This window comes from Anastrepha obliqua, chromosome 5 (assembly GCF_027943255.1).
Source record: "Anastrepha obliqua isolate idAnaObli1 chromosome 5, idAnaObli1_1.0, whole genome shotgun sequence".
Taxonomy (NCBI): domain Eukaryota; kingdom Metazoa; phylum Arthropoda; class Insecta; order Diptera; family Tephritidae; genus Anastrepha; species Anastrepha obliqua.
The window spans coordinates 92,448,553-92,677,354 of record NC_072896.1 but is presented as its reverse complement, the minus strand read 5'-3'; the positions used below and the strand labels follow the sequence as shown (position 1 = coordinate 92,677,354).

General features: G+C 33.5%; 2 protein-coding genes across 3 annotated transcripts; one reads left to right on the top strand and one right to left on the bottom strand.

Moving 5' to 3' along the window:
- Positions 1-7,754: 7,754 nt before the first annotated feature.
- LOC129246917 (dual 3',5'-cyclic-AMP and -GMP phosphodiesterase 11) lies at positions 7,755-176,158 on the bottom strand. 2 transcript variants are annotated; one of them, XM_054885659.1, is made up of 18 exons: positions 175,882-176,158; positions 77,415-78,300; positions 68,392-68,713; positions 50,742-50,888; positions 46,887-47,220; positions 44,412-44,554; positions 38,710-38,860; positions 28,457-28,612; positions 27,208-27,570; positions 26,077-26,235; positions 25,808-25,984; positions 15,311-15,397; positions 12,924-13,091; positions 12,427-12,554; positions 12,175-12,363; positions 9,938-10,157; positions 9,705-9,788; positions 7,755-9,629 (listed from the first exon to the last, which is right to left on the bottom strand). In XM_054885659.1, exons 2-18 carry the CDS (start codon positions 77,593-77,595, stop codon positions 8,406-8,408), a joined length of 4,233 nt encoding a protein of 1,410 aa, XP_054741634.1. In that variant the 5' UTR covers positions 77,596-78,300; positions 175,882-176,158; the 3' UTR covers positions 7,755-8,405. The 2 variants fall into 2 exon arrangements, with proteins under 2 accessions (XP_054741634.1, XP_054741635.1); XM_054885660.1 differs by having other exon boundaries at positions 7,756-9,629; positions 12,427-12,536; positions 175,868-176,158.
- A 9,511-nt stretch (positions 176,159-185,669) lies between these two features.
- LOC129246918 (polycystic kidney disease 2-like 1 protein) lies at positions 185,670-189,579 on the top strand. The gene is made up of 9 exons (XM_054885661.1): positions 185,670-185,840; positions 185,907-186,285; positions 186,366-186,590; positions 186,694-186,922; positions 187,014-187,244; positions 188,585-188,827; positions 188,891-189,168; positions 189,238-189,285; positions 189,355-189,579. The coding sequence occupies exons 1-9, from the start codon at positions 185,702-185,704 to the stop codon at positions 189,515-189,517; spliced, it is 1,935 nt and encodes a 644-aa protein (XP_054741636.1). The 5' UTR covers positions 185,670-185,701; the 3' UTR covers positions 189,518-189,579.
- The last annotated feature ends 39,223 nt before the right edge of the window (positions 189,580-228,802 follow it).

Below are 228,802 nucleotides of genomic sequence, written 5' to 3'. Positions count from 1 at the left end.
TAACCATAAATCGTCTTCCGAGTACAAACGAACAAAGCTTGCAAATCATTGAATTTCATTATAAAAATGCGTGTTGTGTTAAGAAAGTTTATCGCGCGCTTCTTCCATTTTATGGTCAGTTTAATCGAGCCACTGAAGCGGCTATTCGAGCTATTGTGACTAAATTTAGAACCAAATTTACATTATTGGACATCAAACCACCAACACGCTTACGTAGAGTGCGAACCGAAGAAAATATCGCAGCTGTATCGGTCAGTGTTAATGATGACCATCAATTATCGATTCGTCGCCGTTCGCAGCAATGGGGCCTCTGTTACTCAACAACGTGGAACGTTTTGCGAAAGGATTTAGGTGTGAAGCCTTTCAAAATACAGCTGGTGCAAGAATTGAAGCCGAACGACCTACCGCAATGCAGAACTTTTGGTGAATAAACTCTTGGAAAGTTGGCCGAAGATCCACTTTTTTACCGAAAAATTGTGTTCAGCGACGAAGCTTATTTTTGGATCAATGGGTTCGTAAATAAGCAGAATTGTCGGTTTTGGAGTGAAGATCAACCAGAAGAATTGCTAGAGCTACCAATGTATGCAGAAAAGGTCACAGTTTGGTGCGGTTTATGGGCTGGAGGTATCATTGGACCGTAAATCTTCAAAGATGCTGCGAATCGTAACGTAACTGTGAATGGTGAGCGCTACCGTGAAATGATATCCAACTTCGTTTTGCCCAAAATGCAAGAGCTTGACTTGCATGACATGTGGTTTCAGCAAGACGGTGCCACAGGCCACACAGCACGCGTAACAATGGACTTGTTGAGAGGCGAGTTCGGTGAACATTTTATTTCACATTCAGGGCCTGTCAATTGGCCACCCAGATCGTGCGATATAACGCCTTTAGACTATTTCTTGTGTCGCTATGTTAAAGCTCATGTCTATTCAGACAAGCCTGCTTCAATTAACGCATTGGAAGACAATATTAAAGCATTTATATATGAGATACCGGCTGAAACATTGGAAAGAGTATGCCAAAATTGGACTAAGCGGATGGACCATTTGAAGCGCACGAAATAATCTTCAAACATTAAATGTACTATCGATTTATGCATTTTTCTGAATTTACATGTGTTTTTCTAAAAAACTTTTCTATAGCTCTTAAAAAATCACCCTTTAGAAAACCAATTAAAGCGCGATCATCAGTTTGGCTTCCGCCTAGTGCATGTAATAACAAGTTCACCGTGTCTATAACACCATACGCAAAGCTCTAGAAGACAAAAAAATTGGATTGCGGCTTTCCTCGACGTAGCTTCTGCTCAAATATGAACGAAACGGTATCAATAAAACGGTCCGCAGATGGCATATGACAAAAATAGATTTTTTGTTTTTTGGTAGGACTGTTATAAGCTTACATGGCAAATTTCAGCGTGATATGTCACATAGTTTGTTTTCTGTACTACTGTAAACAAGTCAAGGTCGAGTGTGTACTTCGAATTTAACGATGGAAATTCAAGTTGAACAAAGAATTTGTTTGAAATTTTGTTATTCCAACAAATTTTCGGCTTCAGACGCCTTAAAAATGTTGCAGACAACCTATGGGGACTCTGCCCTATCGCGTGCACGTGTTTTCGTGTGGTACAAATCGTTCAAAGAGGGCCGTACATCAATCCAAACAACCACGCCAAAGTCGCTCAAAAATTAAGGTTATGCTGACTGACGGAGTTCCTTCCGCAAGGCCGATCGGTTAACACTGAATATTATTTAGACGTTTTAAAGCGTTTGCGCGAGAACATTTGTCTTAAAAGAAAGGAATTGTGGGACAACAAGTCATGGTTCTTGCACCACGATAATGCACCAGCTCACACATCACGTCTTGTTCGCGATTATTTGAACAAAAATAATGTTAATATCGTTCCGCAAGCACCGTATTCGCCTGATATGGCTCCATGTGACTTTTTCCTGTTTCCCAAGCTCAAGTTGCCGCTTCGTGGAAAACATTTTGAGACAATTGAAGTCATAAAAGAGAATTCGAAGAACACACTCGAGCTTGACTTGTTTACAGTAGCACAGAAAAACTATGTGACATATCACGCTGAAATTTGCCATGTAAGCTTATAACAGTCCTACCAAAAAACAAAAAATCTATTTTTGCCATATGTCATCCGCGGACCGTTTTATTGATAACGTCTCGTTCATATTTGAGTAGAAGGTATAACAGGTATTCGACAAAGTTTGGCACCCGAGCTTACTGAATAAATTGAAAACAAAAAACATTGCCGCACAGTTACTATGAGGTGTTGCGCTCCTATCGCAATGAAAGGTACTTCACTAGGAGACGAAGTCACGGATTTAGCCCCCTTCTCTGTAGGTGCACCACAAGGAAGTGTTCTTGGCCCGGTATTGTACACGATATTTAGTGCGGATCTACCACTCTCAAAATTGGTTGAGACTCCAACTTACGCTGACGATACCGTACTTATGGCTACTAGTCTCAACAGTTTTTTGGCGACATATTTTCTACAAGAAAACATTACAAATATGCAGAAATTACCCACCAAAGTCCAGGCAAGTTACCTTCACACTGAAACGAGAAACATGTGCTGCCGCCACCTTATTCGATCAGCAGATTCTACAAGCGTATAACGTGAAATATTTGGGTATGCACCTGGACAGACGGCTAACGTGGCAAAAACACATAATGAGAAAACGCAAACAGCTCGGCCTTGAACTCAACTCCCTACAATGACTTATGTGAAGAAGCTCAGTACTGTCTCTAGAACAAAAAAAACATAAATATAAAATAATAAATATAATAAAAACTAAAAATAAATAAAAGCATAAATGATTTTGAGTGATAGAAATCTTTATTTTGACCTCTATGCGTTCTATTGCATGTCTGTTTGTATGCTGCAGTTATTTAGTTCAGAAGTGTCAAATATGATTGGCATATGAAGCCATTTGATAAAATTAGAAATCTTCCGGTAGGGTGACTAGTTTTGCGCCCCCTTGTGTATGCTGCCCGGCTGTCAGTGCTGAAATTTGCGAAAGTGACATTTATTTTACTTACCGTTTGCTAAATGTTTGGTAAACTTTTTATTTCTAAGTCCATATTTTTATACGTATTCCCTTACCATCAACTATTCATGTCCAACATTTTACTTCAATACTCAATCAAGAATCAGATTTAAGCCCCTTTGATTGAATATTTAAAAGAAAGGTCGAAACACGAAAATTTTATGATTAATGGATATTTAAAATTACAAGCTTCTAGCTACGTCTCTGTGTGATTTCTACACACATATGAAGAATTATTGTAATCTCAACTATAGTAACGCGTTGCTCCTGAGGATAGGCTTCAATGGTGAGCATTTGAGCTCCGAATTGCTTCTGAAGGAAGGCGAAAACTTTAGTATCTCATCATCACTTTTTCGGATATAGTTTCTTCAATATTTTTGCTTAGAATTAAGCATAGAATTCGAATATGTCATTTACTTGATTCGAGAAAAAATTTTAATTGAAAATTAATTCATACAATTTTTTCGCAATTTCTGCTAGCCATTTCTGTGCATGCTGCGGAAATTTAGCGTAAAATGAAACCAGTTTAATTAAAGTGGTAGGTTTTGCATTAAAACTTGCTTTTTATTTAATTAAATGTATTTAATTTTTTTTTTTTGCTCTTTTAAATATTTTTTTCTTGCAGCTCTATTTGGCTAACATACTAAATAAATAATTAAATCAGTTACACTGCACTGCTTTAACATAAAATGTTTGCTTTCACAAATTCACATAAAAAGTTGAAAACAAATACACATACACATAAACATTTCGCTAATTATTTATTTATTTTTTCTTTATAGTTTGTTTTAATGGCTGCTACAGCGCTTGCACACATATAAGTGTGTGTATGTATGTATTTATACTATTACAATCGCATTTATGCAAATCTGTTAATGCAAGCCAAGCCATTTTTTGCGAATATGTGCCGCATAAGTTTAATTAATTGTTTTTGTAAAATTTTTATATTACATTTTGGTACTAAAAAAATCATTTTTCAACTTTTGCTCGATTTGTTAGCAGATACATTTTTTTCAGAGCGCTACTTTTTTGTGATTTTTCGGTATTTCAAAATTCTTATAATTTTTTTCATCGTAAATAAATAATTAAAAGCTGATGAGCAGATGATTAGACTGACTGCAAGAATGTGGGTGGATATTTGCAGCTGCAGACGATTTTTGAATATTTGCCACTTGCTTGCATTTACGCAGAATTTTCTTAGTTTGTGATTGGTATTTTTTTATTTTTTATTTAATTTTATTTATTTTAACAATTCCATTACAATAATTGTGTGCATTTAATTTAGTTTATATAATGCATAGTTTGCTGCTACTATAAATCAATCGTTTCAATGCGCTTTGAAGCAATTTGAAGCGCCTGCTCACAAGCCTGTGCGGGAGGGTTGAGGGGTGATTGGGCAACTCTTTGTTAATATAAATCTACTGTACACTCCGTATTTTATATATTTTTAGGCATTTTTAACCACTTTTTCAGCACACCTATACACATTTAATTGTATGTGTGTGTGTGTGTGTGCGTGTCAATTATTTCTCCCGCTGCGGTGTTTTGCTCATCACTTTGCACTTACAACTAAATTTGTATTTATTATTTTAATATGTATTTTTTATTTTTATGTTTAATTTTATTATTAATCATATCTCTTACAACTGTTTATTAAAGTAATTAAATTCGAAATTGTGAAAATATAGGATTTCTGTTTGTATGTTTAGGCAATGATTTCTAAATATGTGACGAATAATTTAACGTACTATTTACAATGTGTGTGTATGTGTGTATATGTGCATGTGGGTGTGTGCGCGATTGTGAGCATGGGTAAGCTGCTGTACCACACCGCTAAACGCTTACAAACTAAATCACTAGACACTTTTGCTATTTTCAATATTCCTCCGAGCTTTCTCACCAAACCTAGTTGAGTTTTTAGTAGAGCCCAATTGAACTTTTTCTTTTGCTTGTTTCTTTTAAATAAATTTATTTATTTAGAAAAAAAGATTTGCACACACTTTCAAACTTTTCCTTACATTTTAAAATTTTTTGTTAATAATATTTTCCTACCTTTTGCAATTTGTGTTAAATATTAAAAAAAATTGCTATTTCTTTGCATTTTTTTTGCTACTTTTTTAGTTCTTATTAGCTTGAAGTTTGTGCTGCTTTAGGTGTGTAACTATTATTACTCTTAATTTGCAGGTGTGTCTGTATGTATATTTGTAATTTTTGGTACACAAAACTCACTTAACCTTAACACAACTACACTAGAAATTGAACTACTACGCGTGATTACATACATTTTCTGAATTATTTCTTATAAACTAAACAATTTTTCTCACTAAGCTCTACGCCTTAAACTTACAAATACACAGGAATTTTAAAAACAAAACTAAAAACAAAAAATACACTTTTACTAAGTTTCCACGCACGTGCGCATTTATGTGCATTTATATGGATATCACTAGCAGAAAATACAACAAACATTTTATTTAATACAACACATACAAAAATTACAAATACATAGGTAAGTGAACATAATCGTACACACATAGAAAACGCGCATATTGAGCTAAGAAAAAATAGCTAATCAAAGCTAATTTAGTTAGATTTTTTTTAAATTAAAACTATATAGTATTAAAAATTTCATTAAAATTTCTATACAATTTCATCTTGCATCTGTGTCATAAATTAGTAAGTGCTTTCAAGTTAATTGCAGTTGGATGTTGCATTGCAGCGCCGCATTGTTCGCTCTCGGCTGGTGAGAAATGTGGGAATTGGCGATGGAGAATTTTGTTCAACGTAGTCAATTGCTGAAGCGGTAATTGCGCCAAACGAGCAGTGGTATAAAAAATTTGTGGAAATTTGCATACATATAAGATTTTTTAAATTAAATTTTTAATTTAAATTTGTTTTGTCAAATTTTTTTTAATAGAAATAAAAAAAAAATTGTAATTAAATATTTAATTAAAATTTGTTTAGTCAAAATTTTTTTAATAGAAATTAAAAAAAAAAAATGTAATAAAAGCATTAAAAATTTTAATACATATTTTTTTAAGAAACATTTTTTTTTCTTTTCAATTTAAACCTTTTTCCTTTTTAATTACAACTTTTTGTTTTTTTAGTTCAGAAATTTTTCAGTTTAAAAACAAAAAACAACAAAATACTTGCAATTGGCGCAGGAGAATTTTCACAGCTCAGTCAAAATTGCTTAAGCTGTGTTATAGAAATTTTTTGGAAATTTGCATACAAAATTTGTTTTTTAATTTAATGAGCCAAGCGAGATTTGTTTGTGAATTTGCAAAAAAACAAAATTTTGATGTTTAAAAATTTAATTGGTTTTTTAATTAATTTAAATCCTTTTAATGAATTTTCAAATTTAATTAGCCAATGTAAAATTTTTGAAAATTTGCAACAAAACAAGGTCTCAATTTAATGAGGTAATCGAAATATTTTTATATATTTGCAAACAAAAGAATCTTCTTTCATTAGAGCCTTAATTAATTAAAAATTTCTTAATAATTTGTATTTATTATTTAATTAGCCAAGGGAAAATTTTTAGGAATTTTCAATTCTTTCAATTAAAAATTTAATTAATTTTTTTAATTATTTAAAATTTTTTTTATGATTGTTTTCTTTTAATTTAATGAGCCAAAGGAAAATTTTTCGCTATTTGCATACAAAAAAAATTATTTTTTATTTAATAAGCCGAACGAAATTTTTTGAAAATTGGCAAACAAAATCATTTTTTTGTAATCAGAAACTTAGTTAATTTTTTTTTTATTAATTTAAATTTTTTATTGATTTTTTTAAGTTTAATTAAATTTGCAAACAAAAAAACATGTTTATTAATCAATTTAATTAATTTTTTTTTTATTAAAGGAGCCAAACGAAAGTTTTTGCAAACAAAAAAAATGTTTTAATTACAAATTTATTTAATTTTGTTTAATAAATTAAAACTTTTTTTCATGATTTTTTTGGTTTTTATTTAAGGAGCGAAAGGAAAAATTTTGAAAATTTGCATACAAACAATTTTTTATTTATTTAATGAGCCAAACGATATTTTTTGGAAATTTCCAAACAGACAAATTTTATTAATTAAATTTTTTGACTATTTGTTTTTTAATTCATTACAATTTTTTTTAATTAAGAGCCATAAGAAAATGTTTGCAAATTTGCATGCAAAAAAATGTTTGTTTTATTTAATAAGACAAACGAAATTTTTTGGAAATTTGCAAAGGAAGAAAACTATTTTAATTAAAAAATTTATTAATTTTTTTTTAATTAATTGAAATGTTTCTTAATTATTTTTTTTTTTTATGTAATGAGTAAGAGGAAAATTTTTGAAAATTTTCAAATATTTTTTTTTTTTTTTCTTTTTAATTTAATGACCCAAACGATATTTTTTGGAAATTTCCAAATAAACAAATTTTATAATTAAAAAATTGACTAATTGTCTTTTAATTCATTAAAATTTTTTTTAATTATTTTTTTTTTAATAAATGAGCCAAAAGAAAATTTGCATGCAAAAAAAAAATTTGTTTTGTTTAATAAGACAAGCGAAATTTTTTGGAAATTTGAAAAGTAAGAAAAATATTTTAGCTAAAAATTTAATTAATTTGTTTTTTAATTAATTGAAATTTTTCTTAATAATTTTTTTTTATTTAATGAGTCAGAGAAAATTTGTGAAAATTTGCAAACATTTTTTTTCTGAATTTAATGAGCCAAACGAAATACCTAGGAAATTTGCAAGCAAATTAATTAAAAAATTTAATTTATTATGCTTTTTAATTAATTAAAATTTTTTTAATGAAATTGAATTTTTTTAATGAACAATTTTTTTAGTTCAATGAGCTATCACCAAAATTCGCTTAGCAACACACGCCAATGCCTTTCTATTAAACTGCTTTATTAGGTGTTTTAAGCAAATATATTCCGTATTTTGAAATAATTAGCACTGCACCGAAAGCTTTCGCTAATTTTAGTGTTTACAGAGGAGCAAAAGGGTTTCTATCTCTTCTATGCATTACAGATTATGCGAGAACTATTAATTATTTTACATACAACATTTTTGCTACGTTAAATACATTTAACGGTATTTAGCCATTAACAGACTCACTACACACTGCACTAATACATATGTACATAGCAACAGCTCTTACCAAACGAAATTTGTGTTTTGCTTCGATCAGCGAAACTGTGCACTGATCGGCGCGCCTACAAACACACTTTCCTTTCGCATTTAGAGCTACGAATATACATATCTACACATATGCCCGCCTATACAAGTACTCCATACATACTAGGTATCTATGATATACGAAATCGAAACTTCTTAAACTTTCGCTAAGACTACACTCTTCATTTATCACATGCGCTTGTCGCCGTCGTCGTCGCCGTCCCTGTCGTCGCTGCTGTTACTGTGGGCAGCCCCACAGGCACATCACTGGCGGCGAAATAGGTGACGTGTCCATTTGGGGTGAAGGCGATACCGTTCGGTGTGCCACTGACCGCATTTGCATGGAGCAGAGCTTCACCGGCGCCATTGCCGCCAATGGCCAGGTATTGCAGACTATCAATATTACCCAGCTTACCGACTATTTTTGGTATTCTATCACTTTCGGCGCCGCTCGAAGTATTGCCGGTACCGATGGCACCGCCATTGCCGCTATGCAGTGCATGTTGGTTGTTGTGGTGGTGATGATGGTGTTGGTGGCTATGATGCCGATGATGGTGGTGGGTGTGGTGGTGATGATGATGATGATGATTCTGTTGCTGCTGCAGTGGTTGACTTAGGCTATTGCTGTGATTTTGTTGCCCACAATTTGATGCATTGGTCATGCCACAACCGCTCATTGAGGGCGCACTCCGGCTGTAGTAGCCACAACTGCCGCCATTTTGTGTTTGCGTATTCAATTGCTGCTGCAGCTCTTTGGGGCACTTGAGCGAGGAGGTCTTCCGCATTGTACTGTTGCAGCGCATGTAATCACAATTGCGACAGCTCGTTCGCGACGACTTCAGCGTTCGCTGATTCAGATTATTCAAATTTGCTGCTATTAGTTTGGCTTGCGCCATCTTAGCCGGTGAGGTGGGTATGCTGTCGTCTTCGCCTGTGGGCGGTGGCGTGCTCAACCTACTCGAACCGGACGAAAAGCAACCATTGGAATGACGTGACGCCTCTACATCCGAATCGTCATCATCCGCTTCAATGCCTGCCTCCTCCTCCTCCGCGCACAACTGTTCATCGTCTTCGTCATTATCATCGTTCTCATTGTTGATTTGGCTACTGGCTTCCTGATTTTTACCATCACTTTGTTCATCTATCTCACATTCTGCGCCTGTTGATATGCCATCATCGGCATTGCTATCACAATTCGCAACGACTGTCGTGCCGATTTCATCGGTCAAGTCACTGCGTCCATCTGAAATGCAACCATTCTGATTTGCCGTCTCCGCGCAACCATTGGTGGTGCTTGAACTTTTCTCTTTCTTTTGTACTTGTTGTGCCAGCTCGATCCAATGCTCGCGATTATCGCGCACACCTTCGACCAGCGGTTCCAGTTTGTCGGAGAGATTTGCAAAAGCCTGTATGAAGGGATGCAAGAGAGATGGCTGGTTAGACACTGCTGCGTAAAAGGAGGTTAAATAGCCGGCACTTACCTCGTAGATTGGCAAGCAAATAGACTCAATAAAGTTAACTTGCATCATTGGCAATTCGTCCTCCTTCTCGCGGTTCATGATATCCTGCAAGTGAAAATGGCAAGCATTACAGCAAAATGAAAGCAAGAAGGGGCAAAAGTCTATCTAAGACACATTTTTTAATTATCGAGTGCAGTTTTCTTAGCAAACTTACAGCTAATAAATAATAAAAACAACAACGTGCGCATACTTACAATGGGCATAATATTTAGTTCCTGCTTCTCCATATCGCCCTGTTCGAAGAACTCCGAACTCACCAAATCGGCCACACGCTTCTCAATATCCCATGGCTTGGTAATGGCCGATAAATCACAGACAGTCATGCTCATAGCACGCAACAGGGCACGCGGCTCTTCATCCTCCCAATAGCTGAGCGGTTGTTCCTGCACGGATTGCAGAAATGGGCCACGTTTTCTAAAAAACACAAATAATGATTAAAATTAAATGAGTAAAACTAAATTAGTATCAGATGTCTATTTCAATATGAGGTAATATAATATTAAAGTTCAAAGGTACTCGTATCGGTAGTTCCTGCTGTGCGATCTGAATGTCCGGACGGATGATTGGTGTTGGCGGTAGGACGACTTTAAGTAGCTGTCTTGGGCTACTTTCACCATCTTGGAGCAACAAAGCTGTTCCTCCGTCTCCTTCCTATGTGCAATGGGTTTTCTAGGGTCCACAGGTAATGCAGGCTTGGCTTTCTTTGGCTTAAGTCTCATCTTACCAAAACCATAATTTGGCTAGTAGGCCCGCTGCCGAATTAAGTCGACGGATAGCTGATGAACGGCAATAGTTATTTCCATCAATGCCAATTTGTGAGCTCTATTAAGAAGTCTCCAGCCTACCGTACTCAGATCTTCATGGACTCAGATCAAGGCGAGGGTATCTTCGTTAGAGTAACATACCTATCCGGGAAGTATTCCATAATGTCTTTCCCTTGCAGAGTTTATAAAATTACCTCAGAATCATAAAAGTATTATGTTAGAGAGGGATTATTCCCAAAGTTTACCCTCTGTCCACATACTTCCGTTAAGAAAAAGGATGATAGATTACCAGATTTGGCTAATCTGCTATGGTGAAGAACACAATAGTGCGAGCAGCTTCGCTAGCCACGCCACCCGGTATTCACACACTCGTCCAATCAGTCGTTGCTCGGATGACAATGAAGCAACATGGGTGAAGACGGTTTTTTCACATATCACCAACACTATCTCAGTGTTTTTCGTAAAGAAACCGCTGTCATCACCCCAATGACGTCAGCCAGTAAGCTGATTATTTCAAATTTGGTGAGAGCCATTTAAAACTGTGATATTGGCCACATCTTTTGAATTTTTCCCCTATGAGTTAGGAATCGAATTTTTTACGCCTCATACGCTTGCTAATAAATATATTTGAGAATATCAGTACGAAATTACAGAATTCAAATCTCTATGTAGTTACAAAGCCAAAAGCAAACGAGCGTTTGGTAGTTACGGTGCTTAAAAAATATTGAAGTTCGTTTTCTGGAATTTTTTTTTTTTTTTTATTTAAAAATTGGAAAAGTAATGAATTACAATCACAATGAATTAAAAAGCATTAGCGGCTTGGCATCAGCTTTTATTTTTATTTTTACGATTTCTTTGAGCTGGCGGCGTAATTAAAAAAAAAATAGAGTAGACATTTCGCAGCGAATCATAGCTTCTTATCTTTGGTACTAAAGTCACTTATATTCGGAATAAAACAAAGTTGTTGAAAAAATGGTTGAACGATTTCTATATCAAGTCCAAGTAAACAGATTTTTCCTTTCTAACTTCCAAAAAGTAGCAATTTTTAGGTATTTTCTGTTTTTTAGTTCCACGTCGAAGTAAACCCTTTTTAAAGCACATTTTTCTTTCCTACTTCTAAAGAGTATAAATTTTTTAACTTTTCTGTTTTTTAGTTCATTCAAAACGAAAAGTCATAACATTAAAACTCTATTCCCTATTTTTGTTTTATTTTTTTTTTGTTTTTTGTTTCAGAAACAAACTTCGAGCTGGAACTTTCACACCATTGAGATGCGACGTTTTCAAGTTTCCATACCAACCAAATGTTATGAGACATTTTAACTGAAAATCTAATTTTGTGGCTTTCAAACACAGGATGGCGCAAAATTAGTCACCCCATCGGAAGATTAGGGTTAATCATTGTTTGACACTTTTGAACGAGACAACTGCAGTATACAAACAGACAAGCGATGGAGCCCGTAAAAGTCGGAATAAAAATTTTCATCACTCAAAATACTTATTTTTTGTTTAGTAAAAAAGTTATTCAAAACCCAATTGGATGATTTTTTTCCTAACAAAAATCTAGACGAAAGAGACCTCCTAAAGCAGGCTATTCCTTTAAGTTCGATCAAAATTCAGTCTTTTACTAGAACCACACAAAATTTCACCACGATTTTAATTTTACTCACCTAAAATACACCGCCAAATCCGTCGACAATATGGCATCTTCCAATACCCGTATAACGCGACAATAATCATCGGATGACAAATTTGCCAGAATCTGATTGCCGGGACTATTTAAAATCATCAAACACTGATCGAAATGATGATGTTCCATGGTGGAGGTCGAATACAGTTGAGCCAAAGGTGAGGAGGCTCTACAAAAATATAAAAGCACTGTTATGATGTTTGCCTTGAATAACTCATATAGCAAAATTTACTTAATCTGGAAGGAGTTATTAGTCCCCCGATGATCCAAATCGTGACACAAACAGCCAATGATCAGCGCCAAGCATTCGATTTCGCCGAATATCTTCCACCACTGCGTCGCCTGCCCATTATGGGAAATCTTTGATTAATTAATCAAAAGCAAAAATAAAATATGGCAATTCAGACTCAAAATTGTACAAAAAAAAAAAACTGAATAGAAGCAACAAAGAATTAGAGTTGAAAAGAAGGGAGGAAAGTAGTGTTGCATGCATTTGGATTAGCCTGGAAACTTTAAGCAGGTAAATGTGATTTTTAGCAAATATTGATTTTGTACATATAAAAATCATTAAAAGAATCATAGTTTAAAAAAAAAATTAAAGTTAAAGTGAAAGTAAAGTAAAAGAAACTGAATAAGAAAGTAAATAAAAAATCTGTCAAATACCAAATTATTGCCAATTGTGTGTATACTCTTATGCGTAGCAAAGGATTTTCAATGCATCTTACATACCGTTAGTATGGCGAACATCATTTGTGCCACGTTGAAGGCGTGTCGCCAATTATGATAAGTAACATTGCGATAATTTTTCTTTACGCTCAGCAGCCAACGGCAAAGCACCTCGTAGTCGATGTGGAAACGTTCGACAAAGTCCAGATCGAGGAACATGCGGAGACAGGCCTAAGAGAGAGAGAGAGAGAAAATTAGTACACGTAAGTTTGAAAAATATGTACATCTGTGATCTCAAGCAGTAACCATTTAAGTAGACAAGTAAGTAAGATAGAACTGAGTTGTGTAAGCAAACCGAGTTCTGATAGTCAAAGTATTGAGGTCTTCATCAATACTTTTTAAAAAGTATATAATAAAATATGGTGTCAAATACTTTAACTTCTTTACTTTCATACTTATAGTTTCAATTTACCCTAACGACTACTAACTAAAATACCCATATGGAATGAGATATTCTCAAATTTGTTCGCAAGACGGAAAATTTATTGAAAGAGTTCGGCTTTCAACTAATTCCCAGCCTGAGGCACAGAACATCCAACTTAGATTAGTATGAAATGGTTGCCCATGGAGAGGGCGCACTTGGCCGAAAATAAAAAAAAAATCGTCCTTTCTGATACCATTGTAACGGAAATAAGAAGGCTGGGAAGAAAGGAAGCAGGAGGAGGGGGGATGTGTATTTGGTGATTTGCGGTGGTGTAAGCCGCTTCGTACTACTGTTGAAATTCGTCAGGTTTTTAATACCAAAGCCTGTTATATCAACAGGTTTAGCAAAGAAATGGGAGCCAAGGTACTTAAATCTTAGCCTTCCGAAAGCAGGGTAGTTAAGAAGAAATTTCGGAGATGATTCCTCCTCATCCTCCATGCAACTGACGCAAAAAGGACTCGAAGTAATGCCGAATCGAATCGCATAGTATGTATACCATGCTGTCAATGTCCTAGAAGGGCACCCACAAAATTCGAGAGCTGAAATTTTGTTATCTTCTGAAGATTCCTCGATAGACTCCGATCCACTCGGGGTTAGAAAGATTTCTTACTTTACTTGCCCAGCTTTCGCGAAGTTGACACGAAGCCCACCTCTCCAGAAGCAGACCGCAGGTAGTGAACGGGATCCCAATCTTCTCGTTTAGTGGAGTAACTACCTCACAGGTCCCCTATCCACCCAGCTCGTCTGCCTCACAGTTTCCTGCAATGTCGCTATGACCAGGGGAAATCTAGATTAAATAGAACCCGACACTGCTGCCCTGAATGTTGTTTTTCACTTTTAACGACTTTTGCGTTATTTCCAATGCAGCTCAAAATGCAATCAAGGAGGTTAGCCTCTGGAGGCAATTTCTCAAGGGGCATAGTCGCATTTTTAGGCACTTAACACCGCATTTCACAGAACTTGGTAGAAATCTCTCCATCAGAAAACTGGAGTTTGAGGCTCGCGCCAAGGCAATCTTTCAATGTAGGCACCGGTACCTCTGACTTCACTGAGGGCTACAAGATGGAATCAGAAGTCAGCGCATGGGTTTTACCCTAAACTAGACAATTTATTTACTTCCTTAAAACTGCTGAATAGTGCTAGTGTTTTTCAGGTAGAAGTCTCTGCTTAGGGAAGGCAGGATTGAGGGAGATATTAACATTTTCTCGATAGTCAAGTCGCGATCAAGAGACTGACGACGCTATGGTGCAGAACCAAACTCGTCAACTCCTATAAGGAAGGGATCAAATATCTTTGGCGGGCAGGTAAAATTTCACTAATATGGGTTCCAGGACATAGAAACATAGAGGGAAGTGAAATTACTGATTGGCTTGCGAGAAAACGGGCTGAATAGGTCTCAGAGCTCTCCGTTTCGGTCATCGCTATCCCCCTGAATATTGTTAAAGGGAATTATTTCTTAGAAAAGCGCAGACAAGATGAAGTTTCATTTCTTCATGTGCTATTGTGAAAATCCTTTGTCCTCAGTACAATCTACGGAGGACTTCCAAAGTCCTTTGGACTTTTCGCGATTACATTTCCAAGCTCGTAGCTGTGTTTACCGATCACTGGACTATCGGCGCACACGCGGAAAAGCTAGGGTTACCATTTAACCCCCATTGCAGAAGCTGTGGTGATCTTTCATAGAAAGAGACTGTTGCGATTAAGGTCACTGGGTATTTCTTTCTTTGGCAACCTGGGCCAGTGCGCTAACCCAAATCCCGCCAAACTTCCCCATTATATCAACAGATCTGGCTGGCTTTAGATATCTGTCTGTTGGAGGTTTCAAAATGGTATCACTTACCTACCTACGTGTAGAGGTAACATGTTTTTCGACTTAGCTGTTTATTGCATGTGACCACGAATATATAAATATTTGTAAAGTGATTCTTAATATTTTTCTAAACTGCAGAAGTTGTAAAGTTCTTACCTTCAACGTATCATCATCTTCAAAATGTATGTCATCGAAACGGAAATCATGTAGCCGGAAATGGGCAGCAGATGGAACCCGCAATCGCTGGAAAAATATAAAATGATGAGATCAAAATTAATGAAAGTCATTACACAGTTTGATAGAACTTGCGTCCGAAAAAGATGATATGTTTGTAAAACTAGGGGCAATAGTGATTTTTTTTTTGTTGAGACTTTTGAATTGTCAATTCCTTAGTTTACCAAGGCATATTGAGCAGGTAGTAGCAGATCATTTGGTCTTTAATTTTTAATTTAGTTTCTAAATAATCAAACTTGGCTTAACCCAATAGAAGTCACCCCACTCAACTGAGTACATCCACATCTCTAAGTGTGAATTGTAAATTTTAAATAATTGGCGGTAGTGTTCATGTTTTTTATCTTCTTTGCTTCCAAATCCTTCTCAACTTTTTCTACTTCCAATTTAAGGTCTTCCTTCTTTTTTTTATTTTATTATCTTTTTTGCGTTTTTCGAAGGCGACAGAAAGAGAGGTTGGCCGAGAAAACGATGGAGAGATTACATTGAAGACAACTTTGGAGCTATGGGCATATCTCATTTCAAAGTAAAAGCTGGTGACCGAGTGACGTGGAGACGAATTGTTACGGAAGCAATGGTTTACCCCGCACTGTGGTACTATGGAGATGATGATGACATTCTTATTTTTTATATTATCATTATTCTGTTCTATGCTACAGATAAATTCTTCGTGGGTGCTGTGATTTTTTTATATCAAAACATCAGTTGAAGTTGTGAGCAGGTGCGCATACTAGTTTTGAAATATTATAATGACTGTACAGTAATTTGTTGTCCCATTCAAACACTAAATCAAATATAACAAATTTACTTAAAAACTGAAATATAATCAATCAAATAGTTATAATAACAACCAAATTGCCGCCATATAAATCTTGTTGTACTCAGTTGAGTACAGTGACAAGTGACATAAATAAAATAACTATTTTGATCTGCAGTTTCTCATTAATAAGCAAACAACCATTGTCGGCTAAAAATAGCTACAAAAGATTCCAAGAAGCTATTGACGACATCATCTGTCATACCACCTGATCCAAGTGAATTGACCGATTAAGAAGAATCGCTATTCCTGATAAAAAGTGGTGGCGGGTATTATTCATGGGCATATTTATCGCTGTTTCCTGGCATTTACATGTGACGAGTAATAATGCAACCAGATATCATCTCATGTTCCGACGTCATGGCGAACGATATTTTCTATGTACGTCACATCATCATCATCATAAAAGCTTCCTTCATTTATAAGGCGTAAATCTGCTCATAATAAGAAAGTTGAAGGTATTTTTTTTCCTATGTACGTCGCAGTGTACAAAAAAAATCGTGCCCGTCTGATTCGGTGGTTCCAAGCCTACCTCAAGATAGAATTAGACACTTTTTCTTCTTTTTTCTTAGCATGACAGTCCTGAAAACAGTTGTGGTGTGTCCTTTGTCCTAGACGGTATCTTTCTTATATCATCTTTGACATTTTTCAAATAGTCAGATATATAATTTTATAGACGGAACATAAATTAAAATTATTTAAAAATGGCCGATCTTTATGAACAAACATATCGCATAAGTTGCTGAACAACCTTAACCCAAACTAAATTAACTACTAACGAAATTAGTCCAGAACTTTCTTCCTTTGTTAAACTGATGACGGATGCTTTTAATATTTTCTTGAAAAAGGTCTTCATCAATAGAGAATGATGTTAGTATGCAAAAAGAGAATCCCACTTTTGATTACCTACTAATCAAATCAATATTGGGGGGCCTAATTGAGTCATTCCAAATGCCTTGTTCAACAAGCAATCCCATTTTTCATTTAACCATTAAAATGAACTCGCAATATATCGTCCCGATTCGCAGCTTAGTATTCATTTGAATGGTAAATTTTTGTGAGCCTCTGAAAGTGTCCTTTTTGTATGTGAAATGGTTATGCTTCAGAAAATTATTACTCGAATTTTCATAGCATATTTTCATATTCATATTTTACTTAAACTTTGCCTGCCTTTAACTCCAATTTAATTAATGAGAGTGCGAGTAAGTACGTAATTTATGTTTTCAGGAAGTTTCGCGTCGAGACATTCTGCGCCTTCCACGTCAATTTCAGCGAAGCGTAGTTCAAATAAATTAATTTCCAACAAGTTAATAACCTATTAGGTGTGTGCTTAGAAGCCTCACAGAGCGTACAGCTGTTGCTATTACGGTAATATGCAATATATAATATATAAGTAGAAAGGGTACTGCAAGTGCACGTTTATTTTCTGAATTTAAATTAAATTCAAATTTTGAATGGAAATTTATTATCTGTTTACTGAAATTTTTAGGGGTGAGTTAACAACTTATAAATGATAAATTATGGTATGTCTTGGAAGTATCTTCCAAAAGTGAAATGTTCGATGACTTTTAGGCATAACTGGGACTTTATCTCGGCAATTATATATTTCAATAATATGCCAAAAATATACTTTTACTTGCTTCGCGTGCATTTAAAAAAAATTATCATTCAATTAGTCTCATTAAAAATAGTCCACGGGCTTTATATATCGTGAAACTGCAGAATATCGTGAAAATATTCTTGCATGGAAGATTGAATTTTCGGAGTTTCGTTCGTAATACATTGATTGCTTCGTTAGCTGCACGTGCAGTTCGCATAGTTTTGTTGAAAAAACATTTCATGAATATTCATAAATATAAAAAAATAGTTGATATTATATCTGGGTGATGAAATCTGTTGACATTGGGCCCTTTTTCAGCAGTATTTACGAACAGAAATATAAAAAAAATTAGAGAAGTCTACGATTAGTAGCCTACAAACTCCCCCTATTGCAAATACTTCTGTCTGGAAGTATTAGGAAGACGCACAGATTTTTCAATTCTATGAGAATATCATCTGTTTAGAGTTCATTGTAGGGTACCAACAGCTGGTTTGTGAGAGCTGAGGGTAGGAGGTTGTAGCTCATAAAAATACAATTATTTTTTGAAAATTTTCGAAAATTGTTTTTAGATCAACTGCAGAGTATTTTGGCCAAACACCACCAGTAACGACGCACTGTGGAGATTAACGGACGAGGAACCCATTCTTAGGCAAATCAAATGGCGATAGATAGATAACATACTGAGAAAACCACCAGATAGCATCACGAGGATGGCACTTGACTGCAACCCGCAAAGGAGCAGAGGTCGCGGTCGACCAAAAAACACTTAGAAAAGGTCTATGCTGCACGAATTAGCAGATGCCAACGTCTCATGGGACGGTGCAAAAACAGCAGCACAGAATCGTGTACGATGGAAGAGTCTTATCGAGGCCCTATGCTTCCGAGAGGAGTAAACAAGGCAAAAAATGAAAACAAGAAAAAACAAATTCAAAAAATTACAAATGCTAAAAAAACAAATATATGTACATGTGTACCTATGTATAAAAATGTACTGCCATCATCACACTGTTGAAAAAAGAAACTCTTTGGAAGACCCTCTACTATACGAGTATATGCCGCCCATTCCAGGCACCTTGTGCTCACTATCTTCTCCTTGTAGACACTTAATGGAAATTATAATTACCTACGCATTTTGATAAAACAAACACACAACTACAGTCATACTTATACTCGTACATACTTGTATTTGTATGCCTTTTTTGCTATTTGGTTTTTGCTTACTGCGCAACAAGCACTTCGGCACATAAAATGTAATAAGGATAATATAATATGAAAATGGGTCATTTTGGTTTTTGCATTACTTTAATGATTTTATGTCCTTATTTAGGTATATATCAAAATGGATTTGTGTGTGCGTGTGAAGTTTATTTGAACTGCTGGCATTTAAGGTGAACTTGTCAGGCGCAAACCACAAAATACCAACAAAGCAAATGTATTAGAAGATACAAATATAAACACAGTTGAAATATGTCGTCAAGGGTAAATGTGACAACAATAAAATGATATTTAGGGAGGGTGGGTATACCGAGTAAGTGTTGCAGAGAAGGCAGCTCTGGATAACATTCACGTTATTTGTAGCAGATGAGCTGCTTATAAAAATGAGCAGAGCTTGACGCATAAAAACGCCTCCCTGTAGGAAAAAACGTAACCAGTGCGAGAATTTTGATTTAGAAATAATGTAATTTTCTCAATTGACAACCACTTTGCTACTCATATAGCACACGTATAAGCATGTTTTATAAGAATTTAATAGTGCCAAAGTGGAAGAGTAAAGGTAAAAGCTCGTCATTCTCGTAAATTCAGTAACAGTCTTATGAGTCGACCACTAATGGTTTGAGTCGTAATGTAGAGGGAAATAATATCTTAAGCTTTTATTTCTAAAGTATTTGTATAATTTTTCTGATGCCATACATTTTGTTCGGCACTAGCTGCTGTGGAGCGTATTAGACCTTTTTTACCTCAGGAGGCAATAAATACTCGGCAATAATTTTCAATTCCACTGCGGAAAGTATTAGATACAACATGTTCACATCACAATACTCGCAGGTACTTCAAAAAAACTTGGAATAAGCAAAAGAATAGTACACCGAATTTCAGAAAGTGTGAAACATATTTCAGAAAATAAGATATATTTTGTACACCTACGTACTTAACACTAGATTGACGAATGTTGATTATAAACCTATTTGTACTGAAGGGAAACAGTGGCAACCAAACTCAAAGAAATGGTTTATTACTAAAACCTTCATGGAAAACCTTTTCTGACATATAAATTTGTCAATTGCTTCTGAGGCGATGCTCATAAATTGTACGTTTCTTCTCAATTAAAAATCAATATGCTAGCAAACTTTTACCGGCAAGTCGAATGCATGTTGCTGGCGAAATTTCACGGCTATGAAGTTAATACTAGCCCTTAGAAAGAGTAAGGTTTTGGAATTATAAATAAGAAATGTTATCGCATAGATATCACTCACAACCACACACACAACAATAGATGTCGATTGTCACAAAAAAAATCAAAACAAAAATCAAAATTTGCTTTAATAATAAAATTTCAATAACAAAATGGCGGGTCTATCTCACTAATCACGTCAGGAAATTGAATTTTGAGGCTGTATCCTTAAATTCGATTCGATTCCGTCCGTAGAGACTCTAAGTTTAGCAAATCCTCCAAAAAATTATCCAATTGTGATAAATCGCATGATCGAAATGGCAATTTAACAGCTAAATTTTAATTTATAATAAATTAATTTTTTCGGTGGTTGTGTGGCCTGCGACACCGTATTGTTGCAACCATATGTCAGTAATATTCATATCATTAATAATAGATCAAAATTCAGTTGTTAACACTTCAAGCCGAATTTTCAAAAAAAAATTACCCCGTCATGCATCCAGACCACATCTAATATTCCAACTTGAATTACTTGGTTGAACACGTATTGGTGTACTGATAGTGTCGACTCAAAAAAAAAATTTTTTTTTAATAATCTGCGGTACAAAGTACCTTATAGACTATACAAAAAATGTAAAGAAAAACAATCCAAATTTGCCAACTAAAATATTACCAATCAATATAAATACAATATTAAGCAACTAAATCTAATTTTTTATAAAATTAGATAAATCGAAACCATGCAAGCTGGAATTGGATAATGAATTATACACTCAAAATGCACGAGCAATAGTTGGATTACTCGAAAATTCAGTCAAAAAGTCTTCCTCATAAAATAGTAAATATTGCGAAGACTTTTTTGTGGAACACTAAAGTTTACCCGCTCAAGTAGAAGTCAACAGTCGATAATGTCATTAACAACACTGAAAATAAAAGAAAGTGAAAGAAATGTACTTTTTTTCTAGACCCTCCAAATTAATTAGATTAAGCCGAAAATTATAGGAAGGAGCAGGGGTATCAAATCGTAGGCACGTAATGCCTATGCTCGAAATATTTTTCGAGCACGCTCAATTATGTGTTAATCGAATAGCAGTCTCGGAAGAACGATTATAACGACCGAAAGTAACTTTAGATCCACCATTTTTATAGTGAATTTTCCTTATTTTAATGCGATTTTTCAGCGAAATTGAATTCATTGCGACAACTGCCAAAACTACAACTGTGAATGTGACAGAAAATCAAATGTCAAAACTGCCATGATAATAAATTTTACCCTATTAAAAAATATAGTTCTTGTTGAAAAAACTTGTATAATTAACTATTCGCACAACCATTTGACGGTTTCTAAAGTGCTGCTGATAAAACAAGATTAGATCACAGCTGTCGTATGCGAAAAGCACTGGTCTTAAAATATCATAAAAGCGATGCAGCAGCATACACTTGACACCTCCTTGGAGGCAGTGCATGTTTCATCACCTATACGAGTAAGTAAAAGAGATGGAGTATAATTATTCATAACTCCAACCATATAAGTTCATACATAACTAGTGAATTTTCCAACAGGGCATATGACTTTATATTACTTTGCATTTTGATATAACTTTCCCAAATGACAAGCTTATGTTTAACGCTCAATTTAATTCGTTTGCTTTTTAAGCTCTCAGCCTATTATGTTGTTGCTGTTGCTATTTTTGTTATTGTAACAGCATAAACATTCCTCATAAAGGTTTGGGCAATGCTGCTGGAGTGACAGTCCGTGGCCGAATATAAATACGGGTTGTTCCGGTAACGTAGAACCGTCAGTCTTGATGGGCGTATTTTGTTGCTCTTACTTTAGGCTTTTATTAGAGAGTTGCGCCCATTTTTGTACGGCCTAATTCTAAGTGTAAAAGGCTTTGTCGATAAAAGATAAGCCGACACAGAAGTTAATCTCTTAAGCGTAGTCCACTTTAGTACATAGAATTTTTTCATTTGAATTCTGCTTCTCTCCGCTTGCCTTCATTTTATTGCGTGTGTGCCTCGCTTTTGGATAGTAATTGGGCTAATGAAAATATATATAGTTATTATTATCTGGGTACGTTATTCTCATAGTTAATTGCTTTTCTGTAGTCGTTACTTTCTCTTTTGAGCAAGGTGTTGCCTCGAAATTGAGGAAATATCTTCTGTCCTCAACTGAAGGCGAAATGCTACCGCTAATAAAAGCAACTGATCGTATATGAAAATGCAGTGAAAAAGTTGAGGACAAAAGAGGTAAAAACCCGGCTTTATTTGTAATATCCAATCGACATTATTTTTTACAAAGACGGAAAGGACTTCGCTTTGCTTTGAGAAATTTTTGCTTGCGAAATTCTCTTTCACTTAGTTGTACAGCTTTCGAGAGCATTTTTCTTTTATTAATTTTTCTTTATCAATATATATACTTTTGTTCTCAACGATAGCAGCGCAACATATTGCAAAGTTTGGACTAATTATTCATCTTTTTATTTTTCATCTAAATTTCAAAATTTTTAGTACATTTCTGGGTATCCTGTTTTGTAGCTTATTGAGTCTGGGTAGTTGGTATAAGTTTGAATTGGCTTAAAAGTAGAGTAATTATTGACATTTTTTTTATTCTTCGCTCGTGGTTTTATGCATTTTCTCCATATAAGAAAATGTCGAGCTTTTGTGAACTAAAAAAAATTATCAAAAATCCACGCGAATTGGGAGCGACTTTGAAATTTTGAAATTTGAAAAGTCGTCAAGAAGCATCGAGAGATTTCGTAACTCTCAAATCGCTCAGGCTAAACTTCCCTTTGTAATTCAAGCTCTGAATAGTAGATAGTCAAGGAGGAAAGAAAAGAAGTAACAGAAGGAAAAAATAAGATAGAATAGAGGAAAATAGGTAGTTTGACCAGTGAGAGTTTTCCAAATTCATTGGCAAATCTGAAAATATCTGCTAGTTTGAGAAAACGAATTTTACTCGTTCTCATGACGTCAGAACCCAAAATACGTAGCCTTGCTCTAGCAGAGGCAGGACAATCACAGCGAAAATGCTCAGTGCTATTAGCCTCTTCTAGGCAAGACAAGCAAGGTGGTCATATGCTGACCTGACATGAATTGTATCCTGTAATAATACCGACGCTCGTTCTACGAAACCAGAACGACCCGTATTTACTTATATATCCGGCCAAGGACTGTCCCTTCTGCAGCATTTCCCGTACATATATGGATAATGTTTATACTGTTACAACAACAACAACAACCGGACCATCACTCTTTATACAAATTGCATACATAATCGCTGATCCACTTCATGATTCCAGCAGAACTGATTATGATTATTGGCTCTAGTCCCTGTGGGGTAACTGCTGATCTACAGTTGGCCAATTCATCGGCAATTTCATTCACTTGAACCCTGCAGTGTTCTGGAACCCATATAAGTACTAGCAGCCTGCCTGCCTTGCAACAAAATTAAGCTTCTTCTTATATGCTTAAACAATCTTTGAGGTTTGCTCTGCGTTCTCGACTTTAGTGCAACCTGACAGTCACTAAAGACTGCAATCTGTTTCCCGCTCCATCTCTTCTCAATTATCCATTCTGCTGCTTCCAGAATGCCAAAAAAATTTCGAGTTGCCATTCTTCCCATAGCGTAATGATACTTATTACTATCGTTTAAGTACCATCCGGCTCCAGAACATATTTCTTTCTTGGATCCCTTGGGGAAGATAATATCCGTCAAGCCCCTTTGAATGGCCTCTAGATTAATTTGGCATCAAATTTCCTTCCAACTTCCATAAATTTCCTTCCTCTTTCACAAAATTGAATGGCCTAAAAACCTGCACACCCAGAATTTTTTTAAGACTCGAACTAAAGAGTTTACAATTTTTTTTTCAATTTTATAATAAGTTTGGAACTAAGGAGTTTAGAATTTTGATGAAATTTTTTTGCACTTTTTCCAATTTTCTAGAAAGTTTGAGACTACAAAGTTTAAAATTTTTATGGAAATTTTTTGAATTTTTTTCAATTTTCTAAAAAATTTAAAACTAAAGAGTTTACAATTTTGATAAAAATTTTTTGCATTTTTTCCAATTTTCTAAAAAGTTTGAAACTAAAGAGTTTAAAGTTGTAATGAAAATTTTTGAATTTTTTTAAATTTTCTAAAAAGTTTGAAACTTTAAAATTTTGATGAAAATTTTTTTGAATTTTTGTAATTTTCCAAAAAGTTTAAATCTAAAGAGTTTAAAACATTCATGAAAATTTTTTGATTTTTTTTTAACTTTCTAAAAAGTTTGAAACTAAAAAATTGAACAGTTTGATGAAATTTTTTCAATTTTCCAAAAAGTTTGAAACTAAAGCGTTTAAAATTTTGATGAAAATTTTTTGTATTTTTTTCAATTTTCTAAAAAGTTTGAAACTAAAGAGTTTAAAATTTTAATGACAATTTTTTGAATTTTTTCCAGTTTTCTAAAAATTTTAAACTAAAGAGTTTGAAATTTTGATGAATTTTTCGAATTTTTTTCATTTTTCAATATGTTTTAAACTGAAGATTTAAAAATTTTGATGAAAATTTTTTGAATTTTTTTCAATTTACTAAAAAGTTTGAAACTAAGAGCTTAAACATTTCAGAAAATTTTTTAAATTTTTTTTCAATTTTACAAAAATTTTGAAACTTTGAGTTAAGTCAGTTTCGTTGCAGTATCGATAATATTTTTATGAAAAAATAAAAATAAAATGAAAAAAAAAAATTTTAAATATTAAAAAAAATTGTCAAAACTTTGCAATATGGCGCGCTGCTTTGAAGATGAACACAGGTGTACATATGTGTATGTAAGACTTTTTACAATTCTACCTGATAGTTAATAAATCACTGTCTTGATTTATTTACCAATTTTCATACATTTCCTTCAAAAACCACATGCAAATGTCAACAAACCGCAACATGAGAAATGCACGATTATAAATGTCAAGAAAATTCAAAATATTTGCAAACATATTCATAAATGGCATTTGTGCACACACACCTATATACGTATGTATATGTGTATGCAAAGCAAATATGAATTTGTACTAAAACCAAATATGGTTATTGAGGTCAAATTGGAGCTGTCTTGTGCAGCGATATGACATTCAAATTGCATCTTCTTAGGCATTGAGTGACACACACGAATGAATAGTATAAAAAAGGATTTATTTATGTGGTATGAAATGCAAGTGCACTCCTGCAACTGCAAACAGTTGTGCATACATCTGCACATACATACATACATAAATGCACACATGGCATCGACCGTTCACATATGGCAGACGACAATAAATTATACCACAGCAGCTTAGGATTGTCAAAGACAAAATTAATTGCATTGGCAGTTGACTAACGAAGATGCTGCAACTGAGCTGCCAAACCAATGGCAAATCATGAATGGAGTAAGTGCATAAAATGTGTGTATGTGTGTGTGGATAAATGTATGATAAAGCATAAAATGCATGTATGGATGTATGCATGTATGGATGTGTGTGTATGTATGTATGTGTATGTATGTATGTGTATATGTGCATTCACTTCAACACTTCTACTCGTTATTTTTATTTTTATTTTTTTTGAATATTCAATTTTAGTAATTAATTTTGACTCACCCGCAACCGATGCGCCTCATCAATGGTCGCCGATGCATGATAGCTCAGCACCTCCAATGTCACACTCTGCTTGGCCATGGCCACAATCGCCTTCTCGTACATGTGTGTATTGTGTATGCCCATGCCGCAGAAAATGGCAAAGGCCTCGACGAAATTCTCATCGTTTTTGGTGAAGTTCTGAGAGGAAAAAATATATTTAAAATTAAGTAATGGGGAAAAAGGTATGTACAAAATTTGTTTTTTTTTTTCGTTTGTATTGCAGTACTCACCAGATCATCAAATTTGTTTATTAACTGTATGACGCCAATAATTTGACCAAGTGAATTTTTGATTGCCATACATAATATGGACTTGTGCTTGAAGTTGCCCTCAGCATCGACGCTGGCGTCGAAGCGATCATCTTCGTAAGCATTTGGTATGTTCACAGTCTGCGGGAAGTGGTAATGATGGAAACGAAATTATTTATTTATGCAAAGGAAAAAAACAAAATTAGTCAAATATACAATATTATATGTAAATAAAAAAAATTCGGCTAGATGGCAACGTCCACAGTATTTTTTGAAGACCATATGTTCGCAAAAATTGTGTACATACTACTGTTAATTTTTAATATAATTTTTTTAATGTTAAATTTTTCTAAAATGTTCAAAATTTATAGCAAATGTGTATATGTAAATTGCGCGTATTTTTGTTTTTTTTTTTTTTTTGGAAGAGCTTTTTTTTTGTAGGTTTTAATTTTGGTTTTAATTAATTTGTAAAAATTTGAATTTTCTCCTTTATGAAATATAATTTTTTTTAATATTATTTCTTGGTTAAAATTCAAAGTAAATGTGTACATATATATAAATTGCGCGAAATTTGGTTTTTGTTTTTTGTTTTTGGAAGAAATATTTTTTTTGTGTTTTGCAATCTTCGTATTAATTAATTTGTAAAAATTTAAACTTTTTCCTTTATGAAAAATAATTTTTTTTACATATTATTTTTCGTTCAAAAGATAAAAGTTTCATTGTTGTAATTTTGTTTTTGTTTTTAACATAACTTTAATTTTTTTCACTTGAAAAGTTGCTTTTATTGTCATTATAACCGAATTCACAAGAAATTTAAAAATTAAAAGTCCGTTTGGCTTTCTAATGGCTATTCTAATAATTTTCATTTTATATTCACCCACTTGAAAAGTGTATTTCAACACCTGAAGTAAAGATTAAATTAAATACCAAAATACTATAAAAAAAAAATATTCTGATAATACTACATTAATGAAATTAGAAATATCAAATACCAAATTTTTCAATTCATATACAAACAATAATAAAAAAACAAACACATGTATGTATATGTTTTCGTTCTCTGGACTAAAAACGCGCCAACAAATAATAATTTTAATTATTGTGCTTACTCACCTCACCGGTGGTAGCCACATAGCCGGTGATGCCAACATTTATGGGGAAACGCGACTCATGCGGACTCGTCCGTGACGTATTCTCCTCGTGGCTGAGATCATTCGCTTCAAAGTCGAACACACGCGAGAAGCTGCCCTTCGATGCCTCATGCAACAACAAAATCTGCACACGCTGACACTGTATGAGGCTCTGCATGTGTGTGAGTATACGGAATACCATGTGCTCAATTGTGCTCTGCTCCTCGAAGATCATACGCGCCAAATCGAGCAGCACTTGATTGCGTTTAATTTCCAGTTGAGATTTCTCATAAAGCTGAGCGTTACGCAAACCAATGCCGCAGAATTGCAAATAGGCAGCGAATACCTAGAATAGTGCAAGTAATGAGAAAGTAGGGGAGAGAGTTAGTAAGGTTTCTAAGGTGAGTAATTTTTTCCCCTGAAGTGGGAAGAATAATTTTTGCTTATAGGTTAAAATCTGAAGAATGTAATAAAATGTTGTATGGGTGGAATACTTTCTAAATTTTTCACTGCATAAATAAATATTTTTTTACTTCTTTTTAAAACTATTCGAACTATCCATTTTTTATAAGATGGCATAGACAAAAGACGGCACAAAAGAGATGCACTCTGCTAAATACACAGCCTTGCACAAAAGTGTAATCACATTTTAGGTAGACAATAGAAACTTTAAGCTACAGAATTAAAATTTAAGTGCGTTAAAGTTGTTGAACGAAAGTTGTCATTTAAAATTATTTAATGCCAATAAAAATTTTTAAATACCAAATCAAAAGAAAAACAAGACGATAAAAATTTAATTCAACAAAATCTCCATTAGTTGCCAACAAATCCAGTTTTCCAACAAATTGCGAAGCCAATGAAAGGAATTTCGACTGGCTAATGCCCTGGAATATGAAAATATTTTCACATTTTCCCACCATTAAAGCGCTGAGTGAGCATAATTGAAAGTAGGTAAAAGTCCATATGCTTGTTTGCGCGTGTGTGTGTGTGCCATTTAGTAATACATAAAAAATGAATAGCAATAAAATTGTGCACAGCAAGTGGGGGCCATAAAAACATTTAGTGTCCTCTAAGAAAATCAAAGTTCGTATAAATTTCAAATTAGGCACAATAAATTGAAGCTGCATACACACATATATTAATAGCTAAAATTTATTGGCGCCTCTTTTTATTTCCACTTTCGTTTGCTGCTTACTTTAAATTTTAATGCTTATCTGTGCACTGATGCTTACCTTCTCATCGGCCTCTGTGAAACATTCACCATTTAATTTATTAATGACCTGTGCCACGCCGATAACATCGCCGGATGAATCCTTAATAGGCATACAAAGAAGCGCCTTTGTGCGGTAGCCAGTTAGACTGTCGATTTCGCCATTGAAACGTTCATCCTGCAATGAAGGAATGGAAGGAAAAGAAGCGTAAATTTCAAATAGTTTTTAGGAGAGAAAAAAACGGGCGTAAGAAATATGTTTATATGTGTATAGCAAATAAATTTGAGCCTACAAATATTTTGAGGCATTTCTAAAAAACGTCCCTACTTAATGAACCAAAATTTTGAAAAAAATAGGAAATTTTAAAAATTTATTAAAATATGCATACAGACCGGAGTTTCTGTCTTTATTTTGCTAAAGGTTTTTGTTTGTTTTGTTTTTTGTTACAGCTTTTTCTCACATTTTTTTTTTGTTACAGGTTTTTCTTGCAGTGTTTTTTTTCTAGCATTTTTCTTAAAGTTGGTTTTTTTGTTAGAACTTTTTTCTTAATATTTTTTTTGTTACAGATTTTTTCTAAAATTTTTTTTTTTTTTTTTTGTTACAAGTTTTGCTTACAGTTTTGTTTTTGCTAGCATTTTTTCTTAAAATTGTTTTTTTATTAGAATTTTTTTTTTAATTTTTTTTTTTGTTAAAGCTTTTTCTTCGAGCTTCACAAGATTTAAGAAATTAAAAAGAATCATTGATGTTTATATATTCGACGAAGATATAAAAAAATATGACTATGACCTTTCAATGGCTATATGCGCGTAAACTGTTTTATCCAAGGCTTATGCGACGTGAGCTTCTAACGCAAAGTACTCGTACTTCCTACAACAACAACTTTAAAACGAGAAAAAGATTATGATATCGATGTCAATGGAAAGAGAACAATTTTGGTGAACAAAAATGTATTTCTTATTCCAAAGGCTTTTAGTATAAAAAAGTACTCTAAATTAAAATTTAATAAGTTTTCCTGTGTTTCGCATCCGCCATTATAATTATTAGACTACTACGCACTGCAACCAAACGAGATCTATTGTGCAAAGCCTGCTGAGACACTTTATATTTTAAGGCTTTTTAAGACGACGCCATAGCCGAATGGATTGGTGCGTATCTACCATTCGGAAGCACCTGCGTTCGTAATCCGAAGCACGAAACACCAAATGATAGAAAACGTATCTTCTAATAGCGGTCGCTCCTCGGCAGGCAAACCCCTCAATGAGTAGCTGATATGAAAAACTTCCTCATAAAGATCCAACTGGCGTTTTTCAATTTATGCCCAAACGGAATTAAATCGACCCATTTCTTAAACGCATGGCCACTAGGGATGAGGAATGGGTAACATACGACAATATTGCGCGAAAGTTATCGCCTTTAAATCGTGATGAAGCAGCTCAAACAGTGATCAAACCAGATCTAACGGCCAAGAAGGTTCTACTAATGTAATGGTGGGACTTGAATGGAATCATTTATTATGAGTTGCTTCCGTATGGCCAACACTAAATTCAAATCGCTACTGTCAACAAGTGGGCCGTTTGAATCTAGCAATTGATCATAAACAGCCAACAGAAGAGGGGTTGTGTTCCATCAGAACAACACAAGCCCACACACATCTGTAGTGATTTACCAAAAACTTCGTAAGCTTGGTTGGGAAGTTTTAATGCATTCACCATATAATCCGGACCTAGCATCAAGCAATTACCACCTTTTTCTCTCATTGCAAAACTTCCTGAGTGATGAAAAATTGGTATTAACTGAAGATTGGGAAAATCGATTACTGGAGTTTTTCGCCAATAAGCACCAATACTACTATGAAGAGGCATTATTATTTTTTTTTTCCTTGTTCACTCCTCTCGGGAGTCTATGGCCTTGACAAGACTTGTTTTGCGTTGGTTTCGTTAATCTATTTGATTTCTGACTGGGTAGGTGATTAGCCTTCCGCTAGAGCCAGAGCCATTATTTATCTTTAAATTAAAATAGCAAACAATTATATGAAAAAACGGTGCATATTTGACCCAAATCGGGCAATCCTTAAATACGATTTAGAATTTTCCAAACAGCCAAAATACAACTTTCTATAATACCTAGTCGGAGTTAAAAATGTTAAAGTTTAACTTAAACCTAATTTTCACTTATTCAAAAAATTATATATCAGCATAGCAGACTCAAAACTCAAATTTAAAAATATGTACTTACGTATACCTGAGGAAATTCAAAGTACATTTTTCAAAAAAATATTTCTATTAATAATTTTCTTTATTTCACTTGAGCACTCAACTTTCTTTCAGTGTTAGAGAAGTAAAAATATTTACTTAATGAAAAATTCTTCTATTTTCGAAAAGGTTTTTTCACTTACGATACAGTAGATTAAGTCATGCCTTTCTAGTGAATAGTCATTTTGTATTAACTAATTTTTTCTACTATTATTTTGTAATATATTTTTTCTACTATTATTTTGCACCATACATGTATGTGAAATGCTGCTGGAGTGACAATCCTTGGCCGGTTATAAATCCGGGTCATTCCGTTAATTTTGATTATCGTGGGAGCATCGTTTCAGTGACAAAAAATTATCGTTTTATTCGCTATTTGCCAATTGCAGATTTTCTATCGCACGACAAATTGACCGCAAACTTCGGTGAACATAAATCCATATACATAACTCATTCATATATTGAACTCTAGAAAGCATTTTAATCGTTGAAATGTATACATAAGTAAATCTTTCAGTTATGTTGGACGAAAGCTTCTGCTGCTAGTTGCCTTCATTTTGTAAATTGATTATTTCATATTTCATACTAACTATATTAATTAAATAAATAAATAAAGCAAATACTTTTATGATCTAAGCTGATTAATGAGCATAAAAAAATTTTCTGTTAACCAACAGACACTAGAACAACATTAATCAAGAGCCAATCAGCATTTAGACTTTCACTCATACACTGTCTGTCGTATTCGTTCTATACTGTTATAATATTACAATATGAAACTAAAGATCAAACTCTGCAGAAAATATCCCGTACGTATGCTCTGCGGGATTCCAGTCATCTCTTCATATGCCTCTTAAACATTGAATTGTTTTTCCTAATTTTTTTATATAACTTAGTAAGCATAGCAACATATCGCACTTGTTACGTTAAAGCGTAACAACTCAAAATCTAAACATTTTCAGTAGAGACGAAAAACTGTTTCCGTAAATATTAATAATATAGGTATTACAAGGGAAAAAATATGTAATTGCACGAAAATATCATTTAAAAACAATATAACGGTTGTTTCATTCTTATTTGTTTAGTAGTTGCGCTAAAATAACAAATTTTTTAACGTAACAAGTGCGATATGTATGTAGCAATTACTAACAATTCTTCAACTCAAAATGCTGTTAATCTGCGGATAACCACACAAGAATAGTTAAAAATTTCAGTAGCTTTTCATATCTCCAACAAAGTCAAAAATATCGAAAATTACTCTCGCAAGTGGCAGTACTTATGCATATAAGGAAGTATTGATATCAGTCAATCAATCGCTTCAATCTTTTTCATTGCGAATTCATTTCCTTTCTTGGTAACCACTTCATTACGCCTAAATACTCCGCGTTTGTTTAAGTAAGCAATAGCCAGGCGCAGCACATCACAAAAACGCAGAAAAATTCAGAGAAATGTGCATTTAGTCATGCACGGCAAAGTGAGAATTCCCATATCGGTACACACACTCACATATACGAGTATACCAACAATAATAATGACTCGCTCACCATAATCAACATCATCATCGTTTTTATATTGAGTATTGAGCGAGCAGTGGACTATCAACCGTACTGATGCACTGATTAAACAAACTACTTGGAATCACCTACAGCAATAACACAGCTACCCACATATGCATTTAAATACATATTTACGTTTGCAGTATTAATGGGAAAATGTGGTTTAAGTAGTAATGAGTCGCCAGAGACTCATTGGGTGTTGTGTATTTACTCATAAGAGCTTATTGAGTGATAAATGATAGAAATGGATCTTATCAATTTTGTATAGGTAGATATATTTTACCAATGCTACATTTGCGCAAAATGCGTACTGTTAGCAACAGTGGTTTAACAGCGAAGTACTCGTATACTTTTGCATGTGTGACTAACTGCTTCTGCGGCTGTTTGCAGAAAGATTAAGTGTGTAGTGCCGATACTTTTTTTTACCTTTAATTTAATAAAGTTTATGAATTCAGTACTTAGTTGTTAAAATACCAGAGATGAGAATTTAAAATTTTTTATATTAGAAATGCACTCGGGAATAGGCCTGCAGGAAAAGTTCACCTACTTTGGAAAACCGATTTGTGTTAACTACGACTCTTTACAAGGAAATCTAAAATTTGGGTAAATTTTTCTAACTAACAGCCAGTATAAGCCAAAAAAAAACCGCCCTGGACTAGCAAATGTAATTCTTTTAGATAGAAGAGGATAGGATCTCATGAAATACCGAGAGAATTATAAAAAGCGAAAATGTATACCAAGACATTAACATTATTGAATATAGCAAAGGATGTGGAAAATTCCAGGTTAACCTCAGGTCTTAGGTCATGATTTTAAGTAGACTAAAAAGCGAAAAAAAACTCAAAAGTATAAGTAGAAGGCAAAGAAGTACAAAGCGAGTAACATAAGAAATATATAGAACAGAATGATTAAAACTAGTGCGTTTACACGACAGTCGGTTCTACGTTACTGGAACGACCCGAATTTATATACGTTCAAGGACTGTCAATCCAGCAGCATTACCTGTACATGTATGGGGAATATGTATGCTGCTACAAGAACAACACTTCACACAGGTTCTGATTTTGAATAAAATCAGAAAAACAATCAAATAAAAATTTACAAGCACACAACTAAGATCTAAGGTAAGATGATGATATACATCAGAAAATGAGTTGAAATACAAGATGGAATAAAACTTTATCGAACGCTATTTAAGAGACGAGCAAGCTGAATGTCGTCCTCACCAAAGCTGGATGGAACAAGACAACACTCTTCGCATCGTAGTAGAACAATCAGTTGAGTGGCGCTCCCCGCTTTACTCTGAACTGGCAGTGTTTCATAACGGCAACATCAACGACCCACCTTCTCTTCGCGATCGTTCTAGACGACGTTATGAGCCAATTTACCCTGCCCAAAAGAGACATCGTATGGAATATCATTAGACATTTTGAGCACCTGGACTTCACCGATGACATCTACCTCCTATCTCTCAAACTCACTGACATGCAAGCGAAGGCGGACAGACTAGTCACGCTGGCAAGCACTGTTGGCTGGTGCTTACCAGTGCTTACCAGCCAACAGTGCTTGCCAGCGTGACTAGTCTGTCCGCCTTCGCTTGCATGTCAGTGGCAAATCAAACGCAGAAAGTGACGATGGATAGGTCACACACTTGGAAAACTACCAGATAGCATAACGAGAATGGCACTGGACTGCAAGCTGCACGGCAGCGGAGGTCGCGGTCGACCAAAGATCACTTGGCGGAGTTAGCAAATGCCAACTTCACATGGGACGACGCAAAAACAACAGCCCAGAAACGTGTACGATGGAAGAATCTTGTCGCGGCCCTATGTTTCCGAGCGGAGTGAGCAAGGATACAACAAAAATAAAAAAGGGAAGTGGAGATTTTCCTCTAGGGCCGACGATAGAATAGGAGGTAAACTGTTCCTGTACGCCAAATTGACGCAAATTAAACAAATTTTACTTAGACTTCAAGCAATAGATGTTTTTTTAAGAACAGATTCACTCGTTTCATGCTTCTTTTTAATTAAATACCAAATAGCCAAAAAGTTGACCCTTCTGAGTTGAGATAGTGGATGCCGTATGTGAAATAAATGGAAAGTTTGTTACTTAGGGTAAATTACTGTCTAACTTCCTCTCTCTTCCCAAAGCATTCGAGCCAACATAATATTTCTTTCGCAAAACATTTGCATAATTTTTAGTTATAGCCAGCAGGATGCCATAATGAGTCAGAAAAAAGTTTAACTTGAAAAATAGATATTTATAATTTACCCTTTTTTGGTGTTATTTGCATATTTACTTCATGCATTTATATATTTAATTTACTTAATATTGTAGTCAGAAAATATTTTCCTGTAAAAGATAAACAAGCAAAAATAAGTAGTTTTTAAGCAGCTAATTACATAGAAGAATGTGTGGGTATTTAAACGCCAGCCAACAGCACCAATTAGTGGTTTCTATTTCTGATGATTTACATAACATTAATAAAAACAAAATTTAACAAAACTTGGAACAAAAACATTTAATGGCAAAAAACTATTTCACCACTTAATGATTTTCTATAAATAAAAAAGACTAGTGAAAAAGTAATACCATGGCACAATAATTTATACAGCATTTCTTCACGAACCATAATTGCAGTTTACGCTCAACTGCTGTTAAGGCAACAACATAGATATTTAAATAAAAGCATTGTTTTTGCATACCAAAGCACATTAATTCACTTTGGTTTACTTTGCAGTTAGAGCGCCATACACAGCTATGAGCAAACATGCAGTAAATGTAAGCAATTAGATGTTGTGTGTGTTGTGTTAATGTTTTTGGTGTTTTTATCATATTTGTAAATATTTATGTTATATTACATTTAAATTATAACTTTTAGAAGGAAAGAGCAGATAATAAGCAAACAAAAAGTACAAATTTCACAGATTACCACCTTTACATAAGGAAGCAAATAGCTTAATAGCTATCGCTGAGAGCAAAGATAGAATTCAACGAATGATCAGCATGCATGGATAAGAGCGCGAGAGTGAGATCGGAATCACCGCTACATGCGATCTAACAAAAACTGTTACTTTAACAGCGCCAGCCAGATTTCAGTTGTTTATTAGCTGTTGTGCGTATAGAGAGAGCGGGAACTGGAATTTCATTCTGTATGGTGAATTTTGGTTTTTATTATGAAACTACTTGGCAAAAACAGTGCTGTTGATGTAGTGGAGGAGCGAAAAGGGATCTAGGATGGAGAGTTTCTTAAAATATGAAGTAACCAAAAAAAAGCAAACTGCTTGCTATTTAAAAATTGCTTTTATTTAACTAAAAACTATCAGGTAACGAGAACATATATAATACATAAAAAACTAAACACTAATTCAAAACTGTGTTCCTATTTTATTTCCTGTTCCTATTTAAATAGCCACAAAATTTTCATTTATTCCTTAGAAGATGAATTGCGAAACTTACTTACACATGAACTCGTTAAGACCACTAAGCACTTGCCAACATTTTTAACAACCATTTTTCGTAACAGTTTTCTAGTGCTTTCACAAGCTGTAACAATAAAGTTCGGGGGGAAAAAGAGTGGTGCAAATACGAAATACAGCATACAAGCACACGAAAAATAAAGCAAAACTATCATTAATCTTTCTTGTATGTCTGCTGGTGAAATATTAAGCTCTATGGAAAAGCCAAAGCAGTTGAGAGCATTTCCTTGCAAGCTCACACAGTTATATGTACCTAAAAGCAACCATAGTGCACGTAAATCTTACAAAAATTGTATCTCAAATTTTATTTATTTTCTGCTTTCCGAACACTTGCCAAAGCTAAAAGTAAAGTGCAAAAACAAAAATGTAGAAATGTAAAAATGAAAAATGGTTTTTGACCGGAACTTAGAGATGTTTTAATTTTACTTTGATTCGCAAATAAAAAAAATAGTGCTCTTGGAAATATGATTAATGGCTAAAGGCGCTAGTAAAATGGAAATGACGAGCTCGTTTCTTATAGATGGCAAAAGAGAAAAGTCACTGCTAAAAGTTTACTGTCAATCAGATGAGATTTGCTTATTACGCAACTGGCATATTTTAAGATTTGATTGGATTGTTACGAAATTATATACGATTAGTTATAAAAGTATTTGCTCTTACTGCTTTAAATGTTACATTTCGCTCAACTTTTTAACTATTCTTAGCTTTTGATTTCATTTCAAACATTTCCCAACATCTTCCGTTATGCACGTAACTATAAAAATCAGGTGGCAACACTATTCTGAATATTACTGGTATTAAAGTTTAGTAATTATTTGATTATACAAATTATCAATTTAGCCCTATTTTACAATATTTTCGAACTCAGGCTTGATAAAACACCTGAATATCCATGTTGTAATGTTATAAATATTAAATTGAAAAAAAAGAAATCAAATAATTTCAGCTAAAACTCTTCACATATTTCTTTTATCGAAATATTTTACAGTTAAATATTTTTTAATACTTAATAAAATTTTATTTTTAAAATTAGGTGGCAGCCCTATGCAAACAGACTTCTGAAATGGGCCCAACGCAAATAAATTGCATTTGATCTCTTTATTGTGATTTCTAACTTGATTTTAACTAATTTGAAAATTTGGAAAAGATGGCAACCTTGTACAACCTTCCTGAACCTTGAAAGTAAAACATCATTGCTCGATTAAAGTAATAAAATAATTATTATGTTCAAGATACCCTAAACCCACCTTCGACAGGCTCTTCAAGACTAACATCCCGTCAAGAAGAGAGTGGCACGGCCCAAGGAAAGGAAGGGAAATCAATTTTTACACGGATGGATTCAAACTTGAAAATAAAGTAGACTATGAAGTTTTTTCAAAGAATTAGGATTACAATTACTTATTTGACTTACGGACTACTGTAGTGTCTACCATGCACAAGCCTAACCCATAAAGGAGGTAACTGTGTACCTTAACACATAACATAAACTACGATAGACAACTTCTCGGACAGCCAGGTGCCCATCAAATCAATGGAAGTAGTTACACTGAGATTAAAGATTGCTCAGGACTGCCTGGCAGCTCTAAATGATATTTGCACCTCGACCTCATGGTCTTTTGTGCCCTCTACTCATCATAGTATCATATTCTGAAAACTGGAACATCTCGAAGGTCTTGACCTATAATTGGTTGTTAGGTAGGCACTCTTCTAGGCTAGGAATATTTTCGTATGAATTGTTGTAGAGACGAGAAAGAGGGACGCACAATAGAACATTTCTTTTGTTATTGTCCATCCGTAGCTAAGAGTAGAGAAAGACTGTTAGGAAAACATTCTTTTGACTCTCTTGCGGAACTGTCCGGTGTTGGGATAAAACCTATTCTACGCTTCATAAGCGCGTATAAATGGGTCCGTGACAAATAAATACTAAGTTTCCTGTGTTATACAGTGATACCACAACGGACCTATATGTCGAAGTGAGTTGGCTACGATAGCCGAATACCACAAAGACTTAACCCATGTCAAAATAATAATTAAATAAAATAATAACTGAGTCTTGGATCCCAGCACAGATTGACGTAATACTTTTGTAAGTGTGTAGAGATATTAGGAGTTTTTTTACTCTTTTTTGTGCGTTGTTACAAACCCGGAATTTGATTAGTGCTTCACTTAATAAAATATACACAAGCGCTACTGTAAGTGTTCATAATAATAGAATTTAAAAATTCCCATACTCAGCGAAATCTTATTCAGTAAGAGCTGTTAGTTGAAAGCCTAAATTCCTCAAATTGCAGTTTCGTACTAAAGGTAAATAAAATTTCCCGCATGGGTAACGTGGGTAACAAGACCTCTGACTCTTTAGCTAGGATAGGCTCTGAGGCCAGCTTCTTTGGCCCGGAGCCAGTTCTGTCACTTCTTTCTGCAGTCATAAAAGCCACGGTTAGAAAACATTTTACTTCAGCCAGAAGCGAGCTTGGCAGGTTGAGAGAGGACAGGCAGATGGACAAAACTGATGTTACCTGCCATGCCCGACTGACTGTCACAGATCCTCCTGTCGTTAAGCAGAAGGGACTATAGGCTGCTGATTGGGCGGATGATGGGCCACTTTCTATGAGCGAAGCACATGGAAAAGGTAGGAATCTCATACAGCGAACACGGTTGAGCATGTGGAGAGGAGGATGAGACGGTGGACCACTTTCTATGCGTCTACGCGGCCTTCGGCCTGATGTGCTAAAAAGCGACCAACCTTGGCTCCTTGGCACCCCAAGATCTACTCAGATTTCTTCAGAGGTGGAGTAGGTTTAAAAAAAATTAAAAAGGGAACCCGAATGCAGTACAACAGACATATTGTTGTCTGAGTGCTGTAAATGCTAGTTTATCCCGAAAAAAAAGAAAAAAAAGTTCTTTTTTCTAATTTTAACTTTCTTCGGAAAATGTTCTTCCTTAAAATAAAATATTTGAACATTTCCCCATTGCCCCTTCTCACTCACCTGATATGCATCCGGTATATTCACTGGTTCACCGCTCTCAGCCACATGGCCAGCAATGCCAGTGCCCCAAGCAACGCGCACTTCTTCCTGCTGTTCCATCTCTTCCACGGTGCTGCGTGGACAAACATCAAACAGTTTGGAAACGAGGCATCTACAAGGAAACAAAGGGAATAGAAGAAAACATTATTAGATTAAAATATAAATCAAATTAAATAAAAAAATAAAAATACATATCGGTTACCCGCAGTAGCTACTGATTTTCTGGCTGTAAAATAATTATTTATAATTATTCTTCAATTGTATTTATAAAAAAAAAAACAAATACTAGTAATTAAAATCTTAGGCACAACCAAACTGCCACAAATTTCCCATACGCCTACTGCACTAGTTTCATTTCAAAATTTCCCAGCACTACGACAATCAGTTAAAATAAATTCAATAATTTCGTATGAAAATCCACACATTAGCTCTAATTTATTTCTAATTTATCATAATTAATTAGTTTCCTTAACTGTTTAACTGTGCAAATTAACAGATATGTGCCACACATTGGCGGCACACAAGTCACAAATTGCAATAACTAACACTAATGTCATAAAACTGCGCGCTAAGTACTAGGAAAAATGTTTCAAAAAAGCTGCTAATGCTGCAAAACGTGTTTGATGGCTAATATGCAATATATTTATATGTGTGCGAGAATTACATGTAAAATTACACGATGAACAATTGAGCTGAATAACTATACAAGTGCATTAAAAACCGATAAATCATTTCGCATCGCTGACCAGTGGCTGTGGTTGCGCAAAAAATCATGCCTCATAATAATCATTATTGTAGGCATACGAGTATTATGAGAGGCGAGGGGAATTTTATGCTATTGCTTGAATGCGTTTTATTAATATGTTTTCCCTTCTTGCATTTAATTTGCTCCACTTAAAGTGAAATAACTGTTTTTATAATATTTTATTTAATGATAATATAAATTTTTATTTCCTCTTAATTTGGTGGGACGCAGTTTCTGCAACAACCATTTCGTAAAAATTACGTTGAAAAAATCTTCTGCTTTTGCTGATCTAAATTGCATGAAGTCAAGGGTCGCAAGGACAGTTAAGAACGCTTCTAAGTAAATAGATAGAAATTTCACGTAGTGATTTTCTAGGCATCGTTAAGTTTCGAGATAGCAATAATATCGTCTATCTGACTGCTGATTTCCAGAAAAACTATAATGGTTCCTTGGTGAACATAAAGAGTGTTTACAACTCATATTGGAGACTTTTTTCCAACAAAGCCTAGATTAGTTTAAATCCTTGTGACAGTCTGCTAGAGTAGCCAACTCACTTAGACATGTAGGTCCGTTGTGGTACCACTGTATAACACAGGAACGTCAGTATTTATTCAACATGGAGTCATTTGGACGCGCTTATGAAGCGTAGGATAGGTTTTCTTCCAACACCGGAAAACTCCGTAAGAGGGTCAAAAGTCAGCCGTTCTCTACTCTTATCCAAGGTTGGACAACAACAGAGGGAATGTTCTACTCTTTCTTCCTCTTCCTCGTCTCTACAACTTGCGCAGTATTCATGCGTAAACAGAAGAGTGCACTCATGCCTACCCAATAGCCAACTGTACTGTGATGAATAGAGGGCACAAAAGACCATGAAGTCGAAGTGCAAACCTCTTACTAAATCTATCTATCGATCTATAGAGTAGTTCTACGGAGCAATTCTACTGATCTTTTCTTATCTATTTGCGGCCAAATTAGCCAGGTTGTAAAATAATTGCCCACCTGGAGAATATTATTTTGTATTCTTAACTTACAAGCTGCTATAGGAGTTCCAATATTGGCTCTGTTTTCAAGCAGTGACAGATAAGTACACTTTCTTGCTAGCTCATCGGTCTTGCAATGTCCTTTAATATCTCTATGTCCGAGAATCCTTAAAAAACTGACCTTGAAGACGGTGCTAAAATCATTTAGAGCTGTCAGGCATTTCTGAGCAGCCTTTGATCTTAGTATAACAACTTCCATTGATTTGATGGTCGATTGGCTATTCGAAAGGATATTTATCATAGTTAGCAAAGCTTAATACAACCCGAAAAGAAGCAGATCAAAACGGAAAAGCGTTTCGGAAGTGGCGCAAATGGTAAACCCACTCAGACCACTCCTTCGAATCATAAAATTCAAGAAGATGCGCGATTGATCATAGCAAACCTAGACGGAAACTTATTTGAAATCCTACGCAATCCTGAACAGATGTCAAGGAAATGCTCTACCACATCTTCTGAAAAGTGAAGAACATTTGGCAAAACAGAAAAGTTACCCTGCAACACTAGAGGATCTTTTACCTCCAAGTACCCAAGTTTAGCTAGTGCTGAGAAATACAGCCCCGTCTCTCTCTCAAATGTCTAGAACTGCTAGTGATTAGCAATAAGAAAAATAGATACATAAGAATGCTATAAACGATCAAATGAAAATACCCCGGGGGCGAAATGTCAATTTATGCGTTTAAGGCATCACGTAATTCTACACATACAAATGTATATGTCTCGGGTGCTTTTTTTTAGCTGCAAGAGAACTATCGATATCGACAAATATGGTTTGTCAGCTTAGAGTTGCAAACTGTGTTGACATTTCTATTCCGTGAAGGTTTGGCAAGTCTGCATGAATCGCTTAACGCCAAAACAAAAGCTTCCAGATTTTGGAAATTTATTTGTACTTTGACCAAAAATAAATAAATGTGCTCGCGAAGTTCATAGAGCACTGGCGGCATCATCGGTCCTTATTTCTTTGAGAAAAGAGCTGGCGTTACAGAGAATGGTGAGTGCTATCGAGCCTTCCTTACTGAATTTTTGTTTCAAAAAATGAATCAGCTAAACATTAACACCATACGGCTGGAGTTATTGGAAAAAGTAATCAAAAATTGGACTGATGGATTGAACCATGTAACTCGTAGGTGGACATATGCCGGATATCAAATGCAAAAAATAAATGAGATGAAGTAATACAAAAAAATGTATTCCAGCAATTTTTCTGTTTTGTATTGTAATAATAAGCTATCTTGCTTTAAAAAAAAACCGATTAAGAGCAAAGCGATATAATTTGCCTTATGCATAGATATTTCTTCAGTCGCAGCTTGATTTTTACTAGGGCAATAGGCTTTAATGTGAAGGAAAAAAATTATATGAAAAAGTTTTTTTTAATAAAAATAAAAATTAAGTATTAATTTTTTTTATTTAAACAAACAAGTTTTTATAGTTTTTATTGTTGTATTTTTTTTTTATTTCTTAATATTTTTTATAAATTTTTATTTTAAATTTTTTCTACAGTAGCATCTTAAAGGAACAGGCTTTAATGAGAAATTATATGCAAATTTTTTTTTGAACAAGATATTTTTTACTTTAATTATTATTGTTTTAAGTTTTTATTTTATTTTTTTTTAATTTTCAGGCATCTTATACTTTTTTATAATGCTTGTTTTTTATTAAAATAAAATTAAATACCATTTTTTTATTTAAGCAAACATATTTTTATAGTTTTTATTTTTATTGTTGTAATTTTTTTATTTTTTTAAATTCTATATTTTTTATAAATTTTTATTTTAATTTTTTTTGATTTTTGTTTTTTAATTTTCTTTTTTGTTGCGAATTTATATTTTCTTTAAATTTTTTTTTTAATTTTTCCAATGGTAAGGTTAGAGTTTTTTTCTCAATCTTTTCACGTACGTGATTAAATAGATCCACTATTTGTTTTTCGGCTTTCAATTGTAAATATCTCGAAAGCTTATGCATACCAAAAATTAACTCCATTTTAGCATTGAACAAGCGATTCTATATAGGAATTGAAGAAGTATGCCGAAGGCAAAGAAAAATCAAAATGTGTGAACCAATGTAATTGACATAAATGTGCAATAGAGCCTATTTGAACATTTACTTATTATATTAAGGTCGCAAGGTGCTAGTAGGTGCTAATGCTAACAGTGTAAAGCGCGCTCCCACATGTTGAATGTAAATTCAAATGTAAGCTAACAGTTCTCTGTATGTGAATGCTGTTAAATATACTCTGCAAAGCTGTGCACTCCCACATCTTGAATGTAAATTCAATTGTAAGCTAACAGTTCTCTGTATGTGAATGCTGTTAAATGTATGGGAATCTGTACAGCGCTGAAAAACATTTATATGTATATACCTATATGAGCAATACTTCAGCGGCATTTGTACAAAAAGTTGTATTTGTTGTAAAGGTTTTAAATTTGAATTTTATTATTATTTTATTTACTATTTATTATTTTTTATTTTTATTAAAAAAATGCTTCAAACACACTTTTGTGAACGAAAAATATTTAAATTTCAGGTCTTAAATTTTTTAATGTAGCGAATAGTTATTTCAATTATCTCTTTACATTTATAAAATATTCATTTTCACTTTTTGGTTATTCAAAAACATTTACGCAGCATCATAAATTAATATTCAATTAGCACTTGCCCTTTCGCCAACCCTCACACACGTGTAATAAATATGCAAATGAATTCAACTATAGGGGACTGAATTGTTCAAAAATCTGTTGCATAAATGTGTAACGCATAAAAAAACATAATGAATTGGCCTGCGGTGACCAATTAAGAAATGCTTTGTATGCAGATGTATTATATACGAGCAAACAAATTGCAATGAATAAAGACAGAACCGTCGAACACAGTTACATGGAAAAACTGTTAAAAAAGCTTATAAAATTTAATATAAAAAAATAAAGCAATTTAAAATAAAAACATAAAACAGTAATAATTGAAATGTAAATCAACAGCGCAAATGGTCTTATTATCAGATAAAACAAAATTAAATTGTTACTGTTTAAAGTTGACAGAAAATTTAAATCATACAAATTTATAATAAATATTCGAAATTTTAAATTTTGCAAATTACGTTACAAAATTTCCAATTCAATACTGCTCATTTTATTTTAAACGAATATATGTCTATATAAAAATTCTTATATCGGGTTTGAAGCGGCTTTATACTATACATCCGATTTTGAAAAATACCTCAGGCATATCTGGGAAGGATTATATTTGCATAGCTAGAATTATAAAGTTTTAAATTCAATTTCTACTTCCACACCCCAGTTTTACCAATTTACCCATATCTAACTTTGAAAATTATTATCAATTATCAGCTTTTGCATATTAAGGTTACAAAATTCAAATAGCAAAGAAAAGCTTTATTATAATATGTTATTATTATTATTACTATTATTAATATTTTTATTTTTGATGAATTCACTGCTTCTCCATCAAAGCATCCAACCGTATTTCACTTATTTTTCAACATAATTTAGTTCGGTATGAAAATACTCTGATCGAATAATTGAGAAGTGAAATAAATTGCGAAATTCATTTTTGTATTATCAAAACAGATCAAAAACTACTTCTTTTTAATATTTTTTGTTTTGACTGACTGACTTTAGCTACTTTTTCCACCCAAATTTTATTCATCCGCAAGCATAAGGTCTCTAAGAAAAACTAAGCTCCTAGTTTGCAATAAAAACTTTCATATCTGAAGCGAATTTAGTCTATGCGAAATATATTTTTTTCATATAGAAACACCCATTTGCACTTTTTAAAGGAATTACGCTTAACGTCTCTTTCAACTTCCGCTTGAATTTCCATATCAACACTGAGATAAACAATTTAAATTCAAAAGGGATACTCACTTTTTGGGTCCATCATTGCCGGTGCTGCAACGTCCTTGTACCAAAAACAATGAGCCACGATCGGCATTCAACAAAATCGAAACGTTTTGCAGGATTTTATGACACAAAGTGCGCACTTCCAGCTCGTTGCAGATATCCTTTACCTAATGAGTCCATTGAATAGGCGCGTGCGATAGGCAAACACATATCCTCCCGCACACACACACATGCACACATACAAAACACATTATGTGTAGTCGGCATTGATTTCGTTGTTGTTTTTGTTGGGGTAGTAACAAAAGTCCATTGTTCAGAACAAAAGCGTTGCCACAAGTCAGGAGCAAAATGTTGCATGCGTATGAAATGGAGAAAAGAGAAAAAACGGAGAGAGAAAAAATTGAAAAGTGTAAACAAATAAGCAAAATAAATAGTTGCGTATTGTTTGTTGGATAATGTGAGGAAATTACTTCCGTTTATTAATTAAAAAGTTCAGAGAAAATTTGACGCTTGGAGAAGGAACAGAGCCAGAGGGGGAGCATTGTTCGGAAAGGCGTGCTTGATGATTGTGAAAGCTGAATAGAATATTATTTTCTGAAAAATACGCTACCTCTGGTTACCTAGTTGCTTCTACTTTAACCTATGAAACTTAATTTTGTCAACTCTAGCAAGTGTGAGATTGTCAAATGGAAGGGCATCGCTTAGTAGCACTGCAATGTTGAGAAATCAATTTCAATGGAAGTTGCAGTTGCACAGTTATATCGAATGTTGGCAAGTGGTTCAATAGAAAATATGGAGACCTCCAACTAAGATATATGATTGCTGTCCAATACTGTTTAAGGGTTGCGTTTAGAGATTTTAGACAAGATGCTAGTCCATAAAAGATAGCTCGGAACTAAAATCGTGGAAGTTGCAAAAGAGATTATGGCCATATGCCCCATTTTCTCTTTTCTTGACAAGCAGCTAGTTACAATTCAATGACGCAGGCTAAAGTTCAATCCTCATATAAGTGGAAAACTGTGCGCGGCTCCTTGGCTATAACCAAGTTGCGATACACAAACTACGAGGGCTGCTGTTTATAGTTCTAGGCTCGGGCACTTCTAGCGTTGTCAGGCACCATCTGACGTTTCCATAGGAAAATTTTACATATGTTACCATAAACGCACTAAAAACGTGGTGATGTGAGAGCCGTATTAATGTTTTTTACAATAGCTTTAAAAATTTATCTCATCGAAAAATGGAACTACACCATGAATCTTTACGTGCGATTATTTTACACTACAAGACAAATATGCATCGATGATGTAAAAATTATTATACGGTGAGCAATTCTTTTATTCAGTATCCTTTAGCACCGTAAAAAACTGGTACAATGCATTTTTTCGGTGCTGCTGTTCGCTAACCGATGAATTTCGCGAAGGTCGTCGAAGCTCTGGATTAACTACATAAAAGCAAAGGGCCAAGTAAAAAAAATTTCTTTGCGCCAAAAGCAGTAAAAAAACATGATGGAATTTGACGCAATGATGCCATTTCCTGGAGGCATGCAAATGTAACTTTTGTGGGAAAGTCATGGTTTGGCGGAAGCCCAAGGAGTAGCTGAAACCGGCGGTAAAATAAAAAAAAATGGTTTTTGCATAAATTCTTGATTATTTTGTGTATTTTGTCCTATTTTGTGTATGGCAATTAAATTTTTTCCCCATATGTCCAACTTCTAACTTATGAAAAAAAAATTTTTTTTTTTAATTTCATTTGCGCATAATTCAAATTTAGGACCATACAATAATAAGCCGAGAATTAAAGTTACCCACTGTTTGCCCAGACGGCCTTCATTTATTTCACTAAAGATTCAGCATGCCTACCATATTTGGCTTAAACACATCGAATCCTTTCAGACTAAGTGCTCACATATTTTGTATATTTGAGTGCCATAAACATTTTTTTTTCTAAAACCCACATTCTCTTAGTACAAGAGTAATATTTTATGTAAGAAATAAAGCGTATATTCGCAACAGTCACCTATACGTCTAAATACAGCTAACGACGCAATTTACCTAAAATCTCATGATGCGGGGCGTATACGTAACATCAAACCAAATGTACTTTACATTCACTCAAATATACGAATACCGTACATATATGCATTGGCCTCTATAATCCACCAATAGCTCATAAATACGACCGCCTAAAAGCAACTGAAGCTATATTTAATACCTAAATTAGCAATACGTTTACTCCACCCACTCTGAAGGCAATAAGCCATCAAGCAGTCCAGCAAACACGCAACACTTCCCTTTTCTTTTCTCTTCTTTTCTTTTTTGCGTTTATACTTTACGCCAACACGGCTATCGTATTTGGAACAACCCTCAAACTCATAACTTCATTCTAGCTCCCTTTTGCTTTCACGCTCTGCTCCTTCACCCACTACTCCCACCCAGTATTTATTTATTCATACTCTACTTTAACATTATTGCCCATTTCATAGTTGAGACAATACCTTACCAATTCAAAAATGAGCTCCTTCTCATCCAACGCCTTCAGTTCGTTGCGTGACAAACGTTGCGGCCGATAGTAGCCCATACCGCCAATGCCATGACCCGTCTGCCCATGATGATGATGATGATAGTGATGAGCACCCATTGTGCCCGTGCCATTGGCTGTATTACAGTTGCCCCCGCCAGTGCCAATATTATTGCCATTACTCCCGCCAATATTGCTGCTATTTGATGAGCAATCATTTTGTGTGCCTACACTTAAGAATGTCGGTGTACCATCAATAGTATTGACAATTGGCTTCAGCAGACCGCCGCGTTCAAATTCGTGTGCTGAAATTTTTCTGCAGAGTCACCGCCATTCGTGTTGTGTTGGTTGAAGAGCAGAGTGCGGGTGATGGTAGTCGATGGTGGATAGTGAATTGTTCACGTGCGCCACGAGTGTTCCATTAATGGGTTTTTCGAAGTGCCAACAGTTACAGCCACAGTCGCATGCACAAAAAATTATTGTAAATCATCGAAGCGGTAGTTATGTAAGAGAAAACGAAATAGAGCAAAGAAATAAATATCATTTAATTAATAAGTCATGTTTATTGTAAGATAATTGATGGCAAGCGATAGCAGTTGTCGAATATGCGTGTGTGTGTGTGTGTATGTAGGTCATAAATTACGCGATTGAGTGCGCATGCACGCAAGGATAAAATAACATGCATAGATTAACCAATTAGGTTCGGGTAAAATTTGATAATATTTTAATACGAAATACGAATACATAAAAACAAACAAAAATTAATTAGTCATATATTTGTTCAGGAAAAAATTAGTGCACAATGCTTAATTGTCTATGTCACCTTTATATAAGTCTTTAGCTCTGCAACCATAACTACGACCAAAAAAAAAACCAAGTTCACCTGCACCAACTTATAAGTAAGAAAACTGTTGTGCGGTTCATCAAAGCTTAAAGACTAAGATGGCTAGCCCATACTATGATAATAGACCCCAGAAGAGCTCAACGAAAACTGATTGACGCTAAAGCATTTGCAACGAAAGCAAGATGTTGGTCTGCCTCTTCAAGATGGATCGATGAAGTAGAAGATCAAATGAGGAAACCCAAAGACTACAACTATAAGGAATCAGCCAAGGATTGTGGCAAATGGAGATATTTTGTGAAGCAGGTCAAAGCACGTACCAAGCTTTAGCGCCAGATGATGGTGATAACCAAACCTGGAACCTGCACTTCATGATTAGTCGGTTATATTTTCAATGTATATTAGCACCACAAAAGCGCACAAAAAACGCATTCCATTAAACAAAAACGAACAGATCTGAATATCACTCATGAGAGTCGTAGAAGAGCAACGACAGTGGAGCAGTAGCGGTAGCAGGACCACACATGAATAATTTTACAATTAGCGCTCTGGCCGACTCCAAGTTCCTTGCTGCTACTCCAGCAACAGAGAGCATTTAAATTTTCTTTTTAACTATTGCTCTGATTCTACGTTTTGAGCTACCTGCTCGACTACGCATCTGTTCAGGGTCAGAGCAGTAGCGAGAGCAAAAATGAAAACTGCAGATAGCCGAGCAATTTCAATCCCTTGGCGTCGTACCATGGAAGAATACTGCGCTACTACTTAAAGGAGACTAAAATTTGACTTGAAGGAAGAAAGGAGAAAAAAACCAGAACAGGGAACTGGGGGTCGATTAGGTCAAATCCGTTATTTTTGTCTTCTATTGCAGCCTTAGAAAGTACTTTTTTTATAAAAAAAATAACTCAGTCCAACAATTTTACAAAAATTTCACTTAACAGAAACAAGCATTAATAATTATGAAAGAGGTCGTATTCAGCATCAACTTTGGTAAAGACTGCACTATTTCAGAGGATCTGAGTATTTTTATGGAGAGTGAAAGTTTAAAAATTCTTAGTGAAATCGCTTTTATGTAGCTTAATGAAAATATTACGTTTGAAATGGCTTCAAATATGATTTCTGCTCTCAGTCTTCCATAGTAGAATTTAACGAGGATTTTTTCTGTGGTACAATTTAAGATAGCGGCTTGCCTAAATGAGCATTTTTTAGCTTTCCTCAAAAAAGACAAAGGACAATAGTAGAATTTAACGAGCAATTCTTCTGTAGTACATTTTGACCCTCTACCTCTTACCTAAATGTGCATTTTTGACCCTCTGTCAAATACAGAATTTAATAGTAAATTTTAAGGAACATTTTTTCTGTAGTATATTTTAACCCTCTATCTCCTACCCAAATGTGGATTTTTGACCCTCCCTCAAAACAGAATTTAATAATAGAATTTAACGAGCAATTTTTCTGTAGTACATTTTAACCCTTTACCTCTTACTTAAATGTGCTTTTTGGACCCTCTCTCAAAACAGAATTTAATAATAGAATTTAACGACCAATTTTTCTGTAGTACATTTTAACCATCTACTTCTTACCTAAATATGCATCTTTGATCCCCCCTCAAAGCAGATTTTAATAGTAGAATTTAAGGAACTATTATTCTGTAGTATATTTTAACCCTCTATCTTCTACTTAAATGCACATTTTTCAACCTTTCTCAAAGCAGACTTCAATGGTAAAATTTAACGACCAATTTCTCTGTAGTACATTTTAACCCTTTACCTGCTAGCTAAATGTGCATTTTTTACCCTCCCTGAAAACGGGTACATTAAAAGTTCATTAAAAGAAGGCAGTGAAGGGGTTAAGTTGGCTAGTTAGAGGGTTAAGTTGTTCTACAGAAATTCTAAGCAGCAAATTCTACTGCGGGTCACCGAAGACGTGAAACTCGTACGGATTAAAACAAACGGAACCAGAGTCGCAGTCAGCTTACTTTGAAATAAATACTAGCTTTTTAATACCCGGGCGCGCAAAACTCACACATGCAAAATAGCAGTATCTAGCTAAAATAGGTCAGCAGCAAAAAGAGTTCATAAATATTACAACGACATACAAATATCCACTAGTCACCACGAGGAGAGTATGAAACTATTTTTTGCGCTTAGCAACCCAAACGTTACTCCATAACATTAAAAGTACTTATCTGCTGACACGTTACCACCGCCTGCCAGTCAGTCAACAGAATGACTGTGTAAATAAACAAGAATGACAGAGCAAACTTCAACATCCTCCCTGGTGTGCCATTCGATCGGCAAGCAAGTAAAGCCAATAACAACGCACACTTGGGGCATGCAGTTGCTTATACTCGTACGTCCATACAAATTGCGTCAGCGTGGGCCTGTGCACTGTATTTATTAAATACTTAACAGCTAACAGCTGTGCGTTGAAGCGGACAGGACTACAATAGACAACAGCCAACAGACCACAAACTAGTGACCAAAAACTACAGGCAGTGCAACAACAACAGGCAAGCACAGCTGCTAAAATAGCAAATATAAAAATAAACTGAAAAATATTTCAGCAAACGCTAAAGGAACGAAAATATGCTAGCGTAATAGAGCAAAAATTATCCTTGGAATTTTTGCTTTATGAACTGCGTACCAGCTCGTTCGAGGTTTTTCTATGGAAATGTATTTTCAGTCAATTTATTTTTAGTTCGTCGCACAATATGAACGTACAATAATAGCATAATCTCTTAGCGTAATATGAGTACTAATATTATGAGAGACTTATTGAAAGGATATCAAATTCGATTGCTTGTTGGAACGTCTACGCTCAATGGGCGCTTTGTTAGGCGCATATCCGAAGTGTTGCCTAACAGTAAGCGATAGCAAATGGTAGTGTGAATTTTTCGAAATAAAATTCAAGGCAGACATATTAATTTATGTGAATATATAATGGACGCGCATACACACACAAACATACATGTGTGTTTTTATACGTATTCCACTTACCTCACTGGTGTTGTCGCTCCTGATCCGCCACGTGATGAGCAACTCTGACCGTTGGTGTGTGTAGGTGAGCCAGTCAAAGAGACATCATTTCCAGCGGAGGTGGCATGTGACACGAGCCAAGTATCAACAACCTGGCGTGTGGCCTTTCTGTGAAGAAAAAAGTAGAAAAAAAGAGGCAAAATAAGTAAATGACAGCAATATTAGGAAAATTAAGGGAAATTTCTAATACTCGTAAACACTAAAAGTAGAGTTGTAGTGGAAGCAGTCCAGAAAGCACCTACAATTGAATTCAAAATTGGATTAGTTGATCATTAAAAGCACCTGCGAGGTAGTTAGAAGAATTCATTTTATTTTATTTATTTATTTTTTATTTTTATTATTATTTTTTTTCTTTTCTTCGTGTAGCAATAAAAATCTTGCTTGAGTTGCGTATAAAGTGTAGGGCAGAAACAAGAGTACAAAACTATATAAAGCTATTAAAAAACTAGCTTGAGCTCTCTTTGTTATAGCCTTTAAAAGTTATTCTTTGATTCATCTTGATTGAGAAAATAAAGTGATCATAAAAAACAAAAATATTTTTGGAATGCATTTTTTTATTATAACTTGGTATATAATTTCGAGGTGTCAGGCAAGGTGTCCCATTATCATGCGATCTCTTCAGAATGTGGTTCGCAGGGCGGGGTAAAATGAAATGGAACTTTTTCTATAAAATTGTTCAGCTCCTTGCGAATACTCACTACACCGACGTCATCGGTCATATCAAGCGGGATGTCGCCGCCGCTTTTACGGCTACACAAAAGGAGTCCACACGATTGGGTCTGGCAGCAATCGAGGGTAAAACCATGTATATGCTGGCGTCCTGCAGGGAGTCGCGGCGTCTTGAAGCACATACCGACGTTAACAACTATAAATTCGACTCGACAGCGCTCGCCTGCTGCAACTGTTTCCTCATTTCAAAAGAAATATGGGCCGATATTGCCGCCAGTGCTCTATGATCTACGCGAACAGGTTGTTTTTTTTTTTTTTTTTTAAGTAAATAATCAAACAGTAATAATCGCTTCAAACACGGACGAAACCAAAAGGAGGTTGAATGAGGTGATCATCCGAGTACAGACATAACCACAAATTAAAACTGGCCATAGAAAAAACAGAGCTGATCCTTCTAACCAAAAGATGTGTCTCATTATGATATGCAATTACTCGGTGCCACCTTATCGACAACAAGAATGGTCAAATAATTAGGAGCGCAACTGGATTCAAGATTAACTTACTGGACACACATAAATCGGGGCACCACAAGAGTTGTGAAAGTAAGCGGAATATGAAGTAGGCTCCTAGCAAACCTTGGATGTGCAACTTATAGTAAGCGACAACTTTTAGTGAATAAGGAAAACCCGATTTTTCTATACGGATTAGAAATATGGGCAGATTCACTAAGAGCGAAACTCCGACGAAAAACTTTATAATCTGTGCAACGCATCTGCCCTCTCAGGGAGTCTTCTTCGTACAGAAAAGTATCATAAGAAGCGGTTTTAGTTATCAGCGGAGTCATCCTTGTAGATCTACTAGCACAAGAACGCATACGAAGATGGGCGGCACAAAACTCACGAGTTCCAGGACCATGTTTCTCTGACATTAGAATGCAAACGTTCACACTTTGGCAAACAAAATGGAACTCTGAACAGTAGGGTAGATGGACCTACAGTTTCAAGCCGATTCCGAACGGCAGATATTTTTCTTATGAGGAGCTTTTTCATGGCAGAAATACACCCGGAGGCTTGCCATTGCCTACCGAGGGACGATCGCTATTGGAAAAAACTTTTTGTTCATTTTCGTCGGTCACCGAGATTTGAACCTACGTTCTCTCTGAACTCCGAACGGTAGTCACGCACCAGCCCATTAGGCTACGGCGGCCGCTTGGTGTATGTACACCTGAAGAAATAATCGAGGAAATGATGATAGACGAAGAAAAATGGAACACCGTCGAAAATTTCGTGGAGGATACTTTCCGAAAAAAGAGGCGTGAAATAGGAACTTATGCTGACGAGCATTAAGCATATGTTTTTCAGAGCGCGCGACCCTCGACGCAGGGTGAGCAAGTGAATTTGTTCTTCTTAGGATGCCATCTAGGACCTCTACCTCGAATAATCCAAGAGAAGAGGTAGAATATTTTTAGTGGAGTCACCACCCACGTGCTAACGACGGTTACTATATAGTGCGAATGCATTTTTTATCCAACAAAAAAAAAAAACATTGTTTTCCTGATGCAGTTAAAGAACCACCCTATAGAATTTTTTTTTCAAACACCATAAATAGGATAGGTTAGGTTGATCAGGCTGGCCGAAAGCCCTCACATAGATCTATTGGTCCTTAGTGGTACCAGATGGAGTTTGACCCTTACTTTTCTTTGAGGTAGGCTTCTTGTAATAAGCCTGTGTCTTTTGCAAATCTAAGTAAGCTCTGAAGCTCTAACCTCGAGAGGCATTCTAACCTCTCATATTGCAGAGCTCCTAAACATTTAATTCGAGTTCTAGCTAATGCAAGGGAAGAACACTGTTCAAACACCATAAATAGCTTTTGATTTAGCTTTCAATACTAAAATTCATACATGAGTAATACAAGTAGAAACTAACGAAAGGTCTTCTAAAGTGGAATTATTGTTCATCTCTATGAGAAATCTTATTTGAAACTGCATGCCCTGTAGAAGTCATACCAAGTTATATCTAAATACCAGTCTATCATATCAACAACTCATAAAAAGCATACATTATTTGCCAGATATTTCATCAGGCTTCTTCTCCAGTTTGTGGTGAGCAACTTAATATTGCAGTACAAATGAAGATATCAACCATTTTATGCCGCCACTCAAAAGGCAGTTGGATTTCATGAGAACATTTTTCATTGCAGCAATGCGCTTGGTGGTTTGGTACTACCTCTCGAGTGGTGCTTATTATTGAAAAAAAAAACTGTCCATCTTTCTATCTTTCATATTCACAATAGTCACGTATAAGCCCTCTTATCTTGGCTTGACTGCAACTATCATAAATACACGTAGCATTCGTTCATTTATCATTCATTCTCAAACTTATCTCAATCATTCAACTTTATGTACTCAATTTTTTTCCTCAAAACAAAAAGCCACCAGTCTAATGAGTTCAAAAACAAGAAATGCACACAAAGCTCTAAGGACTACAGTTTTCATACGCTTATAACTATGTATCTGTATATATGAATGTATACACAATGACTGTGCCAGGATTCTTTAGCAACTGCTATCAAACTTATAAAGCTGCTGTTGTAGTGACAAGGGTGAGTATTGAGCCTTGATTTTTAGCTTAAAATACTCCACCCAAAAGGGCAACCACAAAAGAATTTATTTTTTTTATACCCAAGCAGATGCTGATATTTAGTACTAGCAAAACCATCTTTTTTCCCCCCCAACTGCATTGAGTACCGCAGGAAGTAAATAAAAAAAATTCGAAAAGCAAGTCCAAACATGACAACAACATGACAAAGTCAATAAATCAAATAGCAAAGTATATCATACAAAGTGTACGCTTACATTCACAGGCTCATAAATGTACATGTACATTTACTTATATATGTAAAATAAAAGAACCAAGCGACAATGGCAGTATAGTGCACTTAAAAAAATATATGAATTATGTGGCCTGTCAACAGAGACGGCCGCACTGCAGCGACCCAAATTTCAAACTTTTATCTAAACACATAAATTGCTATATTATGCATATATATATAAGAGTGCACAAAAACAGCAATAATAGTAACAATAACAAACAATCGTGATACAAAGCCTGTGCCAATATTTGCTAAAAAATTCCAGCAAAACCCAAAGTGCCTAGAAACGAGAAAGCGTTAAAATATTGTTTTGTTACTGTTACTATTATTGCTGTGTTTGTGCACTCTTTTGTTGTTATTTGTATTGCCTTCACAGGATGAAAAATCAAGTAGTTTTGTAGTTCGGCTAAACTTAAAACAACTAAGTCAATAGGCAGCACTGAGCCATTGTTCATTTCCATGTTGGCTGTTGGTTGCTCATACGCCCCAGCCTAGCTGATAGGCAGATAAGTGCTTTTGTTTTACATTCAAGTAGGTTTACGTATAAGTTTGCATGCTTTTGTTTTCACAAATATATGCATGTTAGTATTTATGTGGTAGTGATTAGATGGGATAAAAAATTTGTACATAGTTGCCACATATTCTGAAAGGGTTGCTTACATAGCTGACTTATCGGGATTGGAATGAAATGCAGTTTTGGAGAAGGGAGAAATGTGACTGGAGTTTAATATGTACTTGCTTTTGAAAAGCGAATTTTATTGATTGCTGAAATAATATAAGTAAAATTAATATACATATCCACTACTTCTTCGCCAAAAGTATACGATGTCCAAAAACATGATTTACCTCGTGTATTTACTTAACGGGTGTACAACTAATTAATTTCGTATTTGTTACTAACCTCATATTTATTTATGTAGTCAAAATTTTGACAGTGACAGCTATTCTATGTTAAAGCACGCCAAAAAAATCAAGTAAATTTGATATGTCGCAGTGAATATTAGTAAACAAACAATTTTTTTTATTACAGTTAAAATGTCAAATTACGTTCCAACAAAACAGCCTTCCTCCCCACAAATGCTGTTTGCTTCTGTTCTTCAATTTAAAGAAAAGTGCAACAGAAGCACATCGTTTACTCTCAGAAGCGTATCCTGAATATGCTCCAGATGTTAGAGTATGTCAGCAGTGGTTTTCACAATTTAAAAGTGGTGACTTTGACAGAGAAGACAAAGTTTGAAGACGAAGAATTGGAGGCATTACTCAATCAAGATACATGTCAAACTCAAGAAGAACTTGGAAAAACATTGGAAGTCACTCAACAAAACCATTTCTGAACGTATAAAAGCAGACGGATACATTCACAAACAAGGAAATTGGGTGCCACACGAATTGAAGCCGAGAGACGTTGAGAGACGATTTTGCATGTCTGAAATGCCTCTTAATCGCCACAAAAAGAAATCGTATTGTGACTGGCGGTGAAAAGTGGTTTCATTACGACAACCTAAAGCGTAAAAGGTCCTATGTGAAGACAGGTCAACCAGCCAAATCGACATCAAAGCCGAATATTCATGGTTTGAAGGTAATGCTCTGTATTTGGTGGGATCAGAAGGGTATGCGGTACTATGAGCTGTTAAAATCGACCCAGACGATCACGGAAGAGCTATACAGGCAACAATTGATACGAATACAATAGCCGAAAAACGGCCAGAATGGGCGACCAGACACGAGAAATTGATTTTCCATCATGACAATGCTCGGCCACATGTTGTAGTACAGGTCAAAAATTAATTGGAAAATGCCGGGTGGGAAATTCTACCTCAGCCACATTATAGCCCAGACATAGCTCCATCTGATTACCACTTGTTTCGGTCGATGCAGGATCACCTTTATGGAATACGGTTCACCATTGTTGAAGGTATTAAAAAACGGCTTGATGACTTTCCCGGCGCAAAAGATGAGAAGTTTTTTTGGGATGGAATCCATAAATTGCCTGAAAGATGGGAAAAAGTTGCCGCTTCCGATGGACAATATTTTAAACAAAATATTTTTCACTTTTATACTTGAATAGATGGTTTTTTAACAAAAAAATGCGAACTTAATTAGTTGTACAGCCAATACATAGAAAATTTAAAATAAGTAATTTAAGTAAGTAGTTCAAGTAAATAATAAATAAAATTAAATAAATAAATACATATAAATAAATAAAGAAATAATCATAATAAATCAATAATAATAATACATAAATAATGGTCCATGACCTTCAAAAAGCGGTTCTCCTGAATTCTTCTCATATCAGAAACGCATTATTTCTTTCAGTAAATTAGTGTACCGAAATACATATTTATATTAAAATTTATTTATAATATTTATACTTAGTAGCTCTATTTTAAGGTAGAGTACGATAATACAAAATTTTAAAAATTGGAATGGAAAATTTGGCTTGGAGCAAAAACTGCCACCAAGCTGTGCTAGTGCCTCCCACAGAATGGGATGTTTGAACAAGATTAAAATGGAATCAATAATATTTAAATAGTAATAAAACAAATAATCAAATGCTACCTCTCAGTATCTTTCCAGGATCAATAGCTATTATTAACAAAGAACGAATTAAAAACAAATTTTTTTTTTGTAAAACACTAATAACGCTGCTCGAGTTGAGTATGAAGTAAAGTCCAGAAATAAGAGTAGGGACAGGTAATCAAGATGAAAAAGGTGACGCTCTAAGTCAACCGATTTGCGTTTCTTTTTTTTTATTTTTTTTTTTTTTTTGTTAGATTGCCACCTGTGTGAATAAAATTCCTACCAAAATTGTATCGCCATTGCCTGACATTTTTAAAGATGGTACAAGCTCTGATTCAAGCTATCTCTACATGTGCTTTCGATTTATTACAGTTTATGTTGTTAGTTAAAATATTTATTTGCGTGAAAAATGCATTAAAATTAACTTTGCATTAAAAATGGATTCAGTGGTGCACAATCCCTCTGAAATGTTGAGAAACTGTTTCGGTAATGATACTCTAAAGAATATAGCATTTTAAAAGAGGCATAAATGCTTCAGAAAAAATTGTGAGTCCATCGAGGATGACGAACGTATTGGCAGGTCATCGATATCAAAAACTAACGAAAACATCAATAAAAAATAAGTTGATTAATAACCAGAAATTAACATCAGATAGCTCAGATAGAGTATTACATTACTTATGGATCCGTTCACTACATTGTGGTTAATGATTTGGATTTGCTGCAAAGTTGGTCCCAAAGAAACTGAATTTCATCCAAACACAAATGCAACGAAACACATATCACCCAATCCCATCGAATTGACCTGATACCCCGAGGCCCATCTTAACAGCCGCAAGGAAGTAATGGAAAACTCGAAGATGACTATACCGAAAACAGAGTTCCCGAGATGTTTCGATGACTGGATCAAACACTGGCATAAATACTTTGCAGTTGATGGAGAATACTTTGAAGGTGATAATATCACTTTTAAGGAATAAACTTGTACAGGGTTGCCCATATTCGACGGACCCGACGGATTTTGATGACTCTTTGGGCCCATTCCAATCGACGAGGCTTGTCCGCAGGCAACAATCTTTGCGTCAATTGAATCTTATACGGGAATAAATGCAAATCAATGCGGATAATTCGTTGTAAAGTGGTCCGAGCAATGCCCAACTGCTGAGAACGGCGATTTTGGGATGTCCTTGGCGACGCCTTTTTAATTTGGTCTCTTTGGATTCGAAAGAGCATCACCAGTCGAAAACCTTTCGTACAAACGTTTAATGGTGTTCTTAGAAGGCGCACTTTTCACATTATTTAATTTTTTATACGCACGTTGAGTTTTCACAATTGACTTCTTTTGTTGAATGTAAATTTCAACAAGTTGGGAGCGCTCGCGTGGCATGTACTGTTCCATGGTAAAAATCTGCTTGGATCGACGCTTCCAACGCGGTGTGTCATTAAGCGATGTGACATCTCTGTCAAAAGATACAGGGTTGCCAGATGGGTCCGTCGAATATTGGCAATCCGTATTTAGAATTTTCCAAATATATATTAATTTCAGTACCTTTCTAGCTTTATTTGCAAACTTGAGCAAATAAATAGTCTAGACATTGGTTTATACAATTTGCTATATCATTGTATGAATTATTGGTTCCTTATTAAAAGTTGCTGTTGATATACACGGTGAAGTCCAAAATAAAGAAGACTGGCGTCATAAAAGTGTTTTTGATGGCGCCATCTTTTTAATGAGTTAGTGCGCTGAAAGTTATATTCCTAGCTGACTTCTAGTGAAAGCTTGCTGACTTTCAGTTCAGTGGAATCGAAGTTATTGCGACTAAAGTGCCTAAAGAGCTAATATCAAATTTTGTTTGAAAATCGGTAAAACGTTTACCGAAACAATTAAGTTGATGGAAAATTTTATGGCGATGATTGTCTATCTCGTGTCAGAGTTCATGAGTGGTTTACACGTTTCAGAGATGGTTGGGAGGACATAAATGACAATGAGAATTCCGTCGAAATTGTTCGCGTATTTATCAAAAATAAACCGAAATCATCGTTGAAATTCATGAAATCGGAGTTGGATATCTCCAAAACATCGATTTATCACATTTTAACTGATCATTTGGGCTTACGAAAGGTCTGTGCACGTTTCATTCCTCACAAGTTAAGTGAGAACCAAATATTGCTCAGAATTCAACATTCGAGACACCTCATTAAAGAGGCGAGAAAACACGAGAACTTCCTTTGCAACAGTGTAACTGGTGATGAAACGTGGCCCCAGACGAGCCACTACCAAAAAATTCGCATTTGGAGAAGTCAAAAATCAAGTCGATGCTCATTTGCTTTTACGATTCCAAGGGAATTGTCCACAAGGAGTTCCTTACAAACCGTCAATGCAATTTTCTATCTCTTCGTTTTTAAGCGTTTGTTGCATCGCATTCGTCGAATTCGCCATGAATACCGCGAAGGAGGAAGCTGGCGATTATTGCATGATAATGCAGCACCTCATCTCATCTCTCTGACTGACTGCACTCTTGTGACAGACTTTTTGACTAGAAATCGCATTTTAACCATCAATCACTCCTCATTTTCACCTGATATGGCTCAATGTGACTTTTACCTATTCGGAAAATTGCATTTGGGGATGAAAAGAAAACGTTTTGCGTCCGTAGAGGTCATCCAAAAGGCTTGCACCGACATCCTGAAGGACATTCCGATCAATGACCATAAATACTCTTTCGAAAAGCTTTTAGATCGCGCAAAACAGTGTGCCGAGGCTAGATGGGAATGTTTTGAATAAACAAACTGAAGTGGCAGTCCTTGGCAGGACATAAAATTTTGTCTCTGTGAGAAAATTGTGTGCTTAAACGGAAGAAAGGAAAAAATTTAAGAAACAGGATATATTTATTATATATGTATATGTATAGAGCGCACAAAAAACTATGCACCACACTATTTTTACCAGTTTTTAGTAACTTTTTTTTGCTTTTTTAATTTTCATAAATTTTTTATAATTTTTTATTCCTCATTATAATTGCAGCTATCGAATATCATATCAAACAAGGTTTAAAACTTCCTACAAGATTTATAAAAATTCCAAAAATTGTTATCCAAATTTCATATATTTTAATGAGAATATTTCGAAACTTTTCGAGTTAGCAGTTTTTTAGCCTACTAAATTTTGGTACAATAAAAAGCAAGTTTTAAGTAGCTCTGAAATCGCGTTAATTTTTGACAATTTTTTTTTTGCTGAAAGTGTTTTGTGTTTTCTCAAAATAAATAAATGATTGGCGCGTACACTTCTGTTAGGTGTTCGGCATAGCTGCTCCACCTTTTTGTGGTGTGCGTTTTGACGTTGTTCCACAGATGGAGGGATCTCCAGTTTTCAGCCGACTCCGAACGCCAAATGGTTTTCATGAGGAGCTTTTTCATGGCAGCATACACTCGGAGGTTTGACATTGCATGCGGAGTGGTGGCCGCTATTAGAAAAAACATTTTCTATTATTTTGCTGTTTCATGCACAGAGATTCGAACCTATGAACTTCCGAATGGTAGTCTCGCACCAAACCATTTGGCTACGGCTATCGAACTAAAATTAATTAAATTTCCAGAGAACTTCAATAAAATGAGTTTAATTAGATTTGATGTATCAAATTTCAAAGTATTTCAGCAACCTGAGAATATAAATATGAAATAATTTCAAAGCTAAGTTCAAGTACGATATTTTAGGTACATTTCACTAATACATACACGCACATATTATTAAACAAATATCACGAACGTTGAGCCAATTAGTTTTCAAGTGTTGTATGTGCGTGTAAGGGAATGCTTTGCACAAATCCCATGAAAGTGCGAGCAACAACGGCGCAATATACATGAATAAATGGTGACATGCGATGCAAGGATATTAAAGGATATTACAATGTCAATAAATCTATTAGCCGCGACACGAGCAGTTCAAATAATACTGAGTGATGTATGAAAGTGAACTGAATTTAAGTGAATGATGTTGTAGCCACTCAATGCCACACGTGCCAAATCCACAACGACTAACATAGAATAAAACAGTAATAGAAAAAAGTTCAAGAAGCCAAAAGAAGAGTAAAATTATCTAAAAATAGGTTGTGAACTAAATTGTTGCAAACTCTTGGAAGTCAAAAGTGGCTTCTTCAAATGGTGCAAAATCAGAAATGGCTGCTATGCTACAACAGACCGATAAATTGAAAGTGGAAGCAGCTCTAAGTTACTGGAAAAAAAAATTTATAGAAAGATGAAAAATATAGAAAAAGTGAAGCAAAGTAGCACAAAGCGCAGACCATTTCAAAAGAAAGTGCAAGCAGCCTCAGTCAATAAATTGCCTATTAATAACACAGAAATTTATGAATATTGCCGAAACGAGCCTGTGGAGAAAACAAAATTGGCAACTGAAAAATAAGATTTTTAACACTTTACCGCTACCAGTCGTGGCAAGGCAATTTATTTTTCGCATTTGTGTGCGCCTTCTTCAATAATGATTTCAATATGCCGCCAAAGCTATTGATCTTCATGCCGTTATACATGCACACATGTACATATATACATATTTACATATATATATATACACACAAATATACAAATACATACCCAAAATGACCCTTTGAGCGTAAATTTGTCACTTTGCAAGGAAGGCATGCGGCGATTTTTGGTGAACATATTGGCTGCTCATTCTCATATAAATGCTTCTCATACAAATATTCCTTGGAACATAAATGTTTACTTGCGAGAGTACAAACGATAAATTACGCACAGTCATTTGTCCATTTAATTTGCATAAATTCGCATTTGGACATCGATAGTAGCTGGCAGCAGTCAAGCTTCTGCTGTCTTTTTTTCCTTTCATATAAGAAACAATTTTTATTGTATTGAATTTGATTTTTATTTGCAAAGCATGCGCAAAATTGGCTACATAGCACTAGGGTAGTTGAGAAAAATCTAGCGTGAATGCGTTAGAAAGGCGAGGCCGGTATGTGATTGGGCTAAAATGTTGCCCGAAAGAGCTCAGCATTTAACTAGCAGTGGCATTTAGTTTTCTACAATGTTGTTTTATTATTGCGACATTATTTAAATCTGCACCATTTTACTAAATTTAAGTGCGAGAGTGCGTGCTCACACAAATCGTATGCCTGTTTAAGAGATGTGCAGAAATTTTGTAGTTTTTTGTTCTGAAATTCCGGTTATCATTGGCTGTGTTGTCTTTCTGCAAGCTCAACTGTGCGCACCCTTCCAGCCACTCAGCTTAAGTACATCAATTGGCATACGCATTCGTTATTTTCCGGCTGCCAAGACGAGTGTCGATAATACAGACAAGCTAAAGCATTTGAATGTAGTCAAGCATCTCAGGCAGTTCTACTTCATACGCCGTGGCAAAATTATAGAATCATGTTTTGACTAGTTGATAACGATTAATTGCTTTAGCGCTGATCACTGGGCGCGTGGAGGTAGCTGGTTTCAGTAACACTGTGATTTTGAAGTAATGAGTTGCTAGCATAGAATCCCTATCCTCGTTATGAGACTGACACCTTAGGTATAGCTTACGAGGCATATAATTTCCAAGAACCCATATTTCGCTATGAGTCAGTTGTTATTTGAACCGCTCCTCACATGAAGACTAGCACTTCGTTATGAAATCAGGGCAGAATGCTCGATTGAAGGCGAGATTTGTTCTCCTTGTAGCTAACTAGGAGTTAAAGGGCTTGTGGATTTTTTAAGCACTTGTCATAAACCAAAGCAAAGCTACCCACACCCATTATTCCCATTCGCTGCTTGTCCGGGACTGCTTATTTGTGAATAAATACTTATTCACAGCTACTCTTCATATCTCAAGGCGGTATCACTATCCCCAACCTGTGACTCGTCCGATAGCCTGCAGCCCGACTTCCGCGGAGTTCTCCAATGCCGCGATGCCAACTAGTTATTTATTTAATTTTTAGACTGAATTATTTCTTTTTTTAAATATAGTTATTTCTATAATAAATAATATAGCCAATAACCAAGTTTCAGACTTTAGAAAACATTTATAAAAAAACCCGACCAGAATAATATTGTAGAAAAAGTATTTTCTAGCAGCGGTCGCCCCTCGTCAAGCAATAGCCACCCTCTGGCTGTATTTCTGCCATAAAAAAGCTCCTCATAAAATTGTGGTTAACTTACCTTCTCAAAAAGATTTAAGTAGTTTAAGCAACCAAGATAGGGAATGGAAATCAAATGAATGTATCATAATAGGTGTTTGGGCCACCGATTGACTTGTCTTAGGCAAGCAACCTGGCTAACCCTAATTTATGCACTTTCTTCCACCAATCAAATGCTCGAGATATTTTATATATAAAAAAAATGTGCATTTCAGCAAAAAGCTTGTCAAAAACCAACCCTATTTTTGAGCTACTCTAAAAGCATGTTTTATTACACTAAAATTTAATAGACAAAAAACTACAATGGAAGTGCACTTTATTAGTTCAAAATTCAAAAAACTAATATATATAACTGCGTATTTTAAAATTTTTCTCAAAATTCTAATTAAATAATTTCATTTTATTTTTTAATTTTAATGACATTTTTTTTTTAAGTTATGCAAATTTTTCTCAAAATTTTGTTTTGCACATTTTTCTCAAAATTCTCAATAAAAAATTTATTTTCTTTTTTAATGTTAATGAATTTTTTTTTATATTTTTTTTTCAAAATTCTGATAAAAAAATTTCAATGTTTGTTTTTTAATTTTCATGAAAGTTTTTTGTAATTTACACAAATTTTTCTTCTGACTAAAAATTTCAAATTTTAATGAATTTTTTTTTTTAATTTATGCAAATTTTTCTCAAAACTCTTATTAAAAAATTTTTTTTAATGTTAATGATTTTTTTTAATTCTGATTATATTTTTATATTTTTTTTCAAAATTCTGATTAATAAATTTCAATGTTTTTTTTTTATAATTTTAATGAAATTTTTTTTTAATTTACACAAATTTTTCTCAAAATTCTGAGTAAATAATTTCAATTTTTTTTTATATTTTAATGATTTTTTTTAATTTATGCAAATTTTCTCAAAATTCTTATTAAAAAATTTATTTATTTTTTTTAATGTTAATGAATTTTTTTTTTATATATTGTTTTAAAATTCTGATTAAAAAATTTCAGCGTTTGTTTTTTAATTTTAATGAAAGTTTTTTTTATTTTACTCAAATTTTTCTCAAAATTCTGATTAAAAATTTCAGTTTTTTTTTTTAATTTTAATGAATTTTTTTTTGTTTTTTTTTATTTACACAATTTGACGCTCGAGCTTGACTTATTTACAGTAGCACAGAAAACAAACTATGTGACATATCACGCGGAAATTTGCCACGTAAGCTTATAACAGTCCTACCAAAAAACAGAAAATTTATTTTTGCCATATGTCATCCGCGGACCGTTTTATTGATAACGTCTCGTTCATATTTGAGTAGAAGGTATTAAAATGAAATACGAAACAAATAAATTATCAGAAGTTGCCGCTAACTCGCTGTTCTATAGTTATTTCACACGTAGTTTAATGTACAGAATAAAAAAGATTGGGCTTTCTAAATACCACAAAAATTTACTCTACATTCTATCTTCGGAATGCCATTCCCTCGCGCACTAGTCCTATAAAATTTTAATATTTACGGGCCAGATGACAAAAGTTATGCTCGCCTCCCACTAAATAAGCTAAGTTTTACTCAACGCACACCAAGAAGATGGTAAAATGGCACATCAGTTACGTCAGCAATCTGATTTCATAACTTGGTGAGATACTCCACTGACAATTTATACTAGAAAGCAATATTTCGACAAGACATAGCAGTTTACCAGACGCCCAGTGACTTGAAGATCAGAAAATAGCAGTGAAGGCTTAGCCTCCTCAAAACCTAGACTTGAAACTAATTGGAAACTTGTAGCCAATATTAATTTATTAAATAAGAATTTAAAATCCAATACGCGTAAAAATATTGAAACAATTTTGTTGTCACAGTTGTATTGTGCGTTTGCATGTTTTTATCGCGCTAATAGATTGGCATTGCGCTTAGCATTCATATAACTACGCCCCCTGAGGACGCTTGCCTGCAAGGCCTAGTTTCTTATTGGCCCTGACTCGCTGCTTCAATTGGTATAGTATATAAGTTGCATAGCAACTAAGTAGAAATATTAGAGTATTTATTAGTATCTATTAACGAGTTCATTGTGCGGCGATGCTAACTGCTGTTGTCAAACACGACGTTGTCTGGCAGTTGCTATTTTTATTTATGTAGACAAAGTAAGCCGAGTCTGCAAAATAATTGGAGCGCAATGAAACGCCAAGTCTTAACTAAATTTTTTTTGTGCAACATTTTTTATATATTAATTTTTGTATGTAAAGGGCATTCTTCAACAAAAATCTTTAAACAAAATTTTTGTAAAAATTTTACATATTTAAATTTTATATTACATAAAAAAATTATAAATTTACAACCTTCTAATAAGAAGTTTTAGGGTACATCTAATTCTCTTTTTATACAAATTTGACTTAACACGAGTTAAAAAGACAAACAAATCTTTTTTTATACAAACTATTTTGTTTTAAAACGATTTTCAATATTTTATGATTTCTCTTCTTTTTTTAACCCATAGAGCAAAAAAAATGAGATTTTTTGAAGTATTTAAATTTGTCTCAGAAAACGTCTCTGAGATTCGGCAGATTTTGCTCTTGCGGGTCGTAATTTGTTTCTTATTTCTTATAATAAATTAAAATGTGTAATCATGAAATAAATTCTTAAGTGAACCCTAAAAAGAATTTTTTAATATTCTTTCTTTACGAGAATTCTCTTTTTACTCGAGATTCTTGGGAACGTATCTATCGTGTAAAAAGAAAATTAGGTGCATTCAGTTCAGTTTAGTATGTAGGATATAACCCACACTCAATATTAGGAGGAAAAAGAGTAAATTTCAAGACACTCAAAATTATCAATAATTTTTGACAATTTTTCCCCTTGAGGTGCTAAGCATTAGCTTCGACGAATTACCTTTTTTAAGCTTACGAAGCAATGGTTTTACTATCTAGAAACTATGAGTTCTGTAATAGCTTGACTTTATGCGATTTCACTTTTCAATTACCTCTTTTAGAATGCTGTACCAATAATATTAACTAATTTTATCGATGTCAATGATATTGATTAATATCGAATATTTTTTGGCATTTCTGGGAAGACATTAATCGATATTTTTAACTGACTTAACTATTTTATTGATATCGGTTATTATCGAATAGTTATCTGGTATTTCTGGAAACGAGTTTTTTCTAAAGGCATTAATCAATATTTGCAACTTAATTTATCGATATTATTGATACCCAATAATATCGATTTTTTGGGTAATTTTGGTAACGATAGTTTTTAAAGGCGTTCATCGATATTTTTAATCAGCTTATCGATATCATCGATTATTATGGAATACTTATTTGGTATTTCTCGGAAAGATATATTATTATTTAAGGCATTAACCAATAGTTGTAACTGGTTTATCGATATTATTGATATCGAATAATATACATTTTTGGGTATTTTTGGAACGATAGTTTTTGAAAGGCGTTTTTCGATATTTTTTAATCGGCTTATTGAAATCATTGATATCGATTAACATCGAATTTTTATTTTGTAACTCCAGAAACCATTTTTTTAAAGACATTAATCGATATTTTACAACCAACTTAACGATATCGATTAGTATCGAGAAGTTCTTATCATTTCAGGCACTAAGCATTTTCCCTCTGAGGCATTAAGCACTATAAAGGCTTTCGTACATGTGCTTTATATGGAAGAAAACTCCCAAAATTGTCAAAATAGCAGCACAAATTTTTGAATAACTTCAAGCTTACACTTTTATACGAAAACTGAATATTGTATGGAAAAACATAAATAATATAATAATAATAAATCAAATAAAGAAAAAAATTTTTTAAATTTGGAAATATTGAAAAAATTACAAAAAAAAACTTATATAAAAAAAAATTTCAAAAAACAAAAAACATAAAAACCAAAACAAATACAAAAAAAACCCACCAAATTTAAAAACATATTCAAAAAGATTTAAAATACACAAACAAAATAAAAAAATTGTTAAAAAATAAAAAAATTACAAAGATGTTAAAAAAAGATATTAGAAAAAACATTAAAAAAAACTTTCATAGAAAATTGACTTTATACACCAATTAAAAAAAAAATTCACATACCGAAAAAAAAATAAAAATAAAAGTCATTTTTAATATTACACAAATAGTGTTAACAAATAAAAAAAAAATTAAAAAAAAAACAAAAACAATTAAAAAAATATCAATAAGACGTTAAAAAACAAAAATATTGAAAAAAAAGTTTAAGTCAAAAATATGTAAAAAATCAAAAAGATGCTGAAAAAATATATCAAAAAAAGTTTTCAAAAGCAAAAATATAAAATAAAAGACGAAAACAATAAAAAAAAACAAACAAAAAAAATTTGAAAACATCAAAAAGCCGTTAAAAAAATTGTTTAAAGAAAAAAATTTAAAAAACACAAAAAAATTCAAAAAGACGTTAAAAAACAAAAAAATTAGAAAGATCTTAAAAAAAGATATTAAAAAAATTTAAATAAAACAAACTACCTGAGAAAAAACGTAAAAGCTTTAATATACCAATTAAAAAAATATTAGAAGCAAAAATCCTTTTTAATATTGAAAAAAAAAATTTTAACTAAGAAAAAACAAAAACATTAAAAAAATATCAATAAGACTTTAAAAACCAAACATATTAACCAAAAAATCAAAAATACGTAAAAACTCAAAAAAAATTAAAAAGATGTAAAAAAAATACATCAAAAAAAAAGTTTTCAAAAACAAAAAAACATTAAAAAATAAAAAAAACACAAAAAAATTTGGAAACATCAAAAAATACAATAATTGTTTACATCGAAAAGATGTAAAAAACACAAAAAAATTAAAAAGACGTTGAAAAGCAAAGATGTGAAGAAACGATATTAAAAAAAATTTTAAATAAAACAAACTACCTAACATAATACGTAAAATCTTTTATATACCAATGAAAAACATATTTGCATATTCAAAGCAATTTAAAGAAAAGTCTTTTTAACATTAAGAAACAGTTAAAAAAAAAATAAAACAATATCAATAAGATAACAAAAAAGACAAAAAAAAAATTCAAAAAGGTGTTAAAAAATATATTAAAACAAATTTGTTAATGGATAAAAAAATACCTGGCAATTTGCGCTTCTTTCACTTTGAACACAGGCGCATGTAACTAGTTTCGTATTATTCGCTTTTCTATGGCAGCAGTAGGGCACTTAGATGGATTTTATGCAAGCTCGAGTTTGAAATAGTCACTCACAAGCATTTCAACGACATCCAGCTGCATTTTTCCGCGCCTACCTGCATATTCGTGCAACTTTTCCACTTCCATACAAACTTTTAGCTATTTAATCCTTTAAGTGCTCCCTTTTATTAAGTCGGTGCTTATAATTTTATTCTTTACATGCACATTTGCATACGCGCACACTTACCTTATAAAATAATCCTGTACAAATTCTTGATTCTCATCCATCCACGCTTCCATGCGCGCCTGTTCGGCATCAAAGCCTTTCTGTGTTGTATGTTGCATGGTGTGCGGGTTTTGTTGTTGCTGTTGGTATTGATATTGATGTTGCGAAGTTTGCAGTTGCAGGGGGACACCGGTGCGCGGACTTAACGCATTGGCGCTATCAAAGATTACGCACCCTGTGCCCCCCTGCTCCGCCGCAGGCATTCGGCCTGTGTGGTGGTGGTGATGGTGTGCTTGTGTTTGGTACTGCGAACCCGGCTCTTCAATGCTTCGCAGCTGTAAGCCTGCAAGAAGAGAAAGAAACGCATGGGGCTATTAGTTAATTAAATTATGATAGAAAGTAGTGAATTTGTGTAGTACAAATAAGCGGTAGAAATTGATGAAGTTTGTTCAAATAAATGATATTCAAATGAGAATAATTTTGTTTGTGCAGTCTAATATGTAAGTAAAAGACTGGGGCATGCACCGTTGAAAGGTGTTCAGGTCCAGTTTCTGCTTCAATTTGTGGTGTGCCTCTTGTTGCATGAGGTGATATTCGAAGCACGTGATTTAATCACGCGTACGCTTTGGCTCACGCCCATTAGTGTATGTTGGGGAAAAGAGTCCCGTAACACCGGGATCTTGATTTCATGGTATGTTAAAATGCTGCTAGCTTTTATCGAAAAACACAATTTATGAAAATTATATTCCATGACTATTCCGGGATCCCGCTTTTATGGTACACTAATAGTCGCATCTCTGGTGTGCGCCTACCGAACTACCAGTATAAACAAAAATATTTGCCTTAGCGTAAAGTTTATGACATATAAATAAAATATTTATATACAAAGTTGATAGCTCGAAAACAGACCGAAAGCTTGAAATATTAAATAAACAGAGACCAACGCAAAATAGTTATACGTATCCACGTAGCTAACATCATTTGACACTATTAAAGCCTTCGAACGTAAACAGTTATCAAAATACAAAAAGTGGCATCAGTTTAAGAGTTCAAGTTGTAGCGTTTATTTACGCCTCGTGTTGTTAAAAAAATATTTATAATTATAAAAAATATATGTTAGTAAATATTTATACGTATTTGAACGATTAGATGTATGCAACTATTAGCCCTGATAATATTTGAACATATGGGACAAAATACAACAAGTGGATCCGCATAAAACGGGATGAAGTCACCTCAATTTTAAGGAAAATTCGAGAAGATGGCCTATTATAAATATAAATAAAAAAATTATTCAAAAACGGGATGCAAATATTGAGTGACTGCAAGGATTTATTTTACATTTTTTGTGCAAGTCTTTTGTCTTTGAATTGTAATTCAAATAATAATCGGCTTGATGGAAACCCACATACATATTTTCTGTATCATTTTTTCGGCAATTTCTGACAAAAAAATGTTTAACAGGAAAACTTTCAAAGCTTTCATTTGAATTTAACTAAAAACGTTCAAAACTATCGAAATTAAAAAACAAAAAAACATTTTTTCAATAAAAAAATTATTTGAACGCTTTCTTCAAATTGATACCAAATTTTTTATCAGGAGACAAATTTTCAAAATTGAATTTGGAGCTTGAACGCACTTTTCAAATATCATTTTAAAATGATAAAATTCTCATAAAAAAATTGTAAGCTTTGTGATAAAACTTTCTGATAAGATATGTAAAAAAGGCAAACTTCCAAGCATGCATTTGCGTTCAATTAAAAGAGTTCAAAACTGTTAAAATAGAAAAAAAATTAAAAATAAAAATTTATTTTTTCATTAAAAAAAAATAAAAAAAAAATTAAAAAAAAAAATAATTTTTTCATAAAAAAATAAAAAAAAAATTTAAAAATTTTGCACTTTAAAAATTTTTTTTTTCATTAGAAAAAAAAATTTAAAAATTGTTTCCTTAGAAAAACAAATAAATTTTTTCATTACAAAAAATTATTTAAACTTTTTGTTTAAAATAGTACCAAAGAAAGAAAAAAAATTGCAAAATTAAAATTTGACCTTGAATGCAGTCTTCCAATACCATTTTAAAAGGAAAATTTCAAAAAAAATATCCGAATTTAAAATAAAGTTGTTTTCTTTTTTTTTAATTTTTTACTAAGTTAATTTCAAAAACTTTTACTAAACTAATTTTTTGAATTTTTTACTAAACAAATTTTTTTAAACTTTTTATTAAAAAAAATTTTTGAAATTTTAAACAAATTTCTAAAATTTTCTGCTACGCAAATTTTTCGAATTTTTTTAATTTTTGTTGTATATTTTATTGGAAAGTACAGAAAGTGCAGAAGTACAGAAAGTATATTACATTACTAAAAAAAATTTTTATTTTCTCTTATTTTTACTAGACCTTTTATGGACACGTCTATGAAAAGACTTAAATTAAATTATTTGAAAATTCCAAACAAAATGTGACAATTTAAAATACTTTTTTTGCTTTAGATTTTGAAATTTTTTTACTGAACCAATTTTTTGAATTTTTTTTAGCAAATTTTTTATTAAGAAAATTTTTGAAATTTTTGTTGTATATTTTATTGAAAGTACAAAAAAATTGCTATAAAAAATATTTATTTTCTCCTATTTTTACCTCAGCTTCTATGGATATTTCTATGAATAAACACTGAAGTTCAGTTATTTGAAAACTTCAAGAAAAATTTCACAATTAAAATTTTTTTTTAATTATAAAATTTGTATTGCTTGACAAACTGTTAAGCTTTTTGTTGCATATTATATTGGAAAGTACGGAAAAAACTCGGCCACCTTCTAACAGCAGCTATTTTTTCATGATGACAGACATACATTTGCCATTGTCTGCCAAGAGGTGACCACTATTAGAAAAACATGTTTCTTTCATTTGGTGCGACCCATTGGCTATGGCGACCATCACCATTAAACTACCTGAAATAATAATCTTAAAAGGTCTAATTTAACCATTTTATACTCAGGACGCCCAGTTTCACAAAAAAAATTTAATCTTCTACTTCCCTCCTTTTTCGTCGGCACTGCAGAGCTGCTGCAAATGAGTTAGCGATTTCGTTAGAATGCAAAAACTGCTGACATCTAGAGACAATACAACCAAATGGGAACACAGAAATGCATGTGCGTATGAGAGCACCAAAAATGTATATATATTCATATTAAGAGGAACATGCATACATACGCACATACATACATGGAAAAAGTATGTCCACTTGTTAGTATGTGTGACTGTAAGCATCCACATATGTACTTACACATTCGCGCTAAACCTTTTACGTACACAGGCTTGGTAAAAACTCATCCAGCCATTGGAGAATCCCCCATAGACCTGCATATCTCCAACGCTTCCCCGCTTGGGTAAAAGCATGAAAGTATGTAACAAAGTCGACAAAAAACACACTCATCTGCGTACCACAAAAAATCCTTGGAATTTATTTATCCCCGCCCTCCTTTATAGCGTCCGTCCAGTCAACTCAGCAAATTGTAATTTGAGTGCATAAAGGATTAAATTAAATTTGTACGAGTGGTACTGGAGCAGCAGGCAGTGCAATTCGTTTGGGTGCGGCACAATTTGGGATTGGCAGTAGCAACAGCAACAGGAGCAAACAAAAACAAGAAAAAAACAAAAAAAAAGAAGAAAATTAAACAAAGCATGTCATACATTGCAAGGCAGCCAAAAAGCTCGTTAAAGTCATTTGCGTCATACCGACAAACTTAAATTATTTTTATACGTACACAAACACAAGCAAAAACGTGTTTGGTATGTGAATTTACGAAATTAAATGAATGCCTGTAAACTCATACGGGGAAGTTTTATTTTTCCCTATCATATTCAAATTAATACATGAATGCCGTCTGCAATCTGTGCATGGGGATAATATATCCCTAGGTATGTGCCTATGTTTGTTGGTCCCATAACTTTTAGTTTTTCATTTGGGTTCAACTGCACTTTAAACTCGAATATGAAAATTGCATGCATCGATGTGTAAAAAAAATGTATTGCTGGTTGGAAATTCTTTTGGCACTGATTTGTTTTCGTTTAAGGGGTTAGGCCACTCTAGGATTTTCAAAATATCGAATTTTTTTTTTTTGCTTAAAAGATGCTTTAAACTCTTTAGAATATAAAACAAAAAGTCCTATGCGTGAAAAAAATGTTTATCTCTAATATTTCGCACTTTTGCGCGAGCGCCTCTGACGTCTCTGAACCGACTATTCAAATTTAAACCGTGTTTATCTCAAAACGTGATTTTTCAAAACTGCAAGCAGCATAACTCAAACAATTTTTAATATTTTCACTTGTAATTGTACAAGGATCTTTAGAACATTATTCCGCACTGAAATACGTACGGATTTTTTTATTAATTAATTAGAAAAATTTTTATAAACAATTAACGGTTCCATTTTAGACGAAAAATTCTACTTTTGACTTCAAACATCTGCAAAATACACAAATTTCAATATTTCTAAAATCCCGTACGTATTTCTACAGCTATACTCACGTCGATTTAGAAGAATTTTTTTAATTTGGTTTAGGTTGACATTTACGTCAGTTGTACTGCGTGCCGTGAAGTGCCTTTTTCGCAGGGCGCGTTCAGAGATTCACTCCAAAGGCGCCATTTTGTAATATTTTTCAATAAAAATATTTGTAATTACACTTAAATACATGCTTAATAATATACTTAAAAAGTTTTTTCCTAGCACCTTTCTTTCAATGTAAAAAAAATCCTTAAAAAACTGCTTTTTTACAGTAGCTAGAGTGGCGTAACCCCTTAAGTATGCAGGTTAACTTTGGCACCGCAGCTGCCAACATTCGTACACATTTGTATGACCTCTAATGCATTTGCAAACTTGGCAAATTGGCGGCTTGGGAAAATATTACGAGAATGTGAGTACGGATGTATGTGAAAACGTAAGTAAATGAGGAAATCAATTATAATTTATTTTTATAGCTTTAATTTAATGCAAGTTCAATTTTTCCTTTCATTATAAACTTCTTATTGAGGAAGGTAAGTAGGTAGGCGAAGTCATTGAAGTACCACTCTGGTACTCCCCAAGTAGCACTAAAGTGCCGTTTTAATACCATTAGGAGACCTATAACGGGCAGATATATACAGCGACCCAGAGCTGTTGACGAAATGAAAAACATCGATGGGATTTAAGTTGGCGCACTGTTTCAGGCTGTCGAAGAAAGGAGCACCCAGTGACCTTAATCGTCTAGCTGCCAAGCTCGGACATTCACAGAGAAAATGCTCAATATTATTCTTCTCTGAAAGGTCCCCACAGCTTCTGCAATGGGAATTATATGACAATACTAACTTTTTTGGATCTGATGGTAGACGGAGACATAACGAAGTACCTCTTACCATCTAACAAACAGTCAGCGCACTCGCGTATTGTCACCCACGTCACTGTTAACAGTTATGATTTCGAGGTTGTAAGAGACTTCATTCATCTAGAAACCCTCATCGGAGAATCTCTTTTGCTAACAAGTGCTACTTTGGCCTAAGTAGGTAATTGAGAAGTAAAAAAGACGAACAAAACTCACACTTTATAAGGATCTCATAATGCCCGTCCTAACGTGTGACGCAGAAGCTTTGACGGTGACAACAACCGATGAGGCGTCACATGGAGTGTTTGAGAAAAAGATTCTAAGAAAGATTTTTGGACCTTTGCAGGGGTCGTTTTAGTGGCCACACAACACGACAGTAGACGACGGTCGATGTAAATGCGAAGGCATTTTGAACCCTACCTCACCCACCAAAAAACAAAAAAAAATCCACTGCTTTGATCTTTCCAAAGAGTGATCTTTACTTGGTGTTTCCAACTGGCGTCGGTTAGCACGAGAAAGAAATGTCTGGCGCGCTTTGTTAAATTTTGCCAAAATGGTGTAAGCGGTTATCGCGTCAATCAAGAAGAAGAAGCCTATCGTCCAATAACCGGTAAACACAGCTACGAGTTAAGAAATTTAATGGTCAGTGGTATTTTCAGAGTCCTACGTTCGTTTTACTGCGGCCAAAGGATTTTCGAAATGGCATATGAAGAAATGGAGCTCCATCTGTACTGCGCGTTTTTGCAAAATAAGTTGTGGGACTCCTCTTAAACTCAAAGAAAAAATTTTGTACAAAACTCACAAAAATTTAACAAATTTGAACAAATATTCATTAAAATTAAAAAATTTTCGATAATAATTTTAAAGAAAATTCTAGGTATTCAGTTTTATAGCACATTGAATTTTGTTCTAACAAAGCGTAAGTTTGAGGTAGCTCAAAAATCGCATTGATTTTTAACAATTTTTTTTTCTGCTGCAATCTTGCGAATTTTGTCCATTGAAAAGTCTATAATTTTTGCAACCGACGCCGTACGTCAATCATATTTGGAACTTATAGATTGGGCAACTGCAGTACACAAACAGACAAGCAATGGAGCATGTAAAGGAGCATAAGGATCAAAACAATTTTTTTTAATTAGTACAACCCAAAATTCGATGATTAGTTTTGCGCCACCTTCTATAAAAGTCTTTTATTTGCCAATAAGTGCTAGTGCTACGGTTATTTAACGCATTGTATTTTTTAATTATATTAACTTTTTGACTTTGCTTTCTTCTCCTTAAAGACGGCGCATGAGCGTAACTCTGCCCCAATCGCGCTTTTAGTTGTACTTTCAATGCAAAAGTTAGGAAGGCGGCAACAACCATATGTATAAGCAAGGCATAAAATGTTCAAATTATATATTTATATTATACATATTTATTTGTGTTTATGTAAGTCTGCCACAGAATAGAATATAAGCCACAAAGTTTATTTATACAGCTACCACAACTTTAAATTATCATAAAATATACAAAAAAAAATCTCTTAAATATTTCAGACTACCAGCACATTTTTGATGTGGAATAACACAAAATAGTTAAAATTACGACAATGGAATTTCTTTTTAAATAATATTTCATCCTCATACGTTTTTGGCAAAATCTCTTGCACAAAAATAACGAATGAGTCTTTGGAGTTCCACAAATTTCGTTGACGCCAAATTCCCTGCCAACGCGCGTTACTGCGCTTTTTACTGTCTGTGGGTTTTGTAGTCTGTGCATTTCCTTCCTTTGTACTTAGCCGCATGTTCATGCAATTTATGCACTAAAATATGCGCCAGCTTTTTTCATTATCCGGCAACCGAGGTATGCATGCCTGTGGCAACATGCTGGCTTTTATAAGGTTTTACTTTGGTGTTGCTTTTATAAAATTATTCTTTTTAAGTTTTACAATATTTGGTTTTTTTTTGGTCTTGCTTTTATTCGGCATTTTTTTCTTTACATTTACATTCTTCCATTTACTACACACACGTAAATCTCACACATTTTTAAGTGCTTGGCTTTATTTCCGTTTCAAATATTTTTCATCTCTTTGCATTTAATATATCTTAACAAACGAATTTTATTTCTTATATGAAGAGTATCATAAAAAGTTGAGGCATACAAAGCGGAAATTAGGCCAGTGAAAGGCGATAGAAAAAGTCTGTAAAGTGCACTTAGCGGTGCTGACAATGGACGTTCGCTGCAATGAATAAAAACTACGATGAAGGCGCCAATGGGCTAGCAGTTTACTGCAGTCAAATTAGTATACGCAAAAACAATACAATTTCGATCATTTTTTGGAGAGAGTGTTTCTAAGTGTTTTCGTTTTTGTTTTTGTTTTTTTTTTTTTTTTGTGAGGGTTTTCTTAAAGTTCTAGTTGGCGAAAATTAGAAACAAATACAGCAGAATAAATCAATAAGCATTTTTATTTAAAATATTTAAAAGAAAAAATTAAATTTCAAAAATTTTTACATACGACAATAAATTCTTCTGTTGATTAGTTTTTAAAATTTTTAAATTTTACAAACAACAAAATTTATAAATTTTCGTTAATTGTAAATCTGATATTTAAAAGAAAAACGATTAAAATTTTTTGGACACTAGCATCGATGAATTTAAGTTTGCTGTCGTGACTAAAAAATACAAAAAGAGATAGAAACTAAACATGGAGTCCAATCAAATTACGAATAATTTTATAAGTAGAAACTTTAGTTTTAAATTGTAAGCTCATAGGATAATAAAAAAACTCCAGAATAATTCAATGAGATTTTTATTTAAAAATAGAGAAAACTATAGTAGATTTTTAAAATTTTGATGTTTTACATGGAATTCTTCATTTAATTTTGTTATGTGAAATTTTGTTTTTTTTTATCTTAATACTTTTTTTTGCTTTTTAAATAAGACTATTATATTATTTTGGCAAATATTTTTTTTACATCTGATGATAAGACAATCAGTTTGCTCCAGCAAATAAGTACAAAGAAAAAAAAATGAAATCAAAACCATGTTCAATAACTTTTTAAAGTTTCGCCTTAAAGTTATTTAATATTAAAGTTTAAAAAAAAATTATTAAAGAAATGTTACGGAACAATGCCATAAGAATTTTATTTTCAAAACTTGCTCCATTATACGTTTTTAAAATTTTTATATAATATTTTGCAAAAAATGTTTTAATACATTTCGACCAAGCGTTTTTCTAAATTTTTTTATTAAAAAATTTTATCAACTTTAAAATTTCTTACCACTGAGAGTAATGTGATTCAGACTTGATGTAGTTTTTTACTTTTTTTTAGTAATACAAATAAGGGATTTTTAAACAAGATGGTTGTTATAATACGTAGGCTCTTTCAAATGTTCCGTTTCCGTTCGACTTCGGCTGAAATTGACTCAAGCTCGTTTCGGTTCGGCTTTAAAAAATTCACGTTCAGCCGTTCTCTACTAAAAACGTTGCAAGTTACTCATACGCCCCGTCATCATCGGCTCTCTGCCAGCAGAATGCAAGTCAGCGAATTTCCTAGTATATTCATTCAATTCAAAACTTTAATAGACAAATAATAACTTTATTTTCTCATTATTAACTAATTCAAGTGTCCCCCCATACACTCCCATTCCCCACCTCAAGTCATTTAAACTGACCCTTTACATGTAATTGTATAATCTGCCGCCTCACCTGATTCGGGCAAACTTTGCGTCGTTGTCGCTGCCGTTGTCGAGCTTGCAGCCTTTGTTGTTGTTGCCTCTGGGGTTTCTGCCGCTGTTGTAGCTGCAGTTGTTGTTGTTGTATTCTTAGTAGTCTTATTCTTTTTATATCGACATCCACGAAATCGGCACATACTTGCAGCCTGGCCCATGGGGCCCGCCAGCAATGCGAATGTTAGTCCCTCCGTCTTAAAGAATTTAATTTTGATTTATTTTCTGGCACTGCGTCGTTGACCAACTGGGTCGACTTTAGCCGCAGCAAATCTATCAGTTCTATGATAGCCAATTTGCTACGTTTCAATTGCAGTGAAGTAAAATTGTTGCACCACAAATGCTCGTCGTCCTCGGTGTTGCGTTGTTGATATTGTTGTTGTTGTTCTTTGCTTAGTTCTTTTTGTTGCTTGTGTGCTTTTTCTGCAGCTGCATTCGCTGTTTGTTTTATTGTTTGTTGTTGTTGTTGTTGCGGTTGCTGTTGCTGTTGCCTTGGAAATTTAATTAACAGCTGCCGTGGCTGGTGTTGCTGCACCGCTTTTGTTTTGACTTTTGCTTTGGATTTTAATATTAAAAACTGTAATTGACTTGTTATTGTATGCACTTTCATAATAGCTTTCGTTGGATTATGCTTCCTTACGCAACTACACGTTTTAATTAATTCAATGAAGGTATTGTTGAGTCTTATTTTTGTTTATTTTTATTGAATTTTTTTTTTTTTTGTGTTTTTGTTCTTTGTTCACTCTTCTTTTCAAACAAATTGAGCTGAATTTCAACTAAGCCTTAATGTTCAATTCAAAATTCACTCTCATTCATAAAATTAATTCAAATTTTTACTACATCATCGTCTTTTGTTTAAATACTTTCTGAAAGGAAGTTTTGTTTAAAAAATTTGCTTCATAAGAATTAAAGTGGAAATGTAAAGGGCTCTATAAAATTAATTTTCAATGTCTTTTTTTTAGTGTCATAAGGTCTTTTGAATGAAAATTTTCAATTCAGGCCAATTTCGTATTTTCTTTTCATTCCTTCTAGTAGTTCACTCTTTTGCGCACACTTGCAATGAATCGAAATATTAAATTAGAATTACGGAGCAAGTTTTGTTGCCGCAGCTCATTTTGGTAGTGATTCACTCCCACAAGCGTTTTCACTTTCTTTCTTTTTTTACATTTTTAGTTTTTCATTTTTCATTTTCCATTCAACTTGTCAGACTTCGCAACTCTTGCTTCACTGTTTTTACTTTCTTTCACACTCGCGGCCGCCGTTCCTATGCTTCGTTGGGCCCCCACTCGCAGTCATGCCTTCATACCAGCAGTGGTGACCATTCGCAACGGAAGGGCATTAAATGTAAATATTTTACATCTTATATTCAGTTATATTTATATGTGTGTACGAGTATGCATGTATGAGTGTGCTCTAATTTTCACACTTCCCAACACGTGCAGCATTTGCTCACTACTTTCCGTAAGCTAGATTTCTGTGTTTAAGCACGAAACGTGTTTTATTACACAAACTTACAAAAAAAAAATAACAAAAACAAAAAAAAATGCATTCATATTAGAATGAATCTCTTCAACACGTGTTCCTGAAGGCAAGTGCCTGATGTCGTAAGAGCTGAGTATGAAATATGGTAATGAGTGTTGGTGTGCTGCACCCTGAGCTTCAGCAAAATGATGAGCACGAAATACCATGCTTATATGTGTGTACATATGTATGTCCTCTACAATATTCATGTTTTTAGTTGCATGATACAATATGATAGATATATAAACTAGCAACTGCGCTCGCACTGCAAATTTATTTCGATGTAGACGATTTTTATTAAAAAAAATACAGAAATATTCTAAATGCTAAAAAATATTTTTTTCTTAATGAAACTAACTTAAACACAAGAATACAGGCATTCTAGTTCATGAACTGTTATAAGATGGTAGAAAATATACTAGTTCGGAAGTGACTAGTAGGGCACTAGTTGTTCAAGGACCAATTAGAGGTGCTTACAAAATAAATACTCCTTTATTATAAAATGGCCAATACTAGTTCGAATGTGACTAGTAGGGCACTAGTTGTTCAAGGCCCAGTTAGAGCTACATACAAAATAAATATTATTTTATTATAAAATTACCAATAATATCATAGTTCGAATGCGACTACAGTTTTACTAGTTGCTTAAGGACCAATTAGAGGTGCATACAAAATAAATATTATTTTAATATAAAATTACCAATACTGTCTCGAAAGTGACTAGAAAAGTACTAATTGCATAAGGACTAATTAGAGGTGCATATAAAATAAATTTTCTTGTATTATAAAATGACCAATACTAGTTCGAAAGTGACTAGTATGGTCCTAGTTGCACAAGGACCAATTAGAGGTGTATAAAGATAAATATTCTTTTATTATAAAATTGATTCATGTGAAAAAGTCGGCATAATCACTAATTGCATGATTTTAACGCGAATTTTGTAAATCCTATCTTTTCTACTCTCTTTCTGGCGACAGCAACATTCTGGAAGATCATTCAAGCGGAAAATCAGGCATACAGCCTAGCGTCATTATAGAGCAAAATGGATGGCACAAAGGTCTAAAATCCAATAACCTTTCATAAAATTTCTTTACAAATAAGTACAAAATGGCGGAAGGAGTAAGAGCGGCTGTCTTTAGTCCCCCATTCGATCTCCAAAAGTCTTTCAGACTCTCTAATTATTGAAGCATATTTCAAGTTGAAATTTATGGCGCAACAAAAGTAACTGAATTAGCTTTGGAATTAACTCCTCTTAATACTCGGGCAGACATTTTCATTGATAGCCAAGCTGCTATTAAAGCAATTATGGCTCCTTGCAATAACTCGGAATGTGTTCAACAATGCAGATCCAATGGGTAGGCCACTCTTTGCTGGATATCAGGACACAAAGGAATTAAAGGAACTGAGAGAGGAGATGAGCCCGCTAAGTTAGGTATTTGCTTGCCGAGATTGAGTACGTCAGACATAAGCCCCTCACTCTTCTTACTGCAAACGGAACTAAACAAGAAACTAGCTCTGAAAACGTAGTCGTTATGAGCAAACTCAACCTCGTACAAAACTGCCAAAATTATGCTAAGGACTTGGAATAAGAAAACAGTAAACTTTATCTCATCATATTATTTATATTGGTTGGAGTATGCAGCCAAAGTGGGAGTAGTCCAGAGCGTTGCGTGTAAAAAAGGTAACGAGCGAATACTAGAAGTAGAGGAAAACCTTCTTTGCCACTGCCCTGCTCTTTGTAGGACTCGACAAATGTGCGTAGATAAACATATTTTTCATTCTTGAAGGGCATGCCTGACAAAAAGCTGAACGGCTTGTTAAAACTCGCAAAGACGTGCATTAAAAATTATTATACATAAAATATCTTCGACTTCAAATACATAGCACTGGCAACACAATGGACCCTAAAGATCTAATCGAGATCTTTTTACAGATCAGCGAGGCTACCTACCCTAACGTAAGTTTTTCTACCACTACTAAGGTTAATTGTATACTCGCAAAGGTATTTGAACGCGATGCACGAATGAAGCGCCGTAGCAAATTTTAGCTCAAAAGTACTTCTCTTTCATAAGATATGATAAAAAAATAAATTTGGATGTTAGGATTTAAGGTTTAAAGCAGGACATTTAAAATCTCACAGTCTTAAGGCTGGATATTTGACTACCGTTAGATCGAAGGCAATGTGATTACCAAAAATAGGACAAGAGGAGGACCTCTGATGCCAGTAAAAAAAAAACATATTTTAATTTCTATGGAAATAAAAACCTCAGTACTTGCGCCACCCTCGAAACTTGCACCGAGCACGGTTTTCATTACGTAGAGGAATCGAGTTTCTACTGTAACTTTAATTTTGTTTGGTCTTTTAATTAATTTTAATTATTTATTTTAGTTCCGAAAATTTAATTTATTCTAGAGCAAAGACCCTTTTAATGCAATTTTAAAATTGAATTAACATGATTTATAAAAATGTGAAAAATGTTTATAAAAATTTCGAACTTTTTATAGCTCTTTAAATTCTAGTACCATAAAACGTAGGAGTTGGAAGTGGCTCAGTATTCTTGTAGATTTTTAATAATTTTTTTTTCTCAACGGTGTAGCACATTTTCTCCTATAACAAATGCACGAACTTTTTTCACATGCATACGTCATTCTAGTTACATATATATGCAGATAATAATATAAATATAAACATACGTATACACAAATCCATATAAAAAAGACATTTTGGAACTCTTAAAATGTCTGATATGTGGATCCCCTCCCCAAGAAATTTCACTGAGAAACTCAATAATCGTAAAAAGAAAAGTTCGTTTTAAACGCATTTCCACCAGCGGATCTTAATGCACTTGACTAAAAGTAAAAAAAGGAAAAAAAAACACTACGTAGTTTTCGCAACTAAATCCACATTAAATGGATAACTTTAGTGTCTTAGAAGTATAGCTGAGTCGGTGGTGTACCAGCCGAATTTGCATAGCGTTTAAGTGCGATTTTACGACAGTCCAAGCAGTAATAAAAACGCATTGGCGCTACAGGATTTCATACACATACATACATACGTCCATATGTATATGAATGTATTCATTTTATTATTGTTACCAGTGATTCTTGCCACTTTTTCTTTTATGTGCTTATTTTTTCAAACATTTTATAATAGCAGCCACAGAAACTGTGTAGGGACGCTGCTGTTGCAATTCAATACTAAGCAACACAAAGAAGTTACTACAAATAAAGTAAAGAATAAACCGACAATGCACTAAAAGCATTATAATAAAGTGTAAGCGGCAGAGGGAAGCATAGAAAGCGACAAAGGCAACCAACCAACCAGCGTCACTCTTATTGCCACTGTCACTGCCACCTACTGAGAGTTTGAGGCGTTTTGGTGCTTTGCTTTGCTTATAATTTATTCAAAAGATTTCTTACAGTTTCATGTGAATATTATACGCTGCGTAAATAAACGCATACATTAACATATTTATGCGTACATACATACATACATACATACAGACGTGAGTGTGCATATATTTTCGAATGCTCGCAATTGGAGGCAGCGGCTAGAGCAGCAGCAGCAGACGAGTCAATTAACAATGACAATATTTACGCAGAAATTTAGTGCAAAGTGGCAAAGCGCAAAAGCGTGATGGCGTCGACAGGCGCGCAATTCAGATTCGAACACACATATATGTATGTATGCATGCGGTTAATCCACACTCGCTTATAAATTTTAAAATCAACAAGAAATTGGCAAAATAAACATGACAATTTTTAAATAAACAAATAGCTAACAAATACAACCTAAACGGCAAATATGATGAATGAGTGCGAGAAGTATGAAGTATCACCATGTGTGTGAATGTAGATTTTCTTTGTTGCTGATGAACGCGTGAGTGGCAGGGAAGACAGCCGGCGCACGCAACATGCCGCATGGGCTGGACCGCTAACTGGCTGGCTGTTGTGAAATGCCACGCGTAACGACAGTTGACGACAAAGAGGCAATCAAAACCGACAGCAGTTACAGTTTTATTTTTATTTTGATTTTTTCGCCAAAGCTCCATAGAGACATAATGCAAGATTCTTTGCTAGAAGGTGGTTCATATGTAGGTATACATACATATATTAAACCGGGTCGATCGGACCAAAAACAAATATCGGATATCAAATTGAAGTTCTTAAATCTCACTGCTACATTTAGAGCTTATATTAAGAGGCTTGCCGCACCATAGAAAAACAAAACAAAAATATTCTACAAGCTGCCGCAATGGCTTTTCATTATAACTCGGTTATTTGACATCCGATTGCCAGAAACAGCATGCCATTATGGTAATCCTGAGGAGTTTCTTACTTTGTCCTTATGCCCTTTGGCGCTCCGAAGTCATTTCCATATATGTAGTTCGGCCAGTTAGCAAACGTTTTACCAATAATTTTTAAGAGTCGCATTTTGAATAAACATAGAGAAATCTAGAGATTGACTAATCAAGCAAGCCGCTTACGCGGTATTTTCTTTAGTTTAACCAATCCTGTCTAATGAGCCTTATGTGGCCCACAAGAGGGTTTTGAAAGAAGTCATATGTGACTTATGGGGTTATATACCTTGTGTTGGACTAAAAAATCGAAATTTTTTTTATAGCATATTCTAAAAGTGCATCATCTTAAAAATATAAATTCAAAAAATCATGAAGATCGGAGCACTAGAACGAAAGTTACAGACCGTGGAAGCGCGCGACCTTTCTTGGAACGAGAAGTGCACGCAAAACTTTAGACGCGATTATGTCGAAGTCGTGTTTTTTTGAAAATTACCGTCGCGGTGTTCAATATTTATCAAAAACTTTTTGACCGATTTGCATAAACTTTTTTTAATTATTCGAAGTTACAACCTCGTGAAACTGAACGGTTTACTTTTTATAAATATTTGCATAGTTCGCTGGAATTAAATTTAATTATTTTTTAGTTTTTCAACCCCTAAAAAATCATTTTTTTCATGCAAAGCGGTTTTCATATCGAGAAAATTTTTTTTTGGGTAAATAAACCGTTCAGATTCACTAAAAAACATTTTTCTACAATAATCATTTATTATTTTTTTTTTTATTTCAGTTGAGCTGCTCATGCGCTACCGTGATCACCGCAAGCCTCTTCTAAAAAACGGCCTTTCGGGGGAGGAGCGATATCAACAATATACAATAACATTTTTTAAAATAAAAATACCAAAATGTATTCTTCGAGAGCTACCCTTCTGTATGATATATGCCTCATTTGAATAAAAGTTCTAAAACATATTTAAACAAAAGTATGACAATCGTCCATTTTTTCAGGCTCACAGAGTATATAACCCCTTAAAACAGAAAAAAATTAACCATCGAATTAATATTAAAAAAGTGGGCATATAAACAAAAACCAATTTTTTTAATAATTTGAATAATCGAGTATCTCAAAAATGGGTCAGTTTCGAACATGCAATCACATAACCAAAGCAACCAGAAATTGCATAAATATTAATGTCCCTAAATATCTATGACGACTTTTTCGGAAACACAATGCATGCGGTGATTTTTAAGAGCTTAAGAACTTAAAATTATAATACAAAAGAGAAATATTTTGAAATGATTCTTTCTATTATTTTATTGCAGTATATAATTTCGTGGCATTTATTTTTCCATGTACAATTTACGCTCCCCTAAGGGGCACCTCTCTTAAGCGGACACTTTGTCAGTACATACTATACAACAAATCTTTAAGAATTAAACAACAAACTATTTTTCTCTCAACCCTTCAAGGAAACAATTTTCGAATCCCTCTGTGAATGCCTTGCCTTATGGAAACAGAGAATGTAAACCACTGTTCGAGAGTTTCAAACAACTGTCAAGCTTAGATGTCCACAACCTTATAAGGTTCTTAAGCCGCACGGACTGGATATAGTCAGGATGTAAATAACCATTAACATTTGATAACGAGGATGTGGATCCACAATATTGGTATGAAAGCGTTAGTTGGATTCTGGACGAATCACTACTTTAATCAACCAATGCGCCGATAACACATTAACTCTCCCTCACAGCATATTATTGATTTTTTTGCACTTTTCTCATAAGCGGTCACCTACCATAAGCGAACAAATTTTTCAGTACCTTAGGTATCCGCCTAAGACGCGAATTTCAATTCATAATTAATTTTTATACAAATTTTTTCGTGATCGCTTTTTATTATTTAAAAGATAGAATTTTTAATCAAATAAAATTCCCACTTCAGCAGTAAAGGTAGCAACCGAACTTTCCGGCTTGAAATCCTCGAGCTGTATTTCTTGGTTGACCTTCTTTATTGCCCACTTAGAGGCATCCACCAAGCAATGTATTGAGCTTATCAAGAGCTATATTTTCATTTGCACATGCATACATATTCAAATACCTTTAATATTTTATTTATGTTTTCTCACTAACATAAACTTCATGGATCCACATGGCACATACATAAATAAGCGCATATCTGCCACTTAAATAAATCCTGTGCATATCTAACAACCAACCAAGAATTGCATTTCACAGGAAATACTTTAATTTCCTTTTCATTTTATATACGACTCTACGATGGTATAAATTGAAGTCAAAAGCACTTATATTCATACATACATATGTATGTATATTACATATGAACGTATGTATGTATGTACGCATGCACGTAACGTGAAGCTGGCTTTAACATGAAGTCAACATCCAACCATTTCAGTTGTAAATAAATCTGCACTTGCGCAAGTACAAGTACGTATATCCCTGTGGATTTGCATATCGACAATTACAAATTTTTATCTGTACATACATACATACATATACGCAAACACCATACATCTGTCTGCACTCCCATCGGCTCTTATGTGCCGCATTACCAGCTTCTAAGATTATCAATAACAGCGCAGTGGCACAGCAGTCGGTATGTATGTAAGTATACATATGCATGCACATACATACTTACTTATATGTAGAAATGTACGGTTTTGTCTGTGGCAAAACCACAGAAAAAAAACCACTCATCTTTATCCGCCACTCACCGGAAAATGCATTTCCAGGTAAAATGTACTTTGCTACCAGCAAATATGCATATCATTTGCGTAAATTGAATTCGCAGCCGTACTGTTGGTGGTAAATTGTGAATGGAATTCAGAAATCTCACTTGTTTTGAGGTGACTAAGTCACCGAGATGAGTGTAAAGGTGCGGAAATGTGGTGCAGCTAGGATTTTGCGTCAATTTCCCAATGCTGACTGAATCACAGCGCAAATGAGTGTTAAAACTAAAAATACAATGCAGACTCATGTGAAAGTCTTACGGGTTTTATAACCAATATTTAAAAAATTTATCAAAAAAGTGGTGGAATTTAGTTACCAAAGCAAATTTAGTTACATGTAAAAAATATGTGAAAGCTCTTAAAAGTGAAAGCTTTAGCTTTCTCTATTTTTATATGAAAGCTTCACAATGCATGTAAAAGCTTGCTGTGCGAATGTGTTTCGAGTAATTATAATGTATTATAAATATAATTTAGTAGTTCACGTAGATATTGGAGGGCGGACGGACTGCAAAAATTAGTCCAAAGCAAACTCTTTTTCAAGTTTTATACGAAGGACAGACAATTATGTAAAAGCTTCATAATATATTTTGAGTATAATTTTATTACAATTATTCTTTATTAGTTCATGCAGAAATTGTGCGAAAATCGGAAGAGTTGAGAATAAATTTTAAAAATGGGTAAAAGCCAGATGATTTAAGTCTAACCCAAAAGCTAAATTTTAATAACGAGGTTTCTTCGGAACCAATGACGAAAATCGGTGCAAAGAGCACCAGTTTTGTAACGGTACTTTTTTCGCAAACTTGGAGTAGTAAAAAAAAGAATTAATTAATTAAGAACTACCCTGTTTTGCTTATCTTCAGCTTGATTTTTGCCAAGCAAATTTGAACTAGTTTTGAAGTAACTAGATTGTCACCAATTAAAAAAATTATTATTAATTACGAACTTCCCTGTTTTGCTTATCTTCAGCAAATTTGAACTGGTCCTTAAGTAATTAGATTGTCATCATTAAATTACAAAAAATATTAATATATATATATATATATATATATAATTGGCGCGTACACCCTTTTTGGGTGTTTGGCCGAGCTCCTCCTCTTATTTGTGGTGTGCGTCTTGATGTTGTTCCACAAATGGAGGGACCGGACCTACAGTTTCAAGCCGACTCCGAACGGCAGATATTTTTATGAGGAGCTATTTCATGGCAGAAATATACTCGGAGGTTTGCCATTGCCTGCCGAGGGGCGACCGCTTTTAGAAAAATGTTTTTCTTAATTTTGGTGTTTCACCGAGACTAGAACCCACGTTCTCTCTGTGATTTCCGAATAGTAGTCACGCACCAACCAATTCGGCTACAGCGGCCGCCGTATCTGAGAATTTTCTTGCTTTACTTTTTGTCAGCCGATTTTAAGTATTCTTGAAGTAATCAGATTTTCACTATTAAAATAAAGAAAAATGTTAATATAACTAAAAACTTCCCTCTTTTGCTTATTCAGAAAAAAAATAATAATAGTACTAGTTGTACATCATCAAACATCTTTAAGAATTTTGGTTATTTCTAGCATTTATGAACTAGTCTTGGAGTAGTCACATTTTCGCCATAAGTTAAAGAAAAGAAATTAATGAAATTAAAAATTCCCCTGTTTTGCTTATTTTCAGAAAATATGAAGCGGTCAAAAAATAATCAGATTTTGCCAATTAAATTTAAAAAAATATATAAAATTAAAAATTCCCCTATTTTGAATATTTTTAACAAATATGAACAAATCTTCAAATAATTTTTATTTTTTTACCATGAAATATTTAACATTAAATTAAAAAAAAAAATAATTAACAATTTCCCAGTTTCCCTTTTTTAAGGATTAAAATTTTTTTTAGTATTTAAGACAAAACGCTGCTCTGATTTTAGTTCAATGGAACTTACAAACTAACGAAAATAGTAGTCATATGTAACTAGTTACAAACTATTGAAAATAGTACAATAATAGAATATGTAGCCAGATATAGTTTTTATAATCAATGGAACTAGCTAAATATTTGTTCAGACAAAGATAAGTAATACTTCGTACGGCCTTAAGGTAAATTCCATATAAGCAGTTTTTCCTGCAGTTTACTTCTAAAAGCGATCAAATTAAATAATTAAAGGCTTACTTCTCACTCATGTAGAATTTCTGAATACGTTTTCGTCGAGGTCAAAGTCCAGATAATTTATTAGAACTCTAGTTTCTGCCACGTATTTGCGTTTTAAATAAACAACTCAAGAGCGAGGTCGATGTCTTTTCGAGAAAAACAAAAAAAATCGATGCTAGATTTGAGCTTCCACCCCCTTTTACGTCACTATTTGCGCCATTATTCATTGAAAACTTTCCTCATTATGCGACCAAACTTTTCAGTAACTCAGCGCAGCGGTAGTGACACCACAGCACAGCAGTTAATCAATTGGATAGTCTGACAACGCGTGCAAGTACCTTAAATACTCAGGAAAATTTTCCATCATTGACTCAGAACAAAAACACAAAAAAACAGCACAAGTGCTAAGAAATTTTCCTTTCACCTCAAAGATGCTTAACGTCCATTCTAACACACCTCGCACCGCCCAGCTCCCCTCGAGTCGCATTGTGGTGCGCCTTGTGGTTCAAGCATCTCATGGCCACTTACTGCACCGAAACAGCAGGTTACTTGCAATGCGAGTATTTGTCTGTCGCGTCGTGGAAAAGTTGCCGCCGGGAATCATTTACTTATGCATCAACAAACTTGAATGTCTCTGACGCTGGTTGGCTGGTTCTGAGGGGGCATGCAAAATTTTGTGAAGTGCAACACAGTTTGTATGCCTGTTTTAGCTGCTTAGCTTTTCATGTCTTTTCATCTATTTTCTCTTCTTTTCACTAATTTAATTTCTTCAGCACATTTTCACGCAAATAAAACGATTTTTAATGCGTCTGCGTCGATGCAAATTAATTTGCAAGCAGTTTACCTAAGTGAAGCGAAAACACTTTCATGCACACCCTGCAGTCAGAGCGACAGTTCGGAACTACCTTTATGACTAGTTTACTTCGCGGCTGCAGTAGCATTTAAAATGGCAGCAGCTGATATTTTCAACAGACTGTTGTCATACGAAAGATTAATTGTCAGCGTATGCATACGCATTGCACCAGAGAATGAACTACTTTCCAATGGCTACAGAAAAGTGTAGTCCAATTTATGGCCCAATTCACCAGTGTTGGATCAGTTAAAAAGTTAATAAAAATTGATAAATGGATGTTTCAGAAATATTTTATTATAAAATAAAAGTTATAAAAGAAAAAAATTAAATATTTTCGTTTAACTTAAAATGATTTTTATGAAAAAATGGCATTTTTCAAATTTGTATTGTTTCTGGCACTAAATGAAAATAATTTCAAATAAAATGTATTAAATACTGCTGTTTAAAGCATGGAATTACTAAAAACAAATAACATGATAGAGAAATATTCGTCTGGCATGCAACTCAAATTCGTCATTTTGCAACTAGTACAATTTCAGTCACTTTCGAACTAGTAGGGCATCTTCCATAAAATACCATTTCATGGAATATGAAAACAAATAACATAACAGAAGAATATCTAACTGCGAACTGGTATTAACTGTTCCATCAAATACCAGTTTACGAACTATAAAAACAAATAACATAAGAGAAGAGTACCTCTCTGGCATACACCTCTAATTGGTCATTTTGCAACTAGTGCATCTCGAATCACTTGCGAACTAGTATGACTTTTTCCATCATATATCAGTTTATGAACTATAAAAACGAATAAAATAACAGAAGAATATTTGTCTGGCATACACCCTTAAATGCTCGTTTTGCAACTTGTACATCTCGAGTCACTTGCGACCTAGTATGGCTTCTTCCATCAAATACCAGTTTACGAACTATAAAAATAAATAGCATGACAGAAGAATATTTACCTGGCACACACCCTTAAAAGGCCATTTTGCAACTAGTACATCTGGAGTCACTTGCGAACTAGTATGGATTCTTCCATCAAATATCAGTTAGCGAATCAGATTATCTGCTGAGTAATTTAGCTTTTTTACTACACGGCATTCGTATACAGTTATAAAGAGTACTAAATGCATAAATAGACATGCAGACGCTCATCAATAGACGCAAATACTTAATGCATTCCATTTTTCTAGTTGTTCAATCATTTAAGTTGGCTCATTCAGTTAAAGTTTTGGCTCTTCTGTCATGCCTTTTTGCCTTGTCTGCCATGCTTTTTTGCCTCTTGAATTTGTACTTAATTTGAAGCCTCCAGTCAGGTTACGCGCATTAGCAGGTTATTGATCCGCCCGCTTGCTGGCTGGTGGGCTTCAGGGTGTGGTTGGAGGTGTCGTAGTCTAATGTCGGAATTACAATTTTATGCAGTTAAAAACACTTAAATTTTGTGCTAATTTTATGTAAATAAATTCGCTTGAGCTTTGTCGGACCGTTGCTTGCATGCTGCAAAAGCAATCAGATCATTTGGCTTCTACTGAAAACACAAAATGAATGAAATCTTAATGCATAGACTTCATTCAATTTTATTTATTCAAAGTAGTCAAATAAAGTAGTGTTGGACCTACCATGGACGAAGATAAAAGCTCTGCATGAGCGAAATGATCGATGCCAATTCTAATCATGAAATTATGCATTTTTTAGAAATAAGGTTTGGGCGATGCACATTTTTTACTTGGCGGCTTTATTAATAAAATAAGGGAGCGAAGTCAAGCCTTTCCAAATTATGATAAGTAAGTTAAGAGCTGGATTGCTGCTTAGATACCGAATATCTGTTTCGTTCGTTCATTTTCACCGCACTGCTGAAGAGGTACTTCTTCAATGAAGTTATTCTCTCCAACTCAAACAAACTGATTTGATATAGAGGACCTCAAAATGTATGTTTAAGTTATCAGCAGCGCTGACATTATTTCATTGCATATTTTCTACCTAATCAAAAATGTAAATATCGCCAATAAGCCGTACATAAATAAGGCATTACATTGCGCTAATAAGTTTTGCGTGAGGAAATGCAATGAGTAGAAAGAATTTATCGCAATCGCACCACCCACCAACTCTTTCCAGCACACAAAGAAACAAGCAATGCTAACTCAAGCACTTATGCTTGTGTGGGTGCAATCAAATTTCGTACTTTTGTATGCAAGTTGCTTGCAATCAATTGCAATGTGGTATTTCCCTTGAGTAAGATTAAAAAAATACCCACATGTACTTATACTTTATTGCAACTCTAGCATTCAGCTCACGTGTGCCATTGATAATTTTGAGTCAGCAGCAAAAAATGCTATTTGATTGCATCTATTCCCATTTTTTCGCTAGTCAGCTTTTTTCATTAAACTATGTACTCGAGGATGTGTAGATGATTGCTGATTTCAGAGATAGCATATTGCTTTCCTGCAATTTCAGGTTTCTAGGGCATTTTCTTGCAACGGAATGCATTGTGAGTTAAGTGCAGGCGGCAACACTCGGGCACACAGTGCAAAAGTCAGTTGGGCATTGCATGAACTTTTTTTAAGCGCGAATGTGAATGTTGCTTAAGTGCATGTATGCGTGTGGGTATGAAGATTTACCATTTCAGCGAAATTACACTTCAACCTTACACGAATTGCATAGTTTTCTCTAAAGATATTTGAGGGCATTGTGTGTAAGAATTATTGCTTTTTGCCAAGGTGAAAAAGTGAAAAGTACTCGACTCACTTCGTGTGAAATCTGTGTCTGCTGATGTTAAAAGCATAAAAAAGGAAATTAATGCATGTATCTGGCAACTAAGTGCTTCCTTTTTCACAGATTGTTGCGCATTAATGCTTTTTTCCGTGCAAATAAATATTTTTGGTTGAGGTACAGTAACCCTATTTTTCCATGGTAATCTGCTTCTCTTCGACGTGGTCTTTTCTCGTGTCTGGGCATTTATTATGAGTATAAAAGTGAAGACTTTTAAGGAATTAAAGCCAGGTTTTATGATATTTTGGATGGAAGCAAATATGCGCAAACTGGCAAGTTCCACTTAGTGGCGCAAAATTAATCATCAATTTTTTAAATTTTTTGGAAAATTTTTTACTAAATGAAACAAAAAAAAATATTATTTAAGTGAGTTTTATTTTCAATGTTTATCTGTTTGTATGCAGCAGCTGTCTGCTGTCAAATATTATTGACGTACGAGGAAATTTGCAAAAATTATATTATAACTCTTTCGATAGAGTGATTAATTTTGTGCTATCTTGTAGTTTACTTAGTAAAATTGGAAAGCTTAAATAATTTCAAAGGTACGGAGCTCTGGTATTATTATTAGTTTTATTGGGATATAGTGAGCCTACAAGACATCTGACTATCATATAAGCGCTCACATTATCATCATCACTATCCTCATCCAACTACACATTTTCGTTCTAGCCATGGGAAAGTTCTGATAGTTTCCCCTTGTCGGTGTGATATTCTATCTTTTTTTTAACAATAGCAATTTCTTATAACTGAAAAATATATCTACTATGCTCAAAAGGCAAGGCAACTAATCATATTTATTCTTACAATGCAATAACTGCTGACAACTAAACTCCTCATTGTCGTCATCACAAAATGCTCAGCATTAATAATCATACTTGTCCTTTTCCTTATCAAAAAGTAATCAGCACTGATTAGTCAATCGACTCATTTTCGTTATCAAATATTAATCAGCACAAACTCCTTATTTTCGTAAAAAGTAATCAGACTGATGACAAAAACTCCTCATTTTCGTTATCATTAAAAATTTCGAAATATATAACATTTATTTTTTTTTTTAATTAGAAAACTTTCACATATCAATTCGGTGTTTCAACCACGGAAATTGGAACTCACGAATTTTCAAATTTTAGCTAAGCATCTACTCATTCGGCTATGGAGACCATACAACAAACACAGTGAAATTTCGCACTAGAACTTTTTTCAGAGCAGCTACATATAAGCATACAAATGAGTTACCTTGGCGTTTAAACTAAAGTAGATATATTTTTCACTTATATGAAATTGCTATTTGTAAAAGAGGGATAGATATCACACCGAACAGGGTAAAAGAATAACAAATGAAATATTTGATTTCCCCATTAAAAAATGTTGTATATTCCATTCTGATAATGCGCATGTATTAGAGACTAATAAAATACTTGTAAATGTGTTGGAATGTTTGTCGGATTTTATGTGAAGTCATTTCGACCTTCAGATGTAGTCTTTCAATGAATTTAATTACATCCTTATGTAATAAAAACAAACTTTTTTCTAATAGCGGTCGCCCGTCGGCAGGCAATGGTAAACCTCGGAGTGTGTTTCTGAGTGAGGAGCTCGGCCAATTATTTATTTTTATTCATTCCTTTAATTTCTCGTGCTTCTTATTGCACGTTCTCATCGTCCATAAAACGCGAAGTTTCACACTTTATCTAAATTTTTCAAAAATTTTCAAGTTTTTAACCACAATTTTTAGAATATTTCTGGGTATTCAATTTTTTTGCACATTGAATTTCAGTGTAGTATTTTAGAAAAGGTTTGGGATGTTGGTAGAATAGTTGGAAAAATTCTGAGTATGCAGCTATATAGCCCATTTAATTTAAGTGAGATTTTCTAGTGGTTCAAAATTTGCGTTGATTTTTCAGAACTTTTTTTCACTGAGATGTTGCGCATTTTCTCCATACACCAGCGCCCTTATACCATAAACCTGGATGTGCAAATTTTCCAATTCTGAGTTTATGTGTTGGCTTGATTGAGCTTTGAATGATTTATGTTATGACAAAACCCAAAATACCATGGGTACAAAGAAACTACAAACAATTTTTTTGATAAAAAATCAAAACTTCGAATTATCAGAAAGCAATAAATTGTCAAATTTGATTTTCCGGAAGTTTGGTTTTGCACATTCACGGTTGTAGTATAAAGGGAACTTTATTGCACAAAAATTGAATGCGCTATAAAACTGCATATATAGAATTTTTACAAAATATTTTTTACAAAAAATTTTTAATTTTGACGAAAATTTTTAAATTTTGTACAAAGCTGAAACTTTGCATTACATGGTTTTTGTGATACTATGGAATATATTTTTATAAAATAATAAAAAAAAAATTATAAAATAATAAAAAAAATATATTTTTATAAAATAATAAAAAAACTTGTAAATTTGTGTTGTACAGCCTATTTTTACACTGAAACTTTGTTGGATCGTATTCCGGTAGCCGATCGTATTTCGTAGCCGCCTTGGCTTTCATACATCGAACTCAAAGAAGGGCCGTATTACGGATTCTAGGGCGTTCGAAGCAGCTAATCAATCTTGCACTAGTATTTTGTAAACGCTCTCTGGCTATGGAAAATGACAAAACTCATAGAGTTGCTACCTGTCCAACATGAAATAGAGAAAGACGACCGGATTCGATTAGCCTGAGTGCAGATTGAAATAATTGAAATAATAGTAAGAAATTAAAAATTAATGACTGCTAATAACTAAAAAGAATTAAAGATAATTTTTTTAATTTTTTTTTACTATTTTTGAAAATAATTTTTTATTAAAGCCCCAATTTCGAACGTCGAAGACATATATCTCCATTTCGGAGACTAACTTCGAAAATCGGAGAAATTACTTTTTCCTATGCTTTAATCTCCTAAAAAAATTGGTTTGGTCCAATACCCATGTACACCCACTTCCACCATTTTCCACATGTACTCACTTCCACCCACTGCCATCCACTCCTGCTGCTTCCATGCCCACTTTTCACCATGTCCACCCATGTACACCCACTTCCACCAGCCGAGTGCTGTACAGCGTAATTGCTGACTTTCCTAATGGAAAGAAATTCTGCTTATTTAAAGTTGGAGCGGACGCCGGGTATGTTTATTTCTACTTTGCTTGAATTCAGACTTTCCTACATTTATTTGACTTTCCCACAGTTGTTAGTTTTGCATCTACGATTCTTCATGACTATGCGAACATATGTGTAGCTAAGCTTTGCAAATGTGCTTCTTTTATTATATAATCTAAATTTTCGATACAGAAACGCCATTCTATTTTTTGGCCCACAACTTTCCAAAACGCTTGCCAAGTTTTTCACTTTGGTGTCCTTTGAAGCATTGCATTATTTTAATAGCTTTCACACACTGCTTTTAAGTTCGAAAGTGCATTTCACACCTAACAACATTCGTTTGCCATGCCTCGCTTTGTCTGCTTTCTGAGCCATTTAACACTCAAGCAAATCGCAACTTCACGCCCCAGTACACCCACGACAATAAATTACTTACTTTACAACCAGCCAACGCTATAAATAATTACCAAAGGAATTACAATATTCTCAAGTGGCGTTGACAAAAGGAAGAAACATTGCAACAACAACAGTAACTACAACTATTTCATACAAATATACTCCAGTCGCAAGTAGCAAGGGAAGCTGAGGAAATAAAGGAAGTGATGCTGCAACGTGATAAATTTGCACGAGTGAGTAAATTATTTGTTGTTATTTTCACTACTACTCATAGATACAAAAGCATACGTCTGCTTTTCTAAAACAATATTGAATGTTTTGAATTTTTTTTGTGGATATATGACACTTACGTATAGAGTAGCATGAGAAGATAAGGGGAAAAACACAAAAGTTATGAGAGCAGCGAAATGTAAGAAGCTTAACCAGCACAAACGATAAATGAGAGTAGCTAGCGCCTGAGCTCCAAGCAACAACACAATTTTTCATTTCAACAAGCGCCAATAAAAGCCACCTCGAAATTACGTGCCACGCCAGTCTTTTGATGCTACACCGACATAGCGAGAGACAAAGAGAGAAAGAGAGAGGGAGAGCTAGTGGTTATTAGTACTTGTAGCTTTTTTGTTTTTTAATTTTCGAGCTACTTCCTTGCCACATAATTTATGAAGCAGCATTGGCTGCGTAAAAGCATTGAATTTCAATACAATCCGTTTTCTTCTGATGGCGCTGGCAGTGATGAACGGGAATTTTAGAGAAAATATATTTAAAATTCAGCAAAACTTTCGGTGCAAAAGAAGTTATGAATAATGAAGCAGACGCATTTTCCAAGTACCAATCATACCCAACTGATTGAAAATTTTTCCTGGAAAAATAAAATTAAAAATGATTTCAATTAAGGGCAATTTATTAGCCATAAAATTTGCCGAATTCAGCGAATGAGATGATTTTGTGTGAAGAATGAGATGTTTCTAGTGGAAGTATCGCGCTAGTAGTTTTATAATAAAAGAAAATGTAAACAATTATGTAGTTCCAACAATTGCTCCTTTTCGCCAAATAAAACTGCTGAAGGGGTGATGAGATCAATTAGCATGGATTTCTAGGCAATACGAACTTTCTGGAAATTATTTATCAAAGTGAGCGCTTAATGTTCTAAATGAATTACAAACTTGAGGCAGATCTTGAACGGAGTTTGTCTGCAAGAATCTACTCAGAACAGAAAACCTGTCGGGATTCCCTTGCTCCACTTTTTTATGTCCTATTGCACTAAAGCAACCTTTTTGAAATGCTGCAATTTTTTGCCAGTGCATGGCATGGATTCGTCTCTCAGAGCAGCTTACAAAAAATATTTATAGTTATTCAATGCAATAAAAATTGTGGTTTTTATGAGGAAGTTATTTAGTCCTGGATATACCATGGTTGCGACGGCAGCTTTAGTGATGCATTAGGCTTTTTAAAAATCCTCATCTGCAAAAAACACCGGGGTGCAACACCATTTTTGAATTTTGCGATTGGAATCTTTTATCTAAAATTTTTTTTAGTTCCTCTTACTTAAACTTATGTGCATAAAGTGCAGGCGTCTTTTACGTGTTATATCAGAGCGACCCAGGAAGGAAGGAACTTTTCTGTTTTATTTCAGTTTTTTAATTTTCTTGTTGTTTAAACAGTTAAATTTTTCTTTTAATTTAAAACAATGGCTTTTCTTCTAAGTTTTTTTTGTTTTAATTTTTTGTTTTTTATTTATTTTATTTTATTAAATTTTTTTCTCTTTCGTTTTACTTCTTGAATATTATTTGAATGCCTCTTTTTTCTTGGTTTTATTTTATTTTCTTCTAATTTTATTTAGTTTTTTATTTTATTTTATTGTATTTGAATTTTTTTATTTTTATTTTTTTTTTAATTCATTTTTTTCATTTCTTTCATCAATTTATTTTATTTTATAATGAATTCAGTTTTTGTTTTCCAATTGTTTTTTTTTTTTTAAATTAAAATATAGCTTTTATTTTGTGTAACTATGTTTTATCATATCACATACCATTTCATTTTATTTTTGTTAATTTTTTATTATTATTATAACTAAATCATTATTTTTTTTAACTAATAGGACTATGAATAAGTTCCTTGCGGTTTTACAACAGATGGCGTAACTTGATTATTATTCCATCGATCCACATTTCCAAACATTCATTGGAGAGCTACTGTCGTAAGGCACAAACGTCAGTATACGTTTTTTATTTGAAGCGTAAACAACAATATTTTTACCACACTTGAAAATGTCGAATTTCGTGCCAAATAATGTGTTTTTGCGGGGAATTCTTCTTCATTATTTTAATATGAAGAAAAAAGCAGCCGAAAGTCATCGTATCTTGGTGGAAGTTTATGGTGAGCATGCTCTAGCTGAGCGAACGTGCCAGAAGTGGTTTGCACGCTTTAAAAGTGGTGATTTTGGCTTGGAAGACGAAGAACGCGAGGGTGCGCCGCCAAAGTTCATGGATACCGAATTGGAGGAATTGCTCGATCAAGATCCGGCTCAAACGCAAGAAGAGGTTGCAAAAACTTTGGGAGTTGATCAATCAACCATTTCCAAACGTTTAAAAGCCATGGGAATGATCCGAAAGGTAGGCCATTGGGTGCCGTATGAATTGAAGCCAAGAGACGTTGAACGCCGTTTTATGGCATGCGAACAACTGCTTCAACGGCACAAAAGAAAGGGTTTTTTGCATCGAATTGTGACTGGCGATGAAAAGTGGGTCCATTACGACAATCCAAAACGTCGGGCAACGTATGGATACCCTGGCCATGCTTCAACATCGACGTCGGCGCAGAATATTCATGGCCTGAAGGTTATGCTGTGTATCTGGTGGGACCAGCTGGGTGTTGTGTATTATGAGCTACTGAAACCGAATGAAACGATTACGGGGGATGTCTACCGACGACAATTGATGCGTTTGAGCCGAGCACTGCGAGAAAAACGGCCGCAATACGCCGATAGACACGACAAAGTTATTTTGCAACATGACAATGCTCGGCCACATGTTGCACAAGTGGTCAAAACATACTTAGAAACGCTCAAATGGGATGTCCTACCCCACCCGCCGTATAGTCCAGACCTTGCGCCATCCGATTACTATCTCTTCCGATCGATGCAACATGGCCTGGCTGACCAGCACTTCCGTAATTACGATGAAGTCAAAAAATGGATCGATTCGTGGATTGCGGCAAAACCGACCGAATTTTTCACAAAGGGAATCTGTGAATTGCCAGAAAGATGGGAAAAAGTATTAGCAAGCAATACAATACTTACGTCAATAAAGTTTCAAATTTCGAAAAAAAAACCGCACGAACTTATTCATAGTCCTATTAAATTTTACATTTTTTCTTCTTTCATCATATCATTGCTTTCTTTTTTATTTAATTTCATTTAATTTTTTGTTTGTTATTTCATTTCTATTTTGTTTACTTAACTTTTCTTATTTTTCTATAGTTATAATATTACCCTTATAAACTTGATTTGATTTTATTTAACTCCGTTGTTATTTTATTTTAAATTATTTTATTTTAATTCATTTCTTTTATTATTTTGTTGCATTGATTATACTTTTATTAAAATTATATTTCATTCTATTTTTTTTTTATTCATTCATTTCACTTAATTCCTTTATTTTTAATTTTGTTTTTTTACTTTTTTGGATGTTTTATTTATTTTTTAATTTTTCCCCCTTTTTAAACAATATTAAATATTATTTTCATAAACCTTTATTTTACTTAATTTAATCTAATTTAATTTAATCTAATTTTATTTTATTTCACTTTATTTTATTTTATTTCTTTTTATTTTATTTTATTTTATTTTATTTTATTTTATTTTATTTTATTTTATTTTATTTTATTTTATTTTATTTTATTTTATTTTATTTTATTTTATTTTATTTTATTTTATTTTATTTTATTTTATTTTATTTTATTTTATTTTATTTTATTTTATTTTATTTTATTTTATTTTATTTTATTTTATTTTATTTTATTTTATTTTAATATATTTTATTTTATTTTATTTTATTTTATTTTATTTTATTTTATTTCATTTGAATTCATTCCATTCCATTTTATTTTATTTGTACTTTTATTATTATTTTAATCTTTTTTTTTAATTTTTGTTTATTTTCTTATTTTTTATTTATGTATTTGTTCATTTTTTATCATTTTTTATTGTTTTTATAAACTTGTATTTAATTTAAGCTTACTTTATGATATTTCTTTCTTATTTTAAGTTTTTTGTTTTATTTTATTGTGTTTTATTTCATTTAATTCATTAGATATATATATTTTTTTTTAGATATTTCGATTGTAATTTTTTATAGTATTTAATATAATTTTTATTAACTTTTATTTTATTAAGGTTTATTTTTTTTTATAATTTATTAATTTGTTCGTAGTTTCTTTTTTTGTAATTTATTTCATTTTGTATTGTTGTTGTAGTTGTTGAAGTGGTCGAGAATTTCCTCTGAAATAATCCTAATTAATGGCCGCCGTGGCCGAATGGGTTGGTGCTTGACTACCATTCGATATTCAGAGAGTGAACGTTGGTTCGAATCTCGGTGAAAGATCAAAAAATTAAGAACACGTTTTTTCTAATAGCGGTCGCCCCTCGGCAGGCAAAGGCAAGCCTCCGAGTGTATTTCTGCCATGAAAAAGCTCCTCATAAAAAAAATATCTGCCGTTCGGAGTCGGCTTGAACCTGTTGGTCAGATCCCTCCATTTGTGGAACATCATCAAGACGCACACCACAAATAGGAGGAGGAGCTCGGCCAAACACCCAAAAAGGGTGTACGCGCCAATTATATATATAATCCTAATTAGTGACCAGCACCGTTTTACTACCACTGTCCTCGTGCGATGATGTTTTTTTTTTGTTCTAAGTCCGATCATTTAATGAGGTCCAAGTATAGCTAGTATTTGTGTTGCAAATTTTCTATACAAATGAATAAATCTAAAAAATCTCATTGTTTCATCTACCAACTGGTCTCTCAGTCGGTATTTGTCAACCGCTTTTGCAGCAAATTCTTTATCTCGATGTCTCAGAGCTCATTAATTTCTTGCACGAAAGGCTTACCGAAGAAGCGGAGTCGTGCCCTAGCTTATTTGGTATTATTTCGTTTTATTTTATTTTGTTTTATTTTATTTATATATATTTTATTTTGTTTATATATATTTTATGTCACTTGTTTAATTTAATTTTATTTCATTTATTTTTTTTTTTTTTAAATTCAAACATTCAAAATCGTATTCTTAACATTAAAAAAAAGCTAAATGAGCATCGACTCTCTATATGTAAAAACAGGATTTACTTATACTCCCTATGAATTATGACAACAAATTTCATTGAAGTTTGAAGTGGTACCTAATTCTTATAAGTGATGCCAAATTCTTATACACACCCACACACACATGCATGCGTTATAGATCACTTGCCGCTGAATATGATTAGGCAAATTACTACTTTCAAATCATTATCTTCAAGCATTGAAGCAATCAATAAAGATGAAATCGAGACAAGTGAATGACATTGAGGAGGTTCATAAGTGCGCTAGCTGCCATTTGAAGAAGTGCTTCCATTTTTCTTTAGATTGCGGCGCAAATAAACGAACTGAAGATCACGGCAAAAGTAATTAAAGCAAATAGTATAAATTTATGTTTGCTATACCAGCAACTTACATACATACATACACAGCTACAAGCAAATTGATACACCAAAAGAGCCAGCTCTATTTGCTTAGATGATGTTGACAGTTTGCCCACTTAATCTACCGCTATCAGCGAGAAAAAACTACTAGACTACAGCAGTGTTTGTTGCTTCATTTCGCATTAGCGCCGCAGCTCAGGCCAATGTCAGCAACGCAGTGCGCAACATCGCTAGATTTGTACCTTAGTATTTTAATGTTATATGTATAGGAGTGGGTGTGTGTGTGTGTGTGAACATGCATGCATGTGCCTGTAATTGAAAGCACGAGCACAATGTGATAATAAGATTTATTATTTATTTACCAAAATAATAATGCTCCAGACACTTGAATAGGCAGAGCGGCAGCAGCGAGCGCCAATGTGGGGTGGGTGCCCACTTCTACTAAATACTTGTAAGCCAAGTACCTACAGTTTTCTAAGAAAATAGCTTTATTTTATTAGTGGGCAGGGTCTTTCATGTTCGAGTTTCTTTCTTAGCAGTATTTTGTTTTGACAGCTGTCATAGTTTCATGACGTGCCTTTTAAAATTTGTTCAATATGGAATCTGCATGAGAAAGTTGCGCTGGAAAGGCCCTTTATACTGTAGAGAAGAGTATTCTTGTTTATCCACATACATACACATATACCTACATACACACTCACATACTTATATACGCATACACGTGTATGCTTTAATATACATTCGCCTTGTGCTTTATGGCTTATGAAAGCATCATAATTTATCAACAAACTTATGATGCGAAGGTATAAAGTTTTTGCTGAAAATGTATGTAGGTGTGTGCAAACAGTATTCATATACGCTGCATTATGTTGCAAATATAATAAAAACTTTTCTATTTCAAGAAAGTCAAAAAGTTGGCGCACACAAAGTGCGCTAAATTTACGTAACCTACACCGGGAACTCAGTTGAAGATTTGAACATTTTATTTCTTCTTAATTCGATGCTAATGAAATTATTATTAGCAGTTATTTATATGACTTACAGTGTTGTGCAAAAATTAAGCAAACTTTCTGATGCGACTATTTCATCATCATTGAAGTCTATCAGTTATTGGAAGTATTTGATTTTTTACAGATTAGTTCGTCATGGAATTTTCTGTTAAAAAAAATAAAAAACACTAAATTCACTCATTTAGAGGATATAATTTATCTTTTGAAAAATTCTAAAAAAAAAAAAAAACATGCCATGGTAAAAATGTAGAGGAAATTTACTAGAAATTGCATTGGAATGTTGAGTCTATAGAGTAGGCTACTCAGTGGCTTCAGTCAAATAACATTTGCAAATATCAGTCTTAAAATCGACCTTCTATATCCAATTGTATATGAATTCATCACTTCATAACGCAAACAAATTTAATAGCAAAACCAAATTTTATTCTAAATAAAGTAAATTTTGGAGAATTCTATTTGGATTCACTCTATGTTATTATAATGAACTACATAAAAATGATACTCTAAGGCCAACAAAGTTTAATTCACACACTCTGGCATCATCAACAAACAGTATTGCAGTTTTTTGCCCTTAACTCATTTTGTAACAAACGTCCAACTTTGAGACACTGTAGATGTGGCACGTATTTTTTATAAAGAAAAACGGTACGTTGCGACGAAAGGAATATTAATATGTCCTTTCTTTTTTTTCATATTTTTTTTTTTTTGTTATTTTTTTTTTATTTTTTTCTATTGATATTTTTTTATATCTTGTTCTATTTTTTTATTTATTATTATTATAATTTATTTAATTTTTATTATTATAATTTTTTGTTTAACTAAGTTTTAACATTACAGCGCCATACTTCCAATGGAAATATTTCATTCTTTGCCAAAAATCGTTTCATTGGATGAGTTCGGCAAATTTTATGGCTAATAAATTGCCCTTAATTGAAATCATTTTTAATTTTATTTTTCTTGGAAAAAATGTCAATCACTTGGCTATGCTTAGTACTTCGAAAATGTAGCTATTCAAACTTTCTACGTTCATAATTTCTTTTGTACCCAGATGAGCCTTATATCAAAGAAATCGGATGCGGTCGAAAGTGAAGCCAGGCATGAATGCACCTTCATCGAGCCCAGGGCCCTTATTCCTGCTTGGCTGTCGGAGTAAATACTTCCTTTCGATGTTTGCCATTGCCTGCCGAGGGGCGACCGCTATTAGAAAAAACTGTTTCTTCATTTCAGTGTTTCACTGAGATTCGAACCTACGTTCTCTCCGAATTCGGAATGGTAGTCACGCACTAATCCATTAGGCTACGGCGGCCGCCGTATACCCTCGTTAATATAATTCGAATCTGTAGATTAAATGCTATTGAGCCACTCACGAGCGTCCACTTCAAAAATTGAATGCCATTAAAACTGCAAAGTTTTTGTGTTGAAAATTTTCTATACAATTGAATAAATCTAAAAAATCCCATTCTTCCATCTACCAACTGGTCTCTCAGTCGTTATTTGCCAACAGTTTTTGCCTTCTCTTATTACTTTTTTACCTCAGAAATGAGCAACGAATGATTAAAATTCGACTAATTCGATTCCTGTTAGCGTTAAATTAATTACACTTGAACGGAAATTGCCTCAATTTGAAAAAAGTAACGTTTTCCGGGATATTTTATTATATTTCAAAAAAGATTAATCGCCAAAGTGTTTGATTAATTGCCCTAATTACGCCTATCCTCGTGCTTCTTAATTATCTCGAATTTGTAACCACAATTTGGAAGTTGCAAAGTTAAAACTGTAGCCGAAGCAACAAAAAAAAGAAGCAAAATAAAAAAAAAACAGTTTATAAAATAAAAAAAATTAGAAATAACAAAAACGAAAAAAATTGGTTATTTCCAGATATTTTTCGCATCAATAACCATTAATCAAATTCTGCGACATTGCGAGTATGAATGGCAGCGTGCGTGTTTTCCCGACTCAAGCCGGATATAGCGTTCATTCACTTAAACTTCCATTCAATAAATTTCCATTGAACGAACTGGAGCCTAAAGTTGTCATAAAATTATAAATTAGAATTGTTTTTTTCTTTTCGTGAAATTCTGCTTTGCTGTTGTTCTTACATCTTGTCGGTATATAGGTATAATGAACGTTGTTGTAGAGTTTATTAGCGCTTATTTAAATTTTTCCAACTTTGAAGATTATTTATTGCTAATTTTCTGTAAATATTACTGTGAATACAGTCATGCTTGGCAAGTGTTTAAAATCTACTCTAGTGGATGATCCGTTTTTGAGTTTGTAGCACTCTGTGTACTCATTTCGTGAGATAAGGAACAAGCGATAAAAAAAACCCAAAAAAATTTCTTATTTATCTAAAATATTCCGCGCCCTACATTTAAGCAAAACAAAAAATATTATATATTAAAATCTACATTTCATGCTAGGTATCTCTTAGTTAACGCTCGTACGCACCTCTGCCCAAATCTTGTTTACCCAACTCGCCAAATGAGTTCTCACCACCTGTGCGGCGCCTCTTATCAGCAACGCTCTCATGTGCTGGTATCTTTTTACTCAAACAAAATGGGCACTTTTCTCTTTTTACCTTTACTTTTTACGATCAACTTTGATACAAGAACTTTTTTGTTTATCTTCTTTATCTGCAGCAGATGTGTCAAGTGAATTTAATTAAGTGCATTTTAACATTTACGCCATTTGTGGTGTTAGTAACCGTCAATTAACTTATTAAAGTAATCAAATGCTTGTCCGGCATATTCAAGGCGTTGATAACAATTTACAAATAAGGAAAATATAAAAACCAAAATATTAAAAAAAAAATTAAAGAAAGAATTAAAAAAAAATAAGAAAAAAAATATTAGAAAAAAATTTAAAAAAATTAGAAAAAAATTTAAGAAAAATTTAAAAACAACCAGAAAAAAACTAAAAAAAATAATGTCCTAAAATTACAGTACTTCAAACACACTGACTTGGCGACGATACTTTAATTTTTTTCCAATTTTCTTTTTTTCGTACTTTTTGTTTTTCTTGATTTTTTTTCGTTAATATTTTTATTTTTTTTTTTTTGTTTTGCATTTTTTGTTTTTTCTAAATTTTCTTGAATCTTTTTAACTTAAAAAAAAAAAAATTTAAATTTAAAAAAATCATTAAAATTTTTAAATAAAAAAAAAAATTAAAAAAATAGAAAAAATAAAAAGAAAAATACTGTCCTAACATTACAGTATTTCAAACACACTGACTTGGTAACGATACATAAATTTTTTCCCAATTTTCTGTTTTTTTTTGTATTTTTGTTTTTCTTAATTTTTTTGCTTTAATTTTTTGAACTTTTTTAACTTTTTTATATTTTTAATTTTTTTTGTATTTTTTGTTCTTTCTTAATTTTCTTGAATTTTTTTAACTTTTTTTATATTTTTTAATTTTTTTTTGTATTTTTTGTTTCTCTTAATTTTTTTCTTAAATTTTAAAAAATTTTTTTTACTTTTTTATATTTTGGTAATTTTTTTTTTTTTTGTAATTTTCTTTTTTCTTAAATCCATTGTTTGTACAGTTGTGTAATCCACAAATTTCAATTTATGATTGACGTGCGGCGCCATTGACAAAATAAATAAATCTTCCGATAGACTGATTAATTTTGTGCCACCTTGGCTAAACAAAACTGCATATACACTTTTTTTCAATTCTGCTGAAAATCCGTCGGCTTTTTATGAAAATTTTGTGGAATTTTTCTCATTTTTGTATAAAGATTAAAACTTTATATGGTTTTTGTTAGACAATCAGCTACAATTTTATAAAAAAAAATACGAACATTCAAAAAAGAAAAAAAAAATTTGTCAGAACTGGTCAAAATGTTAATGTGCCTTCATTTGTCGCGGGGTCTGAGTGTCACTGAAAAATTGGCGTGAACACTTCTGATAGGTGTTTTGCCGAGCTCCTACTTCTATTTTGTGGGGTTCGTCTTGATGTTGTTCCCCAGTTTTAAGCAGACTCTGAACGGCAGATCTTTTTTTTATGAGGAGCTTTTTAATGGGAGAAATACACTCGGAGGTTTGCCATTGTTTGCCAAGGAGCGACCGCTATTAGAAAAAGCTTTTTCTTCATTTTGCTGTTTCATCGAGATTCAAGCCTAAGTCCTCTCTGAATTCCGAGTGGTAGTCACGCACCTACCCAATCGGCTACGGCGGTCCCCTAAAATAAAGTTTGTTATGCTAAATTTCATGTGAGGTTATCGCTAATTGACCGTTAACTTTGAAAATTACTTCCCCACCCCCCTACCCCCTACTGCTATACAAACATATCAATAACATCAGCCAGTGAAGTGCGTAAAAAGTGCTTACAGTGACGTACAAAAAAATACTTTTTATCATAAAAATAGGCATTTCGAAAGCACGTCCTACTTTTCAATCATGAATGAATACGTGCGGTTGTATGTGTGTGTGTGTTTGTGTATGCACTTAGGCACATATGTCACTGTTTCTGTGTCTACTACAAATGACGAAGTGAGTTTCCGGTCGGACGAGCACATATTTGTTACGGAAAATTACCATAAAAATGGCTAGATAATGTTTATTGAAAACATGCGATACCCCCACAACAGCAGCTGGGAGCGAATGCAAATCGACGCGTGAGTTTAAAAGCCCGCCTTATCAGTTGTTGACAGCCTACATGACTTACTGCCTAACTGAGTGGCAAGTTAAAGATCAAAACTCACGCACACACAAGCACCTATTTGTTAGAGTTTATGTAAGTGTAGTTGGAGGTACGTAATCAACGTAACGCGCAATAATTGGTCAATGTCAATGACGCTCAGACGCTTTGTGTGAAACAGTCACTGCTGCTGCTTGACAACGTCTCTGTTAAAGGTCAATGCAACAAATTACCTTGAATGTGCAATATGAGAATAGAAATGTTGTAAATATATGTAAGAATTAAAATACGAGAATCGTAGCTAACAATAGCAATTTGCCAAAGCAAATCACTTAAGTTTGAATGACGAAAATAGCAGCTGTGGTGCTGTAGCACCATGAAGCAGCAGCTGTGAAGACATCGGCAGATATCAGCATAGAAGAGCTGACCACAAAAAACAACAAATACCACACAAGAAACGTCTGCTGTTACGCCGCTGTGATTGTCAAATTAAACTTAATTTGCTCTTTCAAGCACACACACGAACATGTATGTGTGTATGTGAGTATGCATGCAATATTATTGGCACAAGTCAACGGAGAGACAGGTGCATGCACAAACAGGTCAGCTGCTAGTCGTTGACCTTTTCAGCGGGTGACACTGATACGGGTGGCGTGAAGAACACCCTGTAGGAAAAAGCACTAGAAGCGAAGTGGTGTACTTGTAGTGAAATTAAAACCATGACCAATTCGAGTTTTGAATTTTTAAGAATTAGTGAATTTTTCTGCTTTTAATTCTTATTCTTACTCGCCATGATCCTTAGATGGGGTTTTACGCAGCAATATGCAGGTTAAACAATCATGGGTGGCCTCTAGATTGTCTTCATTTTGCTGTATAAGATTTTGAATGCTGCTTAGCCAGGATTTAAAGGGTGTGATGGAAGCGGCTGAGTTACCTGACTGAGTTTCTTTGTTGTATGCTGATCTGGTCTTCTCATGTTGTGTCCATATCAATGCAAGTGATTTTCCCTCAATTTCTCAATTATCGGAGCCACATAACAGCTACCTGTAATGTGTTCATTGCTTATTTTATCAAGTTTTGTTATGCCCGAAGCCCAACGCAGCATTCTCATCTTCGCCACAAGGATCCTTTGGCACTGCTAAGCGGATAGCGAACAGCGGCCAGCGGCCAGCATTCAGAGGCATACACTATTGCTGGTCGAACCACCATTTTTATAAATGTTACATTTTATGTTAGTTTCATCAGCATCTTTTTGCCACACAGAACACTTGACATTGCACGCCAACTTTGTCAGCTGGCTTATATGCGATTCGTCACTTCACGGTCTAGTAGGCAATCATTGCTTACAACGGATCCAAGATATTTGAAGCAATCAGCTTTGGCTATCTCTTCGGTACCAATATGAAATTTTGGAATTTGATCACCATCATTAAATGCACCTTAAAGGTAATGTACTCTGTTTTCTCTCTGCTTATGCGTAAGGCATTTAATTCCAAGATGTCCACTGTGACAATTCATTTTGTAAAGCAGCCGCGTCCTTAAATAACAGCGCGACATCATCGGCGTACAGCAACGTCCAAAGTAGCGCATCTGGCAATTGGCGTATTAACGTGTCCATAACCAAGTTAAAAAAAAAGAGGCTGAGGGCCGAGCCCTGGTTACTCCAACCTTTATGGAAAACTTCTCAGATGCACTGCAGTTTTATTCGAGAAAATGTCGATTACCACCCTTTTCGATATGCCGAACAAGTAAAAACCCCAACAGATGAGATCTCACAATATACTATTTGCATACCTCAGGACCCCGTTTTTCAATAAAATTTTTAATATTTTTCACCCATTTGACAATCCGAGATTTAACCATTTATATTATATAAATGAGTAACGAAATCAACACGCAGGTTGCGCTTTTATCGCTGTCAATGTAGGAAATAAGGGACAGCATTGACTTGCCTTTTAAAAGGGATCATAAATTTGATTTTTGGAATAGGAAAAACAAAATCAGTTATTATGTATTATAATTTTTTTTTTTTTGTTCAGTTTTCAATTTTAATAATTTAATGGGAGTTTCGCCGAGCTCCTCCTTCTATTTATATTGCCCACCTTAAAGTTTTCCCACAGTTCTACAGTTTTTGCCTCCTCCGAACGACAATGGGTTTTCTAAAAATCTTTTTCATGGCAGAAATATCGGAGGTACCAACCTGAAATTTGTAAAATTTTTTTTTTTCTGCGAAGAAAATCCGCAAGCCACATAATTTCAGGCTTACTAGTCAAGTAGCCAAGTATATACTAAGCCGATCTGGATTTTTAGATTTTTCTTCAGCTTCTTCTTTCACAAAAATGCACCATCCCACAAGGCTATCATTATGAACAAATTTGTAACCAAAAATTTAACAAATATTACCGAAAATCACCATATTCACTTAAATTGGCTGAAGTGAGTATTTTTTGTTCTTTGTTTTTTTTTTTTGTGTTTTTTTTTTTTGTTTCAAAACTCAAATAATCACCCGAGGCACCAAACTTCAGTCGGTAGCAGACATAGAGGCACATTTGCGGCGAAGCTGCTTACGGGAAATGCATTTGAAAAATATGTTTGATCAAATTTTGAGGGCATAAATACATATATTGCTACTGGCGAAATGAATAGCGAACTGTTCTCTAATTGAGTAAACCGATCTGATATATAAATATGCACCCGAAAGAATTTTGCCAGAAATCTAGCTGATATATCACACTCTTCCTCATGAAAAGAGCCATAAGCAGTTGGTAGACGCATTCAACTACCTGAAAAGAGTTGACAGTTACCCCGTAGGAGCATCAACCAGATAAGAGTTTTCCATTAGCATCCCTAAAATTGTGCTGCGAAGCCATCTATATCGTTGATTCCAATTCATTGCAAATTTGTAAAGCACAGATATTGAAAAGTTTATTAGCTATTTATTTTTTTAATCTCATTTACTTTTCTCCAAAAATATAAAAAAAACATTCCTAAGCCTATAACCAAAATTAAACAAACAAATAAAGTTTTACCAGGTATATAAAAATTTGAAAAATGTTCCATAAAATTTCAAACTTTTTAATCACAACTTGAAAAAAAAAACAAGTATGAGTATGCACTTTTATAGCCCACTAAATTTTAGTACAATGAATTACAAGTTTTTTAAGTAAATTTTAGATAATTTTTTCCTCGACGGTACTACGCATTTTCTCCATATAGCAAATTTATGATATTTTCTCTTTTATATGAAGAAAATACTTGGAGATCGAAATGGTATTATTCTCTTTCAAGAAAAGAAAGGTGTCAGGTTTAAGCAGTTTTCTTGGTTGAGGAACATACGGCAGGGGGCCGGTATGCAACGGGTGGTTTGGTCACCTTGGAAGCAGCTAAAGACCGCGAATTATTTTCGAAAATAGTTGAAAATTTGTACAAACAAAAGAAAAAAAGTTGTGAAATATATATTATATGTATAATATATATTAAAGTTTTTTAATCGCTTGCATTGGCTATACGCTACGCAAACCACAGAACAAAATCGTTAGACGAGTCATTACATGGAGCCCACCAGGCAGCAGATGTAGAAGAAGACCATTATAAAAACCTCCAACAGGTATATATCTACAGCCAACCAGAGAAGATTGACTGTCGAAGAAAGGAGCTCCCAGTGACCTTAGTCGTCTAGCTGCCAAACCTGGACATTTATAAAGAAAGTGCTCAACAGTTTCCTTCCTTGAAGGTCCCCATAGCTTCTGGTATGGTAAAACTAGCTTTTCCGCGTGTGTGCCGATCGTCCAATGACCGGTAAACACAGCATTTCTCTCCTGTCCTGGTACACCAAATCAGAGAAATGTTACCTGTACACGCAAGAGATTGGATCTCAGTGTATTAGGCAATTTTAAAGAGATAGATAAATTGGCTGATTTTGAGAAAACTCCGAAGAAGGCAGCTGGAAATCGAAATAAGTTGAAACAAGATCAAAACTCATGCGAGCAACAAATCAGCTAGAAAAAAAATTGTTATGGAGCTTTGCTCCTTAGCGGAACGATAAGGTATGTACATTGATAAAAAAAATTAGTAAAGTTTATATTTTTTTAAATTGTATAATCGTTTATCTTCAGATACGAATAGCAAATAAAGAAGAAGATATGGCAAAAATAGACAACACCGTCAAGTAAACAAAATCAACGAAATATTAATGGGCTATAAAACTGAGTAACCAATTAAGTTAGGGTTATATTGTATATATCCCTAATTCCGAAAGGTAATAATAATATTTTTTTTAATTCTAAAAAAAATTTTGTAATTTTTATGAAAATTTGTCGAACTTGTAGAAATCTTGTATGAGGTTTTAAACTTGAGTTACTATAGTCCTGGTTATAGAATGGACTATATTTTTTTTATTAAGAAATAAATAAAAATAAATAAATAAAAATAGTCAACGTTTGTCAATATCTGGTTCTGTTATAGTTTGTCATTGCAACAAATTTTGGTGCTCTTTAGCCCGAATACAATAAAAACAGAACGCTTAAGGTGATGGGAATCCCCCGCCATTCATTTTCCAAACTCATTGCGGGGTTCACTGGTCACTGGGTTACGGGTACTCATGCGAAAAAGCTTGGAATTCCGTACAACACCTATTGCAGAAGCTGTGGAGATCCTGCAGAGAAAGAGACTGTTGAACATTTTCCCTGCAAATGTCCGGCTCTGACGTCTAGGCGCTTGAGATTCCTTAGCATGCCTTTTGGGGATGACTTGAAGAAATTCTCCAACCTAGATCCCTTTTCTCTCCTCCACTACATCAACAGCACTGGATGGCTGTAGAAGGTTTTCTCTTCCCACAAATTTATCTTTGCACAGGAAATGGTCCACGTAAGTGCTACTTGAAATGTGCCTGTGGCCCTCTTGCCATTTTACCTACCTACCTAGCAAAATCCACTCTGCGTGAGATATGAAATACGAACTAAGGTCCTACTAATCAAATTACTAAATGCGCAGCTCGCTTTGTGCTAGCCTGTATTCAAAGTTATATTATTATATTTATTTACTTTTTCTTTTCCACTATTCTTTTTCCAATATTTCCACTCTATTAGTAATTTTTCTTTACCATTTCATCACACAAATTTACTTTGTAACGTTAATCAATATTTTAATGGCAACTCAAATATTGACTTCAATTAATTTTTACACCAACTCAGCTATTGACGTCATCTGCATTCAGACAAACAGTTGCATTTCCACGCCGAACCGCAACAATACACCTCCGCACCGCCACACTTTCCTAAGGCGCAAACACACACAAAAACTAAACTCTTCTGGATTTTAACATGCAAATACATACATTGTATTTTATTACACCGCCCACACACAAAGCGCATACAAAAAGACCAAAATAAAAAAACCAAATATACAAAAGAACGAGATTAATTTTCACTATTTGACAAAATGGGTATACAACAAACACTTTACTCGCCGCTCACCAGTTAATGCATAACAAAACATAGCTGAAATCGTTTTTTTTTTTGCTATTTTTGTGATATATGCACGCTACGGTTTACGAATATTTGTCAAGCGGGTGATACAGCTTGACGTCATTCAAACGGTACTACCACCTATAACAGCGACTATATCGAGCAGCATTCAAAGGCGACGAAAACTATAAGTGCACACAAAGAAATAAAAGGTCGTAGTAACTGACTAACACTTGTGACACTCTTACGGTAAGCTGCCTACACATATGCACATACATTCATCTATGTATGTATGTATTAATAGCTAAAGCCAAATAAACAACCGGTCGGAATGCTCGCAAACTTTGGCGCAAAAAAAAAAAGACTTCAATGACATCAGCTTATTTAGGTGTTTGGGTAGTCGGTATGGGCACCGACATGATTTCACTGAAGGAAAAAAAGGGCAGAAAAATACATGAAATACTTGTCACACAAAACTATATACATAACTACGAAAGTGTACATATGCATATTTATACTTAGATATTTGTCTTTAGGTGAGATAAAACAAATAACCACAAACTTCAGCCTGTTTAAATAGTGGCAGCGTTTCTTCACCTTCACCGCTGTGTCGTTCACTTCTAATACCCAGTCATTCATAAAAATCGACGAACTTCAAATGTGTCAGATGTTAAGACCGCGTAGAAGGTGGGATGGCAAACGTAGAAGTGTTGAAAATTTTGAATTCAAGGTAAGCTAGGCTCCGACTCCATGTGTTCTCCCCTCACTTGTTTTGAGAGAAATATTACGAATTTTTCAATGAAATTCACAGGAGGTGTTCATTTCGTGCTTATTTTGCTAAAACTAGCACCAACACTATTCTGTTAATAATAGTTTTTAAGTTATTTGTTGATAAAGTTTGTCTTTTACCTTCACCAAATTTTGATAGAATAAGTGCATTTATCACATTTATTTTAATAAATATTGAAACTATATTAACATACACACACGTTTTTAACTCTTTTTATTTATTTATACCACAAATTAACCATTTATATTGCATTTTTAAGTTGCTAACTCCAAATATGCCAGCTAAATTTACAATAACTGAAAAGCATGGCTGAATGGAGTGCTGCCAGAAGCAAAAAATAAAAAAAAAATAATAGAATGCGATTGAAAACGAAGCAACATAGGAACATAATTTCCACACACTCTTTTCTGTTAGAATATGAGGGAATGGGGGTTTACAACCTCTAAGGTGTATATATTCTTTTTAAAATTTTTTAACTATTCTTTTTTATATATAGATATTTAATATATAAAAAAGAATATATATAATATATTCATAATATAGTGAAAATTTGGAATAAAAAATCGCGCGATTTTTTATTCCAAATTTTCGCCTGCGGCGCTTTTTTTTCTTTTTTTTAAATATATATATGTATATATGTATATATATCATATATTCATAATATAGGGAAAATTTGGAATTAAAAATCGCGCGATTTTTTATTCCAAATTTTCGCCTGCGGCGCTTTTTTTTCTTTTTTTTTAAATATATATATGTATAATATAGTGAAAATTTGGAATTAAAAATCGCGCGATTTTTTATTCCAAATTTTCGCCTGCGGCGCTTTTTTTTTCTTTTTTTTTAAATATATATATGTACATATATATATATATCATATATTCATAATATAGGGAAAATTTGGAATTAAAAATCGCGCGATTTTTTATTCCAAATTTTCGCCTGCGGCGCTTTTCTTTCTTTTTTTTTTAAATATATATATGTATAATATAGTGAAAATTTGGAATTAAAAATCGCGCGATTTTTTATTCCAAATTTTCGCATGCGGCGCTTTTTTTTCTTTTTTTTTAATATATATATGTACATATATATATATATCATATATTCATAATATAGTGAAAATTTGGAATTAAAAATCGCGCGATTTTTTATTCCAAATTTTCGCCTGCGGCGCTTTTTTTTTCTTTTTTTTTTAAATATATATATGTATATATATATATCATATATTCATAATATAGTGAAAATTTGGAATTAAAAATATATATATCATATATATATATCATATATTCAAAATGCATACAATCAAACATACTTTACTGAAAATCAAGCATTAATATATATGTATATGTATATAAATATATACATATATCCATAAATATACCTATATATATAGATATATATATATATATATGAATAGACGTATATAATATAGAAATAATTTGTAAAATTTTGTATTTCTAGTCATTTATTATCTTCTAAAATTGTTTATTTATACGATGTCTGGCAGCACTTCGGCTGGTTGTAGTAACTAAAATAGGAGGATTCTTGGTCAATTTTACAATTTTTAAACTCAAATAACTTAAAAACTATAAGGCTCCGGCAAGTGAAGTTTTCACTTTTGGATAGTAGAATACCCCCTCTACCCCCCCTTATACCCCTTTTTTTAAAAAAGTCGGGAGAACACATGGGTATTTTCCCATTTTCGGAATGATGGCAAGAACGGGAAATTATCTCAAGGAGAAAATAAAAATGTATGGCAAAATAATATTCTACAAAGGTGTTCGATGTAAGTTTCAATGATATATTTGAAATTCTGGTTAACGACAACGTTGCCTGCAAAAAACGTATAGAACTCAGTAAAGTATCGATACAACTTTTTATATGCCAACAACATCAAAATGAAGTGTGCGCCAAATATTGATAAACTTTGAGTATTTATTTATTTATTTTGTAATTGGAATCATTTTTCTATGAAATATAGATATAGTCTATAGTTCACACTACAACAAAAATCATACAAAGCAAGGTTTCAAACTTTACATAAAATTTTGAAAAATTCGGCAAATCTCCATCGAAATTTCAAACATTTTACTCACTTTTTTGAAAAATTTCGAGTTCATACAACAACAAGAATCATATAAAGCAAGGTTTCGAACTTTGTACAAAATTTTGAAAAATTTAGCAAACCTCCATCGAATTTTCAAACATTTTACTCGGAATTTTTTGCAAAATTTCAGGTATGCAGTTTTATAGATCATTGGAACTTTTTACTCAGAGTCTTAAAATCCGATTATGCAGTTTGATAGATCATTAAGTTCTAGTATAACAAAGTGCAAATTTCAAGTCAAATAAAAAATGTTGATTAAGCGTTAAATGGAGAAAATGCAGAAAATAGCATCCCAAAAAAATTCTCATAAATCAGTTTGATTTTTGATCTACTTGAAATTTGCACCTTTTTATACCAGAATTTAATGGGCTATAAAACTGCATACCCCGATTTTATGAGTTCTGAGCAAAAAGCTTGAAATTTCGATGAGAATTTGTCGAATTTTTACAAATTTTATACAAAGCTCGAATTCAGTGCTTCATGCCCGGGGTTTTGAATCCTGGTGCTAGCGAATGTTAGCACCCTCAACATTCGACTACGGTGATCGATTACAAAATATTGTACTAAAAAGAGGTATTCACTTGCACTCTACCACAGGTGACGGCAAATAACTCACCACTGAGACGAATAAAAATATAATAAAAGGACAATCTGACCTCGTTATTTTCCTATAAACAGCACACAACTCAACTCCATTGTTATTATCATCCCAATCGCATATTGTCTTCATATTTATCAGTTCGCTCACAAAAATGCTAATTGTGTTTTGAAGTGGCAATTAAAATGTTCGGTAAACGGGAATTCCATGAACAGAAGTGGATGAGTGCTGTTATTGTTTCGCTCGCAACCACCGTTTGTTTTAGCACGGCAAGCAGAGGGGGCACTAGAAAAAGCCATTTGTAGCGAAATTGATGAAATATGTAGTCTAAAAGTATGTATGTAGTTGGCCTCTTTTCAAAACCAAAAAAAAAAAAAACAAAAAAAAAAAACAAATTTTACTCAGCAATACTCGCCCACATGATGATGATAAAAGCGATGGTGCAAGCTATTGAAAGATTGAACGATCGAAACTACTATAGGGTGGAAAATGAAGGTCGCATTAACAGCAACAAACAGTGGGCTGTGCAAACAAATACAGGCATACATTTGGCAGTGCTCTGCAGCCATATGGTACGAAACGGCGAAAAGCACGTGTAGTCGAGCTGATTGCATAAAATTGGCAAACAAATGTTGTTAGTCAGCCAACTTGTGCTGAAATAGACGGAAAAGTAGACTTTTAGGCAGCAATGATAACAGCAAACAGCAAGAACGTACTAAATACCACATGCGGCGCAGCGTGTTTCTAGTCGAAAAAAGTTACTTGCATATGCCACAATACACCTACCAACTACATTGGCCAAGTGCTTGCTGCTTACATGCCAGCCCCACACAGCCGCAGCAGCCACATAAGTTGATTGTTCGCAAATATGGCTATTTATATGTAATATGCATATGTGTATGTATGTGTGGTCTATATATATACATATGTACATGTTTATGTATGTGCTACGCTTTCAGTTTTCGTAACGAGTTTGGCAAATTTGCATACAACCCCGAGCCAAAGTGCACTTCTATGTGTATTTACATACATTTGCATAGCAGCGAATAGTTCAGCAATTGCAGCTCATTAACGTGTGGCGAAAGCGCAAATGAGCAGCTGATTTGTTTTCTTTTGTTTTCTTTTCTTTTTTGTTTAACGTTTCGTTTTCGCCCTTGTAACATATGCAAATAATTTGCAAATGTTAGCGATTACCTTCTCTCAAAACTACTTAGATCTCTGACCGAAAGGTGGGGTATTCGGGAAAACGGCAAATGATGGTATTACGAAAAATGAATGGGTACCAGAATAGGCATTTTGAATAAAGCAAACTATTAGTATTTAAAACGAAAAAATAACATTGCAAATGTTGAAAATTTAAGGAACTCAGGAGGGGTAAATATAAAATTGGTGTTTTAAATAAAGCAAATAAAATTAAATTTAAAAAATTTCATTGCAAATATTAGCCGTTTAACTTATGGCAAATGGGAGCTTGTGCCCACGGCAGACAATGGCAAACCTTCGAGTGCATTTCTGTCATGAAAAAGGTTTTCATAAAAACCATCTGCCATTTGGAGTAGGCATAAAACTGTAGATCACTTCACTTGTGGAGCAACATCAATGGAGCACGTCACTAATAGGAGGAGGACCTCGGACAAATACCTAGAAAAGTGTGGGAGCTCTAATTACTTATATATTAAAGGGAGGTTGAAAAGCTCACAGAACGGAGAGGAAAGTTTGTGAAATGAAATTTTCCTTTCGAATTATTCTCCATTAAATCGAACGCACTCTCGGTAACATTCATAAAATCTATTCATGCGGTAAGAAAATGGTTGGCCTAGGACTAGCGGGAAATTACCATTGAAAAATTTTTTGCTCCGAAGCACTCTTTTGTAGTTACTTATACCAATATATTACGATGTTATGTTTGTTGTGTTCTGCTATTTTTTTTTATGCCTTAGTATGTTGAGTTATGTTTTGTTAGTTTATGTTCATTATGTTTTGTCATGTTATTTTTTATTTTACTATATTTTTATATTATTTTCTTATTTATTACACTCTTTTGCAATTATATAACGTTATCCATTATTATGTTATGTTGAGTTCTGTTCTGTTAAGTTTTGTTAAGTGTTGATGTGTTAAGTCATCTTATATTTTCTCTTTGTTTTGTTGTGTTATTTCATGTTATGTTGTTTTTAGTTATGTTGCGTTATGTTATATTATTATATGTTACTTTATGTTTTGTTACGTCATGTTATTTTTTAATTTTACTTTATTATTCTTTACTTGTTTTATATAATTAATTTTTTTTTTCATATACGTTTTTTTATGTTATATTTTTTTATGCTAATTTATGTCATTTCAGTTTTTACTTTAATTTGTTTGTTTTTTTTATTTGATTAAACTTAATTTTTTTTTTACTTCATCAAATCATTTTTTTTAAATGTTTTATAATGTTTTTTCCTTCTACATAAATTTTTGCTTTTTTCACCAATTTTTTCAAGCAAATGCAGTTCAGTTTAAGCTCATTTTTTTGTACCTCATGCAATGCTTTTAGCTAATTGAAGCCGTTTATGTCCCTTTGCCATGGTTGCACTAAATATTTTTGGAAAAAATTTGTCACTTTAGAATTGTATCTGCTTAGAATGGAATGTAGCACAAAAGCAACACACACACACACATACCTACATAAATAAACATGCGCGAATATGTGCAATAATAAAATGAAAAGCTAATGGTTTTGGCAATAAAAAGGAATTTCCAACAGTTAATTAAATTGCAATGGGGCAAAAGTGGGCGCTAATATGTCTAAACGACAGTGATGAGAAAGAAAAGCAGCAATGAAAGAGGAGCGTGGAAAGTGAAAGACAATAAAACCTTAAAATAAACAACAACCAAGAAAACAAAAACAAAAACAATTAGCAATCATAAACATTGCGGTGCTCAAGGCCTCGATTTCATAACAGGAAATGAGTTTGAATGCATGCGCAAGTAGGAACAGTCACTGAAATGCAGCAAATTGTTCACACTTGATTGCTCTGCTTAATGAGGAATGACTAATTTTAAGGCGTGTCAGCGGTTACACAAGCCTGCGAGTGTGTGCATGTATGTACTTAGGAAATTGACAGCGTAATAAAACGAGAAGGAAATGGGAAAAATACATACATGTGGGCAAAAAGAGGCCGGCGGAATGTAGGGAAGTTGTGTTTGTGAAATATTTCAGTTGTAAAAACATATTTTAATAATTTCTTTAACAAATGAGCAGTGTGTATGGGGTGGACTTTTTTGAATATAAATTTTTTGATATTAATTTTTTTATTTATTATTTACAACTCATAATTCGATTTACAACTCAAAATTTGGCTCAAAAATACTGGAAAATTAGAATATTATTATTTCTAAAAAAGTCAAAATGCGGTAACATCCTGCCACAATCGCATTTAATCGAAAACGCGATACTCCGTGGTTTCACGAGAACTCTTTCTCATTAATGTTTTTGTATTAATTTTTTCTCTCTCACGAAAAAGTGTTTGCAAACAGACAGTGGTCTGTTATATATACTCCGTTGTTGATGTTTTAACAGTAATGAAAGCCCTGTCAGTGTGGGGTATATCACCGGTCGTCTTCCTCTGCCTGATCTAAAGGTAGGCCCAGGAAACTTGCTGTTTCGACGGGTTGGTTCCAGAGGGAGAGGGCTGTTAGATGAGTAGGTTTTAGAGGGCATGTGAAAAGGTGGGTAGTGTCGTGCGGGGCATCTTCACATGCCGGACATATGTTGGGTATGTCGGGGTCAATTCTGTATAAGTAGGAGTTTAACCTGCTACATTATACAGAATGTAGTTGTGCCAGTGTTACGCGTGTCTCACGGGGAAGCTGGAGCTCTTCATTTGCAATAGGTGGTGGTTGGTCTCCGATTACGGCATTCACAGGACGGAAGCTTAAGAAGGTGGTGACGGTCTCCCGGTGAATGTCGTTTATTGAATGTCTAAATACTGTCTAGTCCAGTAGATTTCTGTCAGTTTTGTCCTGGATCTCGTCGGCATAGCTTAAAAGCTGTCTCCTGACGTGCCTAGGAGGCGGCTCTGGCTCAAGCTCTGGTGGTTGGGGGAGCTCCGATATGTGTCCATTCCCATGGCAGCCGGTGCTACTTTACCGGAATGACTCGGGTTTTTACCGACCAAGGACTGCCACCCCAGTAAACTAGCCCTGTCTAGTGAACAATACATACTCCGTGGTTCCACGTGAATTTTTTCATGCAAAATCTCGTCAAGGTTGCATTAGGGAGTAGGTAAATCTAAAAATGAGGCTCAAGTAACTATTTTACACATGCGGAAGCTGATGCGTTAACTTGTGAAATTTTCAACTTCAAGGTTGATAGTCGCTGAAAATTCAAAATCACACTTTATCATATTTCAAAACTACTCTTTACAAGTCCCTCATCCCACCATATTTTATCTCGCAGTAGCTTGAGCAATGAAAGCATGCCACGAGCAGGCCCTTTCTAAGTTCGATAGGCAGATTGACGGAAGGTTTATGAATTATTAGGATTAGGTGATTTTCTGGCACTACGCTCCAACCGGAGTTAAAGGATATAATATATATACTATATGACGATAACAAATGCCGTAAGTGATAGAATGATAGTCGGTATATTTTTATTGAGGGGGAAAGCCACTGTGGGGGGTCAAAAAATAGTCGATTTTTGGGAATTTTTTTTTTTTTTTTGTAAGTAGGAATGATTATTTGAGGACCGGACAAAATGCAATTTATTATATACTAGCAAACCCGGCCCCCTTCGCTGGGCACACTAAAATAGAATAGATATGGTTTAGAACAGAAAATATATGGTTTTCATATTATTTATTTCTTTATTCTTTATTCAAGCGCTTTGGCATAAGCAATATTTTTTGTTTTTCTATTTGTTTTTGAGTAAATATATTATAAAATATAAATTGAAAATCAGGAAAAAAGAAGATTGTTTTTAAATTTCAAATCAACGCATATGAATAAACAATCGTCTTTTTTCCTGATCATCCATGAATTTTTCGTTTCAATTTATATGTTTTATTAAGCATTGGAGCTTTTTTAACCATTATCCATTTATATTTTTCAAAAAAAAAAAAAACGAAAAAAATTGTTTTTTCCACGAACACATAATTTCATTCGGATTTCACATTAAATTCTCAAATTTCGTAAGAAATTATTCACTGTTCCAAAATCCACTCCAAAAAAATTCACAAACAATTTTTACATGTTGCACTTACGTTTTTTCCTTATGGCATCCAAATCAGAAAGAAATATTGACACATTGTAACTCACACTGTCAATTTGACAGTTCAGTTCCGCCCCAAGCGTTAAAAAAGTAAGCGACATTATGGCTGGCTCAAAAGAATGCTGTACCCGTTGCCAGTGCTGCGAATTACAACCAAACTTTACGAAACCCATTTTCAATACTTACTTAACAATGTGCATAAGTTTGGTTTAATTCGATGCAAAGACACGGCGGGTCCACGTTTTGGCATATATTTCGAGACCCTAGTCATCAATAGGTATGAAAATTACCCCGTATTAAAGCACTTATCAACAGCTTTCATTTGATACCCATATTGTACATACACAACCAAAGGTTACCCGGGTCCACGTTTTGACCTATATCTCGAGACCCTATCTACCAATAGGTATTCAAACTGTACGGAAATCATCTTCAATACCTACTTAACAATGTGTGTAAGTTTGGTTTAATTCGGTTCAAAGACACGGCGGGTCCACGTTTTGGCATATATTTCGAGACCCTAGTCATCAATAGGTATGAAAATTACCCCGTATTAAAGCACTTACCAACAGCTTTCATTTGATATCCATGTTGTACAAACACATTTTAGGGCCCACGTTTTGGTCTCTATCTCGAGACCCTAGTCACGGAGCGGATGGAAATACTCTGAACTAAAGCATTCACCAACAGCTTCCATTTGATACCCATATTGTACATATACATCCGAAGGTTACCCGGGTCCACGTTTTGACCTATATCTCGAGCCCTATCCACCAATAGGTATCCAAACTATACGGAAACCATCTTCAGTACCTTCTTAACAATGTGTGTAAGTTTGGTTTAATTCGGTGCAGACACGGCCGGTTAGCGAACACACACAAAAAGTTGACTTTATTTTTTATATAAGATTTTTTTCAGTTTGTGTCCGAAAAATCCAAATATCTTACGGAACCCTATTTTTTTCCAAAATAAAATGTAATCCATGTTACTCGTGGATAATGTAGTTTTGGAATGGTGAAAGAATTTTTAAAATCGGTCCAGTAGTTTTTGAGCCTATTCGTTACAAACAAACAAACAAACAAAGTTTTCCTCTTTATAATATTAGTATAGATGTTTTAAACTATGTTGATGCAAACTTTTATTACATAATATTGAAAATTGACAAATTTATGTAAATAAACGCAACGAGTTAAAAAAATGACTTCATCTGGTGGCAGCGATACAGCAATGAATAATCATCTGAAATCAAAAAACCAAAATTTTTATTCATTTCCATAATAGTGGCTATAGTTGTACGTAGCCGTTTTTTTTTTTTTTTTTTTTTTGTGACAAAATGGTGGTGATTTGAATTTCGATGTGTGTTTTTTGTTGAATTCTAAATACAACTCTGCAAACCAATCCTACTCTCTTTTACTTCACTTACATGGAACTTTATACTTGTACAATTATACGTTAGATAGTAGGCGATGCCAAAAGAACTTTGTACTTATTAAACATTAGATAGTAGGCGATGACAAAAAATGTAAAAACGGCAGTTAGAATAAAAACGTGAACTACATCGACACGACTTTTTCTTTCTCTGCGCGGAAATACTGCTTCATTTTTCACCATTTTGTTGATTTTAACAGGCCCAGAAAAAATATTTATTTTTTTAATTTTTAAAATCGGCTACGTACAACAATAGTCGTTGCGATAACAAAAATTTTGAAAAAAAGAAAATTAAAATCTGTTCATTAGTCTTCGAGAAATCGTTGCCACCGTATCAAAGAAAGTCGTTTCGAGAAAAACGCGTTTGAAATAAAGCATCGAATCGTAAGCGCGACGTGGCCAACCGACGGGTGCTCACTTAAGTACACATAGAATCGGGAATAAAGCGAATTTCCACATTTGCTCGAGTAGTTATAGTAACAATTTATGCCAAAAAAACATAGATTTTTTTGCATTTTCACAGTGGCGTTCCCCTTAAGTCATTTGACATGAACTCATCTAAATATAAGCGCGTAAGTCTAGAGCGATAAACGAATTAGGAACAGGCATAGCACACCTTGCAATAATTCAAACTCACCTAAATAGTAGGCGTTCATCAACATATGTACGAATTATATATTTTTGAGAAATATATTAAACTCTTTTTTCAGTTCCCCTAAACAATACTGAGATACAACGCAAACTTCAACGATATTTGTTAATACTCCAAAATATGCAAGTTTCCCCTTAAGCAATGCATTCACACACAAAACCTTGCAAATAATGTACAACAACAATCAAATTTTACAACTAAATGTTAGTTGAAGCAATTATAGAGCAAAAGTCGTACATAATAAGCCGCATCGTCAGTGCCCTACAGCAACAGCAACGGCAGCAACAATAGTCATTAACAAGTAGCTGCCAATTGCGGTGCAACAGTGCGTATTAGTAATTTGCAGCATTACAAAAGGCATTTAAATATAATTGCAGCTTTTGGTTGCACGAGTGGGTGCGAGGCCCGTGAAGGAGTGCTCAAGCGAGTGTACTTGTACAAGTGCGTGTGTAAGTGTGCAACTAAATGACTACATGGCACGTGAGTTAATTCAAAGTGCGATATTAAATTTAACACTGTAAGTAGAATTTGCCTTTGCATGCATGTATGTACGTATGTATGCATGCATTTCTGTATGTAATGGAAAGTATTTGACAGTGACACATGCCAAAGCAATTATTACGACATATGGTATGAATGTGGAATGTAGCAAGATACAGTTTGAAAAGCTAATATGAGTTGACAAATTTCGTTCGTGAGGAAATGACAGCGGCGGACGAACAAAAAAACTGTGTTCAGCAAAACGCAAAATAAAAATAAGAATAAAATGCGAAAATTTTTGAAAATTTACCACATGTGTCAGCAAGGGCGAGCGGAACAAGGGACGGCATAATGGGTGTACTGATTTTTTTAATTAAACTGTCAGCTGCACTGAGCAGCGCTCGGTCGACTCGCACGTGTGTGCAAGCGAGGTGGGTGTGGGTGTGTGGGTGGGTGGTAAGCATGCATATTAGGCCGGGTCGATTTGTGTGGAGACAAAAAAATTGCCCATTACTCTGTGAAAATCATATTTTAGGGATCAAAATAAGAAACTTTGCCGAAGGAACCATACGTCTTAAACGAATTCTGATGTCCCCCAATTTGGGTCGAACTTTTTAGTTTCTTTCCTCATGTAAAGGTCAAAAATGGAGCACTCTAAATGGGTCAAAGATGGATTTTTCAAAATTTGCCCCTACCCAAAAGTTTGACCCAATCGGCAAAGTTTCTTAGTTTAATCCCTAGAATACGATTTTCACAGAGCAATGAGCGATTTTTAAATCGACCCGCCCTAATGCATATGCATTTTGTTATGTGCGCACATACATATATTTATTTTATGTATATCCATAAGCACGAGGTGGGATGCGGGCATGATGCTGCTGTGATGTCGTCATGACCATCTCGCCATCCTCATACGCCTTTGCCATCCGGTCTTCTGAACAGAAGCCAACATTAGTTGCCAAAAAAAAATTGTGCAGTAAACATCAGAGAATTCGCTATGTGCGGCTTTGCTCGTACACCACACCCACAAGATGTGCGCGAAAAACATGTAATATATGTATGAGAAAAGTATCAGAAAATCAAAAAATTAAAAAATCAAAAAATTATCTTTCAAATGTTCAACAAATTTCGGTTTTTTTTTTACTATCTACTTGGTCGTGCTGGTCGCATGGCTTGTTTATTTAGCGAGCACAGTTATATCCATTCGACTGTATAAACAAATATTATACGCACAACATAAATTACGAAACAATCAAATTCTAGATTCGTAAAAATTTGTTTATCACAATTTTTTCGAAAATAATTTTCTTATCCAAACAAAACTTTTTTGCTTTTGTTTGCTTTGAAGCCTATATGAAGAATATAGAAGTTTTTCTGCATAGAAATATTTTTAGATCTGACAACAGTTTCCACATAACTGCGTACGTAGGCGTGTCTATCGAACATGTTTGAAAAAATGTTTAGTATTTTGCATTAAGAAAAATATTTTATTAAATATTAAAATACAAATAATAGTCCTCAAAAATATATATTTTAATTGTGTATATTCACACAATTTTTATTTGAAATGTGCTCTGTAATACTTTAATTAATAATGCGCATGGAAGTTCTGCTTAACTTTCTTTACTTCTTTCTTGCCTTCCACTCTTCTTTCTTTTTTCGACAACCGCATAAATGTTTATGCGCTGACGCGCGTTATGCCAAATGCTTAGCGCATAAACTTATTTTTACGCCACAAGGCAGCGCACACCCACGAGAAGTGTGGTGGAAGAAAATAAAACGCTACCGAAAAATGTGTAAAAAGATGGAAATAAAAAGTTATGCGCCAAAAGCAAAAACCCACAAATGACCAGAATTTACGTCATCACAGCAAATGCACTCACGCAGATGTGTGGTTGTATTTCTATTTGTTTATTTATTTTATTTTTTTTTTTTTTATCCAATACAAATATACACTGCAACTACATACTAGCCGGCAGTGTCAATGAAAATTCTTAACTTAGATTTCCTCACCCAAAATTTGTTCGTTGAACTTCGCCACTTTGGTCTCACCCACGTACATGCATATGTACAAGTAGATATATAAAAATAGCACAAAAATTTCCGAAAATTTGCATGAATCCTATTATAGTAGCAAAGTATGGCAAATATTAATCATTTCATTAGAATTTCCATGCGTACACACCTACAGACATTCCAAACTAGTGAGCAACACATGCAGGCAGCGGGCGGGGCGTATGAGTGATATTTGCAGCTAAAGTGGAAAATTTGTACCTCAAACTGTGGTTTTTGTACTTGTGGCATTTCATACTAATTTAGAGGGTAATACAATATTTCTTGACGCATGATCGGCAGAAACTCAACTACGTGCATAAATATGTATGTATGTACTAAGAAGCAATACTTGGCAAGGCCAAGCCACAAAATTCTTGCTCGATTTTCAAACACATACACACACGTGCAGTACTCATATGTGTCGAAAGAATCACGTACAGTAAGATTAAAATGTGCTATAAACTAAGGCTGCTGGATTACTGCAATGTTATCAGAGGTAGTTGCTATCAAAGAAGCAGTCTGGTATCAATGAATCACTCACTTGGCTGCTCTCTACTGGAATACCCTCAAGCAAATCAGCATTCATCATGTTGGCCAAGCTACTATCAAGACCCCAACCTCACTGATGGTGCGTACGAAATTCATCAGAGGAATGCTCGACTTGCCTTTTTGAAGTCGCATCTGAATAATTTTGTGTCAAGGTAACTGAGCAGCAAAGCATTGCAGAAGCGAGAAAAGCATTGCAATCCAAAACGAGCATCAGCCACTTCAACAAGTTCCATTTGGGCATTAAGGCATCCGAAGATTTGTAATTTCTGCAAATGGAATATTTCATGCTTTTTAACTACACAGCTGTAGTAAACAAACAGGCAAGCACTGGAGCGCGTATAAGGTAAAATAAATATTTCCATCACTCAAAATTATTATTTTTTATTTGGCAAAGGTTAGGTTGAAACAGGTGTCCTTTGTGGGGCACAATCAGGCTCATGGCCTTTTGCGATGCCGTGTGGAGAAGTAGTCTTTATAGCTGGTAAAACCAGTGCGTACTTTTCAAAATTTTAGAAGATCCCTGATTTTACACAAAACTAAGTTCTTCCAATTTATTAAAGGACTGTCTATCTAAAATATTAAATCTACGTCTGGATAGAGCAGAACAATGGCACAAAAGGTGCAAGATCGTCTCTTCCCCTTCCTCATCTAGACAAGATCAGCAGAAGTTATGTGTTTGCACACCTGTCCCTGTAGTTCACTTCACAAAAAGTTATTCAAAAACAAAATTTGGAAAATTTTTAGTCTCCTTGTATAAAAACATCTATATAAACTGAAGTTATCTGCCCTTTTACCCAACCTATTTTTCTTGTTTTGGTATTCAAAGTTACAAGCACAAATTCTTCATTAGAATTCACTGTATAATTATTGAATGCACGAAAATTACCATTTCGATTGTCTTCAAATGTTCAAGTAAGAAAACTTATAAATAAGTACAAAGAAAACATTCTTCACTACAAAGTCTTGTACAGCTTCTATTACTCGCACAAAAGTTTGTGCGGAAATAATTTCGTTATTGCTGTTCAACTATTTTTAGTCCTATTTGACACTTAAGGCAAACGGCGCTCTCTAGACGCACCCCACAAAGCATAAGAAAATATTTATTCTTGTACATCAAAGAAAAAATTATTTTTTTTGGGATGTCTGGCTATACAAAAATAACGCATTTTAATAGCACGTAACGCCGCCCGCCAGTCTTAACAAAATGAGCTGTACGCGTTTTAATGCAGACAAGAAAGAGGTGGAAGTTGTTGTATGTATTAAAAGTGATAAATATTTAGGTAGAGTACAAGAAAGTTGTTGCTGTGATAATAGAAGGGATAATGGGGCGTATATAAATAGAAGAAAGAGGAAATATATTTGTCGCTTTTTGGCAATACGAATGTCCTGCTAGTCAAGCTTACCATACCCAAAGTCGATTGCTTTTCTGCGAGGTCCTCCTCGGAGAGAGAATATCAGCGTAATTTTATAGGGAGGGTATAAAATCACTTTGAAACTGAACTGCAGGTGATCTGAATGTACATTCATCTCACTAAATACATTTTGAAAGGAATGCAAGATGCTGAACTGAACCTTCTCCATTCTAAAGAATACTACGCTAAACTCGAGGGCAACCTATGAATTATTTTCTTATTAGGATCAGCAAGCAAACAGGGTAGTTGAATGCAGAAGAGAAAGCTAGGCTGGCTGACAAGTCCATCCGCAAAATTAGTCATCCAATTTTGTTTCTGTGAATAATTTTTTTCTAAATTAAAAAAAAAAATACAAAAAAATAAATTTTTTTCTAAATGAAAAAAAAAATTATTTTGAGTAATGGAAATTTTTATTTTGAGCTTTACGCACTCCATTGCTTGTCTGTTTGTATTTCGCAGCTAGCTACTTCACAAGTGTTAAATATGATTGGCATTTGCAAAAATTATACATTTTCCGATAGGGTGATTAATTTTGCGCCACCCTGTATACATGCCGGAAAATACTCTTTAGAGCATGTCGACTATCAACTTCACAACAATAGGACGCCATAATACCCCGGCAGCAGAATAAAAGCCTTATTTTTGTATAACAGGCAGTTGGAGGGAATTAAGAGTCGGTTCAACTCATTTCCAACAATTTTATCCAATCAAAGTTTGCTGTGAATTAAACCATAAAAATTAAAGTGTATACATATTTATATAAGCAAAACTAATTAAATTGTTTGGATGTGAACTAATTTCCATAACAAGAAAGGTGTTGACGCCAGCAGACTGCGAACAAGCGAAATTTAGGATGAAGGCGTGAAGCAACAAGCCGTGGCCTTAGCACACACACACACGCACGTACAGGCACACACACACCCTAGCAAAGCGAGTGGCGAAAGTAAAAGTCCTATCAGAAGAGGTGCAAATAACGCACACACACACACAACCGTACACGCAAAGATGTTTGATTTTTGGCTAATAATTTAGTTTATCTTTTTTTTATCGGCAGAGGCAAACCGCTCGCTATTGACGTCACATATTAATAATTTAATTAAAATCTAGGCAGCACAAAAACTAGCATACGATGCGAGTATTTTGAGTGTAACGAATTATAGTATGTGGCTTCTCGAGCCAGGCTGCAGGTGGGCGTGTAAAAAAAACATGTACCTACGTTGTTATGTGCTAAATAAATAAGAAGCAACACAGGCTGGCAATGGCGCTGGTATAGCACGAACCATATATGATCTGCCTACCTGTGTAGTTTAATATAAGACGCGTCAAAAGTAGCACCCCAATCTAATTTTTCGGCAATGAAATTGATTTAGAGCGATCGGCCTATTGCCTCGTTGACGCAATACACAAGCAGATAAATACTACAAATATTAACACATCGGAAATTCGAGCGATTCCCTAGCAACATTTTTTTTTCGCTTATGATTATTTATTTTTTTTTTTTTTTTTGTTGTTTTCGCAACAAACAACATACTTGCTACGGCAATAATTATTGAGACGGGTTTTCCGGGTTTTTTGACGTTTCTAATCGATATTTATGATGCATTGAAATCGCCGATACTAAAATCGATTGTAAAACACAGGAACGCACATTTGGGGAGAAGTTGCCGAGGTGATTTCGGAAATTCCATTCCACCATCACCTCCGATCGGTTCCTAGCGAATTTTATACGCCAAGCTGCTTGCCTAGTGTTTGCTAAGCTGATGTAAGGTTCACGCAGAGACCCACTCGCAAAATCCTAAGTGCTATTTAAGCTGTTTTTTGCATGATAATTAAAGAGAAATCATTTGAAGGTTTCGCTTTAAGAAATTTTTTGTTTGTTATTAAATTACTTAAGCAGAAAATTGGTTTACGGATGATAGGAACAAAACAAAGAAAACTATATGGAAAATAAAGTTATTTTCTTTTGAAATTAAAAATTACTTAGGTAGAAAATTACTTCACGAAAATAAATTTTGGTTTTTTGTTTTTTGAAATTAAAAATTACTTAAGCAACGAATTTCTTTTTCTTTTTTCCCTTCCTTGATGTCAGGTAAGGTAATATAGAAAACGAAAGCATAATAATGAGAAAGAAAAAATTATTTAGAATCTAAACTACACTCAGTACCAAAAATTAAAAAAAAAATAAAAAAAAAAAATTTAAGCAGAAAAAGTAAAGGAAAAAAAATATTTTTTTCTTTTCAAACTAAAAACTACTGATGCAGGAAATTATTTTAAGCTAAATAAAAATTTTTTTAAAATTAAAAATAACTTAAGCAAGAAAATTTTTTTTCTTTTCATTCCACAACGTCAGATAAAGTAATTTAAAAAAATAGTAATGAGAAAAAAAATTATTTTGAGTCTAAACTGCACTCAGCTCCAAAAATTTCAAAAACAGGACAGGAAAATATACAAAACGAATTTTTATTTTTTTCAAATTAAACATTATTTAAGCAGAAAAAAATCTGGAAAGTAAAAAATTTTTTTTCTTTCGAAACTAAAAATTACTGCAACAGAAAATTAACTTTTTTTTCGGTAAATAAAAAAAAACCACAAAAAATGTTTTTTTCCTTCCATGACGACCAGATAAAGTAATATAAGAAAATAGTAATGGGAAAGAAAAGAATATTTGAATCTGAACTGCACTCAATTCCAAAAACTTCAAAAACAGAAAAAGAAAATAAACGAAATTTTTTTTTCGAATTAAAAATTATTTAAGCAAAAAAAATCAGGAAAATAAGAAAAAGTGTTTTTCTTTTGAAATTAAAAATTACTGAAGTAGGAAATTACTTTAAAGAAAATAATTTTTTTTTACATAAAAAATTTCTAAAGCAAAAACATGTTTTTTTTATTTCACCAAAAAAAGTAAGAAAAATAAGAAAATGTTTTTCTTTTGAAATTAAAAATTACTTAAGCAGAAAATTGTTTTAAGGAAAATACATTGTTTTTTTTTTATAAAAAAAGCAACAAGACATCACACAAGAGCAGTGGTAGTTAAACGGCCTAGTCGCTAATTAGGATTATTTCAATAGAAATACTCAATCACTTCAACAACAACAACATATTTTTACTAAAAAATTATTGAAATTAAAAAATAAATATTGTGATCTGGTGCAAACTAGTCTAATTAGGGAAGTTGAAACCAAGGAGACTTTAAATGAATTTCCGGACTTGTTTTGAAAATATCAAATTTCGGCTTTTTACTATCTTGAAAAGCATAAAACTTCCTACTGTGCCAAACTTTCAAGGGAATCAAAGAAATACTTTCAATAGAAATACTCAACCACTTCAAAAACAACAACATTTTTTTATAAAACAAAATATTTAAATTAAAAAATAAATACTGTGAAGAAAACTTTTAAAAGCCTTTACCTTTTAGTCACCTTTTTCTCAACTGAAATAACACAAAGGGCCAAACAAGCCTAAGTGAGATTACTTCATAGACAAGAGCAGCCACTCCAGCTTCACCTAACCGAAGCGACCACACAACTAAATTAAAATATGCGCCGTGAATTTACCCCAAAAATTATGCTCTTAAATGTCGCACTAACCCAATACAGCTTATTCTCTTCTCCCTTTTTTACATATTTATCACTTTTTCCATTTTTATTTTACCCACGAAAAGTATGCGATGTAGAAAAAAGTGAAATAAGCAAAGCAAAACAAGAAAAAAAGTTATATAACAAAACACCAAAAGTTATCCGCTTTTCTGTACACTTTTTACACCCCGCAGCTAATACACTTAAGCGCTTTTAGTAAAGTTTAGTTTAGTTATGTTCACAAGCGCACAAAAAGGAACAAACAAAGGAAGTGAATTGCAAAATGGCAGTGGAAGTGTGATGGACTGCTGTCAGCGCTACGCTTGCGGCGAGTGGTTGGTCGGCCTAAACACCAACACCACATCAACGCATGGTTGACGCGTTAAATTGCTGAAAATGTTGTTTTTGTATACCCACATAAGCATTAGTACCTAGTATGTGTCTACATATAAGTGCACGTGTCTGGTCTATGCATATATTTGCTATTCTTCAGCAGGCTGTTTGGTTTGCACGGTTGGGTGACTTTTAGCGAAATCTAAAATCGATCGTATTTGTTGCGAGTATTTAAGTACTTACATACATAGGTAATTGTGTTGCTTTTAGACCAAATGAAATTTTAAGTGAATAATTCTTGAATTCCTTCTACAAAAATTTCAAAGTTGCGCTCACTCAACTTTTACGTACAGTTGCTTATATCACAGCTCTCACAAAATTTTCCACTATTTTTTTTCATAGTTTTTTTATTATTATTATTATTTTTGAATTATTAGCAATATTTTTTTTTCTTGAGTGCTAAGTTTTGTTTAGATTGCTTCTTTACGTACAGCCCTAGACAGTCTTTATCTCAGCACGCATAGCTTTTTAAGATGGAAAACTTGTAAAAAATTCGAAAAATTTGCTACAGATAAAAAGCACAAAGTCTACACGTGTGCAAATATTGTGATACAAAACTAGTCCATGGTGAATATATACGGGGCAATACACTTCAAATCGGACAGGCCAGTCTGGTCGAGTAATACTTGATTTGAATTGATTTTTGAATGATTTTGAAAGGTACTTTTTTTCTAGAAATCAGGGTTGGGCATAGTGCGCTAAATAATTGATGCAATAAGCGGATATTTAAAACACTCGGAAACTGAAGATTTAGTGGGAATGAAACATCATTTTAACTACTAATTTTTAAATTACTAGTGGTAATTTTTCAGTGGTAGTGCAAAATGCCCAATCCAGCTTAAAATTGGCGTTTTCAAACAAAAAATTTCTTTTCATGCGAATTTTCTTAAGGGAATTTTTCGTTCTCTCCCAAAAAACCTTTCATGCGAAAGGTTATAATTTTTGCAAAAATTCATGGATTTAATAGTTTTTTTTTGTTTTTGTTGTTTTCACTTAAGACGAGCTTACTTAAAAATAAGAAATTTTTTGAAAATTTGCTTTTAATAATTAATTATTTCAAAATTAATTTTAATTTTTAATTTAATTTTAAAAATTTTTTGTTTGTTTGTTATTTTTGGAAAATTTTTTCAAATTGTCATTTTTTATCATTTCTGAAAGAATGCCTGGATTGCATTAATTTTTTGTTTTCGTTTTCTTCAATTCTTTCGTTCAATTATCTACGCTCGTATGTAAGAAAAAGAACAATTTTTTTGGAAATTTGCATTTTATTAATTGAAACATTAATTTTAATTTTTATAAACTTTTTTTTTCTTTTGTAAAATTTTTTCCAATTGTCATATTTTTACAATTTCTACAAAAATTCATGGTTTCAATTTATTTTTTAGCTACTGTTCAATTAACTAAGCCCGTAAGCAATGGCATTTTAATAATTAATGATTTAAAAGATTTTAATTCAAATTTTTATTAAAATTTTTAGTACTTTTTTTAATTTTTATCGTGACATTTTTGTCATATTTTTATACTTTCTGCAAAAATGAATGGAATTAATTAATTTTTTTCAATTAACTAAGCCCGTATGCAAAAAAAAAGAAATTTATTGAAAATTTGCTTTATAATATTAATGATTTAAAAATTAATATTAATTTTTAATTGAAATTTTTTTTTTGTTTTTTGGAAATTCCTTTGAATTTTATTTTTTTTTTTGTTAATAAAATTTTTATTTTTTAGTTTGAAAGAATTTGAAACACTTTGTTCTTAATTTTAATAAAAAAAAAATTAATTTCTAATAATTTTTTGTGTTTATAATAATTTTTTTGTTTAAGTTTTATAAAATTTTATTTTTAATCACATTGGTTCTTTTAACTTTTCAAACATTTTTCTTAGTTTCTAATAACTTTTTTGTTTTTAATTTAAATAAGTGGTTTTTTTAATAATTTTTTTTTTTTAATTTTTTTAAAACTTTTTTTCTTAATTTTTAATCAATTTGTTTTTACATTTTTTATGAAGCTTTATTAAATTTTTAATAAAAACTTTTTTTAATTTAATCTTTTTTTAATTAAAATGTGACACACAATGTTATATGTTAGTGTTAAAATACTGAGATATAATTTTTTTACTATTGTATGACATTTTTTGAATCATTTAAATTAAAATTTTGATACTTATAAAAAATTCAAATAGAATATTAAATGAAATCATCTTCTTGGTAAAGAATATAAGCTCATAAAAAAATAATTTATTATATGAATAACTCAAACCATTTTCATTTTATTCAAAGTAGTAATTACAGGCCGCGAAAAAACTACTGGCAATTTAATTTGTACTTTTATTTTTTTTTACCACCAGCCCATAGAAAGCCTTAGAAAGTTGCAGGTAAAGAAATAAATAAATTTTTCTTCCACTTAGCCCTGCAATTTTGGCGTTCTTTGCTAATGCAGAGTGCATCGTTACAACTGCCTCTTTCAAAATTTGAAAACAAAAGCATTTACTTGAATTTATTTTTGTATTTTTTTGCATTTATTTTTGTTGCATTGAAAAGTTTAGTCGTAGAGGTTACGTACCGCTTGAAGTACCCACTAAGAACTCATAAAGTTAGCCTTTGCCATTGAGATGACATTTCGGCAAAGTACCAGCACTCATTGACCCATATAAGAAAATTTTCGTAAATATTTTTGAAAATACCAACTAAGTTTCCCAACGGGTATGTTAGATCTCGCTTTTCAATAAAGATATTGTTCTTAAGTTTTTGGTACTCACCATTTCATTCAAACAACACCAATGAAAAAAAACAACGTCGAAAAATTATAGTGCCTCATACGCATTATTGTAATGCACAGTGGTATAAAAAGCGAAATTTACTAGTCAAAACATCCCACATCCCCTAGGTTAATAATATCTAGATGCATGACGTCGAGCATGACAAGTCACCCATTATGTCATGCATGCTGAATTTTTCTCTTTATTTCCTCTAAAATGTATTTCAGTTTTGACTCAACCCAATTATGACCTCATCTCTCTGCTGCTCTCGATGGCGCGCTGTGCTTGGCATCAAGCATGGCTTGCCATTTACATTGTAGTGTGCCTATTAGTGCGTCATCCTTCTCCCTCTCCCTTCAATTAACAAAAAAACAAAAGATAACCAATGACTTCACTGATGACAGTGTCATTTATCAGTTATTTCTCAACTAGAAAATAACGAATTACGTCAGTAGCAAGCGCGATATGTGAAGTCTATTATATCTGTTTTTATCACACAGTGGCTGCTAGAAAAAGCTTTAGTGAACTATTAATTGAGTCTAACAAATTTAAGCCAACTAATAAGACTTTTTATTCACACTTATTTTTATTTCATTGCACATTTGACTCATTTGTGCTGTACAGCCCGCCTGCTTGTCTTGCCTTTTGGTATTTTCTTTTTCTTCAAATTGGGTTTTCACACCGAATTAAGAAACTTATTTTCTTCCTTTTTTCTGGCTCCAGCGTGAATGCAATCGCGGAATCATGCTCGTGCTGGCTTACCACAGCTGTCGAGCCGCTATTGTGGCACAAATAAGGTGGTATCTCTTACATCGTACAACACCAATCGCCTGCAAACTCGCAGACAATCGCCATTCATGAGCTGATAAGTTAGACTGTTGGTTTGGCAACTTGGCAAATTAATACAAAGAGTCGTAAAACACATATACAAACACACTCTGCAACACAAGCAAATCAAAACAAAAGAATTGTAAGGCGTATTAAAATGTAGAAGTCGCAGTTGCAACAATTGAGACCTGCGCTAGTGAACAAAATGGGAAAACTTATAATTGCAAATTGTGAATTGAAACGGAAATACGCAAGTAACTGTAAAAGACGCAAGTAAGAAGTTAGTAAATTAAGAGCGCAGATGGGGAGTGCGAAACAGCGGAGGACTTTCTCTATATAAATTGTGCAAATAAACAGGCCAGTAAACAGATGACTGTACTGATAAGCCAGAAAAACAAAATAAAGAGCAGCCATGGCAGAAAAGCAGATGAGGCGAACAAGGAAGAGCGCTGGCGATGACTAACAGTGATGCAGATGGTATCAGGTGGCTAGTGGCTGAGCCCATCTGTTGCTTACATACACCAACTTTGTTTACTTTTGTAAAGCATTTCGTGGTATTTCATATTTATTATGCAAATAAATGACTGATTGCTCGGTCGCTTCGAAATAGGCAACTGTTTGTTGTTTTGTTTTTGTTTTCGTGAATGGATCATTGCAAATTTTCCACATAGGAGATTTTTCTGAGCCAATTATTTGTCGAATTGATTTGCATTATTTGGCGTGATGCATAAAAACAAAATATTATGGCCAATTGTATATATAAATACAATAAATAAATGAGAAGCAACGGGAAGTTCCTTTGATGCTCGTTTTTATGGTTAATGCGTAGGTATGCGTATGCATAAATGATGATAAAATATTTGAAACGCAAATAAATAAGCTCACAAATATTTGAACTGCTAAATAGAAAATGCAAACAACAACAAAATGATAATACGGAATTGTAATTTTTCAAGAAAGCAATTAAAGCGCTCGCTTGCTGGATGAATTGCATAACATAAAAAACAATTTTAATAATAAATTTTCTGCATATTAATTATAAAAAATAATACTAAAAGAAAATTAAAAATAAAAAAAAATTAAAAATTAAAAAAAAAACTAAAAATTAAAAAAAAATAAAAATTAAAAAAAATTAATAATAAGATTTTCATATTTATTACTAAAACTAATATACAAAAATATTAAAAATTAAAAAAACATGTACTTTTTCACTTTTAAGTTCTATTTGTAATTTTTGAAATTTGTTTTAAATTTTTTAATAATAAATATGCAGAAATTACCAATGGGGCCGTACTGAAGCTGAAGTTTGTTTTGTTTAGCAAACTTTTTGGGTAAATCTATAACTAAACGTCGAACGGCTCAGAGCTCCAATTGCAGCCTCGCTATTACTAAAGTTGAATACTTTTCCTGTTTGTGGTTATGCTCTGAGATGCTCTAGAGGCTGCCTAATACTGAAACCTTAGTCTGAAAAACACTGAAAAAATCTGGCAATCTAAATAAAGGCTTAGAAGTTTGTAAAGCGAAATTACTTCTAGTCGGTGTTGCATTCTTTTAACCTTTTTTAAATTGTTAGGCTAAAATAAGTATATTTACAAACAAAAAATTTTGATTTCAAAAATGGAAAAACAATTTTTAACAAATAGATTAAAAAAACAAAAAAAATTTCAAAAATATTAAAAAGATAAATTTTTAAAATTAAAAAAAAATTTGGTATATAAAAAAAATTTTTAATAATGAAAAATTAAACAAGAAAGGTTTTTTTAATTTAATAAAATTTCTTACAGTTATTTATAAACCAAACTATTTTCAGCACTTTTTAATATCCGTTTTTTAATTTGTTAGGCTAAAATAAGCATATTTCCAAGCAAAACTTTGATTTAAAAAATGGCAAAGAACTGTTACCGAAAATTTTAAACATATAAATAAATCCAAAAGAAAACCTTTCACAAAATATTAAAAAGATAAGTTTTTGAAATTAAAAAAAATTTGAGTAAATAAAAAAACAAATTAAAAACAAATTTGTTTAATAATCTAAAAATAAACAACAAAAAACTATTTTTTTAATTACAAATTTTTTTTAATTAAATTTCTTAATTAAATTTTTTTTAAGTTGTTTATAAATCGGTATATCTTCAGCACTTTTTAATATCCTTTTTTTAATTTCTTAGGCTAAAACAGGTATATTAAAAAGAAACCCTTGATTTAAATATGGCAAAAAATTTTATATACCAAAACTTTTTTAAAAATTTCCAAAAAAAAACGTTAAGTTTATTTTATATTAAAAGGTTTGTTTATCCTTAAAAACATTATTTAAATATAATATTAAAATGAGCAAAAAATTTTCATTTAAAAACTCTATACCAAAATTTTCCGCATTGAATAAATCTTAAATTTAATAAATTTTTTATAAATTTTTGCAGTCTACTTCTTATTATACTCAAGCTTACAAATAAACAAACTTGCAGAAAAATGTACAATGTCTAAAATACTTTGATCCCTTGACCTGGAGAATCGCTCCATAGCAGTGGAATATTGCATGCTTTAAAAATCTAACTTTAGCATCTAACCTGCAGTAAACTCTCCAAACTTCTCCACAAACATGAAGTTTAATTATTTTTCAAAACCTTATTTTATTTTTCAAAACCTGTGCCACGAAGACATGTGAGAAAGTAACTTTTAAAATGTTCGCTCTCTATGTGAATTTACTTAATAAGCAAAGATATAACCTTAGTAGAGTAGACCCACTCTCTCATACTATTCTCAAAAAGCAATCTAAATTAGACACCAAACAAACGGTACCTTCTTCGCAAACCTCAATATTCCATTATATTCGCATAAACTTCTCACTTTAAAGTAGAAAAAATCAATAAATGAAACCCGTTGCTTTTTCTACGGTGTTATCATTTCCCTTTTAACAAACATTTATGAATGCATTCTGCAATTTTCTGCGCTGTCAGCGCAAATCGAAAGCAACGGAATAGGGCACGGCGAGCGCTCAGAGACGCGACGGTATCTTCTTACAAGCAGCCACATGTCGCACTGCTACTGCCAAGCACTGCATTATTGAAGTGTTTCTTTTTCCATTGCCGTTACTTTGCTAGTGTTGTTGTTACTTTTTACTTGCCCTTTATTTTTATATTTTCCCATTTACTTCACATTTATGTAATTCAGTTTTCTTAGTATTCATCGAGTTCATTCACTTGGCCACACCAGGCGCCTATTTTTGATATTTTTTACTTTTCCTTTTTTCATTATTATTATTTTTTTTTGTTTTTTGCGAAAGCGTGCGAAACGTGTCAGTCACAGCACTGACAGTTTTGCACAACAGAGGGCAAATCCAAGGCGTTGACTGCCACTAATAATATGACTGTGTGGCTGTTTGCTGCGCCCACTGCTGCCAGCGTACACGTGTTATTGGTTATTGTGGCTGTGAGGCAGCTGCCAGTCAGGAAGTGCGAAAAGAAGTGATGCACCTTTTAGCTGTGATGATTTTAAAGTGAACAATTTAAAGAATTTTAACTTGGAAAGTTGTTATATAAAAAATACTATGCAATAATTCTATAGTATATAGTAATTCAGAGCATAAGCGCAGTGTTGGTGCTATGAGATTTAGTGGCGATAACATTTTCCGAAGTGGTTAACATTACCGTAGTGAATACAATTCGGGTAGTATTAAGTACCATGTACACTGAAAACATGAAATATCAATTGATGGAAACAAAGTGTTTCATAGCTGACGACGTCGGCAGGCAATGGCTAGTCTCTGTGGGCATTTTTGTATTGAAAAAGCTTCTTTAGCAAATCAATTTCATTTGGATGTAACACAAACCGGTAGACCTCTGCATTTGTAGGTAGGAGAGTACGAAGGCTCATACGAATAGGAGGATTTCAAGAAGGAAACAGCGTTAACCAATATAAAATTTGTACTTCCTGCTGCTTTTAAGGTCGAAATTGCACAGATTGAGATTAGTAGTTGACACATGCAAATAAAATATAAAAGCTATTTAGACCAGTTTCATTTTATTCTAAAGCAATTTGCTTAAAAATCAAACCTCTTTAATTTGAATTATAATTTGAAATTTGCAAGAATTATAATGTGGCATGGCAATTTTCTATATAGTTTGCTTTACAATTAAAATCTTCATTGGAATATTTCATTTCACCTTTATTTTTAATTTCCTTATTTATTTTGCAATACAAAATGATATTTGAAGCCATAGATTTTTAAAATAAATTTTGCAATTAATGATTCTACTAAAAAAATTCTAAACTAATTTAAAAAGTGGCAACCCCACTAAAATTTTTATCGTGCTCTAAGTAGATATAAACACTTTTCGCTTTGTGTAGGCATATTAAAATATCTTACATTTTTTAATTATGTATTTAATAGGTGGCAACGCTAATAAAAAATTGTAAATGAAGCCTTTTAGGATCAAAGTATTTTTAAACACTTTCCATTTGATGCATCATTTTACTTAAATAAATATTTTTTTTAAATAAGTGGCAACGCTAATTAAAAATGTATAAATGGGAAAACAAAGGTATTCCCAAACAGCTTCTGTTTGTCGAATTAAAATGCCGTCCATATATAACTCAATTTTTTTAAACAGGTGGCAACGCTAATAAAAAAGTGTAAATGAGAGGCCTAAAGCATTCCGAAACATCTTTCGTTTCCTGCATTAAAACTATATAATATAGTTAGTTAGTAAGCTATAATTTTTCTAAATAGGTGGCAGTGCCGATGAAAAATGTTCAGATTAAATTTTTTTAAACAACTTTAATATGGGTATTTTATATGTTAAACCAGACTGTAATTAGTGCATTATTGATTAAATAGAAAAGTGCATTACAAATACTTTTTGAAATCGGCAACCCTGCTAAAAAAATGTTTGTGCTCAAAGCATTCGGAAACACCTTCCCTTTGATGCATTCAAATGTCTTACTTATTTGCATCATTTTGTTTTTTAAAAAGGTGGCAACCCTTATCAAACGCATATCTGCACTAGAACTCTACTGAACAGCTTTTGCTTGATACCAATATTATATCAGCAATATTTTTTACCAGCTTAACTCCTTCAAATTTTTTAGATTAATGGCAACCCTGCTTAAAAGTATTTCTAAATTAAATTATTATGCAGTACCTTTCGTTTGATAGCCATATAATAAATATTTATTAACACATAAACTTAATTTTTTAAATAGGTGGCAATCATATATGCCTATATTACAGGTTTTTCGAACCAATTTTTGTTTGACATAAAGAAAAAAAAACATTAAAAAAAAATTTAAATTTACTTCGTTGGAGAGTGTACTTTTTAGGTCAGTCAATCACCAAAATCTATTGGCTATCTCGTTGTTGTTATAGCAGCATAAACACTCCCCATGTATGTACGGGAACCGCTGCTGGAGTGACAGTCCTTGGCCGGATATAAATCCGGGTCGTTACGATAACATAGAACCGACTGTCGTGGAAACGATTATTTCACCCAATTGCCTATAACCTCTTCTTCCCATTTATTTCATCTTTTCCTAAATATCCCCTGACTTAAGTCAACTGCTTCTGACATGAATGGACACTAGGAGTCTAAGTGAGATTAGCTTTAAAGATCAACCAGCACTACCTAACCTAAGTAAACCGCTTCTCCAGCAAGCAAATCAGTCAACTATCCCACTAGTACAGCGCAATAGTTAATAATTGACGTCTATACAAAACATTTCTATTACACTTTTTCAGTCATACAACTTCACAAATTTCCCCTTTGAATTTTAAAATTACAACAGTTCCTAATTGCCTAAATAAATCTTCATAGTTTGAGCGGTTCCAGGAAACTAAATTTACCCCCTTTGATATATATATCTTTAGATGAACGCACACACGAGCACACTTGTCTTGAAATCGCACCCCGCAGACCTGCCTCTTTTATTTGCGCCAGCTTCGTGTTGGTAGTTACTGTAGTGTAGAAGCTGACTATCCACTTCTCACATACGTGTATGACAGTTTTATTTATTTTCGTATTCGTATGTCATTGTCAACACTCTTGAGATTAGAATGCAAGTAAGGCAAGTAAGGCAAGCATGCCCAGCGGACGTACGAGCTATCGCACTTGTGCAAGCGGATATGTGGCGACGGGGCTTTTGTATCGCACAAAGTATTTGTACAAGAACTGCGCTGAAGCGTGAATATACTTTATCTAATCAGTGAGTAAGTTTGGAGAGGGGCAAAGTGCTAGCTACTGATTGCGATGCAACAGAAATGTTGTTCATGGTATTATTTTATGTTCTTTATTTTTTTTTTTTTTCTCTTTATTGTTATATAGTAAATTAATTCGTGCTTTATATAATATTAATCATACGGCTTAAGTTCCATATATGCAAGCATTCGAATTGGACGTTTATTTATGATCGGGAAAAAAGTCACGATCTAAATGAGGGTCAAATATCTTACTGGGTAAACTTTTGCTGAGTGTAAAGTTTTACGCTGTGTATTGTGTATGGCAAGCAGAGTAATGACTCCTCGCGCAGTAAGTTATGGCCAGACTTGGATAGTCTTAGCCACTTGGTGAAGCAAAAGAAGCTGCCAGCATAGGTGGAACCGTTTCTGCGCAGCAACGTGCATCAAAAGTAGACACAATTCGGTAGTTATCACTTTTTCCACTTCATTTATGTAGTGGAAAAGTTGGTATTTCATGACAGTAAATAATGCGGCAAAGATAATGGCATCTTTGCACAAAAGGTGTAGCTGGTGCTTTTTATATAGGCTGTAAAGGATTTTCCCTCGGTAGGCAATGGCAAGCCTCCGGGTGTATTTCTGCCATGAAAAAGCTCCTCATAAAAATATCTGCCGTTCGGAGTCAGCTTGAAACAGTAGGCCCTTCCATTTGTGGAACAACATCAAGACGCACACCAAAAAACAGAAGTGTACGCGATTATTATTTATTTATTTTATTGCATTTTCAAATTTTTATTTTTATTTTTTACTTTTTCTATTCTTATTTTTTTTTTTATTCAAGTTTATTTGTTTTTTTAAATAAACGAAATGTGGTTTTCTTAATTGATATTATTATATTTTTCTTTATTATAATATTTGATACTGTTATTATATTAAATTTTTTTCTCTAACTTTTTATTTCTTTTGCTTAATTTTCTATTATTTATCGTTATTTCAATTTATTTTGTTCGTTCTTTCCTCTTTATTTTATTATACCTATTCTTTATATATTTTTTTCAGTTGTTTTTTCTTTATTTATATTTATATATTTTTCGTTATTATTATATTTTCTTCATTAATAATTTGTTTTTATTTATTATTTTAATTCGTTTTTTAATTTTCTTTCTTTATTTTAATTAATACATTTTTTCTTGTTATTATTTTTAATCTTTTTTTATCTTTCTTTATTTTTATTTTTTTTCATTTTTGTTTTTTATTTTTTGTATTTAATTCATCTAATTTTGTTTATTGGTGTTTGATTGTATTTAGTTCTTCATTTTTATTTTATTATGTTCTTATTCTATTTTTTTTTTTATTTTATTTTATTTTTAACTTTTATTTTCTGCCTTACTTTATTCAGTTATTATTGCTTTTCCTTTATTTATTGTTATTTAATTTAATTTTATTTATTTGTATTTTTTATATTTATATTGCAACTGATTTTCATTCAATATCTCTGCAGCAATTTAATTATGCTTATTCGCATTTTATTTATTTTATGATCTTCTCATGAGAATCATTCATGCCATATTAATGTGCGGCAGTGTCATTAGTATTGTTGCTGTAAATTAAGTCAATAAATAAATTAACGAAATAAAATTGTGCGGCAGTGAAATCACACGTATTTATACGGATATATATATATGAATGAAGACATTTGTATTAGTATTTGTGCTCCCTGCAAGAAAAAAATTAATGAGTAAAAAATATTTCTAGGTTAAAATTGTTGCTATATCTACAAATCTTAACCAATCTATGAATTAGTAAAACTCGTAATTGAATTTTTTGAATTATAAATTTTTGAGGTACATTTCTAATTTGAAAACACATCTAAATACATATTTTCTTAGCCACGACAAATTTCTTTAAATCAATATTTATTGTTCTGAGATATTTTCGTTTACATTTTTGCACTCAGCCCAAAACAAATAATGTTCCATAACACGACTATTAATGCTTTCTAGAAAACTATAGTCGAAAACTAATTAGTTCTAAATTGAATAGAAGTTCCCCAGTGGACTTTCCTGCAGGTTAGTTTACCCATATATGTATATGAAAATGTATTGAATATCTCTTTCCCATTCCTTCCATGCAAACTTCTGTGAGTCCGTGTGTGTATAACATTTGGAAGTATGTATGTGTGTGCAGGCCACCCAGCTTGAGGCCGACTAGGTGGTAGTGGTGCGACTCAGGTACTGTGCGAAAACGTACCGTAAGTTTCGCGCACGCTGATTCATTGCAATTGCTGATTTGTAATGCAGCAGTGAATTACCGCAAATAATGGGAATGTCGCTTTTCAAATTCTTTTCAACAATTCTTCTTAGTTTCTATTTATTTCGCTCCTCTATTCTCTATTTTCTGTATTTGGCTGCTTGTAGACAAATTTTGTGCTTAAATTTTGAGCTCTCTGCGTTTTTCAATATTCTTCTCTTCTGTTTCGCTCATTTCATTACTTAACATTTTTTTATTTATTTTTTCTTTTGTTGCGTTTTTATACGTAAATATAAGTGTGCGCATTTGTCTGCGATTTAAAGGGTATTTTCTCGCTGTGCCAAGTGATTTGCGGATTGCGGTTAATCTCAGTGCGCGCCTTTTTACTGATAGAACACAGAACATCGACGCCACAGCAAATACTGCCCTTCCGTTCCTAACGGGATAAGTCAAACGCTATACATTAATACATACATTTATATGTATGTATGCATGTATGTATGTATGTATGTATGCATACATGGTAGTCGTCATTGACTTCACTCCCAAACCTAATAAGCTCACTCATTCGCAGTCAACCATCGCTGCCGACCAACGCCGTCGGCGTTCATTCGTTCATAGAGTCATGGAAAATTTCTCAATATGTGGTGATCTTGTAGGAGTGTTTTACGAGCGGGGGGGATCAAACTGTAAGATGATGAGAGTATTTAGTTGGATTTTATGTGAGTAGTCGTCATACAATCAAAACAGTAGCAGCTGTACGAAAGCAACAACAAATGCTTAATAAAGAATATTGAGAGCGAATGTGGCAAATTCATTTCTAAAGTAGATACGGAAGAATAAATGCTTGGGAAATACGAATTACAGAATAAAAATCAAATTACTTATTACTTATTAGTGTAAAAAAACGTATTTTATTTGACTAGTTTGGTACTAGGTTGGTACTAGTTCAATAGTATTACAAAATGTAAGGTTGACAAATTTGTTGTTCCAACGCTAACACTTTAGTTCTTAGCAAGTCGATTTTCCTGCTGGGAATGCTTTATGTCTTAAGTAAATTTGCTGATGTTTACTTTTAGCTTAGAACAAATATTATCAGGTTGCTTATTTGCAAGGCGTAGTTAAAACTTAAACTCTGTGAAAGAATATGTAAAAACAATTATTAAAAGAAAAGAACTATTTTAACAGATTTATGTTGCGTGAGTCCAAAAATGATCTTTTTTTATTTAAGTTGTGGAAAAATTCATGAGATCGATATTTTCGTCAAATTAATAATGAAAAAAAACTTTGCCTCTATAACAACTATATTTGTATAAATGAATGTATGCACAAAGTTTTTATGACGCTCATAAATAGCAGATGGTCTATGATTTATGAGGCTGGTTTTCGTAGCAGAAATATTCTCAGACGTCTGCCATTGCCTGCCGAAGAACGAACGCTATTAGACAAACACTTTTTCTATCACTTGGCATTCGATGCGCCCAGCTGATTTTGCACACAGACCATTCGATAGTATCCGCAAGTAGTTGATGACAGTCACGTATCAACCCATTTGGCTATAGCCGGGAGATACTATTATAACAAATAAAATTTTTGCTATGACTATTAACATGCCGATCAACTTCGACTATTTCTGTGGTTTAATCGGCATTTTCTTTAACATCAAAAATGTCTGAACTGAATTAAAACTGTTACAGTATCGACACCAAAAACACCATTCACAATTTCACCTTACATTTTCGCCTTTATCGAAAAAAGACTGTAAAATATAGCGAATTTTCTCTTTGTTGACTTCCATTGTTAACACCCTGTAACTCACAACTGAATGCAAAAAACACAAAACACCAAAAGAATTTTTAGTGTGAAATGTCAACTTGACAACGAGCAAAAATTTTAAATTTTTGATCGATACTTTACGAGATATCGTTCACTACAGCCATGTACCGAGAAAATAATGCATTTATTTTTCACCAAGCTGGTATATAGGGTGTTTTTTAGCTGCATGAGACTTATCGATATCGATAACTACGGCAAACTATGTTGACATTTCTGTTCTGTAAGATGTGGCAAGTCAGCATGAATCGCTTCCAAATTGTGGAAATTTACTTAAAACAACAAAAAAGTGAATCTGTTCGCGGAATTCATAGACCGAAGTGCAAACGAAGATGACAAAATGTCGATTCGTCGTCGTTCTCAACTTATTGGCCATTGACTTTCGATTACATGGATAATTTTACCTTAGGATCTTGGCCTTTCATTACTATCTCTGTAGTATAAAATACAACTCGTGCAAGAATTGAATCCAAATGAAGCAAAACGATAGTATGTCTTGACTTTTACTAGATTTATTATTCATATTCATAAGAAAAAGTGGTCAACTATTAGACTCATCCAAAGGACCATGTAACGCGTGGCCGCGGCATGCAAATGTCTATACATACAAATGTCCATAGTTCAACTGAGGGCCTTCCAGTATTCCAAGGATGGTTCCAAGTACTTCGATGCAACTTTTGTCTTACTGTCTCAGCATATTAGGAGTGTAGTATTGTTAGCTTACGGCAGGAGATTTAGTTGTGGTTCCATATTCACATTTACTTAACTGAGTTAATCGCCACTGGTCGCATATAGCCCCAAATCATGCAATTATTTACCAGGTTAAAATAAAAAAAAAAATTACGACAATATTTCAGTTTTGCATTATAATTTTAAGTTCTCAACCTCTTAAAAAATACCCCTATTATTGTTATTATTATTATTACTTAGATTCAAAATCAATTTAAGACAAAAAAGAGGCATTAATCATTAAATCTTACAAGTTTCCCTATCCATTCAATTATATTTTCCGAATTCCAACGTTGCCAATTTTCACCGGTCACCTTCTTGAAACACTAAAACTCTTAAAAGCACCCCTTATTATTACTATTATTTTAATTGTAAATCAATTTTAATCAAAAAAGAAGCATTAATCTAAATATATTTGAATGCAAGTTCCCCTATCCATTTAATGATATTTTCCAAATGCCAACGTTGCCACTTTTCACCTGCCAAAAATGGCCTTTATTGCTATTACTTAGATTCAAAATCAATTTTAATACAAAAAAAGAAGCATTAATCTAAATATATTTAAATGCAAGTTTCCCTATCCATTTAATGATATTTTCCAAATGCCAACGTTTCCAATATTCACCGGCTTTACTGAAATACTTTTGATTAAATTCACTGCATATTTTTTATATAAGTAAATTGCTCTAATCTTTTCCAGTGGTTAGGATAAGTGTTCTTTATTTTTCCTCTATATTTCAGCTTCTTAATATCTACACTGCATCTCCTATACGAGTGGCTTACGAGCTCTGTATTAGCCAAACCATGATGAATAGCCCATTTGACTCTTCACGTGCATTACAGCTTCTGATTTATTTCTTTAAATAATTGTTTTTTTTTCAGCAAAATTCAGTTTTCAGCACTTTTCCTGTTGAGTTGTTGGGCTATTTGGTCATTCCAGCAAGAATTGCTCGGTTGAAGGCTAACACAAAACCTCTAAATCCTGTGGTTGAGAAGCACCTATATATATCTTGGCTGACTGCTTGACAGTCCTTTGAACAAATGTGTGCTCATGTAGTTTTGGTGTCAAATATTGAGCCAGAAAATAAAATTTGTTATTATAAAATTTATCCTTACACGCCTACTCTCTCTTGTAACACTTTTTTACCGCCCAGTTATTGCACCTTAAATTAGTGCCAAATACTACTTTATCATAGCCGTGGTAGTTTTATATGCCCTGATATTGTTTACACAATTTACTGCTCGGCTATTCCATATTATTGCCGCTATTATTGCGTACCTGATAAAGGTAAAAACAAACAAAAAATCGATAACGATTACGGCGTATCTACAACAGCCAGATAAACTAACGAACAACTAACTTACAGCGCTAAAAATCGATATCTCTTGTTGTTTACCAACCCACAGAATAGACCCACATGTCGAACTTGACTCGCGTCTAGACTCATATCTATATAAGAATTTTATTTATTATTACTGCTTTGTTATATGGAAAATTTTTATATGAGAAATAACAAAGTGCTTCCTAGGAACAGTAACTTTTGGGTAAGCTGTGCTTTTGTATTTGGAGTAGTACGAGTACTTAGTTGAGAAAGAAATAGAAAAGGAAACAAAATGTAATTTGTTTTGTGAAATGCTGAATTTCTTTTCACTCACAAAAAAAAAAACTTCTTTCTTAAAAGTTGCTGCAACAGCAAAAAAACACTCCCTTTGAAATAACGGGAACTGCTGCTGTAGTGACATTTCTTGCACGAATTTAAATCTGGACTGTTCCAGCAACGTAGAATCATTTGTCTTGAGAGTTATTGTACGCTCTGTTCTTGGGATACCTTGGAATTTATCTTAGGATACCTGAATTAATCGAAACCTTTTATGTAACTAAAACACAAAAGCGTCCGTTCACTCGTAAACATTTTTTTTCTCAGCTATCCTTAGCCAAAATATGTGGAAAGCGTTGCTAGTTGCAGTTCAGCGAGGTCATTAGATATCGCTAGCTTAGCGCGAAAAATTGCTATTTTTTTTTGTCCAAGCTTTTAAGTGCAACCGGCCACTGGTCTTTGAGAAACCATGCCAGGAAGATGGGGTGGCCGTAGGAAGACAGATATAGAAGCTACAATCAATAAGAATCTAGGGAAACAGTATTTCACTATCTGTGTAAGTGCCCAAGTCTGGGTGCTCTACGGCATAGAATGTTAGTGGAATTCTCGATGGTTAACTTGAAAGAAATTGCGAGAAGAAAATAGACAACATAGGTAGATTCTTAGTTAATTCAAGTTGGTTCGACTAATGGCTAAATGGCATCTTTTGTGCTAATTGGGTCTGGGCTGCGTCGCTCAGACAACAACTCCACCATCACTTTTTTTTTAAACAACTATTTTCATGCAGGAAGGAAGAAGGTTAAAATATAGCAAATTACGTTCCCTAAGATATTAAACTACTGGTTTTATTTTATTTTTTTTTTTTTCAGTGATAAACAACTTTGTTCGAAACACTCAACGCAAATGTGATAAGTCGCGACGAATGCCTAAACTTTTCATCAACGTTGTGGAAATCAATGCGTTTGAAGTTGTTTTGGCAAAATTTAGTATTAGAGGAAGTTTGAAAGTTTGTTTTTTTTTGGTTCTGTGAAGTTTGAAAATCGGCACTTCGCTACTTTTTACTCTAAGCTAGCGATTAACGCATGTAATGTTACGTATACGCCTTGCCCGCCTCTAGAGTTATTACTTTTTGTTATACAAAACTGAGAATACTTCGGTGCATTAAAACTATTTTTTGTTTTTTTTTTTTTTGAAAAAGTAAAAAAAATGGTTGTAAATTTTTTTAGCATTCCTCTAAACTTTGTTCTACCAACTTGCCAGATAGCTACCGAAACAGCACACTAACACACGCACACACAATATGCCACTTTAACTTAATTGGCCCAGCAACACCAAACGGTTGCATCAAATGCCATTTACTGTCCAGGGTCGCCTGATCGACGCATGCATTTTATTTCTTGTCTTTACAAATTTGTATGCGTTGTGTTTTTGTATTTTATATTGTTTGTATTACATTGTCTGTGTGTGCGGGGGCGCGTGTTGTAAGGTGCTTGAACTTCGACAAGGCCATTTGTATAGATAACAGCCGCACACATACACATACCCATCTTATTAAACTGCGCTACACGAGCCTTGGTGTCGCAGCAATTGATAAACTCTGTATTTATCCAAAGATGTTCGTACGCATGTATGCGTGTGTGTATGTGTGTGAGCTACTTGTAGAGTAAAAGCAAAGATTTGGGCAAATCTACAAGTGATGTGCTGGCGTTGGAGATTATGGATAATAGCTCGCTGATGTTGCTGATGTGGCACTTTATTGCATTAAATGTAGAGAAACTCGAGAAAAACTCGTTTTTAATGTCGTCTCGGTCAAAGTTCAATGGCCTACATTTTGGGTGTTTTAAAGTGGCATTAAAAATGAGCGAAATTTGTAATCTATTCTGATTTATTTGTTTTTTGTTTTTTGCTGGGTCCCATTTGACTTTAGTATGAGTTAAATTAATTCCTTTGAATTATAATATTCTTCAAAGATTTGTTATTTTATATGCATGGGAGTGTAAATACTGTTGCATTTCATGGTGTGGGTATACGCGTGCTATGCAAATTCATTATCTACCACAGAAGCTCAGCAAAAATTGAGCATCAAGTCTTCTTCGGAATATAGAAACAAATTGTCGTTTTTGGTTTTTATAGCCATAATTTTTAGTTTTATAATTTGATTGAATATTTGAATGCTGAATTTCGAACACTTGTAAAATATGTGTGTAACAAAATTTAGGAAATATATATATAATTTTTTTTTTTTTCCAACAAAAAAAAAAACAAAAAAAAAAAACAATAGGAAACTGAAACCAAAAACCAAAACCCAAACCAAAAATCGAAAAAAAAAAAACGAAAACAAATTAGAGAAAGTAGCGCAATTCCCAGTTAAAGGTTTAAAATTCACACCATGGAATTTCATGCTTTAAATAAATTTTTGTCAACTTTTTAAAAATAGTATATTTCATAAATGAACACATGCGACTTTTCATAAATATTAGTTTGGGGTAAAAGAAATCCTTTATTTTCTCAGTAGATGGCTGTAGTGCTCGATATCTCGTAAAGTATCGATCAACCAATTTGAAGTTTATGCTCGTTGTGAAGGTGACATTTTACAGTAAAAAATTTTGTTTGCTGTTTTTTGTTTGTTCCATTCAGTGGAGTTATAGGGTGTTAACAATGGAAATCAATAAAGAGAAAACTCGATACATTTTAGAGTTTTTCTTTGATAGAGGCGAAAATGCAAGCAAGGTCGCTGAAATTGGGAATGAAGTTTATAGAACAGATACTATAACAGCTAATTACGTAGAATTTTGGTTGCGTCAAGCCTTTTTGATGTAAAGAAATGTCAATAATTTCAAAAGTGGCGATTAAATCACAGAAATAGTCGAAGTTGGCTGGCTTGTTAGCAGTCATTGGAGATAAAGATCGGCCATGAAATAGTTTTAAAGCATTTGCTTGCAAAATTAAAAAAATAACTCTCGCTCCCCCAAAACTGATATTTGAATTGATAAATTCCAATTTATATATACATAAGTATATGCAATTTTTCTACCACAAACTGACCATGGCGAAGTTATACCTCCGTATTGCGCAAAAAGTGTTCATATGGCTGCGCCAAAGCAAAGATAGTGAAAAAAAATGTTGAACACAGACGTGCCTTTCCTTTTGAGATAACCGTGTGTGCAACACGGAATAAAGAAATCTAACACTAAATCACATTATACTGAGGTTATCTTGAGCTACTTCGATTCCTATTAAATCTCTCATTCTCCGAAACTAATTAGAAATGATTTGTTTGTTCGCTTCACATTTATTAATGAATACTTTTATGCAAATGCTGTGAATTATCAGTGAAGCTTTCCATGAAAAAAAATTGAAATATTTTTTTTTTTTTAATTAAATAACATTAAATTGCCTACACCCATTCACTTACATACATACACGCATCTGCATTTTACAATATGTGCCAGTATATTTAACCAAATCACCATATTACTTACCTACATATATAGATGAATGTATGTATGTGTGCCTGTATGTGTGTAAGCAAACCCAAATTAAGCGAGTATGGCGAACTGGGGTCAGTTGGTGCAAATTTAACACCCGCTTATCGCCAGCAAGTAAACAATCGCCCATGTATACAGTCGTACAGATTCTCGCCACATGACCAACACATACATACATACATATATGTATGTATATGAACTGCTATAAACAAATATTTTCACTCTATGTATGTGTACTGGCAATTTCGGTCACAGCTGTTCATTTTTGTAATTTTAGCGCGCCATTAAACGAAACTGTTTAACGAAAATTAAAAAAAATATTAAACTACGCGCCATTGTAAAACCATCAAATAACAAAGCAGATTTTTCATGGATATATCATAAATAAGTAAGTATGCATTCATTTTTTTGTGTAGATGGTCACATTGTTTATATGCAATGGAAACAATTCTTTTTTATGCCAAAATACAAAATATTATTCAGTATTAAAACTTAAAGCGGTAAAGATCAGAGAAGATTTACTGTGATTTGAGGCAGTAAAAAGCAGTCAATGTATACTGGCACATAAAAATATATACATACATACATGTAATTGTCATTGCTGAACACTTGCTTAAGGTGAGTATGCATATAATGTTGAGGAGCAGATATGTATGTGTGTTTGTGTATTCTTACACTCAATGCCAAATGAAAAAAGAAGGAAAAAAACCCTTGGCTTAGACTGAGTTTACATACAGAGCAACGGCATTAGTTGATCATTGTTTTGGTCAAAGTTTTGTACCAAAAAAAAACAAAAAAACGTATTTGTGAAAATAGAATGCTTAAGATGAGTTTACATATAGTGTGGCGAAGTCAATTGACTACTGGATGTTTCAAATAATACAAATAAAAATTAAGAAAATTCTGAATGAAAATTACTTGATTAGGAAGATTTTACATTATAGAACACCAGCTCTGAGTGAGATGTGGAAAAAACTAGCGAAAAAAAACAAAACAAAACATGAGTTAGTAAAAAAGAGTTAGTGAAGATAATATAGTTTGGAATTTATACCTATGTACAGTTTCGACCCATTAGCCTAATTTATATGAATTGCTTAATGTTTCAATTTCAAACAAATTGCAATAAAAATAAAAAAAGTTGCGTGGTCAAAGACCGAAAATTAGGGTTAATTTACATATACGAAGAACTCCTTAGGAAGAGTTTGCATATACAAATTCGGAGCTTAAAACCGGAAATTATTTATGTAGCGGTAAAAAAGTAGTAAAAAAAGCTCCTCATAAAAATATCTGCCGTTCGGAGTCGGCTTGAGACTCTAGGTCCCTCCAACATAAAAACACACACCACAAATCGGAGAAGGAGCTCGGCCAAACACACAAAAAGGGTGTACGCGCCAATTATATATATATATTATATATAATTTACATACATACATATCTGTACATAGAACCACATATACGTACATAGTCAAGTCAGTGTTTGCTTAGGATGAGCTTACATATAGAGCAACGGCGGTAGTTAATCACTGTTTTTTTTTCAATGCTTTGCAAAACAAATTTTATGAAAAAAAACAGACTTGAGAAGAGTTTACGTATACAGTTCCGTAGTCAGAGAGTGACAAATACTTGTTTAAGGTGTGTTTACATATAGGACTACGTAGTCAAATAACTAATAAATGTTGTATTCAATGTAAATAAAAAAATGTAGAGTGAAAATCATTTGCTTATAATGAGTTTAGATAAAGGGCAATGGAGTTAGTTAATCACTATTTTATTCAATCCTTTGCAATATGCAGAATGCCTGTCTAAAGCAGTGAAATTTACTTGTTTAGGGTGAGTTTACATATAAATTTACGGAGTCAAATAACTTATCGTCGCCGTTTTAAAAATCAGAAAACTTATTCTTAGGGTAAATTTACATTTAGTATCATGTAGTCAAATAACAAGAGGTGTTCACCAAAATTATGTTTTTTGAAAATTGATAAATTTAGAGTGAAAATAGGCTTACGGAGTAAATTAATATTTGTCGTATTCAGTGTTTTTTTTTAAGAAAAAACTTTTTGAATAGAAATGGCGCGCTTAGGTTTAATTTACAAATGGAGTTGCGCAATACCTGCTGATTTAAAAGTTAAAAGGCTTAGGAAGTTATTCACTTGCTTAGGGTGGGTTGACATATAGTGTTTCGGAGTTCAATGCAAATAAAAAAACTTAAGGTGAGAATTACAAGACTAAAGTGAGTTTATACATAGAGTTATGGACTAAATTAATCTACGTTGCAATCAGTGTTTTTATAAAAAAAAAATGTCTTGAAAATGGCATGCTTAAGGTGTGTTTACATACAGAGTTGGGCAACTAAGTAGTCTATCACTGCTGCTTTAAATGAAAAGGGCTTAGGTAGGTTAGGTCAAGTGACCAGTAAGACGAATTTAGGGGCCTCTTGTGATACCACCAGAACTATCCTAACCTTAGTCTATAGGGTTTTCCAAACAGAGGTGTTATTTTGATATTCAAATTTCTTTATATAAATGATCGGATGTTTATTTCATTATAAAGAGGAAGGTATGTTTTTGATAGTGGAAAATAACATCAAGCAAATGACCACCACGACCACGCTTACAGGACAATATCCTTTTCATCAAATTTTCCATAACCGAATTGCAAAGTGGCTGCCCTATGTCCTCGATAGCCTCACGAATCCCATCTTTGAGGTCTTGAATTGACCCTGAGCTGTTGGCGCCTTTTCTTTCACGTGGCCTCAAAGAAAAAAGTCACAAGGTGTTGATTCACAAGACCTCGGTGGCCAATTGTGATCACCTCTTCGAGAGATAACACGGTCTGCAAATTTTTCCGTAAAAGATCAATGGTTTCGTTGCTTGTGTGGCATGCAGCGCCGTCTTGTTGAAAATAAACGTTGTCCAGATCAATACCATCCAGTTCCGGCCATAAAAAATCGTTAATCATCTCTCGATAGCGCAATAAAATTCAAAATAACACCTGTTATTGGAAAACCCTTTACTTGGTGCTCTCTAAACCATTGTGTGACCTTTAAAAAGCTAGCTATATAAGCTAGTTTGACTTGTCCAGAAAAGCGAGATCGAGCAATCTGAACAGTCTTCTACACAGAGCAATGCACCCGCATAGAAGGTGTTCGACTTTCACTTCCTCTTCACTATATCCTAATAGCTTCTACAGTCATTGAGTGATGTCCCTAATCTACCGGCATGTTTTTCTATTAGACAATGCCCAGATGGGACTCCTACTACGATTTTTAAATCCCTCCTACTTATTTTAAGTAGACTCTTAGTGCGAGCCCTGTTCGATTCGGGCCACGTTTCTCTACTGATAGCGCAGGTTTTTAGTTAGAATTAGCAACAGTAATGGTGTGTATGTCTATTAAGAAAAGGCCTTGCTTAAGGTGAGTTTACATGGAGCATTGTGCGAAGTAAAAGTTGGCATTATTGCATTCAATGTAAATTAAAAAAAAAATAGATGGAGAAGAAATAAAACCCCAGTCAGACAACCAATTGGACGATTTACGATTACGCCACGAATGAGATACCAACAAATTTTCAACTGAGTAGTCAATTAGCATCTCCACAATAAAATGGAGTGAGCCCTAGCTTGAAATTCCTTGCAATTTAAGACCATTTGAATGTCTGTAAAAACAATACAAACCCATTGTTGTGCATTTTTATTTGGAGAAAATGTGCAGCGTCGTTAAGGAAAAAAATATAAAAAATCAACAAGAATTTTGAAGTCACTTAAAACTTTCACTTTGTTGTACTAAAATTTAATAAGCTATAAAACTGCATACCAAAAATATTTCTAGAAATCCCAATTAAAGCCGTGGAATTAAGATATTGTTTGTTGAATTTTGCTCATCTTTTTATGAAGTTTAAGGCTTGGATTTATAGCGTTTTTGTTGAGGAATGCGCCACACTTTTATATAATAAAAAAATACTTTAATATGAAAAATAATAGTAAAAAAGATAGTGAAAACTGGTTAAAATCTTGATGTGCTATGATTTGTCGCTGTATGTATGACTACATACATATTCACGTATGAATGTATGAATGTTTACATGTATGTGTTGGTCTGTTTATGTGTACGCGGTCATGCCATTAAAATATACTATCAAATCTGCTGTTGCGGTAATTGCCGCTGGAAGATGAGCCAATAACATTTGATTGTTATTATTCCCATGTTTTTTTTTTTTGTTTTGTAGTCAATAAAATATTATTGGGAAGCTAACAGAGAGACAGAGAATGCGCGTTAGTTTAAAGGGCTTAAACTTTTTTTATATAATTCATGGAATTTAATGAATTTGATTTATGTGATTATTATTACGAGTATTTAGTTTTAGTAACTAAGCTGACAAGAGTAAAAATCTGACAGGAGAATAAAAATGGATGCATTACACAATGCGGCAAAGTGCAATTTAAGTTAATTACATATTTCGCAACTATTCAAAAAATTCATTGAGTGATACTTTCCAACTACATATATTTAGATAGCAATACAAGTAAATCAGAACCCAAAGAACTTGAAATCTGATCAAAATCCCTCAATGTTCCAATTAAAGGTGCTCTCGAGGCGTAAACAGTTACAATACCCTGAGGAAGAATAAATCAATGCACAGACGAATATTTTTTTGAGATATCTGAAGAATGAAGCTACCAAAGAGTAAAGGCGAGTCAACTGACCCATTTATCATATCGAAAGCAAAGCAGAGTAAAAGTATAATTCTTCTACATTGTAATATTATACTTTTAAATTAGAAATGCACACCTTGCATTGTATGAAAGAACCGGATCAGTGAAGTTTAAAGATTTGAGTGCGAACTAAGAAATTTCGTTGGAATACGCTGATTTGGCGGTGATGGTATGGCCTTCAAATACAGATGCCTTACTCCAGCTTGGAGCATACGAGACAAGTAAAAAAATGGCCTTACTTTAGTAGAGGTGTATGGATCCGTAAAACCGGAAGCAAAACGTCAAATGTAGGTAAGTGTAGAATACGATTTGGCCATGGCAAAAATGACCCAGAAGCCGAAAAGTGGAATCGAATCTTTATAAAATATGAGGTACAGATTAAATGTTTTAACTTAGTAACTTACACATGCGAACATTTCACTACTTTGCATTTTTCACTAATTCTAAAATTTTGCCAAATAGGACAAGATGTAGTTCGCATATCTTTTTAAGTGAATATGTATATACATATGTATGCCTGTCAAAGAAATCGAGTGGCAGCATCTGCGTGAACACAGTTACGTTTTATATCCATATATTTGTATGTATGCGTATGATGATTCATGCAAATTTGTGTTTTAACCAGCCGAGAAACTGTTGGACGTGCAAAGATTTGTTGGTCAACAACAAAAAGAGCATTATGAAGAATGCAAAACAATTGAACACAGCGGAAAAAACCATTCAAAAAGTATTCTGTTTTTTATGGACTTTCGGCAACTGAGCAAAATAAGGTATAAATAACTTAACTGTGTGAGAAATCGGTTACAGACAAAACATCTGCTTGTTTTTGGCAAAACACAAAATTAAAAAAAAAGAAATTAAAAAAAAAAATTAAAAACAAGGTTAAAACAAAATATAAAAAAGAAAATTAGAATTAAATTTATATTACACAAATTGTGACATATTGGCATAAATATTTTGAGCCATGGAAATATTTAAATCATCCGCTTGCTTTTGACAAAAAACAAAACTAAAAAACAGAGTTAAAAAAAATTAAAAATAAGATAAAAAAAAAAATTTTAATTATTTTATTTTCTTAAATTAAAAATAAATTAAAAATAAAATAAAAAAATATATATATTTATTTTTTAAATTTTATTTTAAATTTTTTTTTTTAATTTTATTTTTAATTTTTTTTTAATTTAAGAAAAAAACAGTTACACACAAACTGTCACATATAGGCAAAAACATTTTGAGTCATGGAAATCTTTATTTTGACCTTTACGCGCTCCATTGACTGTTCCCAAGTGTTAAATATGATTAACGTACGACGTCATATGCAAAAATTATAAATCTCTTGACAAGATGATTAATTTTGAGTAACAAAAATCAACTTTGCTTTATAACAAGAAAAAACTAACTAAAAAATAAAAGAGCTGTTCAAGAAAAGTTTGGTTGTATCTGCTTTGCTTCACTCAAGCAAAGCAAACATTGCAGAAAAAGTAGCTGTAAAGTACCGTTATTCCAAAATCTCAGTTGATAAATTGTCGTTGTAGGTATGCAAATACATACACCTGATACTTTGTATAAATTCGAGGCGAACCAGGCACCCATAGAAGAATAGGCCGCTATCTAGAAAAGCTATAAGCCCCATAGCAGGGAAAATCGACAAATCGACAAGAAACCGAGCATTAGTGCTCCGAAATTGATCCAACATATCGTCGAGACATCCGGAAAAAATGTTCATCCGAAAACCATTCATAGATATCTTAATAATAGCGAAGGACATCGCTTAAAAAGCCAGTGAATTCAGAAAACCCTCGTATCATTCGGCTTGAGTTTGCTGGGGCACACATTAAAAGGAATGAATTTATGATCTTAAATTTTATTTACTGGCGAATCGAAAGTTCAATATACAAGTATTAGAAAGTGATGGCCGCGCTAAAATATGCAGGAGAAGAAATGCGGATATGGAAATGAAAAATTTGATGCCTACTGTCAAGCGCGGCGGTGGTAGCATAATGGTTTGGGGAGCTATAGCTGCATCTGGCGTTGGAAAGATGACCTCTATTGAAAGTACCATGGGCTAAGATAAATATAAAAATATGTTGGAACAACGTTTTAGACCATCAGTTGAATACTTGGGTATTGGGCAAAGTTGAGCTTTCCAACAAGACAACGACCAGTGGCAAGCATACTGCACTAATGAAGATAATCAAAGAATGGCTTTTATATTACGCACCGAGGCAACTAAATACACCGCCGCAGAGTTCAGATTTAAATCCGATAGAGCAAGCTTGTGAGCTTTTAGAGAGAAAGTATGATAACTGATGCAAATTCGGTAAAGAAACAGTTGATGGAGGTATGCCACCAAAAAAGCAGAAAGATCATGCCCAACTATTAGTTGGATGAACGCCACAAGCAGTGATTGATATGGTAGTGGATCTACTAAATACTAATGAATCGGTGAACATGCTAAAGGGAGTTCAAAGGACTGCACTCGTTAGATTCTGTGGGGTACTTCGAACTACACCTACTTTAGCGCTGGATGCAATGTTACTATAGATGTGGTACATGTAGACATCGCAGGCAAAATTGTCGCTGCACGTACCGCAATCAGACTGAAGCGTTCGGACTACAGGCTGGATGTCACTTATGGAAACTCAAGTATCCTTTGATTTCATCCGCCTGTCGACAGATCAATGTACACCCTCGCTTAGTCCAAGCGGAACATTCTCCACTCACATTTCACAAAGGGAGGAGTGGACGGGAAGCTACACTTGAAGAAGATTCCTGATTAACCTATTCAGGGATGGATCGAAAATGGAAGGAAAGGTTTGCAGAGGGGTATTCTGCGAGGAGCTTCCCATCAAACTAAAATTCAGGTTACCGGATCACTGGAATGTGTTCCAAGCAGATGTAGCCGCAAGCAAAGAAGCAGTCACTTGCGTACTAACAGTGAAGAAAGTAAATATTTACTCCGATAGCCAAGCGGCAATGAGGGCCCTCGAGTAACCCATTCTCCGAACCACCCACCCCCACCTCTCCCCGCCCTCTCTTCTTGCCCTGTCGGTCTTCCTCCTCCTTATTTCCTTAACAATGGTATCACAAAGAATGAATTCGATTTCTTCATCAAAGTGTGCCCACTCTTTGGGCTACCATTTTAACCTAACCTAAGCTACTAAATACTAAAATCAGATATTCAAACAGCTAATTTTAAAATGAACAAATTCTTTTTAAGCTAATTGAAGTGTATGTAGATGTTTGTCATACCGCTACTTTATTCCTTTGTTAATTTTTTTTATTATAAGGCAAGTGAAATAATTAATTTTTTTGTAAATTTGTGAATGAATATGAATTCCGAAAAAAAAACCGGCAACAGTTTTTAATGTTTTTTTTAATTGTTGTATACCTCCTGTGAAATAAGAAAATATGTTGCTGTATGTAGACTTAATTGAAGATATTTTGACTATTTTTTTTATTTTTTTATAAAATTATTTGTAAATACTTCACACTACAACAAAAGCTACAAGTATATGATGCAAAGTTGGAAATTATTGTACAAAATTAAAAAAAAAAAAAGTGGCGAATTTGCATTTACTTTTTCTTCAGAATTTTTAGAAAAATTCAAAGTATGCAGTCTTATGGTCCATTTAATTCTAGTGTAACAAAGTGTAAGTTTCAAGTTGCTGAAAATTCACGTTGATTTTTGACAATTTTTTTTCGCTGAGGTGTTGCGCCTTTTCTGCCATATAAAAAATATCGTGAATTTTCTGAAATATATGCCCAATCGATGCGTGGTTGATTGCTTTAAGGGGGTGGTAGGGTTTAGCGCTAAAAAAAAACACTTTTTTTTTTTTAATTTTTTACAGAAATATGGCTTAAGATACTTTAATAAAATCAGTTGCATGTTATTGTACATCTTTTCAATAAGTTTTTAAAAAATATTAATAATAAAATATTGACAAATAAGCCCATGACAGAGTTTTTTTGGAGATATGTTTTTCGAGAGGTGCTCTGCGGTGCCAATCGGCATTCGTCGTAGAATCATCTGAAACCAAAAAAGTCGAATTTTTCAGTTAAAGTATGACGTAATGCTCCCCCCCACATGAATAAAATTTTTTTTTTCATTTTTGTAGTTTTGGTGGGAAAAAAACCTAAAACGAGCATTTTTGGCGAAAAATTTCGCCATATTTGTAAGTGAAAAACCACCTTAAAAAAATAAAATAAAAAAAAAACAGTGTGGGGAGGAGGTATTTTTGATTTAGAAAACGTGTGCCAAATTTGAAAAGAATCGGTTGAATAGTTTCGGAGTTGTGATTGGCACCGACTTTTAAGAAGTCGTTTCGGGAAAAACGCGTTTGAAAAAATGACTCTGAAAAATTATCTATGCTCCGCATTCGAGGTAGAGTGCCTACAAAGGCTATAACTTTGAGAGTTCTGCTCCGATCCACTTAAAATTTTGACACAACATTCTTGAAATGATTTACTATAAGATGAGTGAAGAAAAAAAATTTCGATTTTGTGACCCTACCCCCCCTTAAAAAGCAAACGTTCATGAATACTCACATATATATACAGATGTAAGCATGTTTATAAATATTTAGAAACAAATGTACAGATGTTCTTGTGTATATACACACATACAAGCATACATTCCTAGCTACGTATCGCTACGATTGTATTGCCGTTGACACTGTCTACAAAAGCTATATTATTTGCCTTTAGTCTGTGCTATTTTTTAGCGCCCAAAAGCATGATACCTAGTTACATACATGCATACATACATAAGCACAAATATATGAATGAATATTTATTTTTTCAGCAGCAGACAGCAAACAGCTTAGACAAAACTTATGGAAAACGAAAAAAAAAACAAAAAAACCGACTTAAAGAAAAAACATTACAGAGTTCAAAATGGGACGAAATCATTTCCGACGCCACAACAACAACAAAAACCAATTGCACATCCACAATAAGTCATATAGTCAAGGTGGAGCAATAACAAAATAGAGTAGTGCCCGTAACAGCAAGCAACTGCTGTAGCAGCTATTCATTTCAATTGTGGCAAAGATTCGGCAGCACAGCCGAGCCGCGCAGAGCAGCGCCACAAACCGCAATATCCGCAGAAGTAACGCAATAGCAACTCCAACAACAACAAACATATTAATAAACTGTAATTTGTTATAATACATATACACCTACATAGACGCATACACGCATGCATGTATGTATGTATAGCGACCTAGAGCGCTGGCAGAGTTAAAATAAATCGTAGGCCACCGCACAGTAGCCAGTAAGCGAACAAAAAACAGAGCTGAAACGGCTAGCAGCAGCTAATGACTAGGATGGTTGTGGTGCTGATGTTGGCATTGACGCTGCTTGGTAGCCAATATAGGGTGAACAGCACTGTTTTGAAGTGGCAGCGAACAATACCACCGGCAAGCGCCAGCCAGACAAATAAATGCGGCCATATGGGGAAGAAATTTGTGAACAAAAGGAGCGAATTCTCATAGACCAATGCAAAAAGGGAACTTCACAAAATATATCAAAAAAAATGTAAAACGAAAGAGCAAATGGAAGCGAAATCGTTGTAAAATGGAAAGCCAATAACTTGAAACAACAGCAATGTGTGCTATGGCTATGTCGGGTAATTCCGTTGCGTTTGAGGGTTGTACGGTCTAGCGGGTGACAGCAGGCAGACAGGCAGGCTGTCGCCAGTTAATAATGCAGAAAGCATAACAAAAGCACCTGCGTTATCTGTATACAACTTGTTGAGCATTTTTATTTCAGACTTCTGTGAATTGAATGAATGGCAAAACGGAAAATGACAAATAGACAAAAGCAACAATTCAATAAGGCCAAGGGTAATAGAAGTGCTGAAAGTTTAGTGCTTAGCTTTGGAGTAAGGCGGTTTATGGTGAAATGAATAGCAAGGGGGCGGCCTTTGTTGGAGATGAAGGGTAGAAAGGTGTGATAGTATTAAATATTCACGCACACATACGTAAAAAAATGTGGTGCTAAAGATGTTTTATTGGATGCGCTCAAAGGCTTAAAATATTTAAGGGGGGGGGGTAAGGGATAAACGCTAAAAAAAACACTTTTTTCATGAATTTATTGTAGCGAAACGGTTCAAGTCAGTTTATTAAAAGTTGTTGCATATTAAAAAGTAACATTTCAAGAATATTTGATAAAATTTTCATGTAAAAATATTGCAAAGTGAGCGAATGAGAGCACATTTACGTAGACGTCTTTTCAAAAATACATTTTGTAGTAGTCAGCATATCTCAGCGTAGAATCATCTGAAATCAAAAAAATCGAATAATTTAGTTAAAGTATGAGTTAAACTTCCCCCCAACGTTTATTTTGACGATTTATTTTCATTTTCAGCCATTTGGTAGTCGTTTGAAGTAAAAAGTGATTTTTGACGAAAAAATGCCGCCATTTTGTAGGTGTAAAACCACCTTAATATAAAAAAATAGCGAAAAAAAACGTTGGGTTTTTTATATGTAAAATATGTATGCAAAATTTCAAAAGGATCGGTTGAGTAGTTTTCAAATGCCAATGACTACGCACTTTAAAAAAAAAGTTTCAAGAAAACCGCGTTTAAAGTTTGTAACGGACTACGCGCGCAACTGCTGCGTCTCGGCAGATGTTTGAGGCGGCTCGGCTTTATGCTCTATAACTTAAAAAGTTTTGCTCGGATTGACTTAAAATTTTAACACGGTATTTTTGAAATGTTTTACTACAATAACATGCAAAAAAAATCGATTTTTATCCCTTACCCCCCTTAATAGGAATTACAGTCAAAACGATGATAAAGGGAATGAACTGAATAGTGAATAAAGCAAGTGATTTCAGTTAACATTAGATGTTCCATAAAAATTTATATTGAGCCCCAAAAAATTTCTATGGACGAAACAAGTAGTCAGAGCACGCAAAAACAGCTCTATCTGGAATAGAAAAAACTCAATTGCGTAAAATGAGATAATAAAAAAAACTCAATTGCGTAAAGTGAGGAAATAAAAAAAGTGTGTGAATTTTAGCTCACTTTCCAAGTGCGTAAGTGATTGTCTTTATGTAAATAGCGTTTAGCGTGCGATGGGGTCAATCGCCACTGCCGCATTACATTGTAGATAGCAAACTACATGCAGCGGGTCTATCCAACTATCTGCACTGTATTTCGTCTGTCTTGTGGCAGGAATGAAATACATAATTGGCGCGTACATTTCTGTTGGTGTTTGGCCGAACTTCTTCTCCTGTTTGTGGCGTGCGGGTTGATGTTTTTCCACAAATAGAAGGGCCTACAGTATTAAGCCGACTTCGAACGGCAATGGTTTTATGAGGAGCTTTTTAATGCAGAAATAATCTCGCTCGGAGACTTGTCATTGCCTGCCGCGGGGAGACCGCTATTAAAAATAACTTTTTTCATTTTGCTGTTTCATGCACGGAGAATCGCACAAACCCATTCGGGTACGGCGGCCGCCTTTAACAGGAATGGTAGATAATGGCAAAAGGAAATTTGTCACAAACAGTGAAATGAAGCGCGCGAAGAAGAACTCAAAAAAATTACCCTTTTTATTTTCAAGGGTTGTTTTTTGCAAACTCTCAGTTCTTCTGTGATCAGTGAAGCAGTAACATTTCATATTTGTGGAAAACGCAAATGTCATTCAAAACTAAATATTTTTTTGTTTCAATAATTTTTATGAAAATTATAACCATTTTATTTCAGAACTCGCTAACAGTAACTAAGAGATTTGTCTTTTCCAGCAAAATGCTCCAATGGCTGCAAATATGGTGGACCCAGACATTGTTGAATAGAATTGATTCCTTATGGATGCCGTTCTGGGCTCTCCTGAAGTAATGCAGATAGTACTCCCGGGAAGGGTATCACCGCAGAAGGAGAGATGAGATTGTTTTAGTAACCACACCACTCAACGCAGTAGACGACGGCCTCTGTATGTATGAAGACACTGTGAACCCTACTTTATTCACCAAAACAAAAAAGAAATAATAGTGAAAATAGCCTAAAATTCCAGAAGATGAAAAGTAAGTATAGCGAATTAAAAAAAAATATTTTGAAAAAAAAATTTTAGTATTAATTTTCTTTTCTTTTGAGAAAAATTCCAAGAATACAAGTCTAGTTTACAGGGTGATATCAACAGCTTCCCAACTATGCATAAGCAGCTTTATTTTGTATTCATGACGGTTAATTGCTACCAATGTATTGTGCAATCTCCGAATGGACTGACGAAGGACAGCCGAAATGTAATGCAGAGGTGGCGATTGCCCCCTGAAGGAATTTTTCCACTTTCAAAGTTAAGATGCGGTGGCGATGACCTACTGCCTACCGGTAATATTAAACAATATATATGTAGATTATGAGTACATCGGACTGGGACTTCTGGTGCATACAAAGTCGTTGACAATTCGACAATCTAAAACCGGTTATTGATACTGGAGGGCAGATATAAAATAACGAGAAAGAGTTTGTGCTAATGAAGAAGGCTCTAGGCAAGCTAGCTTTTACAACAAGGTTTTATTATTAAAATACATTTCGAATATCTGCTGATATAGATTGAAATTATAGTAAAATATTGATTGTTTCATACAGTTCTCCGAAAGAGTCGCAACTTTAATCTTACACCAAGTGTTCCCGATTGAACAATACTTGAGAAAGCACAACAGTTTTACTCTTTCCTATGCAGCAAATATGAGTCCATGAGACTATAAGTAAACACAGCAACACTCATTTAGCAGAAGTGGTAAAAGTCACTTGCTTACTTCAACTTCAGCATGTGCCACATTCCCTGGTACGCCAATATGCGCTCGCTCATTGACAGTCAGCTGAGTTGATCACAGCCATCATACACGCCTTTTCAGGTTAAGACTTCCTCGGAACGACTATATGAAGAATTTCGAATATGTCAACCAGCACACGTGCATACAATGCGGCCAGACAACTTCAGACGAAACGAATTTGGTATGGGCACAGTAGTAAGAAGCGGTAAAGTGGAATAGCAAAGTAAAAACAAATAAAAATTAGTTTTAAACAAAATACAAAAAAACCAAATGCAACAAAGAATAACATAAAAGTGGAGGAATAAAAATAAACGTTAAAGGGAAACGACGAATACTCGTACCCAAAGCAACAAAAACAAAACACAGACAACTAAATACAAACAAACACACAATACTCGTACATTTGTGCTACACCACAATTGCATTAGCGAATTCGCCGCATGCAGTCTTAAATATAAATGCACATAAATCGACAGCAACAACTATGTGTATACATACACACATATATGAATGTATGCATTTGCGTGCCAAAAGAGGCAAAAGTGCAAATATAAGCAATGGAATTTTTTTTTTTTTGGCTCTCAGTTTTACCCCACTTGTCCGCTCCGCTTTGTGTGCAAAGAAGATTACAGCGAAAACCATGAGTTCATCTCCATCACGAAAAAAAAAAAATACTTGAGAATTAAGAATTAAGAGTTACAATTTTATTTTCTGTGCTTACATACTCGTATTTATTCTGTGCAAATATCAGGATTGAGTAAGAATTAGTGCGGCGAAAAATGCCAGACATACAAACGAATTGTTAAGTGCAAACGAAAATAAGCAGATAAAGTAAATACAAAGTAATAAGAGAATGCAGGCGCACAAAAAAACAAAAATGAGCATATGAATATGTATGTGTATGTGTATGTATACAGTGGTGAGCATAACTGAGTGCATGGAATTTTTTTTGTTAATATTTTTTTTTAATATTGTTCCTTTGTAACTTTGTTAATTTTGGTTTTCGGGCAAGAATTTCTTTGTAATATTTTTTATTTATTTATTTTTTTTTTAATATTGATAATATTAATATTGTTCATTCGTAACCAAAAGCACATAAATCACACTTTCAAACTTTATACAAAATTTAGAAAAATTCAGCAAATTTTCGTTTACCTTGGGTTACCCAGGTGGCTTTTCTAATACAAGATTATTGTGATGTCCCATTTGATTTCCATCCCCTAATTAAGTTGCTTAAACCACATAGATCTTTTTAAGATGCAAACTAGTCCCTCTAGTAAGACATTTGGCAAATTTCCCAAGTTTTCGCAGAAATTATCGCCAAGACTTTTGGCAAAGCTTCTTTGAAATGCGGGGTATTCACAGAGGAGGTGTTGTACCGACTCAAGTCACAGAAATCATTGTGAGGTACACCCATTCTACTGGCTAGAATGCCGATAGCGCAGTGAGCGGTTAAACCATCTGTGAGCACGCTGGTGGTTGATCAGTTGAATCCAAGCAGACACTTTTTCCTTTTAAGATTCAGAAATTTTCAAATAAATTTTCAACTTTTTAATCTTATTTTTTCATCATTTCTCATTTTTATTGTTTATAAAAGCTCGTTTAAAGCTATTACTTAAACAACAGCTAATACAGCGCTGCCTCTGAATTTTCAGAAAAATTTTCGAGTATGCAGTTTTACGGTCCATTGAATTCTGTTATGGCTCAAAACTCGTTTTGGTTAGAATTTTTTGTTTTTCATATAAAAAATTCAATTTATGAAAACTAGAGTTGCTTTCTTTGATTTTTTTCTACAAACGCCACTAGAAATTCATTTTGATACAGAAAAAACTGCAAAAAGCCTTCAAAAAAAATTTAAAATCCAAACAATTTTTAGCCGCTTAAAATTTGCATTTATTTTACAAAAATTTCATAAGGCTTGAAAACTTGATTTACGTATATGATTTTGCTTCAAGTACAAAACCCACTTTTATTTAAATTTTTTTTTTTTTGTTTTCTGATAGCCCTTTTCGTGTTTTTTTTTTTTTCATTAACAAATTGAATTTATAAAAATTGAAGTTACCTCCTATGGGTTTTTTCCTTAAACGCATTTTTTCCTTTCCTTGTGCATTTTCTTCCACAAGGAATTCCTTTTTATATAGAAGAAAGAAGAAAAAGCCCAAAAAGCCAACAGAAAAAATTTATTAAATATCCAAAGAATCTTTTTAGTCGTTTAAAACTTGCATTTATTTGACGAAAATTGCATGAGGCATGCTGCGGCGCATTCTAAAATTTTACCAAAACTCAGATTAAAAACTTCAAAATTTATATGAAAATTTTTTGAATTTTCCTAAATTTTTTACAAAATTTGGAAATTTTATTATAATTTAATAACAGTACGAAAACTAAAACGAAAAAAAAATTTAAATTCTGACTCAAAAATATTGAACCAAAAATCATCATGCATGCATCACTCACTTATGCACGCCACTGTATGCATTTTATCTGTGCAAGTATGTATGTTTGTCCATACAAAAATGTGTGTAAGTATGTACGTATGTCCGTATGTATGTATGTGAGTGCGCTGCATATGTACGTAAATACGCATATGATGACATCAAAGCGATAAAGGTGAAGAGTGCTCACTTTTTACTGTTTGATAAACAGAAACAACACAACCCGCAGCTAACTAACCACCGAAGAGCCAAGGAAGTGTTTCACTTCACAGCGTACAGAACGTACGTATGTAGATATTTATCGATTACAAATCAAATCTAATCAAAAAATAGTTGAAAAAATAGGACTTTAACAAAATAGTACATATTAACCCCTGGTTGAATTAAAGATAGTACCAGCAATAGTAGCTATAGAATGTCACTACATGAGGTAAGTTTTTAAAAAAATATCAGTGAACCAAACATACAGGTATGAGCCAAAACATATGTACCACAGTTTATAAACAGGCCTTAAACGGCATTGTGAGCCTCCTACCACCTTCCTAAACTCCCGCCCCTGAACTCGCTCATCAAAATCAAATCACCACCACCCATCGCAGACGAGGAGCTTCAGCTGCGCTATCTTGGCACAAATGCGTTCAGTATGTTATAGTTGGTTAAACTCCTAGCTATCCGGAATCGACCCCGACATACTCAGCATTGATTCGAAGCCGCATAAGCTTTGCCAAAAACATGTGTAGTAAATTTAGCTATTCTGCCAAGTTGTGATTTTTTAAACAAAGAATTTTCATTCTTTTGGTGACTTTCGGATTGAAATATTTATTTGCTGCTAAAGTACTGAGAAAGTTGCTGAAAGCATTCAGCGACCAGGTATGTGGCAGAAAGATCAAAAAGCTGGTACAAGTAACTTCAGCAAAGGCACAGAAAGCATAGTACCCGGCGCCCTGTAAGACTGGCGGCAAAAACTGTCGCATCCAGGAAACTAAAGATTTGGCTGCCAAAAATCGATGATTGGCAATTAAACACCTTGTTGACACTCTGAGTATTTCATCTTTTGAAAGCTATTTTGTCCAAGAAGTGTGAAAGCAGTGAAATCACGTTTTCTACTAAAACCACTGCCAGCTTACACTACTAAGCTTCGTCTATTACATTGCACTAAAAATTCGTTGACTATACTTCTAGAACCACCATATCCGTTTCACTTAGCAGCCAATGATTTTGAATTTCGAGCGAGTTCATACCAAAGGATCCAAGTATTTTGGACAAAGTAGTAGTGAATTTTAATGAAAATTCGTTAATTTGTTTAGTTTGCAGGAGAGTTGAGTTCATTGAGTTAAGAAAAAGTTCAAAATTAATTTTTTTTTAAGTTCCAAACAATTTTTTTAAGTTCCAAAATAGTTTTTTTTTAACTAAAAAGAAACAAATTTTACTTTTAATTTCCAAAAAAATTTGTTTTTTTTTTTATTTACAAAACGATTTTTTTTTTTTTAACTTCCAAAAAAAACATTATTTATTTATATTATATATATTTTTTTTTTAATTTCCAAAATTTTTTTTTTTATTTCCAAAAATATTTATATATTTTATCTGAAAGTAAAATAAAAAATGTAAAACAACTCGCAGAAGAATTGACGACAATATCCAAAGTACTTGAATCACTTGACATGAAATGACTCATATCTTAGGCCAAGAGGCTAATTTGACGGCATTATTTTAACACAAGCGAGACGTTTTAAAGGCATTCCAGAAATCGGTTTCAACAATTGTTTCGAGAATTGGAAAGCCGTTGACGTGAATGTATTGTATCAGCAGGGGATGATCTAAATATTTTATTAAAATACCTGAAAATCTCTCACTTTCAGCATTATTATTGTATCACTCGGCGAGTCTGTTAATAAATTTGGAATTCGGCGTTCAAGAAATTTAATAGACATCTGGCTTTAATTCTCATTATCTTTATGATAACATATCAGAGAAAAACAAACTAAGGCTTTCGATCAAATTATATACAATATTTGTAAAGAAAGAGCAGAGTACTATTTTCCTCAATATTCACAGTAATCAAACTAACCCAATGTCAGCTAAGCAGACCTTCGTGAAAATGAAATTCTCATATCGAGCCATCGTTCGGTTAATTTACCGCCGATTAAGCCAATATTAGCAAAACATTAAGAAAGCAGCACTTATATTTACTAGGCTAGTTTCGATTTTATTTTTTTATGTTTTTTATTTTATTATTTTTTTATAATTTTATTTCTATTTTTTCATGCTTTTTATTTATTATTTTTTTTTTTTTTTTGTAATTTTTTTTTTTGTGCTGAAACAACAGCCCGCTTCAGATAGCATTAAAGAGATAAGCAGGCAATTACTACAAAAAATGATTATTTAACATCTTATCTATGAGTACATTTTTTATTAGTTTCCCTATTGTAAAATTAAGTTTGTTATTCACTATTTTTTTAATTTTTTTTTTTTTTGTATTTCTTCTACGCTCTAGTAATACCTAATCGACCTAATATTTTGTTGTTTTGTTTCAGACCTTTGTTTGCATTTTTGTTATTGTATATTAGTGTTGTATTTGTTCAAGTTTGTTTGAATTTGTTTAGTTTTTTGTTGGTTTTTAAGTGCCCGTCCTTTACTTTATTTTAGCCTACGTCTCTATCTTACAATAATTTATAAGTAAATGCATAAATACATATATACACACACTGTTACATACACGCATACTCATTTGCATGCAGTTTGAACATAAACATGTTGAAGTAAATGCTGTTAAACAGCTGATTTTATGCTCGCCGCTGTTAATTCCTGATCCTTCACTTTGTTGGGGGTAAAAATTTGAAGCACACACACATAAACATACACTGCGTTGGTATGTAAGTGCACTTAATGCAACAAAAAAACAAAAAATAAAATAAAATTATGCACAAGTTTTATCTGAACAAAAAAAATAAATAATATTGTTGCGATTTATGTTGATTTTTGATTTATCAAACCGACGCAGTAATTTTAATCGCTGCTTTCGGGAGTAAAAAGTAAAATTTTCGTTAGGACTCTTTAATTTGGATTATTTTACCAGTGTCCCAAAAATATTCACGATGGTGGTTTTTTTGTTTTGTTCGGAAGTAAACAATAAAATTTTCGTTTGAACTCTTTCATTTGGATTATTTTATCAGTGGCCCAAAAATTTTTGGTTTTGATTTTGCTTTTTGAAAAATAATTTTTAGTTATTGTGGCTTTAAACTTTGTACACTTATTTATACACATTAAATGTATGTCTTCAATTTTTATGTTTCAGATTTTGAAATATTTTTTTTTAGGTTCCGCCTGAATTAATTTTTGTTTTTTCGTTTTTGTTCTTTTAAACACCGGAGATTTCGTTAATTATTCTTTTTAAAATTCTGATATTTTTTAATGTTTAATTTTTTTTTAATTCTGAATTTTTTAAGTTCAATTTGGTTTTTTTTTATTTATTTTTATTTAAAATTCAATTCATGCTTTTTTCCAGTTTTTCTTTTTAACTCCGACATTATTGTTCATTATTCTTTTTATTTTTGCAAGGTTTGATTTTTTAATTGAGAATTCTTTTAATTCAAAAATTTTAGAGACCTGTCTTTTAATTGTTTAAATATTTTTTTTAATGTTTGATTTTTTCATTTTGAATTTTTCAACTTAATTTCTTTTTTTTTAATATTTTTGTTCATTAAACTTTTTATCCTTTTTTTATATAATTGTATTATAATTTTGTAAGGTTTTAGATATAATTTTAATTTTTTTAAGGATTGTTTTTTTAAATTTCAAGTTTTTTAAATTAAAAATTTTTAAAGTACCAAATTTTTTGATTTTTAATTCTTCACTTACTTTTTACTTTACTTTTTATCTTCATTATTTCTCCAATTTTTCTTTTTAAAATTTTAGTTTTTAAAGATTTGAATTTTTTAATTTTGAGTTTTTTACGTTAACATTTTTTTTAAGGTTTGTTGTTTTGCAATTCTGAATAATTAAAATTACGTTTTTTCGTTTTTAAATTTTACTTTATATTAAATACTATACTTTTATTTATATTTTTGAGGCTTGATTTTCTTTAATTAATTTTTTTTTTAGTTATTAAATTAATTTTTTCTGAATAATTGAATTGAGTTTTATTTTAGTTTTGAATTTTTTTATAAACTTTGTATGTCCAATTTTACTTTATATATTTAATATTGCACTTTTTCCAGTTATCCCAGTCTCTAGTGTCCGATATTTTTCGTAACTATTTATTTCAATTTAAATTCTTTTAATGCATAATTTTTTTAATTTCGAATTTTTTTTTAATTTAAAGTTAGATTGTTTTTAATTTTGAGTTATTAAGTATAAAATGTTTTTATACTCGATTTTTTTTTCATTTACTTTTTTATACTTGATTTTCTTTCATTAACTTTGTTTTAATTCTTATTTATTTCAATTATATTTTTTTTTTTTTAAATTGAACTTAGTTTTATTTTAACTTTATATTTTTTTCTAAACCTTGGGCTTTCAATTATATTTTTCATTATATTTTTTCCAGTTTTTCGTTTGAGCGCCTATATTTTTTTTTAATTGCTCTAATTACTATAATTTTTTTTTAGTTTCTATAATTTGTTTTCATACTTGATTTTTACAAATTAGAATTTGTTGCATTAAAAAATTGTTTCAGGCTTAATTTTTTTAATTTCGTATTTTTCAAATTTAAAATTTTTTAATGTTAGATTGTTTTTAATGTTGAGTTATTAATTAAATATTTTTTTGTTGCTTTTTTTCATTTAACTTTTTTTCAATTTTGATTTATATTAGATTAAAATTGTTCTAATGATTATTTTTTTTACTTTCGAATTATTTATAAACTTTCTTGGGCCTACAATTTTACTTTTTCAATCTAAATTTTCTCGATTGTTTTCGCCCGAAATTTTTGTAATATATTCGTTTTGTACTTTTACTTTCATTTAATATTAACTTTTTTTAGTTTAAATTTTTAATTTGTGATTTTTCTTCAATGTTTATTTTAATAAGTTTTATTTTTGTTAATTTTTTTTATATTTTTCCTTTGATAAAATTTGTTTAAAACTTGGCCTTCAAAAATTAAGTTGGCTGTTTTGTGTGACCACATTTTTCTTATCAATAAATTTGACCACAAAAATTCCATGATTTTTCATTAAGGGCGTTGACAGTCAAAAATATGATAGAGTGCTGTATGCAGAAGAAAAAAGTGTCTATACTGGCTAGATGGAGAGTTTCAATAAATCTACTCAGAAGCAAGCACAGCCAAATCTGCGCTGAATGCCCGGCAATCGTGCTATCATAGCACCAACTTCAAATGAGAAGGAAGAAAAAAAAGTGTTGTTGTCAGTAAGAAATTCTCACTCGCTTGAATGGAAGGAAAATTAAAAGCATTTTAACTTTGCAATATGGAAATGTCATGGAAAACCATCCGTCGTCCGTAAAAGTGTAGGTCGCTTTATTTGTGGAACAACATCAATACGCACACCAGATATCGGAGGAACAGCTCAACCAAGCACTAAATAATATTATATATTTATTTATAAGAGAATCTTGCTTTATGAAAAATTTTAAAAGCATTTTATTTTAGTTTAAATTTTTTTAGTGGATAAAATGAAATAGCTACATTAAAATAAATTAAAATTTTTATGAAAATGCATTTATGTTTACAAATGCACAGCGGGCATTATTTTTAATTTATCTATACATTTTTTAAATTTTTCTATTATTTTTTTTATATATTGTATATATTTTTTTTTTAATTATAATTTTTATTTAGTTTCAGTTTTTTATTTGTAACTTTTTTAAATTTTTCTATAATTTTTTTTAATTATTTGTTTTATAATTTTTTTTTATAACTTTTTTAATTTTTTTTTTAATTATAATTTTTATTTAGTTTAAGTTTTTTATTTGCAACTTTTTTAAATTTTTCTATAATTTTTTTTAATTATTTGTTTTATAATTTTTTTGTATAACTTTTTTAATTTTTTTTTAATTATAATTTTTATTTGGTTGGTTGGTTGGTTTAAGGGTGACCCCGCATCGGAGTACCACATAGACCGCAAGTTGGGTCCGTTGTGTTGCCCTAGAGCTCATTATTTTAAATGATTTCCCCACCTAACCGAGATTTTTTATTGTAGATTTTGATCAAAGATATTAATTCGTTTCGAAAATTTGATGAGAGATTCGATTTTCAGGTCCGAGAGTACTGAAAGATTGTCAATTGTTGGAGAGCCTAGAAGAGCGAGTCGACTTCTGGCTAGACCCGGACAACTGCACAGCAAATGTCTGCTCGATACTTCCTCATCTTCGTCCTCGCAGTATCTGCACAGGTCGTTCTGAGGAACCCCGAGCCGACGTGCGTGAGTGCCCAAAAGGCAGTGGCCGGTGATAAGAGATGTTATAAGCCTTAGTTCGTGTTTCGAAAGACTTATAAGGGTTTTTGTCTGTTTCAGATTGTAGGATGGCCAGATTTGTCTGGTCGTAACGCAAATAGTTTCCACTCGCCACCTCCGATCAGCAATGCTGTGAAATTCTCGATCGATGAGCATTTTATTTAGTTTCACTTTTTTATTTGTAATTTCTTTAATTTTTTCTTTAATTTTTTTTTATTATTTTTTTATAACTTTTTTAATATTGTATTTTTTTAGTTATATTTTTTATTTAGTTTTTTTAAAATATGTAGTTTTGTTAAAAAATGTTCATAATTGTTATTGCTTTTTTGTAATTTTTATTATTTTATACTTTATTATATATTAATATTCTCCAATTTTTTTATGTTTTAAAAATTTTTGTTAATATTTTCCAATTTTCTTTTATAATAATATTCTTAACATTGGATAATATTTTATATTTATTTTGCTTTCGGTTTATTCATTTAATTTCAGTGAAAATTGATTTATTTTTAGATTTTCTTTTATGGATTTCTTAATTTTTGTTGGTATTTTATTTATATATATATATATTTTTTTCATTTAATTTCTGTCAAAATTTATTTACTTTTAAATTTCCTTTCACATTTGGTATTTCTTTATTTTGGTTAGTATTTTTATTTTTATTTTGTTTTTATTTAATTTTTTCATTTAATTTCTATGAAAATTTATTTATTTCATACTTTCCGTTTCGTTTCTTTTATCGATTTATCTGATCACTTAAAAGGTTTGTTTTTAATTTCCAATATTTGATTTGTTTTTGTAATAATTGTTATTATTTTCCTATTTTCTGTTATGTTTTGGTTTATTTTATGTTATATTTTGGTTTATTTTCTCTTATAATTGTTTTACTACTTTTACTATTTTTATTTTGTTTCTGCGTTTTTTCATTTAATTTGTATCAAAATTCGTTAGTTTTAAATTTTCTTTTATATTTGGTGTTTTTAATTTTGATCAGTATTTTTAATTTTATTTTGTTTTTATTTTTTTCACTTCATTTCTATGAAATTACTTTTATCGATTTATCTGATCACTCAAAATGTTTGTTCCTAATTTTCAATATTTTTTTGTTTTTGGAATACTTGTTATCATTTTCCAGTTTTCTTTTATATTTTGGTTAGTTTTTGTTATAATTATTTTATTACTTTTATTTTATTTTTATTTTGTTTCCCGTTTTTCATTTAATTTCTTTACATTTTTTTTTTACTTTTCTTTTATTTATTTTTAAATCTTCTTTTGTGGAATTCTTAATTTTGGTTAGTATTTTTAATTACATTTTGTTTTTGGTTTTTTCATTTAGTTTCTATAAAAATTTATTTATTTCATATTTTAAGTTCCATTGCGTTGATAGACTTATCTGACCACTAATAATTATTCTTCCTAATTCTATTTCTTTTTTTTGTTTTTGTCATTATTGTTATTATTGTTATTATTTTCCAATCTTCTTTTATATTTTTGTTTAGTTTTATTTGTATTTTGTTTTTGCTCTTCTCATTTAATTTCAAACAAAAATTATTTATTTCATACTTTTAGTTCCGTTCATCGATTAATCTGGCCACTATTTCCTTACCACTTCAGATATTCATGTGAATATTTTTTTATTAAATTTTTTTTATTTAATTTTTTTTCAAATTTATCAGGCCACTGCAATCATATGGTTTCCGCTTTTTTGTTGTGTTCTTCGCTTTTTTTCGTTTACTTTCCTAAATCCAATACTAGTTTTTCGGCGGCGCTGATGCATATCGCACAATTCTTTTGTGTGTGTGTTTGTCGTTTTATTTGGTTTTGTGACTTTTTTCTTTTAACCCGTTTACAAAAACCGGTTTTCGACACAGAATTTTATGTGGCTATTTTACACTTGACTTTTTTTTCATTAGCTACTTGGTATAATTTTTTTATAATATATATTTTTTTACAAAAAAATTTGTATGCACATAATCTTATAAACACATTTACATACGTACAAAGATTTGAATATTTTTTATTGGAATTTACACACTTCTCTGAACGTTTTCAGCATACGCGCTTAGCGCACGAAAACCACCGCACACCGACCGACTATCAGCAGTGGTGTTTGTTGTGCTTATTGTTGCTGTAATATTTGTGTTATTGGGCGCGCATAAAATTTAAATTTTCAAATTTACGGAAATCTCTTTTAGTTCACGGCGAAATTATAAATTTTTGTAGCATTTTACAATTTTTTTTAATTTTTTTTTTTAATTTTTAGTATATTATGTATTTGTAGTTCTTGCGCTACTAAATATTTTGCCGTTACAATCAAATCACGCAGGCACACACACACACGCACATACAGACGCTTACGAGATGCTGCTGCTGCTGATCGCTACGGCAGAGGTAGCGGTACACACACGCACAGACATACAAACGTAAAATATGATACGTGCGTGTGTATTTTAGTAGCTGTGAAATAAATTACAAAAATCTCAAAAATCGTACTTTGGAATTTCTATGATCTCCACTTGATTACAAATGGATTTTATATATATTTTTACCATAACACACATACTTGCACACATTTCCATATGTACATAATTCATGAGCTTCACTTTACTATTGTCAATTCACTATCACTTCACATTTACTTATATAAAATTATAGCTGTTTTGTGGCAGCTATCTAATGTTTGCTAACTGTTGGTATCGTTCACTAAACTACACTTCACTTCACTTCGCTTTACACTTCACACACGGCGTTCATCGCTACGCTTCGTATCTACTAAGTATTTGATTAGTTTTGTCGCAGCAAATCGTCGCCATTCGCCATTTAACCGTTCACGTCGAATATCTCTGCGATACTGAAACCTATGGGAATCGACAGACGACAGACGACAATGCGTACCACTCAGCACTGAGCACTCAGCAAAACAACAACACTCAAACCAACACAGCACGACACGGCACAACAAAAATGGGCACGAGTATGACTGCCTGCCGAAAAAGTCAACGCCACCAATACACGCAAATATGCGTACATAAATTTCATGGTAGTGTGCGTTATTGTTGTTTCTGCTTTACTACGGCGAATTTATCTGGCACTTTATCTGGCTATTCTACCTCTTATGCTCTTCTACATACCAGTGCGCCAGCAAACACGTACATATACGCGCATGTATGTGTGTGTGCACGAAAAATGAAGAAAAAGTCGGTAATTCGCTTCAACGGTGCCGATAGTATTGTTATCTGTCGATTGCAGCCCCGCGCCGCACTCGTTTATTTATTGTAGCCTCGTGCTAAGCGTATGTGCCTCACAGATACACGCACGTGAGCATTGAGCAACTAACTGCGACACTTAAGAAGCACTCACAATATGACTCAACGTTTGCTCATTGGCCCCATGGTGTAAATATGTATGTATGTGGCTTTGAGTACTCAAAAGTTGGCTCTCAGCTGTTTATTGGCCGGTCAAGCAACAGTTTGAGTGCAGCTCGCTCCGAATTCGCCGTAATACCATAAACAGCGTTTTCTGGTATTCATTTGTTTTTTTTTGTTACTTTTGTGCTAGTTTCTTTGGGTAATTCATCGTTTATTGCTTGTGCATATTCGATTTCTACTATTCCACTCGTAGTCCTCTTCGCTTCCACATTACTTTATAGTCTGGCTGGCCATCGTCGCCATCTGCTTCTTGGCTGTGGTGGCGTTTAATGAACTTCTTGGCTATGCCTCTTTGCTGTGTGCTGGTTTTTTTGACTTTTGATTTGCTTTACTTTGCGTTTGGGTGTTGTGCTTTTGTTTTCTTTTCCTTTTCCTTTTTCTTTTTTAATTTTTGTTTTGGTTTATTCTATTTTATTTCGAAAATATAAATGAAGAAGAAGAAAGCCTTTTTATAGCATCGCAAGCTAGCCAAACACCTATCAGGCTTCCTCGCACAAATTATATGAAAAGTTACCTAGACAACAGACTATTTCGTAGCAAGTTGCCGTCTCCTTTAACTTTGCAAGGCGACAAGTAATCTGATAATCCGCAGACCAAACTGAATATGCAAACAACCGAACTTTTCCAAGTTTAGGTGAACGGAGATGCGAAATCTTTTCCGGGTGAGAATAGTACAGGAGTGACTTTTCTTAGAGGAGCGATTCCATATCAATTGATCCAAGTATTTTGGGCACTGTTGTACATTTTTTAGAACTTTGGTTTATTTGTAGGCTAAATTATAGAAATTACATAACTGCAGGAGTTTTTAAAATAATTTAATAAGCTTGAGAGTTACTCAAGGTTAAAGATTTTGGTATAACGTTTTTGAAGTGAAATATCTTCAGATATTTTTATCATTTTTCCACATTCCAGACCTTAGTTCTTGCACTAGCAAAAATGTTTTCTTCAAATAGACAAAAAGAAGAACATTTATATAAATTTATATATTTGCTGCAAAAAAGATTTTGTTTTTAATATAAAACAATTATTCCTCACAATAAAAAAAATCTTATAAATTTATATTTTTTTGCAAACAATTTTTTTATTTTTAAAATAAACAATTATTTTTCAAAATTTTGTCATAAAAGCATTTTTTCTCAAACGCAAAAAAAAGTTTTCGTATTTGATATTAAACAAGTATTTCTCAAAATCAAAAACAAAATTATTTTATTATTTTGAAAAAAAAATTTAAAAAAGCTGTTTCTTAAGGTTTAATATTTTCGGTTCTTTTTAATATTTTAATATTCTTACAACTTTTTTGTAATTGTTAGGATAAAATATGCTTGAAAAAAATTAAAATAAATTGTTTTTTTTAGTTTTGAGAAATAAAATAAAAATTAAGAAATGCACTGTCTTTTTTTAATTTTTTCTGTAGATTTTTTTTTAATTACAACAAAAAAGTATTATATTTCCTTCAAAATTGCTTTTTTTCGAAAAAAGTTTGCATTAGAAAAAATTAAAAAAAAGTCTCCAAAATATAATATTTTCGGTTCTTTTTAATATTTTATATTCTTATATTATTTGCTAATTTTTAGGATAAAATATACTTAACATTTTTTTTTTCTTTTTCAAATAAATGTTTTTTTTATTTTGAGAAATAAAATAAAAATTAAGAAACACAATTCCTTTTTTTTAATTTTTCTGAAGATTTTTGTTTTTTTTTTAATTACTAAAAGAGTTTTTTTTTTTTTGAAAACTATTTTCAAAATGGAAAAGCAATTTTGGTTAAAAAACAAAACTAATTTTTGATTTTGAAAAATAATTAAAAATTAAAAATTTGTTTTTAATTTTTTCGAAAAAACTTTAGATCAAAAAAAATTAAAAAAAAAAATTTTAAGTGTAATATTTTCGGTTCTTTTAAATATTTTTTCTTATAATGTTTTTTATTGTTAGGATAAAATATACTTAAACATTTTTTTTTAATAAATTTTGTTTTTATTTTGAGAAATAAATTAGAAATTATATATTTTTTTCTTTTTTCAATTTTTTCTGAAGATTTCAGTTGTTTTTTGAAAATTATTTTTCAAAATGAAAAAAGTAATTTTGGTTTGAAAAAATAAAAAACAAATTTCGATTTTGAAAAATAATTAAAAAAAAATTATTTTTAATTTTTTAGAAAAAATTTTGGTGTAGAAAAGTAAAATAAAGTTTAATATTTTCGGTTATTTTTAATATTTTAATATTCTTATATTTTTTTACTTGTTATGATAAAATATACTTAAAAACATTTTTTGTTTTTAAATATTTAGTTTTTGTTTTTTTGAGAAATAAGATCAAAAGTAATAAATACAATTTTTTTTATTAAATAAAATAGACTTTAGTCAAATTCTTTTTAAGTATATTATATTCTAAAAATTAAAGAACCAAAAATATTATACTTTAAGCAACCCTATATGAAAATTATCAGAATGGGATAAATCTCAATATTATAAAATTTGTTTCAATATTTTTTATTCTTTACGTCTTTTTACACTCTAGCCAATTGTCTAACCCTCTCAAAAATATTGGAAAGACAGGCAAACCAATATATGTTACTATGCACAATATTCTTAACAAAAACGAATAAATTTTTTGGCTGGCCGACCCGTGAACATGCAACATACAACTATAATTGGCGCTTACACCCTTTTTGGGTGTTTGGCAGAGTTGCTCTCCTATTTGTGGTGTGTGCCTTGATGTTGTTCCACAAATGAAGGGACCTACAGTTCCAAGCCGACTCCGAACGGCAGATATTTTTTTATGAAGAGCTTTTTCATGGCAGAAATACACTCTGAGATTTGCCATTGCCGGCCGAGGGGCGACCGCTATTAGAAAAATGTTTTTCTTAATTTTGGTGTTTCACCGAGATTCAAACCTACGTTTTCTCTTTGAATTCTGAATGGTAGTTACGCACCAACCCATTCGCCTACGGCGCCGCTTCGGTTAGTCAGATGATAATTCAATCCATAGAATTTCTGTAATGATTTTTTAAAATTTTCTTATTTAATTCCATACAGTCTTTAATGGATTTCAGTTAAAGGTACCTATCATTGACTTACGATAAGCCCAGTAGATTGTTCTAGTAAGATCTTGTTATGGCTTTTCTCTACTTCCTTAACAACAGAGGAGAAGTTACCCTTTCCTAGTCCAGAAAATGCCTTTGTGCCTACAAATGGGTAGGTCGCCCCTTTTCTGGCTAATTTATCTACCATTTCGTTCACTGTAATTCCTGGTTGTTTGGGCCTCGCGCAACTCCAATACAATTTCTCACTGACTACACGTACATTAAGATATAGTAAAATTACCGTTAAACGTGTCTTGGTAACAGCTGTTGGCCTTTTCAAAAGCCATATTTCACTTCTTTTCTCTTACTTTTCGCACGTCTCCAAACAAAGTCACGTTTTTGATGTCATGATAAACTCAAAAGACTGGCCATTATAAATTTCTGCATGTGCATGCAAAAGCTTCCAATATCAGACTGGTTAATATCCAAACGCAACGCTTGTTGTTGTAAAGCTGCACTCAAAACCATTTATAATAAATCGAAAAAAAGTTTTCGGAGCTTTCACTCTTTTGCTGTAGATTTGAGCAATTTAACGGAACTTTTTGGAGCCACTTTGAGAGTGAGTGAATAAATGAAACGCTTTAAAATGCCGGTAAAAAGCACGAATTGATAGCAAAAACAAAACGCATGTTAAAGAGGGAGAAAGAAATCAAACGAATGGCCAAAGAGCAGAGTGAGCGAAGCAAATTTATGATGAAGGAAACGGAAATGGACGTCAAGCATATTTCAACATTCGCTCTTGGTTTTTTTCTGTTGTCTTTTATGTGGCTCTCATGTGACTCTATTCGATGCATGTAAGTATGTATATTTTTTTATTTGCGCAAGTGTGTGTTTCTGTGTTTGGGTTTTCTGTTGGTTTCGGTGACATGCGTTCGAAAAGTAATTGATGAAACTCGGTATACATTTAATATTGAAAATATTTTTAATAAAAAAACATAATTAAGGCGCCTACCACTTGGACTGATTTAGGCCGTGCGTACCATACGCATAATTTTTAATTTATTTACTGTGTGTTGTCTATTCCCCTTTTTGATTTGCAACGATTTATGTAAAACCTGTTTGTTCGCTTTTTGTGCTAATTATTATTTATAAAATCAACTTATTTGCAATGCGTGGCATTTCAGCCTACTTCAGGGTGAATAACATTTGTTTGTCTTTGTAGCAAATTCACTCGTTCAAAAGCCAGCATATTTCTAAGCGGAAGTGATCGTTTTTAGAATGCATGTGCAAATATAGGTATGTAAACAGGGTGGCGCACAGTTAATAATCCATTTTTTCTTTTTATCCATTTATTTATTGCGATCTGTTTAATCACATTTACCAATATTTATTCTTAAATAATTTTTGAGTAACTTTTTTATTAAATGAAAAAAATTATAATAATTTTGTGTGATGGAAAATTTTATTTTATGTTTACACCCTCCATTGCTTGACTGTTTGTGTACTGCAGCTGTCTAATTCGCAAGTGTCAAATATGGTTGACGTACGATGCCAATTGCAAAACTATAAACCTTCTGATATGTGAACATTATTAGGCGTTAAAATATAATACAAACGTACACATTTTCTTTATATTTATAAAAACTTTTTTTTATATTTATAAATTTTTTGTTTACTTAAAATATTGTTTTTACTATTTTCTTTTGTTGAAAAATTGGACATTAATAATTTTTTTAAAGTTTTTTTGTATATTTATAAATTAATAATATTGCTATAATTATTAACAATTTTTTTTTCTTGTTAATTTTTTTTTATATACATACAAATATTTTTGTTGTTGTTTTTTTTTTAATTTATATTTTTTTTATTTATAAAAATTAAATAATTTAAACTTTTATATATATATGCAATTATAGATACAATTTTTATAGCTCATACTACAACAACAACCAGACAACTCAATATTTATACAAAATCAAAACAAAGTCTAAAAAAATTAAAAAAAAATTTTAATATATTTTTTTATATTCTGGGCATGCAGTTTTGCTCTCATTGAAAAAATAATATAAACAAAATTCAAATTAAATTTAAATATAAAAAATTCAAAAAAAAAAAATTTTTTATTTATAAAAAATTTTTTTTTTTTTTATTTTTCTTTTTTATTCAGAAATTATTTATTAGAATAAATTTTTTAGATATTAATAAAGGTTTTTTTAACATTTTTTTGTTTATATTTATAAAAAATATTTTAACTTTTTTTATATTTTTTTAATTAATGTTTTTGTATAAAAATATTTTTGTTGTTTTTTATTTTTTTTTTGAATTTATATATTTTTTTTTTAATTTTGTTTTTAGAGTTATAAAAATTAAATAATTTAAACTTTGTTTTTATGTATATAAAATTATAGATAAAATTTCTAAGCTCATACTACAACAAAAACCAGATAACTCAATATTTATAATATACGAAATTAGAAAAAAGTCCAAAAAATTGTATAAAAAATGTTAATATATTTTTTTATATTCTGGGCATGCAGTTTTGTACTCATTGCAAAAATAATATAAACAAAATTGAAACTAAATTTAAACATAAAAAATTCAAAACAAAAATTTTTTTATTAATAAAAACTTTTTAAAAAAATTTTTTTTAAATATAAATCAATATATGTATGTATGTAAAAAATAATTATTTAAGAGATTTTTTTACAGTTTTTTTTCATTGAGAAATAATTTTTTTACAATAAATTTTTTTAGATATTAATAAAAGTTTCTTTTAATTTTTCTTTTTTTTATTTTTATAAAAAAAAAATTATTTTATTTTTATATTTTTTAATATATTTTTTTAATATAAAAATATTTTTGTTGTTTTTATATATTTTTATATATTAATAAATTTTTTTAAGATTTTTTTTGAGTATGTATAAAAATATTTAAATTTTTTTTATATATTTTTAATTTTTTTTTTAATTAAAATATTTTTGTTGTTTTTAATTTTTTTTAATTATAATTGTTGTTCTTTGTACATTTTGTTTTTATATTTATAAAAAATTAAATAATTTAAACTTTGTTTTTATGTATATAAACTTATAAATAAAATTTTCTATAAATAATATGAATAAGTTCGTGCGGTTTTTTTTCGAAATTTGAATTTCGGATCATTCCCATGGCTTTTAAACGTTTGGAAATGGTTGATTGATCAGCTCCCAAAGTTTTTGCAACCTCTTCTTGCGTTTGAGCCGGATCTTGATCGAGCAATTCCTCCAATTCGGTATCCATGAACTTTGGCGGCGCGGCCAAAATCACCACTTTTAAAGCGTGCAAACCACTTCTGGCACGTTCGCTCAGCTAGAGCATGCTCACCATAAACTTCCACCAAGATACGATGACTTTCGGCTGCTTTTTTCTTCATATTAAAGAATTCCCCGCAAAAACACATTATTTGGCACGAAATTCGACATTTTCAAGTGTGGTAAAAATATTGTTGTTTACGCTTCAAATAAAAAACTTATACTGACGTTTGTGCCTTACGACAGTAGCTCTCCAATGAATGTTTGGAAATGTGGATCGATGGAATAATAATCAAGTTACGCCATCTGTTGTAAAACCGCACGAACTTATCCATAGACCTATTATATAACTCATACTAACTACAACAAAAACTAGATAATTCAATATTTCTACCAAATTAAAAAAAATCCAAAATTTTTCATAAAAAATTTATATATATTTTTTTTTCATTGAAAAAATAATATAAAAAAAATTTAGTTAATAATAAACAAAAAATAATAATAAACAAATCTATATATTTATAAAAAAATAATAAAATAACAATTTATATTTTTTTCATTTAAAATTTTTTTATTAATCGATTTTTTATTAATTTTTTTATTTCTTATTTAATTTATTTATATTTATTTTTGTTAATTCTATTTTTTTATTTTAAAAACACTTTATATTTATAAAATTTATTAAATTTTTAGAAACATAAAGATTATACTACAACATTAACCATATAGCCCGAAATTTCAATTTTAATATGAAATTTTGAAAAATTCAAAAGATTAAAAAAAAATGCAAGTATTTTTTTTTTAATTCTGCGTAAGTTTAAAATAGGCTCAAAATTCGCACTGATTTTTGATAATTTGTTTCTTGAGGAAATCTCAACATTTTTCTATGTGCTAAAAATTCAAAATGAACCTGATTTTGGACCATAACATAAAGGAGAGATCGCAAAAACGCGACCACAGGTCTTACTAGACATATACAACGCCTGCCTAAGAGAGAGAATATTCACAGAAGTCTGAAAAAACGGCAGCTCGTGCTATGCATGTTGGGCACAGCAGGCAATCTTTTTGAAGGATTGATCAAGCCTCGACTGGTCTCAGCCATAGATAACGCTGGAGGTCTATCAGCAAGACACCACGGCTTTAGACGCGGAAAGTCTACAATAGGGGCAATCGAAACTGTCATAAATAGCGTAGGAGCAGCGTAACAGGGCAACAAACAATCCAGAAGCATAGTCCTCCTTGCCACCTTAGATGTAAGGAACGCTTTCAACAGCATATTAAGACAGACATAGGTATTTGCCGCCTTAGAGCTAAGGTTCAAAATACCGGCATCTCTACAGCGCATAACGTGTGCGTTCTCGTCATCTATCAAGCCCCAGAAGGTTGTCGTTGTATAGGTGTCACATCCGGAGCGGCACAGGGATCAATTCTTGGTTCCGACTTGTGGAACATTAGTTATGACGAGATATTCAATATAGAAATACCCGATAGTGTCTTTCTAACTGGACACGGAGACGATATCGCAGCAGTCAACACAGGATGAAATCTTGAATAGAGCCAAAAATTAAATTTGCACTTTGAAAATATCAAAACTTATAAGAATCAACAAATTTGCATTAGCACTAAAATCTTCTCAGTGTGATCTTTTTTAACATTCTTTTGCTTAATAATACAGTTTTTTCTAACTTACAGTTTCGGTAGCTTTAAATTAAAAACAAAAAGAAACAAACACCAAACTTAAAAATTTTAGGTATAAAAAAGCACTAAATTTATTGCGAAGAGCAAATGGTTGGCAACACTGCACAACTTGGCAAACGTGACGTGACGCACTCTCTGATGGACGCAATCTTGTTTCTATCATTCCTGCTCAATAACATATCAAAATTCAAATCAATCGGTTCAGTACTTTTTCAGAAATGACCAACGCCAACTCGAAAAAAATTGTTTCGAGAAAAACACGGTTAACGCGCTTATACCTGTGCGTCGTACTCCAAATCGGTCTCATTTTAAAGGAGTGTAACGTCTAAACTACAACGAATTTCAATTTGCAAGTATATTTCTGAAAGTATAAACTATCATAACATGAAAAAAAAATCGATTTTTTCGAAATTCTAGAGCAGAAAGGTGCCTTAAAATATTGTTAAAATCTATCACATTCACATACATACCTGCATATACGCATATGTTTATAATTTTTATTCAGGGCATAATTTAAATATTTGCTAATATCAAGGCAAACTCAACAGGTAGCAGCAATAGAATAAAAACAATGTCAAAAGCGTTAATATCTGTTGTGAAAATTAACAAAACATTTAAACAGATTTGTTTATTATGAGTCGCGCTTTTCATTTACATATGTACATATATAGATATGTGTGTGCATATGTATGTATGTGTGGACATATCATTTAACCAAGATTTTTATGATAGATATGGGCAAATTTTGACAGTTTAGAATTTCGGGCTTAGTATCAAAAAACATAAGCAAACACTGACAATTTAGAGAGTTAAATATTTGAAAACATATATTATTTATTATAACTCAGACGCCTTCTGTGATTTTTCATCCCATACATTGCCATAGAAACACTTTCATAATTTGGCATTTGAAAAATATATAATTTTCTAGCAAATGGTTTCAAACTAATGATTCCATTAGTTGTGCCCATACAGAGTTTAAAAATGAATTTCGGCACCAACGTGAAATATGACAGCGATAAAAATATCAAAAAGGCGCTGGGTGGCATAGGAATCTACCTCGTCTTCATCACCGCGACCACCGTGGGTGAGTATAAGAAAACTTTTCAACAAAATATTCAAATACTCAACTCGTTGCCCCTTCCCTTTACAGTAACCGGCTCCACACGCCATGAGTACATGTACTACTTCAATGACGCCATAAGATCACATATTGAAATACGCGAGACCTTTTTATTAGACGCAGAATGGTGGGAATTTTTATCGGGTGTAATAACGCCGACACTGAAGCTGAACGCCGAGACCCCTGACACCAACAATGATAGTAGTCCAAATGGCAACGCGAGTACACAGAACGCTCGCGATCCACTCATTATGGGTAAGAACATTGCACTGGGAGCGCCACGTTTACGTCAGATGCGTGTTGTAAATAGGAAATGCAGTGATTGGAAAAGTTTAGTGAAACCTTTCCATAGCATTTGTTATCCTATATATTCGTTTTGGGATAAACAAACGGGCGGTGAACATGTTGGGTGAGGCAAATCCTTCTTTCTGTTTTCTTATAGAATTTTGCAACATAATTCAGACATGAATTTAACTTTGCTTTATCCAGTACTGAATATAAGTCAGCATTTGAGTTGAGCAGCATGCCGATAAACGGACGTATACATTACTATTGGGGCGGCAGTTACGTGCAGTACTTTAGGCGTAATCAGGACGAAACGGTATCCATACTTTTGGACTTACAACGGCTGGGTTGGTTGGATCGTGGCACGCGTCTAATGATTTTCGAATTTACGCTTTTTAACAACAGTACTGATCTTTTCAATAATGCCAAGTGAGTGGATGTTTAGATGAAATATACAAATATTTATCGTATTGTGGGGGTTTTTAACTTGAAATATAGTTGCTGATTTTTCATATTTGGTTTATTTCAATAGAGTCATAGGCGAAGTTACTGCAACTGGTGGTGTTTTTTATTTTCTTGAAATGAAGATATTACAAAAATATGCTGTTTGGACTGGCAGTATTTGGATACTTCTAGCAGCCGTCGTATTCTACCTAATGGCGGCATATTATATCTTTGGCGAGGTGCGGGTGATGCTTCAGGGAGGCTGCAAAACATATATAAAAAACTTTTGGAATATTATAAACTTAATCATTTTATTTGTAAGTCAAATTTATAGTGTTGCTAAAACTTATTCTACGAGTATTTTGCTATAAATATTAATTTTTTCTTTTTCAATTTTTCCCGCTGCAGCTCATTACCCTGTCTTTCTTCTATAGCATCTTCCATCCCATTTATATGCATTACTATTTAAAGAAATTAGAGGCGGAGCCTAATAAATATCACAGTTTGGATATTTTATGTTGGCTAAATAAACATTACATGAATGTAATGGCCGTTTTGACATTTCTGGTTTGCATTAAAATGTTTGCGTTTTTTAGCTTTAATAAAGTAGCCGTGCAATTGAATATGACTTTTGCGAAGGTGAGTTGATACTTAATGAAAATATGTAATCTAAACATTTCACTCACATAACACGTTTACACTTAAAAAGGAAAAAAAAATTGCTAGTGCAATATTTTATATTTCTCTAGTAAATAATAATTATAATAATAAAAAATAAAATATTAAAAAATACTGAAAATCGTGGCAGAAAATGTTGCAGCTTCACAAGTACCTAAATACGCAAAAATTTGTGTCATACTTTGAATAAGTCGCTTATATTGTAATTGAAAACTGTTAATATCACATAAAGGGTGATCAGATTCGAGGTACTTTTTCCAATAGAAGTTTGTTGACACATTACGCGTCCCTATTGTCAAACCAAATTTTCTGCAGTATTCATTGACATTTCTTCTTGGGAAGACTTACGCCTCAACAACGTTTACAAGTTGTGCAATTTAATCGACGAAAGTGTTGATCGCGCGCTCAGGCCAACTTATGGTGTGTTCAGCGTTGAGGCCCTTTTTTGCCTGACTGGCTACGTCAAGAAGCACAATTGACGCTGGAAAACAACCTAAAGTCACTCCAGAACAGTCATTACATCCAACAACCGTTTGGGGCGGCCTACGGGCTGGAGCAAACAACGCCCCATATTTCTTCAAAGACGAGGCTGGCGCCAATGTAGCAGTGCATGGCGAACGCTATGGCGCCATGATAAACGACTTTTTGATGCCGGATGCCGGATGTCGGAAATTGAAGCCCGTGACCCCCAAAACATTTGGTTCCACCAATACGGCAAGATGGCACTACTTGCCATTCAGCCCGTGAAACAATGGATTTACTGCGTCGTTTTTCCGGTGCGCAATTTATTTTTCGCCTCGGACCAATGGATTGGCCACCAAGCTTGTGTGATGTCACACCTTTGGACTTTTATTTATGGGGATATTTAAAGTATAAATTCTTTGTGGATAAACCAGCTTCGATTGAGACATTGGAAGCCAACATTACTAAAGTTATTCACGAGAAAGCGACCAAAGTGCTCAAGTGAGTCATTGAAAATTAGTGTTTACGGATGGCCGAATTACGGTGCAGTTGCGGCCAATATATGAAAGGGATTATCTAAAAAAAGTAAATCTCATGAATGCTTCCACACAAAAATAATAAAGATTGCGCAATCAATTTGAATTTGCGTTGTTTTATTTCAATTTAAAATCGGATGCCTCTATATTGATCACCCTTTACATAGCGCCTTTTAGGCGCACTGCGCATTCCAACAGCATAACAAATTAAGAACTAATTAAAGTATCCAAACATTCAAAAGTGCTAAAGTCCAATTTAATATTTTTCCTAACAATTACTATTTTTTTTTTCTCAACCTGTAGTGCTACAAGGATCTTCTTGGCTTCGCCGTCGTCTTTTTCGTGCTCTTCCTATCGTATGCTGTGCTCGGCATGTTGCTTTTCGGTAACGATCATCACGACTTTTACTTGTTCTTCAAAGCCTATTGGGCCGTAATGCGTATGGTGCTCGCCGATTTTGATTATGAAGGCGTGGAAAAAGCGAATCGTGTGCTGGGACCACTATACTTTCTCTCATTCATACTTATTGTCTATTTCATATTGATTGTGAGGCGCAATTTAAAGCAAAATCGTTCATTTATAATATTAGTTAATTTTCACATTTCGCAGAATATGTTTTTGGCCATCATTTTTGATACATTTCGCGAAGTGAAAAAAGTTGAAATACCACCGGAGGATAATCAATTGCGGCAATTCTTTAAAAAGTATTGGGACGAAGGAAAAAATGGTGCCAAGCAGCTGCTGAATACGATGGGGCTGACCACACCTAAGAGGCCATCAAAAAGTGGTGAGCCCCAACGCAAAGTGGATAGCGACAATGAGCCGCCATTTCCACCCACGCCCAAGCCACCAAAGGAGCAAGTTACTAAAGATGAATTAATTAAAAAGTATTTGGCGAGCAAACTTATCTTTCCGACATTTAATAGAATTTACGCATTTTTTATTTGCATTTACAGCTACTTCGAAGCCGTGAAGAACAAGCGCGAAGCTGAACAAATTGACAAGTAATTTTTGATTCAAATTTAATAATTAAAAATTCTCACCTTCAACTAGCCATTTTGTTCAATTATTAGGCTAACAAAGCATATTGCCGCATTAGAGGAACTTTTGGTTAAAATGAACGACGACATTAAGCGTCTAGAGGCCGAAACACCTGATCCGAGCACACGACCAGACCAACCCAGACAGGGTAGAGCGCCACCGCGTATTAAGGTTTTCGTCAATCGCAAAAAGTAATTGAATTTCAATTTTTTATGAATTACTTCAGTTGTTAAAAATTAATAAAGAGTTACCTGAAACTATATTAGGTGTATATTTGTGGATGTTAATGGTAATTGTTGGGAGGATGGCTACATATACATATACATATGTAGTAGTGGGGAATCTCTCTAGAATCTCTCTTGCCAGCAAGTGCTACTTTGGAGGAAGTAGGCAATTGAGTAGTAAAGTTCTCTCTCGACGAACAAAACTAACACTCTATAAGGCTCTCATTATGCCCGTCCAAACGTATGGCATAGAAGCTTGGACAATAGCAACATCCGATGTGGCGTCACTTGGAGTGTTTGAGAGAAAGATTCTGCGGAAGATTTTTAGACCTTTGCACGTTGGTGACCCCGAGTAGGCGACGGAAAAATAAGCTGTGTGAGCTTTACAGTGTCATAGACATAGCACAGCGAATAAAGACCCAATGGAACGTTGGCTGGGTCATGTCGTCCGAATGGAAAATCGCTACGGCTTTAAAAGTGTTCGATGCGGTAACATCTGGTGGCAGCAGAAGAATCGGAAACCCTTCTTAGAAGGACTCGTTGGAAAGAACGGGTGTGGGGAAGGACTTAGCTTCACTTGGTGTTTCCAACTGCCGCTGGTTAGCGCAAGAAAGAAACGACTGGCGCACGCTTGATTAAACACCAAAATCGATCAAAATCGTGTAGGTGGTTATCACGCCAATCAACAAGAAAAAGAAGAGATGGTCCTATTGTATTGAAATGTTTATTGCAAGCACAGAGTAATCGACGGCCCTTTCTTATATAGGATTAGAGCAGATTTTGATCTGTTCAGAAACTTTTTGGAGCGATTTAGGCCGTTTGTGCCGTTCAATTTTATCCTGGCTTTTATTTGGAAGAATTTTTGGTTCCCTGTTTTAGCTTGTTTTTGTGAAAGCCGCAAAATGGGGTTGATCCATTAAATAGCGCTTCAGCTCCTTTTTTGGCATACAAGTCGGCCTTCTCATTTCCTTCGTGTCGCTCTTGTGGATATATGATAGTTAAGTTTAAGCGAGTGGCGTCTTTTATTTCTCTCGCCTATAAGTATGCAAAGCTGAGCTGCAAGTTGCGCTATTCGCTTATAATTTCATTCGCTTAGGGCAAGTCTGCACCTCTCAACGGGCTCATGAAATGGAATATTGAAGGTACTCACTGCATGTACGACAAAATTTGTATTATACTGATGAAAGCTTTAGTAAAAATTCTAAAAACCAAATTTTGAATTGGCATGCACTGAATCTATGTATCTATTTTCCGTGTTTCAGTGCCTCAGCGTTTTTCTTTTGCGACTTTGATAATTCATAAGGTTTAAAATAATTACCAATTAATTAACAAAATAAACCCAAATTCAATTCGTTGGGCGATATCTCCACAGTGTAAAAACAAAATGTTGTTAAAGGAAAGAAGGTTTTAGAAAATGGAAACAATTCTTGTTCTACTTTTTGTCAGTAGTTAAAACGACTCAAAAGTGAAATTTAAAAATTCGGTTAAGGATGACGAAGCGTTGATTTTTTGTCATATTTTTCACGGACGATGTTGGTGTTTTTTTTTTTCATAGAAAACAGTGTGGACGTTAAATCGATGGTTTTCGAGAAAAGTGACATAATTCAAAAATACAAAATACTGAGTTGGGTCAGTTTTGTAGATAAGTGGCGCGCCAATTCGATCACCTGACAAAACGACACTAACGCCATCTCTGAGAATTGCTTCAAGATTCGCTTATGACGCTTTTCCAGATAAAAATATATACACTCTGTAGTTGATTTTTCCTTTAACGGCAAAACTCCGAATTTGAGATAATTTTGAGTTGTGTCGCTTTTCTCGAAAACCATCGAAATGGAGAAAATGCACATGGCCGCGTCCGAAAAAGATTCTCAATAAATCAGTTTTATTTTTGGTCTACTTGAAACTTCTACTTTATTTTATGAAAATTCAATGATCAATAAAACTTCATATCTGAAATTTTTCTAAAAATTCTGAGGAAAAAATTTGAAATTTTTAGGAAAATTTGCCGACTTTTTAAAAATTGTATACGAAGTTCGAGACTTTTCTTTGTATAGTTTTTATTGCAGTATAAACTATGATTTTATAAAAAAATAATTGAAATTACAAAATAAAAAAATATTCAAAACTTGTCAATATATGGTGGGCACTTTCTTTTGTCGTTGACTGTATGTAAATATTGTGGTTTAGGTAACAAAATCGTCCAAGGGAGACGAGAAATTAACTTCGCCCATTGTGATGTCATTGCAAGAGAGAAAAGAGTGAAAAAAAGCAGAAAAAGAGCGGATATGTAGGTGCGCAAGGGTTACGAAAAATATCAAACGTTGACTATTTACGGTTATGGTAACTACGACTTTCCTTTTTTTATCAAAACTTATCAAAAACAGCTTAACTACAACTGATGAAATTCTTTAAATGAATCAATACCAAAACCTGCTATAGCCGCAGGCACAACAAAAAACCCCCGAGAGCGAGAGCAGCACAGATAAGAAGAAGTAAGAAGAAGATACTGAGCTGATTCCATCTCATGCTCCAGATAACTGGCGTAGAAAGCACTCGAAGTAGCGCCTAGTCTCACAACACACATACCCCGCGGGCAATGTCCGTAAATAAAAGTTGAGTCGAGTTGCGGCTTTGTTAACCTTAGAGGCTTCCTCGAGCACCTCCAATCCCCCAATGGCCAACATTTTCTCGCGACCTTACCCTGCATACCATACTAGAAGCAAACCACTGATAATCAAAGGCACCTTAATCCTCACATTTCACGGGAACATCACCTCACGGTTGCCGTGTCTAGCCAGCTCATCAACCTAACATTAAAGCTGAGGTATATCAAAAACTCAATCAAATTATAGGTTATAAGTTAAAAAGAGCTCTTCCCTTTAGTTCTGATATTATTAGACATGGTTGTATTGTTGTTGTAGCAGCAAAACCATTCCCCATAAATGTTTGGAGAATGCTGCTGAAGTGACTCTCCTTTGCCGGATATAAATCCGGGTCGCTCCAGTAACGCAGAACCGACTGTCGTGGAACAACAGGGTCGGCTTCGTATAGCTTGGTGAAATGGTTCAATGGTGTCAAGGCGAATCTATTAAAGGTGGTATCGGTAAATCAGCTGATTTTTTTTTTTTTTTTTCGCCGTATCCATGTGTCCGTCAGCACAGAATAAAACAAGGCGAATTCTTCTCTTTTTTCTACTTTGCCCATACTTTGCTGTGACAATCAAGCGTACAAAACATTGTTGTTGGTCTAGCGCCACCACCTTTAACGAATTCACCTTGAGTGGTTTTCAGTTGGTTTATTGAAGACATTAACTTATTGAAAAAATATATATTCACTTACCAATTTTCCGACGTGCGCGCCACAGCACGGGCGGTGCTGTACTGTTAGGTGAAGCCAGTTTGATGTTTTTCAAATCAAAGTAGAAACTGCAAGAAAAAAGAATTTGAAATCTGTTAAAAAAAAATTGGAAGAAATGAAAGCAGACGCTCGACTATTCGGAAATCTAAATTTTTTCGAGTCAATTAAACACTGCCAGCCCATTAGACCACAACGAAAAGAAAGCTCGCCGTACAAGTCCAAGTCTAAAGTATTTTTGCAAAGTATTTTCGATTTCCAGTTTGTGCAACAACACCAATACGCATGCCACAAATAGGACGGGAGCCCGGCCAAACACCTAACAGAAGTGTTCGTGCCAATTTATTATTTTTCTTTTTTGTAATTTTGAAAAAAAGGAGGAGTCGTTTTCTTACATATTTCGTTCTATCTTCAGTATTTATAGTCAGCTCTTAGAGTGTCATGGTGAAAAGATGTCGGAGATATGCGCAATATCAGACCGTTAACCAGCTCTCATTGAATTTGAAAGAATCAGTTGATTGGCTAACGTCACATGGGCCATGGCAGTGCTTTATTTATGAAAAAACTGAGATTATGTTGGCGATATGCGCAACAAATTGACACAGTCAGCGACTTTGCTACTTCGTTGTCGTGTGAACAACGAAAGATTGGACGGGTGTGTGAGTTCGTGTTAAATGAGCGGGTGGAATTCTGCTGCCGATGACGTAGCTGCTGAAGTTGCTCTCCCTCCTGTTTTTCACCATTGCGGATAGCCAAATCTGGTACTTTTGTCTCGATAAAGAAATTTTTGAAAGATCATTAGCTTTAAGCACCTTGTTACAGTACAATACTTACACACCAGATCTCAGTTACTACCACCCTAATGCTATTAAATTAATGGTCGGCAAAAAGTTTGATGGTAAATGTAAAAAGGCAACCGCTACGATCAATCAAAACAAAATATAAAAATCGATATCGCATTACAAAATTATTTTAGACTCTGTTTTTGCTTGTTAGGTGGTAAGGTGGTAAGGGGTAAGGTCTAGTGTTTATACAGATAGCTATAAAAATAAAATTGTACACATAAAAATTGTTTTCAAATCATAAGCCACTTTAAGAGAAAGTCCATCTTTGCTTTCACCTTCTTTCTCCACAATAAAGCAAAAGCGCTGCGGGAGCATCTTAAAAAATTAAGAGATTAAATTGAAAATTGTAATCAATTCATTTTTTTTTTCGAAGAGATTTATTGCTTGTATTCACAGTTCTAACGTTGCATTTGAGTGCTCCGAGGATCATAGATGCCTATTTAACCAGAGACCTAAGACTGGATAAATGGATAAGAAAACTAGGAGTGCATACCATATCACAAGATACACTTCTCTTCAAACACTCCTGCCTACTTCACAAATCTGAGAAATCTGCTGGCGGTTGGCTCGAGAATACAACCACTCTTAATATCCAAAAGTCCATTTTCTTCAGCCTTATGTGAGCCGTTAGGAACCAGCGATAATCCCAACTAAGAATACTGTGCGACCAAATTTATGGCAACTCAAACTAGCAGTTAGCTAACGTTGAAGGCCACCTTTTTCTACAACCACAAACAAACGTCAACATTGATAAATATGAAAAGAAGAGATGCCTGCAGAGTCACGGCAGTGCTAACTGGCTTCTGGTCCATAGAAGAGCAAACAGCCCAAATGGGTATCCCTTACAATATATAGTGTCATAGTTGTAATCAACCGGAAAAAGAAGAAACTATCTTGCACTTCTTCTGTGAATGCTCCGCACTATCGAAAGAGAGGATGTCAACCGCTGGATGGGTAATCGCTTTTTGAAAACCTCGAAGAACTGGCTGGTATACATGTGAACGACCTTATAAGAATCGCACGAACTGGATAAAGTCGTGAGGGAATAACCCGTATAAATTTTTGGTAGCGAAAATGTAGCAACAAAATGGAGCAGAAGCGCTAATTCTTAGAGAATCACCACTTCAACCAACCACCTAAGAATCGCAACCAGGTTCTCAAGTCGCTCGCCGGCAGCACTTGGGGCGAAGACAAGGAAATGTTGCTGTCGACTTTTAAAGCAATAGGTCAACCGATTCTAAACTATGCTGCGCCTGTCTGGTCGCCTGGAACCAGTGATTCGCATTGGACGAAGCTTCAGACCTGTCAAAACACTGTATTAAGGACCGTGACAGGATGTCTCCTGATGTCACCTATACAACACCTTCACGATGAGGCCCTAATGCTGCCTGTTAAGGAGCATAACAAATTGCTCAGTAAGCAGTTTCTTCTAGGGTGTTAACGCAGGCCTCACCCATGCAGTCACCTACTCGAGCCTGAGCCACCTCCCAGGCACATCAGGAGGCATTTCCTCAACTACGCGGACGAGATCTCAGACATAACAAACAGACAGCTACTGGATCGCAAAGTGTACAGACAGGCCATAAACGACATTCATCGGGAGACTCTCACCACCTTCTTAAGCTTCCGACCCCCGAATGCCGTTATCGGAGTCCAACCACCACTAATCGCAAACGAAGAGCTCCAACTTCCCCGAGAGTCTCGCGTAACCTTGGCACAATTACGTTCTGGATATTGTAGCAGGTTAAACTTCTACTTATCCAGAATCGACCCCGACACCCTAAACATATGTCCAGCATGTGAAGGCACCCACCCCGCACGACACTAACCACCTTTTCACATGCCCCATTAAACCCACTCATCTAACACCCCTCTCCCTCTGGTCCAACCCGTCGAAACAGCATGTTCCCTGGGCCTACCGTTAGATGAGCTAGATGAAGACGACCGGTAATTACGCTACACGGACAGGGCAAGGGTACAAGTACACCCCGCGACAAAATAGCCCATCAACATTTGGATCAACTTTGACCCTTGCTTAATTTTGTTTTTGAATGCTCATTATTTTTTTATGAAACCATTTATAAAACCACAAGAACCATATATGTACAGGGTGAACGATATGAAGTGTTACCAACTTCACACTGCTTGTATATCTGTAAAACAGCTCATGACATCAACGTCAAAATTGTTCCAATGACAGTTCAAAATATTGTTTATAAGCCATCAAAAGCATTTGCGTCTCAGTTTTGTAGTTTAGATAGAATTCAAACGTGATAATGTGATTGCGTTATATTTGACTGGAAAATCACAACCAGCCATTGTTCGTGAGCTCAGTCACCTCAAAGTGAATAAAATGTTTGTGTATCGCACTATAAAACGTTACAATGATACTGGTAGCATTGCAAAACGCTATGGAGGTGGACCAAAAAAAACCGCAACAACGCCAGAAATGGTTCGGAAAGTGAAGGCTCGACTTGAACGAAATCCACGTAGAAGTGGAAGAAAAATGGCCAAAGAACTGAAAATATCGCAAGACAGCATTCGACGCATATTGAAAAATGAGCTCAAGGTCAAGGCTTACAAGTTCCAAAAAGCACACGATCTTGCGCTTCAAATTTTATGCAAAAACTAGAAAAAATTCCACACATTTTTCATCCCAACTGCACGATTTATAATTAAATTTTTAGAAAGAGTTTTGGTATGCAGTTTTATAGCCCATTACAATTTAATAAAAATAAAATGTAAATAAATGTAAATTCCAAGTAACTCAAACATTGCGTTGATTTTTTATAATTTTTCCCCAGTAGAGTTTTGCGCATTTTTTCCATATAAAAAAATTTAATGCATTCGCAATATGGAGAAATTTGTTAAGCAAAAATCAAAACAATCGGCTGTAACATTGTATGGGAAATGCAAGACTATTCCAGCACGACTTAGTTTGAAGATTAAGAGTTTATTTGGAATGGACATTTTTTTTTGAACAAAGACTGAAAAATTCAATGGACGGCAGCAAAACAAAAACCTGAAAAAGAACGGGCAGCCTACTGTATGATATATGTATATGGATATACTGCGCCCACTTTAATTAATAAAGGCAAACAAAACAGAAAAAGTGAAGCCAAACAAATCATTACGTAATGCCAAGGGGACAAGCAGAAGGCAATACAAAAATTTATATTAAAGCAGAGAATGTCGTTGTAGATTGGGCATTGATAAATGGCCTAAGATGTAAGAGTTTCATACAAACATCCATTCATACATACATACATACACATATACCATACATATATATATTACTTATACTTACATGTAAACACACATACACATGCATGTGATGCGCATTTATAAATTTGCTTTCATCTTCTTTTTCCACAATAAAACAAAAGCGCTGCGGGAGCAGCTTAAAAAATTAAAAGAATAAATTGAAAATTGTAATCAATTCATTTTTACACACAATTGTATGCATATATGTATATGTAGGTGTGTATGCATACGGGATCATTAGGTGGGTTCCAAAATATTTGGCAAGGTTTTTCCATTCTTCGAATACAAATTTACAATACAACGCCTGCTCATAAAAACCATTTATGTATACCAAACATCAAAAGTAGCACTAAAATTTGATGGCAAAACACAGTCTAAGCACCTTTAGGTATACCCAACAGAAATAAATTGCGGTAAATAATAGTTGGGTTAGATTGAAGCGGTTGTTCTGTGGGACACACTCAGAAAATAAAAGTAACGCGAGGAATTATCAAATTTTTACTACTTTTTATTAATATTTTTTTGTATTTAATTTTTTATGGGATTTTGTGTAGTACAACAAAAACCCATACAACTCAAAGCTCTAAACTTCGTTCAAATTTCCAAACAAATTTCAACAAATTTCAAAAAATTGCCGTACAGTTTTCAACTTTTTAATCAGAATTTTTAGAAAACTTCACCGTATGCAGTTTTATAGTCCATTCAATTTTAATAAGTAAATTTTAGTAAATGTAAGTTCGAAGTCTCTCAAAAGTCGCATTTTTTTTTTTTGCTGAGGTCTCTAGCATTTTCTTTCATGTAAAAAATTTCCGATGTGTTTTATATGCAAAAATTAAATACAGAAAAAAATAGTTAAAACTTGGTAATTCGCGCGCTACTCTTATTCTACACACAGGAATGAGACGATAATATCACAGGATGTGAGGTGGTCTTACAAAAAATGCTAAGTAATAAATATGAAAAAATTTATTGTGCGAAAAAGCATTTTCAAGGAAAAATATTACATGAAAGTGCTTGAATAAAAATTAAGTATAAGTTGAGGAAATAAAAAGAAGGAAATAAAAAAAAAAGTTGAGGCAATAAGAAAAGGAAATGAGACAAAAAAAACGAGCTGAGGAAGCTAAATTGCATCGTCGCTACTTAGGTCAGGTTAGGTTGAAGCGGTTGTCCTGTGGGACACCTAAGGGTGTGTAAGCCTAACAGAGTCCATTGTGGAGCATGCTTGTCCCTACTGCTCCTAAATCCCAAAACCAGCGCGTACTTTTTAAAAATTTTAAACGATTCGTGATTTCCGCCGAACTGAGATCTTTCAACTCATTAAAAAATTGTCCATCTAAAATGTTAAATCTACGTCTGGATAGAGCACGACAATGACATAGAAAGTGCGAAATCATATCTTCCTCTTCCTCGTTTAGTCAGCTTCTACAGAAATCATTCGTTGGCACGCCCATCCTTTGGGACGTCTCATCCTATGAGGTAATGCTCCGTTATAACGGAAATCAGTGTGCTAAAACTATACTCATTTTGGCTTAGCAGAGATTCTGTGCATTTAGCATTGAGAGTCGGCCAAGCCCAATTGTTGGCGGATTCTGCAGGTGGTTTCACTATGCCATCTTTCATTCGCTGCTCTTACGATTTCCTCAAGGATAAGGAACTTACACATATGTAAGAGTACACCTACATATGTATGTCATTGTCTATGAACTCATCGTTCAATTTGATGTCGAGTTTCGCTATGCCCGGCTACCTTCAAAATCACAATGGCCAGAAACATGGGGTTAGCTTTAGGTGAAGAAAAGTTTACGTGAAAACACTTTAAATAATTCTTTCAGAAAAAAATTAAAGTATCCAAAATATCCTACTACAGTGTACCCTTAATCCATAAATCCTTAAGAATTTTTTTTATTTTTGAATTGAAACTTCTTAGGGATCGATGGACGAGCGAGAATGGAGAGTAAAATTTAAAGGTCATGCAACGTTTTGGGCATTTTCGTTCCGCGAGAGAGAAAAAAGATATAACGTGGAGGAAAAGGAGAGGGATGGGTAAAGGGTGATTAAATTTCAAGGGCCGACGTTGAATGTGAACAACACCTAAACGTCAAGTTTTTCTGAATTTCATTTGACATTTCTTACTTTCAGACTAACTCAATTTGAACCATGGAAAGATACACAATCGAGCAGCGCGTTAATATTTTTCAGGCTTATTATGAAAACGGGCGTTCGAATTTCGAAGAAAATCATCTTCAGTGATGAGGCACATTTTCACCTCGGTGGATTCGTCAATAAGCAGAATTTCCGCATTTGGGCGAATGATATTCCAAGAGTGATTGCCGAAAAACCAATGCACCCACAAAGAGTGACTGTTTGGTGCGGCTTATGGGCCGGCGGCATCATTGGGCCGTATTTTTTTCCAAAATGAGACCGGTCAGGCAGTTACTGTGAATAGTGTTGGCTATCGTGAGATGATAACGAACTTTCTATAGCCCGAATTGGAAGATATGGATGTGGACGATATGTGGTTGCAACAGGATGGTGCCACTTATCACACAGCTAACGAAGCAATGGCTCTTTAGATACACTTTAGGCTATTTTTCCTGAGTTTTTCCTTGTGGTTGCTAATTTGTAGTGAGAAATAATACTGCCTACTTTTTGGAGCTTGTTTCTTGGTGCAAGCTTGTAGGAAATATATTTCTGGTGCCTACTTTTTGGCGTTATATTTCCTTGGGACCTACTGTTTGGGACGTTTTTTGGTTCCAATTTCTTTTCCTTTTTTTTTTTGGTGCTACCTAAATATTCTAAATATGTACCTGTTTTGAAACAAAGAAATCTAGATAAAAAAATTCGAGTAAGAGAAGTTTAACTGTACTTGTTTTAAAACAAACAAATCTAGATAGAAAAGTGGAGTTTAAGAAGTTCGAGTTATGGAAATTTGACTGTACAGTAGGTTCTGTTTTTATGCGGTAGATACGTTCCGCAAGAAACAGCATAAAAAAAAAACAGCATAAAAAAAGCTACTAGTTCTATAGTAAAACTATAGATACGTTTCAAATGCTAAAACCTCATAAATCTGAAATAATGTAATAAAATCGCATAAAAAAGGGCACTAGTCCCATATTATAACTATAGATACGTTCCATAGACCGCATGAATCTGAAATAATTAAATAAAATCGAATAAACAAAATATTGTATTTTTGAAAATTATATCTTTATTTAAGAAACGTTAGAATCGAAAAATAAATTTAAGTCAGAAATAGAATCAGACAATACCCACATGTTGCGCGTTCGTTTAGGATTTGGCGTAAAATCACTTTCGTCACTTGAGGAAATGTACACGTCTGATCTAGATAGTTATGCAGGCGGTTCCATACTTGTAGGGTTAGCATTTCTGATGTAATCTGTGATGAGTTTTTACTTAGCTGGTTTAGAATCTTGTTTATATGTAGAATTCCCGATAGGTCGACATGCATTTTGTAATTTAAAAAAAAACCGGACTATTTCAAAACCGCATAAAAAAAGCCACATAAAAACAGAACCTACTGTACTGGTTTTAAAACAAAAAATTTAGATAGAAAATTCGAGTCAGAGAAGTTCGAGGCGTGCAAGCTGACTGCACTTGTTTTGAAACAAAAAAATCTATATCGAAAATTCCAGTTATAGAAGTTTGGCTGTACTTGTTTTAAAACAAAAAAAATACGTACCTATAAATAAATATTCTATATACTTCATTTAAAGCAAAAATTAAGATGAATGCTTAAAATATTTTTAAATGAAAAAATAAGGAAAATGTTCAATTTTTGTTAAAAGAAAAATTCAAAAAAATTGAAAATAATTTATGCACTGGCTTTAAAGTGAAAAATATTCTAAAAACCCGAACAAATTTTTAAAAATAGTTTTTAAATTTTTTATCATCCTTACTCACATTCATACGAATAGGCCCACCCTAATGCGCTTGCACGTGTGTTTACACGTTACTGCCAGTGAGGCAGGAGAATACACACTCACCACGCCTGTCAGTCAACTTGACAAGTAGTCAATACTTTTGAATGCACTTGCACTTGTGAAATGAGGCGATCGGCGCTTGTTTATCCACTGGGGAGCAGCACTGCAGTTCAATGACCACCGTCGATATGCGAGTTGTATACAAAATTGTATGTAATACACCTACGCTATACGCTTGCTCATGCATTGATCTATATACATATACGCATGTGTGTATGTATGTATGCATGTATATGTATGCATGTGTGTATGCCCATATTATATTTCATATTACTATCATTACTGCATGAGCAGGTTTGCTTTCAATTGCGATAAAAGTCAAGGTCAGCGCGTTCATATAACTCAATTGCGTGTCGGACGATGCGTAGCAGCACATCAAAACAAATATACGAGTACATCTAGAGCACATAGTGCTAAAATACAGTAGTGATAAAAGGGAAAGCAGCCCGACACTCCAGTTTCAACGACTATTTAGCTTTTTGTGGAGAAAAAGACTTCATCACAATGGGCCTATAGGCGTAATTGACCCCCGCCCTAAACGAGAGTTTAAACCGTCTCACCTAGCTTTCTGAAGATCAGATCTCCAGGAAACTGAATCAAGCCCTGAAGCGCAAAAGCAATATTGTTACCAGACCAAAAAGCCCTCCGATGCAAGCACTCCGATGGTATGAATCGGACTTTTGAATCTAGTAACTATGAGATGAGCCAATTAAGTAGCGAGAATTTAATAGTAACTCACTAATTAGCAATGCTGCGTCATTTGTATAGTAAGAGGGTAGCCTTCTTTAGTTCCAGTCGAACCTAGATTTGTATTTTATGCGCTTTTATGTTCTTCCAGAGAGCATTTTTTAGTGGCACCAGCAAAATTATTGGCTCACATTACAAGCAACTTGTAGCGTTCCAATAGTACCTCATTTCATCACTAGAGGCGAGAATTGAATATTGGGGTATGACGCCGGAATTCGTCAGTACTGAGTGGCAAACGATGGGGAATGGTCAACGAAAGCGACAATGTTCATGTCGCTACTGAAGGCAATGGCGATCGTCACCTTTTTTTTTTTTTTTTGATATTCAGTACTATCATATAGACCTAAAGCGGCTGCAGGTTAGTTTTTACCATATGCGGCCCGAACTCAGCCCGTTTCTCGTTCCATATAAAAGAGGTTCCTGTCGAAAAAGGGCATTCCAACTTTATCGCACCCATCCTCTTGATTGGTGACCGGATTGGAGGTACTTATTAAAATATGGTTTTGATTGAATTACGAAAATCAACGCTCTGTGAAAAGTGTTGAGCGCGCACTTGGCCCAACTTATAGCGATGAGGCATTTTTTTGGGCTTAATGGCTTATTGACGTAAGCAAAATTGCTGTATTTGAGCTGAAGAGCAACCCGAAGTCATAAAGGACCGTTACATCCAACAACCGTTTGGTGCGGCCTATGTGCTGAAGGAATCATCGGCCCATATTTCTTCAACTACGAGGCTGGCGCCAATGCAACAGTGAATGGCGAACGCTGTGGCGTCATGATAAATGATTTTTTGATGCCGGAAATTGAGGCCCGTGATTTCCAAAACATTTGGTTCTAACAATACGGCAAAACGGAGCTACTTGTCATTCAGCCCGTGAAACAATGGATTTACTGCGTCGTTTTTCCGGTGCGCAATTTATCTCTCGACTACGACCAGCGGATTGGACACCAAGCTCGTGTGGTGTCACACCTTTGGACTTTTATTTGTGGAGATATTTAAAGTATGAATTCTTTGTGGATAAACCAGCTTCGATTGAGATATTGCAAGCCAACATTACTAAAGTTATTTACGAGAAAACGACCAAAATGCTCCAGCGAGTCATTGAAAATTGGTCTTTATGGATGGGCGAATCCGGTGAGGCCAATACTTGAAAGGAATTATCTAAAAACAAAAAAATTCACGAATGCTTCTACATAAAAATAATAAAGTTTGCCCAATCAACTTGAATTTTCGTTGTTTTATTTCAATTTAAAATCTGATACCTCTAAATTGATCACCCTTTAGCATGAAATATGTTACTGCTTAATATTAAAGTAGCCAAGTGATTTGGGACAGGACCAAACAGGAAAATAGCGACCTTCTTCTAATGGTGGGTATAATCACAGGGCACAACGTCTGTGGTCAGCATATCTCTACCATGAGTGTCATAGACAGCCCGATATGCCTATCCTGCCTTGAGAATGACGATACTGAAGAGTATTTTCTCTGTAGCTGTCCTGCACTTTCCAGAATCAGACGTAGGATATTGGGTTGCGATATAGAGCTTGGACTTGTACTGTTCGAACACTTAAATTCTTAATCAATTATTTGTTTTCATCTTTGTTTTTTCAACTTCGCCTTCATTCGTTCGAGTGCAATACAGAAAGGAAATGCCTCAACTAGAAATTCTATAAAGCAAAAAAAGTAACAAATTTGTGATTTCAGCTTGTCGTCTCATGTAGAGAGTAATATTTCATAGGATAGAGATAAATGCATATATACATACATATTTACATACATACCGCTGCACAAGTGTGTTCATTAAATATCACACATACACACATACACACACACATACACGCGTTTAGTATTTCCTCAACGTGAATGAATAATTATTACAAAGTGTTTTATCTTCATTTCTCAGCCGACAAGCATCTCATGTACTGTTAGTATTTTGACACATTTATGTTTCTCGCTTAATTAATTTCGCTTTGTTCCCTGCCTGTTGAAGCAAAAACTGTAAAGTTCATATACGCGCTTGGATATTTTTTGGTTTTTATTCACACAATAACATTGTTTGGAATTTATAATTTATGGATGCTTTTTTTTATGTCAATTATAATTTTCAGATAATTCTAAGAGTTTCAGAAAATGAAAAAAAATATATTTTGATTTTCCAAACCCTCTTTTGCTGAAAGTTATTAAGGCTGGACATAACCGCAGGCATTGACGTCCCTACTTGTTTTAATTGCTACTCATTGTTTGCGTTTACTTCTAATGAGGCATTGTTTTGGTTTATAAAAAACAAAATACAACATAAAAACATATAAAAATGAATGTAGTTGGTAGATACAGAATGACGGCAAACAGAGATAAGAGATGAGAGCGACATGACGCCTGATGGGTTTTGAATGGCGTAAAGGAGTGAAATAGTGGTAAACAAAATTTAAAACAACAAACAAAAGCACATGATTTTCAAAACATTAAAACGAGAAACATTAAAAAAAAAACAATATATATACATATATACCTACATATACATACATACACCAGTGCACCAGAAATTATATTTACGCGATATTTAAGCCAGTTTCGACTACTTTCCTTTTTTTTTGAAATTTTTTTAAATAATTTTTATAAAATTATAGTTAATTCTTCAACCAATTTAAGGGGACAAAAATAATAGGAAAATTCGCCTCAAAATTCATTTTTTTTTTTTTGAATCATTTTATTCCGCATTTTATTCCGCATTTTTTTCCATTTATTGTTAATTCATATAAAAATTATGACCTTAATAAACAACCAAAAAGTTTGGCTTTTTTTATTCAGGTCACTGACGTCGATGCTACAATGCCCGCCTATTAAGAAGCCCCCCCTGCGATCTTCCTGGAAGAATTGAGTGTACATTCGCCATTTTAAATGATTTAAAATAAAAAAAAAAAAATTGTATTATTTTAATGTATAAATAAACTGTATGCCAATTTTGAAAAAAATATATTGACTTCTTCACTTTAAATAATTTTAATGAAAATCAGGGAAAATATGGCCGTTTACAGGTATCTGTCCCCTTAAGTAAATAAAAAAAAACTGTCACGAAAAAAAGATAAAATATCAACGAATTCTTAGCCACTTCAAATTACTTTTTATTGTAAAAAAATTTTATAGGTTAAGAAGCTCCGTACCCGCATTTTTTTTAATATTCTGATTAAACAAATTTCTGCGCAAGATTTTTGGACCTTTGCACGTTGGCAACGGCGAACATCGCAGACGATGGAACGATGAGCAGTATGAGCTTTACGACGACATAGACATAGCGCAGCGAATAAAGATCCAGCGGCTACGTTGGCTGGGTCATGTCGTCCGAATGGATACAAACGCTCCGGCTCTGAAAGTATTCGATGAGGTACCAGCTGGTAGTAGGCCTCCTTGAAAGAACTGGTGGAGGAAAACTTGTCTTCACTTGGTGCACCCAACTGGCGCCGGTTATGATGAGAATGAAACGGTTGGCGCACTTTGTTAAACTCGCCCAAAATCGCGTAAGCAGTTATCGCGCCAATTAAGAAGAAAAAGAAGATTAAACAAGTTGGAAATTTTGATGTCAATTTATCGAATTTTAATAAATTTAGTACAAAGTTCGAGACTTTGATTTATTTTGTTTGATAGGAAGCGTAAAAGATGGTAATTGGTCGGTGTAAGGTCCGGAGAATACAGCGGATGCTGCAGGACTTCCCATTCGAGCTCTTGGAGTGCAGCTTTGACTTGTGCAACATGAGGAAGGAGTACGGTTTGATCATGCCGATCAGGTCTTTTCAGTCATATAGCCTCATTCTCGCGATGTAGCTGGGCAAAGTAGAGCTCCTTGTTGACCGTGGCATTTTTTTCGAGCATTTCCCAGTGCGGCATGCCCTTCCAGTCCCACCAAACAAATATCATAATCTTCTTTGGATGAAGATCCGGCTTGACTCTCGGCTTCGGCGTATCTCCTAGAGCCACCCACTGCTTTCTCCGCTTTATATTGAGGTATATGTTATGATTTAGTACAAAAAGCGTTGTTTATAACCGCGTGTTGCTCGATGGCGGGCGAGATGCGGAGAAACAATTTGAAGGCGACTTTTTTGTGTGTTTTCGTTGACTTCGTGAGGCCAGGCGCCCAATTTTTCGGTAAATACCATTGAATGGAGATGATTGAGAATCGTTTTATGATTGCAATTAACATTTTTTCCGCCAATTCACGACTGGTTTGGCTACAGTTCTCCCTCAAAAGTGATTTGAGACGTTCTTCATAGAATTCAGAAAGTCTTCCACTGCGAGACGTGTCATGGACGTCAAAGTCGCAATTTTTGAACTTTGCAAAACATTTCTGTGCTATAGACTCATCTATGACCTCTTCCCCATATCCGTCGCAAATGTTCCGGACTGCTTTGGCAGCTTTTTGACCTCGATGAAAAGCAAAGAAGAGCAGGTATCGAAAATTTTCATTTTTGCCTCCTGGGTATTCCATTTCTAAGCCTTAAAACTATTAAGAAATTAAATAACTCAGAAATTAACTCAATTAACATAGTTTTGTAGAGTAGAAAGAGCTCTATCGAATGAATTCTCACCCTTTTCCAAAGAGCAAACAAATCGTTGTAAAATAAAAGAAAATATACAGACGCTATGAACTTATTCCCCAACCCAGTATTTATAATTGGGCTGCATTGGGCTTCGGGCTTAACAAAACTGGATGAAACTGAAATCGAAAATCAATGGAAAATCGCTGGTAATCGGCACATCATGAGAAGACTAGATCAGCATACAACAAAGAAATTGGTAACTAAGCCGTTTCCATCAGTGGGACGTTTATTCATCAAACTTTCCTTTTGTCTTCGCTGCTTCAGGGATTTTCGTTGTAATTTCAAATTTCTCTACCGCTGCCGATCTGCCGAAATTTTGCGGCATTTTAGACTTTGCACTTAAAATTACTCAAAGTTTTCATGTTACCCGCACAGCTAACATCTCTCTCTGCAACCACAAGCGCATGCCAGTAAAAATATTGAATTCTGCGGTAAATGCAACAGCAGATAATTTTATGAAAATTAGGGCAACTTTTTAACTTTACTTTGCCTGTATGCGTTCTTCTGCTCACGGACCTAATAGGCATGGCACGGAAGAAGAAGAAAAAAGTTGTTCGAAAACAAATGTGGATGATTAATTTTGCGCCACTTTGTACGTATACCATATGCATATAAATGAGCAATGTAAGCGTATAAGGCATTTGCCGCATTTGCAAAGAACCGTAGCCACTCGATTGTGTGAGCTAACTCAGGCAAGTGGTTGCTTTTATTTTTGTTTCAATGGCATACAAATTCACCATAAATATTTTGTGATGGCTGCTGAAGTGATACTTCTTATCCACATAAAAGTCTAAATGGTTTTAGTAACGTACAAACAACTGTGGCCACATCCCACAAAAAACACTTCAGAGAACAATTTCTAATCTTAAAAAAGGTCGCAGCAATTTGGGAACCTTATGAAAATAAATATTTTACCCATATTTCTGACCACCTGTTTGTTGAACATTCACTTAGATAAGTTACTGGGACTAAAATTTGAAACCGACTTATTTTTTATAAATTTTAAAATTTTTTCCAAATCCATTTGTATTCGATTTCGTATATGTATGGTGCAATCTCTCCTAACGGCCACTTCTATTAGCTCCACTGAGCGAACATTTTTTTCTATACCGAATCTTATGTATCGAAAGGAGTTACCCTCTCTTGAAAAATTGACTTCTCTTCAACTGTCGAATAAATCTTTCGCCATTTACTAAAAAAAACAATAATAAGAATAAAAAACAAATACCCTCTTTTGAGTGGACACCTCTCTTAGACGTAGAGTTGCCTGACGATGAGCGTCCGCCCAACAGAGGTTACACTCTATATGGATTATGTATGGATATATAAGTAGATGGATGTATAAGAATGAACTATGAAGGCCATAAATATGCAGGTCTTAAATGAAAGAATCTAATATTGAAGTTTTGTTTCTTTGTTCACTCGTCTCGGGACCATAGGGCCTCGACAAGACTCTTCCGACGTACACGGTTCTGTACTGTTGTTTTTGCACCGTTCCATGACATGTCGATGCCGACTAGTTTTATTAGTTCGAGCAGCATCGACCTTCTCCAAGTGTTTTTTGGTTGACCGCGACCTCTGCTCCCCTGCGGGTTCCAGTCCAGTGCCATTCTCGTGATGCTATCTGGTAGTTTTCTCAATGTGTGACCTATCCATCGCCACTATGCACAGCTGATATCGCCTTTGTGAAGTACTGCTAGTTCGGAGTTCTCGCAGAGGGCTTTGAAGAGGCGGATTATCTTGGCGGAACTCCCTTTCATACTCAGTGTCGAACGCCTTCTTAAAGTCTACGAACAGCATGTAGAGCGGGAAGGACCACTCAACTGGTTGTTCTACTATAATCCGAAGTGTGTGGACTTGGTCAATACCGCTTCGGTGAGGGCGAAAACCAGCTTGCTCGTCTTTTCAGGAGGTTTCGAAATTTTTCAGCCTGCTTTGTATGAGTACAGCTACAATTTTGTAGATGGTGTTAAGTAGGGTTATTCCTCACCAATTGCCGGAGTCACTTTTCTTGGGCAGCTGCCTATGAGCAGCTCACTATGATGCCTTGTTCAGGACGGAGGCAGGAGTGGGGATGAAAAATCCTTATTATCCGCTAGGTCGGGGCAAGTTGTTGTTATTTTATTGTTGGTTGTTGTTGTGCTGCCCACTTCAAAGCTAAGTATACTGCTAAGAGCAATATTGCTGGTTGCTTAATATTGAAGTAATTAATTTTTATTGTAAGACTCCAAAAAATATTATCAAAATTAACACACCTAATAACTCCTCTGACTCTAGGCGGTACGGCTTTGTCATTTAGTCATGAGGCCTGCTACTTTGGTCTAATACTAGACAGAAAACTAAGGGGGAAATCAAATGTCGAAGATAGAGTAAAAAGAGCAACAATAGCACTCTACTCTTGTAAGCAACTAATAGAACTAAGTTTAGGCCTTTCCCCATCTATCGTATATTGGCTATACACAGCAATTGTAAGACCAATCCTAGCATACGGTATACTAGTATGGTGCCCGCTTTAGATAAGTTATATATCAAAAAACCATGATACATGTACAAAGAATGGCCAGTCTTTGTATCTACAGGGCCCTGAGGACCACACCTACAAGAGGCACTAAACATTATGCATTCAGCAAGTAAACAGCTGCCAAGGCGGCTCTCAGATTAAGAGAAATCCGTCTACTCAGAATAAACCAGAGAGGGCATTCTTCAATTTTAGAAAAATTCCCTTGCATTCCTGGTACAACGGATTTCTGTAAGACCAAGGATATCAACTCAGATAAACCCTTCGTCACAGCATTTCCTTCCAAAGAAAAATGGAATAATAGGATTATTGTTAGGGAAAATGATATAAACATCTATACAGGTGGCTCAAAACTAGACAACAGAGTAGTTGGAGGGGTTAATGTTAACCAATATTTGAACCTACCTGATCATTGCAGTGTATTTCAGATGGAAGTCACTGCCATCAAAGAGGGACTTACGGTAATAAAAACGAGAGTATTATCCACAAATGAAATCTTCATATACTCGGACAGTCAAGCAGCAATAAAGCGCTAGAATCTAAACCACACTCATCAAAAACAGTCACAGAATATTTTAAACTTCTAAATGGCATATCAAAATACTACAAAATACACCTTATTTGGGGACCAGGCCACAGGAATATAGCAGGGAACTGCAAGGCAGATGAACTTGCTCGACTTATTACAACGTTTGGCCTCCAAGCCGATAAGACGCTGATACGCATGCCTTTAGCCATTTGTAAGCTGCTGATAGATAGGGAAACCATCAATACGGTAAATACAAGTTGGCAAAACCTCTTAACATGCGAACTAAGCAGACAGACATGGCCGAAATGGAACAGCGGTCGATCAAAAAGCTAGTTAAAATTTAACAGAGAAACTATAAGAAAAATGATAGGGATATTAACTCATCATTGTTTAATAGGCAGCCACGCTAGAAGGTTAGAGCTCCCGTACTTCGATTTCTGTAGTGGCTGTCTCAATACAGAAGAAGAGGAAACAGTCAGACACCTTTTATGTGAGTGTGAAAGCTTAGCGACAAGGAGGCTCCGCATTCTTGACATAGCATTTTTAACCGATGTACCGGACATAGCGCATCTAAAACTAACGAAGCGTTGCTCGTTTATTAAAGCTACCGGATGGTTTGAAAAGGAACCCAGAGGGTAAGTATAAGTTTGAGTGGTATCACAATGGACCTATGAAAGGCCTAAGTGTGTCATTGCGACAGCCACCCCACCTACCTCCCTACACACCTAGCATTTTCAGTCTTCATCGACATGAGATCACTGTGATCTGTGAGACCCATTTCCCACAGTTAAAAGTTTAATATTCTTTCAACAAAGATTGATTACCAAAGCTCTTCCGTTTCCGCGTTTATGTAACAAAATTTGTGTTATATGTTTTGTCTTGTGCGCCTTGATATTGTCTCACTTATTAAGCGCTCTAGAAATGCAGATGATTTCAATGAACAGCTTTTTATGCCAGAGCGACGAACAACATAAAAGAAAACTCATTTCATGTTTGAGTCCACTATGCGTCAGGCCAATCGAATGGTATTCCCGCACTGCTAAGGTGGTCGCATACAAACAAAAAACAAAAAACTAGTAAAAATACGGAATGCACAGCACAAATTGTTTAGTACTTAATTAAGCATAAAATAAAAGAACATTTATCAAAATATTTTTAGCCACTTAGTACGGCTACATAAATATTTGTCAGCAACACAATTCAAAATGTCACTTATGCGATTCATATCTAATTAAAAATATTCTAAAATATTAAAAAGAAAACCATTAAACTAATGGAACAAATTTATTGTACGCAGCGTTTGCGGAGCACTTATGTGTGTATGTAGTTGTGTAATGGTTTGATGTGCATATATGCATATAGTGGGTATCTCAATAGTAGCGGTAAATAATAATCCCGAAATTTCGGGATATTTTTTATGTAATCTGGGGATCCCGAAATATAACTTACTCAAATGTCAGTAATGCTATTGATTTTCTATAAAAGACAGACACAGTTTAATATAAGATACAGTTTAATATAACATTCAGTTTAATATAACATTTTCTGATATTAAAACATAGCAGGGAGCTATGAGAACTGTTGACAGTAATGAAAACTGAAACTACTAAATAGCTGTGAATTATCAAGTTAATTGTCATAGCAAAAACTAGAATTTTATGATAATGAAAATAAAACAAAAACGCTCGTGACCTATTTGGAGGTCACTGTACATTAGGCCGGGTCGATTTGTGGGGAGGCAAAAAAATCGCCCATTGCTCTGTGAAAATCATATTCTAGGGATCCAAATAAGAAACTTTGCCGAAGAAACCATACCTCTAAAACGAATTCTGATTTTCCCAAATCAGAAAGGTAAATCATCCGCCATTTCATTTCCCTCATATCCAGGAACCCAACCTCATTATGCTAATTGAAGAAGATTTGTGTTTTTTTAGTATATATTTAGCTCCATTTCATGGCATCGAATGAATAACATATCGTTATAAGACCAAGCACATTTTTAAGACATTATGCTACCATATGCTCCACGCGAAAAGCCACTTTGATACGAAACTCACCATGAGAGCTACTCTCGAGACACTGAAGTTAGTAAAATAGTTGCTGCCGGCAATGGGACTCGAGTGAAATTCAGCTGCACACAATGGGTATGAGTTGAGAGCCATTGAAAAGGTTTTTTTAAATAAATTTTTTTTTTTTTGTTTCTTCTTCGTAATCTAAATAAAAACACTGAAAATTGAAATTAATCGCACAAACATAAGTGGATATTCGACTAGCGATTACAGTTAATGTTGAAGGAGAATACCTTTTTGTTGCCAGCGAACCGTTTTATCGGTAGAGTAGCTTACGACAATTCCAAATGAAGTGGAATTGTTATCAACTTACTTTACACGCTGCTACCCAATATAAATTTTATAGAATTACAATTGAATGGCGCGCAAAACACTTCATAGACTTTTTTGAAATTCAGGTATTTCGGTGTGATTTGAGCGAACTTAGTTGGAGATCAACAACACGCGGTGGTCACAAGCGGTCCCCCATCCAAGTACTAACCGCGCCCGACGCTGCTTAATTTCGGTGATCGGACGAGAGCCGATGTTGTCAGCGCTTAATGATGTTTGGATCGTTAAGCCACGTCTTAAAACTGCAGGAACAACAACAAAACACACGCCACTGAGAAGAGGAGGAGCTCGGCCAAACACCTAACGGAAGTGTACGCGCCAATTTTTTTTTATTTTATCACAGGGCGAAACTGAGTATTTAAAATTTGTTTCATAATGCACTAAAGAAAGCAAACTAGCAGAGAACACTTTTTTGTATTCTCACATAAGAATATAGAATACTAAAAAAAGCCTCGCAAATTAACCGAAACTAACACGAATCACTTTTTGTGCCAAAAATGTATTATTAGCTTTTGTTTCATTCATTTCACAAGACATTTTGGCTGCTTTGTTCAAAGTTTATTTTTTTTGTTTTTTTTTTCAAAAACACCGTTTTTTTTCTCAAAGCAGCACTACCCACTAATTCATTCACTTTCCCTTCATTTCGACCCAGTGTATTTTATTTTCTTCACATTGATTTTGCATCTATAAATACTTACTTTGCCAAATTTTATCCGGTACGTATCGTCACAAAGCTCGCGCGCCTCACGACTATTGCCAAAAAATTTCACGAGTCAGCAACTACAAATCACTTATATTCGTAGTGTAGACTCAATGTGAGAAGTGAAGAATAAATGCAAAATTGTATAAGCCGAAAAATCGCAAAAAAAACCAATGCGCAAGTAAGCGGAAGCTTACATATATGGCTTTAAGATGTATGTGAGAGTGTGTGTGAAGGTAGCTGAAATTTACAAAATGTACCTATAATTAAAAATAATACACAGCAACAAGAGTCACTAGCAATCGAGTATTACTGCATTAGTCACAAAAACTGCAGTGACTGTAGTTGAGAATCGTGCAGCCTTTTTTTTTTTTTGAAAAGTTTGTGGTATTTTTGGTACATACTTTATAATGTTTAATAGCTTGGTTTTACTAAGTTTGCGGCAATTTAAATTTTCTTTTGTAATTTATTATGATACGAGTATATGGCTCGTATTCTAATAAATCTATATTAAATAAAAAACCTTCAAAAAAGGAAACAAAAAAAAATTGTAAATTTTTAAAAATTAAAAACAATTTTTTTTGTAACTCCACAAATTTCATCGAAATGTCAAAATCTATATAAAACCCTTAAAAACAAAATTACAAAAACAAAAACCTTTAAAATTCTTAAAAATTAAAAAGAACATGTTTTGCAACTCCACCAAATTTCATCGAAATGTCAAAATCTATATAAATGCATATAAAAGCTTAAAAACAAAATCATAAAACAATTTTTAAATTTTTACAAATTTAAAAAACAAATCTTTGTACTCTACCAAATTTCATCGAAAGGTCACAATATATGTTAAAAAACCTTACAAAATATCCTAAGTTTTTAAAATAAAAAAAAAAATTTTTGTAACTCTACCAAATTTCATCGAAATATCAAAATCTATATACATAAAAACTTAAAAACAAAATTTAAAAAAAAAATTTGATTTTTAACAATTAAAAAAATTTTTGTAACTCCACCAAATTTTATCGAAATGTCAAAATCTATATAAAATCTATACAAAACCAAACAACTTAAGTTTTTAAAAATTAAAACAAAAATTTTTTTGTAACTCCACCAAATTTCATCGAAATGTTTAAATCTATGTAAAAACCTTGAAATACACTTTTAAATTTTTAAAAACAAACAAAAAAAATTTTTTGTAACCACCAAATTTCATCGAAAAATCAAAATCTATATAAATGCATATAAAAGCTTAAAAACAAAATTATAAAACAATTTTTAAATTTTTACAAATTGAAAAAACAAATTTTTGTACTCTACCAAATTTCATCGAAAGGTCACAATATATGTTAAAAAAACCTTACAAAATATCCTAAGTTTTTAAAATAAAAAAAAAAAATTTGTAACTCTACCAAATTTCATCGAAATATCAAAATCTATATACATAAAAACTTAAAAACAAAATTTAAAAAAAAAATTTGATTTTTAACAATTAAAAAAATTTTTGTAACTCCACCAAATTTTATCGAAATGTCAAAATCTATATAAAATCTATACAAAACCAAACAACTTAAGTTTTTAAAAATTAAAACAAAAATTTTTTTGTAACTCCACCAAATTTCATCGAAATGTTTAAATCTATGTAAAAACCTTGAAATACACTTTTAAATTTTTAAAAACAAACAAACAAAATTTTTTGTAACCACCAAATTTCATCGAAAAATCAAAATCTATATAAATGCATATAAAAGCTTAAAAACAAAATTATAAAACAATTTTTAAATTTTTACAAATTGAAAAAACAAATTTTTGTACTCTACCAAATTTCATCGAAAGGTCACAATATATGTTAAAAAAACCTTACAAAATATCCTAAGTTTTTAAAATAAAAAAAAAAAAATTTGTAACTCTACCAAATTTCATCGAAATATCAAAATCTATATACATAAAAACTTAAAAAAAAAATTTAAAAAAAAAATTTGATTTTTAACAATTAAAAAAATTTTTGTAACTCCACCAAATTTTATCGAAATGTCAAAATCTATATAAAATCTATACAAAACCAAACAACTTAAGTTTTTAAAAATTAAAACAAAAATTTTTTTGTAACTCCACCAAATTTCATCGAAATGTTTAAATCTATGTAAAAACCTTGAAATACACTTTTAAATTTTTAAAAACAAACAAAAAAAATTTTTTGTAACCACCAAATTTCATCGAAAAATCAAAATCTATATAAAAACTTAAAAACAAAATTTAAAAAAAAATTTTAGATTTTTAACAATTAAAAAAAATTTTTTTGTAACTCCACAATCGAAATGTCAAAATCTATACATATAAAAGCTTAATAACAAAATTACAAAATAATCTTTGATATTTTTATAAATAGAAAAAAAAAATTTTCTAACTCCACCAAATTTCATCGGAATGTCAAAATATATATAAAAAACTTAAAAAAAATGACAAAAACAAATTTAAATTTTTAAAAACAAAACAAAATAAAATTTAAAAAAAATTAAAATTTTTGAAAATTAAAAGATTTTTTTTGTAACTCCAAAAAATTACATCGAAATGTCAAAATCTATATAAAAATTTTAAAAACAAAATAACAAAAAAAATACTTTTAAATTTTAAAAAGGTGAAAAAAAACAAAATTGTAACGAAATGTCAAAATCTATATAAAAACTTAAAATCAAAATTACAAAAGAAATACCTACTTAAATTTTTAAAAAATTAAAAAATGTTTTTTTTGTAACTCCACCAAATTTCATCGAAATGGCCAAATCTATATAAAAAACTTAAAAAAATATATAAATTTTTACACATTAAAAAAAACTTGTTTGTAACTCCGCCAAATTTCATCGAATCTCAATTTGTTTTATCAAATTTTTATACAGAATTTTTTTAATTAAACTGGTTAAATTTCTACACCATTTCTAGAGTCACCCACAGTTCGTAAGCTATCACACCCTTCCTACAAAAAACAATCCAGCTCACGTCTAACTCTGTGTTTCGCAAATTTAGTTGGAGGAAATCCGCCAAATTTTATGATTTGGTTGGACATTTGTATAATGAGCCACATTAAAATACGTGAGCATACATACATGCATACATACATGCGCATGTTTCGCAACTAAATTTATGAACACCAACGAAAACAATGACAAATCAGAAAACCCCAAAAACGAAATCCATAGATTTCAGTGATTTATGACACACATACACACAATCGCTCGCCATTTTTGCATAAATAATTAAATGTTTGCAAAAATAAATAATAAATTATTAGCAAAACTCCAGCACAATTATAATTATTTCAACTACTTAGTTCCTTAAAAATTTGTTGTGTTACTTGAAGCCCCTCCGGTTTGGATAAATTTAAATTCAATAAACGTTCGCTCGTTGTGCCGAATTCATAACAAACTAAATGAGCGCCGTCTCAAAGTAATATGCGAAATCAGTACATGCAAAAACAGCAATAAAAATGGCTTAATGCAAATCGCATAACAAAATACATGCACTTAAAGCACATACCCCCGCCCGCCTATGTGCCGCTAGCATTACAAATTTGAGCAAAACAACGAATATTCGAACCGGCAATTGTTGTGTAGGAGGAAGCGCAAAAAACGTTTAAACTTGGCAATCGCATTAAGATTGCCAACCACGCCAGTGTCAGTGCCAGTGGCTGCCTGCTTGGGTGCACGCGTACTTGACTAGTCAAACCGCGTGATTTGTGGCGACTTCGTTAGTGTGTTCCGATTCGTTTGATTTGTGCACATCTGTTTATGCTGCTTATTTTTTGTATGCATAATTACCTTATCTATTCGCCACGCTGTGAGATTACATGGCTTGTTTCTTTTGTGCTCCCCAGTGTCTTTTACTTTTTACATACTTATTTGCATGCACACGCATGTATCTGATTTGCATTTAAATGCGTGCTTCAGTGATATCTGATTGCGCATACGCTGTGGCGTACAGATACGCGTTCTCTCAAATATGTTAATGCCCACAAAAGATAAAAGAAATTTTGGAATAGCAGATTTCACTTTGGACTTTTTTTAGCAGGAGGGGCAATTTTGTATCATGCACCCGTAGGGATTTCCCAGAATAAGAGCAATATAGCATTGCAGAGTGGGGCATAAAGTGCATAAGTAATACAAAAACCGATGAACTGAAAATGTTAAGAGCCACTGTTTCAAGATTTCAAGAGCATAGTAAGCTGAGTAAGATGGAAGATAAGATAAAATAAGAAGATAAAATAAATCCAAGACGGGTCTAGTAAAGGTAGTAGCAGTACACGGACTGATTTGTTTTTCTTTTCTCTCGTCCGTCCTTCTTCCACGAACAAAATGTTTCCCTTCCAAGTGTTTCCCCAATGTAAATCAGGGCTAGGGGGCCATTCCAATGTACAAAACCATGTTGTTGGTCTAGGATAATAGTCGTGCAATTTTGCTTCCATTTACTCACAATTTACAACTGAATGAGTTGAACAGTTGCAGAAATGAATTTTGTGAGAGTCTAACAGCTTTGACAGCGAAGGGGAATATAGGTAGAACAAAGGGGAATATAGGTAGAGCTAAGAAGGGCAGTGCTCTGTTACGGCGAAGCGGATAAAAGGCGGCGAAACAATAGTAATGCATTTTTATACGAGCTTTTTTTCAAATTTAGTTCAACTTATGACCAAATTAGAAAAACTTTAGTGTACTGTTAAGAATATTGTGATCTTTAGGGACAAAAGTGAAATGATCTAATACTCTAAATGGGGTCTACTCTGTCATGCGATGTGAATAGTAATTGCATTGCGAAAGAAAATTGTATTACAAAAACAATTTGTTATCAGAATTCGAACAAAATGTGCAAAATGTAGGTGTGTTTATTTTAAACTATATTTAAAAAATATATATTATACTATATTAGCATTTCCCAGTGGGCTTCGCACCACCATACATAAAATGTTTTTTTATATCGCAAGAAATTTTTCGTATTAAGTTTTCTTTATAGAACTCGTAAAATGTTTAAACAGTTGTATTAGTTGATTTTTTTCATTCAACATACTTTCTAAAGATGTCACAATAGCCTTTTCTGTACTTTTTTAAAATTTGATTGTGGTGGTCACCTATATACAGGTAAGGTGAAAGAGCCGATAAAAACTTGTAATTAAACTTTGATTCTTTAATTTCCATTCCAATTTTTACGCTAAATAAATAATGCTAAAATAAATAAAGTTAGAAATGTTTTTCCAGTTCCTTGAGTGCTCCAGTTTTTATTATATTTTCGTCCAAAATTAATATTAACATAATACACTTACAACCACAACAGTACAACAGAAACGCTCATAAGCGGCTGTGTATTTGTTGTTGTTTTTCCCATACAGGCATTTCGTATGAGAGGAAACCATTACTCACATAAAATGTCAGGAACGGCTGCACCGATTTCAATCAAACTTCACACAAACCACCTCCTCAAAGATAGAAAAGAACTCTGAAATTGTTGTGTTAATCGGTTCGGCGGTTCTTGAGTTATAAGACTACCAAGGAAATGTAACTTATTTTTATATATATAGATTAAAATGAAATTATTTACATGAAATTACTATTCCCATCGCAATATAGAGTAGACCCACAACTCATTCTTTTTCATAATTGCTAATGATTTTTTTTTTATTTCGCAACATCAAAATGCGACATTTTCCAACACCTGCAGAAACTGTTTTAGCCTTTAAACAGCTCATTTTGAAGGTATCCACTTCTGAGTGGTAGAAATGCCTTGAAAAATAATTTAAGCGAATGCAGAGGTTTATTGACTGCCAAGGAGAATATTTTGAAAATGAATAAAGCCGTTTTATATTACTACTGTGGGCAAAAAGTAAGGTGAATTTATTTGTCAAACTTCGCGGGATTAAAATTTCGCTGTAGTGATTTTTTTTTATGAGTTGGCAGCACTGTTAATAACATCTGGGCCAACTTTCATGTGAATGTCATTATCAGTAATATATTTACGCTTGTGTTTACCAAACGACCAATGAAATTTCGGCTGCGGAAACGTTTAGCATGTTGCAGAAGGCATTTGGTGATTCGACCATGTCGCAGAAAAATGTTTATAAGTGGTACAAAGACTTCAAAGAGGGTCGAGAACGTGTTGATGACTTGGAGCGCTCCGGACGACCATCGACGTCAACAGATGACCAACACGTCAATAAAGTGAAGGAGTTAGTGCTCAAAAATCGTCGGTTGACTGTTAAAGACCTTACTGATATGATCGGAATATCAGAAGGATCTGTGAAAACCATTTTAAAAGACCATTTGGACCTACGAAAAGTCAAATCTCGTTTGGGGCCGAAAACTCTCAATTTCTTGGAAAAAAGTCGTCGCGTTGATGTGTGTGAAACGATGCTTTCAAACTATCAGGATAAGCTCAAATGCATCATTACGGGAGATGAGACTTGGATTTATGCTTACGACCCTGAAACAACCGACCAATCAAGCGAATATCGTGCTAAAGGCGAGGCCAGACCGAAAAGAGCACGTCAAAGTCGTTGAAAAATAAATGATGACAGTTTTTTACGATTTTCGTGGTGTGGTGCACTATGAATTCCTTCCACCTGGCCAAACTGTTAATAAGGAATATTATTTGAGCGTTATGTGTCGTTTACGTGGAGCAATTCGTCTAAAAAGACCAGAACTATGGGCCAACAACTCTTGGTTTTTGCGTCACGATAATGCACCGTCTCACACTGTCTCATTCTTCGTGACCATTTCGCCAAAAATTCCACGCATATCGTTCCGCAACCACCGTATTCGCCTGATTTGGCTCCATGTGACTTCTGGCTATTCCCAAAACTCAAGAGACCACTCTGGGGAACGCGTTTCGAGTCGATTGAGGAGATAAAAGCTGAATCGAAGAAGGTGCTAATGGCTATACCGGAAATGGACTATTTGGCATGTTTCGGGGATTGGAAAAATCGTTGGCATAAGTGTATTTCATCGAGAGGGGATTATTTTGAAGGGGATGAAATTGATTTACAAGAATAAATAAATATTTTTCATTTTACAACCAAATTCACCTTACTTTTTGCCCACAGTAGTAGTAGCACTAAATGCTTTCAGTATTTAGTTTTCTCCACTGAACACATTTTTACATAAATTGTTATTGCTAATTTAATACATACACAAACATTAACTTAACTTAACATTACTTAGTTTAAGAAAACTGAGCATGGCTTAGTTTATCGTGACTTAACTTAAGATAATTTAACTTAGCTTAACGGAACTTAAATTAACCTAACATAACTTGACTTAGCATGACTTAACTGAAGACAACTCAACACAGCTTTACTTTACTTGACATAATTTATGAAACATAGTTTAAGTGAACTTAACTTAACCTAACATAATTTAATTTAACTTGCCTTAACCTAACATGATAACGATGGTTAATTAATATAACACAAACGTTAACTTAAATTAACATTACTTAGTTTAAGGAAGCTTAACTTGACCTAACTTCAGATAGCTTAATTGGATTTAATTTATCTTAACGTAACGTAACTTAACTTAACATTACTTAGCTTAAGCTAACAATTCAAACTTTAACTTAACTATATTTACTTTAGGGAAACTTAACATAACTTAACTTAAGATAACTTAACCTGAACTTAATTCAATTTAGCGTAACCAAAATGTACTTAACTTTACTTATTATAACTTAACTTTACTTTACTTTACTTAATATAACTTAGCTTTACTTAACTTTACTTTACTTAACATAACTTAACTTAACTTGACTTAATTGAACTTCCCGTGGTTGCACAAGTAAAGCCGTGTATTGTAGAAACAATTACATTAGTTGTCTTCGATTATATCTACTTTGCACGAAGTTTAAATAAATATTTTATTATCTACGCACATACATATGATACATGCGTATGAATGTATATTAGGGTGGCAGTTATTTTGCAAGATTATTTTTTTATTGGTGCTACACCCCAGATTGGTTCCTTTATATATAATATAAAAATGGTGGAAAAAAAGTTTGAAGTAAATCTGGTAAGTGGAAAGTGTGCCCCCGGGCCTTCAAAGTTTCAAAAAACCCGAAAAGTCGTAGTATAAGCACTAGTAGTAAGTAAAGTAGCTGAGCACTTAGTTTATCACATTACAATGATAATTGAAATTATTACGCTTAAAAAAATATATTCAATGCAGAATCTACCAAGTCGTTCGACCCTTGCTTTTTGACAACTCTGTCAAAAAATTTCCATTTTTCATCAATTTCTGAATTACAAAAACAAAACGAAAGTTAAAATATGTGAGATAACTTATCAATTGATCACATTTTGAAATTCGAAATGAAAATAGATTTCTTCAAACAGATTTCCCCGCATAAAAAATTGGGTTCGCGTTTTGACTAACGTACACATCGTGTCTTGGATAATATCAATATCAAATAAAGTAGGCGAGCATTTCGTTTCTGAAATAACAACGGTAATTCAAATGTTTATGGCTAAAGAAGTTTTGTATTAAAGTTTTTTAAAAAAATCATTAGTTGCGTACAACATTTGAAGTGAAGACATTCGGTAGTACAATGTCGCGACCTCTATTACGAGAAAAAGTTTTTATCTACTCGGGTATTATTCAAATGAAATTTTTGGAAACAAACTTCCATCTGTAAAACAAACTTTACAAGTTTTTTTTCCAATTTACGGGTGTGTAAGTTAACAATACGAGGCAGTGCTTCACTAGCTGTGCGGGAAGTGATGATATATTGGGAGAAAGCCCGAATTCCGACGCAAGAACTAAAGAACTGTATGCCAAAGTTAGAAGCTCTCTATCAGCTGTGGCGGCAACTTCAAAAGCATGCTGTAAGAACGTCGATGGATCATAAGAAAAAAGAAAAAGATTTCGTTGAAAAACTCGAGGATCTCTTCGATATTTACCAATGCATTGAATATCATATCCATTGAAGAAGATAAGCAGTTCTAAAACAATCAGCGGATGAAAGGGCGCCCGGGGTTTATGTATGGAATTGATTACCAGCTAAGTGCGAAAGAGACTCGAGTTTCTGAGCGAAAATTACGAGAGGAGAAGAGAAAAGAACGAAGCAATAATGAAGTTCTTCAATTGAGTAAGTATTTATCTTCATCTTCTCTAGCTGCCTATTTAACATGAATATTTATGTATATCGAACTAAATCGTACTTATATTGTTAATACCATTTCTAGCTCTATTGATGACGTCGATTTGAAGCAGCGGAGAAGATTTAGAAGCGCGTGCTTCAGAGGAAATTCCGCAATGCTCAAAACATTTTTCTGTACCAGCAAAACAAAAAAGAGAACAACAAATAATAATAACTCCTAAGCTTGCTGCTGCTTTGGATAAGTGCAAAATCAGTGACAGGAATGCTGTTCATATTCTTATAGCTGCACTTGAAGCCCTTGGTCAAGATGTGGAGACTTTTGCGATCAACAGGTGGTCTATTAACAATTCTCGTGAGAAGCTCCGCGAAAAGAAAGCAACTGAAATCAAAAATATCTTTAAGGATAAGGAATTTGCCTGCCGCTACGATACATTGGGATAGTAAATTACTGTCATCACTAACAGGTAAAGAGACAGTAGACCGACTTTCTGTTATTCTTTCAAATTGCGGTGCTGATCAACTTCTTGGTGTACCTGCATTGCAATCAGGGAGTGGAAAAGAACAGGCAACAGCTTCTTGCGAAGCCCTTGCGGAATGGGGTCTTCAGGACTACGTAAAAGCATTGGTTTTTGACACTACTGCCTCTAATACGGGCACTTTTAATGTTGCGTGTGTTTTGATTGAAAGCTTTCTAGAAAAAGATCTCTTATATTTGCCTTGCCGCCATCACATATACGAAATCATTTTAAAAGCCGTTTTCGAGGAGAAGATGAGTAAAACTACCGGCCCAACCGTACCAATCTTAAAAAAGTTCCAAACTGCTTGGCCTAAAATAAATGTAAATAATTTTAAAACCGGAATCGTGAATAAGAAGATCAGAAAAAATTTGGATCCGATCGATGTTTCCCGAGTTCTTGATTTTATACGAAGCACGTTGCAAGAACAACAACCGAGAGAGGATTATCGAGAATCTTACAATTGGCTGCTATTTTTTTTTTGGCGAAATACCATCTCGTGGAGTATCCTTCCGTGTTCCAAGAGCTATCCATCATGCAAGGTGGATGGCTAAGGCTATTTATTGCTTTAAGATATTCATGTTTCGCGATGAATTTTAATAATCACCGCGTGAGGAAAATGCAATTTGTGATATTTGCATTTTCCTTATCAGTATATATATCGAAGCGTGGTTTTGTGCACCTTCTGCAGCCAAAGCACCATTTTTGGATTTCAGTGTTCTTTCCAAAATTTATAAATACCGGACAGTTGACGAAGACAACTCTCGTGTGGCTTTACAAAAAATCAAAACTCATTTGTGGTATTTATCACCTGAATTCATCGCCTTGACCTTCTTTGACCCAAATGTGACGGCAGAATCAAAAATTAAAATGGTAAAGGCGTTGAATCGTGAAACTGATGCTGAATGTGAAAAAAGTATTAAAAGGATAACCGTGGAAACAAGCCAAGTCCCTGAATTATTAAACCAAGGACTTGAACAATTTGTCTCTAACAAAACAAAACGATTCTTTGCAAGATTTAACATAAATGACGAATTCCTATGCACAGATCCTGCCCGGTGGCACAAACATGAAGATTTCGTCCAAGCTTTAAAAGTACATAGTTAATAAACTTAAAGGTGTTAAACTAGTAGAGGATTTTAATAAGTTATATACAAAAAACGAGCGACAAATGCAGTACGTGCCCCAAGTTGTAAGTGACTATCGACAGAAGTTCCCAGACAGCAGTAAACAAACTATATCTAAAAATAAAGATTTTTAATTCATTTTTATTTTATTTTCTTCAATGAGTTATTTCGTTTTTTTAGTTTTTTTATATGTAGTTATTAAACTAAATTGCAGTGAAGTAAGTCGAAACACCGGCCACTGCCTTTTGAGCACTCACGCACGTCGGCTCGGGGTTCCTCAAAACGACCTGTGCAGATACTGCGAGGACGAAGATGAGGAAGTATCGAGCAGACATTTGCTGTGCAGTTGTCCCGGTCTAGCCAGAAGTCGACTCGCTTTTCTAGGCTCTCCAACAATTGACAATCTTTCAGTACTCTCGAACCTGAAAAACGAATCTCTCATCAAATTCTCGAAAGGAATTAATATCTTTGACCAAAATCTACAATAAAAATCTCGGTTAGGTGGGGAAATCATATAACATAATGAGCTCTAGGGCAACACAACAGACCCACTTGCGGTCTATGTGGCACTTCGATGCGGGGTCACCCTTAAGGGGGGACCCTCATTTAGACGGTCGAAAAATGCATCATTTTTGGGAATTTTTTTCTCAGGTAAAATAACTTCAAACGTTTTGTAATTCATAAAGTACTTTAATAAATGTCTTGACTGTCTACAAAAATTTTCGGAGAAGAAAAAAAACATTTTAAGTATGGAAATATACACCTCGTCCATGGCACCTCATTCTATCTGTGTACATTCTAGCGCTCTGAATTTTTTTCTGAAATAAAAAAACCAAATTTTTTTTTAAACTTTAGGATAATACCTTCGATGTGACATTTTGATTTAAAAAAAAAATGTCGAAATTGATATTTTTTACCCAGTTTTATGTTAAAAGTGATTTTTCATGCATAAAAATTGACTTTAAAATTACAAAAAAATATGAAAATCTTTTTTTTTTTTAAAACACTTAATGTCACATTGAAAACAATTTAATTATCTTTAAAATGAGCTATTGTAAAGCCTGATTGGTTCAATACAGCGTTCTCAATTGTGTACACAAAATCGAAAAATGATGTTTCGAGAAAAACGCGTTTAAAGTTTTGGATACAGGCGATCAGGCCACCCGTCGCGTCCTGTTAAAAATTTTGTCACTCCTTCAAAAATACAGATATCGACTTGAAATTTTGAAAGTATATTCTTAAATATTTGATTAATAGATTAAAATTATTTCCAAAAAATCGATTTTTTTGACCCGATAAATGAGGGTCCCCCCTTAAACCAACCAACCAACCAAGCGTCATATGGAACTATATATGCTAAATACTGTATGTATAATAATTTCCTTCTTTAATTTATATATGTATAATTTAATATATATTACTTTACCAATTAAATTCTTTTAGTAATTTTTTACGCTGTATATATAAAAAAAAAAATAATTGGCACGTACACTTCTGTTAGAAGTTTGGCCGAGCTCCTCCTCCTATTTGTGGTGTGCGTCTTGATGTTGTTCCACAAATGGACAACGCTGTACAAACGCTGTATATATACTCATGTAAAATAAAAAACACACTTTTAATGAAATTAAAATTTTTTGTCATTTTGGGGTAAATTTTGCATACTGAAAGGCTCGGGGGCACACCTTTCCCCTATCCGATTGGCACCAAATTTCACAGAGGTCATTTTTATATAGAATGGAACCAAACTGGAGGGTAGCCCGCGAAAAAATATTGTATATAAAAAAAACAGGTCAAATAACTGACACGCTAATGTATATGTACATTTATTGCAATAGTTAAATTTTTTTTTTCTTTTTTTCTTCTTCTTACGTACAAATATAACGTCGGCCATCGCTCAAGCTCAACCTCATTTGATTTATGCAATACAATTTATAGTCCCCCTGTCACTTTAGCCTTCATTAATTAGGGCAATTATTTTTATAATTTTTTTATCATCCTTTTCTTACCTAAAAATTATTATTTCGTGATATTTTCGCGCGCAATGTCATTGATAACAGGCGCATATTAATTAGCCGAAACCATCAGTGGATTTATTTATGTACCTATAGTTTTAAAAGGGGAGCGGCAACGCATTGTTATTTTCCTAATAATAAGTAAATAAATAAATTAACTATCAATTTTTTTTAACCAAAAATCGACGCTGCCAAATTGCAGATAAGAAAATCGATTTCACTTATGGTTAATTTCGATAGTAAAACTGGTAGTTATTGCATAAAATGTAGTATAAATTACATGCACACATGCATGTACGTTGGCTCATACACGCACACACATATATGTGTGTATGTACATATAAGTAAAAAAGAGCAAAGTACAGTAACAAAGCATGACTCGAACCTAAATTTTTGCTTACACATTGGCGGCTGTTCCAATAAATTTTACCCAAAACAGACGCACTTTTTCATGAATTTTTCCATCACTGCGAGAGTAATTAATCCCCCACATTGTTTTTGTTTTAGTGGTTTATACCCGTGGTGGTTTTCGACTCATTCATATATCATGAAATGTGCGCAATAAATTTTTTGTTTATGTCTGATAAGCTGTTGAACGGACTCTGCTTACATATTGTGTTTGGCTCCCGGAACAACAACAACAACAAATTCAATCGTTTAGTAAATAAATACATAATAAACGAGGTAGGAAAGTAATAAAGTGAGCGATAAAGCAAATAGCAGTGAGCAGGCAAAAAAAAAGGAGTTCATATAATAACATTTGCTTAATTACGGAGCAACACCTTTGAATTATCAAAACAAGAGGAGATAAAATACAAATTAATGAAATGCAAAACAAAATCCAAACTGTTAGATATTTTGTACGCAAAAAAAGAAATTCTTGTACAAATAAATAAATGGGCTCATCTGAGCGTTGGCTGACCGACCCAGTTGTTGGGAAATTTTGAAGGAAAAATACTGTGTGCGTTGTTGAAAATATTATATTTTGACTAATGGAGTTGTTGGTGTTGCTCGACTTTGCGTAAGCAGCGACGACGTTTATTTTACTTATTTATTTATTAATTTTTGTTTTTTGAGGTGAAACTTCTTAGGCGTCGATGGACGAGCGAGAATGGAGAGTTAAATTTCAAGGCCATGCAACGTTTTGGGCATTTTCGTTGCGCGAGAGAGAAAAAAGATATAACGTAGAGGAAAAGGAGAGAGAGAGCTATACCTTTATATATCTTTGATACACTTTAGGCTATTTTTCCTGAGTTTTTCCTCGTGGTTGCTAATTTCTGGTGAGAAATAACACTGCCTACTTTTTGGCGCTTCTTTATTGGTGCAAACTTGTAGGAAATATATTTTTGGTGGCTACTTTTTGGCGTTATATTTCCTTGGTGCCTACTGTTTGGGGCGTTTTTTGGTCCCAATTTTTTGGCGTTTTTTTTTGGTGCCTACTTTTTGGCGCTTATTTCCTTTTTCTGGCTAGGGCTTGTGCGTACTTTAAAGTGCTATCCATCCCGGCGTCGGAATTTGCATTGGTATTGCCTTGCGGTAATTTGTGTCGTTGCTGCGGTCTTGGAATCGCTGCGGGAATCGTTTGTGCGGGTGATAAACGCTCGGAATAGTGCGCGTTGTTGCCACGGTTTGTGTTCAGCGTTTACCTACACCGGTCGACCTTTCTCCGTTTTTTGTAAATTTTGTCTATTTGTATTCTCTACAAATGTTATGAATTTATTTAAATATATATTCACGATCGACCTTTCCTGTAAACCTGCCAATCAAAAATATAAAAAATTTTGTTAGGCTAAGAATTGGACACACGATTACCACACACACGCATCTACTTAGCGGCAATTCTGCACCACCATGTCCCTCTTGCGGCGACTGCAACCTCACAGTATCTCACCTGCTCGATGACTGCCCAGAGAAACAACACATCAGGACAGCTCTATTTACTAACACTAAACCTTCTGATCATCTTAAATATATTAATGCCACCAATGTTAATATTCTATCGCAATTCGTATCCCTATGTAAAATAAGCATATAATTTAATATCCTCACATCAGCTATAAATATACACATTTATACATCTTTCTGTACTAAATATTATCACCTAAGCCTGTTAAAAAAAAAATGTTTCTAGCCGACGGCCCTGGCAGCCAGTGCTTTAGCTTTAAGTGTAGCACTTATTTATAATTGTTTCTATTTAAATAAATAAATATTCTTTCTCTCTCTCTCTCTCTCTCTCTCTCTCTCTCTCTCTCTCTCTCTCTTTCTCTCGAGTCTCTCCCTCTTTCTTTGTCTGCCTTGAAAGTTTCACTTCTGTTATGTGTACTACGCTACAAGCACTTTTTTTTTGGTTTTTAGTCAAAAACGCAGAGGCTCTTATTGACTACTGACTTAGTGAAAATACCAACCGCTTATTAATCGAAATAACAAGTAAAAAGAGCTAAAACTAAAACACAACTTGAACGATATAATAATAAATATATGAGTGATTAAAATAATGCATTCAACAACAAAGATAATTGATTTTTGGTAATTGTAAAATCTAATGAAATGAAATTCGAGATCTCAATAAATTCATGAACAGCGCGAGCACTCATAATTCGTTTTGTAGTGTAGATTAGCGGTTAAGTTGTAGCGATTGTCCACACCCAGTCTCTCCTAAAACCAGTGCGAACTTTTTAAGAATTTTAAAAAATCCCTTAAATATAAAGAAGAGAAGTGTTTTTCGTGTTCGGCGATTTTCTGCTATCGAGAAAAATTGATCAAAGAAGTTGCATCAAATTTTGTGTAAAAATGGAATTAAGTGCTCAAAAACACTTGAAATGTCGACAGTGTCATACGGCGGCATACTGTGAGTCAAAAAACTGTTTATAAGTGGTACAAACTTTTCACAGAAGGTCGAGAAAATGTAACGTATAATGTATGTAGAAGCATAGACAACCGATGAAAATGTTGAGAAAGTGAAGAAAATTGTTATGGCGAAACATCGAATCACAATAAGAGAAGTTGCTAAGGATGTCGGCCAATCGGTTGGCTTATGCCATGCAATCTTTTCGGAAATTTTGCGCATGAAAGGTGTAGCAGCGAAGTTCGTTCCAAAATTGCTAAATTTTGACCAAAACAAAGGCGCATGAACATCGCTCAGGAATATTTGAATGACGTCAACGATGATCCAGATTTGCTTAGAAGGGTCATAAGCGATGGCAAATCATGGTTATGGCATCTAGCCCAATCGTCCCAATGGAATAGTCCAGGAGAACCAAGACCACAAAAAGCACACCAAGTTCGATCAAATGTCAAGGTTCTGTTCACTGTTTTCCTCGATTACCATGGCGTAGTTCATCACTGGTACTCACCGCAAGCGCGTATGGTAAATAAGGAGTATTACCTTGAAGTTATGCCCGTGTGCGTGAAGCAATACGAAAAAACGCCCGGAATTCTGGAAAAAAATGCATGGCTATTGCATCAGGATAATGCACCTGCTCACTCATCTTTGCTTATGAGAGATTATTTGGCCAAAAGC

Excerpts from the sequence above, each read along its gene's own strand:
- LOC129246917 (XM_054885659.1), bottom strand. The coding sequence starts at position 77,595 with ATGGGCCAGGCTGCAAGTATGTGCCGATTTCGTGGATGTCGATATAAA. Across the intron at positions 27,571-28,456 it reads TCACAGAGGCCGATGAGAAG|GTATTCGCTGCCTATTTGCA; the intron begins GTAAGCATCAGT and ends GCACTATTCTAG. Across the intron at positions 9,789-9,937 it reads AACTAAATATTATGCCCATT|GATATCATGAACCGCGAGAA; the intron begins GTAAGTATGCGC and ends TTTCACTTGCAG.
- LOC129246918 (XM_054885661.1), top strand. The coding sequence starts at position 185,702 with ATGATTCCATTAGTTGTGCCCATACAGAGTTTAAAAATGAATTTCGGC. Across the intron at positions 187,245-188,584 it reads TGAATATGACTTTTGCGAAG|TGCTACAAGGATCTTCTTGG; the intron begins GTGAGTTGATAC and ends CTCAACCTGTAG. Across the intron at positions 188,828-188,890 it reads TTGTCTATTTCATATTGATT|AATATGTTTTTGGCCATCAT; the intron begins GTGAGGCGCAAT and ends CACATTTCGCAG.